Genomic DNA, 276,534 nt, shown 5'->3' with positions numbered 1-276,534 from the left:
AAGAAAAAAATAAACATTCTATGTGGGATCGCTGCTTTAAGAGGGTGTGGGGTAATCCTTCTTGCTTCCATATTAGCATTCAGACTTCCTGGATTAACCCACTATTGTACCTTATTTACAGTTATGGGGAAAATAAGAGCAAATTTGTATTCTTGGAAAATCTTGTTGCACTGCAGGGGCGTAAATTTAAAATGCGGGGGCAGATTTAGATTTGAGAAGTTGCATGTACTAGATCAACTGTAAATTGTAGTGTAAACATGTTGACCAGTATTTGTATGCTACATGCAAAAGCAGCCAGTACTTTCCATGCATGCAAAAAATAAATGTATTTGCATACCTTGCAGAACAACATGGTTTGTCCAAGGGCAAATTTGTTTCATCGCTTTGCTCCTAACTCTAAATGAATGGGCCTGATTAAACTTGTAAGTCCATCTTGTGTGAAATAGCCCTGCGCATGCACCAGAACGGGACTTACACCAATGAGTACAATTGCATGCAATTCATGTCCGAATGCAAATGACACTTATGGTTGACTACAATTTGAAGGATGTAACAGGGTTAGGAAGGGGAGGACGGACGTAGGGGATGTACAGTAATGGTGTGTCAAGAGCATGCTAAAGGAGATGCGGCCCATTTAAGTTCTGAGTTTCTCTTAAATATATGTTTTTCAGTCATAGCATTTGCACCAGCTACAAGGTAGGTTTAAGTGCTTAAAAAAATATTTGTTTTAAAAAAACAAAACATATTTTTTTTAATGATTATAGTATTAAGAGTAGTCCATTTATTTTACAAAATATATTTTTTTTTGCACATGCTCTGATGGGTCTTTATAGTGCACATATGCATCTGCATAACATTTAGGCAAAGCGTACTTATACCCAGATTGAAATGTATATAATGTATGAAACTTCAGATCGGCTTGTATTTGAATACCGGCATACGCGCGCACAAGTGACATTCGTATTTGTTTAATAAAAGATGCATTTAGGTTAGGCCTGAAGCTAAATCAGGCACTATATGTACACTATATGGATAAAAGTATTTCACCACACCTGTTAATTATTGAATTGAGGTGTTTCAATCAGACCTGTTGCCAGAGGTGTATAAAATCAAGCACCTAGCCATACAGACTCCATTTGCAAACATTTATGATACAAAATGGGTCATTCTGTAGAGCTCAGTGACTTAAAGCGTGGTACTGTGCTAGGATGCCACCCTTGCAATAAGACGGTTCGTAAAATTTCATCGCTGCCGGATATTCCACGGTCAACTGTAAGTGATATTATTAGAAAGTGGAAGCATTTAGGGACAACAGCTACTTAGCCACAAAGCGGAAAACCACATAAAATCACAGTACAGGATCAAAGACTGCTAAGGCAAATGGTGCATAAAAGTTACCATTGCTCTGCTGATTCCATAGCTGAAGAATTCCAAACTACCACTGGCATTAATGTAAACACAAAAACTGTGCGGCGGGAGTTTAATGAAATGGGTTTCCATGGTCGAGCAGCTGCATGCAAGCCTCATATCACCAAGACCAATGCCAAGCGTCGGATGGAGTGGAGTAAAGCACATCGACACTGGACTGTGGAGCAGTGGAAACCTGTTCAGTGGAGTGACAAATCACGTGTCACGAAACAGGGTGGTACTGGACTGGACTAATCACCTGTTTTTGACAGTTTAATGTACTTTTAATCCTTGTCCCAGTCTAAGTATATAGACCAGAGCATCAGTGTATTATGTGTATTATTATTTCATGTTATTAGGTACATTTTGCTCTTGCTATTACCTGCAATATTGTATGTATTTGAAATAGAAAGAATATTGCCATATTGTGTGAAAATAACAGGACAGCAGAAGTAATTTTGCTTGTGTTAGCTAATGTAATTACCATTTGTCTCAAATGCCCATTATTATGAGGTGTGGCGTAGACCTGGTTTGTAATCAAAACAATGTCTGAGTAACTTGACATATCTAGTTGGCAGCCCATGTTATTTAGCTAGGTCAAAAGGTAATCTGAGTAATATACTGTCTGAAATAGCATTAGGAAATGTGTTAATATGTATCAATATAAATGTTATTGTATCAAAATGTATCACAGACTCAGATTGTGCAATGTTGCAGATACCATGTGTCAAATGTCTTGTTTCACGCAAGCGTGAAGTGTCATTCCTTGATGTTGAATTGTAACCCTTTGTTTAGTATATCCAGCCAAATAGCTAATTGAGTTAATCCATTCCAATGTATAATCAAGTTAACAGAGACTGTGTTCCCTGATAGACCCCTGCTGTAAGGGGGAGGATGGAGATATTTGACCTTACTCCCTGTGCATACAGCCAATAATATAGGAAGAGCAGAATGCCAAGAGAGCTATTCCAGCTTGGAGGATCCTGGTGTACAAGACATCAGCAAAAAGGACTCTGGGCAGCCATTGTAGTACTGCTGGAGGAAACCCTACCAGGACAGGGTGTGAGACAGTAACCCAGGCTGGGTGACATGGTAACTGTCTAGCTAAACGGTAGTGGTAATATTGCGGGAGGACATGACTCTGAAAGAGACTGAGATTATAACTTTGGAATGATGAGTGAAAGAGGCTGCTGAAGGATACATGCTACCATTTACCATGTATCCTGTGAATGTCTTGTAGTGTTGTGCTGTCGTAATAAAGCCTCATTTTGGATCTACTCTGGTCTACCCAAGTGAGTTGAATCCCACAGAGGGTAACTGCCATCCCAGCTCTGGGTGGTATCCTCACATCACATTTCTCTGTTTGGCAGTCAGATGGGCGAGTCTGGGTTTGGCGAATGCCGGCAGAACATTACCTGCCTGACTGCATTATGCCAACTGTGAAGTTGGGTGGAGGAGGGATGTTGGTATGGGATTGTTTTTCAGGGTTTGAGCTAGGCTCCTTATCTCCAGTGAAGGGCAATCTTAATGCTTCAGCACACTAAATCACTTTAGACAATGCTATGCTTCTAACTTTGTGGCAACCGTTTGGAAAGGCCATTTTCTATTCTAACAGGACTGTTCCCGAGTGCACAAAGCAAGGACTAAAAAGGCATGGTTTGATGAGTTCAGTTGATTGACCCACACAGAGCCCTGACCTCAACCCCATCAAACACCTTTGGGATGAACTGGAACAAAGATTGCGAGCCAGGTCTTCTCGTCCAACATCAGTGCCTGACTTCATAAATGCTGTACAGAATGAATGGGTACAAATATCCACAGAAACACTCCAACATCTTGTGGAAAGCCTTCCAAGAAGAGTGGAAGCTGTTATCACTGCAAAAGGAATATCAACTCCTTATTAAAGTATATGTATTTGAATACAATGTCATTACAGTCCATGTTGGTGTAATGGTCAAGCGTCCGAATACATTTGTCCATATAGTGTAAGCTAAAGGGAAAACTGTGGGCTGCAGTGACTGTTTTACTTGTGACAGATGTTTAGTATAAAACATTCACAACATGTCTGTGAAATATCTGATTCTTCAAAAAAAGTAATATTTCAAGTTTCATGCATTATATAAGTAAATTGTAGAACCCAGCAAAATAATGATTTCAATTAGGCAAAATCATTCCTTATTTTACAAGATACGATTAAATTTAAGTATGCTTTTGTCTTCTGTTTTGCTAGAAATATGTCTAATCCACTATTGCATATACACTACATGACCAAAAGTATGTGCACACCCGAACATCACATCTATATTTGTTTGTTGAACATCTCATTCCAAAAAACATGGGCATTAATATGGAGTTGGTCTCCTCTTTGTTGCTCTAACAGCCTCCACTTCTGGCAAGGTTCCCTATTCAATTTTAGAACATGGTTGAGGGGATTCACATCCATTCCACCAAAAGAGCATAAGTGAGGTTGGGTACTGATCTTGGTTGATAAGATATGGCTCACAGTCACTGTTTCAATTTATCCCAAAAAGAAGCACACACTTCTCTAGAATGTCACTGTATGCTGTAGTATTAGGATTTACTTTCACTGGACATAAGGGGCAGAGACCAAACCATGTGATTCGTCATTCCAGAGAACATATTCCCACTGCTCTCCAGAGTCCAATGACAGTGTGCTTTACACCACGCCAGTTAACGTTTGGGATTAGACATTGTGATCTGAGGCTTGTGTGTGGCTGTCCTGCCATGGAAACCCAATCCATGAAGCTCCCAATTAACAGTTCTAGTGCTGATGTTGCTTTCAGAGGCATTTTGAAAACCCGATAGTCAGTGTTGCAACTGAGGACACATAGTTTTTACGTACTATCTGCTTCCACACCTTGCTGTACTATTCTGTGAGTTTGTATGCCCTGCCTCTCCGTGGCTGAGCTGTTGTTGTTCCTAGATGTTTCCACTTCACAATAACAGCACTAACATCTGCCCCTGTAGTCTTGATTTTATGTTAGCAATATGTGTGGCAGAAATGGCCACACCTTCTAATTAGAAGGGTTGTCCATATACTTGTGGTCATGTAGTGTACATACAGTGTCTGCAAACAGTTTGTCATGCGGTGGTGACCAACGTATGTACTGTAGGACACTCCATTGGCACCCAATGCATTCACTTGTATAAAACACAAGTAAATTCAGCATGGAGTGTCCAAAGCAATTATATAACAATAGAAGCCAAAAATCTGTATTCACAAATGTATCTGAAAGAAGGTGTTAATTTCAAAAGACCAATTTGCCAGAATCTTCATCTATTTACCATCTATTTGATGAGCCATAGGTAGCCAAGCACAGCAATCATGGTAAATCTGCATTTATTGGCCACAGTCAGCTGTGTAGCTGCTCTGGTTTGACACAGATGCATTACCTCATCCATGGCAGCTTTGCTGTGACTGAATTAGGGCTCTGTGCACTTACAAATCTCCTCTCTATACTAAACACTAGGGGCACAAAGAGTGGGGAGGGGCATGGACTGATGGTAGAAGGTACTCAGGCCACACCTGCACATACACTATCTCATCTGAGTCAATTTATAGCTTGTGAAAATGACTGCACAGACCAAGCTTCTTCTCAATGAGATGGGGTCCCAGGCAGGCTTAAACTTTATCATATAATGCCTGATACTCCATTCTTGTCACACTTCCCCATTTACTGTTATTTTTTAAATATAATTGTGGCTGGATCACTTATAAATATCATTGTATACCTTTATTTAAAGGAAATGGTACAGGGCGCTTATTTATATAATTGCAACTTTACTGATTTTATTATATCGTGTGGCACTTTGTATAGGAAATGCATACATTTATGGATGGATTTTTAATGTATTATGCCAGAGGAAGTCTTTGTTGCTCATAGCAGGAAATGCTAAGTAAGTCTTTCCTGTGAAGCGGCCAACACTGTTTTAGCCTGAAAACACAGCAAGAGGCCTTCACCTTTCTTCCTGAGTGGCCTTTTGTACTGTGTGTTAGAACCTGCCTGGAAGATGTAGACAGCAAATCTGAGGAAGTCACAGTTAGACTTTTGTAAGTTCAATTGTGTTAAATGCAAGACAGGCAAACTACATGAATAATGCAGCCAGCAATTCCTTTAGGAAACTGATGAACTGTTCTAGTTAGGACGCCTGAGCAAATAAACATAATTTTGCTTCAAGATCCTGCAACTGCTTCCCTGCTGTAATTCCTGTGACCTGCAGATTAGACCCAAATCAAATCCATTCTCCAGCATCTAGAATCAACGCTCTGCCCGCTACCCAGCAGCTCTGGCCAGTGTGACAGGCCAGGGAGGAACCATCCACAGCACCCTGATCTACCGGAAGAGCTCATTGGTAAGAGCCCAGGTGCCCAGTTTGGGCGGTATACAGCGACAGTTACCCAGAAGATATTTTACTCACACTGGTACACCACACTACTGTCACTGTTTGTTACTCTGAGGCATACTCATCCCTCTTCTCTCAGTTCTGCCCCTCTCCCACTATATTGAAATTGCCTGTTCTCCTTGGATCAGAATGTGAGGAAAGGTGTAGTATTTCACGTCATCAGATTTTGGAAATCATGAAATTAGGTTGCCCCTAGCCCAGGCTCTTCACTTTCTGGGAGCTATAGTCTTGCTGAAGTCTCTGCACATAAAGATATATCAGAAGTACAAATACAAATCATAGAAGGTCATTTACAGGTCATATTGTATTATCAGACCAAGCAGTGAGACACCTCAGAAAAAGATGGATATTGTCACTGGTGACATGGAGGGAACCCTTCCCAGCAGCAGATCACCATATGTAGAAGCAGGCCCATTTTTTTTCTAAAAGTCAGCATCAGACAGACTGCAACCACTCCCCTCCCCCCTTCACCAAATTTTTCTATGCAGCCCAGTGATGTACCCTGGTATTCATAAAAAAAAATATATTAAAAAAGATCAATTTAAACTTGCACCAAAAATTCATTTTGTTACTTAGAATGGTCATAATAGACTGTTATGTCGTCACCATCATCATCATCAACATTTATTTATATAGCGCCAGCAAATTCCGTAGCGCTTTACAATTGGGAACAAACATTAATAAAACAATACTGGGTAATACATACAGACAGAGAGGTAAAAGAACCCTGCTTGCAAGCTTACAATCTATGGGACAATGGGACTTTGAAACACAAGGGCAAGTGCTACATCATATTGCACACTGGACCAGCTAGAATGCAAAGGTAAAAGTATGGAGTAGGCTGTGTGATCAGTCACAGAGCAATGTTGGTCAGAGGGTTGTTGTCTTGTGTTAGCTGTGTAGAGAGTGGTAATAGGGTAACCTAGGGAGATTAAGATTCTGGTTGAGAAATATCATAAGCTTGCCTGAAGAGGTGGGTTTTCAGAAAACACTTCAAGGTTTGAAGACTAGAGGAAAGTCTTACTGTGCGAGAGAGGGAATTCCACAAAGTGGGTGCAACCCGAAAAAAGGAATGGGAGGATGTGATGAGAGTAGAAGAGAGACGCAGATCTTGTGGAGAACGGAGGTGTCAAGTTGGGAGATATTTTGAGACAAGTGAGGAGATGTATGTCGGTGCAATTTTGTTGATGGCCTTGTATGTTAGTAGAAGAATTTTATATTGGATTCATTGAAATACAGACAACCAATGTAGAGACTGATAGAGTGGCTCAGTAGAGGAAGAACGATTGGCAAGGAAAATCAATCTAGCCGCTGCGTACAAAATAGATTGTAGGGGTTCAAGTCTGAAGACCAGTAAGGGGGGAATTGCAATAGTCGATGCAGGAGATGATGAGTGCATGAATTAAGGTTTTTGCACTGTCTTGTGTGAGATATGTGCGTATTCTGGAAATGTTATTTAGATGTATGTAACATGATTTAGATATAGAGTCGATGTGGGGAATAAATGATACTTGTCAAGGATTACACCTAGGCAGCGAGCTTGCAGGGTGGGATTTATGGTCATGTTATCAACAGAAATATAAATGTCAGGCAGGAAGCTTCTGTTTTTGGGTGGGGATATTATTAATTCAGTTTTTTAAAGATTTAGTTTGAGTTGGCGAGAAGACATGCAAGATGAAATGGCAGAAAGACAGTCAGTAACGCGAGACAACACAGATGGTAAAACATCAGAAGAGGACAGATAGATTTGTGTATCATCTTCATAGAGATGATACTGAAATCCAAAGGAGCTTATTAGTTTTCCAAGAGAAGTGGTGTAGATAGAGAATAACAGAGGACTTAGGACTGAGCCTTGTGGCACTCCAACTGATAAAGGAAGCGGAGCAGAGGTGGATCCAGAGAAATTAACACTGAAAGAGTGATTAGATAGGTAGGATGAGAACCAGAATAGGACAGTGTCTTCAAGACCTAGGAATTGTAGCGTTTGTATGAGAAGAGAGTGATCAACAGTGTCAAATGCAGCAGAGAGATCCAGGAGAATTAGAAGAGAGCAATGGCTTTTACTTTTTGCTGTGATCAAATCTTTGACAACCTTGGTCAGTGCAGTCTCTGTGGAGTGTTGAGAGCTAAAGCCTGATTGAAGAGAATCCAGTAGGTTGTTTGCTGTAAGAAAGTGTGTGAGGCGAGTGTAGGCAATTATCTCGAGAAGCTTGGAGGGGCAGAGAGATAGGGCAGTAATTTGAGACAGAGTTTGGGTCGGAATTTTGTTTTTTCAAAATAGTAGTAATCACTGCATGCTTGAATAGTGGTGGAAAAATACCAGTAAAAAGAGATAGATTACAGATTTTAGTTACAGGGGGAATGAGCATAGGAGACAGGGACCTACTAATTTGTGAGGGAATGGGATCAAGAGGACAGGAGGTAGAGTAGTAAGGTGGGAAGAGAGTAGAAACTTCCTCTTCATTTGTGGGATCAAATGAGAGAGTGTCAGAGGGTGCTACAAAGGAATTGAGCCGATTGCTTGTCAAGGGAGATGATACCATTTCAAGTCTGATCTTATCTATTTTGTCCTTGAAATAGGAAGCAAGATCCTGGGCACTGATGGTAGTCAGAGGTTTTGGGCTGGGAGACTTGAGAAGAGACTTAAATGTGCTAAAAAGACGTTTGTGGTTAGAAGCCTGAGCATTGATGAGAGATTGGAAGTATGTTAGTTTTGCAGTGTCCAGAGAATTTCTATAGAAGTGGTAGATACCAATATATGTGATGAAATCATTAGAGGTACAATATTTACGCCACTGACAATCTGCTTTGCAAGAAAGTTTTTGTAGAGTTTGTTTTACTTTAGTGTGCCACGGTTGGCAACAAAGTTTACGCAGAGTATGTAGTGTCGCTGGAGCCACTTGATCAAGAGCTCTTGCTAGGGTTTGGTGAAAATGGGGTACTGCCCGATCAGGAGAGGAGAATGTAGAAATTGGGGAGAGATGGTGTTGGAGAGAGGTGGAAAACTGTTGAAGATCAATAGAGTTGATATTCCTGCGGTTGTAAGGAGGCTTGGAAGATTTTGACACTGGGGAGGGTAAAGAACTGGGGGTGAGCGAGTAACTAATAAGGTGATGATCCGAGAGGAGGAAAGGAGTGTTAAGGTAATCAGAAACTGAGCATAGTCTAGAGAAAACAAGATCAAGACAGTGGCCATCCTGATGAGTAGTGGATTCAATCCACTGGGAGAGGTCAAGTGAGTAGTTATGTCCTCTTTTTGTTCTCCAAAAAATTGAGTATCGGTGCACTTGTAAAGTAAAGTAAAAAATGCAGACAAGGGTAAAAACTGGTATGGTTGGCAGTACATATGGGGCGCAAAGTCAACTTGCATCAGTTCCAATCACCCCTAGGTATGCCGAACTTTGCGTCTAGGATCTTCCAGTTAGTCGTATTTTTGGGACTGTGTCCTGTACATCTTGTGCTATGCAATTCCTCTATTCTTCTAGAGGTGCTACTGTTGTGGGCTTTTTACCTGTAAGGGGTTAATCTCCTCTATCACCTGATTACCTTCACCTACCTCCTTGGCTTTATATTCCTACCACATGCACTCTTCATTCTTTGTTTGGTTGTATCAATGCAGAGACTGTTTCCCTGATCTTCAGCTATATTCAGCCTTTCTTCCAGTGTCTCATCAGTTTGTATCCTGATACTTTGAGATTCCTGATCCTGGCTGCTACACCCAAGTGAACTAGAGCAATTATATGGGGAAAGGGGGCCCGGAGCATGTACTTTTATGAGGGAGGGGGGTAGGCTTGTATTGTTATGAGGGACAGGGGGTAGATATGTACTCTGATAAGGCAGGGAGAGGGGCACATGTACTGTGAGGAGGGGATGGAGACATGTACTGTGATAAGTGGAGGAGGGGAAGGGAACATGTACTGTTATAAGGGGAGGGAGACATGTACTGTGATGAGGGGATGGGGACATATACTGTGATGAGGGGACAGGGGAGAGAAGAGCATGTATTGTGATGAAGGGAGGGGGGAGCAGAGCATGTACTGTGATGAGGGGAGGAGCATGTACTCTCCCCCAGCATTTCAATCTCACTAATATTAAAGTAATTCTATCATTTTCAAATAAGCATTGCCCAAGCGATTCTGTTGTGTTTCCAAGGCACAAAGTAATTTATTTTAGCAGATGCAAAATTTAACAATTCAATACATGATTATAATACAGTACAGCCAATACCAAAATAGAAAATACATACCGCGCTCCCACTGGCACCAGCGTACAGTATTTCACTCCAGAATACTGTGGTCAGAAGAGACTGAGGCCAGTGCCAGTGAGAGCTGTTATTATATACACTCAGTATTACAGTGAGAACAATGCAGATGGTGTGGCTTGCTTCTATAGGTCCAGACTTCAGGTGGGCCCAGTGTAAACAGGTCATAGGCTAATTCAAACAACCCCCTCCAAGGCTGAGGGTCAACATTCCAGATGATTCTCCCGCCCAGAAACCAGTTTAATCTAGTCTATTTACACATTACAGTCAGAATCATTTTTAAGTATTTATTCCCTAACATCACTAACTAGAGTATGCAATGTGCGATCTCTTCGGCGAATGAACCGGACAACTGCTGATGAATATGGGATTAAAATGATACCAGACATGACACTTTTCCTATAACCTGAACCTTAAATAACACTAAAGTGTACATATAATCATAATATATAAACTAATAATAAACTAAATACTATCTGCTCATAAGTCACTGTGGAATGGAATCAATATAAATATGAAATATATATAAATAACTAAATGTTGTAGTGCAAGTGTGTGCATGCGTATTTTACTGCGTGATAGCGCCATGTCCCGTGTAGCATGGCATGCTGAGTGCAATCGCACGATAAAACAATATTAACCAATATACTTTTGTTCATCCAATTATATGACTTCGACACTAAAAACTCACCTATTTATTAGAACCTACCCTGCTCCAAAATTGTGAAATGCCCTGAACCTCAGCTCAAATCAAAACCACAGGACTGCCCTTGGGACATTCAGGCCTGGTGGCAGATACAATATAAGATGGTACATCCACTTTGTGTTGTGTTAAAGCATTCACAGAGGCTTTACGAATTTAGGAGATAATTTAGATAGCATTAACTTCATGTTGTCACTAAACCACAGAACTAATTTATGAACTGGATCTCCTTACTATACAGTATCTCACTGTGGTGCCCAACTATGGCAAGGGCACAGACAGGAAGAATCACATAAAAGCTGAGTGAAGTTGCAGTGGAATTTCCGTACATTTTTGATTATGACTGCACCTGGATAGCAAAAACATTTCACAATAAATATCATATATAAAAGTTGTGGCCTAGAAATACAAAACCTTGCATCATACACCTGTCTTTATATACCAGGGGCATGAACAAAAACATACCAAAACCCAAAACAAACAAAAAAAATTAATCAAACATCATATTAATTTAAATGATCTATTTTGCATAGTCTAAAATATTCATCTGATTTACAATCTCCCTTGCGCCTGATCTTCAATAAAAGTAATTTTGACCATTATCAGTGATTTGCAAAACGAACCTGAGAGAATTTTACATAATGAGGCAAATTGCCTTCGTTTTTTAAAAATAATGGTTGAAAAATCCTAAAATATCAAGATTTTCAAACCTCTTAGTGTTAAAGATTCACCTCTGTGAAAAGAATGTAAAATAAGTTTCTTATCTCTATAATTGAGGAATTTAGCAATAACTGGTTTAGGGCGACTATCAGTACCTCCACGTTCAGGACTATGAGCTCTCAAAACAGGAACACTCTCAATACCATATGAGGCACCTAAAGCCTCAATTACCACAAAATAAAGAAATGCTATCAAATCAGTTCCTTTCACCATTTCAGGGATACCAATAAAGCGAAGATTATTATGTCTATAATGATTTTCAAGGTCGTCTAAGTTTTCACTAAGCATCTTAATTGTTTCACTCTGAGAAGAGATTACTACCTGTAGAGCTTTATTGGGGTTCCTAACAGCAGTTAGAACACCCAGGTAAAGGGTGAGTCTACATTAGTGAGTATGGAGTGCTGTGGCTGCACAGTCAGCAGCAGGAGCTGTTAGAAGACTGCAGAGGAGATCATCATGCTCCCAGAGAAGATAAGCACTCAGATTGCCTTCTTACTTTAGTGGGCTTTTCAAGTGAGTCCATGATCTGAGGGGGAGACTTCCTCCTTCAGCATCCTGGCTGTCATGACAACAGCTGGGACGTCACTTTCGGTTCCCCTCATCCTGACCATCTCCATGGCAATGGTCAGGACGCCTTCTGAGCAGCGCCGCATCCCGGCAACACGGAGCAGCCGGGCGCGTGCGCAGGGTAGTGAACAGCATGTGGGCTAATTAATTGGGTAATAGTAAGGAGAATATCTCACATCGTTGATTCATAGCAGGAGGATCTATATGGCATGTTGGCAGCCCTGAAAGCAAAATAAGATAGCTAGTTACCAATTGTACCAACTTTAACTATAATAGCAACAATATGAACTAGTCAGGGCAAGGGGAATGAGTATTCAGTACATAAATAAACTATTAGAATCTAAAAGACAATTGGAGATCATTCTACTACAAAATAAATTACAGAATCACTTCTCCCCTTATAGTCTACTCATAAAAATCAGAGAATAATCACACACAGCCTTTCTTTTAACAGTTTTTTTTTGCACGTCACTTATTTTGCTGTTTCTAAATAATTAATAAAAACAAATAATAAATACATTAACAATGATTATTTCCCAGTCCTGCACTGTTGCTGACCTGCTTTTGGATGCCTGTATACCTGATCTACCGTTATGACCTTTTGTCTATACCTTGGACCTTGCCTGTTTGCCTGTGACCCTGACCTTTTGGCTTGTATTCTGGACTTTGCTTTTTCGTTATGGACCTCTGACCTCCGCCTACCTCTGACCACCAGCTCCAGCCTGGGCTAGCGCCCCCGGTTCCATCTGCGCTGCTGCAATCTCTGATGAGCTTCTACTACTCTGAGCCTAAGACCTGGGGGCATCTGAGTACCTGTGAGCACATAAAGCTCTACTGGAAAGGCGGCTGTTAAAGATGAAGATCTCTACTCTAACTGTTCTAAAAGCTCATCTAGATGGTCGTGGGCCCTAACAGAGACTCCTGACCTTGTTGGATTGCAGGTGAGTGGAGAGGACTACATGCAAGAGGAGGCTCAGTCAGAGAGGACCATCATTGTACTAGATTGTCATCAATATCGAAGTTGACAGATAAATGTACATTTGTTTGGTATTCATGAAAGACTGAGTATGCAGATACCTGCTCGACCCATCTAAGTTCAACATACGTGTCACAATACTAGCAGAAGTGGTTTCATTGTCGCCATCCTTGATTAGCGCTGGCAGTAACAGAGGCACGGAATCTAACAAACCATCGGTTTTCACCAGGGATCCCTGCAAGGAGGTTTTGGCTTAGCTTCCGGTAAGTTCGCAGGTCATGGTCCTTTGCGCTGCCTCCAGCCGAGACGAGCTGATATCAAGTGCAAGAGATTAGTCAGCGTAGCTGGGACTGGTACACTACGGACTGTAGAATTCCAAATCAGGAAACCGCAGAATTGTCAGTACAAGCCGGGTCAGCAACAATCAGGAAAACACTCTACCAAACAACAGGCAGAAGAACAGTCAGAAACAGTCTGGGTCAGGTTACACAGGATTCAGACACAAGTTGCACAGGATCGCTGAAGTAAAGGTATGGAGCCTAATACTCAGGACTGACCACATGATCACATATTCAGAGCTCTTAAAGGGCCATGCGCCTGCTGTTGTGCAAAGCATTATTATTATGGCACAAGGTTCTCTGTCTGGAGCAGAGGGACGAATAGAGTGAGCGCGCCGGACAGCAAGTTTGAAAAGCAACTGCTGGAATTTGATGTGTGACAATACGTGGTTCCATAGGAGAAACTTGAGACTCATGCACGTGGGAGCATTTACTAAAGATTGCACCAATTTAGCCCTACACCTTCCTTCTTATCTACCATTGTTGGAGCCGCCTATTTAAACTTAGATATCTGCAAGTACTACTTCTCCAATGTAACCAATGTACATGTGCACCAATGGTACCCAACATTATAGAATTGTTATGTTTTATTTTCCATTTTAGTGTGAGAAATAAAGCTGATGTGATTCTTAGCATGGTATGGAGTAGGCTATGTGATTCACATTGCTAACAATTGTGGACATTTAAGTCATAGATTGACCGTGGTTTATTGTTATACTGCAGTGTTCAACATCTATCCAACAGACAGGAGAGTATGAGTGTATGTGGGCTTGTTATACGTGTTAGTGCAGTAGGGCTGTAAAAATACAAATCCACTTCAGTAATCCAATAGATTCTTCTATTCTAAATAGATTCTTCTATTATCTATTGTTATCATTGTTCTGTTCTAGTATATATTTACATCTTGCTGACTTTAAAGTAGTTTATTTGTAGCTGAATTCTACATTTTATGTTCATATATATATTTTTAAGTACAACTGTTTATTGTTGCTAATCAAATCATATCTTTTTGCAACCCATAACCAAGATAGTTTTTACATAAATCCACAAGGTTGTGTGTGTACGCCCTATGAGTTGCTTGTGTTAGGTACAAGGTGTCTTCTGAGATGTCCTCTGGAGAAAGAAGCTTCTATTGTCATCCACACAAGCCTTGAAGAAGACTGAGTTGGAGGCACAGCTCTTAGGAGAGTTAAAAAGATGCACACATGACACAAATTCTGCAAACAAGAAATAATATTTTTGCTAAACATTATGTAACTGTAGTTATACTTTTACTATGCTATGTTGCTGATGATTATTTTTTATCACTGTACCTACTCATTAGTTACTGTCTCACTCATTTTATGTGTAATGCTATATTGGCCTCAGCTTAATGTTTGAGGTCTATATAGATACAGTGGCTTGGTCTGTGCACTGAATGCCTTGATCTCATCCAATTTGGCTACCTACATGTGTGGCTAAATTGAACACTGTTCTTTTCACTTAGCATTCTGGCCAAGTAACAGGATCAACTAGTGTTGGATTGCGAAAGACCTGGTGAGTTAACTGGACATTTATTACTTACATGTTGTTGGCCCACTTCCTTTATTTAGTATTATGTATCCTGACAAATCATCTTTGAAACACATGTTAAAATCGAAGAATTGCTGCAAATTTTGTTTATGTACATTTAGTATGATCTCAGGGTTTGTACATTCCAGTTCCCTGTACTGGTGCTCTACTCAATATTTCAGTTATCTTTTGGGCAGCCTAGTTACATAATTTATATCATGGCTATCTTATTCTCTTTAAGATTTTTGACATTCATAAATGAGTATTTACTTTAGCAACTTTAATTTTACTGGATCGTTGGACCTATTCATTTCTTTTTGAATAGATTCACACTATTGTATCGTATTTGAAAATATATTTGTGTCCCACTTCAACATACCTGGTGGGGTAGGGGGGATTGGTATAAATTCACAGTTAGTTTAGTCTCATGTCTTTATTAACACACTGTCTCCATCCAATTTGTGTTCTCTTCCTGGGTTTGCAGATCTTGGCAAGGGAAAATTGCTCTTGTAAAAAACATTTGGCAGATTTATTAAATGGCCAGTAAACTAGTGGATAATGAATAAAGAAAGGTAAGATCTCGCATTAAAGAGGTGTGAAATTCAAGTCACATATAAAAAAGACAAAAATACAAATTCTGTGCTGAACATTAGCATATCATTAATACAACTGTATGGTATTTAATAAATACACAATAGAAGAATCAGCAATAACATTATGTGACAAACTCCCTGGTGCGGTGTATGAAAATAGGTATATTTCACCTAGGTTCCTAACCTACTGCTTTTAAAACCCGAGGATAATGTGTGTCTGTAGTAGCTGTGAGCTGCTGATGGACTATAGGCTTTTTGAAAAGCTAGAAAAGGGTCCTGGGGTTTATAGATGAGAAAGAGGGTCAGGCTCCATCCATTAGGCCTGTTAGCTGAGTTTTCTGTATTACTTGTGAACCTGCTGATATTCAGGAGTTGCACCTAAGTGGTGCAGGTGAAAGGCTGCTGCTCAGCTCAGTCAGTCAGTCTCTAACTGCCTGGGACTGAGGCTATTGGAGAAAAGTCTGAAATTTGCCTGTAAATGAACTGAGCTGATACTGCTTATGTTTCATTTTATTAGTCAAGAGTGACAAATGTTTAGTTAGAGCCAGACAACAAGGTATTTATTTTGAAGTTTTCATTTATTTCTCTGGTTATAAAACTGACTGAAGCCAGTTGCACCAAACGTTCTGTCTTGTGTGATTTATCTGCTGCTATACATTACCATCTACCCCAGGAGACGGCACCTTACTTGCTTACAACTGATAATAATGGGATTAAAGCACCAATAACAATGATAACCTTGTTTAACACATTACCATATGACTTGTATCAGTACCGTGTTAAGTCTCTCACTCTTTGCATGTAACATCCCAAACTTGCGGCCTGGACTTGGGAAGTATTCACATTAAGGCCTACAGACCGTTATGTTCGTGTCAGGGCCGGACTGGGAGTAAAAATCAGCCCTGGCATTTCAAGCATACAGGCCCATCTCTGTTGATGAGCAGGACAAAACCGTGTGACGCTGTGCAGCAGCGGCGCCGTCAGGGGCATGGCCACATTATGTTGGGGGCATGGTCAACATGGGGCATTGATACATACATTATAATAAAACATTACATTTATCAGGCCCTCCCCATCATGCCACCCCCACCACAGAAACACATTACAACACCCCCAGCCCACTGTACTTATCTATGCTTCTGATGCTGCTGACATCCATCAGAGTGGAAACTTCCTGTAGAGTGAGCAGGGAAGCTCTTAGTCTCACAAGATTATTAAATCTCATGAGACTTAGAGCTCCTCGGCTTGCTCTGCAGGCTGTGTCCTATCCAGTGACTGGGAGTAGCTAACCGTTCCCTCCTGCTAACCAGAGCTGGATTAAGGCTCGGGGGCCCTAGGCACTTAAGACAGGGGAGCTCCTATGATGTAATATGATTATTAGACACATTTTCAACAATTACACAGGCAATACTGTGAGCACTACTCTTAGGTGCACGCAGTTCTGCCTTCACAAGCAGTACAATGTGAAGTAGGACATACCTCCCAACTGTCCTTGCAGTCAGACCAAATCCTGACTAAGCGGGACAGTCACCCACCAAATTCAGGACAGTTGGCAGACTGTCCTGGTCTCTCCTACCTGTCTTGTCATTGTCACCACTTGTGGCTGCTGGTGTCTTTAGATCAGTTGCTGCTTGTCTGAATCCTGGAGGCCCTATTTGGAAAAAAAATGGGTACATGAAATTTAGAAAACTCCAACCAGCACCGGTGTTAAATCAATACAGCACCCACGTTTTAAATTTAGGCCTCACTCCAGCCCCAACATTAAAATAATAGTATTCACATTTGATAAATACATCTATTTCCCTCCAACTAGCCCTGACATTAAATAGTATATACATTTAATAAATATACCTATTTCCCTACAACCAGCCCCAAACATTAAATTAATAGTATTCCCATTTAATAAGTTAACCTATTTCCCTCCCTCCAAACAACCCCAGCAAGAAATTAAATAGCATTTATGTTTAATAAAAATAACCATTTCCCACAACCATCTCAGGCATTAAATAATTCATAATCACATTCAATAAATATACCTCATTTTCCCCAAGCAGCCCCACATTCACTTAATAGCACACATTATAGTCATATACTGTCCCCCACACACATTGGACATTTTTATTGTCCCCCTCCTACAGTCATTGCCCCCTGCAGACATTTTCACTCACCCCCCCTTCCCCCTGCAGACATTTTCACCCAGCCGCCTTCCCCTTCATACATTGTCACTCACCCCCCCCTTTCCCATGCATACATTGTCACTCACCCCCCTTTCCCCTGCATACATTGTCACTCACCCTCTCCTTTCATATGCATACATTGTCACTCACCCCCCCCCCTTTCCCCTGCATACATTGTCACTCACCCCCCCTTTCCCCTGCATACATTATCACTCACCCCCCCCTTTCCCCTGCATACATTGTCACTCACCCCCCCTTTCCCATGCATACATTGTCACTCACCCCCCCTTTCCCATGCATACATTGTCACTCACTCCCCCTTTCCCCCTGCATACATTTTCTTCCCCCTGCAGGCATCTCTTCTCCCGTGCAGTAATTTTTAGTTATAGCCCACCCCAGCCCCCCTCCGCAGTACCTGTCACTATCCCCTGGACGGATTACAAAGAAAAAGAGCGCACCAACATACCGAAGACTCCTAGGCGGTGTCAAACTACAGAGTGTTTTGAAATCAGTCCAAAAAACAAAATCAATTTTTTTTTTTACTGTGTTGAAGCGAAAAAGAAGTGTTACTGAGCAAAAGTTAAGTGCCGATAAAAAAAAAATTGCCAACATGCCATTCTACACACGCAGTGGCATAGAGAGAATGAGGCCTTCACCTTTGGCTATTAGTGGCAGATCCCAAAAAGTTACCGAGCCTACAATTGGTGCACAACTACTGTTACGCGTCAAAGCCGAGCTGCAAGATAACAGTAAGGCATTAGAGGATAATGTTTGCTCTGATTCACAAATGACACCAATCCCTGTGGAGAGTCCATCCAACAGTGGGATGTCTAATCGTGAGCATTCTGCTGATGTGTGCCTTAATAGCCCGAGTGTAGCCGGCGATACACAAATTGAGGATGCCACTATGGAAATAGAAGAGGGTGAGGGGGAGATTTGTGGATGTGACGAGGGCGCTAATGAGGATGTTGATGATTATGATGCAGACAGATACCAAATTGCCTTTCTCAATTTCTATTTATATTCTAGATTATATAACGGCTGAATAGTTTTCTATTTTACTCCTAGTGGAGAGAGGATCTGATGCAGACAGATACCAAACTGTCTCTGTCCATTTCTTTGTATATTCAAATTTCTAGTTCTACAGTCTATGCAGGCTGCTTTTTTTATATTCAACTACAAGTGGAGGGCGGGGGGGGGGGCATAGATAGCCACCAAAGTACCGTGGTCCATTTAATTTTACTTTCTTGCTCCACAGTCTGTGCAGGCTGCTTTTTTTATATTCAACTACAAGTGGATGGCGGGGGGGGGGTGGGCATAGATAGCCACCAAAGTACCGTGGTCCATTTAATTTAACTTTCTAGCTCAACAGTCTGTGCAGGCTGCTTTTTTTGTATTCAACTACAAGTGGAGGGCGGGGGGGGGGGGGGGCATAGATAGCCACCAAAGTACCGTGGTCCATTTAATTCTACTTTCTAGCTCAACAGTCTGTGCAGGCTTCTTTTTTAATATTCAACTACAAGTGTAGGGTGTAATATACACCCAAAGACGATGGCTACATTGGCAATAATCAAAGATGGAGGAGGTAGACAACCAGGTTTGACTGTATAATTTGCAGACAAGTGTTCGCATTAAGGACGGCCTATCAGGGATTAAACTGTTTTTTTCATAATTTATTAGCTTTAGAATTATCTCACTTATCTAAGAAACTGGTGGAGCACTAAATTAGGTTATTTTAGACCAAATAAATGGTATTTTTTAAAAAAAATAGCAAAACAAAACCAAACAAAACCAAAACCAAAACACGCAAGGGTGGTTTTGCAAAACCAAAACCAAAACACGAAGGTAATCCAGATCCAAAAACAAAAACAAAACCAAAACACGGGGGTCAGTGACCATTTCTAACATAAACAATGATGATGTCACAAATATACGCAGATAACACTAAGAAAGTTCTTCATTGGTCCACGGTTTACGATGTTCCAGTAGACTGCTGGTCATAGGTCAGTTCATTTGATCTCTCTTCAAAGGTGGGGGCAACTTACTCCAAATGTTGCATACATGTCTTCCCGTTGAAACACCAGTTTAAACTGACCCATAAACAAAGTGCTTTGAGTATTAATCTCATACCATTCATAACTGGCAGTCTCTATGTGCGATCGCTACTCTGTTGAAACCAATTTTCAGCTAGTAAAATATGGATTAATATGAGACCAATCTCCACACATTTCTGAGGAAGTTGTAAATACCAACGAAGTGTGCAGGGTTTATTCTTACCTCACTGATAGAACTGACCCTCACAGGCTGCCGCAGGACCACCGGCGGCGAATTGGAACTCTGGGAGCTACGAGCATCACCGATGCCGACCAGGTTCATTGGTGCCCAGGACAGAGATCATCAGATTGTTACATGCTTTTAATCTACATTGGGATGTAAGTGCATCTTGTAGCAAAATAAATGTATATCTTTTGCTGTACTTCACTTTGCCTGCTTTCTTTTTCTATGGTTCAACTGAGGAATATGAAGCAGTACCTAAGAGATAAGGTGAACTATCGGGACACCAGTGTGGATGAAATACAGAGATACAGTCCCTGCCACACAACTATAAAAAAATGTATCTGCTGACATTGTTATGATAATAGCTGTGGTATACACTTCTTTATACACCTAAGTGGAAGGATTATCAATACCTTATTAAGGACGCTATTCTGTTTTATTAGTATTGACACTTTGCAGTGCATCAGGAGGTATATATCCAATGCATATATTGACACACAGGTTCTAGATTAGAGGTATATACCTACATGTTTTTTGGAGTAATAGAACCTACTTGCACTAATTGTTTTACATTTAATCCAGATTCAACTAGGAGTACTCCATAGGCAGTGCTAGCCCACTTTTAATTGTATTTGGGTATTGTTATAGAAAAAGAACGGGCATTCTCTGGATTCAGGGCCTAGGCAGCAGCCGTACACACCAATACCATACCCCCTGAGCGCTACCCTCCAAATATCCTATTTGACACATTTCTGAGGATCTGAACTACAATTACCTTTACTGTAGTATTATCTATGTATAAATTATCTCTAATACATTTACTAATAAATGAATGTGGATTGGAACTTTAATAAATGTGTACTATTACCAAATGTAAGAGTGAATGTACGTGTAAGTGTTGTTTATCTTTGCAATTTTTTTTTATTAAATGTAGCGTACAAATCGCAATTGCACGGTAAAACAATATTTATCAATTTAGCCTACTTCATCCAAATATTCACTTTTCACAGGCCACCCTTTGATAGTACACAGAACTATCACCTAATTCTCTCACCCTTTCAAGATATTATTGCAGTATATCTCAGTAGTACATTTAATTTTTATGTGATATTTGTCCCTCTTAGTATTCATCACACTGTCGGTGGATATCAGTTGCAATGTTATGGAAAAGAATTAGTAAAAGTTCAGAATTTACTTTAGAAAACGTATACCTCTGGAGCTAGGAGTTAACCATTTGTATGCCATATACTCACATATATAACACATTGTCTGAAAGAATATCAGGCACAATATTATACATTACAATACACAATTTTCTATTAAAGTTCCTCATGCCTAGTATTTCCATCTGTCCAAGGCAAGTCTTCGCTTGTATAACATTTAAACAATAACCTGGAGGAACTTTTGCAACACCCTCTTATATCTGTTACATAACCTAATTTATGATATCTTTCAGCCTTCTAAGTTAAATGCACTCTAATAATATTGATGAGTTTTTGATCAACATTTGTGGGGCAGGCTATTGTTTGATCATTCAGTTCAACTTCCCAATACTCGAGTTTCTTTGTGTGTGAAAAATTCAGACTTAGCAGAAACCGGTTTACTGAGTATTGGTGAAGTCTCAAATTAGGGGATTTAGTAATATTATATCTCCCTTCTATTGGCCTCCCACCCCATAATTTGAGTACCTCAGAAATATTTAGTGGATAGAGAACTAGTCCTACATAATTTTGTCTCTAAGGCACATGAGAACACACCTAGCATTTAGCTTGGTCTAGGACCTTATCCACCAAAGAATAATAATCATTTTTATGGATGCCTGTCCAAGTCCAAATTGTTACTGGACTGGTATCACTGGATGCACCTCTCTTCAACTATAGAGTCAAAGTACTTACAGACACAATAATCTTCAGACAATAGCTCCTCACACTGTCTCTGAGTTCCAAGGTTAGCAGAATTTTTCTTTACCCCAAACTGAATAGAGCAATTGGCTGGAACGATTGTGTCAACAATTTCTCCTCCATCCCTACTTCCTCAATATCTCTACCTGAACCACTCATCTTGGGAATGTACCATCAAGTGAGGTTAATTGTCAAAAGTATTTCAAAAGGGGATAGGTTAAAAGGCGGTTTAGGAGTGGTTCTGATAGTGGGGAACACTAGTGGAAAAAGCTTCCGGCCACTCCAATCTAGTTTCAACTATCACTTTATTCAATTCGTTCTCGATAGTACAATTTACCCTCTCTAATTTCCTACTGGCTTGTGTCCTATAGTAAGTATGTAAATTACTATCAAATGACCATAAATTTTACGCATGATCTGAAAGATATTACCTGTAAAATGAGTACTCCTATCATTTTTGATAACTCTAGGGATACAATATCTGCATACCTGTTCCTGGGTATAAAACAGCAGTATTACTGGCAGATAGAAATGTCTTTACTCAGTTATAAAATACATAAGTACACACCAATACATATTTGAGATTCCTGCAAGGTAGCAATTGGATGAAGTTGATGTGTTTTACCTGGAAAAAGTACACCTGTAGGAGGGGTATGGGATGGCTACCGTATATACACTCGAGTATAAGCCGAGTTTTTCAGCACTTTTTTTGTGCTGAAAAAGCCCTCCTCGGCTTATACTCGGGTGATGGAGATGCAGACCTCAATAAATAGTACTGAAGGGAATGGTGGTATATCCGGAGGCTCCAAACTGTATAGGACATAACAATAAGTAACAATGCAGAGCAGTGTTGGAGTGTATAACTCACGATTTCTTGATAGCAGTTCTCAGTCCGTCCGCGGTATTCCTTAAAGACTGCAAGCAAACAGATGGGGTGCGCTGACTATAATAGCCGTCCAGACACAAAGTTTTTTGAAGGAAAGTTCCTAGCTCCGTTTGGTCCTACCACTCCAATAGCGCTGGTTGAAGTAGTGATGTTTCCATTCTTCAGACGCGCCTGTGCAGGAGGTTCCTGACGTCCCGGCTGTTACTGATTTCCTCATGTCTCACTAAACAGGCTGTCAGTGCAGTCCAGCGCTGCAGCGGCAGAGGATGAATGGGATGTGAAGCGATGACGCGATGAATGGTAAATGAATCATCGCTTCACATCCCATTCATCCTCTTTAAATTTAAGCGCTGAAGAGGCTGAACACGCCGGAGATGAAGAATCCGGAGATTCATACATTTACCCCCAGATGTCAAAATGTTGTGCTGAGTCATCTGCATCATCAATGTGTGTCTAAGATTTTTGCAGAGAACACAACAGTATGGAGCACATGTAGGTAACATGGGCACACAGCGGTAGCTGAAAGGAAAAGTGGTGCAAGATGGAATTGTCCTTGGGTCCTCCCACCCACCCTTATGTTGGATCTTAAAAAGGACATGCACACTTTAACAAACCAAGCACTTCAGCGACAAGAAGTGCCACTTTTGAGGCTGATGTGCTTGATTTGTTTGGGCCCCCACAAAACAAGCTAACAATGGGCTTAAGGCACCTAAGGTAACAGTACTGTTAAATAACTCTACTGTGGCAAGATGTTGTTGTCCTCATCCTCAGCCTCATACTCACCCTCATCAGTTTGTACATCATCCTCACACATTATTAATTCATCACCGCTGGAATCCACCATTACAGAAGTCTGAGTATTTTGATGTAATTGGTGGGAAAGGCCTTCCTCGTAGAAATTGAAGTTCAATTTTATGAACATCATCTTTTCCACATTTTGAGGAAGTAGCCTCCTATGCCGATTGCTGGCAAGGTTCTAACTCCGATTGCTACTGAGGATATTGATGAGGACGTGTAGTGGGTGTAGATTGTGGGTGTAGATTGTAGGTGTCGGTGTCTAGCTGAGAGAAGGGACCCAGCTGATGATGGACTGCTTGCTGTTATTTTTTTGGCATAAGTTTCTAATTTTCCCAACAGCTTGCCATGAACTCGCTTCAAATGGTGTAACATGGATGAGGTTCATAGATGTTTAAGGTCCCTACCTCTACTGACTGTGGCTTTACAGACGCTACAAATGGCTAGTCAACTGTTGTCAGTAATTGGGTAAAAATAATTCCACACATAATGCAGGCATGACAATGGCCTTCTTATAAAGTGGAAGAACTGCTTACACTGGGGCAGGACTTACACAAGCAACATCATCCTCATCAATATCCTCATTAGCGCCCTCCCCAGCTACACAAATGTTCCCCTCATGCTGTTGCAATTCCAAAGTGGTATCCTCAATTGTGTATCACCAGCTATACTTGGGCTGTTCATGCACACATCTGCAGAAATGCTGAAAGGGGCCTTCTTTATGGGTAAACTATCAGACAGGTCAGGATTACACATAGCACTCGTGGATAGACTCTCCTCAGGGATTTGTGTCATTTCTAAATGTGAACATACATTTTCCACTAATGTCTTACTGTTTTCTTCCAGCTTGGCTTTTACACGTAAAAGTATTTGGACACCACTTTTGGCTCTCCTCTTTGTGTTTTACCTATATAACACAGTACAATGCGACTGCATATTTAGAAGACCAACCCTGTCAGCTCTATTATTTCTATTTCAGCAATGACAATTAGCAATGGAGGTCTCCTCTTTGTATGTTACCTATATAACACAGTACAATGTGACTGCAGATTTAGAAGACCAAGCCTATTATTTCTATTTCAGCAATGACAATTAGCAATGGAGGTCTCCTGAATGTCACTGGAGACTTGAAGAACACTGCTACTCCTCTTTCTTTTCTACCTATGATGCTGCCCAACTGCACTAGAGACTACCCCTTCTGTGTCCCTCTGTGAAATGGCGCTGGATCACCGTGGAGGGCGGTACATAGAGAGTGCAAAACCTGCGAGATCCAACATCTGAAGACGTAACAATGACGTTTTGCCTCGTTTTCAATTCCAAGGGCTCGGATCTGCTAAGTTCGGCTGTATTCAGGTTCTGGGGAAACCGAGCCTGAGCATCTCTAGTAATTGGGGGTGTTCACTGACCCCTGTGTTTTGGGTTTGGTTTTGGATCTCTATTAACTGTGTGTTTTGGTTTTGCCAAAGCTGCCCTCACATGTTTTAGTTTTGAATCTGTATTTTTTGTTTTGCAAAAACTATTAAAAAATGCTAAAATAATTTGGCTCTTTTTTTGTTCATTTCCTGTGAATTTTGACCACCTCACAAGTCACAATCTTATTTTCATCCAGTCTAGTCCAAAGACTGCAGCGACCGGGCTGGTTACTAAGCTACAGAGCAACAGCACAAACACCCGGTAGTTCATAGCACATCTAGGAAACATTGCCACACAACAGTGGCCAAAAAGAAAAGTGGTGCAAGATGGAATTGTCCTTCAGCCTTCCCACCAGCCTTTATGTTGGATTGCCATAATAAGATTGATGGGCAGCAGACTAGATAATTTTATAAAGTCGACTATATAATGACATTGACAGTATTACTAGGACAACTCAAATGTAGACAGTATTATCCCTAACACTAACCCTGTCCCTATCTCTAGACCTGTCCCTAACCCTGTCCCTGTCCCTAGACCTGTCCTTAACCATATCCCTAACCCAATAATAATACTGTCCACATTTGAATAGTCTACCTAATCATACTGTCCACCATGTGAAATGGGGACCTAATAATACTGTTTCTGTGTAAGCAATGACACGGGAGACTGTCAAGAACGCTGCTACCCCTCCTGTGTCTGTCTGAGAAATGGTGCTGGATATCAGCTCGGAACTTGATTTTGTGATGTTCGGTGGTGCTTGGTTTTTAGAAAACCGAGCCTGCGCATCCCTAATTGTGTTGCCAGTTACTACACTGGCTCCCCATGGCCTATAGAATTAAATTTAAACACCTCTCCCTCACCTTCAAAGCTCTTAATCAATGCCCCCACACACACATCTCCAACCTCATTTCTACCTACACTCCTTGCCACCCCCTCTGCTCTGCCAATGACCACTGTCTCACTACTTCATTGATTACCTCTTCTCCCTCCTGCCTCCAGTACTTTGCCCGGGCCACTCCCCAGTTGTGAAACGATATCCCATGCACTTTCAGGTTAGCCTCTACTCTCAAAGGCTTCAAGCGTACCCTTAAGACTCATTTCTTTATTCAAACCTATCCACCATCGTCCTAACTCCCTTGTCTCAGCTTTCACTCCCACTCCCCCAGCTGGTACCACCCTATATGTGTCTCCCCCTTTCCTTTAGAATGTAAGCTCTCACAAGCAGGGCCCTACCTTGTGTTCTCCTTCTACTATGCCATCACCCTTTGGACCTTTTGGCCTGATTACCTAGCCTTGTTTTATTAAGCTCAGACCTAATTCACGCTAGTCACTACCATCATTCTCACTCACTGTCCCATAAATCATTTGATCTGCATTAGCATCTTATCTATATATTTGTTTATTCAGAATGTCTGGTCTTTGTATCTTCTTCATGTATCATGTAATGTGTTATGGATCACTGCTTTCTGTATATGTCATTTACAGCGCTGCAGACCTTGTGGCGTCTTGTTAAAAAAAGATAATAATACTAAAATAATAATTTTAATTCTGAGCGTCTCAATACTAAGACTAATAAAGATAATTTTTCTCTATATGAAAATGATGATGAGAGTGGCACTTCCAACAACGAATATAACTTTTAATATGAACAATAAGATGGGAGTAGTAGTCCCATTAATGATAATAGACACCAATATGTGTAGAAGTTGAGTGAAGGAGTAGTCCTGGCATTGTTCAAGACCTCTAGCTTAGTGCACTGACCAGTTATAGAGACCTGTTTGGCATTTACAATAGCGATCAAAAGCTGGGATTGGTCTCAATAGCTCTCCACACTAGGTCACAAAGTAGAAGTAATAGCAACTGCAGGCACCTGGGAGAAAATGGACACTGTGCAAACAACTGTAACAGTTCTAGATTCTCTCTGGACCAGATCTGGACTCCTTCTTGATCTGTGGACTGGCCATGGAACTCTCTCTGGACCTCTAGAAGCTTGCTCTCTGTCTCTGGCACTCTGGAAGTGGCAGCACTCACTCTGAGACTAGTGCATCCTCCTGTGATTCTGACAGCTCTCTCTAGTTCTTTGTTAGACTAGCATTTAGCTAACTAGCATTAACTTGCTGCTTGCGCTTTCTAAGGGTTTGGCAGCCCACCTGCTTTCCCCTCTGCCACTCACTTCTCAACAGTACTCCATGCTAGGATGTGTAGTTTCCAGCGCCTGAGGAGGCTTAGGATATCCCTCATCCTCACCTGTGTCTAGACTCCTGGGACGCAGCCTCCCTGGACAGGTGAACATTGGGAATGGGAGTTTCAATTTTATTATTTTATGTTTTTCAGTGATGTGTTTGAAAAACCATTGTTATTATCAAGTCTATTCCTTGTTGTCAGCGCATATTTGTTACTAATAAACTTGTTTCATTAGGTTTAGTGACCATTTAAGAATTTTGTTTGTGTTTGTCTATTTGATAACTCACAGAACAGTGCATTTGTTGTATATGTAGATCAGATTAGGCATAGAGCACCAGCAATATCCATGGTAGGGATGTGTTTAAATAGTAATGGATCATAAAACATACTTGCTGACAATTGTCCAGCATCTGCCCACTTCCTAGTGAAGTGAGCAGATTAAAAGCATCCATGATGCGATTCTTCGGGAATCACATTATTTTGGCCCACCTCCATGTTAAAATGACACATTTGCGTAATTACATCACAGGGGCGTGGCCAAAATGACATGATTCGCGGAGCCCCGCCCCCTCAAACCCACCTCTACTGCGAGACTCCCGAAGGCCAGTCTTTAAAGGTTGGCAACTATAACAATATAATAAAAACAAACTCAGCATTAGTATTTGAAACTTGTCGTGTCAAGAGATATCGTTAAAAAAAAGTAGGGCATTTTCAAAATACTTTTTTAAAAAAAAACTGTCTGCACTGCTAAATTTAAGTTTTGTTAACATATTTTGGGCTACCAACTTCTTGCATCTGCAACCAAGATGTTGAAGTCTACTAATTCTAACAGGAAACCCAGGTTTTTTTGTGTGGCAGCAGTTATCAGAACAGAACAACCCACAAAGAAACAACTTGATGTGTGACCTATATGTCTCACACTCTATATTAACCAATATATATATATATATATATATATATATATATATATATATATGTATATATATATATATATATATATATATATATATATATATATATATATATTTATATAAACTTGTTTTAAAAATCAATAATATTTTCTGTAAAACATTTCCAAACTGTAAAGCTATATTAATCTGTGCATGCCTTTTGTAAGTCATTAAATTGAAACAAAAATGTATCAATAAAATTTTTTTATTTCTATAAATGTGGTGTCAATTAAATGAATATAAGTTATAATGGGCAATAAATATTTATCTACATTATTCACAATTATTACAACTCATGAGCTTCAGCATTACTTGCTTGTATGACGAGCCGCGGCGGTTCCCCTAGCTGTCACAACTCGCTCCCCTTGGCTCCCTGCATTCCAGCAGCCTCATTGACGACGGGGACATCACTTCAGCAGCCGGTACGCAGAGCTGTCAGATCGCCATGCCCCGGCGGGGGAATTAGCCATGCACGTGCGTAGTGGGAGAGGAGGTTAATTATCAGCCTCCTGGAGCAAATTATCTCATACTGTGCCTCCTAGCTGGTGATTGGCTGTTCTATGTATTTAAGGCAGAGATGACTTAGCCTCCCTGCCAGCCATAGGGTTCAGTTCCTGGCTGCTGATCTGCTTCTGTCCCGTTGTGCTGATTGCTTGATTCCTTTGTGTATGACCTTTGGCATGTTTCTCTGGACTTCTGATTGTTTGCTTGTGGCCCTGACCTTTTTCTTGTGATTCGGTTACCCTTGTTTGCTGCCAGTCCTGACTTTTGCCTGAACCTGACCACGCTGCATGCTGTCATCACCTCCTATTCCCGTGCTGCGGCATTACTCATAAGCTTGCACTACGTTGAATTTAACACCTGGCGGCATCTGACTACCTGTGAGCATATTCAGCTCTATGGGAAAGGTGGCTGCTATAGGTGAAGACTTCTGCCAATAGTTCTGTAAGCTTATGATAATAGCTGGTAGCCGTAACAACTTGACCAAAGTAAATTGATATCACAAAAAGCAAAAAAGGCAAGTCGATCGGGAATCTCCCAGACATTGCAGGAGAGTTGGCATGTATGATGTTCCACTTACACTTGCGTTGCACTCTGTATCAGACCCTTTGTTACTCATTTGGAAAATCTCAGCATGTCATGAACGGAGCAGTTCAAAAGGATCTCTGAGTATACAATCAAATTTACTGTTGCTTTATAAATACACTTATTGTCCAGAGCATAAAAAAGATAGCAAACAATTGCTTTTCACATAAAGAAATGTAATGCATACAGTCCTGGATTAGTAGAAATGCCACAAGGACCAAGCCTAGGGTTACAGTATTTCAGGGACAGTAGGCTGCCACTTGTTTCAGTCTTACCATGTTTAATGCCAACATAAATAATCTATTATATTTTAAATTACTGGTAGAATACATTAATGTCTTTAGATTTCGTGCGGTAGTGTAGTGATAGGTAACTTGGACTTCAGTGGCAGTAAATAGAGGGAGTATGAGGGAGGCTGGGTGAAGAGCAAAAGTAACTTTGGGTGGCAAAAATGTAATTCCAGGCAAGACTGCATATGTCCCTGGATGCCGGTCGCCAATGACTGCTTTATTTTTAGAGCTAATAATGCTTCTGCCACCCTCACTTTCCTCACCAGCAGCTACAATTATTATTCCAATAATTTATGTAAGTTTTCCCCAAACCTCTCAGATTGTAATCTCAGTTGAGCATGGTCATCTTTCTATGTCAGCACTTTATAAATAAAAGATAATAATAATAATTTCCAGGGAATGTGTTTCCAGGGACAATATTTTAGACTGCAATTGGATGGTCAATGAGAGTACCAAGTTTGGGTGACATATTCAATTAGAAAATGAGAGCATAACTGACCAAAAGGTTGCTTCAGATGGGTAGACAGGTAAAATATGCATGGGAGTTCAAAACAATGCTTGAATAATGGATATTAAACATTTCTCAATCACTTCATAACTAGCAAGAGTTGGGTGAGGGGTAATTCCCTTCATGTGCACAAACAAGGGCTCAGACAGAAGTCCTGGATTGCAGTTTTGACTTGCAATGATCAGTTAAAGGATGGGAAAAAGATTGAAATTACATCTTGCGTCCCTGTACACACACTTCAATGGGATGTAGAACGAACAAGTCAAAATAATGCTTAGCTGCTTGTGTCTTAATTGGACTCCCCTGTACTTATTGTTTAGGTAGAAATATATATATATATAAAATACATATATAATTTTAAAACCAAGATTTCCAAAAATAATAAAAGCAGAAGTCTTAGCTGCATACATTTGTAAACATATGTGGCTATCAATTAAAATTAGGACCATTCAACTAGATGAAACACCTTAACAAATAAATATATTTGCAAAGGACCCTAATGCAAAATCTGCACTGGAGCAACCTCAGCACCCTACCTGCAACATCGTCCCACCACCCCTCATAATATTCATCACAAAAATAAAACACACACACACTTAAAGTTCTTGCATATCATACAGTGATATTTGCATGCAGGATATTTCCCTTTCTGGAAGTCCTGCTCTCATTACACTGGATGCTTAGAGCTTCATTCAGATGTAACAAATGTAGCGATCTGCTGCTATAGCGCTGGTAATCAGCGGTTCTTCAAAACCGTCATTTAGTAAATAAACCTCAACTGTGTTTGAAGGGCTGAGAAGATGGTATTTGGGGTCGCAGAGGTGGTAGGCTGACATTTTGCCTAGGGTGCTGTGAAACCTTGCACCGACCCTGTTTATCTTGCCTTCTCAGATGTCTCATTGTTCTCACTATCAGTTTGATATTGATTTGTTGGGAAAATGAGCATAAACTACCCTAAAAAAAAGCATGAGCATGAAAAAATTAGTGTATTTCCACTCATATGCAGGGCCGTACACATGTCAAGATGTGTTTGCCTCCCCACCAACAGCATATATGCCTGGTCATAATCATCAGTGTGTATTTGCAACTGCCATAGAGAAGATGCAAAAGATATGACTCCTAACAATCATATATGCGTGTGATGCATTTTGGGTAAATACACCTTACTGTATTCGGCATATGCTAGAATGCCCCTTACCTCTCCAGTCCCGCCTCTCTGGTTGCAGGTAGGCATAAGTGGCAGAATTGCACATGAATGCATTGGAGTATATATGTGCAGCAATTATTTGGGCTTGAGTATAGCGATTTCACACAAAGTATGCTACGCAAATTGGCATGTGTCCCACTCTGCATCAGCCCCTGTGTCTATACTTCCCCTATATAATGGGTTTTCGTAAGTAACTTACAAATATCTGATGTGAACTCAGCAGTTAAGAGTAGACTCTTGTTATATCATTGTACAATGGTCATATGATATTTCAGAATTTGAAAGACTCTCATAGATGTAACTAACTAAATATTAAACTATACGACCAGTGTTCACAATATTAATACTAACCCTCCAAAAGTAACAATGCAATCTTTGCACCTATAGCAACAAGTCCAGTTCTTAACTTCAACCTAATCGTAACAAGTCACTATCTAATACTTACAAACAATGGTAACCAATACTATATGCATTTATGTATGGGTGATTATCTTAGTGTGGAAAAGTGAAATAAAACAGAAATAATCTATGCAAGTTGAGTGTCATTATGTACTCTAAGTGTACATGTGTCTATATGTATATGTTAATAGAGAGACTGGGTGTGCACATGAGAGAGAGAGACTGGGGGGTAAATGTATCATACCCCGGTTTCTTCAACTCGCGGGAGTTCGGCGTCTTCGCAGTTTAAATTTAAAGCGGAACTGCCTTGTAAAGGTAAACTTCCCTTTACAAGGCAGCGTCGCTTTAAATTTAAGCTGCGAAGACGCCGAACTCCCGCGAGTGGAAGAAACCGGGGTATGATACATTTTCCCCTGGGTGTGCACGTGAGAGAGAGATACTGGGTGTGCACATGAGAGAGAGAGACTGGGTGTGCACATGAGAGAGAGAGACTGGGTGTACACCTGAGAGAGAGACTGAGTGTGCACATAAGTGAGAGAGAGACTGGGTGTGCATGTGAGAGAGAGATACTGGGTGTGCACATGAGAGAGAGAGACTGGGTGTGCACATGAGAGAGAGAGACTGGGTGTACACCTGAGAGAGAGACTGAGTGTGCACATAAGTGAGAGAGAGACTGGGTGTGCACGTGAGAGAGAGACTGGGTGTGCACGTGAGAGAGTGCTACCGAATGGAGGACAGACAAAGATGAAGATGGTGGACAGACTGCATAGAGGACAGACAAAGGCAAAGATGGTAGAAAAGAAAGTAAAGCATAGCTAGGCTATAGGGTTTAGAAGGGTTCAGAATATATTTCAGGCACATTATATTGCACATTATAGAGAGGTTAGTGCACAATATAATATAAATCATTGCAGTCTTGAGCAATATAGATAGAGGTTTAGTGCACAGGCTGGAGGGTTTTAAAGCCTCCATAGCCTGCGCTTTACTGGCTCCCTGTAGAGCTGCTATGCGCAGCTCTTAGGTATGAACCGTCAGAAGGCCAGTTGATACCTTGCCCACTGGTGCACTCCTTTGCCGCTCCTTTAATTCTGCACATGCACCAATCGATATCTAAAGACACGGTGGACATTACAGGAAATCCAAGCGGGATTACCATGGCCAGTTCACAACCTTCCCCCCAGCTATGATGTCATCGTGGGGGGCCGTGTTCAGGAATGATCGCTCCTTCACAATCAACATTTATTAAGTACCACCAATTCTGCAGCGCTGTACAGACAGTGGTGGGATTCAAATACATTAACAACCGGCTCTCTGCTCTAATGACTGTTTTAAGTATACAAAAATGTGTTTTGCCCCTCAAAACACTGTGCCATGCCTCCTTTGCGCCTCAAAACACTGTGCCATGCTGCCTTTGCTGCCCATCAAAACACTCTGCCATGCTGCCTTTGCTCCCCCTTCACACTCTTTTGCCTTTGCTTCTGTTCCTTCACTTACCTTTTCTATCGGCTTCACTTTTGTTCTCTTCTTCTCTTCTGTCTTCTTGTTTACCACCGACTCCTCTCTGCACCGCTCCTCATTGAATGTCGGGCGTAACGTGACGTCACACCTGACATTCAGTGCGGACGGAGCATGGAGGAGGAGTGCCGATGCCACGGACAGGTGAGGGTTTTTTTGTTTTTCTTCAAGGAGCCTTCTCCCCAACCAACGAAATGGGTGGACTCAGCCTGTAGTCAACGGTCCGCTAGTGACACTGCAATAATCTGGACCAAAATTCTAACCAATAGGAGATCTGGACCCACAGGAGATAAGTACAGAAAAAATGGTGGAGTGCTGGAACCAGATAAAGTTAAATACAAGTTGTTTTAATTAAAATATCGATATAGAAAAACAAGATAAAAATAAAAAATTGAATATTGGAAAGAGCTCAAAATACTGATATAATAACACTTAAAACATCACAGACAAATACATATGGTGGTATAAAGTCCATCCGGTGTAGCTTATTGAAAATTCCTCAAACAATATTTCCAAAGGTGAGAGCAGGATAAATAGGACTCATGTGATAAGGAGCACTATCAGTCCATTAGAGACATAAGCTGTGTGCATAGAACCCTTCCAGAATATGGGAGCAATTCAAAGCAACGGTCTATAGAAGATGGAAAAGTTACTTATCCTTCATGTGTTGTCTGGTTCTCCAATACTTTAGAAGATTTAGAGGAGATGGAGGTCCTTAGGTTGATAATCACCATAAGCACTAGCATATAAACAAACCCTTTGCTTACTGCATTTCCCTGCAATCCCTGTTCTATATCTACAGCATCCGGGTTGTATCATACTGCATTTTCTGGAAACATATCTGCAATAAATATTGTGTGTTTCACCATATTCCGGGCTCCTTAGCTGTGATTTTCTGCATTGAAGCGTGACAGTATGACCAGCCAAAAAAACAGCTTTGGAGTTGTGTAAAAGGTTCTGCTTCAGATTTTTATTTCTGCAATTGTTTTATTTACTTTCTCCTGCAAAATCTCTGCCTTACAAATTACTGAATTACCTCAGCTACAGACTCTACAAGCAGATATAATTTTATTATGATCTCAGCTGGCTCAGTTTTCTGTCTTACAATGGACTAACTAAGGAGACTGGGCCTGATTCATTAAGGAAAGTTAAGCAAAAAATTGAGTAAGTTTTCTTACTCAAGTTTTCTGGAAAAAAACATGTTGCAATGCAAGGGGTGCAAATTAGTTTATTATTTTACACGTAAGGAATATACTGGTTTTTTCATGTAACACACAAATACTTTGCTACGCTCAAGAGCACACTCAGTCTAGATTAACACAGGCCTAGCAAGGCGGCGGAGTCTAACAGCCCCCTGGTCTTCACCAAGAACCACCGCAAGGTGGGAAGGGTTTGGCAGCTAGGATACTGTAGGTCGCGGCCATTGGTTCGGTCTCTAGATGTGAGAGGGATACGTGAAAAAGGCAACTCAGTAAATAAACAAGGTAATACCTTAGGAGGGGTTGTTGTGGAGTGATGATCGTTACAGCTGACACTCTGCAGCAGGGAGATCCAGAAGGAGTAGTCAGGAAACAAGCCAGGTCTGGTACACAATTCAGATGGCAGACAGCACACAGGGATGGAGCAAAATAGTAGTCAAAGGATAAGCCAGGTTCGGTACACAGGTCAGATGGCAGACAACAGAAGGAGGATCCAAGAAGATTAACAGCAGGCAAGCCGAGTCTGGTACACAGGAAAGGATCAGCAAACAGAAGAATCACATGGACAGGAAAAAGTTAGCTGGAGTCAGAAGGTAACTAACCTATTGATCTGACACAGGTTAACGTCAGAGCCTCTGTTTTATTCAAACTCCCCGCTGCGGGATCATGTGATTATCCCCAACGAGGAGTCATGTGACTGGCCCCCGCCACGTATCTGGAACTGTGCGGCTGACAGAACAGCAGCGCGGAAAAGTTAACAATCCTTACATAGTTGATAGCTTATTTGTACACTGAAATGTAAAGTTGATCTAGGACATGCCCTACCCCAAATATAAATCTGCTATCACATTTTAAATTTACCTCCCCCTCCAATGCAACATGGTTTGCCTTACTTATGTTTGCTGAACATAACTTAATAACATAACATAACATTAACATTAACATAACACAACTTAATGAATCAGGCCCACTGTCAGTTTTCGTTTCTCACAAATACTATTGATTTGCCTCAACCAACTTTCTCTGCACCTGAGTTTGTGCAAACCGCACCTCTTAATAGTGCTATTACTAATTTGCAGTTTTACCAAGAACTACGGTGTAACAAACTCTAAGTTCACAGGTGGTCCACGCCCCCATCTCACCGAAGAGGAGCGGCAGCACAGAAAAACTAACAAATTATGTCTCTACTGTGCCAGTAATGTTACAAGACTGTCCTCTCCGAAGACTCCGGAGAATACGACAGCCTACAGAACCGTCTTCTGTTTTCTCACCTCCTCATTCTGGATTTGTTTGCACTTCCCTTCCTGTTTCCACATTTCAGTCTGTTTTGCTCCCTGGGATGAGGCCCAATCTGCCAACTCCAGTTACCTGCATCGAGGGGCCAGTTCCAGCCACGTGCCCAGAGGTGCCAGTTCCAGCCATTTGCCCCGAGGTGTCAGCCTCTACCTCCGGTTCCAAGGTGTCAGCCTCTGCCTCTGGTTTTGAGGTGCCAGCCTCTGCCTTTTATTCTGAGGTGCCAGTCTCTTCCAGCTCAGAGGTGTCAGCCTCTGTCTCCAATCCTGAGTCTCCTGTCACTATCTCCGGTCCTGAGTCTCCTGCCACTGTCTCCAGTCCTGAGTCGCCAGTCTTTGCTTCAGGTTCTGAGTTGCCGGCCTTTGCCTCCAGTTCTGAGTCACCAGCCTTTGCCTCCAGTTCCAAGTCTCCGGCCTTTGCCTCCAGTCCCAAGTCACAAGTCTCTGTCTCGGATCGAGAGACATTGCCTACTTCTGAGAGGGCGCTGCCCTTACAGCCTTCTCCAGAGTGGGCTCTGCCCTTAGAGCCTGCTCCAAAGGGGGAGCTGAACTTACACGCTGCTTCAGAGTGGCTTGCTGCCCTTACACACAGCTTCAGAGGGGGCACTGCCCTTCCAGCCTGCTTCCGAAAGTGCAGCGCCCTTCCAGCCTGCTTCCGAGAGGGCACTGCCCTGCACTGAGGTTGCATTACACCTCAGCCAGTGTAATAAGAACAATAGGGTGGTTTATTCCGCCAGACATAGGTAGCAGGGTGTCAGAAAGGAGGAAGATAGCGGGGCACGAAGTGTAGATAGCCTTGCACCTCATAGTCACAGATGTCTGGTTCCGTAGACACAGAATTTGTCAATTATCACCTAATTATATATATATAGGTTGGGAAGCAGAGTTTACAGCTTGAGTGGACCTATTGAGGGGTTAATTCTCTCTATGATAACAAAGAATAGATACCCTCTAAGTTAAGACCGGAGATCATAGTGGCCACATGAGGGAATGCCAAAAGCTGTAACAGTTGAATATCATAATAGATACATTGTAATCATTGGAAGTTAATCCTTGATTCGGCTATCTATGAGGAGATATATCTTTGGCTATAACTAAGGGAGATATTAAGTTATTTTAAGGGCTGGTGATACAATTGAATATATATGTTAAGAATCATAAAGCCAGCAATTCAGAGCAGGATCGCGGCCAGACAAGGGTTACTTGTCTTCTTAACAGTTAATGTTTCAATTCAATATGATATGTCATTACAAGTTTTAATATTTCGCTACTAGAAATTACTTTATCAATGTATTAATAAAGATTTATCTAAAGATTTTTAACTATAAAAACAGTACAAATTTATACCTCTACATATCCATTTAGAGTGCCCCATAAGATCATTCTTTTCTTTCCTTTTATTTGAAGGCACTGCACTTATAGTCTGCTTCCGAAAGGGTGCTGCCCATACAGCCTGCTTCTGAGAGGGCGCTGCCCCTACAACCAGCTCCAGAGAGGGCCCTGTCCCTCCAATCCACTCTGGAAACATTGCTGATTGTTCAACCCGCGTTGCCACTTAGTATGGTTCAGCCCGAGTTGCCGCCTAGTACGATTTAACCCGAGTTGCCACTTCATTCGCTTCAGTCTAAGTTGCCACTTAATTCGGTTCAGTCCGAGTTGCCACTTAATTCGGTTCAATCCGAGTTGCCACTTAATTCGGTTCAGCCCGAGTTGACACATAATATGGTTCAGCCTGAGTTGACACTTAGTGCTGTCCACTTTGAGGCTTTTCACAGTGCTGTCTGCTCTGAGGCTTCTCACAGTGCTGTCCGCTCTGAGGCTTCTCACAGTGCTGTCCAGTCCGGGCCTCCTGCCAAGAGTCCGCCGAGTCCGGGCCTCCTTTCAAGTCGTCCGCCCAGTCCGGGTCTCCTACTATATCGTCCGCCCAGTCCGGATCTCCTGCCAAGTCGTCCGCCCAGTCCGAGCTGGCTTCTACCGTTACAGTCTGGGACCCTTGTCCTCAATCCAAATTACCCCCCAAGGTTCCTGTTACCCCATCATCTAAAGTTGCCAACACTGCTGAATTCTCTTCTGTTTTTGAATCCCCACCACCTACCTTCGATGGGGACATAAGAAAATGTAATGCACTTGCAAAATTCTGCCTATACTGTTTTCCCTCCATACTGAATCTCTTTGACAACCAATATAAGCAAGTATTCTTCTTGCTATTCAATTTTAGAAGGAGGGCATTGGAAAGGGCAATTCCCTTTATTGAGACAAAAGATCCTATGCTGTCGGATTTGCAGCTTTTTTACTGAGGCGGTAATCAAAGGATTTGCTCCAGCACTGACCAACACCACTTCCAGTATCTCTATTATGCCATTTTCTTTGTTTCCTGTTACCAAGCCTTGGCGTTGCCTTCATGTTCCATTCAAGAAGAGGAGTGGGGCCTCGGGGTCTCTGCATCCATTGGGCGAGGTGTCTATACCTTTTCGTTCCTTTAATGAAGACCTCTCTGCTACATGCCCAATTCTGGATTATGATTCAGACTTTTTTGAGTTCCTGGTAATTGGGCATCTGGAATACGTCCTTTAAGGTGGGGGGGAGGGGGGTACTGTCACGATCTGCCTCTCCCTATAGGATATTGCTTGCCTTCTGCAGCTCCTGTTTGCTTAGAACTGTGTTACTCTTTGCCGGGGTTGTGTTGCTAGATGCAGTACCTCCATGCCGCCAGTGGTGCTGCTCTTCCACTATGCTTTTCCACTTACTAGTTAATCTCTGTTCCTCCTTTATGGTACACCTGGATCTCTCATTATTTATGTATGTTCCTCCCCATGCACCATGCTGGTCATTGTTGTTGTGTTCCTGGTTCCTGGTTTACCTGTTCCACGGGATTTCTTCAAAATACCTGTTCACCTGCATCAGCCGTGTTTCTGCATCCCCCTGCAATCCCTGTTCTATATCTACACGATCTGGATTGTACCATATATTTTCTGGAATCATATCTGCAATAAATATAGTGTGTTTCACTGTATTCCTGGCTCCTTAGCTGTGATTTTCTGCATTGAAGCTTGACAGTGGGTATACATCATACATAATGTTAAGTCCTGCTCACATAGCAATACCAATACCAGTGCGAGGAACTCTCAAGTAAGAAACTAAAGAAGCATGCGCACCTCTTTGGATATTCATCCTATTTGATGGAAATTTATGCACATTTTAATGTGTACTGTACACTTGCACATGTGGCAATGGCCACATTTCTACACTGAGCGACATAGGCAGGCAGTTTTTAATGTTTACTGTGCTCATATAGCAATGGCCATTGGAGCTACTACCTATTTGTTAAAAAAAAGAGGAACTAGCCATCAGGAGCATGCCCAGTGGCTCTTTTTTTTATTGCTGGAACATGAGCAATGGGTGATATTGATCACTTTGAAATTGGGGGTTAGAGTCCAATGGACTGTTAAGAATTAGGTCAAAGGATCCCCTGAGGAAGTCTTTTCCAGGATGAAACTAGATGACTTATTTGGTAAAATCTGGATCCAATGCCATCTGTATGCGAGAGCCATCTCTGGAAAAAGAAAATGCTTTTATAAATTACTTTATATCATGGGACTCCACATCTAAGGACTCCAGATAAGATTACTTAATTTTGATTTTATGCAGGTGCATTTATAGTTAAAAAAATAGAAAACAGAGATATATGGTGCACAAATAAGAATAATGTGTCTAGCAGCCACCTATATAAATTGCTCCAAACCACAAAAGCAGAAAAACACATTAAACAAACAAAAAAAGATATATAGGAATGGTGCTTCACAACAATAGCTATGATAGAGACCAGTTTTCTCTTTATATTTATCTCCTTGTAGGAATTAAATATAAGAGTACTTGACGTATAAAATACAATGTAAAATTAATGTAATATTTTCTTAATAAAGTTCTCCGTGCTGCACAGCAGTCAGGGTATCCAATGTCGGGGTTTAGATATAAAAGTCCATATAACATAAGGTCTGATAAATAAATAAATAAAAACATAGTGCAAACTGTTGCAATGTATGGTGTTATAAAAAATCTAGGTGGCTTATTAGCATGCAACACCCAAATAGCCGATATGCGGTCCACCACCCAGATAATACAACCCCCTCCGGGGTATCCACTTACTAGAGGGAAGCTGAATATATTTTATGGGTTAGATTCTTTTGTGGAGACTTTCTCTTAATTGGCACAGCTTCTGTGTAATGAACCTGATGAGTTAAAACTGAAACGCCAACTCGTAGCAATGTTCGATTATTATTCACTCCTTATATTGACTCAGAGATTAGGTATAGAGAACAGTCTCCATTCAGGTACATGTGGGGATAAATAGTGCTAATAGTGTGTCATCTTTTAAAACCATTTATTGACACACTAACGTAACATAAAAATGATACAATAAAACAAATGAGAACTTTCTGCACCCTGTGCAATAGATGGCCCCATACCCTGACTCAGATGGAAAAGCGCATGCAAAACATATTAACGGAGAGCCGGCTTTCTCCGCCTGCATAATGAGTACGGAATTGGATCGCCTCCGTAATTCGAGTGTATAGTCCTGATAACTAACTCATTTAGATTACAAGGTAATCTTTTTCAAGGCGTTTGCTGTACATAAAACAAATGGATAAAAACATGGGCGCAAGTACACATGTAAGTGCAATTTTTATTGTACACTTATTGTAATAAATAGCACTTGATCTATCTCTTTCATATAATGCCTCTATTATATTACCAGCCTCGCCTGTTAGACAATTCTTTTCTTGGGCTACAAATACTATATTGTAAATGCACATCTCCCCAGGGTAGCAGCAGAAGACCTGACATCTGCCTGAATCCTACACTCCTAGCTGAAGTGTTTCAGGTGGTTGTATTGCAGAATACAACCACTTGAAACACTGCAGAAGACCCATTAGGATATCTCCATAGTCCTGGGGAGTTACTATCAGTAGCCTGAACAATTTATGTTGCTGATTGAATGACTTGAACTTGTGACTTGCTATATGGTCCAGTCATTTATGCTTCTCACTATCAATTATGTTAGTTTGGAAAGTCTCTTTTGGGGAAAGTTTTTAACATTCTTCTATGCTTTACTTCAAGAGCTGTATATCTAGGCAGATTTGAGAATTAGGAGCCCACTGGACATGGCAGTGCTGAGAACAGCTGAGCCTTTAGGATCTGTGCTCTGCAGTGCTTTCCACCTTAACATAAATAGGATGAGACAGAGAAGCACGCCAGAATGCCCTAGATGCAATTGTGTCATTGTAGCTGTTTATTTCATTCATAAATGTGTGACTGCCCTGCACAACCCTAATAATAAAATAAAGACTGTATCATCTGCAAAACCTACATCAAACACACATTAGGGGGTAAATGTATGAAGCTCCGGGTTCTTCAACACCCGCGAGTTCGGCGTCTTCAGCACTTAAATTTAAAGCTGGTGCTGCCTTGTAAAAGGAAACTTCCCTTTACAAGGCAGCGCCGTTTTAAATTTAAGCGCTGAAGACGCCGAACTCGCGTGTGTTGAAGAACCCGGAGCTTCATACATTTACCCCTAGATCTTACTTAAATAAAGTGTGAATTTTTTTCTGTGTTGAGATCTTTTATAAGCATGTTTTTATATAACGGACTGTGCTTAAGCTCAGGCTTCAATTTTATAGAATCACAGTAATACTGAACACTCTTATCATTTGTTAATTCACTGTTGATGTAAGTATCTGATTTCCATCAAGTTTTTGTGTAAATATGCCTCTTTCACTTAAGTTTAATATAGATTTCAAGTGTTAGGGGCAAGTACAAGGACACATGATAAAATAAAGAAATTTCAGAGAAATCATTTTCTTTTTAAATCCCAGGAAGCACTTCTGTCCCATTTATGCCGCCAACTATTAGCATTCCCAATTTTGTTCCAACTTTTAAATCTCATGCCTGTCCTTAATTAAAAAGAGCTAATTCATTTAGATATATAGATAAAGTGATTTGCAAGTGCTGTGGTCCCCCAACATTCTACACTATCAAATACCCCTGCATTGCCAGTGACTGGAACCTGCTCCCTAACTTTCTTGCTGCCTCCCAGCACTTACATGGTTCTAACAGTCCTCAAAAATTGGCAAATCTGTCTAATTTGGCAAACAGAATATGGGTCAGGATGTGTAAGATACAGTCATGAAATGTGGAGTATTTGTATGCACAAAAAAACATAGTTTTGTGATAATGTTGTGGTTTTTTTTTTTTTATGGTAATCTCACTGCATCTCTGTGCATTAAAATAGTGTGGAGTTGTATGTTTCTCTAAAACCCAGAAGCCTACTGTGTACTGGTTACCTAGCTACCAACATGGTGTGGCCTGGATCTGAATGAAATCAAAAAGCCCTTGGAAGTGACTGAAGTAACAGTTGAACCACTGTTCTCAGTGGCTGATACAACAATTCACCGCCTGTATCTTCTTCGTCCAGGAAGTCATCAAGCTACTCCAGCCAAGTTTGTTCTGAATTGCTGTCAGTTTCACTGATATAAAGTGCTTAGTCTAAAACACTGGTAATATTAATTGGGTGTATTACGTTTTCTCTTTCTCTATTTACTGAACAGATTACTAGAAAAGATGTAAACCTACTTAAGTAATTTAGCTCATCTTTACTCAGTTTGCCATTGCATTTTTAATTCAAAGAGCATACAAGGGAAAATAGGGTATGCATAGTAAAATTTAACTTATGTCACAGTCCAATAAATCTCAGTTATGTCAATTCCAATTACCTGTAGATAACATTGTAGTGATCTCTTCGTTTGGTAGGGAAATTTTGGTTGATCCTTTGTAGTCTTACTGAACAGCTTTTTTCACAGCAAAAAAATACAGAGTTCCAGCAGTAGAAGTAGTTTTGTGGATGAATCACTTTTTCAAGACCCCTGGCTATTGAGAATAGGAGTACAAGGGATTATATTGAAGTGACAATGTGGTGGCAGGTATTTAGCACCATCGCACTTCCCCTAGGTGCGGTGGCAAGATGCCTGTCTCCTCTTGCTGCCCGCGTCCCATTGCCTGGCAACAGGATGCTCTTCCGGGCTTCACTGCGCACGCATGTGCAATTATTACTTTATCACTATTTATTAATTTCATATGGTTAATTCACCTTATTTATGATTGATTTACATATCTAACACTTATGTTTCTTCACTTTACAGTCAGTATCACTATTCAAGCCTATTTTTGAATTATCACTATTTATTAACCTCTATTATTTTTATATTGTTTTATTTGATTATCACTTACTATGATTATATCCTTGTCAGCAGCAAAACTTTACGTAGTACTTCTGTGATATCGAGACTTTTTGCTAATGTGGAATCATTGGTTCTTTTAATCGGCATATATAAGTTATATGAATATTATTTGAAGTCATAATAAGGGAAAGTCCCTTACTATGGGCAGCACGGTGGCTAAGTGGTTAGCACTTCTGCCTAACAGCACTGGGGTCATGAGTTCAATTCCTGACCATGGCCTTATCTTTGTGGAGTTTGTATGTTCCCCCCGTGTTTGCGTGGGTTTCCTCCGGGTGCTCCGGTTTCCTCCCACACTCCCAAAACATATTGGTAGGTTAATTGGCTGCTAACAAATTGACCCTAGTGTGTGTGTGTGTGTGTGTGTGTGTGTGTGTATATATGTATGTATATTAAGGAATTTAAACTGTAAGCTCCAATGGTGCAGGGACTGATGTGAATGAGTTCTCTGTACAGCGCGGCAGAATTCGTGGCGCTATATAAAATAAACGATGATGATGATAATACTAGTTATTGACTTATAAACAAAATCTGTCAGTAGTATATATGATAATGCGGTTAGTATACTATATATGGATGAGTTTTAGTTCGTGATCTCACCATCTATTACTCTCATTTTGATATTTCCTAGTATTATCTAACATAGTAACATAGTTGATGAGGTTGAAAAAAGATACCAGTCCATCAAGTTTAACCTATTTTGGATCTCCTGCGATCCTGCACTTATATTTGAAATTGATCCAGAGTAAGCAACCGCCAATCTGTTTCAATTGTGAAAATCCCCCCAGACTCAATATTGCAGTCCTATTTTTACCCTATATCCACTACTATCCTACATTTTAATTAACGATCGTATCCCTGGATACACCTTTCCGCTAAAAATGTGTCTAACCCTTTCTTAAACATATCTATTAAATCTGCCATCACAACCTTCCCTGGCAATGAATTCCATATCTTGACTGCCCTTACTGTAAAGAACCCCTTCCTTTGCTGGTTGTGAAATTTCCTCTCCTCTAACCTAACACGTGTTCTGTGTATAGTCCTTGGGGTAAAAAGTTCCCATGAAAGTTCTCTGTATTGACCCCTAATGTATTTGTACATAGTAATCATATCTCCACTTACACGCCTTTTTTCTAAAGTAAACATGCCTAAACTGGCTAACCTTTCCTCATAACTTAATGACTCCATACCCTTTATCAATTTTGTCACCTTTCTCTGAACCCTTTCTAGTTCCAAATGATCTTTTTTTATAGAGTGGTGCCCAGAACTGTATTGCATATTCAAGATGAGGTCTTACCAACGATTTATACAGAGGCAAAATTACACTGTCTTCCCTTGCATCTATGCCCCTTTTTATGCATGCCAATACTTTGTTTGCCCTTGCAGCTGCTGCTTGACATTGAGCACTATTGCCAAGTCTGCTGTCTACGAGCACTCCCAAATCCTTTTCCATTATAGATTCTCCTAAATTAATTCCATTTAATTTATAGATTGCGTTCTTGTTTTTGATCCCTGAATGCATAACCTTTCATTTATCTGAGTTAAACCTCATATTCCATTTGGCCGCCCAATCCTCCAGTTTATTTAAGTCCCTCTGTAGAGAAGCTACATCTTGCTCTGATTTTATTACCTTACAGAGTTTAGTGTCATCTGCAAAAATAGAAACTTTACTCTCTAAACCATCACCAAGGTCATTAATGAATATATTAAAAAGGAGTGGCCCCAGCACGGAACCTTGAGGTACTCCACTTAAGACTTTTGACCAATTAGAAAATGTTCCATTTATCACAACTCTCTATTCCCTATTCTCAAACCAGTTTTTGATCCAAGTACAGATGTTGATTCCTAGACCCAGTTCCCTAATTTTGTAAACCAACCTCTTGTGTGGCACTGTATCAAAGGCCTTTGCAAAATCTAAGTAGACCCCATCTACTGTGCTGCCCTGGTCTAAGTTTCCACTAACTTCCTCGTAGAAACTAATTAGATTAGTTTGACATGACCTATCCCTCACAAATCCATGTTGATTCCCACTAATAATTTTATGGCGTACCACATAATCCTGAATACTATCCCTTAAAATGCCTTCCAGTAGTTTCCCCACTATTGATGTCAGGCTTACAGGTCTATAATTCCCTGGTTGTGATTTCGTCCCCTTTTTAAACAACGGCACCACATCTGCTATTCGCCAGTCCCTTGGTACTGAGCCTGATGAGATTGAATCTCTGAAAATTAAGAATAGCGGTCTAGCTATTTCCGGGTTTAACTCCATAAGGACCCTTGGGTGTATGCCATCTGGACCTGGAGCTTTATTTATCTTAATATTCTTCATTCGCCTTTGGACTTCTTCCTCTGACAACCAGGTATTAATTAATGGCATGGTTTCATTTCCATTTTTATGTATTACTTCTACCATTTGTTCCTCTATGGTAAATACTGAAGAAAAGAAAGTGTTTAATACCTCTGCTTTTCCTTAGTATCATTTATCAATTCACCCATCTCACTTCTTTGGGGGTCCTATATTATGTTTTTTAATCCTTTTGCCATTTATATACTTAAAAACTTTTTGGGGTTTGTCTTACTTTCTTTTGCAACGTGCCTTTCATTTTCTAATTTAGCCAATCTAATTTCCTTTTTGCATGTTTTATTACATTCCTTGTACCTACGGATGGACTCCTCTGACCCTTCAGACTTAAACAATTTAAATGCACGCTTCTTCCTTTGCATTTCTTACCTTACCTTTTTATTTAGCCACATTGGTTTAGACTTAATTCTTTTACATTTATTTCACATAGGAATGAACTTATACATGTATGTTTCCAACAACATTTTAAAGACTGCCCACTTCTCTTCTGTATTTTTTCCTTCAAAGGCTTTGTCCCAGTCTATGCTCTTTTTAGACTCCTTTAGCATATTAAAATTTGGCTTTCTAAAGTTTAAAGTCCTAGTTGATCCCTTATACCGTTGGTTCTGGAAACTAATTTCAAATGAGACCATATTATGATCACTGTTTCCCAAGTGCTCCCTTACTTGAATATTTGATATTACGTCTACATTTTTTGCTATTACTAGGTCCAGTATAGTCCGGTTCCTAGTTGGTTCCTCTACTAATTGGGACATGTAATGGTCTTTTAGCGTGCTCAGAGACCTATTTCCCCTAGTTGTACTGCAGGTCTTAGTACTCCAATCAATGTCCGGATAATTAAAATCCCCCATAATTAAAATTTGACCTAGTTGTGTAGCCTTTTCAATTTGCTGTAGAAGTTGGGCTTCCTCAATCGTACTAATATCTGGCGGTTTATAGCTTATCCCTATCAGCAACTTCTCTGAACTTTTTCCTACGCTGGATATTTCCACCCACAATGCCTCTATATTATCACCAATATTCTCATATATAACTTCCTGAATACTTGGTTTTAATTCTGACTTAATATAAAGACATACTCCTCCTCCCCTTTTATTTACCCTATCCCTCCTGAAGAGAGAATAGCCTTCCAAGTTGACTGCCCAGTCATGTGTATCATCCCATCAGGTCTCCGTAATACCTATAATATCATACTGCTCATTCATTGCTACTAGCTCTAACTCCCCCATTTTACCTGTCAGGCTTCTTGCATTTGCAAGCATACACTTAAGTCTTATGCCTCTCTTAGGTATTTCTTTTTGCTTTAAGAAGGGCCTCTCCTTATCGGCTATGCTTCCCTTCCCCCACTCTCCACCCCCTTGACTCTTGTTAAATTCCTCCTTACTACTCTCAATGTCTATTCCATAAATACTTGCTTGCCCCTCCCCCTGGAGCCTAGTTTAAAATCTCCTCCAACCTTCTAACCATCCTCTCCCCTAGCACTGCAGCCCCCTCCTCATTCAGGTACAATCCATCACGACAATAAAAATGGCAACTGACCAAGAAATCAGCCCAGTGCTCTAAGAATCCAAAACCCTCCTTCCTACACCAATGTTTTAGCCATGCATTAACCTCCCTAATCTCCCGCTGCCTCCCTGGACTAGCGTGTGGCACAGGTAGTATTTCTGAAAATACTACCTTGGATGTCCTTGCCTTAAGTTTGCGACCTATGTCCCTGAAATCATTCTTTAGGACACCCCTTCTTCCGCTAACTCGGTCATTGGTGCCAACATGCACCAAAACCGCTGGATCATTCCTAGCCCCTCCCAACAATCTGTCCACCCGATCCGCAATATGCCGAGCCCGAGCACCCAGGAGACAACACACTGTTCGGCATGCACGGTCCCGGTAACAGATTGCCCTATCTACCTCCTAATAATTGAATACCCTATCACCACAATCTGCCTAGGTCCCTGAGTAACTTTGGTCCCCTTTATGCTGGAGAGACCATTTCCCTGGTTGCTAGAGGAAGCAGTCTCATCCAACTCCACCAATTCTGAGCTGCCTTCCCCAGTATCTTCATCCAATCTGGCAAATCTGCTGGGATTGCTTAGCTCAGAACTGGCCTGCCTCTTCCTCCCTCTGCTACCCCTAGTAACTGTTACCCAGCTGCCTACCTGTGCATCCTGTTCTGTCTCTGCTCCACCCTGCTCAGCTAACGCATCAACGGTGAGCTGTAAACTCTGCTCCAGGTTGGCAATGTCTCTCAATGTTGCAATGGTCTGTTTTAGATCAGTTTCGTGGGCTTCCAAAGAGACCAATTGCTCAAATTTCTCACAGAGGTATAAACCTTGGAACACTTGCTCCAAGTGTGCATACATATGACAAGATATGCATTTAAGTGAGATCATCAAGCCTGCTACTACTCATTTTATTATGGCTAACCTAACTTCTTATAGCCTACAGTGAACTTGAGAGTACTAACCTTTGCTAGCCACTTTCCAGATTAAACCCCTTCCTGGATTCAACTCCACACTTTAAACAAACAGCACATGAAATCAGACAGCAGTGAAATCACAAGTTTTTATTGTGGCTGTTTGACATTGTGATCTAATCCGATTAATTCAGGCTTGTTCCCATTAGTAGTAATCCGTATTCGTGTGTATCAACACTTTCCAATACATGCTATTGCTGAGGACTATCTATAAACAGTGTATTTAATTTACTATTCATCTGCTCTAATTGAATTCCTTTAATGATTGCTGGAAGGGGTTTAAAAACCTCACGAGACTTCAATCATGGTTTGCCTTGACTATGCCTGTCAGCGAAACGTGTGTCAGAGTTTCTTGCTACATATGGCTAATCCTTCTATACAATATAATTTACTAACTTTTATTTAATTCGAATATGCCAGCTGATATTCAGCCTCTGCCCAACCCCGAGTGAGATTCTAGATAGGTAGTTAGGAATTAACTCCCGTCACCGTACTTTTCATATCATTAGCTTCTTTCTGTGAGGCGAATATATACCTCTGAGCTATCATTAAGCAGCAGTCCACTATAACTGCTGTTTTCCATCACAGGGCTCACTAAGGATAAATATTAGTGCAATTGATACAGCTATATTATATTATTATATGTAACTAGTTTGGCTACAGTGCTAAGGATTAATATTAGTGCAATTGATACAGCTACTTGATACTATTATATGCAACTAGTTTAGCCACAGCACTAACAATCTTAATAAGCTGACATAGTGATACAACACTGGTTACATTTCATTATAGAGTTTGTTAACAATTTTCATTGGCGCCAGTGATCAATTGAGTGGCTAGCGCTTGCTAAAGAATATTTGTTGAACAAGCTGTACTATTAAGAGATTATTAATACAAATAAGGGGAATTAAATGGCAGTTTGTTTTATTATACAACCTCGGTAAATTATAGTGGACTTAATATAGGATCGCAATATAGGTAAACATAACGTCGGGTGTGATTGAAACATATGACTTTATAACCAAACTTGGAAAATTGTTGTTCCCTGTCAGAATCACTAGGTGGAATTAATGATACCTGCCAGCAGTTGGCGCTACTGAGTACTGAGGCGCAGAGTCTAACACGCCCCTGGTTGTCACCAGGAACCCCCGCAAGGAAGTATGGACTTCACTGCAAGGGACGTGCAGGTCGCGGCCCTCAGTATCAGTCAGCTGGCGAGGTAACAATTGAGGCAGTGGTGACAGCCCACCAGGATGCAGGATGAAAGAGTAGTCAACAAGCCGGGTCAAAACCAGAGGAACAGATATAGCCAAATCAGAAGCAGGAGAATGGTCAGGAAGCCGGGTCAATACCAAATATCACTCTAAGCCAGAATCAGGAACCACAGAAGAAGTCAGGAACAAGCCGGGGTCAGAATCCAAATAACAGCAACACAGGAACAAACACTGGAGCAAGGCTGAAGACCAAATACTCTGGCACTAGACATGTGTCAGAGGCTGCCTCCTGATAGGGTTAGGGAGATTTTGGCGGTAAGACATGCTGGCTGCAGACAGGTGAGCAGAGATAGCGTCCCGCTGCTAGGCAACAGGACGTGGTTGCTTGGAAGGTGCAGGCGTCCGTCTCCTGCACCAAGTGTCAGTGCGGAGAGGGCGCCTGACATTCCCAATAGAGACTTTATCATTAAGTACACTTGCAAGTAGGACAACACTAAACATATGAGGTTGTGTCCTTATACTTACCTTGTCAGGTGATTATTACTTTTCAGGAACATTCATAATTAATGAAATTAGAGCCATGTATGGCAAGTTTTAAATATATTTTATGTACACTACTCACTTATATTTCACTGTCTTTTAACAATTAGTTATTTTACATTTTTATAAATAAAAGTTATGTTTTATATCTATTTTGGTGCTTACTTATATTACCATCATTTTTTGGGTGGATTACCTTAATGCACCTCTTTTAGAGCCAGTTTTTTCTTCTTGGATTTCCCAAGCTCCATCTATGTCACTGATTTGAAATTTGAGTATTACGAGACTCTATCGGTTTTGTGCACCAATATTATATACACTCTTTTTTCTTCCCTCTGTTCATGTAAGTCGATTAGCTTCTGTCAGTTCCTGCGCTGGCTTCTTCTTAAGGCACTTGAGTTGAAGATCTGTATAAATTATTTGAACAACACTGGACCGATCAATTCCAGTTTCTCTGGATATTTGACATCCTCATGACTCAGAATAATATATCCGACAAGGGCGACATTTTCTTCTTTATATAGTGCCACTGATTTCGCAGCACTGTACAGAGAACTCATTCACATCAGTTCTTGCCCCATTGGAGCTTACAGTCTAAATTCCCTAACACACACACACACACACACAAACACACACACAGAGGGAGAGAGAGACTAGGGTAAATTTTTGATAGCAGCCAATTAACTTACTAGTATGTTTTTGGAGTGTGGGAGGAAAGCGGAGCACCCGCGCAAACACAGGGAGAACATATAAACTCCACATAGATAAGGCCATGCGCAATGACTTTAATCTGCCACTACCAAAGACGCGATGGACTGACCCTGTTACTCTAATTTTTCTAAGCAAATTTATCTAATCCGCTTGTGGTGCAATGTTTTTCTGGAAACTCTCGTAGAAATTGACGGCAGCTGTAATTTCTGGATTCCCTCAAACCTTCTATCATGTGTAAATTTTCTTTACTAAATGGCATTTTTACAGAAATTAAAACATTTTTATTTTTGTTTTCTATCATAATATTGACTGCTTTTTTGGGAGGGAAATAAAAACCAGAAGTAATTAAAATAAAAAAGTAAGTATGTGGATATTTTAAAAATATTATTATTAAAGTTTGTCTTACTTTTTATTGAACCACGGTGTATATTTATACCATCTTGACGAAGGCATAGCAGACTTGCAGAGACAGAAGAGACTCAGCTGGTCTCATCAAAAAACGTTATGAAACTTCTTTACCCAAAAGGGTAAGGACCAGGCTATAATCCCCTTTGGCAGGTTCAGAGATCTCCCTTGATGTAGTTTGAAATGTATAGCACATTGGTTGTGGATAGCCTTATAAGCCTGAGGTTTTCCATTTTAATAATGTAGCAAGGGAATGGGTGAAGTAGGGACTGGCTAAACATGTACAGGTAAAACGGGTGATAGCAAGCTATGCCTGAGGCAAGTTCTCATTGGTAAACTGACCTTAATTCTGAAATTGGATAATGTCGCCTTACTTTGCCTCCTTCTCCATCCAATGAGGTCCCAAAGATCTCAAGCATGCAACAGAACACCAGGAGGGCACATGGTCTTCATGAGAGACCCCTACAAGGAGGTGATGAATTTTGCAGTGGAACACCCAAGTATTCAGAGAAAAACATAATCCGAAGCATAACTGGGATCAGGCTACAAGACTGAGTTAAGGGTTCATAGTCAGCCAGGGTAGTCAGAAAACAGTAATGGGTAAACAAAACAGCAGTCAGTAGCACTAAGAGCAGGATTAATACAAGTTGCTCAAACACATTAATCTAAGGGATTACTGAAGCCCAGAATCGGAGGCCAGTTTCCTGGAAAGTTTGCACTGCCAAGACTGACATGTTACACTTTTGTAATAGTCATATTCATAAAATTAACAATTGTTAAAAATTCCATTAGGAACAAATGGCTCAAGAATTTTTTTAACTAACAATTAGGCTAGGAAATGTTAACAACACATTTAAAATCAAAAATAAATGTGGGCATGGTTAATAAAACATTGAATGAAAAAGGCTTGTAATTATGCCTTGGAGAAGATTTTATTTACAAAGTAAGTATTTAAACCACAAAAGAGCCTTCTGTTTCACATGATTAATTGTTGATACCATTTTCTGAAAGCCATCCATTTTCAGAGAATGATTATGTCCCTAAAATACGCCTCTAGTTATTCTTTTGATCATTTTTTGTGTATTTTTTGAGCAATAAATCCTTGTTCATTTAAACGTTTGAGCTAGTAAAATGTCCAGTTCACAAAGACCAATTTGTTAGAAGAGAAAACAAAATAGTCAGGATATTATACTAGTGCTTTTAACCCATCTACTGTGAATTTTGCCATTTACCTTTGTAAGTGAATTCTATATAACACTTTATTTCTCTGCTATATATTACAGTGTTATTTTGGAAAATTGATTGATTTTTAACATTGTACTTTACCATTTTGATTATCTGGGTGACATGGAGCCATTATTATAAATGTAAGATTCTACATTGCAGGTGCCATCATTTTGTAATCTACAATATTTTATTTCAAGATGCTTATTTGCATATATAACTCTGTTATTTGTGATTTGATGTATGTTACACAAGTCTCACAGACTGGTACAATTAAATTGAGATGTTATTATATGATGGATGATTGCAAAATGAAATAATGTGTTGGTAACATTCTCTTTCATACTGTACTGGCTAATTTTTGTGGTTAACCAGGATTTGTCATTTAAACTATAGTTTATCACCTTTATTAATTAATTGGTTATTCCATAACATCTAAACATTAATCTTTATGGTCATCCTTGAGAAAAGGTTGGAAAAAACCAAAACATTGCTATTTGTTATATATATAATTTTAAAATAAATGGTAACATAGTTTGCCTTGAATTAAATTGAAAATAATTCCGTGGTTGTAACAATGTGGTTAAAGATGGTGCTTTACTAAGCGACTGGCTTTGAAAAGTGGCTTCATTGTTCATTTTCTATCGTAATTTATACAGCATTCAAACACAAAAGACCTCAGTGCCATTGAGAGCCTGGTAGTGGATCTAATGTGAGAGATACCCATGACCATTACCATCTTTCCTTATGCAAAAAAAACACAGACAGCTTAAAGCTTTCTTTTTTGTACAAATTGAAAACATTTTAGTACTTTTAAAACATATTAATGATAGCATCTTCTAAATATATTTTAGAAAATATTGGATGCATTTAAAGAAAACAAGATCCTTGTTCAAATAGATTTCTGGAGTAAAATTTGACTAAAAGACTGACACTGCTAAATATATAATTATTAGAGTGTCTGGTGCAAAACTGTAATGGCAAGATTTTTTTTATGACATGGTATAAAGTGTTAGCACTTATTATTTACCATTGGTTCTATTAGGAAATATTTTTACAGCATGTAAACGTGATCCTAGACAAAACCTTTAATTTCAGGGAGAGTTATCTTGAAATTAAAAAAAAAACAGTAATAGATTTATTTACTTTTCAAAAATATTGAAATTTGGAAAGATATACAAACAGTGCAATAAACATATACTCATAGCATACTATTTTCAGAATTCTAAATAGGCACATACTAGTGATTGGTGTGGTATGATTTTTTTTTTTTAAAAAAATGTTTTCTTTTATTTGTGGTATTGAATTGACAAATTAAAATTCTATGATTATGCTACATTAAAGCTATTATTATTTTTTTTCGTTTTTTTTTTTAAATGGAATAATATTAATAACTGAGAGAGCTGATTCTAAAAAAAAACATCCCTGTTTACAATAAAAATAAGATCTAATATCAGATTTTACTACATAAATATATTGTAAATTTGAACTTGACTACCGTTACCATAAAATGTAACTATATATTATAAAGATATAATCAAAAATCGAATTCTTTACAAAACAATAATAAATAAAGCAACTATTAGGAATGCAACTTGCTATAAAAGGACAGTTTATTCATGTAAAATTAAAAACAATTAATATATTAAAAACAATAACTGGTCAGGGCCATACCCCAGACTTGTATACCCACCTATAGACACGGAAAATCATTTATCATCAAGTGGGAGGAGCCTATATCCATATTGAACATCTTCTATGTCTTTGAAAGTCTGCGCTTAAACGTACGTGGTCCATGATTTTATAACATTGTATTTTGGAGAGAGGTGGACTCTCCATTCCACGTATTAGGCTGCAATCTTAGTGAAGCACCACATCATCCTACATTGTGTATAACAATTTGGCCTTTTTTTCCATTGATAGGTTGTAGTGGCAGCATTATGTTTACACATAGAGAAGCACGTAGTAAATTGATTGAAGAGATATTTCAGGATAAAGCATGTTCTCTTTATATTGACAAAAATGAGGAAGATTTAGATACTACTATGTTTAAATTAGAAAAGGTATTAATCAAAGAGAACCGAATATGGTGGGAGGTAGTATCCTTAGAGAAATATATGGCGGAACAACTGATCCCTAAGGGATTAATTATTGACAAACCACCATCATTTATAACAGCATCTTCATCTTTTAAGAAAGAATGGGATTCAATATTATGTACATGTTCATTTTCACTCATTCAATTAATATTGAAGGATAGAAGGAAAGAACTAACTACATTGGAAGAAGAAATCACGGATTTAAAACAGATTGTCCAACCATTTAGAGAGTTAGAAGAATATAAGGAAATAGAGGAGAAGATAGAGGGGAGAATAAAAAAAGATTCCAAAGAAATAATGGAGAGAAAAATTAAGAAATTTCGAAGGGATAAGATTTCCGTTCCAAATATAGAGGAATCATATATCGAATCTAAAATACACTTAGAAAAAGGAGAGGGAGCACATTCTCACCATATAAAAAGGACTCCCAAAACATGGAGGAGGAAAGAGAAAAGCTATCAGAAGGAGTATTAAAATAGGAGAAAATATAGGAATGATATGGTTGAAAGAGAAGATAGATATCAAGATACCAGATATAAAGAATATCCCAACCAATATTCATTAAACAGGACCCATAAATTTAGAGAAAGAAGGGATGAAGGTTATCAGGCTAAACCATTTTCAAGACAAAGGGACAATAGGAACAGGGACCCTGATTTTGGGTCATATAGAACAAATTATAGCTCTAGAATCCCTCCTTCCAACAGATTTGAAGTATTAGATGAGTGGCCTTTGGATTCTCCAGGCCCATCCTCTAAACCTTTTTTAGACAATGTGGGATACAAACAAACATGGAGATAAAATCCCACATCCCCAAGAAAAAGACTAAAAGGGGTAAGAAAGGTGGGAGAAAAAAGAAAAAGAGAAACATAAAAGAATTGGACACTATAGATCATAAGGTTAAAGAAGGATCAATTACCTCAGTTATGGAACCTCCCAAAGTTTTTAATTTGAGTTCAAGTATGTTAACAGAGGGAGAATTCTCACTTTTAGAAAAAGGACTAAAATATGCACCTATAAATAAAATTGATCCTTTTAGTGTCTATATTGATGTAAAGAAATTCATTAGTAAAGTTACGATTAAAAAATTCTTTAAGATGAAAGAGGATGATATGATAGGGAAGATAAATGAGAATCCTAACTGTAATGAAAATATAGTTCAGGGTAAAAAGTTTAAAAGGAAAACTACTTTTTATCCTTCCCATGTTAAGGGGAATCTCATAGAGACCTTTGAAAAAATGGTTACAGAGGATTTAGAGAAGTGTGATATTCGTAGTAAAGGTAAAAAACAGAAAAAATGGAACCTTACAGCAGAAGAGAGAGTAGCATTAAAAACGTTAAAGAATAACAAACAGATTGTGATTAAGCCCGCGGACAAGGGTGGGGGAGTTGTAGTTATGGATGTGGAGTATTATGTCCAAGAAATTTTAGATCAACTCAATGCAGGTGATACATATAAAAAACTGAAATGTTATCCTATCAATAAAATCCAAAAGGAGCTACAGTTCTTCATTTGTAAATTTAAAGAGGAGGGCATTATTAATGAAGAGTTAGCTCAGTTCATTGAAGTTCCACATCCCAAAACACCGGTTTTGTATACACTTCCCAAGATACACAAAGATGTAAAGAAACCGCCAGGAAGGCCCATAGTTTCGGGTGTTGGTTCAGTAACCATGAATTTATCGGAGGTTATTGATCAATATTTACAACCTTTAGCCCAAGAAGCCAGATCGTATTTGAAAGACACAGGCTCCTTTTTGGAAAAACTGTCATCTATTGAATGGAATTCTGAATACATTCTGGTGACAGCAGAAGTTAAGTCGTTATATACCATAATTCGGCACGACTTAGGTATAACAGCAGTTGCAAAACATCTAGAAACAAGTTTATACTCGAAGGGTGTCAAAGCTTTTATATGTGAAGGTATTGAATTCATCCTTAAAAATAGCTATTTTAGGTTTCAAGATAGTTACTATCTTCAGTGTGTCGGCACCGCCATGGGAACCAGGTTCGCTCCGAGCTATGCCAACATCTTCATGGCCTCGTGGGAGGAGAGCCATGTTTGGGATGGGCATGGCTTCGGGGCGAGCCTGGTGACCTGGTGTCGATACATTGACGACATCTTCTTTATTTGGAAGGGTTCTGAGACAGAACTCCAGACCTTCTGTCAATACCTGAACACCAATAATCAATTCATCGAACTTTCTTTTGATTCGAGTGTTTCGAACATCAATTTTCTAGATATTACTGTATATGTGGATGGAGGGGTTGTACAAACCAGAACCTATAAGAAACCTACAGACATCATTGGATACATCCATCATGATAGTAACCATTATCAAAGATGGTTAAACAACATACCTTATGGACAAATGAAAAGAATCAGAAAAAATTGTAGTGATGAGAAGGTCTTTAAAGAACAGATCAAAGATTTAAAGAAGGCCTTTGTTGATAAGGGATATGATGAAAACTTTTTGAGTCAAGTGGAGAATAAAGTTTTGGAGACTAAGAGAGATGAGTTATTTATTCCAAAAGAAAAACCATCAATAGATCATTGCCACAAATATGATTGGGCCTTTATATCAGGGTTCAGCAAAGATTTTAAAAATGTTGAAAGAATCTTTGGTAAATATTGGAACATTTTATGAAAAGACAATATAATAGGAAATTCACTTCCAGAAAAACCTGTCTTTGTGTATAGAAAAGCCCCTAACTTAAGGGATAAATTAGTAAGGAGCACATTGCCAGAAGATGTGAGAAAATCTGTAAGAACTATAGGTTTCCACAGATGTGGGTTATGTATGGCCTGTAAAACCATCAGGATGAATACTAGTAAAGTAACAAATTTGGAAGTGAATGGTTACCATATAAAGGTTGAGCAGTTTATAACATGCCACACAAGCAATGTTATTTATATTATGGAATGCAAATGCGGTAAATTCTATGTGGGAAAAACCTCACACCCCCTGAAAGTAAGGGTACGTGAACACATTTATAATATACGTAAAGGTCTAGAGACCCACTCAGTTTCCAAGCATTTTAAAGACCATCATAAATGCAAACCGGAAGATATAAAATTATTTTGTGGTGTGCAGGTAGTTGAAGGAAATTGGAAAAATAGGGACGTTGCAGGGATGCTGTCTAGAGTTAAAATGAAATGGATTTTCCTTTTGAAAACTTTGACCCCGAGGGGCCTTAACATAGAATTTGAACTGAAATGTTTTATCTAAATTTACTTTACATTATATGAATATTGTGTGTATTCCCAAACATACATTATACATCTTTAGAGGTATAGAACCCCATATTGTATAATTTGGATGGTATTATCATCCTTATGGGGAAGGATAGTGACATCTGATTATATTTGTCCCTTTCTTTCTATCTTTTTTTGGTGTTCCTGAGCCGTACAGAGAAAGGAATGGATTAATGAGGGGGAGCAAAAAGTATGAAGATACAGAAGAACGACATTTACTATACATGATGTTTTTAAAATTATTTTTCTTTTGTTTATATGCTTTTAAATTGTAGTATAATGTTTTCAGTATGTATTTGTATGTTATATACAGTAAATACAGTTTGTATTATGATGGATGGACATATTATGTATGCAACATCGTTTTTTATTATATGCAGATTACGGAATCTCCCACCTTCAGTAGATCGAAGTGTTGTTTTATCTGTTTAAATGCTAGTTAAATATGGGGGAAACGTTTCAAGTTAGATTCCAAAGCGTTATTAGTGTTTTTAAAGTTTTTCAATAAAGTTTTTAAATAAAGTTTTATTAGGATCACAACTTCCGTTATCGGGAATACGGAAGTATGTGAGCGCCAAACCTCTTTCTTACTTAAACCAGAATAATTACAGGGCGGAAGTGACCACTCGTCCCCGGGGTTTAGTGATTATAAAAGGTGAGGCTTTAGGAGATATTAGCTTACCTTGAGAAAGACTCTTGTCTTGAGTCGAAACACGTAGGTTGTAAGCTGATTCATGTTCCTGTTGCTGGACGTTCATCTGATACAATTGACGTTTGATCATACATGCATGATTACAACTTAAATCTGGTACGAATATATACATTACCTTTTCATACATGTTTTAATCTGTGAAGCATGACATGTTAGTTATGCAATAAACATGTTTTTTAAAAGTTAACGCACCAGATTGTGTTTTATTATTATTTTTTGCATCATTCAATCGGTGGAGTTCGCTCTGAGATGGGATGTGAAGGAGTTTTTCTCTGAATGTATGAGATGCCCAATACCATTTGTATTCCTGTAAGCATAACATCATTGGGGGAGTTGGATATGAACAACACAGAATTTTTGTTTGGTGTTGTTTCTATTCCCTGCACAAAGTGAATGAATATAGAAGATCTATCTTTGGGACTTCTTTTGGGACTATCATTACTAAGTTGTGAAACATATTGCACTATTATTTTGTCCCTGTTTTGTGTCATTTGAGTGTGTTATAGGTCTGGTATACCCACCTATAGACACGGAAAATCATTTATCATCAAGTGGGAGGAGCCTATATCCATATTGAACATCTTCTATGTCTTTGAAAGTCTGCGCTTAAACGTACGTGGTCCATGATTTTATAACATTGTATTTTGGAGAGAGGTGGACTCTCCATTCCACGTATTAGGCTGCAATCTTAGTGAAGCGCCACATCATCCTACATTGTGTATAACAATTTAAATCACTAATAAATATCCCTACAGGCAACCAAGCAAGAAGGGATAAATTTAATAAGTAGAATAAATAGTGATAATGTAGGCTTATTCTTGTAATGTCATACACCACTGTCAGTCAATAGAACATTATAAACACACAGCAAACACCCAACAATTGTAAGAATATAATATTATCTTCAATACATATGCAGATAATGTGTTTCCTTCAAGCAGTGTTTGAATGTGTGATGCCTTAAAACCAGCAACTATGTGTGGCTAATGATTAAATTTAAACCATGTCAGATGGTCAGCACTGTGGCACAGTGGTTAGCTTTGCTGCCTCATAATGCTACTTCAGTTTCCTCCCACAGTCCAAAAACAAACTGGAAGGTTAATTGGTGTGTGTTCTTGTATTCCTATACTTGTGGGGACATTGACCTGTTTACACACCAACAATGAGGTCCCCACAAAACTGACCAAGCTAGTCAATGCAGGAGACCAGCGTCAAAATCTGTCATGTCCCAACAAGTCACTTTTGTCGGGCAAAAAATGTGTATGTTTATAACATGGAAGGGACCAGTTTGGGTACTCCACCACTGTCCTTTAGTGGAAATGCAGGCTCACGCACATGTTTGATCTGCCACATCATAGATCCGACAGGGGATCACAGCTTCCCCTCCTGATTACACATAATGGGCTTTAGAGAGACTATCACAGCCTTCTCCTGTCAAAAGGAAAGTAGGAACAGTGGGGTATGATACAGCCTTGATGTCTACATATGAATATCCTAAGTGGTGGCTCTGTTTATTGCTTGAATAGCAGTGGATATGAGCTTGACCCTGACTCTTCAGAGGAGAGTAGTTCAGACACCAGAAAAATCAATGACACCATTCCAGGGAAGCAGTATAAAAATAAAAAACACAGAACAATTCTTTACCTGATAGCAGCATTGTTTTAAACAAAGAAGGCTGAATATCTTATGCTGTGTATGTCCAAACACTTTCCAAAAATAAGTAATAGTTCCAGAGCATATAACAAAAAGCACTACTGCCTATACTGGGATAAGCTTGTCTCGCAAATAACCTAGCACTTTGAGCATGTTCGTGGCAATAAGACTGAAGTTGCAAGGACACTCGACGGGAAGGCGCATACAATTTCAACCTCTTCGGAATAAAGGCAAATTTGCACACTCCGAGGTAACAAGGACAGGATTCCATGCAATCAACCAAAAAAAGAAAAGGCGACAAACCCAAGCCTGGCAAAAACAGTCTTGTCTTTGTGTGCCTTTTCCACCTGGCATTAACAATGGTTCTTGGAAAATTTTGAATGACATGAGCCAAAATGAAATATTATTCACAATTACAAATGACAGATACAAACAGATAGGACAGCATCTCTATAACTTGGTCGGATTAGATATTGGTAAACATGGGTACATTCCTCAGAAACTTCAAGAAATGGAAAGGCTAGATAGATAGAGATAGAGAGACAAGAAGTCATGCATTCTGTCAACACTTTTCACTGACAAGGGGGACAATGTAAGAATCCAGCAAGTATGTAATGTAATGTAAGAATGTAGACAATGTAAGAATGACCATAAAGAAGTGAAGAAGAAAACCTGGCAACAAATTAACCTACTAGTATGTTTTTGGAGTGTGGGAGGAAACCCACGCAAACACTTGGAGAACATACAAACAGATACGGCTATGGTTGGGTATTGAACTCATGCCCCCAGTGGTGTGAGGCAGAAATGCTAACCGCTAAACCACTGTAATCCCCTATTAAATAGCTCCCTCTCCCAATCGTATAAATTTCCCCACCATCACCCCTTCAATAAATCATATCTCCCAGCGACTGTTAGATGACTAGACCTCGTAATTCCCATTAAAATAATAACCAAAGATTCCCTTCCCACACACTTATATTCTCCCCTGTATCTATTTACCATTTAAAACATCAGGGGAAAGATGTTTATTGATAACTAAAATGGAGCGGTTTATAGTTATATTCTCTATGGGAAATTAGAGGATAGTGTAATTAGCACTTTTCACTAACAGTGCATCCTCCTGGAACCACTTAATCCATCAGACATGTCTCTAACAACCCTATCCCAAACATTGTCCCCTATTCTGAAGAGTCTGCTTACTCACCCTCTTTTGCATCCAGGAATTCCAGAGGCTTCTCTTCTTCCGTTCACACCTCTTGTCACAGCCTCCATCAGCCCTGCCTGAATGGTGGGTGCACTCTGTGACATTACACCGGTAAAGAAACAAACATGCAGACTCTCCAGAAAAACTTCTTGCACAACCCAGCACGCCAAGCCTGGCGAGAGTGGGTGCGATCACAGGATCAAAACAGGCCTGCAGGGAACAGAGAATGGTCTAGTCCCTGTCCTCCCTAGGGTAGGGTGCGGGACCCTCATGCAGTCAGGCCCACCAGGGATTTCCCCAAAACCCTGGTGGGTCAGTCCATTCCTGTCTGTACAGCAATCGGTGCTATATAAATAAACAATGGTAAATGAACTTGCTTTCCCACTAGCTGACATAAAGTTTAACTGTAGCCACAAAAATACCCTTCCTGGTTTATTCACCTTCAACCAAACCACGCTCTTTTAAGTGGCACTTAAGAACAATTAAAATAAGTGAAAACAATTAATTGCTAATAACACTTTATGTTCGTATAGCAAATTGAAATGGTATATATTTGTCATAGGTAACAATTAAAACATAATAATGAACAACTACAAATTATATAAAACAGGAGTTATGCATGGAATTATTGGTGTTTACTCAGGATAAGAGTATGGACAATGGAGGAGAGAAGCAATCTCATACAAGCCAGTGTCAGTAACCAGATCAGCAATGGCAGTACAAGATCATCAGGCTAGAATAGATCAAACAAAGTGGACTCAGGAACCAGAATTAAAATCAGAGTACAAAATCAGTAGGCCAGGCTGATGTTAGACAAGTGAAGAGTCAGCGCTAGAGGAGATCAATAAAGGTCACTTCTGAGGCAAGATCAGTGCACAGATAAATAGCAATAATTAGAGCACCCATGGAACAGCAACCATTAAATAAGCAGCATGCACCTGTCAAGCCGGCCACATCCAACTAACAACTCATGCCTGCTCACATTGTTGTTACACTCAAAGAGGTACATAAGTAACGGCCAAAAAGGTGCACCCAGGCCAAATCTGTGCATGTAATAGCCTCTCACAATTACATTATTTTATGATAGTGCAAATGTCAGTTAAAATATTATTCATTTACTAGTCACATTTGCTAAACTTTCAGGTTTCACAGTTGCCACAAGTAAAAGCTAGGCAACTCCATTAATTGACAAGTGAGGCTTTTAGGATGAACGCACTTAAAGGGCGACAGGGTTTGTAACAGGCTGAACACTTACCTAAAGGGGTTAACATTGGGTGGGGCCCGACCAATGGTAGTTCCTTGATTGAATATAGCAGACGGCACTTCCTGGTTTGTCTCGCTCTGCAGCACGAGATCCATTGGGATAACCTGCAACAGAGAAGCGGATAAGTACCCATTCTTTGCTGTTAATTTCCTAGTATTTCTTTCTTTCTTATATAATTTTGTTGTGTATTGTTAGCCTGTGTTATTTCCTCTGTTTTTCTGTAATTCTGTCCTGCTGTTTTTCCTATAGCCCCTTTTCCTATCTCCTCTCCTCCCCCTCCTCTCCCCCCTCCTCCTCCTTACTAGCTTACTTTGCCCCGACCAGGGCTCTTTATTCCCCTGATAATTCCCTGTGTTGGCCCCTTTTTTTATTATCTTGCTCCATCATGCCCCGTCCTAAGTGAGCCACAACCCGCCCAGCGTGCCTCAGGTCCCCCTCCCCCGTCAGCGCTGTCCGCCATCTTCCTCCTCCCCATGCTTCGGCGGTCCCCGATAGTTCCCCCCCAGCTCCAGGGTCCGGCCCCTCACCAATCACCCGGCGGGGAAGAGAGCAAAAGGGCCCGGCGGGCGGGGATGTGCAACGCGGGCGCCCAGCAGGGTTTCCCGGCGTTGTCATCAGCGGAGACGGGGGTGCAGTTACCGGAGGTGATGGGTCCCCGGCGGACACTTTTTGGCCTACAACAGAGCGGGCTGGCAGTAGCTCCCCTCTCGCGGCTAGTGCGGGGGGGGGGGAGGGGGTTAGGGATATGGCAACCACAAGCCCTACAGGGGGTCCAGAGAGTTTACAGGGAGCAGACATTTTCAGGCAGTGCCCAATTACTCCCCCATCTAATCTCACGGGGAGAGGTCACAAATTCATAATCCTCCTGCCATGCATCAGCTCCATTTTCCCCCAAGCCCCTTTTTGCCCCACTGTAGCAGGGGCTCAGCATGTGGGGCACAATGCGGTATAGACCTCATGGTAGCGAGAGGTGTACATGGCCAGTTCACATCGCAGAGTGATATCCTGCAACATACCGCGCTGGAACGGCGCCATCCGGGGGCGGATGCATTTAGTGGCGGGAGCGCAGGCAATTTTAGGGTAAGGAGTGACGCGTCTGTGTGGCCCCCTCTTTACCGTCAATGTCTGTCGCCGCTGGCGGACAGGACATATAGATCACGGCGGGTTCTCTCTCCGGTGGGCGCAGTACGGGGCGGTGGCTACTCGAGTCAGGGGATTGCGCAAGATAACATAGTGATCGATTATAACCACGCTAGCGGCGGTAATACAGCACAGGGGTCACCGCCATCACGGGAATACGTCCCCCCAAGTGGTTACATAGGGGAACTTTACCAGCCGAGGTTCGTTAGCCCCCCCCACAGTGGCGAGATGAGGCGGAGGGCTACTCCGGTTTAGGCCGCTGTTCAGCGAGGCACCTGGATGTCGGCGGTCAGGATATTGGCGCGGCGTGGCGGCGACTGGATTACTCTTCAAGGACTCAGCTCACTCTCCCATATTCTTTTTCAGAGACAGTGGTCGAGGTGCAGGAGGCGAGGGCGAGCAGCCGCAATCAGCCCAGGTCACACTCACGGGGACAGAGGCCTGCAAGGGACATCGAGGAGTCGACTCCGGTCATGCTGGTCGGACAAGTCGCTTCAGCCAGGGCGGCAGCGGCAGCAGGGACGAGCGAGGAGGCTGCTTCTGGCGCGGGGAATCCAGTGCCCGTGGGTGAGTCCTCTTCCTTAATTACGCACCAATCACAGCAGCTAGGTTCTCCAGTGTACACTGCTAGCGGTGAGTCGTATGATTCAGAAGATAGGCCTAGGAAGCTGATCAGAATATTAGAGAATGAGTTATTGGCTAAACGTGGTAAACAGGCAGCAAGGTCAGGGAGCCTGGAGCAGTCAATGGGTAGCAGTGGTTTAGGTCAGGTGGAGAATATAGAGGTAACTCATGTAATTTAGACCGAGGTGCGTGATAAAATCAGGCGGGGAAAGTATGTCGACATGTTTGCACTGACCGGCGAGGATAAAAAAGCCTTGGCGGCGACGTGCGAAAAAACAGGCATGGGGGAGGAGAGATACCGGTCGTTTCCCAAGTGGGTTAATGCCTTCTGTATTTTTGCTACTATTTACATCGAATCAAGACCCAGCGAACAGGCGGAGGTTTGGAGATATATGCACCTTATTAGTGGGATGTTTGTTAAAAATGGTCCAGTGATTTGGAGAGCATACGATGAGCTATTTAGGAAGCGGATGAATGGGCGAGAGAAATTGCCTCTTGAGTCGAAAGACATTGACACCTGGTTAGAATTAATGAGACCGAGCAACCAGGCGGCAGAGGGCAGCGCAGGCCGGAGGTTTCAAGGGCTGGGGAGGGCGCAAAGGAAGATGCTACGACTTTAATGCAGGATCTTGAAAGAGAGGATCAGCCTGTAGATTTAGGCACACCTGTACCTTGTGCGGCGGACATCATCCAGCCACAGAATGCGCCCGGTCCCGCGGTAGTGAGGGTAGGGTAAGAGGCGCTAATACAGCTATGCCTGGTCAAGGGTCCATCGCCAATTAATGTGGCGGAGTTGGACAAATGGCTTTCAATGTTTGACGATAGGGACACCACTGCGCTTCTTCATGATGGTTTTCACTTGGGATTTAGGCTTCCAGTTCAGGGCAACATATCCACAGCAGCGTCGGTTAATTTAAAATCAGCACTCGCCCTCCCTGAAGTTTTAGACGGAAAGATAGGGAAGTTAGTCTGGCCCGCATGATTGGGCCATTTCAACATCCGCCCATTCCCAACCTGGTTTTGTCCCCGGTAGGTGTAGTCCCCAAGAAGGCTGAGGGTAAATTCAGACTGATCGAGCACTTGTCCTGCCCCGCTGGCCAATCTGTAAACGACGCAATCGTCACTACCCTTAATTCTGTCAGTTACCAGTCATTCGAATCTGCGCTGCCATTGGTGCAATAATGCGGTAAGGGGTCCCTGTTAACTAAAATTGATAATGAGTTGGCTTTCAGGCTGTTGCCCCTTCACCTGGATTCGTATCAATACATGGGTTTTCGGCATCGTGGTGGATACTATATTGATCGCTGTCTTCCCAAGGGTTGCTCGATTTCCTGTGCGCTATTCGAAAAGTTTAGCAGTTTCTTGCACTGGTGTATACAGGCGGGAACAGGGTGTTGGTCGATTGCGCACTATCTTGATGACTTCTTGGTTATCGGACCACCTGATTCCACAAGTTGTCGAGATACATTGTTTTCCATCCAGGTCTTATTTAGGGTTCTAGGTGTCCCCATTGCCGCGGACAAAACGGAGGGTCCCACCGAGTGTCTATCTTTCCTTGGTATTGAGATCGATACATCAGCAGGGTTCTGCAGACTCCCTTCGGACAAAGTTGGGAAGATGTATGACGCCATTGTGGCAGTGTTAGGTGCCAGTTCAAGTTCATAGAGCAGTTCTTATTGGGTCGGTTCAATTTTGCCTGCCGGGTGATTCCCATGGGGAGAGTGTTCTGTAGGAAATTACAGAGAGTTACCGTGGGTAGGAATAGGCCGCACATGGCTATTCATTTATCCTGTGATATCAGAGAAGATTTGCAAATCTGGCTCATCTTCCTCAGGGAATTTAACGGCAGGCGAATTTGGCCATCCCCACCCGTAGCAAATTTCGAAATTAATCTATTCACGGATGCTTCCGGAGCATGTGGTTTTGGGGCTTATTTGGACGGGCAATTGTGCGCAGAATGGTGGCCGGATAGTTGGCATAGGGCAGGCATTACCAAGAACTTGCTATTCCTTGAGCTATTCCCGATTGTGGTGGCAATGGAGCTGCGGGCGCCCGCATTGTGGGGTAGGCACATAGTATTTTGGTGCGACAATCTGGGAGTGGTTCAATCAATTAACAAACAGAGTGCCTCGGCTCATCACGCGATATCTCTGCTGCGTCATCTTATTCTGCGCTGTCTGCAGAATATTTTGTTTAAGGCGAAACATGTTGCAGGGGTTCAGAATAGCTTGGCCGAACGTTGTCCCGCTTCCTATGGAGCAGGTTTCGTAGCTTGGCACCCCAGGCAGATAGTCTTGGCATTCCATGTCTCTCTTGTGTTTGGCAGATCATCAAGCCAGCATAAGGGGGCTCGTGGAACAGGCCGTAGCTCCCTCCACCCAGCAAATATATCAGACGGCATGGAGACGGTGGTCACTTTTCAGCAGCCAGAGAGATCAATTGGAAGCAGGTCAGAGAGAAGCTATGTTGGCTTTCATGTGGGATAGATACTCCAAGGGGGATTCCAAAACCATCATGGCCTCTACCCTGGCGGGGATCTCATTTATGGCTAGGCTGCAGGGGTCATCTGATGTCACAAAGGGGTTTATTATTAGCAAGGCCCTAAAAGGTTTGGCGAGGGTGCGGCCCGCGCATGCGGATGCTCGACTGCCAATTACCATCAACATCTTAGGCGGCCTGCTAAGGAATTTAGGTCAAGTCACAGCAGACGATTACGAAAGGCTTTTATTTAGTACAGCCTTTTCAATGGCGTTTTTTAGGAGCTTTTCGAGTTTCAGAGCTAGTGGCTAGATCGAGGGGGCATCACGAGTCTGGTTTACGAGCGGAACATGTCATTTTGCGTGAGGGGACCTTAGCTTGTAAAATTCTTAGGTCAAAAACCAATCAGAGTGGCAAAGGTTCATGGGTGCAGTTAACGGCACAACAGAATAGTCAGATTTGCCCTGTTAGATTAACATCACATTTTGTAAATATAAGACCCCAGGCCTGCTTGTTTCTTAGTCACAGTGACGGTAAGCCATTGACAAAATATCAGTTTACAACCATTAAGAAGCGGGCGCTGCAGTCCCTTGATTTGGACAGTTCATTGTACGGGACACATTCCTTTAGGATTGGGGCGGCTACATCCGCCGCCACAGCCGGGTCATCTGCGGAGACCATTAAAGCTTTGGGCTGATGGAAATCCACGACATATAAGTCATATGTTAGGATTGACGGTGTTGACTGTTGAATGTTGTTATGCCTAATCAAGTGTCTTTTCATCCTCACAGTTTTTCTTTTCTTCTATTTTCACGCTTTCTGGTTACCCCATCCTACCCCACTTCCCCCTCCCCCACCCCATCTTCTCCCTCCAGTTGGTGGGCTACCCTGGGCTCCTCCGCTCGTCGCTTTTACGCGAGGGCGCGAAGGGATTCTCACCCGCGGTTTCCCTGGGCATAAGTCCTGATTAGTGGTGTGCAGCCGGGGTTTTACACAGGTGTTGTTTACCTGGGTGGCCTGCTCCCCATATGTGTCTCCTTCCCTTACCCCTTCCTGTTTGATCGATTCCAACGCACTATCCTTCTCGGAAGCCTTTTATCTAATTTTGACCTGTCTTCAAGCTTATGGATATACTGTTCTGACACTGGTTTTTCTACCTACAGGTGAAGGTGTTTTGGTTAAGCATGTGTGGATCATAGGTCACTCCTTCATTTTCTGGGCCACTGGCCACCCCAGGGCAAAGTTAATCCCGAATCACAACGGCACTGAAATAAGATGGTGGGGTAAATGGGGCTTAGGTTGGCCCGATCTTATGCCATGGTTGGTGAGGCTCATTAACCAACACAGCCCACCAGACATTTTGGTTGTTCATGCGGGAGGTAATGACCTGGGAAAGGGTAAATCTTTGGAACTCATTCTTGAGATTCGCGAGGACCTGCGTCGAATTCATGCGACTTGGCCGGGCATCATCATAGGCTGGTCGGCACTAATCCCTTGGCTAGTTTGGAGAACAGTTATCCCCGTAAAGACAATGACGGCCATGGTTAGAAACTTAAATAGTGCTATTTGAAAGATAGTGCGGTCTTTAGGTGGGATAGTCATTGACCCATTGGGAATAGGGTTAGAATCACCGCGATTATTTAGACGGGACGGAGTGCACATAACGGATGAAGGAATGGGTTTTTTCGTGGATAGGATTTGCGGGGGAGTGTCTGCGTTTCTCGGTTAGTAGGTGGCGGGCTGCGGCGTCTGAGGGGTGCAGCGTGGTAGTAAGGCACTGTGTTCAGCGGCTGATTAGTAGGTGCAAAGGTAGTTGGCCGCAGGTCACTGTCCCCTTAGAGGCACCAGTAACTCCTTTTTTGGTCCTTCGGTGAGGAGCGTCCCTGTCAGGCTCAGTGAGGGAGGGCAGCGTGAGTTTAGAAAGGGCAGTCACTCTGATGCCAATTCAGCGCATGATAGTTTGGGATGTGTTCCCCATGGTTAGTGGATGTACGGCGGTTTGCGCAAGTTCCCCACGTTATCTAGTTGTATCTGCTTGGGAGCTGTATCGCAGTGCCCTTTCTCCGCCACCATAGGTTTAGTTTAATACTAAAATAATAATAAATGTCCTCCATTTTTAGCAAAATTATACATGACTGTGTTTTTATTTGATATAAATGTTTAAGAATTTTAATGTTGATGTGAAGATTATGGGAACATACACAGTGAGCCCTTTAATATTATATTACACAATTTTAGTGTTATATGCACAAAATTCTTTAACTTAGAGAACAAACATATTTAACTCCAAGTTTGCAAAATGCATAGTTTAGTATCTGATTTCAATTAGACACCTCTACAACATTCCTTATAGGTGGGAGGCATTAAATATATACTGAAAGTAGTATAACTTTCAACACCATAAAAATGCACATTTTACAGTTATTGATATTTGATAGCTTTGAGTGAAAAGCTACTTTGAGTTATTTACAAAGAATGATAAACGCCTTCATAAGGGCATAGAAAAACAGCCAAATATATAGATATAATTACAGTATGGGTAAAAAATAATTAGATTAAGAAAAAGAATTAGAGCTACTGGCAACACCCCAAAAACAAAAAATTACACTGGGCAGCCACCTCATGGGTGTGTTGAAAGAGCTGCTAATTATTTTTAAAATGTTGACAGTTACATCCAAATCATTGATAACTTAACCTTAAACCTGGGCAATGCCGAGTACTTCACCTAGTATATATATATATATATATATATATATATATATATATATATATATCAGGGAAGTTAGAGACAAAGGTAGATGTTCATATGAAAAATTTGTACAAGCCAGGCTACTTCAAGGGAAAAAAATCTGCAGATGCAGTCAATACAGGATGGAAATTAATATTATTCAATGACAAAAAGAGTAAAACACAATCCAAATGCAAGATGCGGATAGAGGATGAAAAAAATTATTCAAGTTCAGCTCGGAGTATCAAATGTGAGAACATTTTTTCGCTCATGAAATCACCCATATCCTCCTTCAATTAGTAAGTTTGGAATGTGATATCATTAGCCTTGGTTAAACTGGTAATTCTGAAACTAATGACTCCTGCTATAGATGGTGCTGCCCTTGTTCATTACCTTCTTTCAGCATCATCAAAAAGCTTTGCAAACTACTAAAGCAGTGTTCTACCTGCCATAAATTCTCACCTGCGAAACTTTGATAATCAGAGTTGATCTTGTTTTTGGTGCATACTTGCCCAGGGGCGCACGCAGGATGGTCAGGGGCCCCTTCCTGACCCCAAAAAAAACACACAAAAAAAACCACACGCGAGAGCTGTTGCACATGTGCAGCAGCTCTGTTTCGGCAGCGCTGTCCTATACAGCAGCCGCGGCGCTGTCAAAGAGCGGCGCTGTCAAAGAAGCGTCTGCGGCGGTGCTGTATACAATACAGCACCGCCGCGGGCGCTTCTTTGACAGCGCCGCGGCTGCTGTATAGGTGTCACACGCCGGTTCTATAGTCAGGTCCCGGCTCTGTGACTTTCCCTTTAAGAACCATGATTCTGCTTGCTTCTCTTTCAGAGACATTACTTTCACAGGTGCTCCTAGCTACTGTGATCTGGACCACTCCCCAAACCTCATTGGTATTTCCATAATGTTTTGTGAACTGCCATGTGCTCAGCACAGCTGAGTTGTATACAGATATTTATCTCACCGCTCTTATTGTTGTACCATCAATCAATATACTAAGTTGCAACATAATCATCGTTTCTGTTATCCTTCCTTGTGATACTTACTACCTAGAACTATCAATCCCAGCGTGTCCTGTCTCCACCACACTCTACCTTACCATCTCGGTAGAGGTTTGGGATCCATAAATATTCATAGCCGTGACAATAGGACAGTGCCACTATAGTGGGCACTTAGCGGAGGGGGACCCAGAAATTCCCCCCCCCCCTGCGTGCGCCCAGGGCCGGATTAAGGAAATGGAGGCCCCTGGGCTAAGGGCACCTCCATTCCCCCGTGAGGCCCCCAATGTGAGTCACCCGCTGCCCCCCCCGTACCCCGTGAGGGCCCCCCCAAGCGCTTACCTGTCACTGTAGTCCTCCATCCCCGGCGCGCTGTAAGCTCCTTACTGAGGAGATCTCGCGAAATCTCCTCAGTAAGCAGATTACTGAGCGGCGCCGGGGACGGAGGACTACAGTGACAGTGCTCAGCAGCATTGATCGGGCTGGGGGCGCCCCCGGACCGATCAATAATGCTGATGAGGACTTTGAAGGGCCCCCTGGATGCCCGAGACCCCTGGGCTATAGCCCAGTTAGACCTCGGGTTAATCCGGCCCTGCGTGCGCCACTGTTGCCATTGATCTTACGGCTGTTACCCTACTGAAAAAGTTGGTCTGGAGTATATATAAAACCAACACCACTCCCAAAAGTATTTAGCAAGATTTTACCTGATGTAAATAAACAAAAAACAACATTTTCACCTGCTTGTGACAGGAATAGGTTTGTTGGAATCCGATGGAAAGCTAGTTGTCTGTACAGACAAAGAGTTTGTAACCTTGTCAAGTCACAACTTTAACAGTGAGCAACAATAGACACAAGATCCTTTCTTCATATGAAAGATGCAGTATTATCAGGTAACAAGATTGTTTATATTTCCACAGTTGACTCTGATGTTATAGTCACAGCTGCAGTTTACAAGATCTGTGGTTTAAATATGGTGTAGGAAAAAGCTGGTGACAGTTCTCACTGACACACTTAAAAATTGCATGGCACTACTATTTTTCGATACCTACACAGGTACACATCTGTGTGATACATCTTCATCTTTCCATGGGATTGCAAAGTATGGAAGAAGATGGCAGATGTCGTCATTAGGCTATCTACAATGTTTTTCATTTCTCATGACACCTTTGTTATGATACAACAGATCACAGTGCTTCTTTACGAAGTGACTAGCACAACAAAGAGTGTTAATGATTGCAGAATTACTAAAATACCTAAATATGCATCACTGCAATGTGCAGCTATGTATATTTAGCTGTACCGCATCTTAGAGATGCATAGACCCCTAAATGTGATAGAAGGATTGTTTGTGAAAAACAGAGGACAATAAACATATAATCTATTGGATTTATATGCATACTTAAGATCTCAATAAAAAATATCTGTGAAGGTAAATGGATACTAGTCTGGGCCAGAATGATTTATGTGGTTACGGAATGTGAAATCCAAATAGCGCTTCACTTTTAACAGCCGCCCGCTGGAATTCAAAGGGAATATACACAACTTCCCAACAATTCATAGACAAATTACAATAATATGAAGACCTACAGGCGCTTATAAATATTCTTTCTGAATAAATAATAAAAATAATACTTAAATTTAGTGATGACCACCCTCCTATTCTTATTTCTCACAAGTATTCATGTGATCATGGAACAGAGAAAAAAGGACAATATAGTCTAATACAGTCCAATTAATATATATAACAACAAAAATAAATAGTTCAATAGAGACAGAAGATCTTCTCTTATATGTAGACACCCCCTATGGTGGGGTACTCACAAGAGTCAGGTGAAATATAAGCTCATCAAAAGGTAACTTGTCTTTTCTTTTCACAAAGTCTCCATCCATGGGATATTTCCATTGACACGAATTTTAGATGTTTCACCAGCATAAAAAAGGAAATAAAATATCTCTAGTGTGATATTGCTTGGATAAAAATTTATTCATATAATCAGAGATATACAGTATAAAAACAAAGTATATCTACTCATACCAGATAGATGAAATATTCAGGCAGTTGGTAAAGGTTCCACAAAGTTTCCAAACTGGTTCCCATGCAGAGTACACCAAACATAAACATCCATTCAGTGTAAGAGATATTAAAATCAGCAGTAAACAAGCTCCAACATGTTTCGACCTGAACTGGTCTTTTTCAAGAGCAGAGTGGGGGCCTCTGTAGCAGATTGATTGGCATCCCTGGGCCCCCTTGTTGGAAGACTTCTTTGCAGCAACACCCCTGTAACAGCTTTAGCTTTGGTCAAGCAGGGCTATTCCAGAAACAAACAGCAGTACTAGAGGTGAGTGGGGTAAGCTTAATGTGCAGAAATGTTGTACTTTTATGAATACTTTTATAGAGAGAAGATGCAAGTTGTAGAGTGGGTATACTTGTGCATAGAAATTACAGCAGAACTTAGAACTGTACCCTGCTGCCCTTAGATATCTGAACAGTCTCCCTGACAGCTTATTAAAGGAAATTAGGCTAGAAAAGGTATCCATCAGTCAACACTTTGGCTGAGTCCTGTAAGATTAAAAATACTCTAGGATCTTAAGACAGAAGAATACATGGAGTGCAGCGACATATGAACTAGGGAAATTAGTGTGTGGCAAACTATGGGGTTATTTAGGTTGAAGACACACTTTCAGAGAAAAAATATTTTTGTGGGCACATTTTTAATGAGCCGCAAATTCCTGTTATTAACACACTCTACTCTAAAACTCTCTTAAATGTTTTTAATAATTAATCTTATTAAATTAATTTCAATAAACTGCTCCAGGCTTCCTTTACTTGTTAGAAATGAGAGCATCTCCTTCCTCCTGAGGACAAGTTCACAAAATTAGTTTTGCCATCTCCTTTAGCATTTCCTGCATTTAATCAGGCAGATCACCAGTACTTAGAGGCTTCGATAGATATATATGTAATAATGTATATTCAGCTAATCTGCAAGAATTTATTTTATGCTGAAAAGCGAAAAAGTTTTTTTTTCCAAAATGATTGCTTTTGCACTTACTTTTTGTCTTAAAGGACAAGTAAATATATTATTAAAAATGTAATTATAAAATAGGCTGTTTATTACTGAGCTGAATATGTGCATGAAATAGTGGGTGTTTTTCATACTTGCCTACTTTCAGTAGGCGACGTCCGGGAGAGGGGCGTGACTAGAGGGCGGGAGGGGGCGGGGTGCCTGAATCAAGTCATTTTGGCCACTCCCCCATGAGTAAAATGCCAATTTTCACGGGGGCGGGGCCAAAATGACGTGATTCTCTGTGAATCGCATCATTTTAGCAAGGGAATTGCAGAATGCGGGAGAAATGCCAGGTCTCCCGGGAGTCCGGGAGACTGATGCGAATTTCGGGAGTCTCCCGGACTTTCCAGGAGTTGGCAAGTATGGTGTTTTTACTTGTATATGTTCATCATGCTGTCTTTCATTCCTCTGCAGCAGACTGCCATGTTTGGAGAAAGGTGCTTCTCTAACTAAGCAAACAGAGTTGAATGACCGAGTTGCTGTGCAGAAATGTACTGTGTGGCTGGTGGATTCATACAAAGGATCAAGGCCAGTATTATCATAGTAACTCAGAAAATTGTATTCACAGCTTTTGTTACCTGTATCATATCCCAATAGGACACCCTCATAGATATGTAGGAGGAGCTTCAGCTCGCAGTAGAGGAATCAGGAGGCAATACTTTACTTTTTAACAAGTCAGGTTAACACTGACCAATGTAACCTTTTATTTTCATGATTTATATCTGAAAAATTTAATTCTGGGTGGAAATTAGTGTTTTTTTAGGTATAAAAAGGGGTTGCAATGCATCAATGGCCGATCCAGGGGGAAGGGGCGATGAGGGCAATCGCATCCCCTAGCAGCACAAGCATACCTTTATATTGGTAGGTATATAGAGGGGTGGGGCCAACTGGGGCCGGGCCAACTGATCAAAATGAAGAAGGGACATGAATATGCTAAATTGCCTTTCCCCCCCCCCCCATAAAAATAAAGTCTAGGTCCATGACTATAATGAACTAGTTGTTTCCATGCTGGCTGGGCCTTCTCTTTTGTTAATCACTGGGTATCTTGCACTTATTCTTGCACCCAGATTGCTGTAAATACAGATATAATACTAATGTCCAAACGATGTAACTTGACATCTTTAAAAAGCCTCCTGCTGGTAAACGAATGTGTAGCAGCAAGTCTGTCTGTATGTGCATGTGGTAGAAGTTGCTGAGAGCGTCCATTGGGTATGTAAATATAGGACCTTCTACTGTTTATCTTGTTACTAAACCACAGGAATTAAAAAAAAGTCTCTGCTTCATAGGTTCTAAGAGCAAGGCCAGAGGTACACAAGCGATGGGTTGGGACCACTAGTAGAGTTTAAGAATCTGTTTTTGGGGTCCTTATATACAGTATTTTAGACATGCAAAACGTTCTTTTGGGAACCATCTCTCTTTTTGGATCCCACAACAGTAACACACTGACACTTACGTTACAGAACAACCACACTTAGGGTCCCAGAACACCGACATTTGTGGTTTTAGAACACTGGCATACTGACACTTGTGGTTTTAGAACACTGGCATACTGACACTTGTGGTTTTAGAACACTGGCATACTGACACTTGTGGTTTTAGAACACTGGCATACTGACACTTGTGGTTTTAGAACACTGGCATACTGACACTTGTGGTTTTAGAACACTGGCATACTGACACTAGAGATCACAGACAGGGGCATTTTCTGAATTTAGTTGGCCTGTGTGCAAGAGTAGTGTGTGAATGATGGGCGAACATATGTGAGGAAGGCATATATGACATATGCCCTCCTCACTCTCCCCATGTCACATGTGCTCTCCCATGTGCCCCCCGCTCATAAAAAGATGTAATTGTGGGTCCTGTGGAGGAGAGCTATGGTTTCAACAACATCTTCCACATCTGCTGCTTCATGTAGAGCGCTGGTGACTCCCACTGATGAAGTCATGGTCATCTGCTCAAACCACCCAAATTGTGGAGCAAAAGGATGTTGTTCAGCACTCTAACTGCTCTTCCACTGGACACGGACGCATGCTAAGAGCAGCTGCCAAGAGCAGCTCCCCAGGGACCAACCACCATATTAAATAAGTCTGGGGTGGTAATATGTACATGGACATTCTGTCCCTACAACTTTGCTTTGGTGCTCATATAGCTTACAGTTTGTCATGATGGCAATTGATCTGCATGCAAATGTTGGTCTACAAACTGGTATAAATTTTACTCTGGCTGGAACCAGGCCAATGAGTGATCAGCAATGGGAGGCGCCTGTGCAGAGGCAACTACTTGCCTTGCAACGAGGCGCGTCTCCCAGGGTGGAGAGAAGGCGTCTGACCCTGTGCGGACAGAAGATCACAGGGACACTGCCTGACAAGCTAGCTTCTAAAGTAAGTTAAACACCTACAAATGGCAAGCACAGTGCATTAATGTCCGAGTTACACTACTACATCTGGCTGTGGTGTGTCTACACTGTGCAATAATTTTCCCAATCTTGTGGTCAATCTATTATAAAATTATGTCCCCTTCTGTACAATCCCTGTACTTTAAGAGCAAAGTCATGTCTAACTTACTTGTTTTCTTATTGTCCATTGTATTCTCACAGTATTAAAGCAACTTTCAAAAATTACTGTTGTTTGGCCTTTATATAACTACTCACATGATTTATGGAACAAATGGATTATTGTCTGGTTTGTCATGGATGCCTAATTTGGAGTTAATTTAGAGTTGTATGACAGTTTTTGTAGCATAAATATATGTGGTTTCATACTATGTATACATACCAAAATGTATCCGTATATAAATGTGTGCATATCTTGTACTTCTATCCCCTTTCGATTGGAGAGGGGCAAACAAGTGTTCACGTAATCACCTAAAGGTAGCACCCACCCTGGAGAAGCTGCCTAATAAGAGACATTCTCAGAAAAGCTTCTTAGGAGGCATATATTTTGTAGATAAAACTACTTTATCTGCATCTACATTTTGACCTTTTGTGCTTAGCAATTTTAATTGTAGAAAATGTGGTAATTATAGTAAGCATTGTGTGCGCAATTGTAGCAAGAAAACAGTTATATGATTTAAGATGGGGAGCAATTAAACTTGATAAACAGAATATTACTGAATTTATCATTTTTTTTAAAAAAATGCCTTTTCATTCTCTCATACTGAAAAATATAGTGAGTATAGCTAGTGTTAAAGTAAAACTTTACAGAACAAGTGTGACGCCTTGATAAAGAATTCAGTGGAGATCACAGAGTTAAACAGTACATCAAAGCGGTCTGGAGTGGTGGGAGTTAAGAAAAGGGGGAATCATATGATAGGAGGCATCCAATTGGAAAACTGAAGCCATTGAATTACTTCTACTGTTGCTTGCTGCTGCCAAGGCAGATCTGCGAAGACGTTAGCAAGGCAGCATGGTACAGCTGTCAGATTGAGAGAAGCCAAAGAAGCAAAGAAGTAAGAAATAGGCATGGATGAGTCAAGCATCCTGAGGCGGAGAGGACTGCAAGTAAGTCTTTATTACTTCTAGAATTCTGTCTGAAACACTGTGCTGAAACTCGAAATGGAGATTTGGATCAGTTGTTTTTAATGCTTGGTTTGCTCTGTTATACATGGTTTTCTGGAGGATGCCCAAATTGCCAACATAAACCTTATATCTGTATGTTAAGTGGAAAATATGCCCTTATGATAGGTAACATTTAGTTTCACGTATTTCCTTTTAAATAGTATAACAAGTGAATGTAGTTTACTTTAGTACATGTAACTTCATGACATGACAGCGCAAGGCAACTATAATAATATTTCTGAAAACCACCCATGTGCAAAGTAAGAGAAAACAAATAATGTATGAGAACTGTTAGGTACAGATGTAGTGAGAAACAAAGAGATGTTTGTTTCAAAATATAATCATTGATAGCTCTACTAGTTTGGGTTGGTAAATATAATTAGGTTTATATTCAGTATATATATATATATATCAACCACCAAAGGTAGGTAAGTGAAATACTTTTTATATGTCACCATGTTACCATAAACTCCCTTATATTTTTAAACCACAGATTCATTAGGCAGTATCCAAAGACAACTATTGAGATTATTACTTCAGTTTATCATTTATCAATCTTGCAAATGATTAAGTAGATAAGTTTGACAATATCTGGTAATCCTTGGTCGAATTGGTACCGATTAATTAAACAACAACTTAGATAATCACCTCCTTTTTGTCTGATACTCACGTAGCTGGGTGTGAATGTAAAATTGATTTGCTGTGTGTAATTTGTGATTTGTATAGTTTGAATTTTTTTCAATAATGCTTATTAGTATCAAATTTGCATTCGGTCCAGTTTATACTGCCCGCAATATAACTAGATATTGAGTTAATCACGTCCAGAATTTCATGATTAATCATGATTAACAAAAATGAACATGATTCTGGAGCCAATCAGGGGACTAGTTAAATATACAGTAAATGAAAATAAATAAATGGTCTCAAAGATAAAGTACACATTTATCATGGTTGGGACTGCAGCCAATATGTTTCAAGGAGAAGGGGGACTGCGGTTTATATTTGCTTCTTGTTCTTGTCTGTCAGGCGTATTCAGGGAATCTACAGCAAAGCTTGGGACAGCCCTATTATAACATACTGGAAAGAAGACAAGTAGTAATGTGTTTGTATGTTTTTAGTTTGTGTGATCGCAGTATAGATAATTAAAAAGGTGTTTATTGGTTTATCCTTAAGTTTAAAAGTACTATGTAGTGTTAAGTAATCAGTTGTAACAATTGATGTTAATGTCAACAAGTTATTCAGATATTATTGGTCTAACTCAGGAGGAAGTAGATTTACGATCTTTGTTCAATTAAAGATAAACCATTTTTCCTGTACTTATAGACTTCTACATAACAGGGTAAGTACCAGAAGACTGTTGGAACATAGATGTGGTCCCAATAATTAAAGAGTGAAAAAAGAAACCCAGGAAATTATAGGCATTGGAGGCACAATTACTTGAAATAATTCAAAGAACTAATATCAATAAATATATTAATAAAACAATAGCAGAGAGTCAACTTGACCGCTCAAGCAAAACTATTCTAATCAGTTTGTGTAAAGAGGAAATTAGTAAACTGATTTATTTAGATTTTGAAAAATCATATGATGTAGTTCCACTTGCACTCAATATTCTACGGCTGGCCTAGATGCTACGCTTATAGATTGCCTAGCACACCACTTATACTCATTACATGTGTGCTCTGTTTTACTTATGTTTGTTTATGGTCCAGGCTATGACAATTCTATTTGATAGATTTGCAGCAGTCTAAAGTGATTGTCACTACTGTATCTTAATAAATAGAGCCTTTAGTCACAAAGGCAACAGCGTCCCATCAAGAGCCCTGTTTGTGTGAGGCAGTACAATTTTGCTGTGGGCAAAAGGGCCATGGTCAATACAGCTTGGGATATGGTTGTATGAATTGGTGGCATGACTAAATGGCTTGGGAGTATGATCACAGTGGGTTAGAAAATGTGTCCCAATTTTTCTTATTGGGAATGTTAGTGATGTTATCAGGGATGGGCAACAATAAGGGAACAAATTCAAGGTTTTTTACAACAGATGCAGAGACAGGATTTACCTGTACTGTCAATAAAGTTGATATTAGAAGATAGTTTATTAAATAATTTAGTCAGCTGAAAAAAGCTATGTGGACTCACACAGAGTGCAGCAAAAGACATGACAGGATGTATGAGGGAGTCAGACAGTACAGACATGAAACAATAAGTAGAGAGGACCCTGCCCGCGAGTGCTTTCATTCTAGAAGGAGGGGTGGTGAGAGAGTGTAGGCTCAACTGGGAGAAAATTGAAATGGCAGGCGAAGGAAGAGGAGGTGATGGGTAAGATGATCAGGAGGTGGTAGGATAGGTGAGCTTGAAAAGGTGAGTTTTGAATGAGTGTTTAAAGGACTGAAAGCTGGGGGAGTGTGATGTGAGGCAGGGTAGGGAGTTCCAAAGATTTGGGGCAGCACGGCAGAAATCTTGGAGGTGAGCATGGGAGGAGGTAATGAGGGTGAATTGAGGCAGAGGTCAGAGGTAGGTCGAGTGGCTAGGTAGTTATGTACCTCGAGACAAGGTCATAGATGTAAGGGGGAGAAGTGTCAGTAAGGGCTTTGTAAGTGAGAGTAAGGAGCTTAATCTGAATCCTGAAATGGATGGGGAGCCAATGAAGAGATTTACGCAGAGGTGTAGCAGCAGAAGAGGAGTGACGGGAGAGGAAGATGATTCTAGCCGCAGCATTCTGTATGGATTGAAGGTCAGAAAAGTGAGAGACAGGAAAGTCAGCGAAAAGGAGGTTACAACAGTCGAAGCAATTATGAAGTGAATGATAAAATGATGAATGAATGGACCAAGATTTTGGCTGCTTCCTGAGAGAGGAAAGGACTGTTTTTCATGATGTTACGGAGAAGGAAGTAGCAGGATGCTAGTTATTGCTTGTGTGATTGGTCTTAATAATTCTGTCACATTTATTATTAAAGACTGAAATATAGAAAGTGGATTTTCCACTGCTCTTAAAGTTTTATACAGAGGTCTTTAACACAAAAGTGTATTTTAGAAAATAGAGGGAATTTTAATAGAAGTCAGTAACTATTTAAAATGGGCAAACTCCTTCTTCCAAGCAGGACAAAGGCAAACCCTTTCCGTGACAACTTTCCTTCAAATAAAGATTTTACATAATGGAAACGTTACCTTTGTCCTCAGTCTGAAAGAGATGTTTTCCACCAAGACAATCTAATAGTGTTTTACATCTAAATGGTATATGTTTAATACCAGTTTATCAGATCACTCAAGCAGTTTATCTTTTGGTAAATACGAATGTATGTTTGTGAAATATTCATATGATGCCTGCTTGGGAATTTTGCTTGCTTTTCACCTCTAAGCTTGGATTAGAATAAATGAAAACACAGCAGATTTTACCGGGGAGACAAAGTCATTGGAACAGTTTTTCAGAAAATTTAAGATGATTTTCAGTCCTCTTATGTTTGTTGTAGTGAGTAATAATATAGAATAATGGTACAATAAGCATAGTTTCCACAAAAAAAGACATGCTTCAGTCAAACAACTTTGCATTAGCATATAAGACTGACTTCATTAGAATTTAAACTTAGAAAATGAATGTAAGAAAACTGTGGTAGAAGGGTTACTATCAAAGAAGCATCCCCATTAAATACTGGTAGGTCTTACCTAGTTCTTTCTCTCCTTACCGTGTCATAGTGCTGACATCACACTGATTGTTCCAGTACTATATCAGGTGATAGCTCTGGCTCAGTAATTCAGCATAACATTGGTTCTGTGAGGACTTTCGGAGGTCAGGGCCATCCTCAGCTATCTGAATGGGTCTGGGCTCTTTCCCAGAAACATCAGGCCATTTTCATCATGTTTTCATCACCATCCCCAACTAGTTTAACAAAATAACGGTAACATGTTATGACAATGAAAATAACAAACAGTTTTTTTGGTCGTGGACACTATTTTGGAATGTCCAAGACAACAGCTGGGTATACAACATATAAAAAAAGGATGTCAGAATGGTGTGGTTCCTTGTTACCAATGCTAGGTAATGGCCAGGGGTAGTGAAATTATCACTAACCGATTTAAACATTTTCATAACAGGATCATTTCAGGAAGGCAGATATATATTCAGAAGCCGAAAACAAGGTTTATAATGAGGAAGTGTTTGCTAAGAGTAAGAAGCTGCAGAGGTCATTCTCATTCTTATTTTGAGGCATTAATAAGTTGAAAATGTGCTACATTGTTGCTGAAGTAAGTGGTGAATAGGCATATACAGCTCGATCACCAAAAACAAGCAGGGTTGGAGTTTTGCTTGCCAATGATCGTAGCTATGTAGGGGGTTTAATTGGAAAGAAAGGCCCAATGGGTAATTCATATTTTAAAATGTAACAAATGTATCCACAAAGATAGATTAGCTAATCACACACTTTATTTTCACACTGTTGTTTTAAAGCAACGTGTTTGTTTTAGTTTCACTAATGTGTAATTTTTACCATTTTTGTTTGATGGAAATTCAGTAACTGCAGCAATGAAATACATTTTTTTACATTGTGTATTACTTGTTTTATTTTGTGCTAAACTTTTAAACTGAACTACATTATATATTTCCACAAGGATACTGAGATGTATTGAAAAAAATTACAGGAACAAAGACAAAAAAAAACTAAGAATAGGGAAAATGGAGGAGAAAAAAACAAACATTATCAAAAATGGCAAGAAATATGCTATGAATTTCTTACACTTTTAATAACATCCATGTTCCTAAAGGACTTATACTAGTAATCTATTGTGAGCATTGGTTTATCAGAGTTGAATCACAGACCACGTTGTTCGGTAATGAAAGTGTGGCAAGTGAAGGAAATGAACGTTGTTGCATCTGAGTCGCTCAGCAGTTTACTAATCTGTGATGGAAGGTTTGGCAAAGGACCATTTACTGATATGGCAAAGCCTGGTAAAAGTTTTGCTCAAAATATTGGGGGTGGGGGGACTCGATCAGACGTTGAACTGGTATATATTTCAGTTGCCTCTGCTGTTGTTTCCTTTGCCTATCATCTAAGACTGTGATGTGGAGTGATAGCAGACGATAGCTTCTTTCACAGAAAGGGTGAAAAAAATAAAGATGGTCTGTGGTGAAACACTAACACATATATTTGTTTGTGTTATTGCAATAACACATGATATCCACAAGAGAGCAACATAAACCTTTTAGCTTGGTCTCAGAAAAGCACTAACTGCAAATGTTAAAATGCTGCTCTGTTGTTGATTTACATTTTAAATTAGTAACATTTAAGTATTAAAATGGTACAAGGAAAACTATATATGCTGTTTACCTAATAACACTTTTAAATCTCTTCAATAATGCCATAAAAAATAAAAAAATACTTCTAATAATGGTAAAATATATAGTCTCTGAGGATTCAGCTAGCCACATTGTGCATTGACATTGGAACTGAAAGCCTGTACTTGGGCTTTCAATTCCACTAAGTGACAACAAAAATCTGTAAAAATAATAGTCAAAAATAGATAAATAACATTAAAACGTAAATATTTTAAAACTATTTCCTAAGGAAAAATGCTGTGTTCAAATAATAAAGCCCTTTTTCATTATTTTTTTCAGTTATCATCATCCTGAAATGGCGATACCAGAAGAAGGTTTGTGGTGGTGGTACATGTACCACCGCAACCCTTGTTAAACAGGCTTCCCCATGCATTGCATGAGGAAGCTACTGCCAGAGAAACCCAGCAAATGTTATCGCCAGCAAGGGTTAGCTCATTGATACTTTGATAGGGAGATATGAAAAATGTTTTTTTTTTCCAATGTTTTCCCCGGAGGCTTTTCTTCATTTTTACAAATAGACCTGCTATTGTCTTGTGGATCAATGTATAGACATATGATGAATTAATAAACACTAATGCACTTTTTTATTTTCTTACAGAAAGAGCTCAGTTTGCCACGTCGAGGGAGTATGTAAGTAGAAATATATTTGCATGCATTAGTTGCCTTCTCCCACATACCAATGTACAGTGTTTACTTAAATATATGATTGGGTACAGTTTAGGTAATTGCTTCATGTGAGTAAATATAAATAAAATAGATTACTATTTATCAAGAGATTCCATTTTTATATTCTAGGATTTACCAGTTGAACAAAATGATGATTGTTAAACAAATGAGTGTTTGAGCAACTTTGCAATATTAATGAAGGACATAACTATTGAGCTTATTCAGGGCCATCTTAACAACATTATGGGCCCCCGGGCAAAGCAGTGCACCGGGGCCCCTAGATATAGATATAGATATATAGATATAGATATATAAAGATAGAGATAGATAGATGTACTTGCTCAGTGACCCTTGAAGGTTTTTTTTGCAGGTTTTTTTCTTTTGCAGGATTATTTATTCTCATTCAGAGCCGCGCCTATGGGGCCCCCTTGCACGTGGGGCCCCCGGGCACCTGCCCATCGTGCCCAATGGAAAAGATGGCCCTGGCAGACACAGTACAGCACCACCTACCTTGTTCTGCACACTACCTTTAATTCCCAGTATCTGTTCTTATTTTGTGTGTATGAACAACTCCCTTTGATCTTCTTTATTCTTACAAATATAGTACCATCTCTTTTCAATGAGCTGTGTGCACGTGACCTATGAAAGTGTGTCCAGTGGATGGGGTGACACTTAAAGCAGTAATGAGTTTGTGCCTATGATGTTCTGGTTTGGAAATGTGGTCCTGGTCAGAGAAAAAATAATCCATATTGTGGGTAATTTAAACCTGCTGTTCTTGCACTTTTATAGAGAATGCAAAATTATAATGAGCAGGAGCCACAGCAAGCCCAATCTGGTGCCAGATTGATACATCTACTGTATATAGTACAGTGTATGCTGTGGATGGCCGAGGTCTTCCTGAATTAGTTGCTAGAAGAAGTGATATTTGGGGGTTCGCTGTCAGAGTGAAGAGAAACCATAGCCTTACTCTTAGCATCATCATCATCATCACCATCTATTTATATAGCGACACTAATTCCGCAGCGCTGTACAGAGAACTCATTCACATCAGTCCCTGTCCCATTGGGGCTTACAGTCTAAATTCCCTAACACACACACACACACACACACACACAGACTAGGGTCAATTTTGATAGCAGCCAATTAACTTACCAGTGTTTTTTTAGTGTGGGAGGAAACCAGAGCACCCGGAGGAAACCCACGCAAACACAGGGAGAACATACAGAGCCTTCAAGGCATCTTCTCAATTTCCCTGTAGCATTGCATACTATGGACCTGATGCAGAGCTGAAGTAAACTGAAGTTTCATTTATGGCCCTGAAATTCACATGCAAAAATAGCGAATTTCAGCTAATATATCCAGCTCAGCATCTGTAACATATGCTGATAGGCCACCATGTATAATGGAAACATCAAGCAGTACACTATTTGACCACAAAATATACGTGGTCTTATTATGTGGCGATATATGTGTAGCACAACACAGGAGACGTGAATATGAATATTGAATAGTATCAGTTATAACTGACTTGTTTTCACAACTCAATGGGGCACAAATACTAATAATATTGAACACGAACAAAGTCATCATCATATAAGATACTAAAGTATACTAAATTGTAATCTGAGTAATATCTTAAAGTGACTTATTAAAGTTCCTCTAATGTCTAGGTGTTGGTATCTCATCATCATCATCATTTATATATATAGCGCTACTAATTCCGCAGGGCTGGTATATGCTCAATCACCATGAGAATAATGTAATTGTGTTAAATGTGAAATTTAAGACAATAATAAAGCAATATAGTCAGTAATTTATGCCATTGACTTCTATAGTACATCAGGATACTCATATGAGCCACACCAATTTCAAATAATAATAAGTTTTAAATTATTTGCTAATAGTCTCTAATATTATTACCTACATATAGGAGCCAACAAGAATCCCTTAAGTTGAGTTTGTGTGTGGGATAACTAACATCTACTAGTGTAATATCTGATATTCTACCAAAAGATTCGGAAGACAAGCATGCAATAAAAACTATACAACAACATTTGTGTGCTTTCATGAGAAAAAAAGACACAAGACCATTAGGACTGAACAAACATAACAATTTATATAACAACTTCAAAAGGACGCACAATTTTTACCTGATGAAGTATTGTGATTGTTGAATGGACACTAGCCACGGTAATGTATACAAATAAATACTTAAATAACCCAGCACTGTGACTGGTACAGGAGAATTTTATACACTAGAATTTTATATACTTGAAGCACTATTTTCCTTTTTCGTTTTCACTTCTCTATAATTTTAAATATATTGCCGTATTCAGGTCCAAGTTTTATTAGACTTTCATGCAAAAATGAGAAATATGTGCAGCCTCTGGTGGTTACCTGTGAGGGGGCAGGAGGTGTCCTGGCCTTTTGTCAAACATAGTTTTAGCTGTGTCTATTAGTGCTTTGGGTGAAGAAAATTGATCTCTCTCATGTATCAAATCTAAGGCCTGTCAATAGGTCGGAGTTGCTAAACATTGTAGGGATTATCATCATCAACATTTATTTACATAGCACCAGCAAATTCCGTAGCGCTTTACAATTGGGAACAAATATTAATAAGACAATACTGGGTAATACATACAGACAGAGAGGGTTGATGCAGAGCAGGGCCACCTTAACTACTTTATGGGCCCCCGGGCAATGCAGTGTACCGGGCCCCTAAAAAAAATAATATATATATATATATATATATATATATATATCTATATATATATATATATAGGGGCCCCCTTAACTTACCTTAAGTCCGATCCTCTTCTTTTTTCCGCGCCGCTGAGTCTCTTCTGCCCTCTTCCGTGCTGTGGTTGCAGTGAATGCTGGGTGTGACAACACGCCCAGCATTCACTGCGAGCACAGCACGGAAGAGGGGACCAGGTAGGGAGCCGGATCACCGCTGATGTGACCGCAAGGTAAGTATTTAAAAAAAGAAAAAAAAAATTTTTTTTTTCTTTAAGGATTCGGACGGGCCCCCCTTGCCTGCAGGGCCCCCGGGCACCTGCCCATCGTGCCCAATGGAAGAGACGGCCCTGAGCTTATTCCAGTCTCATAATTATGAGATTTTCCCCTATCCCACAATACTTCTAGGTAAAAATGTCTGAATAACCTTTGCACTCCTAATCATGCTAGAACTTTAGTCCGCAGGGTTATTTTGGATTCATTTTTAAGGTATAATCCTAAGTAAGTGAAGTAACGAAAAACATATATTAATGGATGAAGATTGCAACCTGTAGAAATGTGCTGCAATACAATATACTATCACAGCCGTGTGAACAATACCATAGAAATTAGTGTGTTACATCTTTCATACATTTTTCTTTCCATTTGCTTACATATAAATGCATGAGAACTGGATTAAAAGATTGGACTGGAACTTAAGTGCAGAATATAAGATACACTTTAAAAAGCTGTACTTCTTATTTATAAATTTACTGGGCCTACCTTGCTTTACTAGACACTGTCAGGCGCTGTCCCCGCACTTCCCCTCGGTGCTGGAGATGGACACCTGCCTTTTTTCGCTGCCGGCGTCCTGTTGCTTATCAACGGGCTGCTCTTTCGGGTCTTCTCCGCGTGCGCATGTGCAGTGACGTCCGCGTCCCATTGCTAGGCAATGGTACGCTCTCCCTCGTTCTGCCGGCATTCAGCTGCACTGGATCACAAATCTACTTCCACCTATAAGGCACCTCTTCATGCTATTTAAGGATTCTCCTTACTGCAGATCAGTGCCAGAGTATTGGCTCACACCAGCTCCAGCACTTCATTTGATTCTCCTGTTTCCCAGTGTTTGCTGACTTTGGCTTGTTCCTTGGCTTATTCTCCTGGATTTCGATTTGGTACTGCACAGCCCGTTTGGTTTGACCTTCTGCTTGTTCCTGACGTCTCTTCTGATTATCCCTGTGCACTGCGCTACTGTCTGACTTGACTTGAATCGGTCAACCATTCCTGTTCACCACGCTACCGCACTGGTTACTAACTTGGAGGGCTGTGACCTGCGCACCTCACGCAGCCAAGTCCATACCTCCTTGTCCCTGGTGAATACCGAGGGTGCGTTAGACTCCACACCTCCTTGTTTAGTAGTGCCAAATACCAGTCGGTGGGCATTCCTGCTGCATTATCGTGACAGACACTATCTAATACTATTTGAACACAGGTAGAAGTGTTACTACTGTGCAGTGTTACATTGCAATAAAACACAGTCTTCTTCGTGCACATCCAGGTGCAGGCCTGCTCTTCTACAGCTTTTGTATTATCCATTTCCATGAAATAAACTTTTCAGTTTTTGTCCTAAAATACTTGTTTTATTATTTATGGTTTAAATAAATCATGGGGGATGGGGACACGTGTCTCTATTCTGTCTGTGAAGTTTTTTATTTTATTGCTCAGTTTCTGCATAGAACCGCATTTATCTGCCAAAGGCCTATACTTTGATGGGACATGTTTGACAGAGAAGTACTATTTTACATGCAATAAAATAATTCTATTGTACAGTGCTAAAAAATTTAATAAAAAAGTACAATATTGGTTAAAAACTGACAGCATTCCTACCGCAAATCCTCAACCAACCCCAGTGCTAGCCTGGGTTAGTTTCTACCATAATATAAAGTATATAATATGGTGTATTTATTAAGGGTGCACAAAAACAGCAATATCCCCCCTCCCAGCAGATTCAAGCCCTGGCTGAAAAGTGCTAGGTTTATTCCTGAACCCACAGAGCTGTAGAACTCATGGTAAATGACAAGATTGGGGCTTTTGGGGTGACAACTTTGACACCTCAGTGGTCCAAGTATAATGGACAGAGGTCCAAGATCACAACAAAAATGTGCAATAAAACTGCAAAAACCTCTTTAATACAGGAGAAACAAATCCCCGTCTCACATGTGTGAAAAGAAATTGCTTAAACAAGCACACAAAAGCATAATATAAGCATGAGCAACAAAGAAAGTACCTATCAGCATCAATGGAGCATTCACAAACTGCCAATCTATTGCTGGTGACTGTCTTTATCATCATCCGCTATTTCAATATACCTTGACCACCTGTAGTTAATACTGCTCAGACAGGCTTATATGCAACTGTGTCCCGGTCTACATCTGTTCAATATTGAGCGAACATACCCTCACCTCCCCCGTCCTGCCTCTCCAATCGGGGGTCAGTGCCAGAATCACAGGTGCATAGGTGTATTTGCTTGTGGCCACTTCTTTGGCCATGCACAGAGCAATTTCACGTAAGATACGCTGCGCAAACTGTTATAGTACGTACTCTGCATTCATTTCAAAGTACTTAGTGTATCACTTTATTACCTTAATAATTTAATAAAATAATGAGTAGGTTCACTTAAAATATGCATGTCAGCTACACAGTGGAGGCAGATATTTGGTGGTCTGTACTGTGCCTCATGCCTCAATAATGTTCTAGTTCTTGGTAAATTGATAGACTATGTTATAATTCATTTTGTTTCAGCCTATAAAGTGGCAACACATCCAGTAGGTGATATGTAGAAAGGAGGCATTGAACTTAACTTTGCTCGAGTTGCTCAAGCTCTATGGAGCTGCTGCCATGAACATTGCAAAGGCAAGAATAATAGCTTCCATCTTGGGCAGGGGCTGGCTGGGCTGGGGGTCAGGGGGCATCTTGCTTTTGAGAATAGCTGCCTACTCTCATGTAATGTCTGGCAGACTCTTGAATTAGGGTAGGACCTCTCACACTCTCAATAGAGCACGTGATTCTCCAATATGGGTGTTACCAGCCTTTACTGTCATCAAGCCATTGCCCTCTGAATGCTGAGTAGGCAGTGGCATGATGACACAGCATCATCATACACCTTGTCTTGTCCACTTGATGATTAGAATGGCGCCATAAAGTTGTGCCCACCTCCTCCATTCATACCTCCTGTCCACATTTAATGGAAAGTAAGCAAGCATACTTATGAGGAATGACCATGAGGCATTTGGAGCTCATCATACACTTTTACATCCTGCAACTTAATAAAGAATTACAACTTACAACTTAGTTAATAAACAAAAACATTTATGCCAGTGATAATGTTTTTGCAATTCTTTATTTTTATTTTGGATGTTATGGCAACCAGAATCACACAGTGGTATCTTGGGTCTGAGTTTTCCATGCCAGAGAGACAGTCTCTCCTCTAGAGAATCTATGCTAATGAGCATAGCATGAATCCATGTAAATCCCATAATTACCCTGGGGATCTCCACAACATATGCAGTCTATGGATTCATTTACTTAGAAAGATTCAACTCAGTGGAAAGAGCATTTGATAGGGACATTTAGATTGTTCTATATACATTCATATAGTACCCAGTTAACATCTGAATTACATTCAATCATGTTTTAAATGTGGACTGTGAGCATTACCAGTAATTAATTTCACAATAAAGAATTGCATTTGAATTGATGCATACATGTATAACTATACATTTCTTTTTACAAATTTATTAAATATTGCCATTAACCGCAGCTGAATTGTACTTCCTATGGCATGAACAATCTCCCCATTTGGGCACAAAGGCTTTTAGTATGCTCTGCAGTCTCACTATGACAACATTCAAATGATAAGTATTGTATTGTATTGAGAATTGTTGATAACATATGTTTGCTCCCATAGCTCTAAATAAAAAAACTTATCAAATGAAAGATTACAGAAGCATTGAGTGTTATTAAGTGTTATGTGTTATTGAGGGGCCTAACACTTTTAATGTCAGATGACAACTGAGAGACATTCTTGTTGCAGTGATAATATAAATAGTATTAAGTAGCATCATTAAATCACAAGCACTCATAAGTGTTCTTTAGTTAATCTGTGGAGTCTCTTGACATAGAAACTAATGATTCAATATGGTGGATGGTAGGAATGTTTCCATGTAGTAATCTGTGTATATCATACCTCCCAATGGTCCCAATTTTGGAGGGGCATCCTTATTCGCGGGGAGGAAAAAGGAATGGGGAGTAACAGAAAAGTGGGTGGAGTTTTGCACAAATTTGCCCACTGGTGGACGGAGTTTGGCTGGAACAGTGCGTGGCTTATTTTGCCCCGCTTTCAGGATTCTAAATGTTGGGATGTATGGTATATGCAGGCAATTCCATAAACCTATATACATTGTTATGATTAGCTATAGTTACTTTTTGTATTTTGTTTATACATATTTTATCGCAGGGGAGAAATATGAACTGTACAAATGTAGTTATTTCTTCTAATATCATAGAGATTAAAAAAAAACTGCTGGGAACTCAATGTCCTGACTTTTGCACCTTTTCCCGGCATTAATGAACTAGATTGAACCTACGCAACATCAGACGCATTCGGCCCTTCCTCTCCCAAGATGCCACTAAAGCTCCTATTCACTCTCTGATAATCTCCCGCTTGGACTGCTGCAACCTTCTCCTTACTCCCCCGTTCTCATCTCCCCTTTGATCTGTACTTAACGCAGCTGCTCGCCACTCCTTCCTTTCTCGCCACTCCTCCTCTGTCTCCCCCCTCCCAAGCCCTTTACTGGCTCCCCTTCCCCAACAGAATCCTGTTCAAGCTTCTCACATTCAAGGCCCTCACCAATTCCACTGCTCCCTACATCTCCAACCTCATCTCTATTCACGCTCCACCCTGCCCTCTGCGATCGGCCAACAACCATCGCCTCTCTTCCCCCTGGTTACCTCTTCCCACGCACATATCCAAGACTTCTCCCACGCTGCCCACCTCCACTGGAATAAGCTACCCCGCTCCATCAGAACATCCCCCAATTTGTCCAGCTTCGAACAGGCTTTAAAAGCCCACCTTTTCTTCAAAGCCTTCCAGTCTCCCTCTTAACTACCCACCTTGTCAAACTCCTCTCCCCTCTATTCCCCTTTCCCTGACTCAGCCTCCATTCTCCCCCTTTCTTCCTCTCACCCTTGTGTCTCTCTGTCTGTCCACCCCTCCCCTTAGATTGTAAGCTTCTTCGAGCAGGGCCACTACTCAACCTCCTCCTTGAGAACCTTCTGCCCTTCGACCCCTCTCACTTCTCTCTTCACCCCTCTGTGGCTCTCACCTGTCATCTGCGCCCTCCCTCTTGGGCTCAGTCTATTAGCGTATGCAAACAATCCATTTCCCCCACCCCCTCTAGCTGTGTTTTGAGCTTCCTGAGTTACTGTGCAACTTGTTAACTGTACCGTGCTGTCTCACCCTGTAAGGACATTTGCACCTCCAACCACTAGAGGTCTCTGTATTTGCAAACTTACCCTTAGATAAGCCCTTATCCAAGATGGCCAGTTTGTAATCAAAGAGAAACCATCTTGGATCCTGTTTGGGCCTATAAATGGCACTTCCTGGCTCAGACATATGCTTGAGTATTCTGCTTTCTCAGCTCCTGCTACTCTACCTTGCATCTGTGACTACCTGCTTGTGTACCGAACCGGCAAACGTCTGACTACTCTCTGGATATCTACTCGGCTATTGGGCTTCAGATAATACCACCAGTATCGTTGCACACCCTGTGCACACCCACACCCTGTACTGTGATATTGTCTGTCCCTGTACGGATACCTTGTGGTGCCCTATAAATAAAAGTGAATACAAAATTAATAATAATAGATTACTGCACTGAAATCATCTATGTATGTGGTCATATGCTCAGTATTTTTTTCCCACCTTTCACCATTTGTATTTCATTTGGGGAAGTCTGAATTGTGATGAAATGTGTTGTGAATGACATAGATCAAAGCATGCCCGACAGCTCCAGTTGACAGTGAGGCTTGGATATAACATGTCTACAGCACACTGGTGCTGGTAATACACACAGATCATGCAAGTTACTACCCGGCTAAATAGATCTAGCTTTTATATACATATGTGAACATTTTTTTATATATAAAGGGAGGTATTTAGCTCCCTTTATATATAGGAGGTAATTTGCAGAGAAAGGATGCAAACAGAGTTACACATTTGGGCAGCAGTGCACCTAATTTAAGATAAACAGGTGGAAGACATATGTGTGACAAAATAATAGCATAGAGTCTGATCTAATTTACATGTTTTGAAAGTGTCTTTTTTCCACAGCTAACAGCAGGCTGACAGGGTGTGTCTGCAGTCAGAGCAATTAAACAAGAGGAGCCCTTTAAAGGGAAGATGGAAGTTTTCACCTAACCATCAAGCTAGGGCTGTGGGAGGAGTATCAAGTATAAAAGCCTGCAGGTTTTCATTGTTCAGGGTGACCATTGCTAGAAAAGCTGGCCAGTGTCTAGAGAGCTGGTCTCTGTTTATTTAGTGTTTAAGGTCACAAAAACTGTATGGAATATTTATGCTGCCATGTATTTTACCACCCTGACATTAAACTAAAGTAAAAAGCAAGAAGTTGTCCCCTTTGGTATCACCAGAAGTTTGCTCTTGCTGCAGTATGATTTTATTTTGCTCATTTGGAATAAATTATACTACACTATTCTGCTATTTTGCCATATGTAGGTGCAAAGAAAGAGTAGAGAGGCCATGAAGCCTGAAGCCTGTACACTTCATACCAATTGTGAAGCATAGATACTCATCTATGGTCTAGGACTGCATGGAAGCAAATTTAACTGGTATTAAGGGAAATTATTAAGGGAATGATAACAAAATAAGTTCAGACATTGAGCATGTGGTTTAGAGAATTGGAATGATTGAGCTACCCCCTAGCTGTAGGGGTGTGCTCGACCATGATACAGAGAAACATGGTGTGAGGTTAATAGCTCAAATGACAAACAGTGTGGCAGGCACCTGATCACACCCTTCCTCTAAACCAAATGCGTAACTTCTGTTTCAAAGTCATTGAGACAAACAATTTGAATTCATCCGAGAAAAGGCTTTGATTGGGAATAAACTTTTTAAGCAAGACAATAATCCAAATACACTATTAGGCAAATAAATATTTTGAAGATCATCACTGTGAGACTGGAGCCCACCTGTACTGCAATCATTCTCCATAGAAATAGGGCAAAAGGCTGACCCTGTTGCAGACAGCTGGATTAAGATAACAGTGTGTCCATACAAGGATCTGAGTCCTCAGTAAGTTGAGAAAAGATGGAAACTGGATTCAGATTTCTTCAGACTGTATTATGAGAAGACTAAAAAGAATAGCAACAGTAGTAATAGCAATAATTAGGAAGAAAACGAATAAATTAGTGATCCATGTTGGAGAGCCAGGCTATGATCCAGTAGAGAGTTGGTATCCAGGATCCAAGAGAGTGCTATCAGATAGCAGAAGGTGTGACTTGGTAGAGACAAGGAGGATATGTCAAGGATAGAATTCAGAGGAGAAATTATATCCTAGGCTGGTGAACAAAGATAGGCAGCAAAAGGAGTGACTCACTGGCAGCAGTGAGTACAGCTACAACAAAGATTTTCCCACAAATTGGAAGAACAAGTGAAGGAGACCTTAAGCTGGGCAGTTGGGAGGCTTAGACTGGAGCACATGAAAGTCCAGACAGGGAATGCACTGCACACAATACACACAAAACAAGTGGTCAGGTGAAGCTGCAGCTAAGAACCTAAGTTTCACATGGAATCTACTGTATACTAATACCATGCTACAGAAAAAGGGAATGCTGATATACTATAGCAGATGGAGGTGGAGCAACTGTCCTTCTAAAACGACCTGGCAACTCTAGACTTGGTAAGAGTAGAACATTTTTAATGCTGGGGAACAATCAAAAGGAAACTCTAAGAAGTCTAGTAAGGAGGAGGTGGTAGTAATGACAGTCCTTGAATGCTGGGATCTGATAACAGAAGCTAGTGAGTAGCAAACAGAAATGAAGGATTAAGTAGTATATTCTGTTAAGAAATAGAGTTTATGATACATTCCACAGTAATCTGAAGTCCAGAATGAGATCATACAAGCTGGAGGTCAGAAGTAGTTTCAAGCCAAGAATCAGATTTAACATGTAGGGAAAGCAATAGCAAGAGCCAAAACTGGTGATACACACATAGCAGTGTACTGCAATAACTAGAGAAGGAGACATAGCTTCGGGGCTGGAGAGTGAAAAGGTTAACCTTATCTTACATTTGACTTTAAACAGTGGATTTTATGCTGACTAATCATACTGGGAGTCGTAAATATTGTTCAATGTCTTGATTGTCCATGTTTGACCATTACTTTGCGGATGACAAGCAGAACTTACAGAAACATTCATGTCAAGTTGCTTATAGAATTCTCACCAAAATCAGGAAAAAAACTGTGTATAGTGCAAGGGATTCCATGTAAATGGAAGATTTCGTTTATGAACATGTTGAACATTTCAGGAGCAGAAGGTAACTTTAAAAGTAAAATTTAATGGCAGGTTTTGTAGAATCTGTCTTTTACATCTAAAATAGTGGTCCTGCCTTCCGAAAGTTACAGATCTGCAATGATTTCTGCAAAGACATTTAACCAGGGTCCCTGATGAACTGCAAGGGGTTGCAAGAATTCAAATGGCAAAGTACATTGAAATGTGGTACAACTATACTTGTCGAAAATGCCAGTACAAATTGTCAAACCTCTTCAGACATTTTCAGACACCAAAAATCTCTTTGGATAAACTTCAAAGTTATTTTGATGCCTGGATTTCCTGAAATCTTAAACCCATGAGCCCATAAAACGAGGTGAGAATGGGCTGAAACAGGATCATTTGCTACTAGGAACATTGAAATGATTGGACTTTGTATCTCGAGATTCAGAAAAGGTATTAAAGATATTTAACAAAACTGGAAGAAAGGATAATAGACTCTGGACAAGCTAGAGAATCCATAGATTCTGCCAGATGAGAAAGTTTTTTGTTGCAGTAAAATTTGAAAATCGAACCAGCTAAAAGAAAAGTGTCCAGCAAGCTGGTTGGAGATCTGAGAGTTTAGGGTAGAGGGTCTCTAGGAGTCTGGGCCAGGGTACTATTTTGCAATGTCCTTTTTGGCCAAATAACAAGTGGATAATATTAACTGTTTTTACCCTCATTGTTTAGCCCAGACCTCTTGTTCTGTCTTATCCCTGAGTAAATATTCTACCTGGCGACATATACGAATATATCTTTCTAAGGCTGGGTACACACTACAGAGTTTTCAGCCGATTAGCTTGCCAATCACATGATAAACCACTGTTCGTCCCGATAGTATTAGTGTGCACGCTCCAACGATGAACGTTTATTGTTCCACAGGATATTGTATCATTTCATTTGATTTTTAAACCGAACTAAAAATCTTGTTCAACAATGGACAATGGAACAATGTTGTTCCACTTCTGCAGTGTGTGTACACTCACGGCCACCAGAGTCCATAGATCTCTATGGAGTGTGCAGAGTCATGATCTTTTCAGCTGATGGTTATGGCAGATGAAGAGCAAAGATCTAAAGGTAAATTTTGTAAAACGTGTTTAGTGTACACACAAGAAGTGGCATGATGATCGGGACTATTTGTTTTTTCAGCCGTTGGTAAAATCGTTAATAATATCACATTAAGAGAAATGTTCTGTAGTTTGTACCCAGCCTAACATATAATCAATAGCCTAAAATATGCATGGAATATAGTATCTTATGCAGAATAAACATTGCATACGTTATTCTATATTGTACACGCAGCGCTTCCTTAAAAGAAACACCTTAATACCAAGAATGTTTGGGTCGCAATTGTTTGCAGGAGGTATACCAAGCAGTCGATGTGACCTCAAGGTAGGAAACCTGAAAATCGGAGTTCTCCTATCGGGGAAAGTGCTGTTGGAATTTGGGGAGTTGCTGAAGTGACCGTAATGGAGCACCTCATTCCCCGTAAGGATGATTATAGCAAAATAAAGGGTCAATTTCCCGATCCACACTTGTTAGTAAAACTATCTCACGCCCCTTATAATGGTACAGAGTTTGATGACTCGCTATACCTGTAGCACATGATAATGGCTGCAAACAGCATATAATCCTTCCCTTTCTACAAGAGTATTCTTTAAGCGGGTATGAACTCTGCTGCGGTGTGGCGATGTAACACATAGCTGGATAGGGGATACTTGTGCTTTTATATTTACCTTTAAATGCACTTTAACCGCTAGTACCCACGGTCAGAGGACGGAGATCGTGGATTTTCATACAGTATGAGTCTCCACATATGAGGAATTATCTGCGGTGGCTATTTAAACAAGTATCATTTGGTCTGGAACATTACATTGAGGAGACAATCCAGCTATGTGTTAAATAGCCGAGCGGAGTGCATATGGATTTTTTTAAATGAATACAGTTAATTGGATGAAACATTAAAGAACTTCATATTCTTGTCACGTTATTCAAATAATAAAGAAAAATATATTTGTCATCCAAATAGAAGATTAAAAAAGTATTCAATAAATCTGTAAATATGTACTTGACAAATGTTTAGAAACTGCTGGGGAATGGTTAGCCCAAAGAGCATTAGTAAAATATTCCTAGTAATTGTATTAAAAACCGTTTTCAATCCAATTCCTCAATTTAACTACAAAAATGGATATCAAAGACAACATACAGCATCATTTAAAGTGATCTTTTATCCTGTGAAGTCAATACAATCATTGTTTTTTGCAAATCAAAATCCAGTTTCCACTAAAAATGTTGAAGGAGCAATAAATGGGAGAGATTCTCTTGAAAATATTCTCTCAAGATTTGCTGTTTTGGATAAGGCGTATAAACTCTCTCTAGGAGGGAAGTTAGATAGAGAGTGTCACTCACCGGACTGTGAGAGCTACTTCTCGTGTGTTTAGGAACCGTGGCCGTCCACCATCCTGAGGGTCTGCGCATGTGCAGCCCTTTCAAACCTTCAGTACCTGTTCCTTTTAGTTAATTGGCTGATCAGGCAACACTCCCTATTTAAAGCACCTGTGGTCAATACCTCGTTGCCTGATCTTGGAGTCTCATTCCTCATGAGCCTCTGAAGGTGTTCCTGTGTTTCCTCGTGTATTCAGCTCCTGCTGATTCCTGTTGTTCGTTTGTGGTTTCCAAACCACTTCAACTCTCCCGTGTTCATCGTGACTACACCAGCTGATTCCTATCCGCTGCCTCCGTGCTTCTACAGTATCCTGCTCACTTCAACTCTTCCGTGTTCATCATGACTGCACCAGCTGATTCCTATCTGCTGCTTCCGTGCTTCTACAGTATCCTGCTCACTTCAACTCTCCCGTGTACATCGTGACTGCACCAGCTGATTCCTATCCGCTGCCTCCGTGCTTCTACAGAGTCCTGCTCACCGCAACTCTCCAGTGTTTATCGTGTCTGCAGCCAGCTGATTCCTATCCGCTGTCTCCGTGCTTCTACAGTGTTCCTGCTTATGTCAACTCGCCTGTCTGCATCGGTTCAGCTGCTTTCATCTCAGCTACTGGTTATCAGACCGCCCCAACTCTCCCGTGTTCTCCAGGTGTCCAGTTCCATATACTACTGCTTCCTCAGTATTGCCTAATCCTTGCTGGTCTACCTACCGTGCGCTGCACCTACTTGGTTACCGCTTCCACCTTCCAGTGGTCTCTCCTCCTGCCGGCCTCCAGCCGTTCAGGTATCCCTGCACGTCTCTCTGACAGCCTGCTCTCCTGAACCGCGGTATACATACTTCTCATTGACTGTGCTTGTGTATTGCATATCTAGCTGGACTGAGTTGTTCTCCTCCGGAGATCCCTATCCACTGAGACTATTGCTATCATTTGACTGTGTTTCCTATTTGCCTGGATAGTTCTTGTGACTTTGTATATTTGTGCAGTGCTGCTCAGTTATCATTATATTGTGCATATCATCGTGGGATCAAGTTCTGTGTCTCTGTGTATACTCTGCATTGCATTCATCTCCTCGTGCTCCTCCTTACATATATATTTCAGTGGTACAACTTGCTAGATGCAGACCACTGTCTCCTGTTTCCAGTGACACCAGTTTCTAGTATCCTCTCACATAGCAGTGGTACAACTTGCTAACGCAGACCACTGACTCCCCTGATACCTTCACCTGGATCCCATTCCTTCACCTAGACAGTGGTACAACTTGCTATACGCAGACCACTGACTACCCTCACGTTTCCTTGTTCATCCAGTTCCTCGTGTACAGTTATCTACCTATTACCAGTGCTGCTAGTCATAGACTTTCCTCGAGCATTCTCTTACCATCTGCTGTCTCCTGTTCCGTGGTCACCCCACTACCAGAGTATCATATTACCAACTATACTGCTCTGGTAAGTCCATCATCTGGTGATACCTGGGTAAAGACTCCTAGTGCCCGTGACAGATATAGATTTCAGGATTTTCCATTGTTCTAGGAGAAAAAACTCGACCTGAGACCAGTAAATCCCTGGTTACACACTCACAATCCAGATAAGTCCTAAAATCAATTAAAAAAAGGAGATTAAAATCCCCCAAAAGATCATTCAAAATGAAGAAATTCCTACACGAAATTAGATAGGATGCTATCCAAGAATTTCATTGACTCATTTGTGCCTACTCTATGTGGTACCTGGACATGATGGACAAAATTCAAATCAATGACATTTCCATCTGCTCCGGAATTAATAAATCCTTTGAGAAACACTCCCCAGCTCTAGTGAACGAACAAATAAAGTTGTTCCTTTTTGCAAGGAGGAGAGACATGTCTTTTGTCTTCTTCTCTCTCCTTCGGAAAGTCTAATCCAATCAGTTTGCATATGCTCTTTCTGAGCTGACTTTGCTCGATTGGAAGAGGAGACTGTATTGAAACTTGAAAGGTCAGAGCCATACGAATGGTACTCATGGCTCTTTCCCTCTCTGTTCCACAATTTGGAATTGATGTGAATCATCAAAGCAATTAGCTACTCAAAGCAATGAGCGCAACTCATTGACCTGCAAACAGGAGTGCAGGAAAAGGAGACAGATATTGAAGGGCTGATAGGGACCTGAGCTTGGCAGGCAAGGCAAGTAGCATTCAGCACACACACCACAAAAGACAGCGGAGAGTGAGAAGCCAAAAGAAGCTGATGTTGGGAGATAAGACCTGGCTCGCAACTGGCATTCCAATCATCCTAAAGGTGTCCAATAGGGTTGATGTAAGGGCTCTGTGATGGCAAGTCAAGTTCTTCCACACCAAACTCGGGAAAATCATTTTTTGATGGATCTTGCTTTGTGCATTGTCATACAGAAACAGGAAAGGGCGTTCCCCAAACTGTTGCCACAAAGCTGGACGCACATAATTCTTTAGAATGTCACTAATTGCTGTAGCATTAACATTTCCCTTCACTGGATCTAAGGGAGCCAGGCTAAAATTAATGAAAAAAGTTCCAGACCATTATTCCTCCTCCACCAAACATTGCAGTTGGCAGAATACATTTGAGTAGGATATGTCCTCTTGGCATCCACTAAACCCAGATCCATCTGTCAGACTGCCAAATGGTGAAGCATAATTTATTACTCCAGAGAAATTATTTTTACCACTCCAGATTCCAATCGCAGGGTGCTTTACACCACCTCAGTTCACTTTTGACATTGGATGTGGAATTGCATTCTGTGGAATGGTAAAGCAGTGCAATATAATGATTGTATCACCAGTACTTTGCAACAGGACCTGTTCCATTGCTAGACTTGGTGTGAGTACAATTTTGCCTCATCATCTCTAATTGTTGGTATACAAGCCCTTAGGACCCAAACAAAAAAAGTGAAAATAAGTTCTATGTGACCTAGGGCAGCACGGTGGCGAAGTGGTTAGCACATCTGCCTCACAGCACTGGGGTCATGAGTTCAATTACCGTCCATGGCCTTATCTGTGTGGAGTTTGTATGTTCTCCCTGTGTTTGCGTTGGTTTCCTCCGGGTGCTCCGGTTTCCTCCCACACTCCAAAAACATACTAGTAGGTTAATTGGCTGCTATTAAATTGCCCTTAGTCTCTCTCTCTCTATGTCTGTCTGTGTGTGTGTTAGAAAATTTAGAATGTAAGCTGGGGCAGGGACTGATGTGAGTGAGTTCTCTGTACAGCGCTGCGGAATTAGTGGCGCTATATAAATGAATGGTGATGATGATGATGGATTCTGGGGCAGCTGGGTAGTAGAATCCTTATCTCTGCCCACCTGTCCATTAGCCTCACATGTGGTACTTACCGCTATTGATGGAAGTCCAATCCCCAAAAGGGAAAATTTTGTACTAGACGGAACCTTTGTCTCTGCAGATTGGAGCATTACATTTCGAGAAAATGTCTTTATATGTATTGGCGCACACCACCAGTCCCATCATTTTGGGTCTTCCATGGTCACAATTGCATTCTCCTCAAATTGATTGGACCTTTTCTCAGATATTATCCTGGGGCCCTTCCTGCCATTCCAATTGCCTGCTACGAGTGAAAACCTCTACTTTCTGTGGCTGCCAAAACCTTACTTCCACCCCAGTATCAAGCATTTGCAGACGTATTTAATAAACGGAAATCGGAATTACTACCTCCTCATTGCATTTGGGACTGTGCAATTGATATTTTCCGGGTAAAATACCACCCAGGGGTTGTGTCTATCCCCTATCCATTCCTGATACACAAGAAATGTCAGATTATGTTAAAGAAAACCTCTCATGAGGCTTTATTCAACCATCTTCTTCTCCAGCGGGTGCAGGATTTTTTTTTAGTGAAAAAAAGACTGTAAGCTCCAATTGGGCAGGGACTGATGTGAATGAGTTCTCTGTACAGCGCTGCGGAATCAGTGGTGCTATATAAATAAATGGTGATGATGGTGATGATGACCTAGGAGACTCATTAAACATACATTTTCCAGCTACACTGGTCTTACATAACCATGAGCAGCAGGGGTAGCTCTGACTGGGACTGCGGTGCTTGGCTGCAACCAACAATTGGTCAAGCACCACATTCCCAACATGACACTGAAATGGAGAAGCAGCAGTCTGCAGCCTCACATGAAAGATTATGTCACTCATTCAATATTTTAGGCACCCCTTAACTATTGGTGTCCTAGGCAGCAACCTAGGTTCACCTAATGGTAGTGCCAGGCCTGCCACTAAGCAATCTCCAGACCATGTGTCATTTTCAAGCCCTCAGAACTTTCCTAGGTTACTTTGTGGATCATCCAGGACTGTCTATAAGTAGTGCTCCCAGTTTTCCAAGACAGTCCTCTTTTTCCATCCAAGATCTGACCATTCTTACTTTCCCACAATTCAGACACTTGGTCCCTCCACATTAATATAGAAAGAAGGAATAAGTTCTTTTACTCCACTTGAGAGCTAAAAAAAAGTATGGAATGGATTTTATGAACTGAGCAAACATCAGATCACATGAGTGTCTTGACTTTAAGTCATGCTCAGTTTAATAAATCAATCTGTGAATCCTCCGCACACAAAATACTTATGTGTCCAGTGTAATCTTCACATTCTCTGTTGAAAACCAAATGACAGCCCATTTGCAAATGTATTGTCTGTTTGAATGATATTTATAAGTGTTTCCTCCTACTTCACATATGTGTTCATTGTCCATCTGCTGCTCTGTTCTCAGCCAAAATGAGCAGTTTGATGATGTGGGCTCCGACGCTGTTTGTTATTTAAAAGCTAAATCCTATTCTGCTCAAGCTGACATTACTTCAAATTGATTTTACTGAAGGAAATGTACTATAAAACCTAGATTCCATAACCCTTTAAATTAAGGATATAATTAATTTTCATATGGAAACTATATATGTGTATGTGATATTTAATTGTTTCAACATGACATATGGAGGTTGATTTAGAACCCCATATTATTTTAACCAAAGAAACCAGAGAGCGATATTCCCTATGGAGTAACTATAAAAGGATTGGTGGAACCGAATGCTTGGCATGGCAAATTGAATACTTCTAAGGATATGACTCCACTTCTTGTCAGAGAGTGGACTTTTGTCACCCTCCCATTTAGATTTAAGAGACAATAGGCCATTGGGTGCATATTGAAAGTTAAGGTCAGAATAGAGCATTGCTATGACTCTTCTCTTACCCATAGTCAGCAGCAAGTCTTAATAGGGGAGGCAGAGCTGTGGAGGGGAGTTACCAAACTGACAAGTGGCAGCATGTCTCAACTGCAAGTAACAGTAAAATGCAGAGTTGGGAAGACCAAATTCCTGTTTCAGTTGATCAACACCATTACAGTAAAGATGTCTCAATGCAAACACCCCTAACTTATGCCAAATATTACCTTTAGTTAATTTAAGTTTGTGGAGCATACCATTATTCCATAATGGAGTGTCTGGATCATTGCCTTCCCCACCCAAAATATTGTGAGCCTCAATCTTTTTAACCTTCTTGACCACCAGAAGAACCAAAAGTAGAGTAGCATGAGACTCTGTCTGCTCACCAAGGAACCCTACAGAGCACTATTTCCAGAATCCCACAACCAGTCAATTAAGTTGGACAGTTGCGCTGCCAGATAGTAAAATTTAAGGTTGTGAAGAGTCAATCCACCAGATGATTTGAGTCTGCAAAGAGAGCTCAATTTAATCCTGGCCCGTTTATCATCCCAAATAAATGAGGTTGCATATGTATTGATAAATTGAAATACTTCAATACATAAAAAAATTTGGGTTGCACAATCATTTTAAAAATATTACATTTCACTGACATAATAAGAGGAAGTTACTTCCACTAATGGGACTTGAGCTTAAAATAGTCTGTGATAAGGTCACTATTTAGTTTAATAAAATCCGCTGAAACAGGAGAAATCCAGATTCCCACCTACTTAAAATGCAGCATCCACTGCAGGGTGTGAAATGGAGTTAACTCAATAGGGTTGATACCATGAACACGGAAAGATACTGGATTTATCCCAGTTGATTTTGAGGCCCAAAAATCAGGCAAAATCATCCACAGCCTCTAGAAGGTTGGTAAGAGAACATTCTGCATCCGACAAAAATAACAACAATACATGTCATCCAAATAAAGGGCAAGAGTATGCATGGTCCATCCATCGGGGAGACCTGGATGAGTGCAAATCAAGCAGGCCAGAGGTAATCCCCAAATCCAAGTCCTCTCTGGTTCTCTCATTCAAAAATCTGCTGCATTCCATGAGAGCCTAGGGAGCTAAATATTGTCTAAATAAACAGCAAGTTGAATGTCAGTAAATGAAACCTTGGACCCATACAGGTCCTGATAGTATTCAAGAAGGTCATGGCAATATGTTCACCAGTAAAGTGCTTGACGTTCTGGTCATCTAAAATAGTTTTGTCGGTTCTACCGACCAATTTGTCTTGAGTCAAGCAGAAAATATAGCTCCTTCCCATATACGCTACAAAATATTGAGAATGTCTAGAGAATAAGAGCCTACGTTTAATCCAACCACTCCCGCTGCACATGGAGCCATCTAATCATATCCTTCCATGAGCACAAGGAAATGTAGTAGTACTCCAAGTCCCTGCAGGTCTTTTCCAGCTCAGTTTCTTTACGCCGATCAAATTTCTTAATGTCAGCTACTCTTTTGATGAGCATAGCCCTAAGGAAGGATTTAAAGGCACATAAAGCACCTAGTTACATACGTGAGCGTTGTCGCCAAAATAGCACTCCCGTATATATGGACTAAGTCCAGAAGCCATTGGTTACAGGCAAGCTGGGTTCAATTTCTAAAAACGTATACCCTTATTAGCCTCAACATCGACTCGAACCAACAACAGAGAGTGATCAGAGATGGTTCTCGCCAAGTACTCAATAATAGACACAAGGGGTATCAATCTATGAGAGAGGAGAATGAGGTCTATGCCAGAAACTGAGTTATATGAGGTGGAATGCCATGAAAATTATTGTGTGCTGGGATGTCAATGTCGCCATACATCAACAAGACCCATTTCTTCACTGAGTCTGGAGAATGGGGTGGGGCGGGAAGTTAACTCTCATCTTGTCAAATTGAGGATCCATGATGTTATTAAAGTCACCCATACACTACAGGAGTTTCAGGGGAGAGTGGCATAAAGGTTGCTGCCTTTTTAAGTATTTCTGAATTATCAGGGCGTGGATTACAGAGTGCGAGAATTATAATAGGGGGGGGGCACTCAAGAACCACCCATAGAAACACGAATCTGTATGGGTCAAGTTGTGAGTGCTCCAGTGTGAAACATAATTGTTTTTTTTAGGAGAGAATCACCTCTAGCAGTTTGGGAGTGCACTGAATGATAGGCCCACCCTATCAAAGGCCATGTAATAGCAATCTCCCTGCTACCATGTAGATGAGTTTCAAACAACAAGTGATATAGGGATTCTATTTCTTGATTTGAGAGAGCACCACTGGGCACTTGACCTTGTCATTAAGGCCCCCAATATTCTAGGTGAGCAAACAGAGGCCTGCCACAACAGAACTACTTATTGCCATGATTAGTTATTTTATAACGGAATGAATCATGAGAAAATGGAAAGTAAATGACCTCTGGGTGAAGGAGGGACCCCTGGAGCCTGCTGTGCATGCAACAGAGTAAAAGAACAAAACAAATGAAATAGTCACAAGTAGCTGTTTCAAAAAAATAACATGTACCATGGAGTACAGGGAAATACACAAAAAATAGAGAAATCACGGACTAAAGCTAACCCAACTCATATATCCTGCTGTCGCAATGGTATTAGCAAAATGGTATGATACAGTATAGAAAAATACACACAGTGAACATAACTATAACCCAACCTAGGGTATACTTGAATCCCAAATCTAAATACAGCCTACACCAGTCCTATAATAACTACTTATAAAAACTCCAAAAACCCGATACCAAAAAAGAGATAAGCTATGAGGGCAAAACCAAACTAAGCTATTGTTAGCTGTAACTCTTCTATGTATAACTCATATACCACTGCTGCCAGAACAGTCGTAAAATCAGAAGCAGCAGTTTTTTAAATCCCCAAACAGCTTGCAAAGATATACAAAACACATACAACTCGAGCCCTTGCCAGTGGTCTCCTGTCCAGCCAATCCATTGCCTCCTGTGGAGAAGAGAAAAAATGGTGTCTACCATCTGCGATCACCCAGAGCCTAGCCAAAAACATTTCAGAGTATTGAAGTTGTAAACCACACAGCCTCCTCTTAGCTTGTGTAAACATGGATCTGCTCTTTTGAATTTACAATGCAAAGTCCAGAAAAACAGAAATGGTATGATCCTTGGATTTAAGAGGGCCTTACTGGTGTACAAGTTTAAGAATCTCGTCTCGGTCTTTTGAAATGTAAATCATGACAATAAAGGTACGCGATGGAGCACCTGGTTGGGGTGCCTGTGAAGGGGGAGATTGTGAGCCTTTTCAACTGTGAAATGAGGGGAAAATGCCTTTCCCTAAACTCTCGGATTAACCAGTTCATAAGGAATGACTCAGGGTTGGAGCCCTTCGCTCTCTCCGGGAGGCCAACAAATCTCAGATTTTTACTGCAGAGTCAGCCCTCCAAAGCAGACATTGTTTTGCTTACATTGGGTGATTTGAGCAGCCCGGTCAGTGAGAATACCTTGAATCAGAGCAGCAGAGTCTTCCAGAGAGAAGATTCTGTGTTCTGCCTCCCCCACTCGCTCACGCATTTTTTGAAGATCATGTTGACTAAATGAAAGGTCCACCTGTACCTCACCTTTTTTTTTAGTGACCCTCTTTTCAGAGGCTGTGATTGCTAAGAGCACTTGCAGTAAAGATGGAGTCTCTTCTTGAGCTGGTTAGAGTCAGTTGGAGTTTTTGACGGTTGAGAAACCGAAGGCTATTTCTTAAGGTTAGCAGAGGTGGACTGGCGGGCATATTAGTTTAATTTGGCTGCGGCAGTTATGACTTGGCTTGATTTCTCCATAGTGACAGAAGAGATGTGTAATGAACAGTGCGTCAGCGCCCTCTACCGCAGTCCAGCTGCTGCATTTTGGGTATGAGTCACACTCAACCCCTATCACGCATACACTGGTTTAGTTCCATTCTGATCCTTATGTACATTGGTTTCCCTTGGTTACTGCTGTTTTGCTGTACAGCCTGTCGTTCCTCTATCCTCGGATGCCATCTTGCCAAGTAGTCTGCATATGCACAACCCCGGGAACCTTTAAAACATCTGCTCCGCGTTAATTGGATGATCACCGGCCAGTTCCCTTTATAAGGGTCCTCCTCCTTTCTATGGGTGTCAGATCATCAGGTCTCCCTACCTGATAGGAAGCATCAGCTCTGACTCCTGTTCGTGCTTATACTTACCTTTGTTCCTGACTTCGTGGGTTAGACCGCTTATTCATCGGTTGCAGCCTCACTCGTTATCGGTCCTGTTCCAGAGTTATAACACCTGTGTGGATCTCAGTGCTTCTGCTCTTTGCAGCTAATCAATTCACAGCTACTCCTGTTCAGCCTAACCTGCTGGTAAGACCTGTGACCTGTGACCTAGTGCTTCGCTCAGCATGCATCCTGTTCTTGAATTACAACACTAGGGCATACTTGCCAACTTATGGCAAGTATGATCCGGGATCATGCCGGGAAAGGTGGGCGTGCAGGGGGTGGGGCTCCAAAAATCGCGTGATTTTGGCCACACCCCGTGATGTAATGACGCAAAACGCGTCATTTTATAGCGGGGACGGAGCCAAACGCAGCGATTCCTGCTGAATCACGCGGTTTTGGACCTAATTCTGCCCACTTCACTAGGAGATTGCCACACTCTCCCAGGAGTCCGTGAGACTCACGCAAAATGTGGGGGTCTCCCGGACATTCTGGGAGAGTTGGCAAGTATGCACTAGGGTATACCTCAGTCTTTCTGAGTCCTGCAGCTCATCACTTCACAGCATCATCGTTCAGCTTATTCTGCTGTTAAGACCTGTGACTATACTGCATTGCTCAGCATTTGTCTTGAATTTCTACACTAGTGTATACCTCAGTCCTTCTGAGTCTGGCAGCTCCTCGCTTTACAGTAATACCTGCTCAGCCTATTCCATTGTTAAAACTCATGGCTATACTGCTGATCATCACACAGCATCCGTCCAGTTCCTGAATTTCCATATACCTGAGAAATCTCCTTGCTGCCTGTTCTAAACGGCAGGGAATTGCCAAACCCTAACTTGTGATTGGAGAGTCAGGTTAGGGATGTTTAAATCCTCTCCGAGTATCAGTTCTTCCTCTATTTGTGTACCCCAAAATTCTCCATGGACCATCTGGTCCCAAACCTTAATCTGCATTACTGGGTTCTGGGGCAGCTGGGAACCTTATTTCCTCCTCAGTAGTAGTATCCTTATCTCTGCCCACCTGTCCATTAGCCTCACCTCTAGTCCTTACCGCTATTGATGGAAGTCCAATCCCCAAAAGGGAGAATTTTGTACTGGACGGAACCTTTGGAGCATTACATTTCGAGAAAATGTCTTTACATGTATTGGCGCACACTACCAGTCCCATCATTTTGGGTCTTCTATGGTTACAATTGCATTCTCCTCAAATCGATTGGACCTCTACTCAGATATTGTACTGGGGCCCTTCCTGCCATTCCAATTGCCTGCTACGAGTGAAACCTCTACTCAGTGTGACGCCTCTTTCTGTGGCTGCCAAAACCTTACTTCCACCTCAGTGTCACGGTTCCAAAGCGGGACAACTGGATCCTGGTGGTTCACTGGAATTGACGTGACTTCAGCTAGGGGCGCGGAGTCTAACAAGCGAAAGGTGTTAACCAGTGATTCCCATAAGGGAATATGGACTTCGCGGCTTCCACTTGCAGGTCGCGGCCCCCTAGGAAGTTCCCATGGCACCACGAGAGAGAGAGAGAGCGTAGACAAATGTAGGTAGTATGCGTTGCTACTGGCAACTGGCGAGAAGATGAGCCAAGGGATATTGCTAGGAGCGGATCTACCGGATAGCCTGCCGCGTTGCCACTGGAGATGGTAGCGATAATGATGCGAAATAAGCTCCAGGAGGGAATAGCGGAATATACTGTGGCGTAGGAGCCCGGAGGTGCAGGAACTCGGAAAGGCTGAGCAGGAATCCCCAGGAATCTTGAGACGACACAGGAGCTGTATTCAGTACGTGTGTCAGAGACTGATTGAAAGAACCAGCACAGATTTCAGGTCAGGAAGGCATTAAATAGTGTAGTTCAAATTAGGCAGCCAATAGAGGGCAGTAGAAGCAGAGAAAAGGGTTAGGACGTTCTGCGCATGCGCAGAACAGTGATTGCCGATCCAGGAAGCAGAGAAACAGTGCTGGAGGAGAGCTGCAGCATGGCACCAGGTAAGTGAGGCAGGGAATAGATATTAGGCGGGGGGAGCAGTGGAGACAAAGGATACACACGCCGGCTCCCGCGTCGGACAGTGGGAGTGCGGCGTGTGACACTCAGTATCAATCATTTGCAGACGTATTTGATAAACGAAAATCAGAATTACTACCTCCTCATCGCATTTGGGACTGTGCAATTGATATTCTTCCAGGTAAAATACCACCCAGGGGTTGTGTCTATCCCCTATCCGTTCCTGAAACACAAGACATATCAGATTATGTTAAAGAAAACCTCTCATGAGGCTTTATTCAACCATCTTCTTCTCCAGCGGGTGCAGGATTTTTTTTAGTGAAAAAAAAAGACGGGACATTACGTCCCTGTATCGACTACAGAGGCCTCAATACTATCACCTTAAAAAATCAGTATCGCACTCCATTGATCACCAAATTATTTGACCAAATTAAAGGGGCACAGATCTTCAACAAGCTGGACCTGAGGGACGGTTATAACCTTATCAGAATTCGTGAGGAGGATGAGAGGAAAATGCAATTTAATACTAGAGACGGCCACTACGAATATCTGGTTATGCCGTTCGGCCTCAGCAATATGCCAGCAGTGTTTCAAAGTTTTGTGAACAAAATTTTTAGAGGCATTCTGTATTCATCTGTGCTCGTTATTTAGATGATAATTTAATTTTTCTCGCCGGACTTAAAATCTCTCATCGGGCTCACGTGGCAGAGGTGCTGTCCAGGCTCAGAGCTAACCAGCTCTTCTGTAAGTGTGTTTTCGAAACATCAGAAACAACCTTCTTGGGTTATATTGTGTCAGGACAAGGATTACGCATGGACCCCTGAAAAAGTCTGAGCCATTATCAACTGGCCTATCCCCTCCGGCCTGAATGCCATCCAATGTTTCTTTGGATTTCTCCCAAGAAAGGACAGCGACCTGCGGTTGAGAGCAGCAAAGACCGCGACCTGCGGTTGAGAGCAACTAAGACCATATTCTCTTGCGGGAATCCCTGGTGAATACCTCTCTTTCTTCCGTTTGACTTCGCACCTATCACTCAAGCAGAGATCAAGACCATTCCCACCAACTGGTTTTCGCGACACCTCCTCCCCTCCCACCCCCCAAAAAAACCCAAATCACCAGAGAAGAATAAAATAATACCACTGTCTAAAATGATGAAAGCTCGTATCCAATGTCTACTCCACCCAATAAATGCAAAAAACAGTAGTTCCAGGCCCCACTAACTCCAAATTCACAGGGAGCACGTTAAGTCACATATAAGCAGAGAATGGGCACTCGAAACAGGTGCAAATGGAGATTTAGCAGCCTCCAAAGTGTAGTGGCAGTGCAGGCTGAGAACACAGAAGGGAGCACCCCATTATGTAACGTAGGTACACCCAGGCGGGGAACTATAATCACAGTAATGTGATTGAGCTAGACAGCAGGCAGTTCAATAGGGATGTAAAAGAATCACCACATATCAATAATAGCCAGGCAGTTATGTTAGACATGCTGCCCAATGGTCAAAGAGGAATTTGGTATAGATACAAATGAGGGTGCAAACAAAGCATGCTTTTAGTACTCACACAGGTCTAGGCTTCAGTGAAGGAGCCAGTACATCCAAAGAAGTTGGTGCATGTATTGATGGCAGTTGAGGCTTAAAATGGGTGCGAAATGTGCGCCAAACATCCAGTGGCACGTACAGGAGCACTGGGCATCAGGATGGAGTCACTCAGACTAAAGTTATCACCACCAGGGAGCATAGAGGGAATGAGAGGAGGAGAAGCAGGCCTGGAGTGCGAACTAAGTTAAACAAGGGGACACTTAGTGTTGTCCGTGGCCACCAGTAAACTCCCACCAGATGGTAAAGCTCTGGAAGATTGTGGAGAAACAGATCTCCCTGAGGCCCTGACAGCAGATCACCATCCTGGAGCAGAGGAATGAAGGCAGGTGGAGCAGACCCCGATTGAATGAACTCATTTCATGACACATTGTTGGCACACAAGATTTCATTGGTAGGGTAGAGACTCTACAGGGCAGGTGCCGGGAATGCACTGGTAGGGAGCTATCAGACCTATGCTAGTGGGATGGAGGGCCAGGTGGAAGGAGCCGAAATCCAAGTCACACCACGTGTCAACCAACAAGCAGGTTAAGCCCAGCGCACGCAGGCAGCCAGATGAGTAGGTACTTGTCTGGCATGGCAGACCTGGGCTACAACAAAGCTAATTGTGGTACAAAGACAGGAGGGGCAGCTAGGACCCAAATTGATGGATATTGCAGGTGAGCGGGAATCCTACGTCCTATGCCATACCACACCAAGCTGCGCCCACAGAATCATTTTGTTTAACAAAATTTAATCTAAATTTTTGACTCTATTGACTATTTCTACAATGGACATCAGCTATTGTACAAGGAGTTCTTTACAACACTTTTGCAGAAGTTCCCACAAATGTGTTGCACTTTCACCCTTCTGTCCAGTTCATTCCAAATGAGCTCGAAGGGGCTTAAGTCTGGAGACTGTGCTAACCATCCCATGATTTCAAATCTACAGACATGTTATTTTCCTCAATGGTAGTTTTGACATAGTCTGGAGGTATGTTTTGAGTGATTATTTTGCTGTAGGATGAACCCCTGACCAACTAGGAGTAGACCAAAAGGTATTGCATAGTGCTGCAAATATCCTTTGGTAGTCCTTTTGGATCAGGGTGCCATTCACTCTGTGCAAATCATCGACTGTGAATCCAACAAAAGAGCTTCAGATCCTCACGCTTCCTCTATCATGTTTGACAGTTGGTGTCACACACTGAGGAACCATCCTTTCATCTACTCATCGGTGTACAAAAACCCTGAGTGATGAACCAAAGATTTCAAATTTTGATTCATTAGTCTATAAGAACTTCTTTCAGTCTTCAGTGATCCACTGGCAGTGCTTCATGGCCCAGGAAAGCTTCTTTTTCTTATTTTGCCAACTTAGCAATGGCCACTCGACCTGTCAAATCTGCAAATTGAAGTTCCCACTTCACGGTTGAAACTGAGACTTGTTTACTTCAACCACTGTTAAGCTGTGCTTGAAGCTGTTGTCCTGCAAGTTGCCTATCACGCAAATATTAACTCTCAGAAACGTGTCTTCTGATTCTGTTGTGATTTTCGGTCATCCTGTGAGAGTTTTCTCCAGTTTCCAAGTGCCTTTTGCGGATGTAGAAAAATGTACTCACTTGTAAGTTATAATGGTTTGTTTGTCATCCTTTATTAATTGTTTTTTTTCTTACCATTCTGATAGCAATATACTAAATATAACAAAATACTACTTCCTGCAGTACAATATTGCCCAAATAATGCATCAGGGTGTAATAACAGTCTGTTCCCCCTGTCGGTTATACAGACAAGGGGTTTGTAATCAAGTAATCAACAAAGTTGGGACACCTATAGAAATTGTGTGCATCAACTTGCAAGGCTTACTGTACTTCCATTACTGCAGAACACTGTAAACTGTTGACCCATTTAGTGTTCCTTGAAAAAGGCCAGTATTTAGTAGCAACACTTTTTTTTATCCTCTAGCAGTTTACTGCATACCTTTGTACCATTTCAGGTTATTCATTGGTCTTAAATTGCTTAAAGTTCAATAAAACATGGGGGCGTTCTACAACTTTTGACCAGAAGTGTAGTTCCACAGGTAAATTTAAATAAAAAGTGTTGTTGTCCATAGCAACTAGGTATTTGCTATTGCTGTTAGGTGTGAATCTGGTTGCCATGGGCAACATCCCTTTTACTTCAGAGTTAACTGTAGGATAGTTTTTATAAACTGTCCCTATCAGATATATTCTTGATTTTCTTGAAAACTCCTTAGCATGGCTAATGCTAATCTGTGCTTCTAAAATACAGATTTGAGTATTTACCAGGGTTGAAAACATTTTGCCAATTGCAGAACAATGATGAAGTATATATTAAAATGGAAGCTCTCATATATATATATATATATATATATATATATATATATATATATATATATATATATATATATATATTGCACCATCCACAGTAGGCTCACTTGAATTCAGATGATCAACAATTTAATATGAAACCACAAACAGCTCTGAAATCATTACATAACCACAGTTGAGTGAAAATGTGCCTGTTTAGGGGGGGTCATCTAAACACAGAACCGTTGATGGGATGACCCATATACACACAGCACTCTGTAACTGTGCGTTACTCAGTCTTTACACACACACACACACACACACACACAGACACTACCTCCCTCTTCTCTCTCCCTCCCCAATGGCCAGCTGTGCCTAGTACACTTATTATCTCTGGCTGTGCAGATAACATAAGGGAAAGAGCAGACAGGGAGAGAAAAAGAGAGACTGCAAGCAGAATTCACATCTGAACAGCCATGAAATCCAGGAGAGACAAACTGAAAATCCCATCTTTGACATTAGAGTGAGTATCTGCATATGGCTAGAATTTCCTGGGGATGGGATCTCCTCCGGCACACTGAATTAACAGACAAATACAGAGAGGTTTATGATATTTTGGGAGGGTTTTGGGAAACGGCTGAAACAGCTGTTGAAGCCTAGCATTTTATCTAATAGGGAAATGAGTGTTAAAATGTGAATTGGAAAGGAAGTGTAAATTGCAGTATATTCCAGAGAAAGGAATGTTATGTAGAAAATACCGGTGATATTCAGCTGTTATAAATTATTATTGTTTCTACTGTATTGCATTGACTGAGGAGAATTAGTAAGTGTTCCAGATACTACATTATAATGGATGACACTGCCAATCACTGACTTCCAATGAGTGGACTGTCGTTGTCTAATAATCAATGAGATGGCTACTAATGACATGGTTTACCTAGGAATTTGTTTCTTAAAAGTAGAGTTGATTTGCAATAAACTGTAGTACTGAGTATCTGACACATTAAAAGTTAAAAACAAAATGCAGTTGCTTCCAATATATGAAGTAAGTGTAACAGGCTAAATGAGTGGGGCTACCTCCATCATAAAGACTCTCACATAGTAGTAAGTAAAGCTGCCATTTATATATTGTTAGAAAATAATTTAGAGTGATGTACAAATAGGTCCACTGGCTAGGATGCATTATAATGTCTTGTTATATTGGTTCAACGTTGTACAATGCAATTAACAATGCAATTATATAAAGGGAATGACCTTCACTACCTGACTAGCAGAACTGTTGCAGCCTTTTCAAGGGGTCCACACCCATTATCGAAAAACCATTTTACTAAAATCATATTCTCTGTACTCATGGCGCACAGAGACTGTTCAACGTGAATTGTTCCTCATTCTCAGAACTGCGGCACCTGATTATAAAGCCACCCAATCAGGTCCCACAGTTCCACACACAGAATTTTGATAACTTTTGAGGATCTCCAGAGTGTGGGTAGCTGTATTTCTATAACAGGGGTCACTGCTTAGCTAATCTCCCCCCTACACACCAATCTGTCTATCCTCTTAACAGGAGTTTACCAATGCAGTTTATAAGCAGTTAGAAAATGCTACAGCTAGAATGCAGACTTGTATGTGTTTTTACAAAGCATTTTATTTGGACTTCTGATGTTTGTTAGCAACATGGGAGGGCTGGCAAATTTTAGCCCAGGGGGCAAGACTCGACTCTGCAGCCCATTAGGAACATTTTAAAGGAAAAAAAATGAAGGTAGCCCAGTGACCCAGCACAAGGCAGCCCACTATGGGACCGGCCCGGGGGGCAGAAGCCCAGCCTGCCCCTGGTCAGCAAGTGAAAATGTCTGGAGCATTTGTTTTGGGGAATACAAAATGACAGTCAATGCTATAGATCACACTTATCAAAGTTGTTATTTACTGTGTTGTTTATTGGAAATTGTACAGTATAAATCTAAGGAAACTGCTAACTGTATATGTCAGAAACTATCTATATTTAAATTACAGGTTATCACATCCAGATTTGTTAGTATTTCTGCGTGAAGCTACTTGTTGTATTACTATTTGTGTATGGATGAGTTCAGATTAAACTATATTATTGAACCAGTTTTGAACTTAATCTGTATGTGTTTTGGTCATGTATTTGTATAAGCACCAGTATTGGATGACTGTCTCCATGTTTTATAAGGTTTCTCAGGGTGGCAGCAGGGCTTTGCATGTTTATGTATGTATACAAGTGTACCTGTTTTTAAACTATCTGTGTATTGGTACGTACGTGTTTATCTCCCTGTATTTATGGAAGTTCTTATATCAGTGTATGTACAGGTCTGGGGGGAGGGTTGTTGTTTTTAAACTGCAATCTAAAAATCCATAGGTAAGTAAGAGAAAAAAGTCAGATGTATCAGTAATTTCTCATTTTATAAAGATTTACATTCCCGTTCTTCTACCATTAAATGGCTTTAGCTGTATTGTTAAACTCTGTTCATAAACCTCACAGTGAAAGGGTATCTTACTGCAGTGGTACTGATGGGATTACCATGGAGACAGAATCTTCCTGCCTGGAAAACACCTCTCCATTTATAACCCAGCTTAATACCATACACCACCTTTACAAATCAGACACACTGTCTCTGAAGAAAACCAGGGGTTCCACTGCAGATCACAGCTGGTTTGGGGGGTTATTTTTATGTTGTTGCTAGGAGACCAGATTTCATATTTCAATAATTATTTAGGTTATTTTAGTGTGTATTTGAATATCTCATGTAGAATATGGTGACCTTTTATAAAGTCATATAAATGTCATGAGCATTGATTTTTTTTTTTTTTTTTATTATTTCATTATAGCATTTTTAATTATGTTTAAAACATTCTACAGTTCTCTGTTGCATGCTGTTTCTATGTATTTTTATATGCTTGTCCAGTATTTGCAACCCTTGTAATGCCATCAATTCCCCATAATTTAATTTTAAAGGAAAAAGAGGTATGGTATAGTTATACTTTTCCAAGTGTCAACAACCTTAGGGACACTGTAAAACAAGACATTAAATAAACTGAAAGAGACAATTGTTTACTAATGTAGACAGAACTGCAAAATTATCCAGAATGTGTATTCTAAGAAGAGTTGGATTTCCAAGGCTTAAGTATGAGGTGTTTGGATAACTGACTGAACAGGGCAGTAAAGCAGCTAATTATGGGCCTCCTGCATGTAATAATTAACATCACTAGAGCTAGTGAAATACATTGCTATGGAAGCGTGGCTTTAACCACTTCAGTACCTTTAAAAGCAAGTTAACTCGCTAGTTGCCAGTCTGTCTCGTTGACTCACTGATAACAACAGCATGTGTATTAGAGAGCTAACAGATGCAGCACCGTTTATAGTGGCTCAGCAAATCATGAAAATGTAAATCATGTCTTCTATTCTAAAATGATATTCTGTACAGAAAAATAATGTTATGTAATTTGCACTGCCTTGCCATTTGTTGGTCTGTTTACTTAGGATAACATATTTTTCTGTGACTATATGGCACATATCAACTACATAGCAAAGTACTGGTTAACTGAATTGAATGTCAGAGTAGATTTTTTGTAACCCATTTACATGTTCTCAGCCTGTGTATGCACATCATAGTCTGCTATGTGGTAGACTGGCATTGCAATTCAATGTCAAATACTGAGATATACAGATGAACAAAACAATTCACTTGATTTTTACGATTTGGTGCCCTTCCAATAGTTTGTAAATTTAGGTCTACATTTTATAAACTGCGGGTTTGAAAAAGTGCAGATGTTGCCTATAGCAGCCAATCAGATTCTAGCTGTCATTTTGTAGAATGTACTAAATAAATGACGTGTGATGTGCCATTGTACAAAACAATCATTAACAATATGTATCTCCTTAAAGTTTGAGCAAGCATGATCCTCTAACAGTTTATTTTATTGAAACTCTTTGCCTATCTCCCTCTCTACAACTGTAGCCCTGTGGAATATGTTGGTGTTATATAAATAAAAGAATAACATGTTACCAAGCAATAACCAGTTCCAATAATTCTAAAACAAAAAACATTGAAATTTGCCAGTACAAGCTACAGCGAGTGAAATTCGATGCCAAGAGAAAACAAGATTCAATGAGAAAGGTGGCGACTCAGTTTAGATGCTTAATGTGAAAATTGTGACTCCCTAACTGTCAATTGTGATTTTTTTTTATGGTAGTCAACCCCAGTCTTTTGTTTTTAAATGGGAGTAGAAGAAAGTTATTCCATTAAATATAGCCATAAATAGCAAACTATGCCCAGCCCTGGAGACCCCTGCACTCAAAACACATATACAAGTGATCTGCTTTGTAATCAGATGTACAGATTTAGCTAATGGTGATAACTATGTTGCTTCAGAAAGATAGTCTGATGATTCAGCTACAGTGGCTTTTATCATAGTTTGAAATACTTGTGAAGCAGAGACTGACACTAATTTATTCTCTATGCTAAAATATAGTGAGGACAACCTGAAGAGAAGACCAGAGCATGATGTCTTGCATGGTGATTAGAAAGATTTTCTTTATTTTAAAACATCATCATCATTTTAATTTAATTTTCAATTTTGGGTCAACAAAATGCAAAATGGGAAAGAGGGACATAAAATGGACCTAGGTAAGAGGGGACATAATGTAGATCGAACACAATAAAGCATATAAATCAGCGTAAGCAATTCCATCAATAAAAACATGAACATTGGCAGGTCAAAAAGGTATGTAACATAAGTAAGAAAAGCTAGTCAGACATGGGTATGGGAGATTCAAGCAAATGGACTTGAATCGGGGATGACCCTAGGAGAGACTGGGTATGAGGGGATCTCTCTCCATCAGCGATGTACTCATGCCAACGAAACCACTTTATGAAGGGGGAAGACACAGCAGTGGAGTAAGGCATGCCTAGCATCTCCATCTCTAAACTAACCTTAGAGATTTTGTGAACAGATGGAAGTGTCAGAGCCTTTCAGGATTGGTCTATGGAGGCTTGAGTGGCAATTGGGATATGGCCAATCACATAACTCTAACAGGATGGGATGTGGAGGTGAAGTGGTGGAAGAGTGCCAGTTCAGGGGAGAAAGGAAGTGTGTGGTGAGTGACAGCTCTAACTAGGTTAAAAACATCTGTCGATAAAGTCTTAACTGCTGGGAATCCCTAAAATCTATGAAAAATATCACTTTTCTTGTTGAAATTACGCCAATAGTGTGAATGTGAAGGCCACACTTTATGCAATTTTCCAGGGGTCAAGTATAGTCTATTAAGCAATTTGATCAACATGTCTGTGTGGTTGAGGCATCAAGATATAAGGTAAGCGGACAAGAATATAGTCTCCCATTGGGCTATAGAAATTATCTGTCCCACGTTAGTTGGACAGGGGATTTCAGAGGGTTGTCTACTGAGGTAAGAAACTGATACCAAAAAGTGATACTCTTTGTCAGTTTAGCCAAGAGCATGGTGGGGGGTTGATGAAGAGAAGCAGAAATTATTAATAGAGGTGTCTTCTAGACGATTGGTTTGGGTACATAACTCTAAGGCTTCTTTAAATGTGGTTTTAAGAAAGAAGATATTTTGACAGTGATTGCACTTATATTAGCACTGCTGGATAGTAAAACTTACTGGAATAACACCTGATACTTAACATGCTGTTGCAGCCACTTAATTAAAAGGTCGGAAATAGCTGACCTTCTTTAGCAACAACATTAACCAGGAAAACTATCAGTGTAGTCCACAGTTTTGTCTCTATGGTTACAGATTTTGCAAAGAATGGTCAGTTCTTCACAACATGTCAAATGGGGGCAAGACTGTTTCATAGTTTTCAACAGATGATCTCATGAAGATTTCAAGTATCATGATTTATTCAGGAGAAGTATACCACAGTGATGATTTTAATTCAACATCTTTTTTGAGCAGTGTTACACTGTAAGGCCCCAAACATTTTGGAATTTGCTTACCCTGGTTATTAGCAATAATGAGCACAGTAGACTGAAAGCTAAAATACTGGTCTCCCCAGGGTGTGAACAGGATTAGTGTTCAAATAATATAGAATCAATTAGTGGTATGCATTGCATCCTGTAATGCATATCACATCCTGCTCAACTTAACGTAGCAAACATTTATTGAGGGAGGAGTGAATTAGACACATGATTCTGAACTTCTGGAGATATTTGACTGTATGAAATATGGAAATGCCTGTAATAATAAATGATCAATGTATTATGGATAATCTACATACCTCTTATGACCGAAGAGGGATACATAAAAATATGATATCAGGGGAGGACAGGGAGGGATGGTGAGAAGGCCCTCAGGTGGCTATAATCAGGAGGCTAGTGGATCTGCTTTATATTATACTGCAGATCAAACGGAGTGAAATATGTCAGAGTGACCTAGATGGTAAAACTGATACCGTGATTCATATAAGGGAGTACTACATAGTGAATGGTTATATATGAGGAATACCCCCAGTTTTCAACAAAATGAATATTGCAGCACAGTCCATGTAAGACAAGATCACTTGCATTTCATCATTATCATCATCATCATTTATTTATATAGCGCCACTAATTCCGCAGCGCTGTACAGAGAACTCATTCACATCAGTCCCTGCCCCATTGGAGCTTACAGTCTAAATTCACCTATATAGAAACACACTCACACAAACAGACAGAGAAGGAGACTGACAGGGAGAGACTAGGGTCAATTTTGATAGCAGCCAATTAACCTACCAGTATGTTTTTGGAGTGTGGGAGGAAACCGGAGCACCCGGAGGAAACCCACGCAAACACAGGGAGAACATAAAAACTCCACACAGATAAGCCCATGGACGGGAATCAACCTCATGACCCCAGTGCTGTGAGGCAGAAGTGCTAACCACTAGGCCACTGTACTGCCTGCTGCATTTAATTATGAATGACATAATGACATTTGAACATCAAAGATGGTGAGTGCATTAATAATTAATAGGAACTTAAAACACTAATAACTGCTCACCAATCGCCAAAACAATCAAAATGAAAAACAATCTAGACCTTGAAGGGTTAACAATTCACTGGGTACTGACCAATAGATGAAGGTCAAAATTCAATGCACTGATCCGAATCAATTTAAAAATCCTGCTTCAATCTTTGATCGGTTTCGCTTTGACAACGCTAACTCAGCGAAACGCGTGCTGAGTTTGACCATACCAAATCTAAATTTGATAATATAAATTGAATCCCACTAAGATACTAAATCTTATAGACTTTGAAAATGAATGAAAGAAAGCTCCAATTAGCCCCGAGATGTAGTGGCGCTATCAAAGGCAGATAGCAATTCACAGTTGTACTCTAGGATGTATGAATGAATGGTTTAAATACTCTACATGGTAAATGGTATTGATACATATAGTGTAAAAATAACTATTTATAGCATAACGTCAACTAATCCCTGCTTTAACTAATACAAAACAGCAGGAGAAAACTGCCAGCATCTCACTCTAAACACTTGCTCAAATTTCAAGAGCAATTTCCTTTGATAGCAACAAATATATCCACTTTTATAAATATTATGAAAACTAGAGGATAATATTGAACCAATGCTATTAAACAACATAAACAGCTTTAAAAGCAATATGGCTAATATATAAATGTATAATTAGGTTTAGTAACCACTTCACCTTTGAATTTTATAGTGATAATGAAATAATATTTAATAAAGGAATTTTAAAATATTACTATACCTCACTTTCTTCACCATTTTTCACTTTTGTTATTATTCTACTGATTTTATTTACAATATTTTAATTATAAGCAATAAAAGTGATTTTTAAATAAATAGAATTCACAATCTCTGAATGGCTAGATATAATGAGACTGTAAGTGCACTACATTCAACAAATTCTGTCTATAAGTTTAATTTAATTTGGTAGTAGCACCTCAAAGAAATTAATATTTACTATACAAATTGTAGAGTACACAACCTACATCAATTACAATAAATAACTGATTTTACTGAGATACAGTCTCTCAATAATTATTACTGGTGCAACAATTTTTCATATATATAGTCCCTCCTTTACCTCACCAGCATTCACCCACTTATATCCACAAAATTTGAAACAATTTTGAATAGAGTCAATTTTCTGGTTGATGAAGCCCATTTTTAGCTAACCACCACACAGCTCTCTGGCACAAAACCTGAGCTAGAGAACCTATATTAGACAGACTGGTATTTCCTCTCCATATTTCACCCAATATCTCCCACTGCTGACATCTGCCACTAGTAGAAATTTAGCATGCTCAACTCAAGGCCTCAGATGCTCCCATTAATGCATGGTTAATACTTAATAAATAAATAGTCTAATATTGTATGAATACATTTTAGATCAAAGTTATACATTATACTGTAGGCTACATTTACATTATAATATTACTGTCATTTATCTAATGTCTAAAATCAACCTCTACATTCCTACATAAAAAAAATCTGTTTCTTTAAATCTATAATTTAATTATTGTATTTGGAATATATTGGACTACATAAAACTAACAAATACACCCAAGAAACATGAGGAACATTTGTAAAACTATTTTGTGGATTAATTTGTTGAGCAATAATTGAGCACCATATTTATACAATGGAGTTGACTGGAGATGTTCCTCTCCTGAGCCTCTAGGCAAAAAGATGCTGTCAAATTAGTAGGGCTTGCAGTGCACCACATATCAAAGAGAAGAAACATCTGTGACCTAAAAACTGACTCTACTATGGTACTTGTCCTAAGCCAGGTCAAATCTGGACTATAATATGCTCAATATGCTATTCAAAGACTATTTAGGGATAAAAAAAAATAGTTGGTTCACTTATGTCAAATACTTATCTGCAGCATTATTTTTGCACAGGTTTTCTGTGTATCCATTTTTAGAAATGTTCCCCTATATGTTTAGAAGGGAAATAGAGGTGGTGCAGTAGTGTTATAGTGGCTAATTCTTGCTTTTGTTTATAGAGTAACAGATGGTAACCGTCCTGAAACTTTAATATACATAACATACAGTATGTAGCATATATACCTTCAAAAATTATAATTAGGGGGATATTCTAGAGAAGAAGAATCTAAAAATGATCTTACAAATGTAGTTACTTGTACAAAAATACAATATAGTGATATTATAATCTTTTATTTATAAAGCACTGACATACTAAGCAGCACTCTACACTGAGGGATTCATAACAATTACATGCAATGACATGACATAGAAGCTAAAGATGGCCCTGCCCAAATGAGCTTAAAATGTAAGAAGTTTGGGAACACTTGATACATAAGGTTGGGGCCTGAATAAGGGTTCAAGCAGCACTAGGCTAAAACTCTCGTAGCGCCCTCTCACCTTCATGCCAGGCGAATACACCATAGGTATTTGTCCTTTATTTAAAATCCAGCTTCCTTCACTATGCCCCCCCACCATTAATGTTTATGTTCCTGGTTTTTCAAAACTCCATTTAACTTGGCTTTTGGCTTCTTAAATGGTTACGGGAATCTTTGTCACTCTTTTATTTTTCATTAAAATCATTATTAATATTATTCTTTATTTATTTGGTGCCACAAGGTATCCGCAGCGCCGTACAAAATACAAAAATACAACACAGACAGTATTCCAAGGTATAACAGTGCAAAGTAAAACGAGTATAACCAAGACTTCAATATCTCCAGGCATAGTATATATAGTGGTGCAGGAGTAGAAAAAATGGTATTGAGACAGAAGGGAAAAGGGCCCTGCTCATAAGAGCTTACATATTAAGGGGAGGGGAAACTGACAGCAGGCATGAGAGGAGTCAGTAGAGGGGATCAAGCATAGGAGGAGACAGGGACGTGTGGAGAACAAGGAAGGAGAAAGGAGGTTAAGGTGATTGTTGGTAGGCCTTGAGGAACAGATGGGTTTTAAGAGGCAGTTTGAAGGAGCTAAGATTAGGGGACAGACGGATGGAGGGAGAGTAGTGGAGGGGGGCAGCATGGAAGAAGTCTTGAATTCTGGCATGGGATGAGGTGATCAGAGCAGAGGAAAGATGACGGTCATTGGTCGAATGAAGGGAATGTGCAGATGTGGATGGAGAGGAGGTTAGAGATATAAGGGGCAGTGGAATGGGAGAGGGCCTTGTAAGTGACTGTGAGGAGTTTAAAGAGGATTCTGTAGGGGAAAGGGAGCCAGTGTAAGGCAAGGCAGAGAGGCGATGCAGAGGAGGAGTGTCGTGAAATAAAAATAAGTTTTGTATTCGCATTAATAATAGAGCGAAGGGGGGCCAGATGGGAGTCGAGTAGGCCAGTGAGGAGACAATTACAGTAATCGAGACGGGAAATGATAAGAGCAGGGATATAGGTTATGGCAGCATCCTGAGAGAGGAAGGGCCAGATGCGGGCAATATTCCGTAGTTGGAAGTGACAGGATTTGGCAAGCGATTGAATGTGGGGGCAAAAGAGAGGGAGGAGTCGAGGGTGATACCCAGGTAGTGGAGTTGTGGAACAGCAGAGATGGTGGTATTATTAACGGTGATGGATAGTTCACAGTGGGGTGCAGATTTAGAGGGATGGAAAACAATGAGTTCAGTTTTTCACAATGTTGATTTTGAGAAAACATGAAGACATCCAGAATAAGATGCTGGAGAGAAAGTCGTAAAACCAAGAGAGAAGGGAGGGGGAGGTTAGGAGAAGAGATGTAGAGATGAATGTCATCGGCATAGAGGTGGTACTAGAGACCAAGGGAAGAGATGAGATCGTCCAGGGAGGTAGTGTACAGTAAGAAAGGAAGAGGATTGAGAACAGAACCCTGAGGGACTCCAATGGGGAGGGCGGAAGGGGGTGAGGATGAGTCAGGAGTGGAAACAGAGAAGGAGCGGTTGGCAAGTTAAGAGGTGAAACAAGTGAAGAAAGTACCAGAGGCTGAGAGAAAGAAGGGTCTTCAGAAGAAGGGGGTGGTCCACAGTGTCAAAAGCCGTAGAGAGGTCCAAGAGAATGAGCAAGGAGAAATTGCCCCTGGATTTGGCCAAGAGAAGGTCATTTCTAACTTTGGCCAGGGCAGTTTTAGTGAAGTGGAGAGGGTGGAAACCAGATTGGAGAGGGACGAGGATGGAGTTTTCAGAGAGGTGACAGGAGAGGTGGTTGCAGACAATCCGCTCGAGTACTTTGGAGGCAAAGGGGAGAAGTGATATGGGGCAGTATTTAACTAGAGAGGTGGCATTATGGTTAGGTTTCTTAAGAATGGGGGAGATAAGGCTCTATTTGAAGGAGGAGGGGACAATGCTGGTAGAGAGTGACAGATTGAAGAGGTGTGCAAAGTGGGAGCAGTCAGTGGGGGAGAGGGAGCGAAGGAGTTGAGAGGAGATGGAATCCAGTTGGCAGGTAGATGGAGAAGAAGAGAGAATGAGAGAGTGGATTTTATCACCTGATGTGGGGCGGAAGGAGTTGGTCATTGGAGGAACAAGGAACGATAATGGTGGCTGGAGTAAGAGATGAGGAAGAGATGTCCAGTCTGATAGCCTCAATTTTAGAGGAGAAAAAGGAGGTGAAGATGATGGCAGAGAGGGGGAGCTGAATGGAAGGCTGGGGGGGAGAGTAGAGAGTTAAAAGTGGCAAAGAGGCAGCGGAGATTGGAGGACTGAGAAGAGATAGTAGTAGTAGGGGAGAAGAGATGGATAGAGTGAACTTCAAAAGAGGAGAAAGAGAGGGAAGGCACAGTGTGAATGACCCGAAAAGTACAGTTAGGGAAAAAGAGAAGGCCCACACCACCTCCTGGATGGTCATCTGGTCTAGTGGAGTAGGTGAAAGTGTTGCTTCCATCGGAGAGAGTGGTAGGGGAGACAGTGTTAGTAGACAAGAACCAGGTTTCAGTGATAGCAAGAAGGTTAAGACAGTTGGAGATGAAGAGGTCATAAATAGCAGGTGGTTTATTATGGACGGATCTGGAGTTCCAGAGGGCACAGGAGAAGGGGAGGGAGGGCAGGGGGGATATTTGAATGAGATTAGCAGGGTTGCTATAGCGAGGAGGGGTTGAAATTGAGGTGGAAAGTGGGATGAAGGGAGAGGATGGGTATAGGATAGGAGGGTATAGGACAGGAGGAGAATGCAGGCAATAACGTGCTCTACTGATGATATGAAGGTTAAGGGGGATCAGGGCCAGATTAAGGGAATGGAGGCCCCTGGGCTAAGGGGGCCTCCATTCCCCCGTGAGGCCCCCAATGTATGCCGCCCGCCACCCCCTGTGAGGCCCCCCCCAAGCACTTACCTGTCAGTGCAGTCCTCCTTCCGCGGCGCTCTGTAAGCTCCTTACTGAGGAGATCTTGCGAGATCTCCTCAGTAAGCAGATTACTGAGCGGCACCGGGGACGGAGGACTGCACTGACAGTGCTCAGCAGCATTGATCGGGCTGGGGGCGCCCCCGGACCGGGCGCCCCCAGACCGATCAATAATGCTGCTGAGGACTTTGAAGGGCCCCCTGGATGCCCCAGGCCCCTGGGCTATAGCCCAGTTAGACCTCGGGTTAATCCGGCCCTGAGGGGGATGGAGCTGTTACGCCTGCACCTGTCGACTCCTTGTCTATCCTCCTCATTTATCCTCAAGTATCTGCCCAAGGATGGCTCATTATCTTCAGGCTTTACCATGGGAATACGGCAAGATTAAATCTTACTACAATTTTCATTCATGCTTTATTTTTACTTTGGAGACCAACTATTGTCTGATATTTTAAAATTAAGCTAAGTTTATACATCTCCCTGTCACAAATCTGCACCTCAAAAATGTTGAACCCACCCCCAAAAGCCTTGTGCCCTATTGGATACACAGGCTCTGCATAAGGTAGTGGAATAATATTTGTAGCTGTTGTTCAGAAAAGTATTTGTGGTTTTGTATGGCAGTAGCATTATCAGACACCAATAATAAATCGGTGGCAGCTGGCTTTTCTGTGCAGTTACTGGTGGTGCAACAATGTTGGAAAGAGGAGAGTTGTGAGAAGTCGGAGACACGAAACATGAACACGAAACTTCAGAGATTTGAACATTCTGAGTTGCAGCAGCTGCTGTCAACCATAACTGTCACCGTTTCTTTTAACTGAATCTCTTTCCTCTTCTAGTCCAGGAAAAGGCTTTTGGTTTCATGCTACACGGGCTCTCTTGTGGTTATCTGCCAGCTTGGAGTGCTGTGTCTAGTCTGCTGTGTTTTTAGTAGTATCACACTTGCTGCTGGAAACAGAGCAGAACTTTTGTTTTTCATGTTTTGCAGCTGCACCAAGTGGGCAATGGAGATCACAAAAAAGGTACTAAGATAGCAACAAAATTGACAGTTGAAAACATTGCCTATGAATGTATTATAACTTAAAAAATATTGAGGATATAAAAATCTATTTTTGTCCTTATTTTATTCAATTTCCCGACACTAAAATCTACCTCTCCCTCAATGATTTCTCCCCTTCTCTACTATCTCACTGACTGAATGTCTCTCTGCAATCTGCACATGGAAGTCCCCCCGCCCGCCACATAAAGCTCATAATGTCCAAAACAGAGTTTATAATCCTCTCTCTTTCCATAGTCTCCACTTCCCTGAAATATTCCTCACTGCCAGCAACACCAAAATCTTCTTCAACTCTAATGCCTGCTGCCTTGGTTTTATCTACCACTCCATGCTTTGCTTTAATCCTCACATGAAATCACTGTCACAGTTCTGTCGCTTCCACTGAATATGCAACCAAAAACTTTTATCCATTCTCTCATCCTCTGCCGCCTTGATTACTGGAACCGCCTCCAATCTGCCATTCTCCGCACCCATCTGTCCCATTCAGACTTTAATGCTGCATCCAGACTGCCTCTTTCTGCTCTACTGCAGTTACACCACTCTGCAAATCCCTACACTTACTCCCCATATCTCAGAATCCAATACTGGACAACTTTATTTTTACACTGAAATTTAGAGTTGAGCTAGGAAAAACCCCTCCCAAATCAAAATCATTCCACACATTCTAAAATTGCTCCTCCTACAGTGTCACATGGTGCAAATTTTATAACAAACCCTTAAATATTCTTAATTTTTTCCCCCCTAGAATTAAATGTGTATATTAAGTTGACCAGATTCTGACCACAGAACGTTTTCTTGTAAGCATCCAAATTTTTTTAACAATATATGTTAGTCGTCTCATTGTGCTATTGCATACTTCAGTTGCCTATTGTCTATCAGTGCGTGTGTCTAATACTGGTGTGAAAGTATCTGATTGTGTGCCCTGTATCACTTTTTTATTTACATATCTCCTCAGACTACACTGTTGTTTTCATTGTATATATCTGTGTTTTCATTATAGCAATAATATTGGAGGCAATATATATTCTAGAAGTGATTGGGAAGGTGCCTAAATCAATCTGTTCTTTTTTGTCCATGAGCATACATGTGTGTTATCATGTGAGTCTGAGTAGTAATTTGGGCCAATCTGCTTAGTGAATATTGTTTAATGAAGTACCCTTGACATCCCAAATATTTGAAAGGAAAAACTGTTTAACCTGTTAAAATGTAGGCAACCATTGACCATTATTTAAGTTAATTGTGTTCATATTTTAGATTAAATTGGCTAAAGTCCTCAGTTTGTTTATGACTATATTTTAATCTGTCTACACTATACTGGTATAGTAGTTATGGGAGTATTAATTAGTTAGCTGTGTATTTATTAGTGTGTATATATGGCAGTCAGTCTCAAGGTAAGTGTGTTTTGAAGTGTTTTTGTATCCGTAAGGTGGTAATGAATTATATGAAGGGTCCCCTGGTGCTGAACTTGCTCTTCCTTTACAGTTTGTCTCCGAACAGCCAAAGTCCGACTCTGCTCAGTCCCTGTAGTCCCTGCAGCCCAAACAGTCCCCTGCAAACATTACACCCATGGAGGTAAGAAGCACACTGCTGTACCTCCTATCTTGTTTATAGTGAAACTGTTTTTCCATTGCCATTCATCTTATAAATTATAATATTTTCATTAAACAATCTGGTAACCCTCACTTTATATAGATAGAGAGGGCACTCACCATGATCCAATCAGTTTGTTGTTTTATTCAATCTCATATCAATCTCCAAAGTTCGACGTTTTGGTCCACCGGCATGACCTTTATCAAGATATACATAAGACACAGGTGAGAACACAGATATTCTTATTTTCATATGTATATGTCTTGACAAGGGTCCTGGGTGGTGGACTGAAACTTCAAACTTTGAGATTGATATGAGATTGAATAAAACAACCAACTGATTTGTGGTATTTATTTGATGGCCTGAACCTAGAGTTATTAGGGAGCATCCAGAAGGTGGACTTGGTAATTTAATGATCCTCACAAGAATTTTCTGTTGCTAGGCAGTTTTGTGGAAGGAATTCTTCCAATATTACCACACCCACTGCCAGTCACATCAATGTCTCCTCTCATACGGAAGTGGTATACAACATTTTCTGGGTGAGAGTAAACATTGATGTGACTGGCAGCAGGTGTCTCTAGGCAGATAGAATTCCCTGATGGATCTCCACTATTGATGTCAGCTATTCCTACAGATAAGCCATTTATACAAGATTTGGTTAAAACGCTCTGCACTATGAGCACGTTGTCTTTTAACTACATATCTGTGAGATTGAGAACCCGCAGCTAGTTTCGGTTTGTGACATAAGGGAGCTGTTATCAGTTCCCACAACACACTGTGTGGACTGTTTATACATTACATAGGGATTATTAACTATGTGTGTGTATATGTATGTATATATATATATATATATATATATATATATATATATATATATACACATAGACATACACACAATATACACACTGTATATAAATCTCTCTCTATTTGGCTACATGCAATGATGGTAAATTAAATGAAAAAAATATTATACTACTTACTCTTAGTCACCACTGAGAGGCGGCGTTATAATGTATAATCCAGTGTACACTACACTACAGCAAAAATGTGTGTAACACAGTGATGTATAAGACATTATATATCCATTATACATACATATATAAATGGAGCTGTATACAAACATTGAGAAAAATACATGTATCATTGTGAAATGTGCATCTGTTTACATTGTCTATAAACAAAATAGTAAACCCAAAATATTATTATCATCATTCTGTTATGCAAAATAATACTAAATAAGTGTGTGTTGAGCACTGATAGAGGTAGATAAAGGGATTTGCAAAACTGTCAGCTAGAGATACCATCAATTATTTAAGCTAGACAGAAATGTCATGAATAGGTCTGTAGTAATGAGAAAAGAAACACTTTGAATGCATATACATAAAATACATTGTTTTGCATGAGTTTGTCACAAGACCAAAAGCTGCTTTTTGCTGTATTTATGAGGATAAAGGAAACCACTGTAATTATTTGACTTGTTTAGTGGTCTTGATCTGCAGTCTGCCTTCCTGTGTGTTTCCCAATGACCTCTAGACCACAGAGCATATACACTAATTCTCTGACAGGTGGCAGTTTGCCAGCAAAGCATATACGACAAGAGGAAATGTCACATTCAAAGGGACGGATGTCCCCCTCTCATACAGTGCAGTGGCTGCAGATATAATGAGGATGGGAAAAAATCCATGGCGTTTCCAGGGAAACACCATCCAGCTCCCGGCTAACAGGGAAATAAGGGGTATAGTTGCTGTTGAGTGATTACATCATTAACAAGGGGAGGAAAGGGGAATCTCCATGCAGACAAGGGAGATTAACTCCTTCACATCTGATTTCATCTGTGAATGTGTGCAGAAGTCTTTACATAGCACAAAGGAAGAACAATAGAAAGCAGTAATAAAAAATATACTGTGCAGATACTGTATACATTGGGAACAAAGAGCAAAAATAAATAGAAAATATAGAGACATAAGTGACAAAAAAATTAAGCAATTATGCTATTAGACAGGTCATTCCTGATCCAGGCACCACCTGTCTTGTCTACCCACTCTCCTCCAGCCTAACATAAAACACCTAATGCATAGTTTAGTAAAGAAAATGTGCTGTGTAAACGTCCTTGTGACCATGGGGTCTTTTTTAACATTATGCAGTGAAAACCTTGATTTTCTATTGTTGCTTATTGCAGCGATAGAAAATGTAATATCTCCACAATTTAATAATAAAAGTTCACCGGAGTGGCGATACTGACTGGCAGCAGTAAGAGGAATCTAACTGCTTTGTTAGCCAGTGCCAGGTCCATCTGCGCATGCCTGACCCAGCATTACCTGGACGGGGTTCCAATTCCACTTTCTACGCAAAAAAAAATAATAAGGCAGAATTTTTTTTTAAATATATAAAACACTATTATTTCTATATGTTTAAGGAAACAATACTTTAGTTAAATAATTTGTAATATTTTTTTTCCGGTTGGGAGCATCTGCTGAGATGGCAATACAAGTACCACTGCTGTCCATGATAAATAGACTTCGCCAGGAAGGCTATTGCTAGCTATATCTCATCAGCCAGGGGATTTGCTAAAAGGGAGAAAGCCCTAAATCTGGAAAATTGTCCTTTTATTCCCTTTGTTAAATAGGCATTTTGGGTCATTTACCACCCTCCCCACTGCTGCCTGCCACTGGCACATTTCTCATAGTGACAAGGAACCACGCCATGATAGATCAGTGAATACTTTCTAAATACTATTTCCCATCTGACCACCATTGTTCACATATACCCCCAGCCACCTCCAACAGTCAATGACGCAATGTGCTGAACATATCTCATTGCAGAAACGCCTCTGGAAATAAGTATAACTGTTGTTAGGAGTCATATAAACATTTTTTAATTATGCATAATCAACTACAATATATACTTTAGGAGGTTTTAAGTGGAATGGAAGTATAAACTACTTGAATAATCTGTATTAAGCTATTGGATGATTCCCTTACAAATAAATACTTAGGGGTATATTTACTAAACTGCAGGTTTGAAAAAGTGGAGATGTTGCCTATAGCAACCAATCAGTTTTTAGTTATCATTTATTTAGTACATTCTACAAAATGATGGCTACAATCTGATTGGTTGCTATAGGCAACATCTCCACTTTTTCAAACCCACAATTTAGTAAATAAACCTGGCGGTCTATAGTAAACTGTTTCTCAACTGCTGAACCACTCTGTCAGTCTCTACATTGGTTGCTTGTTTTTTACCGAATCATACAAGGCCATCAACAAAACTCCACCTACATACATCTCCTCACTTAACTCAAAATAACTCCAAACTCAACTTCTGCGTCTCTCATCCACTCGCATTACATGCTCCCATTCCTGGTTACAGGACTTTTTTCGGGGCTGCACCCACTTTGTGTAAATTCCTCCCTCATACAATAAAACTTTCCTCTTGTTTTCAAACCTTCAAGCATTCTCCTCCTTATAATATACAACCCTCTGACCAACACTGCTGAGTGACTGGATCATATAAGCTCACTAGGTACATGTGAAGATACCGGGTTTATCTGGCCCAATGCTACCCACTTCACGCTGGCTGGCCACCCACGGGTGCCTTCCTATGCCAAGGAAGTCTACCCAGTACCTTCTAGGATTCGTATGGTCACTCAGGCAAAATGCAGTTATAAAAATACAACAGAATATTTATTGTCATACAAACAACACAAGAATCTTATGTACACACAGTAAATAAATGCCAGGCAGATTTACCACATGATCTCTCCCTTACCCCAATAGCTTAAGGACTTATAGTCACCTGGCTTTCACCTTTCTTTCTGTATTACCCAGTATTGTTTTATTACTGTGTTTGTTCCCAATTGTAAAGCGTTACAGAATTTGCTGGCTCTATATAAATAAATGTTGATGATGATGATGATGAAGTTCTCATTAGTTCGGTCCTCTTATGCCAATGCCAAACACGACAGTATACATTATGTATTTGGCAAAAACATTACTGTAATTTCTCATGCATTGCAGTATAAAACTGAACATACTGAAACCAGGATAAGGTTGTTGTCTGTAAACCAATTGTAAAATATTGCATTAAACCACCTGAATAAAATATAGAAAAGATTAGACGTCTGAGAGTTACTTACTAGTAAGATACATGCAATTTTTAACATTGTGGGTCTAATTCATTAAGGAACGCAAGTCCAGTTGCGTGCCATGTTTTACGTGAAATTGGTCTACGCATGCTTACAAGCAGACTATAGATGCAAGTGTGTACAAATCAAGTTTGAATGAATGAAACTTCTGACAGTCTTTGATTTTAGGGGGCGGAACAGGGGAAGTAAGGGATGTAGACTTCTATGGGGACTGAGATGGGACCCAATTTAACAAGCTTTGCTTTTCACCACCCGCCTTAGCTTAAGGCGTTAGCTTACCTTTTTAATGGAGTACTATGGACTCCATTGCCACTGGAGAAGTCTCTCTTCGTCCAGCGCCAGGTCCCATCGCAATGCACATGTGCTTCCTTAGTCACATATGCACAGTAGCCACTAGGGTCAGATCCTCCATTCGACCGCAGTTATAGGCTGCTGGTGAAAGAGGTTTCAGTTAACTTACATGAGCCCTGGCTTGATAAATTCATGCAGCAGGACATTTTGTATCGCTGAGATATGCTACGATACAAAATTAAATGTACTGTTGCCCCCTCACCACCAATGTTAAATAGACACCCTTGGTCCTTTTAAGTTTACTATAAGTTAAAGTGAACATTGTGGGCCTGATTCATGTTCGGACCTATGTCCATTTGCATGCCGCATCTTTCGTGAGTATGCTTGTGTTAGCCTTGTTTTAGCCGCATCATTTGCACCAGCTTCAGGGCAGGTGTAAGTGCTGACTGATACAGTATCATCCTTGTATTAAAAACTACACGCATATGTGTGCCATTAAATAGCAAAGCACATGTATATGAAAGTAAGAGACTAAACACATTGTATATACAGTACGCATTGAGAACATCCTGATTTTTATATATATATATGTGTGTGTGTGTGTGTGTGAAATAAAAATTAAAACATTTTTATTAATAATTATACTATGTTGGGACTTTATATTGCACATATACATAGTGTGTATACTGTCTGTTAACATACGGCCAGTAACATTTAGGCACAGTGTAATTAGACCCACATTAAAATAGTAACGCATCACAAGATCCGCTCGTTTTTTTAATATGGGCGAAAGTACGCTCAAGTTGAATATCCTTTTTAGAGAGCTCCAAGGTTTCAAAAGCTCTAAATTTTTATGCCTATAGGCATCAGTGTGGTAAATGTATGAGAGACTGAAGACACTTATCTATTAGCAGGGAAATGATTATGTGGATTATTATTATTATCCTTTACGTGCTGCTCTGCTTATTTGAGAACATAATTGGGGTCCGGGTCCATAGCGTCCAGACGCTTGCAGTGGTGGTAGTTCTGCCACTTGCAAACATACTGTAAGTCTGTCTACATGAGGAGAAAAAGAAGAGAAAACATGATTAAATGGGTGTAAATTGAAATTATTAAAACAGTATCTTTATTAATTATATTAAACTTATTTCCATATATAGAGTGTTCCCAAAATTGACCAGTGTATTGCTAGTAGCGAAATATTAAAATAAAGTGGTATAAAAATAGAAATGATAAAAAAAAAAAAAAATCTTAAAATGGCAGCTGTGCCGCTAAGCTGCGTTTGTTTATTAGTAAATATATACTTTTGTTTCTACATCCATGTGTTTATTATATAGTGACCATATATTAAGGTCCTATGGCTGTGGTCGATATAATAACTCTAATAAAGATGCATTAACCACCTATTATGTCTGGTGTCAATATTTATACCAAACATTGGTAATTATGGGAAATATAATAGTCCCACGATTATATTATCTGAAAGAGTATATTTCTCAAAAAATATTGAGTATTATCTCATTACCCGTGGTGGTATTACAGAGGGTGCTGACTGAAAATCACTGAGAGGGTATAGAGGTCAAAATATATAGTCATTTCTATTTGGTATAGGAGATCTTTGTATATATAGATAACAGGTTCTATCTTTAGCTTAGCTAGTTAGCAACACGTTAATTTTCAAGCTAGCGTTACAGAGCATCAGAGCCAATGATAAGCTATAACCCTCCTCTATCTATCAGTATTCAGTCCCCCTTATAGACATCAATTATATTATGTACACAGCATTAGTCTATGTAATTTAAACACAGGGGAGTGAACGCTTTTTCTGGATAAAGTGAGTATGCGAAATGCGTGGGTTTGGGGTTAGAGGCACGCATGGGCAGCAAAAAATGGAGACCGTAAAAGGCAGGGATGGAATGCAGATGAGAGAGTTTACTTGCTTGGAGAGGCAGCCTCTTTTACTGTACACCGCAAGGAAGGCTCTCACATTGACTTCTATCAGGCCGAGCCAATATAAGAAGCTAAATGGAGAAGAAGTAAAGGTGGAATCGCGGACACAAATGCGGAAGCTAGATTTTGCATTGCAGTTCCTGTGTAAATGACCGTATAGTATACACGCTCCAGCATACATCAATGCCAGCCCAAAGAGTACCTGTCAGTCGAAGTTTGTGAAAAACATGGGATCAAGACTGTCTGCTGCTTATCACTAAATGGTAAGTTGCAAACTAGGTATTGGAGAGGAGAGCAAAGATATCAGCTAAATAATAATAATAATAAATGTTAATAAATGTTCCCATAATAGTAAGAATATAACCCTTTTATCTTGTTTAATAGATATAAATGTAATTTTGTATGTATAGGTTCTGTTGGTGAGTAAATGCTCTGCAAACTCAGCTTATTGTCACAGACGTTGAACTAAGAACCTGGGAAAGTAGTACGAGCTGCACCACCTAGTGGATGCTTCTACAAACATATTAATGTAAAAGTTGAACAACAAACAGCCCAACACTGCAAAATAGCAACACTCAACCTCATTTACCAACAGCACCTCAAACAAAACAAAAAACAAAACTGTTGTTAGACGATGTGCAAGCACAACTGTAATCCTGCTCTCCTCTCTCAGGGGACACCTATGATTTTTTCCGTCTCTCCGTAGGTTTGCTAAGAGGCGGAAAAATCTGAGGAAAGCACACTGTGCAATTGTGTAAATACCACAATAATATTTTTATCAACTTGTTTTATGTGAAAAAAATGCATTCACTATAAGGCATCAATAAAGACTTATAGCGAATGCAAAGAGCTGTCTTCATCCTCCGTTATTTGCACCTGCCCTTGACCACCCACAAATTATACAGCCGTACATGCATCTTTTCCCCAGTCTGCATCTGTTCACAATTGCGCGAACACGCCCTTACTATACTCAACCCACGTTCGGCTCATGCACCCCATTCTGCCTCTCTGGCATAAGCGGCAGAATCACAGAAATCTGCATGAGCAAATATGCACACGTAGGGTGATTTCAAGCAAGATACACTAAGTCAAGTGTCATAGTACTCAATCTGCCACTTGATCTCTGACAGCACTGACCTGATGCAAAATTCCTTCTGCAGAGAGGATGTGTACCTTTCTGTACAGCCAGGAACCCCTAAAAATGATCCATCTCCACCCCTTCTCTATCTGTAAAATTAAATCTAATTTTTACAATGCTCCACAAAAGTACCACATACTGGTGCACCAACTCCAAGCTTTGCAGTGGGCCAATGCTTTCATTAGGCAAACCTAGATGTCGCCTAGGGCACCAATGATAAGGGAGCGGGGGAAAACACGGAATTAGTGATATAATGTTACGTATCCAGAATTTTTAATACCCCTGTGTCACCCCCACACAGAGTGGAGAACACTGACATGGAGGAGAAGCAGCCAGCAGATTCTTAACTGTGAAACTGTCAGCTGCTGCTCCTCAAAGTCAGTGATAGGCTGAGAAAGGGAAGCTTGACTATGCTGTCACTGCTCATTTCCACACTCCCACACTGAAGGGAGCAGGAGATGTCACCTAGGGGTTGGAGACGCCAACAAAGGCTTCTAGCAGCCCTGCATAGCATGAAATGCCCTTGCTCTGCCAAACTTCTGCTATTGGCTGTTGCAAATTTCTGACCCCACTCAAACGTCAACTCGATGCATATGCGATTTGACAGAAATCTAGGTGCATCAGCACAAATCAAAATATACAGCAGCATAGTAGATTTTGCTCTGTGTCTCACATATTTTGAGAATATTTAATTGATGTTTTGTTCAAAACTTAAAGCATGGTAATGCCAAGTATTTTTGCATGTTTCATAATGGATAATATTTCATTTTCTCTAAGTCACACTAATAAATGTTAAGCTATACAGAATTAAACTGATGATGCTCTCTGGATAACCATGGGTTGCAGAAGCCTGCATTTGACTAAGTTTACTAAATTCAAAGGTCATTTACAAACAGGGGAGGGCTGGCTAATTTTAGCCCGGGGGGCAAGACTCGACTCGGCAGTCTATTTTAAATGAAAAAATATGCAGGTGGCCCAGTGACCCAGCCCAAGTTAGCTCAATATGGGATTGGCCCGGGGGGCACGTAGGTCGCAGTCCTCCAAGTGAGTTACCAGTAAAGCAGTTAGATTGTATAGGATTATCAGGCAATCCGGGTTGGCATCATGCGGGCAGTTATGTACACAGCGGTAATCCAAAAGAGTAGTCAGGCAAGCCAAGTCAATACCGTGCGGATGAAGGAATACAGACGGATGATCCGGAAGAATGGTCAGGTAGCCAAAGTCAGACACAGGAATCAAAGAGAAGGTCGAGCATAGAAGTCAGTCAGAAGGTTGGAAAATAATCCAAAGCAGCCCGGGAGCATGGGGACCCAATACTTTGGTGTCCTAATGGTGCCAGAGCTGTCTATAAATAGAGGAGTAGGGACCACACAATTAAGTGGTCCCAGTGGTGGCTGCCTATGTCACCGCTGCCGTGACCAGGAGTAGCATTTGTTCGCTAGCACAGGACACGGCCGCATCATAGGAGGCAGGCACCCGTCCTTGTGCAGAAGCAGAGACACAGGGACGGCGCCTGACAAAATGAACCTGAAAATGTATTTAAGTATAAATCAATACTGCGTGAACGCAGTTTTTTGAGGTAGGTATATAAATCTTATAGACAGTAGAAGGCACCACATAAAATAATAACCATACATTTTCACATTAGTCATTGGGGGTCATTTATGAATTGTAAAACATTTGTCTGCTTTCCTGCAGAAGTGTAGCTAATTCCATAATAAGGATAAGAAGCAATCTACAGTAGATAGCAGACAATACATGTACTTTTGTGAGAAGGAAAAGGCTTTACATCCACTCACAAACAAGGGAATGCTCCGTGTAAATGCATCCTCGTCACCCATTTGTGTCATTAAAATAATCCCATCCTGCAAAATGAAATCTTGTTTGTGCAAAACAAAAGCAACACCAACCTATGTGATACAAAGATGACATGCTACAGAAAATATCCTCAAAACTTCATTTCATATCATATGAACAATCATCTGAACTGAAACAACAAATTTCCAATCCTGCAGAAATTGGCACAAATCCTTGCCTGAAGAAAATATGTAAAACAAGCGGCAAATTAATAACCAGTAATGATAACTGGTTAGAAATTCAATAGTATTTAGTTGGTTTAAGGGCCTCAAATTTTTTCATAGTACAATCGTAATTTTTGAGCTATTGTGTTCAAAATTTTAGTTTGAAGCTCACATGGAAAACCATTAAATATACAATACAATTAGCCATTTAAGCTAAAACATTTTGGGCCAGCTTGAGCATACTTGAACCTGTTCACCTTGCTGGAATTTATCGGAAATTTTTAACCTTAGAGCTTATTCAACATAAGTCGCCTAGTGTTTGATTTACACTTTAAGTTTAATTGATTGCACTTACCAAATAAATAAACACACGTGACACATGAATGGCAAATGAAAGGTCACAAATTTTATTGAAAATAATTTAAAGTGGTGGCAACTAAAAATCAGGACCAATCAGCTATCAGCCACTCCAAAAGCCATAATTATGGCAACCCAATATATTTGGACACTGCTAGGGGGTGGAGACCCGTTTTGAGTCAATAGCTGGGGCCCACCCAGACAGGAGGTGTCCCATAACTCCCCAAGGGGGAGTGTTACTAAATGAACATCACTGTTAAGGGAGAGTGCCCAACCGGCACCCGCATGTGTCATTATAGCTGCTGATGGCACGCTTTTCTAACAAAGCTAGGTTCTGAATAAAGAAACCAAAGCAAACCATCCACAGTGACCTCTCAAAGCCCAACAAGAACCCCAAAAAATTGTTCATAAAACAATAATTAATAACTATAATCTCATCTGACAGATGCACCTCACCTGCCCTAAACAAGTGAGGAAACAAACTTTATGTTTGGAACCCCCCATTCCTGTCAGAAACTTCCCAACAGCCAGGTTTACCTTAGAACAGACCTAATTAAGGTGAACCGGTTAACAATGTAACCACGCCTCTCCCAGTCCTCCTGTGGGTAATATCTGACCAGATTAAATGGATTCCAGGCCAACGAGACAGAATAAGCTCAAGATCAAACTTGATGTGCTCAATGAGGTCCAAACCAATTAATTTGCAAAGGTCATTGCCACCCAAATGAACTATCAGTATGTCTGGGCTCCAAAACTTCCCCCATTCAGGGACAAAACACCCAATAATGAAGCCCAACAAAGCCCGCTCCCGAAAACCTAACCAATGAACCTATCTAGCCCAGGTGAAAATGCTTGAGATGCGAGCTGGATCACTCTTACTGGCCCAATATACAAAGAAATGGCCCAGCAGTCATGCCTTGTACCTGAAACATGGATGTAAGGCAAAACATAAGCAACAACCAAATGCATTAAATGAAAAAAAAAACACAGCAAGCCTACCTAAGGACACAGAGGATGACCCATATGGAGGTAAGACTGTAAAAAAACCTCGAGGAGCCACAAGTCAATAAGGTCCCTCATTTAAAAGGAAAAATTAGGCAATTTCCTTCATGAAACCTCACATACTTCTTATGACACCCAGACTTTCATATGCTCAATGCGCACAATAATTGAACAGAACCTTCCTTGGCCGTAACCATGATGGCACTGATTCTTTATGAATGCATATACTGGGTTTGGACTTGGCTGACTCAGGTACTCAAACATTTCGAAAAAAACTGTCTTAAACTAAAACCTAGCCAACGAGGACCCATCATGATGTCTCAATCAACAACAACCAGGGGCGGGCCCTGGCCAAATATACCTTTGCTACACTAACCAGGCAAATCATTGCATCATCCCTGCATAGCAATGTGATCTAACTCCCTTTCCCGAGCTAATCAGTTTTTGACCTGTGGACCTTATAAACTAAACTACTACTATGGAGAATAACATGTCTGTTATTGTCTGTTGTACAAGTCTGTTAAAGCAGACCTGTACAACATGAAAACCTAGACGAAGCCACCAACTTGCTCACCCAGAAAGCCATAGAGGACATAGACAAGCAACCTAAACAAGCATGCCTCAAACATATCAACCATGACATCGGCAATAGCCCCCATCAGTTAAACCAAAAGATCCCCATCGACAGGCCACCAGAGCAGGCCTGGCTCAGCCTTTTAAAACTTTACAGATCAAAAATGTCTCAGTGACATCCTCAGCACCCAGCAACTGGAAAAATAATGAGATACCAGGGACAACACTATAGAGGATTTCGACTTACCAGAAGAAAAACCGCCCCAAAGAAAAGCCAACAAACACTGTTCCCTTGTCTTACCTTGCATTACCAAAACCATCCCAAGCAGACCACGCCTCCCTATACCTCTTCATGTTTGACAAAGCCACAGCATGCCCAACCAGATCTTCTATGCTAGCTTGATAAACCTCCAAACATAAGCGGGGCAGGATACACCCATAACATTACCGGCAGGCGCAACAGCATGGAACATAACCTGATCAAAGCATCAGCAATAATGTTACAAGCTCCAGGGACATGTCTAGCTTTCAAATCAATATTAAGGCACAACCATTCGAGAGCCAGATGTCTAAGCAATTTAAGCACAGGCAGGGAGGAGGCCCTCTGATTATTAATGGCCTGGACCACCCAAAAAATAAGCGCATTCAGAAAATAATGCTCTTGTCATGTAAAAATCCCCCCACAATTCACCAGTCATAATGATCACAAACAGCTCCAAGAGCAACAGGTTCCTTCTGAGCCCCTCATCATGCCAATCAAGGGGCCAATTTCACATCAAGCTTTGCCCGCAACATGTCAGACCCATACTCTTGAACTAAAGCCAAAGCTTCTTCAAATGACTGATACACCACAGTGCAAATGGGAAGAATGTTACATTAAACAGAACTTACCCAGTTCCTTCTTGGGCACCAACCACACCGCCATTCTGTTTCTTATGAAAAGCCTCATTATAACGTCTTCACATGACACACTAAGAGCACATGTACATACACTGGATCAACTAAATGTACTTAAGGACGTTCAAATGCTCCTCCGCAGCAAAAACTAACTTCCCTTCCAACTAGATCACATAACTCCTATGCACTTCCTCTCCAATGCCATTCCTTGCTTTAGCAGCTGACCATGCAGTCGTTTGAAAACAAATGAGAGAACTGCGCACTAACCAAAATCTAAAATCTGTGAAGCGGCCAAGTTCAATATAGGCAAGGTGATCCGACCTGCCTTGGATATATAAAAAATTATAGATGGAAAACCAGCGCTAAACACAGATACGTGGAATGATATATTGATGGTGGTGATCTCAAGTAATGTAAAAACAATATTTATTCCATATAATGCAAATATGCAAGCAACAGTGCAATAAACAGCAAATTTGACAATTTATAGATTCATGGAGCAAATCCACAGTTGGAAGTCCATTGACTTTATTTGGCTTTACCAGTGATGGAAAATATTTAGACCCCCAGCAAAAAGGGAATGAGATTCCCCTGGGGCCGCTTTAAGAACCGAAGCCCCCATAACCTGGCCACTGAGAGACAGGACAGTAAAAATTGGAAAACGGGGAACCACAGAAAACCAGGATCTGGCTGAAAGAGCTGGGGTAGGGAAAAGGCCCGCGGTTCAGAAAGGGAAGGGATGTCAGGCTGGCAGAGAGGGAAACTGCAAAAGCTGGGGGGGCGCAATGGTGGCAGCAGGCACGGCAGTTGTCCAAACACCCATTATCATGGCCAATGAACTGGAAGGGGGAGCAGGGCACAATGCTGAGTGGAGATGCTGCGCATTCCCCACTTGCTTGCTGACAGAGCAGAATGGGAGGGAAGGAGATACAGACCGTGTCGGCATGTCCAGGGAGCAGACTCGGCTGCGGCCTAAGGGCAAGGGGATCCAGGGGAATCTCAGGAGGGAGTGGTGGGAGAAAAAGGAGGAAAGGCAAATGCATCACAAGAAAATAAATGGGGGGGGGAGAAGGGGCGAATAGGCAGCAGAAGAGGAAACAGAAAACGGGAAGAAGGAAAAAGGTAGAGGCATAAAAATAGGATGAACTGCAAAAGACAGAGAAAGAAAATGCAAAAGAACATAGGAAAAACACAGGAAGAAATAAGTGAAACGTTTTAAATAACAGAAGCAGATGACAGCAAAACACAAGGGTACAGCAATTAAATCAAATAATTATGCAAGGCTAGTTACCCACCACCAAGACATTCAGCATGTACCTACTACAATTTTACAGTGGCAAGAGAATGAATCTAAATGAAACCCATTCTTATAAGCCTTCCTAGGCTTAGGCCATCCCGAGACTTTATTGATTGGCTGTTAAATCATAACAAAAAATCCTGTAATATTAACTCTTGTCATGTTCAATTTTTCTTTCTCTTTTACAACCTGGGCGCTTATATTCCATCGGGCCATTTTCTGCCCTCTGTTATCTAACCAGTTTGAGAACCACTCTGAAACAAATTCCAGCATCTATAATAGTGATCAAAAATGCAGATTACCTTCTTCTACAAAGCCTAAAATGTGGTTATTTTTGTGAAATGCCCCACTGTAATGCTCTATGTGGGGGAGACTACACATTGACCATTTTGTGCGAAATGAACAAGGAATACACATTTCATGTGTCAAAACTTTGGCAGTGCTTATTAATATTTGTATATTCCTATCTGTTTACATCTCACATTTGTTCTGCAAAGAGAAGTATTTGATCTGCACAACACTTGTGCGTGTATAAAAATGTGACATTTCAGTTTCAGTGTTATATGCCTGCCAAAAAAACCCTAAGTAATTTGAAAAGCTATCCCATCCACCACTGAACATTATCACTTTATTTTACGTTTGTCCTGTACAAAGCGGAGAAAATTCAGCCTTGAATCGGCAGTGTGTGTGACCCCCTTTCTATGATAGTCCAGCATTAACTCCCTAGCTAGAAAGTTGGATAACCACAACCCACCTTTTCAACTTGAATATCAAAACTCTCACTTGCCCATTTTTATTTACTTTTGCCAATCATAAGCTCCCCATCTTTAAATTGATCTAATATATCAAGATACAGACTGCACTTTAAGCAAAATTAGCCTTGATCCCAAAGACTGACTACTTAGATTTAAACTCCAAGGTCCCACACAGAGGACAATTTTAAGACTTGGGGCTAGATTCACTAAAGGGGAGTTTGGGGAGACTGATTTTTTCCAGCAGTTTTGCTAAAGCCCAAACCGCCATTAAAATGACCAGAATTGACATTTTTTCAAAACCACCACTTAAATTATTTGGGAAATAATTATTTATTAAGGGGCAAAATGAATTTAATATTAACTTATAGGAGATTTTTATTCTTTTTAAGGGCACACAAGTATAGCTTTATATTATGGGGAAATGTGAATATATAAAAATATTAACTGCTTGTTAATGGTGGATATAATTATTTATGTTGCACAATTTGATATTACATAGTGCCCGAATAATATAATAATTAAATAATTTTGTCCCCTTAATATAATGGGGGGAAAAATTTGCCCATAAGTTAATATTAAATAAAGTTTGCCCCTAAATCGATAAATAATGATTGCCCAAATAATTTAATGTCAATGATGCTTTCTTTAATGTTCTGAATGTCAAAATAGCTCAAACATGCTGTTTGAGCTATCAAGCCATTCAGAAGCAGGTATTAAATCTGTCTTGTCCTGTGTTTTGGATGACGGTTTGGACAAAACCGCCGGTGGCTTAGCTTTTTCAATCCGCCACACATCACCATCCTTTTTAAATCACAGCCTCAAACCGCCCTATAGAAAATGCAGTGGCTTGGACCACTAAACCACTGGTGATGTGCGGCGGTTTAAAACCGCCACCAAATTTGATTCTTAGTAAATGTAGCCCTTGGCTTTTTTTGAGTTTATCGATGTCATCAACTTGGCAAAATATAGATCATCCTGTAAGTGGACATAAATCCACATAAAACTGACCTTCAGAACCACATCCTAACAAGTATTAACAAACTGGATCCACTGGAAACTAATAAAAAAAGTGGATTTTTGCTTTGACTTTTAAAGAACCCAGTCCCACACATTATTTATTATTTTAAGTAACATTTATATATAAATTAAAATATAAAATTATAACTTTTAGTCATTCACATCAGTCCTGGCCAAAGTGAAACCTACAGTCTAAATTCTGTACCAGTAACACACATTAATCTATCAGTATAGAAAACTGGAGGAAAGTGATGCAAACATGGGGAGAACATACACACAGATACTGCCCTTATCAGAATGAAACCCATGGCTCTAACACTGTGAGGCAGTGATGTTAACCACTGTGTGGCCATGCCACCCCTGTATTAAATCAATCACAGAATCAAAGAAAGCATAAATCTCTCCATAAGTCACTGTACATCACTGTCCAACCCACATTGCAGATAACAAAAGTAATGTACTTATTTTTGGAGGACTAAATTTAAGTAAATATACATGTTTTGTCAGAGTACTTTAGGTAAAGCTGGGTACACACTACAGAAAATTTCTCCCGATGCGATATAGTTAGCGATTTTACCAACGACTGTTAACAGAAAGGTTCTACTCAGCATGCTGATTAATGTGTACACACTATACATGTTTATACATGGATTTACCTTCAGATCTGTGCTCTTCGTCTATCATAACCATCAGCGTGATCGTGACTCTGCACGCTCCACTGCCGCTAATGTGTTCATACACACTGCATAATTAGAACAACATCATTCCATCATGATACAACGCTTTGGAACAATAATCGTTCATTGTTGGAGTGTACACACCAATGCGATATCTGGCCGAAAGGTCGTTTATCGTGTGATTAGCCCCATAATCAGCTGAAAAACCTGGAGTATGTAACCAGTCTAACCATCATATTCTGTAGATCATCATTGACAGGATCTTGGTCAAGATGACAGTTAACAATTTCTTATGATAGCACTAGAACGTAAACAAGCAGACAGCCCTATCCTCTGCATGAGACTACATGATTTCCACTCAGCAGTACTCATAAGAGGTACATGACAACCAAGCTGTGTTTGTAGCCATCTTTCACCTTTGCTGGATTCTGAAGTATCTCATTAAAAATATGAATATAATTTTCTTCCTTTCTACTCACTATTGTAATGCATAATTTACAAAGTTGTTATAATTGGATAACTGTCACCTGACATACCTTCAGAACATTTTAGTCTTATTTCCAAATAATTTCTTGTTCACAATCAATAAATAAAAAGTGAAAACTAATAAACCGCCTAGCTACCCTGCATTTAGTACCACAGTCCACTAGTAACAAATACATTTGGGGGCTCCTTTAGCGGCACATAGGAAAAGACACACGATCGTATGTTAAGTCTGGCTCACCTCAAAATGCTTCCTGCCCTGAAACAGTAGTATTTATGCCAGCCGTACATCAGGCACGACAAGAGTGTATACCTGTGCCTCAAGATAGTGTAGAGATGTGGCTCGACAGTGTTAGTAGTAAATGTTAAAGTTGCAGTATCCTATTGGTACGCAATACAATAATGTATTGAATTGTCATGCACAAGAGAGAAGTGTCTTGACGGTGTTATAAATAAATCTGAAAGTTGCATGAGCCACATAAAATGTTACTAAATACAAACATCTACATATTTGTTGTTTTCCCCTTTAAAAATCAAATGGGAATTTTCTTGCAGTAATTCAAATGGAAATGTCAGTTAAGTAATGCAAAAAGATGGCAGTGAGTTTATATAATATAGTGCAATGCAAATTATTTAAATACTCAGCTGGAGAGGCCTATGTGCAATCAGCCAGTGAGCAGGGCCATCTTTTCCATTGGGCACGATAGGCAGCTGCCCGGGGGCCCCACGGTCAAGGGGGCCCCATAGGCACAGCTCTTAATGAGAATAAATAAACCTACAAAACAACCTTCAAGGTCACTGAGCAAGTACATCTATCTATCTCTATATATCTATATCTGTATCTGTATACATCTATATATCTATATCTAGGGGCCCCGGTGCACTGCTTTGCCCGGGGGCCCATTATGTTGTTAAGATGGCCCTGCCAGTGAGAAGTGGTTAGATAGTGCTGCTGATAGTCATCAGTGTGATAGTTATGCACCTAAAAGCACACTTTGTAACGATTCTGCCAGCCTACACAAAATGCCAGTGTCTCAAAAACAGTCATTATGTCCCCTCACTCAGTATTTTAGGAAAAAAAGTAACTAGGAGGTTGGATTTTGATTTGATAATTACACATTTGTAGAATGCACCTCTCTCTTAGATTTTTCCATCTCTCTGCAAACCTAGGCTTACTTCTATTTGGCAGAAATGTCTAACAAGAAAGATGGCTAGGTATGCATCTCGAACATGCGCTAACAGATCATTTAGGCATAGTGTTGCAAAACCAAGGCGATTGGAGTGCATTTGGTAAATGAGGTTGAATGTTGCTATTAAATGGTATTGGAAAGATTTTTATGCTATTCCTATTTACAAATTAGGGATGCTCAGGCTCAGTTGTTTGAAAACAAAGTCTCCCCGAACTCAGGCAATTCGAGTACTGAGCTGAGCCGGATCGGTACTTTCACGCATTCTCAGAACTGAAATCGAGGCAAAAGGTTGCATCTTTGGATCTTGCGAGTTTTGGATTCCATATGTCCCGCCCTCCAGGGAGATCCAGCACCATTTCACAGACAGACGCAGAAGGGGTAGGATCGTTTTTGGCAGTACCCAGTGCAATTGGTCATTGCTCATACAGAAACAGGAGGGGTTGCAGTGTTCTTACCAGTCTCCAGTGGAATAGCTGTGTGCCATTGCTCATACAGAAACAGGAGGGGTGGCAGTGTCCTTCTTACTCTCCAGTTTCCAGTTACATTGCTGAGTGTCATTGCCCACACAGAAACAGGAGGGGTGGTAGTGTTCTTGTCACTCTCCAGTTTCCAGTGCCATTGCTGAGTGCCATTGCTCACACAGAAATAGGGGTAATAGACAGTGTTCTTGTCACTCTCCAGTCACATTGCTCAGTTCCATTGCTCACACAGAAACAGGGGCAGCAGACAGTGTTCTTGTCACTCTCCAGTCTCCAGTCACATTGCTGAGTACCATTGCTCACACAGAAACAGGGGTAGCAGACAGTGTTCTTGTCACTTTCCAGTCTCCAGTCACATTGCGAGTGCCAATGCTCACACAGAAACAGGTGTAGCAGAGAGTGTTCTTGTCACTTTCCAGTCTCCAGTCACATTGCTGAGTGCCATCGATATGCACCGATCAGTCCACAGAAGAACAGGAGCACCAAGCAGCTCCTGGCACCAGTCATGATGATCCTAGACTCACTACGTCAATAGCTAAAGCCAATGCTGAAGTTTGTAATGGTTTTAAGTCAGGGAAACAGAAATCCCAAAAATAGCTTTTACCTTGGTAAAGAAAAAAACACCTGTACTCAAGGGAAAGTTAACTGTTGAAAAACATAAAATTGCCAACATGCCATTCTACACATGCAGTGGCAAGGAAAGAATTAGGCCTTCGCCTTTATGTATAAGTGCTAGTTCTGCAACTGTGAGTGAGGCATCTTCTTCTTGTCATTCCGAGTCCATGTTGGTACTACATAATTTTCAATTGCGACTTGTCTCTCAGTATTATTAAAGCGTCAATTTTGCTTGTCATTCCAGCTATTACACTTAAGCCTCAGTGTAATAGGTGGAATGAGAAGCGCCATTGCCGCTTTAAAAATACTGAGAGATAAGTCGCAATTGAAAATTACGTAGTACCAACACGCCGTTGTTAGTGAGCATTGTGATTTGTTAGCAGACTGCCGGGCACTTCATCTGTCATTTTTAAGGTCAGTCCTTGTTTCTTGTAAGTCGGGTAAATCATTTTCGTTTTCCTCCCTTCGTGGTAGTCACTGTCGGTGACACAAACACCTGAATTTCTTACCCCACCTCTTGAGCCAAATGATTACCATAATTTGACTTTTGGAAAAGCAGCTTGAGAAATTGGAGGAGATAAAACAAAGCAATTATGCTAAGTATGTCGGACTTGCAGATGAAGTATTTTTTTTTGCTTCGCCAGGATCAAAGAGTTATCAACATCTTGAAATCAGATTACTACATTTTGGCGACTGTGCTTGATCCTAGGTTTAAGAGCTATGTCTTCTCTTTCTTTTCAACTGACCCAGGTCTCAAGAGATGCAATAAGCTCCTATTGAGCAAGTTGACAGCTCAAGTGGTACTTGACACTACGGCGTCTCCTCCTTCAGTTTCTCAGGCAACAGCTGCTAGGAAAAAACTTTGCTTTTCCAAGAGACCCACGGATGATGCAGATGAGTCAGCACAACATTTTGTCATCTGGTCTGGCTAAAAAAAAATTGCCCAATAATTGTGACACCTCTGCCGTAACTTCACCGGATCCTACTATCAACATCCAAAGAATGGTGGAGGATTATTTTAACGATATCATACAAATAGACATGTCAGACAGTCCCTTTACATAGTGGGAGAAAAAAAAGGCAATTTATAGACCCATGTTCAAACTCAGAGTTTTCAGCACAGCCGTGAACCTTTTCAGCGATCGACGTAGGAGGCTACTTCCTAAAAATGTGGAAAAGATGATGTTCATCAAAATGAAATTCCACGAGGAAGGCCTTTACCAGCAATTACATCAAAGTAGAAGAGACTTCTGTAATGGTGCATTCCAGCGTGGATGAATTAATATTGTATGAGGATAATGTACGCACTGATGAGGGTGAGGATGAGGCTGAAGATGATGACAACAACATCTTGCCACTGTAGAATTCATTTACAACATGGTTAGCTTACCTGCATTAAGCCCATTGGTAGCTAGTCTTGTGAGGGCCCAAAAGTGTCAGTCCTTGTCGCTGAAGTGATTGGTTTGTACATGTCCATTTTAACATATTACCAAAGACAATTCCATCTTGCACTGTGTTACATTTAGGCTTTGGTCTATCAGCTTGTGTAACAGTTGACAATTCCAGTGTCAACGGTATTAATAGGTCACCAATTCACATGGTGGACAGTATGATTAGGTAGACTATTCAAATGTGGGCAGTATTATTTTAGAGCTAGGGATATGTTTAGGGACAGGACTAGGTATAGGGACAAGGATAGGGCCAGGTCGAAGGACAGGGATAGGAACATGTGTAGGGATAGGGACATGTCTAGTGATATGGAGAGGTCTAGGGACATGAATAGTGATAGGGATGTGTCTAGGGATAGGGACAGGTCTAGGGACAGGGACACGGGTAGAGTTAGGGATAATACTGTCTACATTTCAATTGTCAACCTAATAAGTACTGTCTACATTTCAATTGTTGTTCTAATAATGCTGTGGATGTCATTATACTGTCAACTTTATAACCTTTTTTAGTCTGCTGCCCATCACTCATGTTATGTCAATCCGGCATAAGGGTGGGTGGGAGTCCTCAATGACAACTACATCTTGCACCACTTTTCTTTTCTGCCACTGCTGTGTGGCAATGTTGCCTAGATGTGCTATGAATTGCCGTGTGTTTTGTGCTGTTGTTCTGTCACTTACAAACCAGCCAGCTTGCTGCAGTCTTACAGTTCACTGACAGCACTGTCAGCTTAGCTGAAAAAGGCCCATTGTTAGCTTATTTTGTGGGGGGCCCAAACAAACCAAGCACTTCAGCCACAAAAGTGGCACTCTTTGTCACTGAAGTGCTTGGCTTGTTAACAGGGGAGATCTGGCAAATTTTAGCCCAGGGGGCAAGACTCGACTCAGCAGCCTATTAGGAACATTTTGAAGGAAACAAATGCAGATGGCCCAGTGACCCAACCCGAGGTAGCCCACCATGGGACCGGCCCAGGGTCCAGATCCTCCATTCCCAGCCTGCCCCTGCATGCTAAACTGTACCTGCTACCCCTCCTGTTTCTGTGTGAATTTGTTAACCTTTATCTTTTTGTAAAGAGACAACTTTCATTCTAACATTTAAGAAAAGTTTGTAAACTTTAAACCTGAAATAACATTAAATGATAACACTACTGTAGTGAAGGTCAATCAAATAAATTACAAATAATTCTTAACAAATGGCAACAATATTTCAAAAACAATTTTTTTATGCTTTAGATCTGCAGGTTTTTCATATGTGATACCACAACAGTTTTCATTATATTTGAAGGATAACTCCACCGTATAGCAAAGCCATGATCAACCAAAAATAAAAAACTACCACTGACCCTAAGGGTCCCCTGTTTATTTTAACTTCAATAGTATTTTTATTGACTTTTCAGGAATTGTGGAGCACAGAAAGTGAATCCAAACCGGAGAAGGACCTCCTCCATGTAGCCCCATTCTAGCCCAACAAATGCCTTGTCGGCATCAAGGGAAAAGACTAGGAATTCAGATTGAGCTGCTAAGATCCATTCTATAATATTAAGTACTCTTCCTGTATTGTCTGAGGCATGGCGCCCCTGAACAAATCCCACATGATCTGGATGGATCAGGGTCAGGAGAAGCCTGTTGATCCTATTCACTATCAGTTTGGAGTATATTATAATATCTGACTTTAAAAGTGCAATGGTCCTCTAAGTGAGGAATGATGCAAGATCCTTCCTTGGCTTAGGTATAGTGACAAGTTGGGATTCTAGAATTTTCGAGGGGAATGGCCCTTGTGCTGTACCTGCGCTAAAAAGTTGTTCCAGTATTGGGATGAGATCTTCCTGAAATGTAATATAAAAGCCATTGATATAACCATCAGGGCCTGGTGCCTGGTCTCTTTGGAGGTTTTTAATTACTGCTTGGATTTCTGCTTTAGACTGGGGGGCAGATAGGGCTTTGGCGGTCTCGAGCTCTACAGTGGGGATATGAAGGCTACATAAAAATCCATCTATGTCGGTTGGGCTCAGTTGATATGTAAGGCTATCATTTTTCAGGTTATAGAGTATAGGCATAGCAGTGTGCGAACATGTTGGCTATATCTTTTTCCGTCCCATGTTGTCTACCAGATGTTTGATTCTATGTTTTAAACATTGGCCTCTGAATTTTATGGCCAAAAGTTTTCCCGCTCGGTTCCCTGCGACATTACATTTTTGGCAGAGTTTAGTCAAGGTGTCACGACTCTGAATGGTTTTGTAGATCCCTTGCCTCTGTCTATAGAACTTGCCCAGGAGTGCGGAGTCTAACGGGTAGGAGGTATTCACCAGGGATCCCCACAAGGGGATATGGACTCCGCTGCTCCTATTCCGCAGGTGGCTGTCTCCCAGACAAGAACTAACAGAGGGTAGTGGAGGCAACACACAATGAACCAGGGGATGTTACTGTTCACAGGATAAAGTTCATGGCTCATAAACTTAAGTAATAATAGTAATAAAACACTGGAGATAGTGGTAGTGCTGCAGGATAATGTATTGACTGATACAAAGAAACGAATAATATATATATCGGCAGATACTAGACACACAGCAATTGGACTACAGGCAGAATGCAGATCACATCATGCTACTTCATAGTTGGTAACTTTTGACAACTGCATGGGATGAGTAAAACAATAGTTCAAACGTAAAGATGATAAACGGAGAATACGTAGATCCAATAATGTAACACACGGCAGATAAATGTGGCTGGTACAGCAATAGTCCCAACAGAATGAAAATGTAGAACTGCTGATCCGAAGACAGAGGTGATTCTACGTAGCGGGTGAGTTACAGGTATCACGGTAATTCTCAGGATGGAAAAGCAATAAGCATTGAACTTGTTGGTTCTACAAGTAGCAGTCCTAGATGATGAAGACAAACATAAAGAACGTCAGACAGTTCGTTACCTAGAAGTAGCGGGGAATGAGGAGGATCCAAGCCGTGTATAGAACTACTGATGACAGGTACCTTCAGTAATAGAATTATCAATGAATCAATAGCGCTGTAGGATCAGCCGAGTAGACATAGGAACTTGAGTCGTAGAATTAGCCACGGATGCAGCAGACAACTCACAGAGGAACTTTAGCGTGCAGGTAACAGCGGATGAGAATATCCGATGGGCCCAGCATAGAACTACAAGTAACAGGCACCCTTGGCAGCAGACAGTAATAGTTCAGCGTGCAGATAAACAACAAAGAGGAGTCTCAATTGAACCCAACATGGAAGTACAAACGGCAGGTGTACAGAAGTAGCCACAGGTGCAGCAATCAACTCCCAGTGGTAGTTCAGCGTGCAGGTTTGACAGCAGCGAGGATTTTCAGATGAGACCAGCGTGGAACTACAAGTAACAGGCACCCTTGGCAGCAGTAGTTCAGCGTGCAGATGAACAATGAAGAGCAGTCTCAATTGAACCCAGCATGGAAGTACAAACGGCAGGTGTGCAGGAGTAGCCACAGGTGCAGCAATCAACTCACAGTGGTAGTTCAGCGTGCAGGTTTGACAGCAGCGAGGATTTTCAGATGAGACCAGCGTGGAACTACAAGTAACAGGCACCCATGGCAGCAGACAGTAGTAGTTCAGCGAGCAGGTAACAGCAGCGAGAAGTTCAGCAAGCAGGTAACAGCAACGAGAAGTTCAGCAGAGGATAAACGGGAAGTCAAGTAATGGCAGCCAGAACCTAATGCAGACTGAGTAACATGAAGAACAGGCAATGAGCCAAGGACCATGGATAGTTTAAATAATACTTCAGAACCAATGAGAATCGAGAGGAGGTCCAAAACAAGGCAGCAAGGAACACCTGAGTAAAAGTAGTGTCTTAGAAGCAGGAGTAGACTCAATCACAGTTTCTAAAGGAAAGTCACAATACCGGCACCTATCTATGGGACCAGTGTGTGACAGTACCCCCCCTTTGAAAAGTGGCCACTGGACACTTAGCGATAATCGTCCATGGGAATTTGATATGAAATTTTCGTAAGAGTGCAGGAGCGTTGATGTCAGAGGCATTTACCCAGGAACGCTCTTCAGGGCCAAAACCCTTCCAATCCACTAAGTATTTAATCGTTCCTCGAACCATTTTCGAATCCAGAATTTGAGTGATCTCGAAGTCCTCCTGTTGAGAAATTTCTGGTAGTATCGAAGATGTAGTAGACGAAAAACGATTAATAATCAATGGTTTCAATAAAGATATATGGAAGGAGTTGGAGATATGGAGTGATGATGGAAGCTTTAATTTGAAAGAAACTGGATTAATAACAAAATTTTATATGGACCGATGAATCTAGGAGCAAATTTCATTGAAGGAACTTTAAGATGAACGTTTTGGGTAGATAACCAGACTCTATCACCCACTTTAAGGGCAGGCACGGCCCGGCGTTTTTTGTCTGCCTCTGTTTTATAGCGGGCAGAAGTTTTCTTAAATTGAGATGTAACTTGAGTCCAGGTAGAAGTAAAGTTTCTTAGAAGTTCTGCTGCAGCAGGAACATGGGTTGGACGGAGGGCCGAAAATTTAGGCAACATAGGATGCAAGCCATATACAATGAAAAATGGAGTAGAAGAAGTAGACTCATGAAACAAATTATTATGAGCAAACTCTGCCCAAGGCAAAAAGATCCATCCAGTTGTCCTGTGTAGCAGAAGAGAATATACGAATAAAGGTCTCAAGTTCTTGATTTATCCTCTCCATCTGCCCATTAGATTGCGGATGATATCCTGATGAAAATTTAATCTGAACTCCCAATGCCTTGCATAAAGCTCGCCAGAATTTAGAAGTAAATTGTACTCCTCTATCTGAAACAATCTCTTGAGGACACCCATGCAGCCGAAAAATCTCTTGAATAAAATGTTGTGCCAGGACTGAGAAAGAAGGCAGACTCACGAGTGGTACGAAATGAGCCATTTTTGAAAAGCGATCCACCACGACCCAGACTGTATTATGACCCTTACTGATAGGGAGATCGGTTATGAAGTCCATGCTGATGTGGGTCCATGGTTTGGAAGGTATTGAAAGAGGTAACAGGGGTCCCATAGGAGCCAGATGAGAGGATTTGTGCTGAGCACAGACATCACAAGAAGCAACAAAGTCCTTGACATCAACACGAAGGGATGGCCACCAATAGGGGCGAGATATTAATTCGTAGGTCTTCAGAAATCCTGCATAGCCAGAAAACTGAAGCATGGTACCAGCGTAATAATTTTTTCCGGAGTGTTTCAGGAACAAAGGATTTGCCAGAAGGAGGCGATTGAGGAGCAGTAGACGCCAGTAGGCACTTAGGATCCAAGATGGAACGATTAGTAGATAGGTCAGAATCAGTCGAAGTATCAAAGGCTCGAGACAAGGCATCTGCCCTTTTATTCAAATGTCCAGGTTTAAAGGTGACATAAAGATTAAAACGAGAGAAAAAGAGGGACCATCGGGCTTGCCGAGGATTAAGAAACTGTGCCGTTTGTAGATACAGCAAATTCTTGTGATCTGTAAAAATGGTTACAACATGTTGAGCATCCTCCAACAGATATCGCCACTCAGATAATGCCAACTTCATTGCTAATATCTCTATCTCCAATGGTGTAATTTTGTTCCGCTAGTAAAAAATTTAGAGGAAAAAAAAGCACATGGTAACAAACGGTTGGTAGAACGAACTGCTCCAACACTAACTGCTGATGCGTCTACTTCCAAGAAAAAAGGTTGAGAGAGATTTGGTTGTTGAAGAATGGGTGCTGAAGAAAAGGCCTTCTTGAGATAAGAAAAAGCTTCCAAGGCCTCTACTGGCCATTTTCTTGGATTAGCCCCCTTTTTGGTCAGAGCTGTAATAGGAGCCACAATGCTGGAATAATTTAAAATAAACTGTTGGTAATAATTTGTAAAACCTAAAAAACGTTGAATGGTCTTGAGAGTGGTTGGAAGTGGCCAGTTTAGAATGGACTGAACCTTCTCTGGGTCCATTTGAAGACCTGAACCGGAGATAATAAAACCTAAAAAGGGCATGGAAGCTGCTTCAAAAGGAACATTTCTCCAGTTTGCAGTAGAGATGATTCCTGCGGAGTCTAGTTAGTACTTCAGCCACATGTTCTCTATGGGTGTCCAGGGTTTTTGAAAAAAATGAGAATATCGTCCAGATACACAACGACATAAGAATAAAGAAGATCCTGAAATATCTCATTTATAAAACTTTGTAATGCCCCAGCAGTTTTTCAAAGTCCAAACAGCATCACCAAATATTCGTAATGACCATCGCGGGTATTAAAAGCAGTTTTGAACTCATCTCCAGACCGAATACAAATTAAATTATAGGCTCCCCTGAGGTCCAGCTTCGTGAAGATCTTGGCTCCTTTTATTCAATCAAATAATTTGGTAATCAGAGGAATCGGGTAACAATTTTTGATGGTCACTAGATTAAGCCCACGATAGTCAATGTAGGGACGAAGTGAGCCATCCTTTTTCTTCACGAAAAAGAAGCCAGCCCCAGCCAGGGAGACAGATGGTCTATTAAAGCCTCTTTGGAGTTTTTCCTTAACATAGACGGACATGGCTTCAGTCTCTGGTGGAGAGAGAGGATAGATTCAACCTCTAGGTAGAATTTTTTCAGGTAACAATTCTATGGGACAATCCCATGGACGATGAGGTGGAAGGGTCTCTGCACGAACTTTATCAAAAACATCAGCAAATGATTGATATTGAGGAGGTAACGTAGAGGGTTCCGAGGATATAGTAACTTTAGAAGAATGAAGTGGTTTCACCTTGGTTAAGCATCCCGAATGCCAATGAGAACCCCAGGACAGGATCTCAGAGGTATTCCAGTCTAGTTGTGGAGAGTGGAGTTGATGCCACGGAAGGTCCAGGATAACCGGAGAGGTAATATACGGCAAAATTAGGAAGGAGATACTTTCAGAATGTAAAACACCAACGACTTAGTCCGAGTACGAATTACACCTTGGGAAAGCTGGGATCCATCAATGGCTGTGATGACAACAGGGGTTTCCAAAGGAACAGATGGAATTAACCATTTGTCAACTAAACTCTGTGAAATAAAGTTCCCAGCCACACCAGAGTCTATTAAAGCTTGGGTAGTGTGTCCTACTGAATTATACAAGAGAAACAGGAAGAATACAAGCAGTAGAAGAAGAGGTTTTCCTAAGCCCTAATCTGACCTCCGCGGAATAGATCAGGGTTTGCCGTTTCCCGGTCTCTTGTGACAGGAATTTAGGAAGTGACCAGAGTCACTACAATAGATACATAATTTGTCCCGGCGTCTCCTGTGACGTTCCTCTGGAGTCAGCCGAGATCTCCCAATTTGCATGGGTTCATCAACTGTAGAAGAATGTGACACAGGATGTGGAACTAAGAGAAAACAAACCTGGCGCACAGAGATATGATGATTTAAATATAGGATATGGGTAAAAACAGTGTCTGCAGCTGTAGAGATCAATGAGATCTCGAAAAAAAAGCAATTAAACAAAACACATAACATCGCTGTCCACTGTGATACACAACATCCACTACTTGATCCGTGAGGTGGTAGTATAAAACAATTTATTAATAAAAACAATTCTTGAACATGAGGCAACCACTGGCCAGTGGAATATGGACATGTACAGAATAAATATCTCATAGACACACTACAGCGTGAAAAATGTTAAACATACAGATGAACATAATAAAACTGAGATTTAATCAATAGATGTTAAAGATGTCCCCCAATTTGTGATTCAAACTGTCCGAGGACCCTCATGAATGTAAATCCAAAGTGAAAAATGTTAGTAGCGGTGTGACCATACAAATAACCTTGCTAATAGCTCCGCTAGTAAAACTGATATCCACTTCAGTACAACAAATACATTCCTCACAGAAGGCTAATGGTAGCCGCCAATTCCAATCACAAATCTGTGGGAGACAATAGTCTAACTCCCCGCAAATGGATACCGTACAGACCTGGGCCGCTGGACTGTCCCGTATTGTGGTCTGGAAGCGCATGACAACGAATGGAAACCAAAGCTCTGTGGTGCCTAGCGGAGCTATTAGCAAGGTTATTTGTGTGGCTACACCGCTACTAACTCGTATGTATATATATATATGTACAGTATATATATATATATATATATATATATATACATATATGTACAGTATATATATATATATACAGTGTATATATATATGTAGTGTGTATGTATATATATATATATGTACAGTGTGTGTGTATATACATATATATACACACACACACACACACACACATCCTGCCTGTAGTACCACTGTTCTACCAAAGGGGCCACTGTGGTACTCAGGCTGCTTTCTTACCTTCCAGAACTGCACCATTACTCCAGGATGATTAACACCTGCCTCTGGCCTACAAAAGTCTTCATTTCCTAGCAGTCTTTGCCAGATCATCTGTTGCCATTACCTGTATTGCTGTGCCTTTGTTCTCTCCTGATTGATCTCCTGAAATTGACCTCTGCTCGTCCCTCTGTTTTTGCGCCTCTGCCAGTAACCCTTGACTTGGCTTGTCTGTGACTCTGTACCTGCTTTCAGCTCTCCAGTGTTTCTGCATTATCATCGCATCCTGTGTCTGTTATCTTCAGTGCCTTGCTCTGCAGATCATCGCACGTTGTGTGTTATCGTCACTACTTCGTGGTAAAGTCCTGCAGAACATCATATTCAGCATTTGTTGTTTACTGAGTTCTTTTGTTATTTCTGCCATACCCTACCGTACTGCATCTTGAAACCTGTGTTACCGATGTTTAATAAAAAACACTTCATTAACTATGCTGTCTCTGTGGTTTCATGTGGGGAATCCTGACAGTCCACCTTTTACAGGAAAACAGGATCTTACTTAAAATAATTGCAGCAACATGTATTTCAGTAGCTGTAGAGCAGGACTTAACAAGAAACAACAGTTTTGCTCTCCTGAATTGTGTTGTCATAATTAAAATACAGAAAGGTCTGCATTAGTGCGCATTTTAACAATCAAATAAATTGAGAAATTGACCCCACTGTTCAGGGACATACGTAGGTGTACATGTACTATAAAGCAAAATACAGTATCCAACATACAAAAGGTTTTAGTGGTTCATGTGTCTGTGTAGAGAAACCTGTATAAGAATCCTAATCACATTAATGGTCAATTTAATGTGACATACAAAAAAGTAAAAGAAAAAATAGTTTGATACTCAAAATTGAACCTACATGTAATGGCAATACCCAACTTAAAAATCCACTTGATTCCTTGTAGCAACTTCTATACAGTGCCAGGGATTTTCAAATTATTTCTGGCCAATTATAGTAACAAACTAAAAAGCACAATGTAACATTAGCCGAACAGTTAACATGCATGTTTCTTTCTTGGAGCCTAAGGGTAGGAAAGGGGACCGGCAAGTGACAGATGTGGTTCTCTGTGGGCACTTTGACCACTGAAAACGCTAGTTTATGGGCAGCACAGTGGCCTAGCGGTTAGCACTTCTGCCTCACAGCGCTGGGGTTATGATTTCAATTCCCAACCGTGGCCTTATCTGTGTGGAGTTTGTATGTTCTCCCTATGTTTGTGTGGGTTTCCTCCCACACTCCAAAAACATACTGGTAGGTTACTTGGCTGTTATCAATATTGACCCTAGTCTCTCTCTCTCTCTCTGTGTTTGTGTGTCTATGTTAGAGAATTTACACTGTAAGCCCCAATGGGGCAGGGACTGATGTGAATGAGATCTCTGTACAGCGCTGCGAAATTAGTGGCGCTATATAAATAACTGATGATGATACTGGCACGGTGCAGGCACTCTGATAACTCCAAAGACAATTCCACTTTGCACCACTTTTCTTTTCTGACACTGCTGTGTGACGATGTTTACTAGATGTGATATAAACTACCATGAGTTTGTGTCGTCGCTCTGTCACTTAGCATCCAACCGTTTTGCTGCGGTCTTTGGACAAAACCGGTCAAAATTTATTGGAAATGACTGGAAATTAGTGTTATTGAGCTAAATAATAATGTAGGAACAAGAAAATAGGAAAATTATGTGATTTGAGCATATTTTATCAATTTTTCAAAAAAATACAGATCCAAAACCAAAACACGTGAGGGCAGTTTTGCCAAAATCAAAACCAAAACACGGGGGTCAGTGACCATCTCTAATATTAATATAACTGCAGAGGCTACCACAAGGTGGTGCAACTCCTTGTACTTTTCCTATATCTTCACTACAGCAGGTTTGACAATGAGCAGAAAATGCAAGCCTTATGCAAAATGATGAAGCCTGAACTGAACCATATGTCAGTACATATAGCCATGTCACACACTCCGTCATTGTATGCAGCCTATGAGTTTGGGAAGTGATTTATGCTCACTACACATTAGCAACATCCTAATTAATGTATTTCAGGTGGCATTATGTTTTTTTCTTTTGCGAATGTATAATCCACCTAGATCTTGGGCGTATTCTGCAGTGTCTTGTGTAGTAGAGCATAGCAGATCTACACCTGAATTCATCAGCACACGCATCTTCAAATTCGTTCTTTGTTGAATTCGGGAGTATGCCGAGCCGGTTTATGTGCGTTTTAAAACAAATGCACATTGTGCTCAGTATACGTGCCTTGATGAATGAGGCTAAAGGTATTTTGCGGGGTCACTGAGTGCACTTTGTTATTGATGACCAGTATGTACTGTTTCATTGCTGTAAAAATGGAGCTATGTCAGTAAAAGTATCTTGTTTATAATTAACCTATGAAACGGAGAGTAAATTAGTAACTGCTGATGGTGTAATTTTACTAAAACAATACATTCCGCATACATTATGAGGAATATTCAATTAACTTTCCCGTTCACGGTAACGCGCGTTACCATGATAAGTGCACAGTAATGACGGTAATACTGTACTGCAATAACGCGGATTTTCCTTCATAACTCTATGGGGTGTACACAAAAATCCATGTTGTTGCAGTACCGTGGATTGCCTTTGTGGCCCGTTCCGGCGCTTTACCGCGGATCGGAAGCCAAATTAAATACCCCCCTATGAGTCACATACACTATTTGCAAGGTATGTAAATCTATATAATTAAACATTATATAAATCTGTAGCTGACTACGCCTACATTACTGTTATACATTGCTTCTTCTATTTCGTTCTGAGCAGTGATGTGTTTACATTTAGAATTCTTGGCACTGCTAATCGCTGCACATCATTTCACTGACTTTTAACCCTATGGGTGAGATTCGATTGGCAGCAATGTGACTTCTATGGGGTACAAGAAAAATGAACAGAGATTCCACCCTCAACATCAGCGCAATGTGTCTCAGTGGACTGTTTCGGAGACAAAAGCCGAAGAATTAAATCTTCCTCCTGTGTCACTCAATTAATTTCTAAGATCAGTAAGTCACTCATGAAAAAGCTTGTTATCAGGAGAATATCAGCAACATTTATATAGCGCCAACAAATTCTGTAGCACTTTACAATTGGGGACAAAAACAGACAAAGAGGTAAGAGGGCCCTGCTCGCAAGCTTACAATCTATAGAAATAGAAATAAATCGATCTCAAACACATACCCCTCAAAACCTTTGTTTTCTCTTTTGCTTCAGATACCCTCTATGAAAGGTAATTTCTTAACCACAACAGTGGAAAACCACATCATGCACCTACTTTAGCCTAAATGCGCAGTTTTCCTGGAAGCTCCTGTAAGAAGCAGTCCTATTGTCAGCAATGTGGTTTTTTTTTTAACCCTTTAGATTGCAAGCCTTTCATGAAGAGGACCCCCCTGGATCTAGATGAGACATACAATGGAGAATGTAGGGTGTTTTTATTTATAATAAAGGACTTTTTTTCCCAGCGTCTGTCTGTTTATTATAGTGTTTTCTACAAATGAACTAGAAGGTCCCAGAATGTCCTGAATGCCAGGGCATGCTGGTGCTTGTAGTTCTACAAGCGCCAGCATACACAGACAGTTTAGGCATGACAGGGCTTGCTGGGACCTGTAACCCATCATTAAAAAAAAAATTAAAAAAAAATCTTTTACTTTTCCACTATAACTATATTAAACTATTTTATTACACCACACCCACCGCAGAAGGGGTATGGGAAGATCCTTGTATTTCAGCATGGGTTTGTTTTCTCTTGGGGTGCCACTTTTTATTTTTTATTTTTTATTTTTTTGTTGCGATTCCGCTAGAGCTGAACAGGTTAGGACTGCTGGACATTATCCCTCTGATTTTGTCCCTACCAGCCTAGACTATAAGTGCTGGTGCTGGCAACAGCTTTGGGGGAGGTTGGTGCCACGACATTTATTGATTTTTTTCTAATAATTTTAAACAACTGCAAAGATACATGCTGATGATAAGGCACCCGCACATAATAAACCTACGGACAGGCATATCTGCAGCTGTGCATGTGACACATTTGCGTGAACACGCCTTTACTGTACTCTTGCTGCATGAGAACATCCATTTGCTCCTTGTAAGTCTTCTCCAGGCATAAGGGGTCAGATGTGCCTGAACCTGCACGAGCGCATTTGTGTGTGGGTTTGCTTTCGGAGAATGTGCAGAGCTAAATCATGCAAGTTACACCAATCACTCTACATCAGCCCCCTTGTCCCTGCACACCAGTTTCCATCTATCAAGTTGAAAATGTAATTCTAATTTCTAAGTTCTCCTAGATTTGAATTAAAAAAACAAGGAATGTTGCACATGCATTAAGCATGTCTGATTTTTGAATATGTTATACATATGTCAAAATAAGTCATCATCACCGTTTATTTATATAGCAAACACAAACATAGCAAAAGTCTTCAGAATTTCTTGAGATTTTTTCAAACCTTTGTGTAGATCCTACAAACTAGTTTAACAACAATTTTTCAAACACTTCAAGCATCTTTAGTTTGCTCTAGCCTCCTTGCAAATGAACAGCTTCAGGCACAATGATTCACTCTATGGTGTCTCCATAGGGCTCCCTTAGCTGGGCATCACCACCCAAGTCCTGGGATAGCTCACGGCTATGAAACCAGTGCTTCTATGTAGCTCCCTTTATACTGCTAGTCCTGTAGTTTGTTGCAGATATACTATTTGTTTGCGGTCTCCCCACCACACTCCTTAAAACCACTGAAGCTGCAGGCTAAACAGGTGTAGCGGTGGATTAAAAATTCAATGCTCCTTTAAGGCCTCTTTTTGTATTCTGGGGACCTCCACCTGAACTCTAGTTGCCACGTACTGAGCCACAATGAATTGCTCCATTTACAAGTCTTTTTTATTTTTTGCATGCATATATTGTGTATTTTTCTGACGAATTTTAGTGATCACATCCTCCACCATATGTGATATAAGGACTCAAGGGTAAATTTACTAAAGGTCAATTTTTTTGTGATTTGCAAACTTCCACACATCGCATGTTTTCATCCCCAAGACCGCAGGATTGTTTAAATGGCAGTTTGGAGACTGAAAAGTCAAACTGCATACGATTCGTGAACACCAAATCCACATGCGGTTTAGCCAAAACTGTAGGAAAAAAAGACATTTTGCTTACACATTGCTCCGATAGGTGAGATAGCTTTTATTAAGATGCAAAACTTATTATTTCATAATGGTGTACCATTTATAGTGCACACTTGTGGCACTACAAGTGCCAGCATGCACATGGGCACAATGAGAAGTGGGCCAGATAGCTCAAATAGCATGCAGTTTGAGCTATCTCACCAATCAGAATCATGTCTAAAAAACCTGCCCTTTTTCAGGTGGCTTTGCAAACTGCGCATTTTTAAATCGCACTTCTTGTATACTTGCCATTTGAAAAAAATCGGGATGAAGATTTCAAACATTGCTGCTTCAAAACATGTTTGGTTTTGCCTCCTTTATTATGTCTTACAGTTTCCAATTGCCAATTTTAGTGTAACCAGCTCGCAACTGGTTTTATTTAGCAGGTGCCATCAACAGTGCAATACAAAAACAAAAATTTCTGTTCTGGTCCAGTACTCACTACACAGTTAAAATAGTCACTGGATATCAGTAGGGAGGCCTCGTGTCTAGCCCAGCGGTTCCCAAAGTGTGTGCCGCGGCTTCCAGGGGTGCCGCGGCGCTGTCACAGGGGTGCCGCGGCCAGGAAGAGAAAAAAAAGGAAAGAAAACTTACCAATCCGGAGGCGCCCGGGACCAAAATCCACCTCCTCGCTTCTCACTGAATGTCAGTGACAAGCGGCAGGAAAGAGGAGGATGCGAGGAGGATGCTAGAACCCGGATGCCGCCGGATTAGTAGGTGTTTTTTTTTGGGTTTTTTTTTCTCTTCCTGGCCCTCGGGATGCAGAGGGGGCAGAGTGAGGGGATGCAGGGGGACAGAGTGTGTGGAGATGAAGGAGGGCACAGAGTGTGTGGAGATGAAGGAGGGCACAGAGTGTGTGGAGATGAAGGAGGGCACAGAGTGTGTGGAGATGAAGGAGGGCACAGAGTGTGTGGAGATGAAGGGGGGCACAGTGTGAGTTAGTTGTAAATTTTTCTTTGACAGAAATATAATTGAAAAAAATATATAAAAATATTCTTTTCCTTTGGATTTATGTGTATTATTTTTGCATTTCTGTCCTGACCTAAATACTTATTAAGTTTTTTGACCCAACTACTTATAAAACGGGACTGCTCTGTAATTATTTTGGAGGGGTGCATTGAAAAAATTATGGAGACTCTAAGGGCTAGATTTTCTAAGCTGCGGGTTTGAAAAAGTGGGGATGTTGCCTATAGCAACCAATCAGATTGTAGCTGTCATTTTGTAGAAAGTACTAAATAAATGAAAGCTAGAATCTGATTGGTTGCTATAGGCAACATCCCCACTTTTTCAAACCCGCAGCTTAGTAAATCTAGCCCTAAGGGTGCTGCGAACTGCAAAAGTTTGGGAACCACTGCCCTAGCATACAAAACAGAACTTAGGCTGCTCAAGCGCAAGCAAACGGTCTTGTACACACATCACTTAGAAGAAAATGTAACAAAGTCTAGAAAACACTGGTTTTCTGTGTTTTTGCCGGCCATGTTTAAAATGTAAATTTGCTTTTATTTAAATTGATGTTGTACATATGGCTGCCCAAATTGCAGAAAAACTGTGACTTGGCAGAATAGCACTTTGATACATTCACCCCTAATATCTTCTCCTTACCCCCAGGTTAAGAGCACTGATCATCACCGGGCACACACTTTTAAACAGAGCGTTTACAGATATAGGTGCCAATTGAGATACCTGGCTCAAGTCCACAGCTTGGAAAACACCCTTTCCCTGCCACATAACCAACACCTGTGCCTCCATTCCATACTCTATACTGGAGACAAAAGAAAAGATATTTATATCAAAACAAGCATGAAAAATGTCCTGCCTGTAACAATCCCTTACAAATTATGTGCCCAGATATCCTACGCTCAGAAGATCTGCATTAGAAGATCTCTCTGCCTGGAGTCATTCCAGGGGGTAAATGTATCAATCGGAAAGTTTTTCAGATTCTAGCTATCATTTATTTAGTACATTCTACAAAATGACAGCTAGAACCTGATTGGTTGCTATAGGCAACATCTCCACTTTTCAAACTCACTGAAAAACTCTCAGCTTGATACATTTACCCCCAGGCCTCTTAATTGTTGGGAACAGAAACAATCTGATACTGGCTTTGTACGGACTGCTACCTCCTTTAGCTTGCTACATAGAGGGCAATAATAATAAGTAACCAGTATCTTTTAGTCATGTTATATGTGTTATATGTATGACTATTAGCAACATAGCAATTAAAATACAAAGGATTTCAACAGTATTGAAATGCTACTGAGTGGTATTCCATGATACTCTGATTTTTTTTAGCAAATAGATCAGTAAATACAGTAGCAATGCAGATGGTAATGTCTTGGAATTCTTTCCTGAATGCATGGCTGAGCTCTGCACTATGCGTGACTCTAGCCATACAAAGATGGGAAGGCATTTACCCAAACACAGCATCATGGAAAAATAAAATGTGTCGTCTGGAATTCCTCATCTTCGGCAAAACACTGGAGCCTACATTATGTAAAATATTTTGGAATTGTTAAAGGGCAATGACCACAATCAAATTGTGTTATGATATAAAAAATAATGACAAGCTAGTAATACAAAGAACTACTCCTAAGCAACAACTAATCCCTAATTACTTAGAATATTGTAATTTATCATAATCTTTTCCATCATCAATATAGTTATTTATGAATTGTGAATTTACTATACCCTACATCAAAATATTTGTAATTGTATACTTATACTTTGTTGATATTTCGAAAAACAAAACCACATAAGGACTATGTTTGGACTTTAAATCTGTTATTGAAGGACTTGTCTAGTACACATATTATATACACATGTATACAGTCGTAAAACTGGTGGTATGGAAAATGCAAGTGAATGGAATTTAATAATTTAACATTCAAAGCAGTAGAAGTGGCACTGTGGCCTACCAACGTATACCTCTCCACTTCGACCATTGCACAAGACCTCTGAAGGTGTCCTGTGGTATCTGGCACCAAGATGTTCGCCAGAGATCCTTTAAGTCCTGTAAGTTGCGAGGTGGGGCCTACACGGCTCCTCAAACCATTCCTGAACAATTTGTGTAGTGTGGCATGGCGCAAGATCATATTGAAAGAGGCCACTGCCATCAGTAACATCCACATGAATGCCAGGATCCAAGGTTTCTCGGAAGAACATTTCCCGAAGGATCAAACTGCCTGCGCCTGCTTGCCTTCCTCCCATAGTGCATCCTGGTGCCATCTCTTCCCCAGGTAAACAACGCACATGCACCTGGCCGTCCACATGATGTAAAAGAAAAGGAAATTTAAAAGACCAGGCCTCCTTCTTTCTTTGCTCCTTGGTCCAGTTCTGGCTCTCCCATGCCCATTTTACGCGCTTTCGGTGGTGGACAGAGGTCAGCATGAGCACTCGGACCGGTCTGCTGATACGCAGTCCCAGCAAGTTGAAATGCACTATGTGTTCTGACACCTTTCTATCATAGCCAGCATTCATTTTCTCAGCAATTTGTGCTTCAGTAGCTCTTCTGTGGTATTGGTCCAGACGGGTTAGCCTTCACTCCCTACACACATCAATGAGCCTTGGGCGCCCATGACCCTGTCGCCAGTTCACTGGTTGTCCTTCCTTGGACCACTTTTGGTACTAACCACTGCATACTGGGAACACCTCACAAAACCTGCCATTTTGGAGATGCTCTGATCCAGTCATCTAGACATCACAATTTAGCCCTTGTCAAAGTTGCTCACATACTTACGCTTGCCCATTTTTCCTGCTTCCAACACATAAACTTCAAGAACTAAGTTCTCACTTGTTGTCTAATATATCCCACCCCTTGACAGGTGCCATTGTAACAAAATAATTAATGTTATTCAATTTACTTGTTAGTGTTTTTTTAATGCAATTTACACAGGGTTAAAATAGGGATCCTTGGTCCCTATGAAGCAAGTAGAATCCAGGGACAAGCTTTGAATGCCCACAACAGCAAATCTTCACTGGGCTCACCTTGAGGTTTACTGGCACTGGTCCCTTGTGAAACGTGTCCATCACTCTGGATACTCTTAGCAACTCTATGGGCCTGATTCATTAAGGAAAGTAAAGCAAAAAAAAAAAAGATTAACTTTGCACCTTGGCAAAACCATGTTGCATTGGAGGGGAGGCAAATGTATGTGATGTCAGATTTATAGTTGGGGTAGGGCATGTTCTAGATCAACTCTAAATTTCAGTGTAAAAATAAAGCTATCAAGTATTTGTGTGCTACATGAAAAAAAAAACAGCCAGCATTTATTTTATGTGCAAACTAATAAAACTAATTTGCACCCCTTGCATTGTAACATGGTTTTGTCCAGATGAAAACTATTTTTTTTGTCTTATTTTCCTTAATGAATCATACTGGCTCTGGTATCCTGATCAGGCTTTCCTCAACTGGATTCTCCTTCTCTTGCTTCACTCGCCTCTAAAATGGCCTCTCTCCTTTCCTTATGCCCTGTCTACTATATGTAGTAACTGCAATTGGAGCTGGCGAACTCCTGCACGCTTCTCCACCTCCTTCTCAGTTCCCCCCTCCAACAAGCAGCCTATACTCCTGAATGATGTAGACATGTATGCCAACGTTTGATGTAGCCGCTCAGTGGCGCTGTTTTGAGGAAAGGAAAACAAAGAAAAAGTGTATAATGCTGTCCGACGGTGCTCTTGTAATTATAACACTTTGGAGTCTATTTACAAAGATGCAGTGAGCCATAGAAATGGAGAAAACAACAGTTTTATCCGTATCATGGCCATCGCATCACATTATTTACAAATGGTTCAATGCAGGAAAGATCTATCATAACCCATTTAACGATACTGAACGCAGATCCCGTGTATTATTATGGGGACTGCAAAGCTATGCAATTTACAAAGCTGTGAAAAGCATCTCAGGATCAATAGTAAGTCAGAAGAAAGAAGAACCACCGTGGAAAACCATCACATCTGTGTAAGGAGCAATGCGAAGTTCCATTCTCCATCGCAGAGGGGGTGGACTTTCACCCTGTATTGCAAACAAAGTAAGTGTTGGTAAATACCTACCATGCAACATTAAGAAACACAGCGTTATGATGCGATATGTAATCATACCTATCGCAGTCCATTGACCACTTTAATTAAGTAAATAGAACCCTTTATCACATATTTACATTATATTTGTTACGAGCCGCGGCGGTGCCCAGCCGCCGCGACTCACTCACCTGCGTCCCGGCCGTCGCTATGGCGACCGGGACGTCATTTCCGGCCATGACCCGGCCGTTGCCGGGGCAACGGGCAGACGCCTCAGCGTTGCGTCCCGGCGATGAGGAAGCCGGGCGCATGCGCTCATTGTAGATTCTAGCCTACGGGCTGATTATCCTGCTCATTAGCTAGGCAGGGGGCTGTATCTAAATTCAGAGCTAGGCTCTGATTGGTGGCCATTAGTACTTAAGGCAATGAGGTCTGCTGCCTCATTGCCGGTTATAGCTTCTGTGCTCCAGTCTGCTGACCTGCTTGTTCCTGCTCTAGTCTTCTGAGACCACTTCTGATTTACCGTGTATGACCTTTGGCTTTGAACTGACTCCGCTTGTGTATCCTGTGACCCTGATCCCTGGCCTGTTTACCGTTTCTGCTATCTGCCTGTGACCCCTGACTTCAGCTTGTTTACTGATACCGCTGTCTGCTTCCGGCCCTTGACCTCTGCGTGGACCTGACTCCGCTTGCCTGGGTTCTCCCCAGCCAGTACACACTTCACTACCCTCTGTCGGTCTGCAGCCCAGTCTGTCCCCAACTGGCAGAGTAGATTCCGGGTTGTGTTGTGCCGGCTGGAGGGGTTCCTAACATTATAACCGCCCACACACTGAGACGAGGTTGCGATGGATGGAAGCGGATCCACACCGTCTCCGGCACAAGCCTTAGCAGCCCATGTTGAGTCCTTGTATCAGATGATTCAGGGATTGGCTGAGCGTCTGTCTGTTCAAGAAGAAGCCGCAAAAACTTCTCAACCCACTCCAAGTTCCACCTGTGAACCTAAGATGAATTTGCCGGATCGCTTCTCTGGAAATAGATCTCTGTTCCGGAATTTCAGGGAGAGCTGCAAGCTCTATTTTCGGTTGAGACCCCGTTCCTCCAGGTCAGAGCATCAAAGAGTCGGGATCATCATTTCCCTCCTACAAGGTGACCCCCAGTCCTGGGCCTTTTCTTTGCCACAGACCAGTCCTGCCATGCAGTCCGTAGACGCTTTCTTTGAGGCATTGGGTCTACTATATGATGACCCGGATCGAGTGGCCTCCGCGAAAGCTCATCTACGGGCCTTGAAACAAGGCCGGCGGTCGGCGGAAGAATACTGCGCTGAATTCTGTAGATGGTCACCTGATAGTGGATGGAACGAACCCCGCCTTACGTAGTCAGTTCCGTCTCGGCCTATCGGAACAGATCAAAGATTCTTTGGTGCAATACCCATCTCCTACCTCTCTGGAGGATCTGCTGCACCTCTCCATTAAAATTGACAGGAGGTTTAAAGAGCGGAAAACCGAAAAGGAGACATCATCACCTCCATCCGCCTTCGTTCCTGTTTCCACGGATGGTGAGGAACCGATGCAATTGGGAGCATATCGTCTTTCCCCTGAGGAAAGAGACAGGAGACGATCACAAGGCCTATGTCTTTATTGTGGCACAAGAGGCCATTTCTCCCATTCCTGCCCAAATAAGCCGGGAAAAGAGCATGCCTAGGGAACGAGGGGAAAGTTCACCTAGGTCTGCAGATTGTCTCCCCGAAAAATGCTGTATTGATCCCTGCACAGCTCACGTTCAATACCCGTTCCATGGACCTGGCAGCCTTCATTGACAGTGGAGCTGCGGGCAACTTCCTTGACATCGGGTTCGCCCGCACTGCTGAAATTCCAATGGTAAGACTCAAGTCTGCTATTACTGTCTGTGGCTTAGATGGAGCTCCGTTACCTGGTGGCAAGATTTCCTGGGAGACCCCGCCACTACAGTTGAATATCGGAGCCCTCCATTCAGAATCAATAACCTTCCTCCTTATTGATTGCTCATCGGTGCCCTTGATCCTGGGCCACCCATGGCTTTCCTGGCATAACCCTGTAGTGGACTGGATAAAAGGAGAAATTGTCCACTGGAGTTCTTATTGTGAACAGTCCTGCTTGTCACTACCGCTACGGGTGATCCAGTCTATTCCGGAGCAACTTCCTTCACAATACCACGACTTCTGGGACATGTTTTCTTTGGGACAGAATCATCATCATCATCATCATCATCATTTATTTATATAGCGCCACTAATTCCGCAGCGCTGTACAGAGAACTCATTCACATCAGTCCCTGCCCCATTGGAGCTTACAGTCTAAATTCCCTAATATATACACACACTCACACAAAGACAGACAGAGAGGGAGACAGACAGAGACTATATATATACTGCATATTTTTACAGAGCAAAATGCATCAAACTCTATGTGTGGCCCCTTATTTATTTGAGTTTATTTATAATAAACAGATTTATAAATGTTAGTTTGGGAAAGAGTTAGCACTGTGTAAGTGTTTGCAAGGAAATTGGTTTGTAAATTGTACTAAAAAACATTGCTTAAAAAAAGTTGCAAAATGGTTGCAATCAGCAATGCAATTAACAGGACAATGAAGAAGCACTGAAAATGTAAAAGCAAAAATGCCAAGTTAGAGAAATAAGTGCTAAGGATATTTTGCAAAATAATGCAGTTCCTAAAGCTGTCATTTATTAATTGTGTTAGCTGCTAAGAGAGAATATGAACATGTTAGATACAGCTTTTCCACTGCCTTACTAACTAAGCCTATTAGTGTTAATATGCATGGAGCCACGCTATATTTATGTATTTTCCCTCAGGGTACAGTTAGTTGCATACAGAATCCTACACAATATCCAGCAGTACTGGGATTTTGAGAGAGTATGGTTGAGAACTTATTCTACAATGGTAGTGTTTAATTTGCTATTTCTAACAAAACAACAAAACCAGTTGTGGCTGTGCATTTTTAAAGTTGTATCCATCTGCATTTGGAAATATTTTAGGCAAAATAAAATTACTATTCTATTAACTACTTTGTTTATACTGATGTTATTACTTTTTTACATTGTTCTCAAATTGTAATTTTTAGGAAGGAAATTTACAAATTTTAGCAACCCTCACTTGGAATCTACTTTTTAACTGGGAGCGATCATCAATAATTACATTTGAAAATGTTGCGTAAATTTAAAAATGGGTTGCTAAACCAATCCAGTAACTTGATGTTAAATTAAATTACTCTCTTGTAACGACGGCGGCGGCATTGTTGTGTGTCCATGCCCCATGGTGATGGTGGGCATGAGGTCATGGGGGGGACTAGAACATGAGTTGCAAGCCTCATTATAGTTAGGTGCGGTTATGTGGACATTGAGAGGGGGTGGAGCTTTGCTGTGGGTCTCTAAAGTGCCTAGTGTCTGTTATAGGGGATTCATGTAGGGGACCAGAGTCTATAAAAACTCTGGTTTCCATGAGATTGCTGGGCAGTAGCCATCTTGCAAGCCGCGACACGGGAAGGGTAGGGGGACAGTAGGGAAAAGGTGCTGGAGGTGTTTGGAGAAAATGTAAGCGTAACCACTAAAATATTTGCTGGAGGAGCTTGGCATTTATGTCTATGATCCATTGCAACCATTATGCTTTTCAGCTGGACCCATCATATTCTTATAGACTTTACACTGTACCACCACTGTGTCCTGATCCCACCATAGCACATTGGGTGGTACCACACTAAACCTACTTCTGCTGGGAGCAGTTGGGCAAATAGGGGGCATTTCTTGAGGAGTGTAAATTTGGTCCATATACACTCTCTAATAGACTATATATAGCACTCGCTTCATCTTTTGTGCCATCTTGTGACATTCTCAGATATCAACAAAGTAGAGTGTCAATCTGCTGACACTAGTCAGCTCAACCCTGATGATACAGTGGAGGTAATCAGCAGTAGATAGAGGTCTCCCTGGTGCCAGACCACCAAAGATGGCAAGAGCCATAGACCCATAAGTGTCATATACATTTCTATTAGGGCAGCACGGTGGCGCACTGGGGTCATGAGTTCAATTCCCGACCATGCCATGGCCTTATCTGTGAGGAGTTTGTATATTCTCCCCGTGTTTGCGTGGGTTTCCTCCGGGTGCTCCAGTTTCCTCCCACACTCCCAAAAAAACATACTAGTAGGTTAATTGGCTGCTAACAAATTGACCCTAGTCTGTGTGTGTATGTATGTGTGTGCGTGTGTGTGTTAGGGAATTTAGAATGTAAGCCCCAATGGGGCAGGGACTGATGTGAGTGAGTGAGTACAGCGCTGCGGAATTAGTGGCGCTATATAAATAAATGATGATGATGATGATGATGAGATTGCAAATGGAAAACACTTTCAAGTTGTGCAGGGGATATATTTGCATATTTTGGGGTTACTATGCACCTTTAACCCATAAAAGAAAAAGCTCCATAAACATGAAGTTAAACTTTAAATTAGATAAAGAGGCGGAGGAAAAGCAGTTCTCTGCTTTGCAGAAGGGTACACCGACCTTTATTCTTCACACACTTAATTCTTGCACCATCTCTGAAGTGGCAGAGACCAAGTTTATATTTACTAAACTGCGTCTTTGCCTATAGCAACCAATCAGATCCAAGCTATCATTTAGTACATTATACAAAATGACAGCTATAACCTGAATGGTTGCAGTTTATTATATATACAACCAGGTCTTGTCCTATGCTTTCAATGAGAAGCATTTTGCACCTTGCCGGTGCACTTTTACAGCACAGTTCATTTCTAGATACACAAGGAAATGGTCTTGAAGTGGTAATAGATTCCACAATGCACATTTAGGTGGCTCTGTAAATGTGCAAAACTAGGCGGGTTATTTTTCTGGGTGCACTTCCAAAGGCCAGTGAGTGGTCATGCACTGTGCAATGCGTTCGGAAGACAATTGGAACACTGGAACAAATAAAGAAAAAATGCGTGTTTACAATTTTTTCCAGTTTGCAAATAAGATTGCTGACATTAAAACCTGTAAATGCCTGTGATGTGACTGCTTCTATTTACTACTTATACATTTGAGAATGGATGCTGGATCCTGGATATGTATCAGCTTATCCTGTTACCCTGTCCTGTGGTTATCAGCTTTCTGTATATCTTATTACTGTATCATTTGGCTGCAGATTCCGCTACTATGCTCTGTTACCATAAGCCTTCAGCTTATCCTGTTACCCCGTCCTGTGGACTTCAGCTTTCTGTTTTCCTTGCCATCTGATTATGCACTGGTGGCTTTGTCCTTGATCATATTTATTCCTGTTACTCCAACCTTCTGTCCTGCCTGTATTCTGTCAATTGGCTTGTAACCATTTCTGTCTTCTTTTTTGTGACCCTAAGAAGTCCTGGTAGGACCTGTGTACCTAAAGCATTGTGACTAATCTTTCTCTCCCAACATTCCTTTTCTGCTGTACCTCTCTCCAAAGCCTTCCATTGGCTCCCCATTGCTTCCAGAATACAAATGAAGTTGCTTACCCTCGCCTATAAAGCCCTCTTTAACGACTCCACTGCTAACACTATCTGGGTAGAAACTTAACATTTTAATAAACATCAGTAAACACAAAATGATGGGTGTAGCTGGATCCTCCTTTCCCCAAATAAAATGGGAAGACAAAATGTATTGTCTGAAATTATTTCTATTATAGGTGCAGCTGGTATATGACTGTAAATGCAAGTGTCTTCTAGTTACTGTTACTATTTTTCAGAGAGATCCTGTTTGTGTAACATTAGTCTGGATATCACATTTAATTTAGCATCTGGTCTGAGGCCCGGGTAGGGGGATGGTGTCAGGTTGACCACAACATTCCTTTACTGCACACTAGGGGGTCTCTGTGTGTCTGTTTCTGTGTGCACATACTGTAGAAGTGTCCCAATGATACAGTTCTATGTTAAATTATAGATCACTGTATATTGTGTTTAAATATGAATTTTTGACAGTCTCTTCTGTCCTGTTCTCAGAATTATCCCAGATGATAAACATTATTATATAATAATCACGGGGTGGAAGCTTTCTTGTTTGCAAGGTAGAGATCTGTCCTCATGACTGATCAAGTGAAAATGAGCTGCACATGGGAATAAAGACTGCCCATTGGTATAGTGAAATCTAGTCCTGATTGGATGTCTCAGTGGAGTCTTCCCCCTTTCCCAGATTGGTCTTCCTGCTCAACATACCCCTAGGATAGGTGCATTATTTTAAGTGCTTATTTTAATTTATGGCAGAGGTGGTTTTGACTCTATATAAAGAGCCCATGTTGCTGTATTTTGTTTGTACCTTCTTGAACTTCTGGATGAATCACCAGGACCACATACTAATGTGTAATAGTCCTAGTCAGGGTTACCTTTGAGCAATAAACACCATTCTGCTTACAAGATCCTACATGATGCCTATTCCATAATCCTGTGACCTACAGATAAGAGCTGACACTTTAATCCATTCCCAGGCTGTCCTGTCCAGTGCTGTGAGTCAACACTTTGCCTAAATAAGTGGTCAAGAGAAACCAATCACAGTCACCAGCAAAGAGGTGCTGCAGCAGCTAAACCAAGCACCTTCAAAGTGCCAGTGAAGGAGCCTGGTAGTAAACTACTCTACAACTAGTGCGCATTTGGTACTTGCAGCCTATGACGATCTAGTGGCAGATCAACACCAGTAGGGGTGGTCAGTAATGGCATGTTATTAAAGTAAATTGGAACACTACAACAAATTGATAAAAACACAGATAAACTGATGGAGAGACAGAGTGGCAGAGTAAGGCCATCCTGTCATAATGGGTGTTGCAGTGCGCAAAAGTCCATCATGGCAGTATAACCCATTTCAGTAGCAACGTCTCCCTGGAAATTATTTAAAAATGTTGCCAGTATTGCAAGACAGCAGGTATTAAAAATGACCTAAAAATCACATTGGTGATATAAGCAAAAGGAATTTGAATTGCATTGACATCTGATACTTACACCATAGTTCAGATCTTATACTCCATCATTCGAACCTCCTAACTTACGGATATAAAACCTGTACCCCCCATTATTATTACTATGAAGACTCACACTCATCAGTATCAAGCAGCGAGCTTCTCTCCAGCAATGACAGTGTTAGTAATAGATGCCGCCCTCCCGTGACGTCGGCGCCCCAGCTTCCTGCCGTTGTAGACCCTCGTTGTGTGCTGGCCGGCATGATCCGGGCTCTTTAATTCACAGGTTTGTCGGATCGGGACCCGGGAGATGAAAGGACATATCTCCTGTAATTGGTTTTGGTGAATGGTGCCATACTGGGACATTTATACAAAGAAGACGCATTTGTAAGGAGTGGAGCTGATGTAAACAATGAGACCAATGCAGGCAGGTCTAAGCCATTTTTAGCGGATATCTCCAGAATTGGGGCAGTTGTATATGTGGCATGGAAGCAAATACTAGTGTATCCTCCATGCGGGGCGCTTGTTAATGATACCCGCTAAACTGGTATCTGCCACAAGTACTGGCATCCAGACAGCAGTGGGGCTGGAGCAAGCACAGGTACAAAGGAATGGGACAAATATTAAATCTGGCCTTCTGCTCAAGAACTGCAAAATGCTATTCACTCAGGGGCAGCCGATCCACACAAAGCACAGCACTGATGGTTTGTGAGCCCTATCCAAAGACACTTCCTTGCTGCTAATATCTTTGCTGCTATGTGGGATCTAGAGCTGATGTTCCGTGCCTTGCACTGTATACTCTGATCACGTTACACCCATCTCCTATTTGGCTGCATCTATTTACAAGTCCTATATCTTGTAGCCCCAAGCACACACATACAGCTTACGTTATTGACACAAGTCTGAAGCAAAAAAAAAAGCACTTTATCCACAACTTTTCATTTGGTATAAAAAGTTTTAATATTGGCGAGATAAAGTTTTTTTTGTTTTACTGGAATGATTCTAATTTGGCAAAGTAGATTCCTTAATTGGGTATTTCAGTTTCCACAGAACAACGCATCACTGTGATGTATCATGTTGCAAAGACTATTGGACTTGCTGGAGTACACTGCAAAATAATGAAGTACAGGCTTTAATCAGACAAGTAGTCAAAATCATCTGTTAGCAGACAGTCTGATTAGGATGTCGGATCCGAGTTATTGGACAGCATTCCATGGGTGCAAGGGACACCTGGCAAAAGGGGCATTATTGCAGCGGTCCAAAAGGTAAATATTTTTATGTATGGCTGGTCCACAGTTTCATACTTTATTAAAGGAATAATTAAATTATTTTGCTAACAATAGAAGGGAAAATAAATGTACTTATTATTATCCTTTACCTGTATAGTACTGCAATGTCCCTTACTGCTGTACAATCAAATATCAGGCCTGGACAGACTGTGGCTGTCCATGTGTTGTGAAACTACTAGCTCCAGCATGCTTTGCTAGCCAATAGCTGGCAGGGTATGCAGGTACTTGTAGTTTCACAACACTTGGACAGCCACAGGTTGTCCAGGTCTGAAGTAGATAAAAGAAAATAACATGAAGCAGATGGTGAAATATCTGTGCTTCCTAATACTTACAATCTATGGGTGCATTTATCTAGGATCACTGCCGGCTTCTTACTAGTATTGTATATGTTTTTTTTATTTGCTAATATACTTAATTATATTTAATAAATAGAAGTGTCCCTTGAAACTGTATGTAGTATCACTTGGGGTACAGGTAACACAAGTTGAGAAACTTAGCTTGTCTGAAGAATTATTGTTTCCTGGGACAACTGTTCTTCCTTGTTTACGCCACCTTGTCTAAAATCTGGAGTATCCCTTGTCCCTTAGACAACTGCATTTTAACAGCGACATTAAGAAATGTTGACTGTGGAGTCAGAGCTCCAATGTAAATACACCCCTAAGGTGTACCATGTTCTGTATTGACACACTGTGTGCCCACAGATTGCAAGAATTATAAACTCTTACATTTCTGGCGCATGCGTAAGCTCTATGAACATACTGATTGTGTGCAAGCAAATAATGTGTAAATGTTGCGTTTGATACTTGTATTTCAGCTCCAAATCGTGTCTGACTCTCCCCATTATGCACATTATTATTTGATTATATTTGCCTGACCAGCGTTTCAAGTGCTGATTGACTGATGTGCGGAAGACTCCATAGCACAGAACTCTGCTTCCAGCGTGCATGGAAATAATTTGATGGTTCTGGAGGCACGTCTGTTTTTAGTTTTGTTGTCCTGCTTTCCAGATATGTAGTGTTGTAATGTGCTATATATAATAGCATGTTATAGTGGTTGGTTCCTCTGTATTTTTGTGGCCTTGTATTAATTTAAAAAAAAATGGAATAATTGTGGTATGGGCAATTTTTTGGCTTGGCTTGCTTCTCGTGTTGCCTATAGTTTTGGTGAGCAGTAAGTAGGTGTGCTACTAGTGATTTATAGCTATGCATAGTTTCCACAGTGTTGTGTGACAATTGCAGCCACAGTCATCTCTAGTGAGCAGAGGTGCTTTGGAAAGCTTCTCTGAGTTCAATCTATCTGTACATTGTAAAATTCTTGCCCTCCTTCTCTCTCCTCGGCCATCACATGACATGATGTGTGTGAGTGGCATGCAGAAAGGTTTTGAAAAGGACATTAAGATTTGTAGCAGAACAGCTAATAAAAATGAATGTAGGATGCATACTTAAAAAGTACTTAACTTAATAGTTAAGGAAAAAAATCTATGTGGTATTGCTGCATTAAGTAGGAGTAGTACTGATGGTGTGTCAAGACTATAAAATGTGTTTTTCTGCATACTAATTTATATTGTTTTTAATTCACATAAATTTACATATACAAATGCATGCCAAAGCTCAATTTATTCTGTTTGGCAACAAAATTCTTTTAGTGATATGCATAATCACCAGCATATAATTGTCTAGTCACCAGTCTGTTATATGACCAGCACTTATTACCCAAGCGCTGGCCATTGTTCCTCTGTCAAAAAACCCTACATAGATGGGCATGCTATGGGTCTATGTTACATGGGGCGCTGCATGAATTTGTGTCACAATGGAGAACATTAGTCATTCACTGAGAGGTTTCGTCCTGCATATGATGGTTTTGGGATCTAGCCCTGTTCATGCCCTACAAACTGTCCTTGTGATTGTAAGCTTGACTGTTTATGCTGGCTAATCTCTCAATATAAAAGCAAATACCTTATTTGGGTATGCTCTAGTGTGGATGGCCTAATATCTCCATCATGCTATGAGTTCTGAGACATGGGCACCATAGTCACAAAGTAACTAATGGCTTCACCAATACCTTTGGTTCAAGGTACCAAAAGTTTTTTTTCTGGCAATACTTTCTTTTTTTTTCTCCTTGGACGTTTGTCTTGGCAGGAAACACTTTTATACATTCCCGACTTAAGGCTGGGGCTTTCTGGCATTTTTGTATTTTTTTTTTTTTATAACTTGTTGACACTAGCACTATTTTGCTCTATGCACTTTCTTATGTTTTGTGTGTTTCTTGCACTATTTTGAGGGGTTTGGCCGAGGCACTTATGAGCAGCCCTCTCCTCAAATTATTGGAGGCTCCCTCCCTCTGGGGGTAGCTGAAAACTCAGTTCCCCTGCTAAAGCTTCGGCAGACCTATGGGAGAAAGGGGTCCAACTGAGCATTGCAGCAGAGGTGGGCCTGAAGACTCTTGTCCCCTAAAGGGCCTTATGGTTTGAGGGGTCAGGGATATCAAGGGACCCATCCCATCTTCGGCAAAGCGGGGTCTGAAGACCCTTGTTCCCCCAGTGAGGCCTTATGGCTACAGGGGATGGGGATAAACAGGGCCCTTTTCCTTTAGAAAAGGGGTCCAAAGTCACTGCATTGAAGTAGGTAATTAAAGCACGCACCTAAGGCTTCAATAAAAAATAAATTACTAAAAATCTGTTATGCATGCAGTAATAATTTTTTTTTTTGTTATTACTATGACATCATATTAGATCAAGTTTTATTCCTAGTTTAGTGACACTAAAGGGCCGCGTGGCCATGGGATTTGACAGAAAATTTCTGCTGATTTTCCTTCGCGGCTCAGACAGCAGCAAGCAAATATCAGTGGAGAAAATACCGTAGTAACACCCAGCCACGTCGTTCTAAAGAACAACACGGCCAATCGAATCTGCCCCTAAGACTTGTTGACTTTTATCAGTGATTGCAAATTTGTCTTTGCAATGACCGGAATTCTTTTAGCAATATTTTCCTTAACCCCTTTGTATCAAAATATGTTCCAGTGCTTCCCGGGAAGCCTCTACCACATCATCCTTACATATTTTGTATATGTAAAAAAGACGCAGGTCAATATTTCTACCTTTCATAAATTCTAATTGCATTGATCCAGAGGAAGTAAAAACAAAACCCCCAGTGTGACAGTTGCCAATTTAGCCTCACAGGAAGAAAGAAAATCAGGCTACAAATTTGTTTTTAAATTATGACTGAATTTGCAGTTATAACCTCATTTGGTAAGGAATTCCACAGCTTAACCATCTTTCCAGTAAAGAAGCCCTTTCTGTGTTAATGATGAAACTCTTTCTTCCATTCACAATTGATGAACCTTTCATGATTATCATCATAATCATCATCATTTATTTATCTAGCACCAGCAAATTCCGTAGTGCTTTACAATTGGGAACAGGGTAATATAAACAGAGAGGGAATATGTGCCTGCTCCCTAGTCCTTTGTTTGGTCCTTGGAAACATTTGTTAAGCAAATCTTTGTATTGACCTCAAATATATTTAAACATTTTAACTGGGTCATCTCAACTTGCATGCCTAACTCCATATCCATCTCCGTTTTCCAGAGTTGTATTCCATTTAGTGTCTAAATAGCATAGTTTTTTTTTTTTTTACCATGGCCAAGATGCACAAATCTACATTTATGTACATTAAATGTAATCTAACATTTACAGAGCATAGTTTGTAAGTTACTATCCTGCTTTGTGCTAATAACCCTACATATTTTCCTATCGTCAGCAAATGCGGGCACATTACTTTCTAGGCCACAACTTATAACTAAGAAGTTATTAATAAAAATATTTAAATTGGCCTGGGTCCAGTGCTGGTCCCCGTGGTCAGCCAGCAACATTGTCATTTGCTGCATTGCCTGCTATATGTGAATTAAGTAATACAGTCAACATCACAGGTCCCCTAACCTGTACTGTGTATCTGTTATGGTCAGCACAATAAAGATAAGTCATGTGTTAGGGGGTGTATGTAAGCATTGTATTGCACAACACATAAGGATTGGGCTTTTGAATAAGGTACATCACAGTGGAATGTGCAATATATAAAGAACTTAGAAGAGGCGTTGTGCGTTGTAAAAGTAGAATCACAGGGGCCTCTCCGTCACAAGGGGCAGATCCTTGTATATAGGACATTACAGGGACTGAGCATTGTGTAAGTGACATCACGTAGGACTGTGCCTTCTATAATGGGTATAACAGGATTTTACACTATGTAAAGGGAAATCACAGAGGGTTGTGTGCATTATATCTATCATTGAAAGCGAAGTACTATATAATATCAGGTGTGGGCTCTGTATTGTATATTGGAAACAGGAGGGCTATGTTGTATAATGGCCATCATGATAATGCATTCTAGCTTTTTAAAGTGGATTTTATTTAATACATTTCACCTGTTGTGGAAAAGTATGCTAGTCTGTGGTGACCATTGACAGCTATGCATTAGGGGACCTCAAGCTTAAACTCTGCCCTAGACGCCATCATTTCTAAAAGTGGCCCTGAGAGCAGCAGTCTACTGTTATCCAGTGCCTACAATATTTGGCTAGTTAATAGTGTTAACCAACCAAATATGACTGCCTCAGTGGGGTATGACTCCCACAGACCAACTAGAAGCCTATGCTTTCGGAACAACATGCCCCTAAGTTGCAGCCATGGTGCTGTAGCACAGCAAAGCTGCACCCTGGGACAATAGTTTTCCGCTTACAATTCCTAGAGCTTCTTTAATAACTATGGACCGGTCTGATTAAAGATTCCCTGGGTTCATTTTACTTACGACCTGCCCTTATCTGTGATTATATTACTAATATCTTTATCTGAATATGTTCCATTTATAACTACTATTTGTTTTTTATATCCTTTGTAGCAAGAGCAATTTAGGTTTCTGGGGAATTGGCGCTCCTAAGACAGATTTTGGGAAAGGGTGGTTGGACTGCTGCCATAAATACCCTTATGAAGGTAGTCTGGAGCCTTCAAGGAGTGAAAGTAGTAGAGAAAGTTATTGGGTATATGGCGCACAGGGGGAATAGGACGTGATAGGGACAGGATAGTTACAGAGGTTAGGGAATGAATGCTGTGAATAAAATGAGGATATGTTATATAGAGGACTATTAAAGTTCATTATAACACAAGTTTGTTTCTTAAAGTTTAAGCAGTCTTTTAGTGTCCACAAAGGTCTAGCTGCTTCATAAGTGGAGTGGAGTCTTTGAGGAAGATGAGTTCCTGGGGGTACTCTCCTTGTCCACTAAATAACTTCAAATAGTTCTCTGCCCATGTACATTCTTATTCCTTAGATTTAGTACTTCTCTTTTGTACTGGATTTCTATGTGGGACAGTATTGACCGTTTTCACAAATTACAAATTTATTACATCTATACCAAGATCCATTTTTAAACTTGCCTCCTTCTACAATATATTTCAAAATCTCATTCCTCAGAATTCCTTGAATAATTTACCAATGGCAGAAGTCCCGACCTGCAGGTCTAATTTCCTGGTTCTGGTTTAGTTGTTGGAGACCGCATCTGCATTCCATCACTCCTTTGGCGCTGGCCATGTTATGATGGAGTCCATCAATATAGGAAATAGTGTTCTATTAATTACAAAACCTGGTTCTTTTAGCACACAGGTGGATGCCACATGGGCTAGGTGCTTTATCTGTCTTACTTTTATATAGGTATAACAGCTCCTTCTTTCGTGTTAGACAGGGTAACATTCAATGGTGTGCATAGGCTACTGCTACATAACCTTTCTTGGTACTTTTTCCTCCTTTCTGACTACAGACAGAAAAAAAACATTGAAAAGATCAGATTTTCCATTATATTCTACAATTTTTTTCCTACTATAACATTTAGTCGCTCAGTATTATAAGTTTTGATTTTTCTTACTATTTATACAGAGTTCATCCATTTTGGAATGAGCCTTACAATCTTTTGCAATCGCTTTTTCAGTTTGTCTTTCGTAATCTGATATTTAAATTTTTTACATATGTGTGGCACATACCTTTTATTTCAATAATGCAGGGGTGGAGAAGTATCTGAAAAAGTGAGAAGTCAGCGTAAAACGCCTCATCCCTCTGACACCCTCCCCTTCCCCTGCCCTATTAAGTCTATATACTTTTATTTAAGTGTATACTTTCCTAGTCTACTGTACAAGCTTCAATGCTTCACAGAGCAGGTCAAACTTTGTCCTTCTAAAAGTCATAGTTTTTGTAGCTCCAGATGTAAGTCCGATGTTGTGGTCACTAATCCCTGATTCCCACCTCACCAGTTCATTAGATATATCTGTTCTATTAGACAGTACCAAGTGCAGTAGCACTCAACCTCAAGTTGCTTCTTCTACAACTTGGGAAGGGTAATTTATCTTTTAAAATAGATAAAAATGACTTCCCTTTCCAGAATCAGCAGGTTCATTGTTTTATTTATTTGTGTAATAAAAATCTCTCACTAATTTGTAATTAGTCTATTGCTTTATTACATGTTGTTACAAAACAAATGTGTGCAGCAATGTTGCCTGAAAGTGAATTATTCAAGGGCCTGACTTTAGTAACTGAGTTAGGGATGTTATTTAAAAGTGAAAAACACTCTAACCACCTACAAAGGAAAATTTACTATTGATAAACCAACAACAGATGGTTTGGACTTGAGAATAGACAATCCCCTTGCTCTTTGTGCTCCTAGTGAACATCTGGAAAGAAAATAATGTAACAGTTTACCTGGTTTAATTTTTTTTGTTTCTTTTGTTTTTGTTTATTTTTTACTTTTTGGGGGGTATTCAATTGTTGCTTTTAACGCGCTAAAATAAAAAAAAACGAGCGCTCGAAAAATATTACAGTTTATACGGTAATATGCGCGTAAATACCGTTAATACGGTAGTTTACTCGCTGAATTTCATACGAGATGAAATTTAGCGAGTAATTACCGTATTAACGCTAATATTTTTAGAGCGCTCGTTTGAGAGCGTTAACGGCAACAATTGAATACCCCCTTTGTTTTAGATTTTTTTTTTTTTTTAAAAATGTTTTAAATCATTTTATTGGAAAGTCAGAACATGCAAAATGCAGAGCATTCTGTTGTGGAGAAGATTGCGTCCTTATATTTAAGTTCATATTCTTATTTTAGCTGCAGAGGCCAACATTACTAACCACTTGGATTTGTTGCCAGAAATGTGTAGTTTTTAATTTAATTTGTCACCTCACTCATGATTTTATATGTCCAATGTCTTTAAAATTTCCGTCAATGGGGGAATCCACACTTGTTAACCAAGTCATTTTTTTTATCAACCTTTGTTTAAGGTCCCTTACTCACTAGTGTTTAAAAAGCAGGTTTTTACTAGTTTCTTTCAGTGACTCCATAAATGCACTCCCCATGGTTGCACAGCTAAGCCCTCCTATAAAAATATGAATTATTTAAGACATGGTTTAGGAAACGCACATGGACACAGGGACACTATTCAAACTCTGTGCGGATAAAGCCCTGGTCAGATGCGAACCAATGACCCCAGACTGCAATGCTAGCCACTGTGCCACCGTACTGCCCAATCCAGCTCTTTCTCAAACGTTTACCCTTTTACTTCAGTAGTCATTCATATTTAAAAATGTTGTATCCCCCCAAACTGTCCCAGACATTGGATTTCCCTCCTTGCTAATTGCCTGAGTGGATATCATCTTTAAATCTCTTTTACTGTTTCTGAAAATCAACTGTCTAATGTTTATTTAAGAACCGTATCATACTAGCAGCACAAATGTTCAGCGGCCTATAGCAGCCTGATGAACACCTGCTTTAATTCTAAAGACTAGTTCACACCACATGGATCTAAGCTAATACCTGGTTTCTGTGGGCTATAGGATATTTATGCATTTTGTACAACGCTAATGAAATACTCCTTTTAGTTTGCATGTATATACACATGTAGATGAACTTATTTGTAAATATAATAAATAATTATTTGCAAAATAATAGCAGCCGGCACCACAAATGTTATTATTTATTACAATTCTTTTAATAGTCCTGCATCTTTGCCCCATAAACCTTTTATAGCAATAGAACATCCATACTATATATATGTTTACATAAATCTTTAGCTTGTTTTTGTTTTAAGGACTGTCATTGTTTATCTCTGAGCATTATTTTAGAGCCTCTTTTGAAGGTTCTTCCTCTTTGCCACTTCCTCTATAATTTGCAGGGTTTAATTCTGGAACCCTAATTGTTATTTCCTTATACTTCTCACCTCTGAAAAACAATCAACAAGTTCGGCTTTTGGTACCAAACCTTTGTGAATGCACTGTAGTCTACAGTGCCTACCATAAACCCTCTCCTTCTTTAACACTATTTACCTTGTGTAATCTGCTTGTTTCTTCCAGTAGCAAAACCCCCCTGAAATAACTATACATGTATTTGGTTCTGACTGTCCTTCACTGTCCACCTTCAATCCTTTGCAAAGTCAGGTTGGCTCCACCTCAAAACTACATACCTCACAGATGACACCACTAAAACATTAAGTTACGCTATGGTAACCCCTCTATAAATCTGCCTTCTAGTAATCAAACTGGCATCTCTTCTATCGATGGTAACTGCAATCGCTGCACTTGCTGCATATTTCATCTGGGATATAATATAAAGCTCTGGTTCTCTACAAAGCGCTCCACAATTCCACTCTTATCTCTGTTTACCTCTCTAGCTCTGCTCTCAGTGTGCCAATAATCAACACCAATCATTCTACTTTATCACCAGCTCACACTTTAAGCTAAAAGACGTCTACCATGCTGCACCCATACTGGCTGAGGTGGAACATTCCAGTTAGACTAAATCCTAACCTTCAAAGTTTCAAGTGTGCCCTGAAAACATATCTCTTCATGAATGATTAAATTAGCTATGCACTTTGGTAATATATTCCCATCACTTCCACATACCGTCCAGAACCTTTTTACACTACACTTTCCTTCCCAAGTCCCCAATGCATTTTGTTCTGTGCTTGCATAGAGACAGATACAGCTTTTTTTTTTTTTTTTTAACATTTGGCATTGCTTATTTCTGTAATTTACATACTGTACAAAGCAAGCACTTCTACCTTATATCTTATTCCCTCATCTACCTTAGATTTTAAGTTCTACTGAGCAGGGCCGTCTCACTTCAGCAAAATAATATATTCAATCAGGTTCTATCAATTTACCTTATATTCTGCTTATTAACACAGTAATGCCCATTGCAACTCTGCAGCTCTCAAAAATAAGGGCTACTGAGACCCTCAACACCTACGCATCACATAGACGACATAACAAAATGAGAGCGCTCATAACAATTTTTATTAAAGCAAAAAATAATAAAATATTTAAAATCAATAGCATATATCAAACAAACTTCGTATACTGGATGAGACAGTCAGAAAATGGTAATCAAAATTAGGTCTTTAAGGAGCACAAGACAAATTCAGTCTTTAAGGATCCTTGGTAAAATACAAACTCTCCAGTTTTATTGTTTGTTGCTTTACTGTTAATTATGTTATGTTTAATTTGTTCTCCCTGATTGTACAGCCCTGTGGAATATGTCGGCAATATATGCCAAAAAGCATAATAAAGTGATACAGGATATTAACTGAAACAAGGGGGGTTCAGCACATACTATAATTTACTATAATAAACCTGACAACTGCCATGCTGAGCTTTATTAATGGTAATTTAACTTTTCTAAATACACTAGTTATTTGCTGTTTTGAATACCCACCGTAGTCAGTGACTACAGGCACACTTAGGGCTCACTAACGCTTTTCATACTTTTTAAACACAGCATTTTGTCTTTGTTTTTTTGTTTTTATATATCAAAATATTTGATATTTCATAATAGTCTGTTTCATTGACCTAAAAAAGCATCTAAAAAGCATTTGCATTTTAATTTTACTTTCTAGGTGTCTTTTTTTATTTTTAAAAAGTTTTGCTAGCAATATATAAGGCATTGTTTGCAAATTGTCTATGTAAAGTTAGCACTAATTTTAAACATAGGCTATACCTTTGCAAACATTTGTATTAACGGGTACTCCTTTTATTTTTGTTTTAAGCTGTACATTTGTATCGCTAGTTTAGTTAAGATTTGCTCCTACTGGACCTGATTTATCTTCAGCCACGACCTGCACACAATTTGCGTTTAAAAAATGAGCACAGATCTTGAGCGTATTTCCAACCATATTCAAATATAAGTGGCTCTCGAGTCGTTTCCATTTGATTCTGGGTAGAAGTACGCTCTGACTAAATGTTACTTGCTGTATGTATACACACACAACAGCGTGCAGGCTCCACACATGCATATGTGCAATATAAAGTCTGCTCAGAATGCAAGCAAAATTAATTTTTTATAAAATAAATGAATAACTCTTAATTACTAATATTATGCAATCATTGATAAAAAAAAATTGCGTACTGTGAATACTATCTGTATTTTTAGTTTATCTTCCTTGCATAAACACATTCTGTACTATCTTCTGGAAACCATACATGTAGTTCTTAATACAAAGACAATGCTGTGTCGGTCAGCATTTACACCTGCTAAAAACCACGTACTTAAGAGGAACACAAGACTTGAATCGACCGCGTCTGTGTTGGAGCACCTTCTGCGTGCTCTTACTGTACATTGACTATGTTCATTCAAATTGCCGTACTTTTATTCAGCTTTATATTTTAATAAAATATTATAATCTAATTTTTTTTATTGACTCTTAGACTTTTGTTTCAAATATTTTTTTGTTTCATTATAATGTCCCTTTTGGATAGGCCTCTGACTTTTTGCTCTGTGATACTTTCTACTGAGGAGAAGGCATTTATCACATGGCAGGAAATGGGCTTCAAAAATAATATGCGATACACTGTGGTGATTAAAGGAATTCCCACACAATATGCCCTCTCTTTGACAGAAAAAGAACCATTTTAGGAACTATATACATTTTTGCATCTATATAATTTTTTTTTTGTTTGCTACAAATCAGACATTTTGTGAGGGTTCTTTCTTTTTAAGAAAAAACCTGACAGGATTGCTGTATTTCTACTCCATTCCTGTTGGAAGCCACATGTTTCTTAACAGAAGCCCCATATGTTACACATTGTGAGGCAGTGCTGTCTTCGTGCCCTTAATGCTCTAAAATAAATTAAAAGCCTGAGTACTTTCATCTCAGTAGAAGATAACATTGCTCACTAAAGGCAGTGTTTGGTTGGTGTTGATATGTGTTACAAGAGTACACTTTGGATATAGGAAGACTTTATAAAATAAATATGTATCATAATCATCCAAAAAATTGTGCAATACTTAAGAAAAGACATCAATGAATAAATGATGGTGTATTGCCCCATGTGCTGAACTTCCATTTGCATTTCTGATTCCTCACTGGTAGGAGTACAATTCATAAGCACCACCTGTGGATGATCAAAGATTCATGAAAAGGAAAAACCACTATGCATATGTTATATAGATGTAATTGTTATGGAGACATTGTTAATAGAAGGTACATGCACTGTGGGCCATTTACAATCAGATGGCACATCGTTAATTAGTGTAGTTCATTTTGAGCCATTCTGCCTGCTTTTGCACACAATGTAGCAATTAGACTCTGGGGGCCTGAAAGCTAGAAAATTGTCCTCATGCGCTTTTGCGTGACCATTGTACGGTTTTCAAAATAAATAAGATGCGAAGTAGGGTTAAAGCAATACAAACTTAGTGTTTGTGGTATTTGTGTATAAAACATTTTATGTTTTTTTTTTTTTAATGCACTGCTTATTTAACACTTATTTTATAATTTTTTTTTTGTCCAATACATTGCTTTGACTTTCACCTAAGTGTACCTTTTTGTTTTATTTTGTGTATCTAGAATAATGAAAAGTGTCACATGGATGAGATTAATTGTAAATGTAGGACAGGCTCCAGAATGCAACAGAATAGTGCATTTGGTGTCCATGGTCCACCATGATTATTCCACAGAGTGTTCATGTGTATTATTGGCTGTTCTTCATAGGAATTAATCTTACCTATATTAAAGGTGTCCCATGCTGCGAAAATTTTACTTGTCCTGTGATTTTTTTTTGCAGTTCAACAAGCTTAGTTATACAGAAATCTGGATTTATAAAGAGAACCATAGAACTGCCCTTTGAAATGATTATATATACGTTATTTTCCCACTGGGGCCATTCATGGTGCTTTTGTGTTTAAATGTATACAATGACATGCATGCTCTCCTATAGTCGTCTCATATGTATGGTAGATGTTCCTTTTATTTCCTGTTGTCGGGAGTAATCGCTGTTGCAGTGTTTTGGGACTTTTTGTCATCTGCTATATACTGGGAGACAGATATATCTGTTTAAGATTATCCACTATAAAATGAGGCACTTCCAATAATTTTTGGGACGTTATGGTGTGATTGATTATCACTCTGAAAATGCTGGAGAGTTCAAGGCAGGATGATGTAGTCTTCCACATAAGACCTCCCATGGCCATTTAGGAATCTGTGTCTTACAGTGACAGAGCAAACTAGATGAAAGAAGAGGGGAAAAAAAGAGAAAAAACAAGCCTGCGCTCGGTATATTCTATATTGTATATGGTACCAGCTGCATGGCAATATAAATGCCCATACATCTATACAAAACAAAAAGACCGTTGTCAGCGCTTATCCTTCACACTGCACATCTGTGTGTATCTAGAAAAATGAAAACATGAGGTATTAGTTCATATTTTGATCAAAATATTTAAGCCTGCATCCCAACATCAAGGGCACCTCATTATATGCAGGTCCTACACTGACCTATATGCTTTAAACACCCTTAAAATGCAGTTAAAATCAGATGCTCTAGATGAAAGAAGACCTAAAGCTCTGAATTATTTTTTTTTTTATTTATTTATTTTTTAGATTTTGTGTTCTAAATAATGATAGGATATATGTATTTTTTGTGTTATGATATTATACTCCTGACCCTGAAATCAAATTGCTTTGGGTAAGGTGTATCTAGAATTGTCTTTTTATTTGTGGTATACTATGTGTTTAAATGGTATTCTATTTGAAAATGGTTATTGGTAATATTAATAGAAAATAAAGCATGTTCTTTTACTTTCAAGACTCCGTTTGAACCTTTATCCATGACACCTTAGCTTTTATTTGTTTCCTTAATACACCATAATACCGTCTGAATTAAGTAAAATAATGTGCTTTCTATCCCCAGCTGTAGAAGCAGCAACAGAAAGAGCTTGGTTGTGGGGTCACCATCACCAACGCTGTCACGCCCCTTATCCCCACTCTCTGTACCCACAGGTATGTTTTGGAATGTGTCTATCTTTCTGAAACTTGTATGTCGATGTAATTGTTTGTGCTTCTATAATTTATCTATAATGTAAGCTCTCATTTACCAGGTCCTCTCTACCCAATGTCTCATGTTTATCTACCTTGTACATCCCTGATGTCAATCTGATGCTGATTTTTTTTGTTGTTTGTATATTGATACGCATGGTTTTCGTATCTCTGTCCATGCTAGCTATAATTGTAAGCTCCCATGTTTGTGTTATGAAGCTTGATTCTATCGATGTGTCTGTTATAATGCTTATTGTATTCCTATATATCTTTGCCATGGTTGTCCGGTGCTACGGATCTGGCGCCTTATAAATAAATTATGATGACGTACCTTAGTCATCTAAAAGCTACCAACTCGAACTCTAGAACTGTTGTAGATGTCCTGATGAAAAAAAAGGGCATAATTTGACGTTATCCATAAATTCGGGATAATTCCAGATTTTCTGCCGTTAATCACGTCATGCATACATATGTGTGCTTATGATGGAGGAAATCTTGCAACTTTAAAAAGGGGGTTCTCTGTCCCACTATCCTTTTGAGGTATTCTGAAAAGCAGGGGCTTTCATTGTGCTCCCAGGATATATTTAATAGCACAGCAAATGCCATTGCCAAGTAGGATCCACCCACTCTGAATATGCTTTGGATAATTCAGTTCAAGGTACATTTAGAGAGAGCAGGGAATTGATTCCAAGCATCAACAAAGCTAGGAGCCTGTTTAGCAATGGCGGCCATGCATTGTTAGACTGCTGTCAGTAGCATGAGAGGACAGAGGCTTTGTACAATACCGAGGGAGTGAATACAACTTCTTCCTTATGTACCTTGTACATGTAAACTGTTCTATTCCACACACCCAGCATACCTCCCTGTAGAATTCTCAATAGGCCACTGCTGGCGTCTGGTTTTATAAAATCATAATGCAGTCGTATTTTAGAAAAAATGATACCAGTTCTTGTGTAGTTGGAATTCACAAGTCAGGTATGCTGTTTGTATAAACATCTGTGGCATACTTGGAAATGTTTTACATTGATCTCATGACGGGTCACCTTTAAATAGACTGTATGTATCCTTTTTATATACTTTCTCCAGTTATTTATTCCTTGGAAACCGTTAACTTTTTAGTCCTAATAAAAGTCAATTAACATTTACACACAGAACACTAAACTTTGTGGGACTGTGTTTCATGTTGTCAGCTATGGTTGTTAGTGCATGTATCCTATCATATATGCCATTTTTCTAGTCATCTAGAGATAATGTAAGTTTTCTCATTTTGTGTTTCTTTTGATAGCAGGAAGCAGTCCTCTGGATAGTCCAAGAAATTTCTCTACTAGTGCATCTGTTAACTTCCCTTTTGCTCGTAGGTAGGTATCATTTTAAGTTACAGTTAAGTTTTAATTTAATCAGAATTTAAAATAGATCACCTATCGGCACAAAAATTTGCAGTGTCCATCTGTCTTATTTTATTCAGCTAATTATTTATGCAGCCAATGGGTGTGAATATGATTCGTTGTTGTATGCCTGCAATAAAAGTAGAAAAATATTAATTAAGCCAATGTGTTGAGAAGGCAAACATTCAGCTCCGGAATGCTATATACCAGTAGTATGCATACTGTGGGTCCTGACTCCAAGCGAGGTCTCACAATCTGTTTTTGGGATCCTGTGATTTTTCCAACAAGCAATACATTTATATTAGGAATTGCTTCTTCTGGCGTCACAGAACAATGGCTCACTAAAATTTGGGGCTCAAGCCAAAGAACATTCCATATTATGTGTTAAAGTGCCTGTTCTACAACCACACTATCACACACTGAAACTACATTGACAGTATTTGGAACCATTCTAACATTAATATGGCCCTTAAAACAAAATACTGCTGGCACCTACCATTTGGAAGTCAATTGTGTTCATGTCAATAGATCCCCATCTTCCTTGGCTCCCTAAAAGATCCTGCTGTCTCTTAGATATCACTGACTGGCTCCTGAGTTCACCATTATTTTGTCACCTCTGACAATTGGAGTTAAGGTGTATCTGTCACCTACATGCAGTTGAGGCAGCCATTTTGTGGGAATCAACCAATGTTCATGAGCATATCCATTACGTAGAATAGTGACATATCTGAAGCATCAGGAATTTTGTGAAGGGCATTTGTGTGCTTTCAAGTGTTTCTCCGCGGTAAAAGTACTGATTTATTAGTCAGTCTTCTTACTACATAGGAATGAAATCCCCTTTCTTATCAGTGCAATAAATGACAGGGTATTTTCACCAAGCAGGATTAAAGGGAACCATATGAAATCTTTGCTTGCTTTCGTTGTCTGTTATTTCTAGCTGTACCTGTATTGTGTAAACTGTTTTAGTTCAGAAGCACTAAAGGGGAACATTATACTGAATGATATCCTTTTTTTAAAAAGAAGTATATGTGTTTGGTTCTGTTACATGTTACAAATGTGTTAGATTTCACCTAACACTGAGAGACAAAGTTAATGAAAATAAACCCTATTTTTATTTTTCAAATGTAAAGCTATAAATGTTGTTATACTAAATTTATATCTATAACATGGCGGACATTTTCTGGAAATGAATTACATTTGCAGAAATTTGCTCTTAGACGTTGTTGCACGTTTTTAGAGGCCGAAATGCTCTGAAGCTATTTCTGTTCGATGGGACAATGGTGTACCCCCTTAATTGCTGCGTGTCATCACAGGAGCTTCAGAATTGCTCGTTAGTTTTTAAATCACAGCTCTGAAAGTTGCAAAGAAAATATTGTATAAACTGAGTGTTTTCTAATTAATGTGAAGCCTCTTTTGGACATGAGGTACTTTTTTATAAGCACTTCAGCACCTGAGTAACTGAGGAGTCCGGTAGAATCTTGTTGCTGAACAAGCAATGTTTGTCTACGCAGATCATAGGAAGGCATAGGCTGCCATAAGCCATTTAGGGATTGTCATTGCACTGACCTGTTATAACTTATTCTGTACATATAAAAATAGCACCAGTGATGATTGAGGCGATGACAACATTGCTACCAGTGAAGAGTTGTTTTGGTGTTTTTTTTTTATATCCACATATTTAATAAACCAAAGGAAGCAGAGGCAACAGATTCACCCTCTAATAGTAATTTGGGCATATTAGTCATTAAAACTACGTCCTTATTCACTTACGATAGTCATTATATCCAGTCAACAGCTGGCAGAAACCAGTGACTTAATTATGATCTATGTATGCCCACCAATTATATTTGCATTTCTGTTTCTCTGCTCTGTGGTTATTTCTGCCATTTATTGCTTGAGTTTATAGTCTGTTCTGATTTTTCTCTTTTCTCTCTGCCTAAACCCTCTGATGCTTGCAGTCATGGACCACGCACTGACAGGTAATCGCACATAAATGATAGCACACCTTGTAAACTAATCATAATCACCAGCATTTTTGTTTATTATTGTACTCCTGCAGATTTTTAAGCTTCTTGTATAATTTGTTTTCAGAGCGGATGGCCGTAGATGGTCCCTGGCATCTCTCCCCTCTTCCGGATATGGCACCAACACTCCAAGCTCAACCCTCTCGGTAACACACTTCTATCACATATTTTATTGTTTAGATGATAAATTGGCTACTGTGCATTTTGTAATAAACATGGCTGAGAAGTGAAGGATTCTTATTTAGCATTCTCAGATTTGCTAATTATGTGACAGTGGATTAGTATTGTTTAACTGGGAAATGTTAGTACAACTATTTCCCAATGTCCTCATTATCTAGCTTTTGGCTATAGTTTTACCTACATGGTCGTAATATATAAACTTAAGAGCAGATTTTATTTATGTTTCAACAGTATTTTTGGCCATGCTGTAAGTATTCTAAACAGGTTTTGCATGTCTGCATATGGGTGGGGATGCAGCCTGTAAACAGAAAAGCCTTGGAGCTATATGTCCTGTGTGTTCAGCAAAAAAAACTGTATGGTCTCTTCACCGTTGGAGAAATTCACAGAATAAGCAAACGTATTGGGGGGTATTCAATTGTTTATTTTTTATGGTTTTTTTAATAGTTTTTGCTTATTTCAATATTTTTTCACAAGAAAATCAACTTACACAAGTTAGGCATTGGTGATAAACATAACTTTTTTTTCAAAATTTTTACATGATTTCAAATACTTTTCAGAGGTTTTTTATTTTTAACACACCCCAAGGAGGTGCGAGCTAAAAAACAGCATATTTGCCTGTTTTACCCGCCGCGTTAAACAATTGAATAGCTTTTAACACGGCTGCCTCTCGCACACCCTATACTTTCAGTAGACCTTCTGCTGGAGCGCGAGAGGACCGTTTCATGAAAAAAAATGTAGCGTTAAAAATGAAATTGATTTGCGGGTAAAGTTAAACTGCTCGAAAATGATAAAAAACAGTGTTAAAATGACTTGACACGCTAAAAAAAAACAACTTGCTGACATTTGAATACTCCCCATTGAGTCCATATCAAAGCCATAAGTAACAAAAAAAATGTCAGTGATAATCTCGTATCCCCCTAACACTATCATAGCATGTGTCAGGCATCGCAACAATAGTTTCATGACTGTATTGGTCTTGAGCCCCATGACCCCTCTTTTGTATCGGGAGATAATTATTGTACATTGAGGCTTCTTTAGACCATTGTATGCTAGTGGTTTACAGATTAGTTCATGATGCTCTTGTTAATGTGTCTCTGCAGTCTTCCTCCTCTTCCCAAGAGAGGCTGCACCAGCTCCCCTTCCAGCCCACCGCGGATGAGCTGCACTTTCTCTCCAAACATTTCCGCAGCACTGAGAGTGTCACTGATGAAGAGGGGAGGCGTTCACCATGCATGCGTCCCCGTTCCCGAAGCCTCAGGTGAGAAACTGCCTGATGTCATTTAAAAGCAAAAAAGAAAACTATGGATAGTATAAGTACTGTCAAAGTTAAATAAATGGAGACACTATAATTTGTCCCAGTAAAACCTAATCCTTTCTGGTTATGACTATTAGACGTTTTGCCCTTTTCTACTTTAAAAAGTTGCTAACTATTGAGCTTTAAGCATACGTCTCGGCCCTCACTTATTATATTGCAGTCCTGACTTCTTGGCTTAACTGTGACTCACAAAATTGTGAGGAGGGATTTAAACACAGAATGGGGAAAGCTGTGTGTTATGCCTTCAGTAAGCAGATGCAATGTTTTTATGAGTGTGGCCCAATAATAATAAATAATTAGCAAACTTGTCCGCATACCCCCCTACCAATAGTCCAGGCGTACCAGGGCTGGAAAGGAACCACACTGGCCAGCAGACTGTGTCATGGTGGTCGTACAATGTTATGGATAATTTTCCTAGCTAAACTTGGAAGCTAAGAAATACAAAATGTTTATTGTCTAATAACGTATATTAATAACCTCTTTTTGTATTTATATTCAGTAAATAAAGACTGGTGTACCCTCCTGACAAGTCTTGTTAAGGGAGCACATAGTCAATGTTGCATACTCTCTTCAGAAAAGTCTTAATTTGTATAGGTGTTTTGATGGTATGAATTTTTTAATTCTGTGCAAGTTTTCAGCTCACAATTCTTTATATAGAAGTATAAAATCTGGAGGGAAAAAAAAAATAATGATCTGTCCTTTTAATGAGCGCTTACAATCAAGTGCTACCATCATGAATCCATCACCTTTGTGAAAGCGGTAATCCGCAACTCTGCCTGAGTGATGGAAAGGAGACGGTCTTTGTACAGAAACATGATCTGGGGTGGAGCTCCCCTAAGAGCTTTACTTAGTGAGTTGGACCTTAAATGCTTGCTTGTGCTAAATACAGCTTATACGTACAATAATTGCATTTGGTTTTTTTTAATTGAGGAATTGATTACAAATTAATTTTATTAATTTCACTCTTCACCATAAAGTGAGCAAAACTTTTAATGTTATTTGAAGCAGATCCATGGAGGCGGCCAGTTTAAAAATTGTTGTTTTTGCCTTTCAGTCCTGGACGAGCATCTATGAACTTTGATAACGAGATCATTATGATGAATCATGTTTACAAGGAAAGATTCCCCAAGGTAAGTGTGTCATGAAATCCACTACGTGTATCAAGAACATTATGTAGACAAATCAGTAAAAGGTTATTTTTGTCCATCACCTATGAGATGAATGAAAAGTAGGTAATTGTAGCCCCATTGTTACCATGCCTTTTCTTATTACGTCTTTTATCCTCTGAGTGCAAGTCAGTGTATTGCTGCCTGGTGCAGACTGAAACTAAACCATAGTTACTAAGCAAACTGTTGGAGTGACTACTTTCATATATTTAAGATTTTTTTGTGGATAAATGAGTAGAGCCAAGCAGATCTACAGTCTTCCTTCACTAGCGGGTCTGTTCGGTGTGCCATGGGTGGGGTTTGGATCGTCGGAGATTATATGTAGTAGCTGGAGCTGCATTGTTTTGTTCTAGAAAGAGGCAGCCTGATAAGGACAGAGCAATGCAATCATTGGAGAAAATGGTTGTTTTAGTGAAAATGAGAAGCGTATTGGGTTAAGAGTACTTAGGTTTCGTTGTGTGTATTTGGGTGCAGGGGGAAGGGCATGAGGTAAGGTGAGGCTGAAGGAAAGGAGGTTGTGGTCGGAGAGTGGGAAGGCTAAATTGGAGAAACTAGAGATGGAGCAGTAGCGGGAGAAGACACGGTCAAGGGAGTACCCATCACAGTGGGTGGGGGATGAGGTCCATTGGGAGAGACCAAAGGAGGAAGTAAGTGAAAGAAGTTTAGTGGCAGAAGAGACAGTGGGATTATCAATGGGAATGTTGAAATCACCTTATATGAGTGTAGGCAGGTCAAAGAATAGGAAATAAGTAAGCCAGGCCGCAAAGTTGTCAAGGAATTGGGAAACTGGACCTGGGGGGGAGGAGGGGCGATAAATGACAGCAACACGAATGTGGAGAAGATAAAATAGATCGATAATGTGGACTTCGAAGGAAGAGAGTGAGAGAGAGAGTTGGGAGGGTATTATTTGCAAGGTGCAGCTTGGAGAGAGCAGAATGCCTACTCTACCACCTTGTCTGTTTCTGGGTCTGGGAATGTGGCTGAGGAAGAGTCCCCCATAGGAGAGAGCTGCAGGGGTTGTAGTGTCAGAAGAGGTGAGCCATGTTTCTGTAATGGCAAGGAGATTGACTGATTTAGAAATAAATAGATCGTGGATGGATGTAAGTTTGTTACAAAAAGATCTGGTGTTCCATAGTGCACAGGAATGTGCAATTGGAACAATTGGCAACAACTGTGTAAACTTATGCTGCAATGAGCTTGAGTAAAATGGGAATGAATACTTAGTATATTTGACATTATCTTTTTTAGAGAAAAGCTAATAAACCTGCAGTTTGACATTAATATGCATTATAGGGTAAATTTATCAAGCTGCTAGTTTCCAGCGGGTTTGAAAAGTGGAGATATTGACTATAGCAACCAATCAGATTCTAACTATCGTTTTGTAGAATGTACTAAATAAATGATAACTGGAATTCAATTGGTTGCTATGGGCAACATCTCCACTTTTCAAACCCCTCTGAACTCGCAGCTTGATAAATTTACCACTATGTATTACAAAGCTGAACAACATACTTTAAACAATTGAAGCATCTATTATTAACTAAAAATGTCCATCATATTCTCTCCTTCCTCTTACCGCACCTCTTTGTAATTTTATATTTTATTTATATATGATAGATTGCAGCATGCAATCCTTTATTCCAAGCTTTGCCCCCTGTTCAACGCTTCCCTCATTAGAGCTCAATGCTGCTGATTTTCCAGGAGCTCTGGACAATTGTCTGCCATCCTGTTTCAAAGCTAGGCTATTTGATGCTGCAGAGGGACATGTGGACCAATACAAAGCTGCAATTACTGAGCTTTGTGGCTTTTGATTGTATGATGCTGCCACGCATCCTTTGATTGAGATGCCATTTTTAAATGGTAATTAACCAGCACTCCCAGCTGGGAGGTGCTGCTCCATCCTACATCACTATAAAGCAACAGAGTATAAGTGACAAGCTTGCTGGTTTTTGCTGTATAACTGTGTAGATTAATGGATCCATATATACATGAACTTGACAGTGATGTCACAGCAAATTGACATTATAATTTCAGTTTGTTTTTTGTCCTGCATTACTTAAACCAATATAATACATATGTGAGATGTGGCTTCATATGTCTGGAGGGGGTACGTTCCTCAATCCCACCTTGCATTTTAGCAGATCTGTAGTGGTTTGTCAGAGTAAGCCTGAACTGCATATCTCATGTATAAAAACGTGAATTTTTGGGTTTAGTTGTCATTATTTAAAAAATAAGGACATATTTTCTTTCTCATTCATCTGGTGGCTTGTACTTAATCTAGACCTACTTTCATTTAGGCCACAGCACAAATGGAGGAGAGACTTGAAGACATCATCACAAACTTCTCCACCAATCGGACTTTACCTCTTGCTGATGGTGTACTAGGCTTTATTCATCATCAGATCATTGAGCTGGCTCGAGATTGTCTGGACAAATCCAAGGGGGCTCTCGTCACTTCTAGATACTTTGTGGAGTTGCAGGAAAAACTGGAAAAGATGTTACAAGATGTGAGTGTATTTGTGTAATGCTAGCATTCAAATGAGGAATTTATTACTATAAAGGCAAACTTGCCTAATGGAATTATCAAGAAATGAATTTACCTTATGCTTGTTACAATGCTTTACTTCTATACTGATGTTGTCATATAATGGACTTACCATTCGATGACAACATCTTGGGGACTGTGGGAGGACTATGTGTATGCTACTTTGCTCAAAATTTCTGATGATACTCCTCCGTTTTATTTTAAAAAGTAGCACATGCAGCTGTGTAAAATCAAAACAAAGCAGCATTACAGTACCTCAGTATATCATAACATTTTCTTTTTGATCTAGGCCTACGATCGCTCAGAAAGCGAGGAAGTCGCATTCATTGTCCAACTAGCAAGAAAGTTGCTGATGATTATCGCACGCCCTGCAAGATTGCTCGAGTGTCTGGTAATGCAGTCATTATACTGCCTATATTATCACCTTGGTTTTTATCTTGCATGTCCACCATGTGTGGACCAATGGTTACAGAACCTATTGACCAACAGAACTGCCATCTTAACAAACTTTATAATCTTCAGTTTGTAACATTTTGAGTTGATATTCAGTTGATGTAACTGGATCTACGAAATGCGAGCTCCTGGCTGGGTGGATGGCTGCTGTACCCATCTTATCAATTTTTGCTGGTCTACTGCAGCTAATTTAGGAATAATAAAGTGTATTGTGCATCCAGTACTTATATAACCTCTGCTTCTATAGTCTCTTAATTTCTTTCATTTCATTTTTTTTTTTTTTCCATTTTGTATAGTAACAATTGTCTGCCCCCAATTTGCATGCTTACTTTGGTTATTCATCATTTTATTATGTAAAGAAGTGTTTTAGACCCTTTTATAGTCTTATTAAGATCAGTTAACAATGGTCATTGGAACTGTTGGACATGTGGATGTTGGTGTATAATAATCCATTCTCTTTCCTGAACGTTTTTTGGCTGCTACCAATTGTCCATTGGCATCCTGAAGTACCAGAGGTTTGTCTATGTCGAAATTTTGGCATGGTTTTACAAACTGTGTACCATCAGAATACGTTAGATATAAGGTAGCATTAGAATTTTTCCTCAATTCTGTTGATATATTTATTATAGTTTTTGGGGGTTTTTTTTGGTTTTTATTTGACATTTTCCTCTTCTGCTCTGAAGCTGTAAAGAAAGTGTGTTGTATTTTCTTTGGGTTCAGGAATATTTGCCAGACTCCCAGAATGTCCACTGCTTTGATGCCTATCTTCCCCAATGATACAAAGGAGAAAATGACTTGTGTTAAGTCATCTGCTCTGATGTTTCACTTGTTTCTATTATTTTGTCTCCTATAATTTAGACGTTAAGGTTTATATTATGCTGAAGATTTGTGTTGCTAGCTTTTAGTTTAATTTAGATTTTTTTAAATAATTTTATGTGTGAAATAGAAGGCTCTGAATACAGCTTCCTTGAAATTTTTGCTTGCAATTAGTAAAAATATAGCACTGGGAATATTTGGCAAGACTGTAACATGTGAAATTTGTTTTCTTTAACGTAACATTTCACCTATCCTTCAATAAATTATTTCTTGCCTTCTAAGTTAGCCACCAGTGTTTCTCTGGCTTTCAAATGTTGCATGCTCTGAAATGTGTTCTTTGATTCTTTAAGAATATATATGTAAGTTCTCTCGATTTGGGAGACAAAATGTTGATGTTTTTAGGTTTGCTCAGTAATGATGCACATTTTTTGTGTGTCCAGGAATTTGATCCAGAGCAGTTTTACCATCTGTTAGAGGCCGCCGAAGGTCATGCTAAGGAGGGCCAGGGAATAAAGACTGATATTCCACGCTACATTATCAGCCAGTTGGGACTCGCAAAGGATCCATTGGAAGGTGAGGTTGTGTAAAGATGATACGATCTGTGCTATCATCCTTATATTCAATTATTGTGTTTTAAATTAAATTTATTTTGTATATTCTTATAGAAGTTATTTCTCTTTCCTGATATTGGGGGACACTGCAACAATAGGTATAGTAGGTGTATCTGGGGTGAAGACACTTTAAAACTCAAACTATTTGAATGGATAGCTCATCCCCCTACTATGCGCCTCCCATCTTGAGCCATCCTGCGTTTTAGTAAAGTGCCATCTGGAGTAGGTTGTTTGATTTCTGTGGGCTCTTGCTCAGTGTTTTATTTTTGTATATTTTTTACTTGTGTTTTCTTCAAGTTTTTTACTTTGACTAATCAGGGACGCCCCTCAGGGTGTGAAGTGCCTGACGGTCACCTTCACCCAGCGTTCCTGATCACAGGAGAGTAGCTGTTAGGGTTTCCTATCCCCTGCAGACTACAAGCTATTCTCCGTATTAGCGCCGTATCCTGCTGCTGTCAGTGTGTCCCCTAACGATGAGCAGAGCTCTTGGGAGGGGACGACCGTCAAAGCAGATCAGCTCGGTGGCTGTGTGGATGCTGTCAAGCTGTGGAACATCTTGACAGAGGAAAAAGGGAGCCAATACAAATGTCCATGGTGGAGCGTACGGTATTGGCGCGTGACAGGTTACAGACATAAGGGATGGCGGAGCCTAAGAGAAGGACATTTCCTGGCTATAAAGGCCAGTCCAGAAACGTGATTTTTCATGTGGGGGCGTGTTCTCCTCAGTTTGCCAGTTTCTCCTCAATGGGGACCGCCATTTTCTGCCACAGCATCGCTGTAGTAGTTCACTGCTCTGGGTCCTCCTGTTCTGTTGCCATTATTCAGTTGTTACCAACTTGGCTACTCAATGTATATTATTGTAGTTCTACTTGATATGCACTTTTTGTTTTATGTGCCTCTGTTAATCATCTTAAACAGTATGTGGGTTAATAGAGTTTTGTATAGAGTTTAAGACTTCTGGTCAGAATCCACTTGGGCGAATGGTCCCTTCACGCAGAGGTCTTTGCTCTTCTGATTCAATGTTGGGGTTCACTTAGGAGCTTATTATACCATCATAGTGTTGTAAGGAAATGAGACCACACTTATTATATTATATTCCGGTGTGTGTTTGTGGTGTTGGTTTTTTTGGTTTTTTTTTTTTTTTTTTACATCACCATGTCTGAGAAAGTGCCTTCCAAGACTAAAGAGTCTACTGGAAAGTCGGTGCAACACTATACTTGTGCCAATGTAATACTAAATTATCTCCTGGACAGCATTTGCCTGCGACTGCACAGGCGGCCATAGAGGAACAGTTTTGGGCTAAGTCACTGGCGTCATCCATAGCCGAACTCGCTCAGGTAATGTCTCAGTTCAAAGAGGCAGGTCTGGCGATGCCTCCAGCCGAGTTCGTCCACGGTCTTGCAAGGACTTTTACCTCACTGGAACTCCTCCTTAGCGCCCCCCCCATAGGACAAATGGGTAAACAACGATTCACACCTCTATCAAAATTTGATCCTGCTTCTGACGAAGATGGGGAGTTAATTCAAAAGTCTGAGGGGGCGGATGCCTGTAGTGTTAAGTATACCTCTTAATCACAGAGTGTGGGGGACTTAATCCTGGGCATTAGACAAACTTTCGGATTTGCTGAACCCGAGTTTACGGATTCTTCTGGCTTTTCCATTTTTAAATGGCAAAGTAAACAAACAGTTTGTTTTCCCATGTCACCTCCACACTTACAGTTGGTTTCCGAGGCCGGGAAGCACCCTGACAGAAAGTATCAGATGCCTGGTAGATCTAAATCCCTTTACTCCTTTCTGTTGGAAGAGTCTGTTAAATTGCAGAGTTCTCTAAAAGTGGATCCACCCATTGCTCGCCTAACCAGAACCACTGCTATTCTAGTGCAGGGTATGGTTTAACTCCAGGATGCTACTAATAAGAAGTGTGACTTTCTTCTTAGATCTGCATATATATGGCGGCAGGCGGTTTGTTTAAACCAAACATGTCTACAGCCTGGGTCAACAAGGCCATTGAAACATAGGTGGAACAGTTGGCTAAGAGTCTGCAATAACATAGACAGGGATGAATTATTGGTATTGACTGAATATTTTTAAGAAGCTTCAGACATTTTAGGTCAGGCATCTGTGGATGCGGCTTCTGTTAACTCCAGAATTTCTGCTCTCATTATTGCGGTCATGCTTTCTTGGTGGGTGCGCTCTTGGTCAGATTCAAAAGCGCACTTTGAATTCTTTACTTTTTGATGGTGTTTCTCTGTTTGGTTTGGAGCTGGAACAAATCATTCAGTTAACCACAAAGAGGTAAGAACTCTTTTCTGTCTATCAGTGGTGCTTAACCGAAGCAACTAGATTAGTCCTTTCGTCCCTTTGGTAGGTTAAGGGCAGCTCCCAGCAGAGGGCAATCTTTTTGCTATAACGGAGGTTCTCAAAGGGGCCTGGGCTCTGGCAGACGCATGGCTTTCAAGCCGGTCAGACAAGACCTCCACATGACAGAATAACCCGTCACGGATAATGATTAGTGGCTTGCTTCAACTTCAGATGCCTGGATTCAAGGGATTGTGACTCAGTTATGTCATAGACCTGGTAAACTCCCCAAGCACAGATTCTTCACGACAGGTCTACCCTTGTCTGGATTCAAGAGGCTGGCGCTACAGGAGGCTGTCGGGGAACTTCTGATTTCGGGCGTGATTATTCCGGTCTAGCTTCCGGAAAGAAGTTTGGGGTTTTACTCCAACTTTTTTCTGGTCCCAATACCAGATGGATCGTTTCATCCAATCTTGAATCTCCGATCTCTCAACAAGCAGGTTCATGTTGTGGGGTTTTGGATGAAGTTGTTGTGATCCTTTATCGCGGGCATGGAACAAGGGGAATTCCTGGCACATAAAGGATGCCTACCTGCACATCCCCATGTGGCTTTCACTTTGCTAATCGCGAGGTACATTATCAGTTCTGTGCTTTACCCTTTGGGGTCTCCTCCATTCAAGGGTTTTCACCAAAATTATGTCCGTCATGGCAGGTGTCCTGTGCATTATTTGGATGAACGAACAGTTGTTAAAGGTGCGGTCCAAATTTGTCCTTCAACAGCACATTCAAAAAACTTTTCAATTTCTGGAGACTCACGACTGGATTCTACAGTCATGGCCAAAAGTTTTGAGCATGATAGAAGTATTTGGTTTTCACAAACTTTGCTACTTCAGTGTTTTTAGACCTTTTTGTCAGATGTTGCTATGGTATACTGAAGTAATATTACAAGCATTTCATAAGTGTCAAAGGCTTTTATTGACAGTTACATTAAGTTTATGCAAAGAATCAATATTTGCAATGTTGACCCTTCTTATGGAAGACCATCGAAGAACAGTTTGGTGAAGAACAATGTATTTTCCAGCATGATGGAGCACCTTGCCAAAAGGCAAAAGTGATAACTAAGTGAATTAGGGATCGAAACATCGGGTCCATGGCCAGGAAACTCCCCAGACCTTAATTCCATTGAGAACTTGTGGTCAGTCCTCAAGAGATGGGTGGACAAACAAAATACCCACAAATTCTGACAAACTGCAAGCACTGATTAGGCAAGAATGGGCGGCCATTAGTCAATATGTGGCCTAGAAGTTGATTGACAGCATGCCAGGGTGAATTACAGAGGTCTTCAAAAAGAAGGGTCAACACTGCAAATATTGACTCTTTGCATAAACTTAATGTAACTGTCAATAAAAGCCTTTGACACTTATTAAATGCTTGTAATTTTACTTCAGTATACCATAGCAACATCTGACAAAAAGGTCTGAAACACTGAAGCAGCACACTTTGTGAAAACCAATATTTGGGTCATTCTCAAAACTTTTGACCATGACTGTAAATCTACCCAAGTCGTCTTTGATTCCAGCACAGCGGATGCGATTTGTGGGGCTCAACTTCGATACAATGTGTCAGAAGGAGTTCCTCCTGGAGAATAAGGTCCTTTCACTACTAAACAAGACCAGGTCTTGATGTCTGTGATTGAAGCTGTGTCCTTCGCCTAGTTTCATTCATGGCCGCTCCAGAGGGAGCTTCTCAGAAAATGGTCCAAATCCACCCTTCTCCTGGGCAGGCAGGTCATCACGTTCTCCATGGCTATGCGTCGCTCTCTCACCTGGTGGTTGACCAGAGCAAATCTGTTCAAGGGTCATTCCTTACAATCGTGGGAGTGGACATTGGACCACAGATGCCAGTGTGTCCTGTTGGGGCACGGTCATGGATCATCTCATGATTCCAGGGCCTCTGGTCTCCCAGGAGTCCTCCTTACCCATCAATATTCTGGAACTCAGAGCAATCTACAGGTTGCTCGTTCATGGTCAAGGGGTTCTGGCTGTAAAGCCTCTGAAGGTCCAATTGGATAATGCTACAGCGATGGCCTACCTGAACCATAAGGAGGGAACACAGTGCCATGGCAATGCGGGAGACAGCGCTGATCATGTTCTGGTTGGAATGCTATGTTCCAGTGATCTCCTATTAATCCCAGGGGTGGAGAGCTGGTAGGCCGATTACAAGAGCTGCAACAGGATCCATCTGGGAGAATGATCCCTTCACGTAGAGGTCTTTGCTCTTCTGATTTCAACGTTGGGGTCAGCCAGAGATTAATCTCATTGCGTGTCCTGTCTGAATTACAAGGTCCCTCTCTTCTGCGCAAAGTCCAGGGATCCAGCGGCAAGGTACACAGGTGCCATGACAATCCTATGGCAATTTTGGCTAGTATACCTGTTTCCTCCGATTCCCATGCTCCTGCTAGCGCTCAAAAAGCTAAATGGAGAATGGGTACCTGCCATTCTAGTTGCTCCATATTGGCCTACTTACCGGTTGCCTCTTCATCCAGACCTTCTGGTACAAGGTACCTCTACTGCTTGTTGAGTGTCTGAGCTGGCGGTGTTGTGCTGTAACCCCCACCCCCCCCCCACCCCTCTTCCTTTCTGGTGTTGTATTCTGATAATGTAGTGCTTAACATTAAACCCTAATTTGTGCCGAAGATGGTCTCTTGTTTTCACTTAAATCAGAAGATTGTCGTTTCGGCATTTTGTCCTAAGTTGCAGCCTTCTGATGCTTTCTTGCGCCTTCTGGATGTGCCCTGGGCTGTCAGTTACTATGTAGACCGTACAGTTTTCGTTCGTAACATGAATGACCTTTTCAACCTGTATTATGTCCACAAGCGTGGTAGTCCAGCTTCTAATAAATCTAATGCCTAGGAAAATATTTTACTATGGTACTCCTTTTCCACTGTGCAACGATTTTTCCTGGGGCTATTTAGTTTCTCTCAGTGCCCAGGACATAAGCAAAAGGTGTGAACAGGAGAACCAGCCCTCCCCCATCTGCCACCATTTAAAGGTTAACAAAATAAATTAGCTGATACTTCATTACGAAATTGGCAGAGCCCTCGGAAAAATGGCTGCTTGTGGCAGCCTTTGGGGCTCTGTCTAGGGGAAGGGGACACCTTGGGGAAAAAAGAAACTTCCTAGCTCATAGTGCAGCTTTAAATAAGGCTGTCCCTACAATGCATTGCTTGCCTGTTTAATACTAACCAGTGCTTGCTTCTGCATACCATTTTATTATGAAAGTGAACATTTAAGATCAAATTCATTTCAGTTTTTTGCATATAAATCATAGTCCATTGCTAGTAACCATAGCTAAGTTGTTTTTACAATAGTGTACCAAACAATGAATAATCATTTTGCTCTCTGTCTGCAGAGATTGTTCAGCTTGATCATTATGATGCAGAATCCACCCTACAACTGGAACATGAAGACTTTCAAGATGTAAGACTAGACAACTTAATAAGGGCATTTTATAATCTTTGCATTTTTTATTTATTTCATGAAATATGTGCCCCACATGACTGAATGTTTGTTGCCAGCACTAGTTTTGATGTCTTAAGCTTGTATAAATACCTTGTCTTGCTTCCTGCATTTCAGACCTATATTTCAAGCACTCCTACCAGAAAGAAACCAGGAGAGAATGATTTTGAAACCCTAAAACTGGTCAGCAATGGAGCTTATGGGTAGGTGATAGGAACGCTGTTAGTTGTGTCAATATTGCAGTTAAGAAATATACAAGGATCCTCCATTCTTTTTGTGCATTATATGATAAATATTATCTTTCTAATAATAAACAAGCAAAATCAGCAATTGAAAAAGGTGCATGAGGGGAAGATATAAAAGAAAATAGGGATGATGAAGGTTAATGTGTTGTTTATACTCAGGATACAAAGTTTTAATATTTTGGTGTAATTTACAGCTTCATGGAATAGAATGGCTCTGTCCCTTTATTGATAACAATGATGGTGGCTAGTAGAAAAAGCATATGATAATCCTGGTGAAGAGATTACACCTACATTCTGCTTTCTAGTGCACAAAGCAGAACCCCGATGTTGATGACCAGTTCAGAAAGAAAACCCCCCTGTTCTGGGTGATTAGTGTACAAAGGAGACTTCGCCAATATTGATGACTATAAAGCAATCCCCGCCCCCCCCCCCTCCATTATTTTTGACTACTATACAAAGCATGTTCCTCTGTTCATGGTGACTAGTTTGCAGCGAACTTTCCTAGTTACTAGTGTATAAATGAATCCCCACCCCATATAATCCTGGTTGCTAGTACACAGAGCATTACCAGGGACTTTTGCACCAAGTTAATCCCTCTATTGGGGTAATAAATAATTGTGGGTAGTAAATTGATATTGGTGGCAAGTTTACAAAGTAGACTTCTATTACTGGTGACTATAAAGCAGCATCCCATCATTAGTGGATAGTTGTATAAAGCAGTCCCCAATCATGGCGGATAGTGTGCATCACACTCCAAACTCCTGATGGCTTGTATAATAGTCCTACTGGCTACTATACAATGTGGTTTGTACTGTACAGACCACAAACCATTTACCATCACTCTCCCACTTCTGTGTTTCTTATGTGCCGCTTTGCTGCTTTCATTCCTGGTGCCTGCCACCACTGAGCGCAGTACTATGTTCAGTACCATAGTACATAGAAGAATAAGCTATGCACATCCTGCAGTACATCACAGTATGTTCCTGTGTGGCCGTGTGTTTTTTTTTTTTTTTTTTTTTTTGTTTTGTTTTTTTTTTTAAATCGGGTCAATTTTTATTTGGTTTTCAAAACAAAAGTACAAGCAAACAAGAAACAAAAGATAAATCACATGCAAATTTCAATGCCTGCGTGTGGCCGTATTTTATTATATTTGTCAAGCACATGCCATGTTGTCATCTCCTATATTGGCCAAGTACTCTGCTTTTGATGTGCATAGATGCACCTGACTAGCAAAATGTCAACTAGATTGCATGCAAATATTGATAACTATCCATAGATTGTTGCAGCAACAGAAGCCGTGTCCAAACTTTCATATTGTGTACCATGTAGCCTCAGCTGAGGCGATAGTAAATTACTAAAAGAATGATTAGTAGGATACCGGTTATGTTATATTTAAACTTAAAGGTACACTGTTTTATGGAGATATTTTCATCACATGCAGAAATATAGTTAAAGGGGTTAAATATATATTTAAAAAATAATAAAATTATATATATAAATATTTGTTAACCGATTAGACAAACAATGGCGCTTCACTTATTATCTGGTTAAAATAATGAGACCCCACATGTACAGGCAGCTGCCACACTCCAAAATACTGGTTGGTTAATCCAGATAAAAAATAAATTCACAACAAAACAGAGTAGTGGGCGCCTCTCAATAAATAGAATCCGGAATCTTCATTTGTATATGCGTATCAGAAAATGAAAGAACATGCGCTCATCAACACCTATAGTGTTACATCGGTTGGATCAGCCTCGTGAAAGTATGGATTCTCTTGTGGAGTTGGGAAAGAAAAAGAAATCACATATAGTATATCACTTAATAATATGTGGGTCCCTCCACCACACTGCACACTCCATATGTGAATTTGCGTACCGAATAAAGATGTGAACAGGTTTATCTGCAACACTTGTAAATATTCTTCACCAGAATTCTTCTCATATATATGTAATCAGATGTATCTGTGGCACTTGCTGTTGCTTTTACGCCAGAACATTTCTAGAATAAAAATCCAATGATAGGTAGCAAAGAATATTTCCCACACAACCACAATATGTAGATATAGCTTAGTAATAATAAAACCAGTGGCTTATCTGTAAATTAGCCGATAAACACAACAATATTTTCAGCCAAGTTCTCAACGCGTTTCATTTTATTTATAAGACTTCATCAGGAGATTATGTCCGTAATGGCTGAAAAAATATTTATAGAGTCCAGCGCCACGTCCTCGACGTTCTTAATTGCGTAATGCGCATGTGTCAAAACCCGGAAGTTCGGGTGAAATCTTTATTGTACACTACATATTTAGCGCAAACAGACACTCAATATGTGTTCAAACCGATTCCACTGCATTACATTATTATCCTTATATAATGCTTATAATAAGCTTAACATGTAATATCCTATATCTTAAAAAACAACCTTAGAAAAAAATAACTAAAAATAGGTACTGTACATTACTAAATGCAATTGAAAATTGATATAATATAAATAAATTATCATAGTAATATGTAATACATTAACAAATATATCATAACTTATAAATATGAATATAAAATTGAATATAAAATTATACAAAACCTACATACATCTCATCCCAATATAACATTTAATTACTATGTACCCATTATGAACTCTATCATCACTATTGCATGGGAAAACTAATTTATTTCCATAAAAAATCCATTTTAATACCTCTAAATCAGAGAAAGGGAGCAATTTCATAATCTTTGTTTAGGCCTCTTGGGGTTAAAGTACCAAGTTGGAAAATCCAATACATCTCCCTTTTGTGCTAACTTTTTTTGAAGATCTCCCTCTCTGGGGCCTAAAGTAACTTGTTCAATCGCTGTAAACTTAATATTTTTTGGATCCAATCCATGTTCCTGGCAAAAATGTTGGGATACTGCATCACCCGTCAGTTTTTGCTTAATATTTCTAATGTGCTCTTGAATCCGCAACTTCAACATTCTCTTAGTTTTACCAACATATTTCATACCACATGTACATTCCATCAGATATACCACTGATGTGGTATTACAATTCATTCAGCCCTTAATTGTAAATTTCTTGGAGCCATCATAATTATAAAAAACTGTTCTATCCAGATTTGCATATTGACATATATTATAATGGCCACATCTAATGAAACATTGAGTGTCTAGAAAGGTAGATCTAGTCACTGTTTTTTCACTTCTCTTAATAAACTAGGTACTAACATCTCTAAGATTACGACTTTTTCTAAATAAAACAACTGGTTTATCAGGCAGAATCTTATTTAGAATGGGGTCCATTTTGAGAATCTCCCAATATTTTGAAATAGTAGTTCTGATTCTCCTTTCCTCACAGTTATATTGAGTGATAAATTTTTGTTTCTTCATTCCTATCTTTTTTTACTGGAGTATTTAAGTAGATCTTCCCTATTCACAACCTCTATTTTTTCAATTGCTCCCTCATTCAATTTTTTGGGATAACCCCTTTCCTTAAACCTATTAGAATATAGTTCCAGTTGCTCCTTACATTGTTCACTTTCACTACAATTTCTTTTAATGTGTGTAAACTGGGAAAAAGGAATATTGCTTTTTCATTTCTCCTTTTTAACAAAATTCCTAGTGATTACTCGATCCCCTGCTTCCAGCAGTATCAAATCCAGGTACTCAACCTATTTCTCCCTATATATTGCTGTAAATTTTAAGTTAAACTCATTGTTATCAAGATACAAAAGGAATTGTTGTAGTAAATCGACATCACCGTTCCAAATCACAAGTATGTCATCAATATACCTTTTATATAGAATAATATTAGAGAATGAGTTGGGGTCCAGTATATATTTCTGTTCCCAATGACCCATTAAAAGGTTTTCAATACTCGGTGCAAAAACGGTATCCAATTTGCAAATAAAGTCATCAAGGAATTTTAAATAATTATGGGTTAATATGAATTTTATAAGATCACAAATAAATGTTTTCTATGGGTCTCAGTAAGAGTAGAATCCGAATCAAGATATTTTTTGCATGCTTCTAGACCTTATGTTGAGGTGTAGAGCAATTGTACATCAATAGTGATCCATAAAAAGTCACTTGACACAACACAGTGATAGCTGGTGTCAGAGTTCATACTGCTATCACACAGAGATTAATAACACTGACTAATACGGTTAACAAGCTATTGTTGTCATTTAGTCCTGTAGGCATTTGATCTCTAAAGGTATTCTAACCACCAAAGCTATTTATATTTGCATTCATGACTATCTCCTATGCGTTCGAATGTATTCATCAAAGACCTATCAGCTACTGTACTCCATCATTTAGGCTAGGTACACATTAGAGCGTTTTTGTCCAATAATCGGGCAAAACAGCCGACATACGACCGTTCGGGTTAGTGTGTATGTTTTGCTGGCGGGTTCTGTCATTAACTTACAGAACTGATGCTAGAGGTCTTCACCTAGGGCAGCCGCTTTTCCCGTAGAGCTTTATGTGTTCGCAATTACTCGGATGCTCCCAGGACTTAACTCTAATGTAGTGTAAGTTGATGCACAAGACCACAGCGAACAGGAAGGAAGAGCCAATCCGAAACATAACGAGGAGTCCAGAGGCAGGCCTAGGTCAGGGGGTCCGAAGCAGACAGGATGGTCAGGAAAAACCAATAAGGTCAGGGCAGAAAACAGGTCCAAAAGTCAGGGCAATCAGCAGTTTAACAGGGTCCACGAAACGAGCAAAGGGTCGCAACGAAAAGGTCAATCCAGAGAATAGCAAGGCACACAGTACACACGAGCAGGTCAGCAACAGGAATCCAGAAGCTATAACCGGCAGGGAGGCTAAGCCCTCACTGCCTTACATACAGAAACTGACCAATGGTAGTTAGGGGAGGGCACTAATGAGCCCCGCACAGTGTGCTTAATTAATTGGCACCTTTTGCGCACGCGCCTGGCTAGCCCTGATGCCGGGACGCGGTGCTGCTTACAGAAGCATCAGTGCCTTTGCACTTAGCAATGGCCGGGACGGAGATCCCGGAAGTGACGTCCCATCTGTCGCCATAGCAGCCGTGACACGTGTGGAGTGGGCGGCTGGGAACCGCTGTTCCTAACATTATAGTAACATGATGGTCGAAAGTCGTTCCAAAGTGTCAATTTTTAGCCCTTTTGGTTGGTATACTGTTTTTAATATTTCCGACCGACGGATCAAGTAGTGTGTATGCACTCATGCTCATGATCTCCATAGAGTTTACAGAGTCGGGCTCTTTTCACCCGATGCTAACAGTGAATGTCCTGCTGAATAAATGTAGAGAGTGCCGTAGAAGGAATAATTAATTTGTTCGTTCTGAGACCGAAAGTTTTGTTTCAGAATCACAGAAGCTAAGGAATTTCGTTAGGACATGTGGATAGCTATAACAAGGCGGTTTTAATCAGTGTGACCATATGACAATAATGAATGAATGAATATTGTGCTGTCATTCTCTGCAGACTAGAGAACCAGACAAAGAGCACAGATCTGAAGGTAAATTGTCAGTGTGTATGCATGAATCGCCAGACTGATCGGACCTTCACTCGTAGGTACAATCGTTTAAGATAACACGTCGTTTTGAAAATTCTTCAGTGTGTACCTAGTCTTGCCTAACAACCTGACCATTGAGTTTAATGATGCACATAGTAAATAATAGAATAAACACTTGGAACCCTTTCATAGATCTTAATTATTTCATCCCAATTCATTTGACATTTTTGTAAAAAAAAACCTTGATGTATATAGGACTGCAACACATTTTCCCAAATATTGAGATTTAATTGGTGTACCATTTACATTGCAGTGCATTTAGCCATCTCTTGAATCAGAGAGGCATGTGGCACTTTAAGAAAGTTTGTTAGTTAGTCCTAATAATTTTTTTTCTCTGAAATGTAACCCTTATACAGACAAAGAGCCCTAACCCTTAGTTGGGGCTCTTTGGCTGTATAACAGGCTCACTTTCTTTGCTTTGATTGTGTGCGGCTTGTCTTTTTCACTAAGGATTTGGTTTTGTTTTGTTTTTTAGTGTCCCATCTGTGTGTAAAATGATAGGGGGATTTTTGAGGGTTAAGGCTGGTGTGACTTATTCTATGATGAAGTTCACTTGTGCCGTATATAATTTGCTGCCCGGACGCTTTGTGCGCAGCTTGCCAGCACTACAGCCAGCAGTGTGTGTTAGACCACTGACCACGAGTCCTGGCAGGTGTGAACAATAACCTCCAACATTTTTAATTATTATTGCAAAATATTACACCCGGCTGTTTCTTATTGCCACCTGGCTGGCAACATTTTCTGGGGAGAGCACTGGTTTTGGTTTCCGTTTCCTCCTCCTTAGAGAGGATGTTGCAATCAGCTGCTCCATCCTCCTCCTGTAAGTTCAGGAAATGAGTCAGATTCTGACTTCCCAGGAGGATGGCAAGGTAGTTGTTGCTTTTGATGTAAAAACTCTTCTATTATGGAGGAAGTTGCTCCTGACGGGCAGGGGCGGAAAATTTAGTACAGGATGTGCGTCGGTTGCTGGAGAATCCTGAGGCAGTAGTCCTTGAGACTGCAGAGCCATCTCTCTTTACAAAGGTGGTCAAAGACTTCTTTGTCTTGTCCTTCTTCACAGTTGGACGATTTATTCAGTTGGCCATAGTCGGCACTGGTTCGTAAGTTCCTGGTCTCCCGTCAGCTACAGTCCTCTTTATCTTTTTCCCCCTTGTGAACTGGGAGTCACCTCCACTGGTGGAGGCTCCGATTCCATGGTTGGTTATTGTCACTACTATCCTTCGTCCCAACGCGGACCGTAAGGTTGAGGGCGCCCTTAAATTAATTTTCGTGGTTGAGGCCCGCTTATTTCTGTGTGGGTTAGCAAAGTTGTGGAGCGTTGGTCCGAATAGATGTCTGAGGGTTTGTTATCCACAGCTCGCTAGTTCCGCCTCTGCCTGCCTTTGCCCATGCATTGAAGAGGTAAGCTACCTGGCCTCTTTGGAGTTCCAAATTTGTTACAACGAAAAGTGACTATAATTTTCTTTTTTTATATCCTGTACCAAGCCAACAAATTAGTCATCAGCAAGAGGGGGAGATCTCAGCCTATGTGCCAACTAGACTCCTAATAGGGAAAATTTCTTGTTGTTTTTAATGCAAAATTGGTAAATATGTCTTGATTATATATATTATAGATCCAGGCTTTAATATACCTACAAAGCATAGCTTAATTATAAAGCAACATTCAGGAAGTTAATACCTCCAACTTTAGTTTTTTGTAATATAATAAGGCTGATTTTATTTTTGTTTTGTTCGTCATTACAAACTAAGTTTCGAAACAAGGTAGTTAAGGTGTTTTTCATCTTTTTTTGGACAATACAAAGGGTAGAACGTATTGGGGGCATAATTCTATCCAGAAGAGAAATACATAGTTGTTGCCATGATTTTATCTCCGCTATTGATTCCGTAATCAATCTTTGTTAAACCTGTGTAGATCATGAATTTTTCTGGGTATTTATATTCAGATAAATTATGTGCTACTTTACCCATTAAAGGCAGAACTTTAAACCAACCAGGTCTGACTGCTTCCCCCAATAACATTGTCACCATTTTTTTGTTTGGTTTTCTTTTGTCTTTTTTTAGAATTGGTAAAGAAACCCGAAACTGATAAATTATTCAAATTTGTTCATTAATTTATGTTCTGTTTCAAATTAGAAAAGCATGTTAGTAGGTTATCCGCAAAAGTGGTCAATTTAGAAATGCCATTTCCTATATATATACCTTGAAATTCCTCCTGAGCTTCAACTATTGTTATCAACCCGGCGTCATTGTTGTGGAAAGTTGTTACACGGACGTTGAGGTGGGTCATTATGACCCATGTATATTTTTTGCCTGATTTTGAAATTTTAAGGATGATTTTAGCAGATTAATAGTTCACTAGTCCAAATATACTAATAAATGAGGCATTTTGATTACAAAATAAGACATGGAGAAGGATTTTTTTTATTTTATTTGATTGTCTTCAAAAAAAAAAAATATCAACAAAATTGACAACTGTTTTTGCTAATATTGTCACAAAAATAAACTTTTCATATGAAATTAAACTTTTTCTTTGACTTGGTATGAGAGCTTTGACAATTAAAACCATACTAAAAACAAAATCAGTCTTACAGCTAATCAGTTTCACCCAGCTTATCGCTACAATCGCTGCAATATGAAATCCGGTGTTCCGGGCATATAAATTTGGCATGCATGAGTGGTCTTTTTTTTTTTTAGCAGGACAAACTTTTACCAACTCCTTGTAATTTGCTGGTGGCTCCTCTGAACATCCTTCAGTGAAATCTTATTTTTTTGCGCATTTCTCTTGGTAATGAAATACACTTTTGCGATCGCTCAAGTGTTTAGCAGCCTCAAAACCCAAGAATTTGATGAATTTACGTTGATCACATTGATCTCAGCCATATTTAGCATGGCATGAAAAAATAGTCAGGGGCCATTTTCTCGAATTTTGGACATAATTTGTTAGAATTCTCGTTCTTCTGGATCCAGCTTGTTAGAAAAACTAAAAATCTACCAAAAGAATAGATAAAACATCACATACTAAAATGGCATGAAATTGTTACACTGATATTGAGGTTGGGTCATAATAACCTTGGAGTTTGCGCCTATTTAGGTCTCTGTGCTGACGCTGGCTGACTGAGAGTGGCAGCGGGAAACGGGTAGGGAGGTGTCCTAACTCCAGATACTGAAAGGTTTGGTAATGTTGCACAACTAAGTAAAAAGATAAATGTGATTTAAAACATCCCGGGTCATTATGACCCAACCTCAGTGACGATGGGTCAATGGACAGATTAAATAACAAGGGAGAGAGTGGGCATCCCCGTTGGGTCCCCCGGGACATGGGCACTCCTTTTTTTGTTATATATTATGGTGGAGATGGATGGATGGATTTCTGTATAGATGTGCAAATGTATGTCCAAAAGCCCGTATTTCAGACATATTTTCAGTTTAATACATTTACCCCTTTGAATGTGTTCTGGGGAATGCGGAGCACTCCGCTGACAGAAACTTTTGTTTGCCACTAATTAGTTTTTTCCTTTCTTCCATGCTGTCTGTTTACCTAGATACCTTTCCATGCCCATTGGTCTATTGACTTAAGAAACTACACTCTAATTTCACTGATGAATGTTCTTTTCACATATTAACTGTTTGTTGTTTTCATTAATGAATTACTGGGAAATAATCTAATAATAATAATTTGATTGTTCAACCCTACAGCTTTTGTACATTGTTACATACAGTGGAGCATTCGCTCAATCAGTTATATATTTATTTTTTTTGTCATAGGACATAAGTTACAATAGTGTGTGTGTGTGTGTGTGTGTGTGTGTGTGTGTGTGTGTGTGCGCGCGTGTGTGCGCGCACCCAGATGCATAATTTAGATATCGGTCCCTATCATAGATATTTGGATACTAGAACAGACTATTTGAGATTTCAAAATCCACAGTTACTTGAAAGAAAATATAAATATACAAAATATAGTGCACACAATAGGACTTGCAGCTGTTCACATATAATTCTTGTTTGTATGAATGTCTAAAAAGCTCAAGGGAGGGTTAAAGACTTTTATATGCTTGGTTTCTTCTCATTATATGACATATTGTACCTTCACCTTCTCACTTTTGTCAGTATACACTTCTCCTCCCCTGCTCTCTACATCCTAGTGGTGTGTGTTGGGTTTGTGGGATCAGCACATTTCTTTATCACTGGACTGACTTTCATCTTACTTTTATAGTATTATACGAAAGCAATTGCCTGTGCTTGGAATATAAATATAGATTCCTCTAAAACGTAGTGGTTTAAACCGGTTAGTAGTCTGGTGTAGATGAACAAACTGTCTATAAAAAAAGGTTCTATAAAATAATAAGACATCTAGCAATTATTGTGACTGTTGTAGATAAGTATGTAGACTGTCCCTTGCTTTGAAATGAAATCTTAAAAACTGCTGCTAACTGATTGTTATAGAAAAGTTTCGAGTTTAATTAGTCTTTTTTTTTACTTTTTTTTTTTTTTTTTTTTTCTTTCTTCTTTGTAATTTCCTCAAGTTTTTGTATGTGAATGACATTGAGGAGAGGAGTTCAGAATGTACTTGTTTGGTTTAAAGTAGCTACTCTAGCTTCATCTGTGGTAGTAGAGCAAACTTTAATTCTGCTCGCTATTACTTGAGAACTTTGTTTTTATTTTGTAATTACTGTACAATTTATGAAGGCCACAATTACATTACAAATATACGTTAATACATGCCAAATCACATTAGAAAATGTCTTTCATCGATACAATGGCCATTCTTAAGAAAGATGGGCAGCCAATTTGACAATCCTCTCTAACTACAATCCTATCATGTAAGCGCTATCTGTTAAATTAAATTCGGAATCCCATTCCATCCACCATTTAATTCATTGCTTTAATTCATGGGCACACTTGTCTCTACTATTCATTAACAGAGTCAATGAAATAAGGTTGCACAATGTTTGACTAAAATATTACAATTGAAGGCTGCATCGCAATTTGAAAGAGTCTGATTTCATGATGTGACTGTTGGATTGCTTATCTTAGAAGGTAGCAAAATAGATATTTATCCTTTTGTCTGTATGTTCTGTCCTGATAGTGCAGTGTACCTGGTCAGACACAAGGAAACTCGACAACGCTTTGCCATGAAGAAGATCAACAAACAAAACCTGATCCTGCGAAACCAGATCCAGCAAGTGTTTGTTGAGCGAGACATCCTAACCTTTGCAGAAAATCCCTTTGTAGTCAGCATGTTCTGCTCATTTGAAACCCGAAGACATCTCTGCATGGTGATGGAGTATGTGGAGGGTAAGTAAGCAAATTATATGCTAATTCATTTATTTATCACCTATCAATTCTAAATTATTGCTGCAGGTTCAGTGTCAAGAAGATGTATTGTGTTTGCCATTACAGTCTTTCAAAAAGGACTTCCACATAAGACATCTAGCAGAAATGTAGGCGTTCTGCCAGCAATAACCCCCATCATTCTGTAACGAAGTGCTGCATGAAATAAATTTGCAATGGGTTCCCTCTAATAGCTGAGTTCATGCTCCCAGCACAGAGATAAAAACTTTGCACATGATTAGTTAGAAAGAATGCAGACCTCAGTGACATATTGTTAGTTGGGGAAGTGATGAACCTGCCTTCTTAAGGTGTTTAAAAATTTGTTGAGATTTTACTCATTCCTCAACATATGTGGAATTGTGAAGTTTAATGGTGGTAATTATATTATTACCTGGGACTGCCAACTTGAAAGTTGCAGTGCATTATAAAGTACACAAGTTGTACTTTATAAATTAATGTTAGATTCATATTTGACTAGCCTTTTTCCATTTTAATCAGGAGACTCTTAATCTAGGATATGTGCCTAGTAAATTAAGTCTTTTGTTTACATCCAGAGGGCAAGGGGATTAATTTAGAATAGGCACTGAATTGCATTAAGGGCGGCCAGGAAGCTCTGCCATCATGTAGCGATATGATTATGATTTGTACTATAAAGCGTAAAACGCGTAATTGTAGATAAACAGTGGAGAAAAGTAGCCAAGCTTGTTACATTCCATCAATATATTTTAGTTTATTCAATTTCTTCTAAATGTCATGGTGTTCACATGTGTGAGTGAAGGTGTTCTCTCTTAGGTGGAGATTGTGCCACTCTTTTGAAGAACATGGGGCCTCTTCCTGTTGACATGAGCCGCATGTACTTTGCTGAAACTGTCCTGGCGCTGGAGTATCTACACAACTATGGCATTGTGCACCGAGACCTCAAACCGGACAAGTTAGTTATTCTTTTTACAGTTGCTTTGTAGTCGTAGAAATAGTTCAGATTTTGCATTCAGTAGTATTTTTGGAATACACCAGGCATGTCAACCTCAAAACCCCAATTGGGCCAAATAATCAAAGTCTAAGATTGTGTGGACTGCAAGAAAAGAACGTCTCATATGCAGTTTTGTAAGGTTTATTATCAAGATGAAACAAAAATAAAGTTTAATGTTTTCTTCCCGATGCTTGACGCTGCGTCCTCCATGCTGTTTGTGCTCCCCTTTATTTGTCTCCCCTGTTTCACACTGAGCCCTCCATGCTGCTTTTACTTCTTCATCAATCTCCCCAGTTTCACACTGCGCCCTTCATGCTGCTTTTGCTCTATCAAGCCTGCTGTTTCAATTCATTAAGTGTTGGTGAGAATATTTGTCATTTGCACTTTATCATGCTAACTAAAAATGAGTTTGGCCCAATGATTATCATCCCAACAGCATTGTGCCAATCAGTGTTAAATACATTATTCTTTGTTCCTGCAGTCTGCTCATCACTTCTCTTGGACACATCAAACTCACTGATTTTGGCCTGTCTAAAATTGGACTAATGAACATGACTACAAATCTCTATGAGGGGCATATTGAGAAGGACACACGGGAGTTTCTGGACAAACAGGTTGGGATTCACTTGAATGGTTCACCTATGTAGTCATAATATAACACTTAGAAGAAGATAATGGTTTACCCACTGCTGTCGCTATTATTTTTGCATGTTAATAATGTACTTATACACTAGTTATGTACAGATATGGGTTCTTTATCCACATACCCAGTACCCAAAGTTTCTTGTGAAAACCAGAAAGAAAGAAATGCTTTTTTTTTCTTTTCTTTTTTTATATGCAATTTACGTATGAGAGTCTGTCCAGAGTTGTATCTACCCCATCCCTTTGTGGTAAAAGAAAAACTTTTTTCCCTTGCACAAACACTGCAGATATGAGTCCATGACCTATCAGTCATGTTAAATTTTGCTTTATAAGGGCTCATTTAGGTTACTGATTTATTAGCATTCTATAAGTTGTCATCACACCGTTGTATTAAAACTTGTGAAATAAAGCCTTTTCTGTTTCTCTTTCATCCAATTTGAGGACACTGGAAACATGGATTATGGTGGATCTTCCACGACTCTGTCACTTTACAAAAGTCTTCAACAACATTTTTCTCATACATTCAATTGGGGGACACTACGATACATAGGGGTATAGTAGGTTGTACCAGGAGTTCAGGCACTTAAACGTTAAGTCTGTGAGTGGCACTCCGCCCCTGCTATACCCATCACATAGGAAGAATATTCAGTTTAGTTTTAGTGGCCTCAGCAGTCAGGCATGGTTTTCAGGGCTCCTGTCCTGGATTTAATTTTTATTTTATTTTATTCATTTTTTTTCTCTTTTTACAAGGGGGAAATATTGGGCTCAGGTATGCCTCCCAGAGGGTAGACAGGCTGCGGCCTTCCCCTCTCAACCTGGGTCCCTTAGCCGGAGTGAGTACTTTTGACAGCTATCTCGCCCCCAGCAAAACCGGCCACTATCTTTCAGCCGGGAGTCAGCTGACAGCCACGACCGCAGCACACAGACAGATCCTGTGGTAGTGTACCCCTCCTCCCCCCCCCCCCATCTAGGCAAGGAGCATTGCCGGACCAGAAGCAGCCACAGCAGATCTCCATTGAATCGGAGAGCACAGCTGTGGCTACACTTCACACAAGGGTCACAAGTTAACAGAGAAGATCTCCGTTTTGGATGCAGGGGCAGTCATTTTCTGATTAGGAAGGGGAGGTCTGGGTACCAGAGCGGAGCTTTCAGCGCCATTTCCCTCACTGTGAAAATGAAACACTGCTGTGCCCCTCATACAGCTTTTTAACTTGTTAAACCACTTTCTACAATTTAATTGTCTCTAAGAGTGTGTGTGTGTGGGGCTCTTATTGTTGTGACTAACATTACAATTATATCTATTTTGAAATTTATATATTGTACAGTTTGCAGAAGCTGTTAAAGGCTGAAGGGGTCACCGTATATATTCCTAAGTACATGGACCCTGGACAATATATATTTATATATAATCCCTGCATTTCTGACAAAACACCATTATATTCTCTGTGAAGGTGTATAGATAGATAGATAGATAGCGATAGATATAGAGATAGATAGCTATAGATATAGAGATAGATAGCTATAGATATAGAGATAGGTAGCTATAGATATAGATAGCGATAGATATAGAGATAGATAGCGATAGAAATAGCGATAGATATAGATATATAGATATATTGTTTTCTGTGGTCACATTGGTGTTTATATATTTTCACCATGACTGACAAAGGGACCTCTAGGATGGGAACTGCTGCAGGGTCTGTTATGCATTACAATTGTGCCAAATGTAACGCAAAGCTGTCTTGTGAATAGTCTAGCCGGGAGGCCCTATATGCAACTTGTGAGGTGGAGATCTGGAATCGCAGCCAGACCCAGTCTGCATCCAGGTCCGCGGGTAAACCTGCTTGGCTGCGTCCTTTGACTTCGACTTTAGCAGTGCTCACAAGGGTAATAACTCACCGTGAGGCAAGTCAAACTTCTACTTCTGTTTCTGCACTACACCAGTTAGATTCACAGTCCGGACAGTCCACTTCAGGGCCTTCCCAAGTGGAATACTCTTAAGTACAAACTTGCAGTCTCTGCCCAGGGTATAGTTGCAGCTACTTCCTCATTGGAACGCTTACTGAGCGCTGCTAAGAGACCATCTCATAAGCGTCAGGCCTCTCAGGAAGCTAGGGATTTAATGCCCACTTCAGTTGTTTCAACAGAGGAAGAAGGTGAGTTTCACAGAGATTCTGGGGAAGAGGATTTGGCCAGTGTGAAAGATTCATCCACAGTGTAGGGTGTAGAGGACCTGGTGCTCGGAGTGCGCCAAACATTGGGCTTCACCAACCAGAGGTATCCCGGGAAGTTGGTTTTTCTCTGTTTAAAAGGCAGATGAAACAACTTCATTCCTTTTCTCCATCGCCTGAATTAATGGAAATAATCTCAGACGCCTGGAAAAAGCCTGATTTGCATTTTAGCAGACCAGGAAAATTTTAAACCCTCTACCCTCATCCAGCTGAAGATTGTGACAAAAGGGAAAAGACTTTCAAGAGTGGACCCTCCCATAGCCACGTTGACTAGAACAACTACCATACCAGTTGAGGGGGTTATTTCCCTCAAAGAAACCACAGACAAGAAATGGGACTTTTCTTGCTCTGGTCAGTTTGCGAAGCAGCTGGTAGTATTTTCAGGCTGGCCATGTCCACGGCCTGGGTCAGTAAGGCTATCCAAGCGTGGGCAGAGTAGTTGTCCAGGATGGAGCCCCTTGTGACGAATTATTGGTGCTTTCCGATCATATTAGAGAGGCTTCAGAGTTTGTAGGTCAGGCTTCATTGGATGTTAATTCTGTCGTGGCTAAACTCTCTTTGCGTTAGTCATGGCAGCCAGACGTTCTATATGGTTGTGCTATTGGTTCGTTGATGCGGGTTCCAAATGCACCTTGGAGGCTGTACCTTTTGATGTCATTTCCCTTTTCAGAACCAGATTAGACCAGCTCATTTCGGAAGCTACGGGAGGTAAAAGCCCATTTTTGCCTGTCACCAAGAGTCTGGCCCCTACAGAAACCGCCCCTAGCGGAAGGGTAGGGGACATCACAAACCAGCAAAGCTGCCTCAGCATGACGTGACCTCCATACACAGAGCTGTAGTGGGGGCTTGTCTGCTGCTTTTTCGGGACAGGTGGCTGGAATCATCGTTGGACCCCTGGATCAGGGGCATTGTCACGAGGGGTTATGTCATAGACTTACCTCTGATTCCCTGTTGCCGATTTTTTTACCACGTTACTTCCATCCTGCAGTATTCGGCGCAAAGCCCTGCAGATAGCAATCCAGAACTTGCTGGACTCGGGAGTGATCATTTCAGTTTTGCCACCGGAGAGAGGTTTGGGGTTTTACTCAAGCCTTTCCCTGGTCCCAAAGACGGATGACTTTCAGACCAATACTAAATTTAAAGACCCTAAATTTACAAGTCAGAGTCAAGGGATTCAAGATGGAATCTCTCAGGTAAGTGATAGCGCCCATGGAACAGGGAGAGTTCTTAGCTTTCCTGGATATAGAAGATGCTTATTTGCACATTCCCATTTGGCAGGGCCATGAATGATTATTATGCATTGCAGTAAAGCGAAATCATTTCCAATTTAAGGCGCTACCCTTCAGTCTAGCAACCGCTCCGAGGGTCTATACAAAGGTAATGGCAGTAATGCAGGACCTACTCCGCTCCAAGGGCGTCACGGGAATTCCTTACTTGGACAACCTTCTCTTGAAAGCTTTGTCTTATCAGATCCTGTCACACCATATTCTGTTGATACGATCCTTCCTGAAGGAGCATGGATGGATAATCAACCTGTCATCTCTAATCCCATAGCAGAAAATGCGTTTTCTAGGGTTAGACTTCAACACCAGGTGTCAGAGAGTGTTCCTTCCGGAGGACAAAATGCTATCTGTCTAGTGCAAGATCAGGGACCTCTTAAGCAGGCTTCAGGTGCCCCTGCTGCGATGCATGAAGCTGCTGTCAGTCTTCGAAGCAGTGCCTTATGCTCGGTTCCATTCACGAGCACTGAGGATCCTTTCAGACATAGGAATGGACGATTGTCACCACTGACGCCAGTATGTCAGGTTGGGGTGGGATTCATTTCAACTCTCAGATTCCAGGAACGGTGGAACCCACTGGAGTTCTCTTCCCATCAACGTGTTGGAGCTGAGAGCTATCTACAGGGTACTGGTACAGGCTCAGGCGTTTCTGCGTGGAAACCCGGTCAGAGTCCAGTCGGACAATGCGACGGCAGTAGCGTACCTGAATCATAAGTGCGGCACGCGCAGTGCCAGGGCAATGAGCAAAGTGACCAAGATAATGCTATGGGCAGAGACACATTCCGATTATATCGGCAATATTCATTCCAGGAGTAGACAAATGGGCGAAATCCCCCCGCACCTCACCAGCACCAGCCTACTAAGGCATCTAACAAAACTGCTCTTATAAGACCAATCTATAAGAGCACTCATAGCACCCCAAACCTGATAACACCACATCCCACCCATAACACGGGGACTTGTACAACGATCCATATTGCCCAACAACAGACACCCATTACACATTAAAAATGAATAATATTGCCAACACTATTTAATAGAAGAAATCTATTTATCCTCCTACTTATGCCCTGAGCTATAATCAAAGAAATTACACCTAGAGTTATCCCTTAATACTAGATACTCTCACTATACAGTCCCCAGGACAATATCCCTTTCAGCCTTAAACTAGTGATATTAGAAATCGGCGGTACACAAAACCACGCACAATATACACCACATCAGAGCTATAAACGTAAAGCAAAAGAGCTATAACATTTAAAACTGCAAAAAAAGCTATAATACTCTGCTAAATTCACTAGCACCTAAGTATATTGTCTGTACCGCTTATATTGCTCTTCTCCACTCCCCCCTTCTTCTTCTCCACTCTAAGCACCCCAGGTTGCGCCACAGCAGAAACAACGAAAGACTAATGGGAGACCGATTATCTCAGCCAAAACATAGTTCATCCTGGAGAATAGTTCCTTCACCCGGAGGTTTTCGATCTCCTGGTTCAACGTTTGGGTTTTCCAGAAAGAGATCTGATGGCCTTGCGGTTTTGCTCAAAGACCAGGGAGCCTGCAACAGTATTCATGGACCCTCTGGAGATACAGTGCCCCTGCCTATGATCCCAAAGGTTCTCAAGAACTGAAGAAGGAACGGGTGAGCGCTATTCTAGTGGCTCCAGCCTGGCTTTCCCAAGCCTGGTTCAAAGGAATTGTAGCATTACCTCCATTCAGACTATCTCTCAGACCAAATCACACAAGGACTAGGTCAGCTGGCTTTAACTGAGTGGTTATTGAGACCTTGATTCTGAAAGCCAAGGGTTTTTCAACTTGCGTAGTTAAGACCATGATCAGGGCCAGTATTCCTTTATTGGCAGTCAATTATTACAGAATCTGAAAAACCTATGTACTATGATGTGAATCTAATCACATTCACACTTCTCGTTTCAAGCTCTCTAGGTTTGCTATACTTCCTTCAAGCTGGTTTGGACAAGGGGTTGTGCTTAGCCTCATTAAAGTCGTAGGTTTCAGTATTGTCCATTTATTTCCATAAACTTGCCTCCTTGCTGGAAGTTCACACCTTCACAAAGAGGGCGCTTCAAATTCTGCCTCCATTCATACATCCTGTTGAGTCATGGGACTTGAACGGTTCTCCAGGTTTTGATTAAAGAACCGTCTGAGCCTTTACAGTCCATGGAGCTTCGATATCTTACTTGGAAGGTGGCGTTTCTTTTGGCCGTGTCTTCAGCACACCGGGTCTCCGAGTTGGGGGGCTTTATCTTGTCTCTCCCCCCCCCCCTTTTGTTTTTTCTTAAAGACAGGCTAAGCCCTCCTTTGTTCCTAATGTTACCCATTTTCATTTAAATCGGGACATTGTTGTCCCTGCTTTTTCTCAAAGTTCTAGGTCACTAGATCAGTCTTTGTTACTTCTAGTTATGGTCAGGGCCCTTAGGTGCTATGTTGACTGCACTGCCCAATTGTGCAAAACCACAGATCTTTTTGTGCTTTGACGCGCAAAGACGAGGTTAGCCTGCTTCTAAAGTCTCCTTAGCTCAGTACATTGCCTCCACAATCAAGCTGGCTTACTCGAGGTCAAATAGGCCGTTGCCAGGAGGTTTGTCGGCTCATTCCCTAGGCTGTGGGTGCTTCCTGGTCAGAGCGGAGCTTCTGCTGAACAGCGGTCGACTTTGTGTTGATCTGTTCACACCGATGTCAAATTCTATAGGTTACAGGACCTTGCATCACAGGATGCTAGCTTTGGCCGTAGGGTTCCGCGTGCAGCCATGTCACAGCTTTGGTTGGTCCTCTATGTATTGCAGTGTCCCCCAATTAGACGTATGAGAAAATAGGATTTTTGTACTTAACGTAAAATCCCTTTCTCGTAGTCCATTGGGGGACACTGCGCGTCCACCCTTGCTCTGAATGTTGTATGGTTGTTGACTGTGTTCTAGTGGTTAGTTAACCAAGATGGTCTCCTTCGGGCTTTGTTAGACATAAACTCAATATTCTTTCTATGGAGGGGTATAGCCGTGGATTTAACTGTTTAAGTGCCTGAACTTCTGGTACCACCCACTATACCCCTATGTATCGCAGTGTCCCCCAATGGACTGCGAGAAAGGGATTTTACAGGAAGTACAAAAATCCTATTTTCTCCTTTCTCATCTATATCCCCCATCCTGTAGAGACCTCGATTTTGGGGGCTTTTGTAGCTGCTTCAGCAGCTTGAGTTTTGTTTTTGCTGGAGGGGAACACATCACTGCTGCAAGTCCAGGGGGTAAATGTATCAAGCTGAGAGTTATCCGGCGGGTTTGAAAAGCCAATCCGATACTAGCTATCATTTATTTAGTACATTCTACAAAATGATAGCTAGAATCTGATTGGTTGCTGTAGGCAACATCTCCACTTTTCAAACCCGCCAGAAAACTCTCAGCTTGATACATTTACCCCCTGGAGACCTCTGTAGGACAAGTGTGCCATCACATATATAACTATACTTTTCCCAGTGCCAGTGTTTGGGGAGTCGGACCAGCCATGGCCAGCCTCACTGCAGCACCTGGTGGCCTCTTGTTAGACAGGGGTCAAGTGGGGACAGAGTTATACCGGCAGCCCCACAATTGGGACGAATTAGCAGAATAGGGCTATCCTTTCAGCGTGGTAGCCGACGGTGCTGGGCCTGGGGGCGGCAAAGTGCCTCTTTCTTTACAGGCCTCAGTATCCTAACTGAGACCTACCAAAAGAGCAGATGCAGTCCAGCAGCTCTTGCTTCTTCCCTGCCTGAGGTCCCTAGCTGCAGGGAAGGGTTCTTGAACTGGGGTGGGATTTCTTAGGAAGTTTGTGTGTTTTTTTCACACTGTTACTACTGGGTCTCTGTGTCTGTCTTTGCAGGTTCACTTTCATCCCTATTTGTGTATTATGTATCTGCCTTTCTTCCTGTTTTTTCTGTCATGTCTCATAAGTTGATGGGCAACTGTGTTTTCTTGTTTTTCTTTTGCCATTGATCTGGCAGAACCTGGGCTAAATGCTTAGCCTAGTCTATTTCTTAGCTTGTGCAGCTTTTAAGTGAAGGAAACCGTCCCTTTTCCTCCGTTGCTGATTATGCAGCGGGCAAACTAACACACCGTGTGTTGCCCACCAGGTAGTGCTTGACTAAGAGTCATCTGTCTCCTCAGCAGTGCCACAGGATGAGTCAGTCTGGCCACAGGCCCTGGCAAAGTCATTACAAGATTTTGTTAACGTTTCCTCTTTAGAGATTACTCTGTAGAACTCTTCAAGGCTAGGTCCTGAAAACATCAGAGGGCTACTTTGGTCCTGACCTAAGGGTCTGATTCTGAGAGCTCCTCGCAAGAAGAGGGTGAGTTTATGGACGAGGGACATTATGGATGTTGGAAACATCCTCGATCTCCTCGGAACTCTACCGGATGCTTTTTCACTATTCGCCTGGTCCACTTGAAGACCAAGTGCCAGGCTTTGAGAGAAGCCAGATTTTATTCACCGATGGTGTAATCGCCCCGGTTCAGGAAGACAGGGTTTTATTTAGACCTGTTTTCGTTCAAAACACAATGGTTCCTTTTGCCCCATTTTGAACCCCAAGACCCTCAATACCTATGCTTCCGGGTACTTCAGCACCCCAACATCGCAGATTATTCTGTGTACCTCTATGAAATGCAAGGAAAAATTCCCAATGTTGCATCACAGCAGAGTGCCTTTGTGACCATTCCAAAGTTTTGTGTCATGGTAGTTTTTCTTTTTCTTCACGTTTTGTACACCTGGATATCTTTTAAATCTTTGTAATAAGTTGATTTGCTCACATTAAAATGACTTGATCAGTAATTATGGCCTCAAATGTATTCTGTCCCCTTCCATGTAGGTATGCGGGACTCCTGAGTACATAGCACCCGAAGTGATCCTGCGGCAGGGTTATGGAAAGCCTGTGGACTGGTGGGCAATGGGCATCATTCTCTATGAATTCTTGGTGGGTTGTGTACCCTTCTTTGGTGACACCACAGAGGAGCTGTTTGGACAAGTGATAAGTGGTAAGTGTGTGAATCTTTGATATTTGTATTGCTTGTGATGCATGTTAACGATAAATTTCTTGATGTACAGATTTTTAGAGTTGTGCAGAGTTATGTTATTGCTGCAGTGACTGATGTCTTCCAGATTTAATCATTGGAGAATTTTTTTCTAATGTGATTTTAAGGAATGTGGAGGGATTGATTGAACACAAAAACAAACGTTCTCGTGACCTGGCCACAGAGTCCACAATGTCATAATGCTCATAATCATATTGAGATATATTTTCTTCTGTCACTCTTCTATGTTTTTCCTTTTTTTTTTTCCCCCCTTTTTATGCCTATGATTTTGTATAGGCATATTATGACATTTTTAAAATTATATTTATTGTAGTGTTTATTATAGAGCATACTTTTTCATCTTTTACTTTTTAGAAATGTTACGGAGAGATACTGTACTGTTGTTCGCATGAGTGTAAATTTATAATGCAGACATTCTTCATGCTCCAAAACTTCTAAATTGCCCTTTAAAAATCTTACATGTGACAAACAATCTGGTGGTCTATTTCATAGTTATGCGTTCCAGATTTCAACATTGGAGAAATTTTCTGATGTGGTGTTAAGGAATGTGGAAGAACTCCCATTCTCTTATGTGCCCTTCCTCCACTCCTTGGAGTGTTTCAGATGAGTCTTGCAAGGAGGATGCTAAGACTAAGGAACATAGAGATGTATTGCTTTCAGATGGAAAATTCAGGACCCAAAGAACCAAAACCAGCCTGCATATTCAATTTTTAGAAAATGGACACGCTGACTGGTTTTATTATTGGTATGCCAATTCCCCTGACAGCAACAAAAGCAATTTCACACTTCGCAATGTTTTGGACCCCTTTATCCCTTTTTCAGCAGTGGAAGTCCAGGTATCATGGCTGTGTAAGAGGATTTCCATTCCACTCCTAGGTGTGACCTTTAACTCCACCAGATTAATGGCAAGAGCCTCTGCAATGGTGGAATACTAAAATCTTGGGTAGCGGCTAACACATCCAAGAAGATCTTGTCCATGTTGCCTTTTTCCAGGAATTCCTTTTGTTTGGGCATGAGGTGGAAAAGATCAAGCCTTTCCAGAAATAGGAAGTATACTTTCTTTCCACAGAACATATCTAAAGAAGTTGATTTTTCGATGCAAGGTTTCTTTTCTAACTTCGATTAGAAAGCAGTCCTGGGATCAGCCCTCAAAATCCCAGGTAAGATCTATCAAGACCAATGCAAAGGGATAATAAATCCTCAGGCATTAGCTGAGTACCAGTTGAGTCCTGTGGGTTCAGAGAGTGACAACTCCCCTTCTTTTATTGAGCAACACTTGGTTTTGCTTTGTGTCCAACCTCTGGATGGTCAATATTTTCACCCAGAGGCACTGGATATTCTTCTCTAATATACCTTTGAACGGTCAGAGTTTATTTGTTTTGCCTTCCAGGGGATGTACTTTAAATTCCAGGTGCTTCCCTTTGGCCTATTGTCAACTCTGTTGGTTTTGGGTTTTAGGGCGTCTAGGGTGTGACTTCTGCAGCAGATAAAGTCTATCTTTAAGAAGTATATATCAATGTACTCTGGTCCTTTTACATTGATGGAACTTTTAGAGTTTGGTGTAAAATTCTTGAAAGGTGTTATTGATCAAGATAAGTGTGGAACCACCAATTGAGTCTCTAATGGCACACGCTGTAGACCTGTCTACAAAGCAGTGCTAGTAATTGGTCAGACTTGTCCCCATGTTCACAATATAGATGTTGGCTTTGTAGCAACTTTAGACCAGTGGCTATCTTCACCCACAAAATATGAGATTACTACACTTTTTGCCAAGCTTTGTACAGTTTGTGGGCTATATATGCTCTCTCTGCTTCCGCCAAAGTTTTCATTAATTAACTCCCTGTTTGTATGGAAAACTATCTAGTAAACAGACATAAACCTATGTAGACAGATTCAAAGAATCTAAAATTCTTCGTACATCTCTGTAAACATAAAAAACTAAAAATAGTGATATTGTTGTAATTCTTTTATGCACATTCTACAAATATGATAATACAATGTCAGTATTGACTTCATTATTAACATGTGAGTTACAAGTTTACTGAAACTCCTACCCAATATTGTTTAGGTCCACCTCGTGCCGCCAAAACAGTTGAGGCACTGGGTCCACAAGACCTCTGAAGGTGTGTTGTGGTATCTGGCACCAAGACATTGGCAACAGATTCTTTAAGTACTGTAAGTTGCGAGGTGGGGCCTCCTTGGCTCGGACTTGTTTTTCCAGCACATCCCACAGATGCTTGATTGGATTGAGATCTGGGGAATTTGGAGGCCATGTTAACACTTTGACCTCTGTCATGTTCCTCAAACCATTCCTGCACAATTTTTGCAGTGTGGCAGGGTGCATTATCCTGGTGAAAGAGGCTGCTGCCATCAGGGAATAACGTTGCCATGAAGAAGTGTGCTTGGTCTGCAACAATGTTTGGGTAAGTGGTACGTATCAAAGTAGCATCCACATGAATGCCAGGACCCAAGGTTTCCAGCAGAACATTGCCCAAAGCATTACACTGCATCCACCGGCTTGCCTTCTTCCCATAGTGCATCCTGGTGCTATCTCTACCCCAGGTAAACACACACGCACTCGGCCGTCTACATGATGTAAAAGAAAATGATCCATGAGACCAGGCCTCCTTCTTCCAGTGCTCCATGGTCCAGTTTTCGCACTCACGTGCCAATTGTAGGCGCTTTTAGCAGTGGACAGACATCTGCATGGGCACTCTGACTGGTCTGCGGCTACACAGCCTCATACACAGCAAGCTGCGATGCACTGTGTTTTCCGACAACTTTCTATCATAGACAGTATTAACTTTTTCAGCAGTTTATGCTACAGTAGCTCTTCTGTGGGGTTGGACCAAATGGTCTAGCCTTCGCTCTCCATGCGCATCAATGAGCCTTGGGTGCCCATGACCCTGGTTCACCGGTTGTCCTTTCTTAGACCACTTTTAGTAGGTACTAACCACTGCATACTGGGAACATCTTGCTTCCAACACATATACTTCAAAAACTGACTGTTCACTTGCTGCCTAATATAGTCAGTGGTTTTAATGTTGTGGCTCATCAGGGTATACCTAGTCTATCATTATTCTTTTACTTTAAGAGACCACTGTAGAGCATAAAATTTTCAGAACAGTCATGGATTAGGAAAAGGGAGTATGTAAAGGAACAGTAATACCCATAGAAAACTCAAATAAATTAATTTAGCTTGATTGTCTCGTTTAATCTAGTGATTAAAGTCTTGAACTGGTAAAACCAGAAGGTCTCCTGTCTGCACAGTCCCTTATACCTATCGCCACCTTGCGCTGTTGACTTAATATGTTCCAAGACAGTTATTGACAGACACTCAGGATTGCCATTATGTTTGTCAGCATTCTGTCTGGGAACACGGTAGTTCATCACTCTATTTGTGATATTTCTTCTATGATCATTAAACCTAATCTTCAGCATCCTAGTGGTTTACCGGTGTAGTATGAGTTTTGCCTCAGAATGACTGACCTAAATTGACAAACTCCCCATAGTCACTGAGCCGATCACAAGTCATTTCCCACTCTAGCCATGTTGTGATTGGTTGGCAGTAAGGGGAGTCCTGGGGATTTCCTGCTTTCATTAACTAAATCTACATTGATGTGGGGAAAACAAATTAACAATGCTGGGGAGCATCATTTGTATCAATGACTTATTTCTATATGGAGCACACAATTCTATTGAAATTAATTGTTCATTGCCGTGAATGGGAAAAATATAGCACAATGCTGTTTAAACGGCTTGTTTAAATTCCTACTGAGTAGGTACACAATATGCTCTCATAGAGGTTAATCGACTTTTGCAAGGGTGGTGATTGAACGCACTGAAATGGAACAAGAAGCATCCAAAATGCTGCTTTTCAACAAGAGCTCGTGCAGGCACAAGTATGAACCAATGGGTATGGAAACACACAATAGATGGAGTTTTTTTTTCTTCATTTTTTTATGCTTTGCACAACAGTGGGGATTCGTCATAATTGTCACATTTTATTTTATAGATGACATTGTTTGGCCAGGAGGTGAAGAATCTCTTCCAGGTGATGCACAAGATCTCATCACCCGACTTTTGAGACAGTACCCATTGGAACGTCTAGGGACAGGTAACAATCGACTATGCATATACTGTATATACATTTTTGTGTAAATACAAATATTACCATTCATACAGATAGCTTCCTTACATACTTTGCCATGATTGGCCTGAAACATTGGCACAGGCACTAGGGTAAACTCTTGGTGACAACACATCGTAATGAGACCCATTATCTAGACTACTTGGTGCTTTGCTGGTAAATGGTCTTCCCATAATTTGAATATCAAGACCAAAATTGAATAAAAACATGTCGAAATAAGTGCACAGTTTCCCTTTCACTGAAGAACATTTTGTAAACATTACAACATTGGGAAATGGAAGCATACTCTTGCTGTATATAGTGACTTAATTGCATAAATTTCCTGCCACTCAATCCAAACATCTGTACAGTTGTCTTACTAATCATAGTATCCTCTCCTTTCCCAGCAAGTTAATGATTTCCAGAATGCAATTCAATGACTGAGATTTTGTACAATCAGATTACTATGGAGAGTCCCTCCCACTTCACAGCATTTATTGGTTTGGCATATTATCCTTACAGTATGTAATTTCATGCTCCCCGTTCTAAGTATACTATTAGTGGTCAAATTACAAATACAGTATAATATTGCACATCATGATGTACTGGGAGGGGACTTTGCATATACTTTGTACTGATTTTTCAGTCATCCAAGTACTTGTATAACAGCTGTGATCCCCAACAATTTATTGATTAGTGAATTCTGGTACGTGTTAAAAAATCTATCCATTCACATTCCTCTGAAGAATTACTTGACCTTCTCAGCTTTTAAACAGTCTGGCATTTTATGCTTTACAAAGCGTATTAACTGATTCTTTGTTATTTGAGCCCATTTGGTGTTCGTGCAAGCTTATCTCACACAATTCACTATTACAGATCATTTACTTGGGAAGGTTTGGGTTAATGAATTAGCTTTTGGTATCAACGCTAGAAACTTTGTCAAAGAGATCTTTTCTCAATCTGACTCAAGGAAATGCTGGGACCATTTCGACCAGTGTGCATTGGTATATTGCAGCCTATATTGGGTATTTGGCTTGATAATAGAACATGTAACCTCAAAATTGCCACTAGACTGCGGTCCGAATATAGGATATTGACCTGTGCATATGATCGGCTATGACCACAATAACAAGCCCAGTATGCCAGAAGTCAGTGTGTGTCCATAATGGACATAGACTTGGTTCTCAGGCTGAGCAACAAGCTTGCATCATGTGCTCTTGTCTTTGAACGGTAATGTGTGCAATGTTACACCTCCATCCAAATCTTTTACGAGTAACATAGTTAGCACATTTGCAACTTCTGAGCATCACCTTTACACAAATCCATTAAAATGCTATTTAAGGATTCAGTTCAACTGGCTATCTACGTTTAACACAATATATGAAGCACACAAATGCTGACACATTCACATATAACACCAGAGAATTGATCTGTTACATCCTTGCATCTGAGGCAAAATAATGCTAAGCCAGTTGTTCTGTAAATTCTGTGGTTAATGCAATGCATGTGTGAAATAGAAATTGGGAGGTGCACAAACAGGATATGGTTTTTCTTGTCTTTGTTCTCTCCTCATCTAAGCTGGGTTGAAACAACTGATGAGCACAAGAGTATAAATACAAAATGAGTATAAAAATAAAAACGTATATACGACTTATAATTTATAGATCACATGAGCCTTTTAGAATGCCTGCAATGATGACTTGCTTCATTGCCAGCTTTTACCTCTAAGATCTTATGGGCTGTGATAAATATCTTTTTGTTAAATGCTGTTGTATCTGTGCAGGAGGGGCACAGGAGGTGAAGCATCACATCTTCTTCCGCTGCCTGGATTGGAATGGACTACTAAGACAGAAAGCAGAGTTTGTGCCACAGCTGGAGGCTGATGATGACACCAGTTATTTTGACAGTAAGAGGAAAAGGAGGGTGCTGTTTAATTGTTTTTATTTTTTCTTTATCAGTAATTTTCAAAGCAAATAACTAATAATAAAATAAAAATTTCCACACAGGAACATCCTGTAGCTTTTCTTCTTTTTGAAGTTTGTTTATAGAAAAACTTCACCCAAAGCAAAACCTTTAGTTTTGGGTGGAGTTCACTGATCTGCAAGAAAATACAGTTTTACATACACCCTAATGTAGCAATCCTCCTTGTTTGCTTCAACAGTCCAGCATTGCCCTCCTTCTCTGCCACTAAATCGGACCTTTTTCAATCAGACAGCTGTGCTGTCTCTGCTCCTCCTCCATGCTCTGCCTAGTCATAGAGAGCTTGAGTTTATCGTTGAAGCCTTTTACAAGGAAGGAATACTTTGTGACCTAATAAAGACAAAATGTTTTAAGCATTACAATTATATACCTGTTGATGAAGCCAAATGACAGATGCTTTCAGACAGGTGGAAGATTTAAGTGATTCAGTAGGGTCGTTACAGAAATGGGGAGCCCATTAGGAAAAAGCAGAGCATTCAGATTCCTTATTGAATTTAGAAACCATTAGGTGGCATCTGTTAGCTGCAAGGATAGGAAGTCTATTCAGGTAATTGGGTGATTTCTACCAAAATGATTTGAAGGATAAGCAGGCAACGTGAACTTTCCATGTAGACTCCAGGGATAGCCAGTTTAGATGAAATTACATATTATATATCGCATATGGTGCATGAAGCTTGTTAAGGTGAATCTGAGCATCTGCACCATAAACAATCTCTATAGTCTATAATTGGCACTGGACATTGGAGTCTAAGTTACAGGTGTATCATATGCTTGTTTGAATCATTCTCACCTTATTAGATGGTAATGTAGTTGCAGTGCTGTAATGTTATACACTTCTGCTGTATTTATAGTCCCATCATTGACATGATGTAGTTTTTCATTTTTATTTTCTAAATTTATTTTACTTTCTCCAATTTTACAGCACGATCAGAACGTTATCATCATCTAGCTTCTGAAGAAGATGACGAGACGAATGATGAGGAGTCTTCTGTGGAAATCCGTCAGTTCTCTTCTTGTTCTCACCGATTCAGCAAGGTACTTAATCTACCATATTGGCTGATTTGAGTATTATGTTTATCTGGGTTATTGAGTCTATAACCAAAAAGTGCATCCATATATCTCACTTCAACAGTAATTATCCATGATTGGTGGTAGCATACAATATCCGTAAGAATGTTTAATACATAACTCTTAATATTTTTTTAAAATATTTAGTCAGTCTCTGGCTCAATCTTCTAAAGGCCAATATCTTATTATCCAAATTTCTATTCCGTCACAGTTTATTTACTTTTATTTTCACCATTTCACAAAATATCCCTTGTCCAATAACTACAAAGATTCCAGCTAGAACCAGGCTCTTTTTTGATAATGATAGATTTAAATGCAGTCCATGACTCCCATATAGACTGGAAGTACCCTTTTACATGGACCATTTACTGCACTGGAGTGCATTGATTTTTCTGTGACAAAGGCATAGAGATGGAAGCATCCAGCTCGTTAGGATGTTTGTGCTTGTCAGCCACTTAAATACTTGTGTAGAATTTACCATGGTTTTGTCTTGTAAGATGTTCTGCCTATAATTAACATAGTAAGTGATTTCCTGAGAGGTTTTAGACCATGCTTCTTTGGCACAATTTTTTTTCTCTATATGGGCTCTCTAGATCCCCACTATGGAGGCCAAATACTTTTCAAATACCGTGTGACCAGATGACTTATGATTTAAACCATTACATTCAATCACTTTGTCAGATCAATCAAGGTTTCACCCACCAGCCCATGCCTTTAAAGCATTTGTTAGATTTGTATAAATTATGAGAATTGGACTAGCTAGAAAAGCTTTAAATAACCTTTGAGTTTAGTTGCTCAGAATGAACACTGTTGTGCCGATTCCCAAGTTTACAGAAAGTGAAGCAATTTGTATTGCCATGAAGATGTAACAAAATAGATCCTTCCAAGAAATATTGATTGTACCAAAAGCAAGAAATGTAAGAACAGAGTTACAAAAATGGGAAGTTGTTGGCTCTTATGGTAACACCACCACTTTTTTAATGCTGGATATTTACTATTCCATTGCTGTCCAGTTGTATCTGATCCAGTTGATAATAAGATTTTATTCTGTTTTGTACTCCGCTAGAAGAATAACTGCTTATTCTTATCTGTATGCATACTTATCAGTTATCCACTTTGAATTGCTCTTTGGTGGAGTACATTTCACAGAGCAACAGAGTACTTGGGAGGGACAGCCCTTCATGTGGGACTGATTGGGGCTAGGATTTCAGCTTCAGCAGTTTCTGCCCGTCAGGCTCTTTTTGGTTTAAAGCCTGGGAGCCGGACGTGGAATTCAAGCTGATTTTGGATTCCCTTATGTTCTCAGGAACTGTCTTATTCAGGTCTGAGCTTGATAACACCATTAACCAGGCTACAGGGGGTAAACATGCTTTTCTCCCTGTTAATGCTCCCAAGATCAAATGCTCCAGGTTTCACTCCTTTCGGGGAGTACAAGGAGCCTGCCCCCCGAGTTCAATCTTCTGCCGCTGGGGGTAGTATGTAAAGGGGAATGCACGCTTGGGCTACTTGATGTCCATCAGCCAAACCGTTGGCATGACAGGGATTCTGCCCATACAAGATCCACTGTGGTGAGGGCACATCTACTCCTCTTCCGGCATCAGTGGTTCAGTATTATCACAGATGGCACAGTGAGAGGAATCGTGCATCGGGGATACATGACAGATCTCCTACATTTTCCACCTGATGGTTCGTTAAGGCCAATATTGAGTCTGAAATCCTTAAACACCCAACCTCGGGAGGACGGATTCAAGATGGGGCTTCTTGAAATCTGTAATAAACAGTCTGGAATGAGACGAGTTCTTGGTAGCTTTGGACATCAATGATGGGGAGGACAGATTCAAGATGGGGCTTCCTGAAATCTGTAATAAACAGCATGGAACGAGACTAGTTCTTGGAAGCTTTGAATGCATGTTTACATGTTTTGGTCTGGCATCCATGCCTTTTAAGGTTTGCTGTTCAGTCCCATCATTACCAGTTTCAGTCTCTTCCTTTTGGGCTTTCCACAGGCCCAAGGATTTTCATCAAGGTGATGGCAGCTGTGTTGCAGTCCAACAGAGTGAGGATCATACCCTACTTTGACAATTTTCTCATCAAGGCAGAGTCGCTGTCTGTGCTTCTGTCTGCACAGACTTTAGAATTCCATGGGTAGATTCTGAACCTCAATATGTTTAACTTGATTCCGTCACAGCAAATTCTATTTTTTAAATAAAGAAATTGGTATGGTCTCTCTCAGCTGCCAGACAGATTTAAGTACACTTCTGCATGAAAGTTCTGGGCAAGATGGTATCTTGGTCTGTCCTCAAAGGTTAGCTGCAGAGGGAGGATCTCTACAGAGGTCGCCATTATCAATTTAAGTTTGGATTTTGGTTACATTGGATGCCAGCCTTTGGATTGTGGGTCTGCAAGACTTTATGCCCGGTTTTGGTGTCTTTGGACCTTGGGGGAGTCCAAATTTCCAATCAATGTGTTGGAATTGCGTACAGTGTTTTGCTCATTGGTCAGCGCAGAGCATGTACTGCGTGGAAGGACAGTGAACACACAGTCGGACAATGTCAGGAGGGTGCTTCAATCACCATGGCAACAACAGAAGTCCTCTACCCATGGGAGAGACATGCAATAACTTTCAGTGGGCCAAACAAAACATTTTGGGCCATCATGGCATTCTTCAACCCATGTGTGGAGCACTAGGAGACAGACTTTCTGAGAAGACAGGCTCTTCACCCCGGAGGTTGTGGACCAGTGAAGTCAACATGATGGCATCTCCGTTGATCCACATTGTGGAGCGATATTGTTCCAGAGCAAGAGATCCAAGTGCTGTCTTGGTGGACATAAGGGCAGTTTCTACACCAAAGTTTAGAACACGACACGCATGACACCTACAAAAAAAAAAAAGATTGTAGAAAAAAATGAATACAATATACACAGACTTACCTGAACACCGAAGCTCCAGATTTCCGATGGCACCGGCATACTGACAGGCAGTCACAGACACAGCTCTCTGGCAGTACAGTTTAAGGTCAGTGCACCCTACATCAATGTTAATTTAAAGTGCCAATGTCTGGACCCCTCAGGTTAAGTGTTGAAAGCCTTAGCCTGCGGGGTCCAAACATTGGCACTTTAAATTAACATTGATGTAGGGAGCACTGACATCAAACTGTACTGCCGGAGAGCTGTGTCTTCGGAATGACTGCCTGTCAGCATGCCAGTCCCATCAGAAATCTGGAGCTTCGGTGTTCAGTAAGTCTGTGTATATTCATTTTTTTTCTACAATCGTTTCTTTTTTTTTGTAGGTGTTATGTGTGTTGGATTTATTGTCATCATTAATACGTACCCAACCCAAACATACTATGGTGTAATACATTTTCATTAATTTGTTTGCATGTCTGTAACCAACTGGGAACCTATATAATATTGACCATTCATTTACATAGATATAAGCACTCATATGATCAGTGTTGTTTGTGGAGAGACTAAAATATATATATACAATATAAACCATGTGAAGTCTTCTCTTGATTGTTGACCTTGACACATATACACCTACCTCCTGGAGAGTGTTCTTGATTTGGCCAACTATTGTGAAGGGTTTTTTCTTCACCAGGGAAAAAATTCTTCTGTCACCCACCACAGTTGTTTTCGGTGTTCTTCTGGGTCTTTTAGTGTTGCTGAGCTCTCCCGTGCGTTCTTTTTAAGAATGTTCCAAACAGTTGATTTGGCCACACCTAATGTTTTTGCTATCTCTCTGATGGGTTTGTTTTAATTTTTCAGCCTAATGATGGCTTGCTTCACTGATAGTGACAGCTCTTTGGATCTCCTATTGAGAGTCGACAGCAACAGATTCCAAATGCAAATGTCACACCTAAAATCAACTCCAGACCTTTTACCTGCTTAATGATAAAATAAGGAGGAAATAGCCCACACATGTCCATGAAATAGGTTTTGAGTCGATTGTCCCATTACTTTTGGTCCCTTAAAAAGTGGAAGGCACATATAGAAACCGTTGTAATTCCTACACTATTCACCTGATTTGGATGTAAATACCCTCACATTAAAGCTGAAAGTCTGCAGTTAAAGCACATCTTGTTAGTTTCATTTCAAATCCATTGTGGTGGTGTATAGAGCCCAAAATATGAGAATTGTGTCCATGTCCCAATGTTTATGGACTTGACTGTAAAAGTCTGCAAATGTTGAGTTAAAGTAAGTAGACAGGTTGGATTAACAAAGCAGGGCCACAAGAAGACCATAGGTAACTGTGTTATACACTTTCCTCATCTGTTGGTAGGTTTACAGCAGCTCTGAGCACCTCGCTACACAGCTTAATCTCAGCTTCTCCTCCACTGAAAGAAGTCATAGTGATGAAAAAGAAGAACGAGGGGAGAAGTGGGAAAGAGTCCTGTCCAAAGAAGATGAAAAGAGCCAGATCGGTACTGAGACCAGGTGAAAAAAACATTGTAATGACTTCATTGTTTCCATGCTGCACTAGCCTGCCTAATGGTTGCTAAGAAAACACAGTAGGAGTTTTTTTTAGTTTTTTTGTGAACACTGAGATGAGTAGAATAATACCTAATAAAGAAGGACAAAGTGTTCTCCACTGCCACCTGCTTCCCAAATAGTTTCACTCAATAACCAGATTTGTGTATATGCCAATTTGTGGCATTATCTTTGTTAATAAACTTAATAAAAGGAAAAAAATTGCTCTTATAGAATAAGAGCTATAAATCACTTTAAAAGTAATGGTTTGGCTCCTCCACCCTGGAGAAAATACCCGAATACAGGAGGATTTTTAAGAGTTTTATGTCTCTTATTCTGTAACTGCAATTTTTTTATCCTTTCATTGTCTGTAATAAACTTGCTTGTTTGTTTGGAGGACTTTGGATATTTGCTACAGGGTGGAGGAACCTCATTTCATCTAATTTTTGGTGCAGGAATTTGTATAATAGGCTACATTTCATAATTGTACTATTTCTATAAAAACCTGAGAACGCATTTTAAAACTTTTCCTAACCATATATAGCCATGCATTCAGAAAATTTGTGGAGTCATTGAGATTTTTCGGAATACCACTTCCATACTTCACATTGTGCATTTTATTGTTTGACCATTTACTTTGCATTAGGTATTTTTTGTTAGCATATATATATATATATATATATATATATATATATATATATATATATATATATATATATATATATATATATATATATATATATATATATATATATATATATATATATATACTGTGTTGGCCCCCAAATTTATGCTTAAAGTATATCATGTAGTTGTTATCAGAGGATATTTTAGGTATAGAACCTGCAACTGAAAAAAAATTGTCTATTCCATAGACTGTCTCATCTGCAAGAAGATTGAGATACTAGTGTTTTATACTCACAAAAATGTTAGTCTGGTCATTTGATGAAGCTGTAATAGTCTTTTTTGTGTGTATGTGTGTTTTCTGCCTCAGGCTAAGGTCCTGGACATCCTCTGGCTACTCCCATCACTCATGGCTGAGCGACCGCAGTGCAAGCCCAGGTGTCCTGACCAGCACATGCAGCCTTGACACCATGCCAAGATTTGCGTTTTCTTCTGAAGATGAGGGGTCTGATCACAAAACTGAGAAAACCTTTACTGTGGGGGAGATGAAAGGGACAACCTCAAAGCCAGCATCACTTTGTGGTAAGAATCCATGCAGGAATATATACAGAACTACTGTTTGCTTCTTAAGCTCTTACATATGATGTTTGAACCCCATGAAGCTGTCAGTAGAAACATTTACAATAAAAAAATAACTATTGTATAATATATATGGTATCAAATGTCTTAAACCTAGTGCAATGACTGTAACTGACAATCAACCTACCTTTAAACATTATTGTGCGTATAAATTTCAGTGTTTACATACAAATAGGAAGATATGAATTAAAAAAAAAAAGAGAGAAAGAAAAATTTAATATTTTGAAGCCATGACAAGCTCAGTGTGCAAAGGGTGTAACTAATTGGTACCAGGAGAAAACAGAAGAGTACAGTTATTTCTTATTGGAGAGAGAGAAATTTATATCCACTTTCCTCCTCCTACTATTGCGTCTCTGTCCGTCCTGCCCTTCCCTTAGATACGCTCCTTCAAGCAGTGCCTCCTCCTCTCCTGTTCTCCACCACCTTAACTCTGCTCTCCAGCTCCTTGTCTCTTCCGTGACGTCCTCCTGTTCTACTACCCCTCTCTCTACCCCGCTGGGGGCCCTCACCACTCATCTAGCTGTACATTGAGCTTCCGAGTTACTGTGCTTTTTGTTAACTGTACCGTGCTATCTCACCCTGTATCACGTCTGTCCCTGTACGGCGCTACGGATACCTAGTGGCGCCCTATAAATAAAAATTAATAATAATAATAAAATACTACTATGTAAAAGAACAAAGAAAATCCAGTGCGCTGCAACCTGATTCCTGGCCTTAAGGTATTTGTGTATTTAAATGTTTATGATGCTGCAATTGAGTTGCATTAGCATAAAATTCATGCACTCCGCTCTTGTAAATCTGAAATTGGCTTTGTGATATCGAAACTTAAGCAGACACAGCACGGAAGTTAAGAGTATTGACCATATAACATTTACCCTGGAAAATTTGCTGAAAACCCTGCTTTGAATTCCAATATCAGTTATCTTCCTCTGTTCCAGGTCTCAAAAACTAGATTGTGAACTCTGCCTGGACCATTCTATGTACAGTGCAATATCAAAAAGAAAAGAATAAAAAAAAACAGAGCACATTGCAAGCATAATATGTTACTTTATGATACAGGATTTATGATCATGAATGAACATTTTTGTAAATTAAGATCGTGCCTAACCTCTATCTACACACACTTCTCTCTCTCTCACATACAGCGTGGCAGCGTACCAGAAAAAATAAAGAAATCCGCTTATCTGTATCTCTGTTTCATGGAAACAGCCTCATCTCATCCTGGTATATAGAGGACAGATGTGAAGACAATTTGTCTGTATATATTACTTTTCGGTCACGCACAGCAGCCCCAGTGTAGTCACAGCCCACATACTCCGCTATTTTTTGTAACTAATAACAGGAATGGAAACGTTGGAGAAGATTACACACTTTTACACGCTTTCAAGCTTGTCAGCTTCTCAACCTCACTTGACACTGAAATTCTCTGCCGCAAATCTGGCAGGAGTCGTGGACCATTGGGCTGCGCGTGGAATAAAGTTAGTGAGCACGGACCGGAAGTGCCAGAGTTAGGCACGCGATGATGACAGCCTAATGATGGTGTCTAACTCTGGCACTTCCGGTCCGTGCTCTCTTGGTGTGTGGTCTGTGAAGTGTCCATGACTCGTGTATGGGGGTGGGGGTGAACGCTCCTGAGGTGGTGATACCTGCTTGGGTGAGGTCCCTGACCGCAGTACATTGAATAGGCAGAACTTGCTGCACCTATGAGAGGTGTTTAGAAACCCTTCATTACCATTTTCTGCAGCTGTGCCTGGATCAGACAGTCTCCAGGTGGAAACAGTCACTCAGGTAGTGACAGGTTCCATTGCTTTGGCCTAGGCTGAACCAGCATGCACCAAGGTACTGGAAAGGTCTGCTTTGGGATTGCCTAGTGTCCTCTTCTTTGGATAGTCCCTTTCGTTCCCAAGGTTCAGAGACAGCAAAAAGGCTAGCAGTTTTCTCAGGTTCTCTTGTGAGAATTCAGATTCAGAATTCACGTTGCAGAGAGAATAGGATGAATTTGAGGGTGAATCCTTTGGAGCACTGATGAACTGGTTATAGCAATTTGCCAGGCTTTGGACATGTTCAGTGTGGTTGCTAAGGCAACTTTATTTAAAAGAATAAAAAAAAAAAGTTGTTACTTTCCTTCATCTTCTCACTTATCTAAGGTCCTGGATAAGGCATGGGCTTTGCCAGAATAAGAAATTTCTTATTCTAGTTCCCTGTGCCATTTACCTTACCCGAGCAAGATATGATCCAAACAGCTGGTAAATACTCCGGTGGATTGCCTTTCTAAGTCTACCACTCTTCCCATTCTCAGGAAAGCTTTGCTCAAGGATGTAATGGAGAGGAAAACATTTTAAAGTCCATGTATATGGCTGCCGTCCTGGGATGCGGATATTAAGTCCAATAAAGTTTTGGAATTCCTTCCATTTGAAGGTTCGGTTCTTTTTTTTTTTTTTTTTGGACCGAAGTTTGACAAAATTATCTGTCGGGCTACTTTCTCCCATTTCACCTTTTGAAGTCTAAGGGTCCAAAGTTTCATTCTTTTCCTGCCTTCTATCGTTCAAAAACTTCTTCTGTCAGGGGTCAGCCCTTACATCCTGTGGGGATATCAAGGAAAGAGAGGCCAGGACAGCCAAATGTCCAGAGTCCAAGCCGTCTGAGAAACAGATTGCCTTTTGGGCTTTTTTTACTATCCAGGTTAGTGTTCTGTTTCTTCGGGAGGTGTGGAAACCTCATCTTTAGACCTGTGGGTAAAAGGCTTTATAGTGAGGGGTTACATCCTAGACCTTCAATGGTTTCCACCAAAGAGATTTTTTCTACTGGGCTTTCCAAGAATAAGGCAAAGTGGCTGGCATTCAGGAAGGCTATTGCCTCTCTTCTTTGTTTAGAACTGATCACCCCGTCCCCAAACAGGAAAAATGGTTTTATTAAAACCTCTTTCCGATCCGAAATCATAGTAACATAGTAACATAGTAACATACATAGTAACATAGTTGATGAGGTTGAAAAAAGACACCAGTCCATCAAGTTCAACCTATTTTGGATCTCCTGCGATCCTGCACTTATATTTGAAATTAATCCAGAGTAGGCAACCGCCCATCTGTTAAAATTTTGAAAATCCCCCCAGACTCAATATTGCAATCCAATTTTTACCCTATATCCACTACTATCCTTTATTTTAAATTAACGGTCGTATCCCTGGATACACCTTTCCGCTAAAAATTTGTCTAACCCTTTCTTAAACATATCTATTGAATCCGCCATCACAACCTTCCCTGGCAATGAATTCCATATCTTGACTGCCCTTACTGTAAAGAACCCCTTCCTTTGCTGGTTGTGAAATTTCCTCTCCTCTAACCTTAGGGGATGACCACGTGTCCTGTGTATGGTCCTTGGGGTAAAAAGTTCCCAAGAAAAGTCTTTTCGGCCCATCTTGTTCCTCAACTCATTGAACACCAAGCTTTGAGAGGACAGTTTCTCTCAGATTAGTTACCATTGACATGGTGGTCAATGAATTCTTAGTGTCCATAGACATTAAGAATATCTTCACATTGTGATCTGAGAGGGGCACTATATATAGCCTAAAGGACTCTCGCTTTCAGTTCAGAGCCCTTCCTTTCGGGCTGGCATCTACACCACAAATTTTCACAAAGTTTATGGCAATTGGTAGCCCTTAGGGATTCACCATTGTGACTTACCTGGACAATCTGCTTCTCAAGCCAGAGTCGGTCCCCTTACTGCAGATTCATCTGCGCAGTATTGCTCAGGTACTGAAATCGTACTTGTGGATTTTGAATGATCAAAATCCAACTTGGTTCCAAGACAGGATGGTGTTTTTGGGTCTAGTCTTCGTCACCCGGGTGTAGAGGGCTTTCCATCTGGAAGACAAGATCCGGACCTCCAGGGGTTGATGAGTGGATTTCTGACTCTCCGAAGACTATCATTTGTTCTCTGCATGAAGTAGATGGAAAAGAAGGTCTCCACCTTCGACATGCTTCTGAATGCCAGGTTCCACTCTCGGATGTTTCAGCTGGATATAAAGAGGAAGGTCCAACCATGTCTCTCAGGTTGCTGTTTACAGCAGACAACTTGATCAAGGGCTGTCCATTTCCCATCCTTGTCTGGACAGTTGTAACGACTAACACCAGTCTTCCAGAATGGGGTGCGGTGACGTTGCACTTTGGTACATGGACGAAGCAAAACTCCCTATCAAAGTTGTGGCGCTCAGAGCACTGATGAAGACTTTGACAAGGGTCCATTGGGACAACTCCATATATAAATCATCAGGGAGGAAACAAGAGCCCCAAATGATGAGGGAAGCTTTTCTTACCTGGGCGAAATGCTTTCTGCCAGCGATCTCGGAGATGGACATGTACTGGCTCAGCATGCAAAAGCAGGGTTGACCAGCATGTAAGCAGACTAATGCCACAAGGATCAGGTCCACCATTCAGTGGGCTTACTCTACTTTCAGTCAAACTGTTCCAGAAAGTGTGTCCGCTATTTCCACTATATTAATGAGTGTTTTTTGGGCATCATGTCACATTTCTTTGACGGAGCAGCTGTGTCAGGCCTCTGACAACATGTTTACCAGGTTTTATCATTTTCATGATTTTGTATCCAGAGATGCTAGTTTTGGACGATGAGGGCAGCTTTGGAATGGCCCCAAAGTAGCCGGGTCCCCAGATAGGATGTAGGAGAAAACAGGATTCTCTCTTTCATCCTATCTGGGGGACACTGCTACCATGAGTTGTATGTGGGGAGCTTGGAGTTGGCACTTGACAAGTTAATTAATTTGTTTAATATTTGCAGGAAATAGAGAGGCTGCAGATACAGAATTTGTTTCAGGATCCCTTCTCTGAGACACGTTGTACTAGACCTCTGGAGGGCAGAGTACCTAGTTTTTTTTCTGTCATGAAAATGAATATATATATATATATATATATATATTATGGAAATATTCCAACCACACATGAAAAACCTTTTTATTAATAAATATTTTTCAGAGAATAAAATATATCACATTTCTTTTAGCCGCCTGGGTCCGGCTGCAGTATTCTTCTTGCTTGATCTGGGGAAGGAGCGGTCGTCTGCTTTCACATGGAACACCTACCAAAAATAAAACTTGTTTAACAGTAATCAAGTTGTTAAAATTGTGTGATTGAGAAGTTCTCTGACATCCACATATTTTCTTATTGCAGCAGATATTGTCAGCCTGAGTCGGACTCGTCTGCGCAGCAACAGTACTGGAGCCAAGAATTTTACTCCTCGCACACTGGAACAGTGTCTCAGCCGCCGGCTGCGGGGTCAGACAGAGACACCTGAAAAACACAACTCTTCATCTGGTGGTCGTGTCCCCAAATCGGCATCTGTCTCTGCGCTATCGCTGATCATTACCTCTGGTAGGCATTATGGAATTATTAGTCAGTGATATCAGATAAACCTGTGATGTCATTAAGGCTGCTAGCCAATTAGTTTGCATTGGGGTGTATGTGTGTGTGTGTGTGTGTGTATATGTGTATATATATATATATATATATATATATATATATATATATATATATATATATATATATATATATATATATATATTCAGAGAAAAAACAAGCCCGTGCTCGCTATATCCCATATTGTATATGGTTCCAGCTGCGTGTCAGTATAAATGCCCATATGTGTATACAAAACAAAAAGACAGTTGTCAGCGCTTATCCTTTGCACTGCACATCTGTGTGTATCTACCAAAATGAAAACATGAGGTATTCGTTCATATTTTGATCAAAACATTTAAGCCCGCATCCCAGCGTCAAGGGAACCTCATTGTATGCAGGTCCTACACTGCCCTATATGCTGTAAACACCATTAAAATGCAGTTAAAGTCACACACACTATATATATATATATATATATATATATATATATATATATATATATATATATATATATATATATATATATATATGTACACATACACATACACACACACACACACACACACACACACACACACACACACATATATATATTATATATACAGGGTGATTCAAAAGTCGCAGTGCACCCTTTTATTTCAAAAACTCTACAGGAATTGGGCCGATTTCAAGATGGCGTCCATGTTTGGTACATACCGTAAAAGATAGACCACGTCACCCATACCTTACTGGAGTATTCAGGTTTCCCAATTTCCTGTAGAGTTTTTGAAATAAAAGGGTGTACTGCGACTTTTGAATATATATACCCTGTATATATATATTCTACACACACACACACACACACACACACACACACTGTGTGTGTATTTATATGTGTATATATTTGGGAGGTACTGTGGGGTAATTCACAGACAAAACAGTATCCTCTAGAAAGTTATTTTTGTTTTCTTCTCTAATTGAGCTGTTACCTTCTGCTTCTATAATAGACAGGTGGCTGGTAATAGGGGAAAATATTACCCTTGTATGACATTGTTATATATCAAGGTAAGACACCCTGGACTAAATATTACACCTGCTCCAAATGTAAAGTAAAGCTTCCTAGTGGACAGTCAGACACAGGGGTGGTTTGTGCGGACTGTGATGACGGGGTCGGGGGTGAACAGGCCAAGGCTTCTGCTCCACAGTAGTTGGAGGAACCGGCATGGGCGGTCACACTGGCGCAGTCTGTGTCGGCACTGACTCAAATGTTTGCCCATCTGGGAGAGATCCCAGCGTTCGTTGGGGTACTCCCCCCGGCTCCCACCCCTTTAACCCCGTCTGCTGCACCATTGCCACTAGCAGCAGGGCAGGATGTGAACCTGAGCCTCCTTGGTCAGTCATCCACCTCCTCTTTCAGAGCCCCCTCTTGGGAAGAGCCTGTGTGGTACGCGTCCTTAGTTAAAGCCCTGGATCGGTTAAATTGGTTTCTGGACACTCCCAGAACCCAAGCATGACGCTGCAAGCATCATAGGTCTACTCATCCTCTCCTCGCACTTTCTGATTCAGAAGAGTCTTCGGTGAAGGAAGGTGAGCTTCTTGAGGATTCGTATCCCCCCTGGTGAGTGATATGGCTGAACCCTCAGGGAATCAGGGCATTGAGGATCTGGTACTGGCAGTTTGCCAGACATTGAATCTATTTGATCTAGAGGATCCTCTTTCAGAATAGGTCTCTTTAAGCGCAGGAAACGTCATGTCTGTTTTCTGGCATCAATGGAACTTAAAGATAGCGGAGTCAGCTTGCAAGCAGCCAGATCGTAAGTTTGTTATACCACACAGATTTCCAGTTCTTTATCCCCTGCAAGCGTTAGAAATGGCCCAATGGGAACAGGTTCCAAATGTGGATAAGCCAGTGGCCAGGCTGACCCGCCATACTACTCTTCCAGTTCCGGGTTCTGCGGCACTCCCTGACGCCAATGACCGCACGGTGAAAGGTTTTCTTAAATCCATCTTCCTGGCGGCAGACACCTCACTAAGACCTATGCTGTCTTCAGCGTGGGTTGCTGGGCAATGGTGACCTGGACTGACCAGCTGGCAGCAGGGTTGTAAGACTCTTTCCCTGGCTCTACATTTAAAGGAGGCCTTGGTTTACCTGTATGAGGCTGCTCAAAATGCAGACTCAGTTTCCTCATCTATCTCAGCATCTGCAATAGTGGCCCTTTGGACTCTCTGGCTCAGGTTCTGGGATGCTTATGCAGAGTCAAAGAAATCTCTGGAGGGTCTTCTGTACTCGGGCTGAGCCCTTTTTGCCCAAAATTAGATAATATTATCTCTCAGGCCACGGGAGGTTTAAGTACCTTCCTTCCGGTGAGTACCCCTAAACTTAGGGTTCCTAAGTTTGGGTCTTTTCACCAATCTTTTTGGGGGCTCCATTGGGGAGAGGCCAGACCATTAGGGGAAGGTGCTCTGTGGCCAGAGTCATTCCCAGAGAGGTAGAGCCCTATTCTCTACAAAACATCCAGACCCCAGGCTCCCAGACAAACCGGAAGCCTGACTGGACCCTTCCCCCTCTCTGTGACCGCAGGGGTAGAGGGATGCCTGCTGTGGGTCAGAATTCTAGGAATGTCGTTCTTCAGGAACTTGAAGAGGGGTGGTCATTCAGGGGGGTCAGCATAGCTGTCAGTTCTAGGGTCGCTTTGCTTCCTTCAGTAGAAGTCACCTGTCGGAATATGACCGGGAGAAGGTCCCTTTAACTTCCTTAGCCTGTCAAGAGATGGCTGGGCATGATAACCTGGGGGGGCCCTAGTCTTGCTACTTCCTGTAGGGCCCTTTGAGCAGGCAGAGGGATTTTCTGTCCCTCACAGAGCCTCAGAAGTTGCTGGCCTTTCTAGGGCAGCTCTTGGTGGGCCTGAGGGTTCCCGATTGGCCCCGGCAATTCAGGTCCACAGACCTTCTAAGCAGGGTAGCAGTTCCATGAAGGTTTCTGCTGGCAGGGCCCGGTTCTTTATCAGCACCTATCTCTGTGGGTTTTGATGCATGGTCTTTGAGGCCAAACTCTGGCGGTCCAGAGGGGTAGACTCCATGCTGCAAGCCAGGAAACCGACCTCTGCAGCATTTATTACAGAGTGTGGCATACCTACATTAAGTGGTACGAACAAAGACTCTGCCACTCGACTGATTTTCATCTGTCCTGTATCCTAGCCTTTCTCCACAATGGCTTGGACACAGGTCTGCGACTTGGGTCCCTAAAGGTCCAGGTGTCGGCCTCCTCTCTTTTTCCAGCTTAAAATAGCTGATATTCCGGAAGCAAGAACCTTCCTTCATGGGATTTTGCATATACAGCCCCTTATGTTATGCCAACGACTCCCTGGGACCTAAACTTGGTTCTGACCATGTTTCAGAGTTCCCCCTTTGAACCATTGGGTTCAACGGAGTGGGGTTGGCCGGCTTCTAGGCAGACCATCACTAGGTGAATACGTCCACAATCAAGCAGTCCTACGTCACTTCTGAACAGACTGCGCCTAGTCGTATTGCTGCCCATTCCACCCGCTTAGTGGGGGCTTCTTGGGTTGCGCATAATGGGGTCTCAGCGGATCATCTCGGCCAGGCGACCACCTGGTCCTCTGTCGATACCTTCACTAGGTTTTATCAATTTAATGTGTTTGCGTCCCCAGAAACCAGTTTCGGCCTCAGTGTTGCGGACCGGACTGTTGGAGCGGTCACTCCCTTAGGTGGCTGCTTTGATAGGATGAAGGAGCAAAGAGGATTTTTATACTTTTGATAAATCCCTTTCTCTGATTCCATCTGGGGGACACTGCGTTCCCTCTCTTCTACTCTTCTGCAGTCATTCTTCGGGGGTTTTGAGTTCTGTTTCTTCTGGCTTTTGTATTACACACTGAGGTTTGCAGGGGATTGCAGAGGGGATATAGCCTGTCGGCAGGAAGTTAAATAAGGTAACTATTTGAGTGCCCACTCCATGTTCCCTCATACAACTCCATGGTAGCAGTGTCCCCCAGATGAAATCGGAGAAAGGGATTTATCGTAAGTATAAAAATCCTCCCTTTTTTTTTTTTTTTTTACTCGCCGTAAAATCCATTTCTCTTAGTCCATTGGAAGCACTGCGTTCCTTCCTTTTACTGTTTGTTTGTTGCCTGTTTTCCCATCTTTGTGTTTTTTGTTTTACCTTGTTGGACCCTCTCTACTGGGCTTTATTATTAATAAAACTGAGGATGGTTCTACCTGGGAGGAGCATAGTAGAGATGGAGCTGTTCTCTCAACACTTTCAGATTGAAGTACCCTTATGCCAGAACCACCTACTATACCCATTGTCAGTGTCCCCCAATGGACTAAGAGAAATGGATTTTATGATGAGTAAACAATCCTATTTTATTGCACCAGTTACACCACTTCAATCCATTTTTTCAGCTGCTTGGGTGCTCAAAGAGGTAAATAAGAGGGCTGAGCAGATCAGTGAGGACATACAATCAGGGATGATCAGATCTGTTTTGCTGCCCTTAGTAAATGAACCATCAGAGTGTCTAGGAGACTCTTTCCGTGATTCCAGATTAAGTCTTCACAAAACCTCAGCCTCGGCGGTAGCAGCCAAATGTACTTTCCGACTTAGGTCATGGGAGACATAGAGACATATATGAAGCCCAAATTGGACTTTGGAAGCATTACCCTTTTGATGGGACTGTCCTGAATAGACAGCATTATCCCTCAGGCCACAGGAGAACATAATTATTTTCTCCCAGGTAATGTCCCTAAGCCAAAGGGCCAGATATGCATGTACATGGTATTTTATTCAAAATCTGGGAGTGTGAAAGTGTTAACTTTCCCTTCCCTCTAGGAAATTATTTATTAAAGTATTGAACCTAGGTAATTAGAGAGTAGTAACCACGAATAAGGTTATTTATAGAGCAATATCCATTAACTTTTAACCATTTAACAGTAGAACGAAAATAAGTTTTACACTATTATACCTAATTACTGTAAACTGTCAATACAAGTGTGCCTTTTTAACATATAAAGCTATTGTGTAAAATAAACTATAATGATCATTGAAACATATTCTATTAAAATAACTTTTATTTTATTTGTATATTCTATTTTATAACAGCCTTTTATATTGAGAAGTTGATAAACTAAGCCACAGAAGTGACTGGTAGATATGTGCATGTAAACCACCTCTGGTAATTTTTGTGCATTTTCAAAAAAAATCCACAGAATTAAATGACAGCAGCTCATGAGAGTAGCTAGGTTGGAGTAGCAGTGTATGCCTTTCTCCCATTCAATTTGTCTCACAATGTGACAGCTTAACCCTTTAAATTGGCTCCTATCCTTGAATGCAGAGGATGGAGACCGTTCTGAATAAGTAATGACATAAATATCTTACAGATACTTTTTAGTTCTCTTTAAGAAAAAGAGCTTGTTCACATTCCAGCAGCTTTTATTTTATTAGTTTGTACATGCTTTCCTGAAACATTTACTAAATAAACTGTTAACTTTTTAGTTTCCTCCTGGGTATTTTACCTGTAAACCAAATAAGGTGTAGTGCTGGCTATTTACATTATTTACTCATACTCCCCAATGGAGACAATGTCCTAGTAAAAATTCAGTACTCGCCTATGATCGTAGCCTATACATGTTTTAACAAGATGATAATATGAGCTTCCTCGGGGCGTATTTGTATTGACCTTTTTCAATCGTCAGTCTGTTGTTGATGCAGCGTAATTTTAATTTCTCTTTGTCTTTTAATTTTTATTTCATTTATATAACAAATTAGACATATTTCAAACCTCATGTGCATGTGTGAATTTAAATAGTAATATAAGAAATTGTGTACACTATATAGGTAGTCAATAGGTCTAACCGTAGTCTTTGGTTTATCCAGTTTTTGGTATTTTGCTTTTGGGTTTATATCCCAAGGTACAAATAGTGTTTTGTTTTGTCTCGATAGATGATTTCTGCAGTGGATCGCTCATTAGTCCCATATCCCCACACTCTCTGTCATCCAACCCCTCCTCCAGGGACTCTTCCCCTATTCGGGACACAGCAGTTGCAGTAACGAGTCTGCGACCCCCCATAATTATACATAGCTCTGGAAAGAAGTATGGCTTCACATTGCGTGCTATTCGTGTTTACATGGGAGAAAGCGATGTGTATACAGTCCACCACATGGTTTGGGTGAGTGATGTTTGGGTGGGTCGGATATAGGTAGAAGGCCAGTTTAAAAGTGTCATAATCCATCCATTGTATTTTTCCAGAGTGTAGAAGATGGAAGTCCAGCTCATGAAGCAGGGCTGAGAGCTGGGGATCTTATAACACATGTGAATGGGGAATCTGTCCTTGGCTTGGTACATATGGATGTAGTGGAACTTCTTTTAAAGGTATATATTTATGTGTGTGTATATTTGTATGGATTGTTTTTTCACTGTAAAATTTCTCATGCAGAACAATTCAGAGCTCTGTAATGTGTTTGTAAATTCTGTGTTTCACTTATGAATTGATGTGCGTTATTTTTTTAATTTCTTTAAATTAAAAAGCCAAAAATAAATCGGGGGGGGGGGTTTGAACAAGGATGACAGAACTGTGGTAGAGGCAATTCTAGTGACTGTAGTATGAACTGCTTGATAAAAACAAATAATCTGCCATGTTACCAGCATTTTAGTCTGTTAAATTATTTTGCTTTTCTTGTTAAATATATTCTTTTTCTTCTCATTTTATCTTTTATATTTGATTATTACATGTTTGCAGTACTTTTACACTATTTATAATCTCTTCTGGAAACCCTTTTCTCGGCTCATGTTACCATAGACTTTAATTATCCTTTCTATCTACTGTTCTTCATTAATATTTTTTTTGTTTGGTTTAATCTAAATCTTGCATTGTAATGGTATCTTCCAGTAACGGCAGAACTTTTCCTTGTGAACCCAGATGTGCGTTTGCTTTGGGTAATGTTAGTTCCTAAATAACACATACAGTGTTTCTATTGATTAGAGTGGCAACAAAGTGTCGCTGAGGACTACCCCCCTAGAAAACACTTCCATAAAGATTGGTCCCGCCAGAAAAAACAGCTGTAAAGGTCGCATGGCAAGGAGGACCAAGAAAAGCAGGAAAAGGGAGAATCAGGACAGGTAAGACTGATTAGACCGATATATCACCTGATCTGTCCATTGGATATATACATTAAATTTATGTAAACAGGAAGCTGCCTATCTGTCATTAGTTATATATGGATTAAAGATCACAGCTGTACACTTTCTTGGGGGGGTATTTATAGAGACAAATCCTGCACTGTGTATAGTTAATACAGAACTGCTTGGTGCTTCTGCATTAAGAAGGAAAATCGTTTGATGCCCCCATGTGACATCATGTATTTTCCTATTGGAGAGCAAGTCCTCTCTGCCAGAAAGCTCTCTTTGATCCTGTACAATGGTCATAGAACAATGTTTCATTGATTTTTTTTTTGATTTTTTTTTTTGGGTTCTGGTTCCCAAAGTGCACACATTTTTTTTTATCTGCAAATTCAGAAGGTCTAGAACTATCCATTTTATTGATTTAATTTTATATTTTAAACCTGCTGCACACATCCTCCCCTGTTCGTTGCAGTGTTTAGATGTATACTCAGTGGCTACTTTATTAGGTATACCGTTCTACATTCATGGCCAAAACTTCTGAGAATTACACAAATATTATTTTTCACAAAGTCTGCTGCCTCAGTTTTTTATGATGGTAATTTGCATATACTCCAGAATGTCATGAAGAGTGATCAGATGAATTGAAATTAATTTCAAAGTCCCTCTTTGCCATGACAATGAACTTTATCCCAACAACAACATTTCCACTGCATTTCAGCCCTGCCACAAAAGGACCAGCTGACATTAGATCAATGATTCTCTCGTTATCACAGGTGAGAGTGTTGATGAGGACAAGGCTGGAGATTACTCTGTCATGCTGATTGAGTTAGAATAACAGACTGGAAGCTTTAAAAGGAGAGTGGTGCTTGAAATCATTGTTCTTCCTCTGTTAACCATGGTTATCTGCAAGGAAACACGTGCAATCATCATTGCTTTGCACGAAAAGTGCTTCACAGGCAAGGATATTTATTGCTAGTAAGATTGCACCTAAATCAACCATTTATCGGATCATCAAGAATTTCAAGGAGAGAGATTCAATAGTTGTGAAGAACGCTTCAGGGTGCCCAAGAACGTCCAGCAAGCACCAGGGCCTTCTCCTAAAGTTCATTCAGCTACGGGATCAGTGCACCACCAGTGCAGAGCTTGCTCAGGAATGGCAGCAGCTGGGTGTGAGTGCATCTGCCCGCAAAGTGAGGCAAAGACTTTCTCTCCAGGAAAAACATCAGGGACAGACTGATATTGTGCAAAAGGTACAGGGATTGGACTGCTGAGGACTGGGGTAAAGTAATTTTCTCTGATGAATACCCTTTCAGATTGTTTGGGGCATCTGGAAAACGTGTGTCCAGAGAAGGAAAGGTGAGCTTTACCATCAGTCCTGTGTCATGCCAACAGTAAAGCATCCTGAGACCATTCATGTGTGGGGTTGCTTCTCAGCCAAGGGTGCGGGCTCACTCCCAATTTTGCCTATTCAGCTATGAATAAAGATTGGTACTAAAACATCATCCAAGAGCAACTTCTCCAAACCATCCGAGAACAGTTTGGTGACAGACAATTCCTTTTCCACCTTGCCATAAGAAAAAAGTGATAACTAAGTGACTCTGAGATCAAAATATCAACATTTTTTGGTCGATAGACAGGAAATTCCCCAGGCCTTAATCCCATTGAGAACTTGTGGTCAATCCTCTGTGAAAATTTACTTAGATATGAATATTTGCTTACACAGAACCTTAAACAATGGTGGGAGGCCACCGTCCTATCCAAATACCTAGAGAACAAAATTGTCACAAGGGGTTTAAGAATTACAATAAAACCCACCTGTAATCAAAATAACAATACATTTATCAATGCTTGTTATGAAATTCTCGAGTCCTGTTTATTTGTATTGATGAGATTAATTATTTCAGACCGAGAAATATCATTGAAACATATAGAGGAGGAAATAACCCTCATACAAGACAGACTAAAATCTCTACAACATCTTGAGGATTGCATTAATCTAGAAACACTCACCCTTAACAAAATCAAAGGGACAGAGGAGATTATCAGAAATAAGGAAAGGAAATTTGTTAGAGATATTAAGAACTATGAAAACACTCCCAATTCTATCCAATCCATATTTACCAAACCACAGACAGTCAAGTACCATAAAACCAGTAAGAGAACCCATGTTCCTCGGAGAAATGGACACACTAGGGATAATGACTTAATAGATTAAAACCCCGAAGGTCCTCACTCATCAAAATCATTCCAAAAAGAGATACACAAAAAAGGATTTATAAGCCACTAAACCCCAGGAACCTGGGAAGCCCTCAGAGAACGTCACCATATAAAAAATCCCACTACGCTAGGACGGCATTATAGACGTCTGTGTTGTAGGTGTCTCTTCCTTTCCTAAAGCTCTCTTAACACACAATCTGGACTTTTAAAAAACTAGATCAAGTGGAACACCTTAATAAACTATAGGTAGATACAGAGAAAATAAACAAAATCTCAACCTTTTTTTTAGAACTTGCAAAGGGCCCCATCCATCTGGAAGACCCATGTCCACTAGAACCACACCCAACATGTACATACATCAGTCAATACCCTGTAGAATGTCCACCCATACAGACTCAAAAAGACTCAGAGGGAGACAAGGAGGTAGAACTACAAGGAACAAGACCCAAAATAAGAAAATAACACCAGCCAATAAAGGGATTTTCAACCTGAGCAAAGCCCATCTTACTGGAGCGCAGTTCAAGTTACTGAGCAAAGGTTTGAAGTTTGCCCCTGACCAGCCCCTAAACAAATTTGACACATACATCAATCTTCATAAATTTATCCGTAAGTTAACCCTTAAGAAATACTTTATGGGGATAGATAAAAGTGTGACGCACAAGGATTCACCAACACAGAATTTGTGCACGGTAAACTTAAATCCACTTTTTACTCTAGTTACCTTAAAGGCCTCTTTATTACCGCTTTCCAAAATTTGGTAGAAGCAGTTATTGATAGAATTCCCATCTCAAACAAAAGGAAAAACTATGGAAACACAAACCTTATCACCAGAGAGAGGAAAGCACTCAAAGAATTTCAGGAAAACCCCGACCTAATTATCAAACCAGTAGACAAAGGCGAGGGAATTACCAGTCTGGATAAGGATCAATATCTGGAGTAGCTAAATATACAACTTAATGATACCACCTATGAGCTTCTCAAATGCGATCCCACAATAGACTACCAAAGTGAATTACTTGACCTCCTTAAACCTGCCTTTCAGAAAGGAATCCTAAGCAAAGCAGAACTAGACTTCCTCTACATTAAATTTCCTAGACTACCAGTGATGTATCAGATTCCAAAAATTCATAAAATCCTACACAGCCCTCCCGGTAGTCCAATTGTCTCAGGCATCGGATCATTGACCACTTATCTTTCAAGCTATCTATATAGCTTATATAGATAACTATATAGTTCCTTCTTGCAACCCCTAGTTGCCAAACAAATAAGCTATCTGAGGGATACAGGACATGTCCTGGAGGTACTTAGAGACATCACATGGAAATTGGGATATTTAGTGTCCACCTGTGATGTCGCTTCCTTATACACCATTATTGAACACCAAGCAGGTTGCATACACACACGAGACATCCTTACTAGAGAATCAAAACTCCCTAGGGAACAAATCAATTTTGTTCTAGATGCCATTGCATTTACACTCAACCATAACTACTTCTGGTAAGAGGGTCAATTCTACAAACAGGTTCGCGGCACTGCTTTGGGCGAACCTGTTTGTGGCTGAATGGGAGAATAAGACAATTTGGAACAATAACCCATTCATCCAATTTTTACTACTTTGGCGTCGCTGCGTAGATGATGATCTGTTTATCTGGACAGGACCCAGAGACACTTTAGCCCTTTTTCTCGAATACCTCAATAAAAACACCCTCAATCTCCATTTTACCTCCAACACCAGTTCTGAGTCTGTGCAATTCCTAGATTTAGAAATATATATAGAACACAACAAACTAGAAACTAGGACTTTTTTCAAAGAAGTGGACTCAAATTTCTATATCCCCTCCACCTGCAGTCACTACAGAAACTGAATAAAAAAAATATCCCAAAGGGGCAATTTACCCCTTTACGGCGTAATTGCTCCAGAATAGAGGAATATGATGAACAAGCCTACATTTTGAAAGAACGGTTTCTGGAGAGGGCATATGATCAGGACACGGTAGAGCAGGCGCTGCCCATCGGACACAGATAGGGAAAACATTCTTTGTAAGCGAAATGATAACACTGAACCCATTCAGATCCCCTTTATTAACAAATGCAACCATGACTCCAAGAAAATTGAATACATCAATAGAAAACATTGTAAAGTCTTAGGGAATGATAAGTTGAAGAATTTACTTCCAGAGATACCTAAATTCATATACACAAAGGCGAACATCTAAATTTCTGAATAGCACTATTCCACCCAAGAACAAGATTGTGGATAGCACATGGCTTAAAGAAAAGACAAATGGGTTCTTTCAGTGTAACAGGTGTGCGGCATGCAAGGTGGGCACCATCAGCCAGATAAAACCAACCACCAGTTTTTCATCGCACACCACTGGTGAGGTTTTTACCATTTACGGCAGACTCTCATGTGATTCCACAGGAGTTATTTATCTTTTACAATACCCCTGTGGACTACAATATATTGGTAGAACTATCAGAAAATTGCATGTTAGAGTGTCAGCACATCAGAGAAATATCCAGAAGGGCGTCGAAATACACAGCGTTTCTGAGCACTTTGCCACGTATTATTCCAAAGATCCATCCCTACTTAGATTAATGGGTATTAAAATCGTCGCAAAACCCTGGAGGGGGGGGGGGGGCTACATTGGGCTGATCTCAAGGGAAGAGTCAAAATGGATGTTTAGGATGAAAACCCTTACACCAGACGTCTTGAATATTGATTTCGAATTTCTGAACAATGGTGGACACCTATGTATATGTATATGTATATGTCTATGGATATGTATGTGTGGTTTTGGGAATTTTTGTGCATTTATTTATATGTACATCTATTTGACATGAATGTATTTTACTCATAATTCTATTTGTAGTGCACCAGGCACGATATAATGAAAATCCAACCCTGTTTGATAGGTTGGTGTAATACTAACAGTGTGAGGATTTTTACTGCACTTTCAAAATGATTACTCATTTTGTTTTTATCTCTAACCCAACCACCAAACTCTAGTATAATATTCTGCAATATACCCGCTGCAGCGTTTGTATTGTCAGCACTAAGTTTCTTTTTATACAATATCAACGCCATTGTGCTGCCCCTTATTGGACCAAGCAGCCATCAATCATTCAGCAGACCTACCACAGACTTGCTAGAAACAACAATCGGGAATCGCCTATAGATGTCGCGCCTACTTAAACTCCCACATATGGTCTTAACACCATATATAATCCCTAAAGAAGCCCCAGGGCGAAACGCTATGCTTACTAATTCATTGCTACTCAAACACCATTGTCTTTACTGTTTTGGTTTGCATACAGCTGCGGCCACACACTGTACAGACTTTTTCCCAAATAAAGACGCATTCGCATCACCTACATAGACGCGACTTCCGGAGTTGCTAGACAACCACCCCGGCATTTCCACAGCAACTAGTCGCTGACGGAAGGGACCGAAGAAGACTGAGGATACATCCATGCTGTCCCGCTATTGCTAGACTACAGTGGAACCCGCAGCCTTTAGTTTCTGGCTTATGGACACTTTCTTTTTGTGGAGTACTGAATGACTCCTACTAGACCTGGCAACCCCACGTTCCTTGTTGACATAGTGGACTGCACCATCAGTCCCATCACAAGAGACTCTAACTACCTGGACCTTCTATGACCTACTTTTATTCTGGTATTGGAATTCTATAGACTTATGCCTCGTGTGATTTATAAACCTTGAATTTGGACTTAATGCACATTAGTGATATACTGATATTATAGGTCGTATTGGTACAGAACAGTAACATATAATTTTTCACCAGTTTTGTCTGATCGTTTATCTATTTCCTTATCTGTTACTGCGCATATGCCAGTAGGGTTGCAACCTTGTTTTATTCTGGTATTTACTACTGCTAAAATAAATGCAATACCTACCCTTTTGATATTATCTATTTCCATAGTTTTGGTGTATGTATATAGTCTATACCAGTTCACCGTGGTATCTGTACATTAGCACTATACATGTACTTCCCTGCGCCCAGGTAGTCATTCTCAATTTCTCTATTAGAAGATTGGTAGACTGTGGCCATAAAGGGATGCACATAGTAACAATACTCTGATAGACTATGGCATTTCAATAATGCTCACTTGGTATTAAGGTGCCTAATGTGTGCCAAGAAAACATTCCACACATAATTACTCCACCACCGGCCTGCACCATTGACACAAGGCAGTATGGATCCATGGATTCCTGTTGTTTACACCAAATTTTGACCCTACAATTTGCATATTGCTGCAGAAAGCAAGAATTGTCAGGTCAGACATTTTTCCAGTGTTAAACTATTCAGTTTTGGTGAGCCTATGCCCACTGTAGCCTCTGTTTCCTGCTCTTAGCTGACCAGAGTGGACCTCAATGGGGCTTTCTGCAACTGTAGTCCATCTAGTTTAAGGTTTGATGTGCTATGCATTCAGAGATTTTCTTCAGCATACCACTGTTGTGACGCATGGTTAATTTAGTTACCGTCAACTTCCTGTCAACTTGAACAAGTCTGGCCATTCTCATCTGACCTTTCTCGCCAACAGAACTGCCGCTTATTGGATGTTTTATGTTTCCTATAACTTTCTCTGTACCGTCTAGGGACTGTTGTGTGTGAAAATTCCAGCAGTTTCTGAGATGCTCAAACCATCCCATCTGGCACCAACTATCTTTCCACATTCAAAGTCACTGAACCTCTGGAGCGTGTCTGCATGCTTTTGTGTTTTGAGTTGCTGCCACATATTGTCTGATTAGATATTTGCAATAATAAACATATGTACCTAATAAAGTGGCCACAAAGTGTATTCTAGATATATCCTTTCTATCTATCTTATCTTTAAGCAAGTAGTAGGGAATAAAATGTTGTTTTCAGCAAAACAGTCATGTTTCAAAATGCAAATATAAGAAACAATCATTGAGGCCACAATCTCTGATCCTTAAGGATGTATCTGAGTAGTTTATTTTGGCACTATCAGGTGCTGGTTTGAATCCAGGCTAATTTTTAAGCAGCGTGTGCCAATTTCAGCAATTTTTAGTTGATATGTTGCTTTATTGTTGTTTGCTGTTTAGATAGTATGGCATAGGCTCTTCATATTTAATGTAAAAGTAGTCTTTCATGACACATTTACTCTCATTAAGGTTGTCTTTACTAACCTTTTCACTGTGTGCTAGTTATTTATTTCAGTATTGCTGTGATCAAGAATAAACACTAAAAATTTAACCACCTTTTGTATATCACTGTAGGAAACGCTCACTTTTCAAGAAGATTTCTAAGCAATCAACAGTGTTACAAACCAGCAAGAGCTTTTCCTCGGGCCTCCACCAGTCCTTGTCTTCCAGTGAGAGCCTCCCAGCCTCCCCAACTCACAGTCTGTCTCCCGGTTCCACCACTCCTAGTCGTAGCCCAGCTCCTGATATGCCGGTTGGTAAGTGACCTATAATATTTATAATGCCAGCAGTTGTGAGTAGAAGGAAAAAACATAGGACATAAACCTACCTTGCCCTCACCGATTTAACTGCCTATTACTAATATGTTTGTTTGCTTTTTATAAATCTGTAAGAATTCAATTGAGACCTGTATAAATGTTCTGTAAAGATGTGCTCTTGGCAAGTATGTTAGATGCAAATCAGGTTTTCCATACACCCTACACTTTGTCAGCTTCTTTTTGATGAAGAATACACAGCATTAGTAGGAATGACAACATGGGAGAGCTTGTTAAATAGCAGTTATAATAAGTAAAGATAAATTGATGATAAAAAAAAAAAACCTTAAGTTGCCCCATCATTCTCATCAACACCACAAACACATGTTATATGAAACACATTTGTCAAAGCCAAATTCATGAAATAAAATAATGCTAGATAATATAAACATATAATCTAAAAAATAAAATAAATGTGCATTCATTCATTGTTCATATATAATATCAGTAGTACATATGTGACACCCTTACAATCAGGTTATGTACATAACAGATTATATATGTTTTTGGGATTCCACTAGTGGTGTGTATTGTGTGTTTTTCCCTAAATAATCTAAAATTCTCCTTCTGCAGTAGGATGCCATAGATAGCAGGGAGGTGAATATAGGGCCTGTTATTTTGCTCTTTTTTTTACCCATTGTTTAGGTTACCTTACTGGAGAATGAGAAAAGATTCTTTTGTATTTACCCAGGGCTGTAGGGGGAAAACTCACCAGTCTACCCATGAATGCTGGTTTTCCGCTCTGCTATGCTCCTTGTATTATTCTTGTCCTGGCTGGGCTACTAGAAAATTGAGGAGTACTAGGGTTATAGGGGCATGAGGAGTAATGTTTTCTTTTCAGTGCCCTGTCTCCCAGGGGTACAATATAAACCACCACTTGTGTCTTTTTCAGCAGCGGAGAAAGGATTTTAATAGCAAGACCCAATATTGACCTTTTAGCGCAATATGCTACCAAGAGAAAGTATTATCTTAAAAATAGTTATGGTCATTAAGAGGTTAACCAGTGCTAAATAAAAGCATCTCTGGAGAGTGTTATTTTATTTGCCTAGTGAATCAGATTTTACTTTTGAAAAACTAATGATCATATTGAATCAACCTCTGTGTTTTCCAGATGCTGCGACACCTCAAAGCACATCCCCATGCTCTAGTACACCCAGTTCGCCTGCTGGACACATCCGCCCTAGTTCGCTGCAGTGTTTAGCACCCAAACTCAGTGGACAACGTCTGAAGGTGGTCCGTAGGAAATCCACAAGCAGCATTCCCCCATCTCCACTGGCATGCACGCCCTCATCTGCCCATCAACCTCCCTCCTCCCCACAACGTTCACCCTCTCCGTTGCTGCCTGGGCACACTAGGAGTGGACATGGTGTTTTCCAGGGGAAGACTTTGTCACCCCCTGCGATTGTTCGGCAAGGAACGCGGAGTCGAACAACAGAGGCTCCTCGATCACCTCTTTTACAAAGAGTACAGTCGGTAGAAAAAATAGTCACCCACTTTGGCTGTGGACGCAAGACAACACCACCAGAAACCCAGCACTGGGAGGAGACATCTGAGGCAACAGAAAGTGTCTCAGAAGTTAGTAGTCGTTGTAGAGACTGGGGAACGGATAAACATGAGCGTGATCCAGAAGTAGTAGTAATGAGGAGGCTCAATCTCTCAGAGAGGAGGGACTCCTTTAAAAAGCAGGAAGCTGTACAAGAAGTCAGCTTTGATGAGCAGGAGTCCGGGGTTGGTGAAACTATTTGTGATGGGCAAAAAGAAGGAGGCAACTCTGTGTTATGGGAACGGCTACCCCACCAAACTTCATGGGTTCAAGCAAGACCTGCAGGTACATCAGCAGTGACTACAGCCCATGAACAGCAATGCCGCTTAGTGCCACAAATAGCTGTTCAGACCTCTGAAAATGAGGAACAAGACAGGTGCTCCGGGAACTGGGAATGTCAAGCTTTTTACCCCCTACAGCCGAAAAGCAGAGACAGATGCCCACTTGTGTCTTGGTTATCAGATCCCTCAGCTACTAGCTCAGAAAGACAGGCAGAGTGTCATCTTACTCCTAAGCCACATGAGTTTCAGGCTCCATTTTCTATAGCCACCTCAGATGTGCACTTTGAAAGTGCCAAAGGGGGTAAGAGCAAAGAAAACAAACAAGTAGATCGATCACTCAAGAAAACAAGCTAGAAGTGCATGGACTAATTGAATTGAAGCTCAACAATGGAGATTTCTGCACAATGCAAATTTGTGAGCTCTTATTTCAAGTGTGAGCAAGTGAAAATGATTTGCATTATCTTTCACACTTGTAAACTTTAATTTTATTGTTTGTTTTTTTACTTTTTTAATTTTTATTTTATTATACATGTATATTTATATATGATATCCATATGGCATGTGTTTTGTTTTGTTAAAAATGTTATTTACATTTAGAACAGTCCTCCAGAAGAACTTCTGTTCTTACTGAATATTCTAGTGTTAGTATGTTAAAAATACTACTCATGCAGTAGAAGGCTGTGCTAAACTTCAAACAAAGCCATTCTGCAACACCTTCCACATGGTATATTCTTAATTAGCTGTGTGCTACTCTGACAAAAAACAGTGAAAGACAAGCTCACATGTTGTGACCACATCTTGGGCATTCCCTTGGCAGAGCATGCAGCCTCATATCCTGTGGCTGTGCGCTCTGCCTCGGGGCGCGTTGCTCTGTGCATGTCTTCAGCAAATGCCAATATGATGCACTCGGGCTAGAAGTGTGATAACGTGGACCAATCGCTATTGATCTACCCAGGCACTTTCCCAGTCTTTAATGTGACTCAGATGCTTCATCACCTTCACCATTATCTGCCACCACTGGGCCCAAAGAAAGCTGTGTCTGGACACTTTGTACCTGCCCCTCTTGCAATCCATGCAAAGAAGTACCAAGCTCACTTTTAAAGATTCTTCACCCAGGAGCTTTTAACTTCATGATTAGCACAATGTGTAAAATCTTCAACTCATATTCTCCATTGTACTCCTAAAAATAAACTCAAGCGCTTTTATTCCTCAAGCATTTTTAAAAATGTTGGTGGAAAATGTCCAAATCTTTTAATACTAATGCTTTCCTATTGAAATCCATTGTATATCTGCCACACTGAGTGTTTTAGGTGCACACTAGGGGGTAAATGTATCAAGCTGAGAGTTTTCCGGCGGGTTTGAAAAGTGGAGATGTTGCCTATAGCAACCAGTCAGATTCTAGCTGTCATTTTGTAGAATGTACTAAATAAATGATAGCTAGAATCTGATTGGTTTTTCAAACCCGCCGAAAAACTCTCAGCTTGATACATTTACCCCTAGGTCTGTGAGATTCTTAAAGTGCTGAACTTCTCCAGCTGCAATAAAACTGCTATATAAATTAGCCATGAACTCTTTTAACTTGGAAAAGTGCAGATGTGACTGTAAGAAAGTGAGAGTTTTTTGAAGAATTTTAAAGCCATGGCTCTACTCTATAATAACTTGTTAACCAATTTCAGATACGTGTGTACCTCTGGGCTGTGTTGCTGCTTTATGAAGTTTTCTCATTTGTACATTTCATTCTTTTGTTACAAATAGATAGTTTAAATTGTTGTTCTTAAGAGACTTCCACTCAAAAGAAAATATATCTATAGTTCCTAATTCATATTTATCTGCAAACATTGCTATTTATTGTCAGCTGCTTTAAGTCTTGTATACATGGGAATTATTTTTAAGCATATAATATATGTTCTCCAAAAAATTAAACGCTCTTCAATGCTGATAGTCCAAAAAATAATGTAAGAGCATAGACCTCGGCACACAAACTTTCTGATCCACCTTTACTTTGATGTTGGCTGCAATGTTCAGAAGTTTAAACATAGATCAAAATACAATGTAGTAAAAAGATGCTGTTTACAGTTAGTTTTCTTTATGGTTGAAAAAAACAACATTTTAACTGATCAGCTTCTCTACCCAGATGCCTTTTGTTATTAGCTAGCGGTTAGTAGTAAAACGAACAGTAATTGTGACTGCTTGCCAAATTCTTTTGAATGGATTAGGGAAGGGAGTTGGATATGAGAGACCATTTTTATACTCTTGATTTTATGTTTCTAAACTCTCCAAGTCAGTAGCAGATAACTTAGAAAACGCTTTAATATTTGCTTTATTATTTCCAGAGAAGGCAGCAAATGTAAAGCTGCGTACACACCTACGTGATTTATCTTCAGATCTGTGATCTTCATCTCTTATAACCATCTGCTGAAAAGATTGTAACTCTGTACACACTCTACAGATACACTATATGGACAAAAGTATTTGGCCACACCTGTTCACTATTGAATTGAGGTGTTTCAATCAGACCTGTTGCCAGAGGTGTATAAAATCACACACCTAGTCATGCAGTCTCCATTTGTAAACATTAGTGATACAAAATGGGTTGCTCTGAAGAGCTAAGTTACTTCAAGCATAGTACTGTGATAGGATGCCACCTTTGCAATAAGACTTAGTGCAATTTCATCCCTGCTGGATATTCTATGGTCAACTGTGATATTATTAGAAAGTTGAAGCACAACAGCAACTCAGCCATGTAGCGGAATACCACATAAAATCACAGAGCAGGGTCTACAACTGCTAAGGCGCATGGTGTGTAAAAGTCGCCAATGCACTGCTGATTCCATAGCTGAAGAGGTCCGAACTTCCACTGGCATTAATGTAAGCACAAAAACTGTGGAATGGGTTTCCATGGCCAAGCAACTGCATGCAAGCCTCACATCACCAAGACCAATGGCAAGCGTCAGATGGAGTGGTGTAAAGCACACTGGACTGTGGAGGAGTGGAAACGTGTTCTGTGAAGCGATGAATTCCGCTTTTTGTTTGACAGTCAGATAGGAGAGTCTGGGTTTGGCGGATGCCGGAAGAACGTTACCTGCCTGACTGCATTATGTCAACTGTGAAGTTTGGTGGAGGAGGGATGATGGTATGGGGCTGTTTTTCAGGGTTTGGGCTAATCCCCTTACCACCAATGAAAGGCAATCTTAATGCTTCAGCATACCAAGTCATTTTGAACAATGCTACGCTTCCAACTTTGTTTCAACAGTTGGGGGAAGGCACTTTTCTATTCCAACATGACTGCAGTTCTTGCTTTGTGCACTGGGGCACAAAAGACATGGTTTGAGGAGTTCGGTGGGGAAAAACTTCACTGGTCCACACAGAGCCCTGACCTCAACCCCATCAAACACATTTGGGATGAACTGGAGCCGAGATTGCGAGCCAGGCCTCCTCGTCCAAAAGCAGTGCCTGACCTCCATAAATGCTCTACAGAATGAATGGGCACAAATTCCCACAGAAACACACCAACATCTTGTGGAAAGCCTTTCAAGAAGAGTGGAAGGCTTTCCACAAGGTGGCTATCGCTGCAAAAGGGGACCAACTCCATATTAAAGTATATGTATTTGAATACAATGTCAGTTCAGGCCCTGTTGGTGTTATGATGAAATGTCCGAATACTTTTGTCCATATAGAGAATGTACCTGCGCTGCCGGTCGTGAGTGCGTACACACTTCCACATTTGCCCTGTATTGTTCCATTGTTGATTGTAATTTTTAGGAAGTTTAGAAAACCAAATCAAATAATGCGATGCGTTTTGGTACGATAAAACATGATATTGGGAACTTACACACTCTTGAAATATCTGACAAAACAGTTGTTAATCATGTGATCTGCGCAATAATTGCTGAGGTGTGTACCAGCTTAAGTCTGAATTGTAAATAGTCTTATTAACATTTGATGTCTAAGTCCTTTATCATTTATCACTTTTCTTTGTAACATATTGTTTGTGTCTTTGTTGTTGGGCTCATTATTAAGGTGCATTTGAGTATGGTCTGAGCACTTTATTGTATTCTCTGTTGTCTGCTTGTCCATGTGTGTATTAGCCAATCAGATCATCAACATGTTCACAGCAACAGCAGATGAGTGTGCTGATCATGTCTCGGGCAGTGACCTGTTTATATTAGTGAGGTAATATGTGACAAGGGATGTGTAAAGAGGGATGGAGGTAAGCAGGAAACCACAAACTGAAAGTTTCATAGTGGGAGGAGCAGGGTCTCCCAACAGCACTTTGCAATGATGCAAAGCTCCTGTCACACTGATACAAGAAGATGTGTGTCAAACACAATTTTGCATGGATAGCCAACTTGTTTTCTGTTTTCTCAATATTCTATTTCTTTCATTTAATTATCTGATTTTCCTACTTTTACTCTCCACTCTTAATTGTTTTCTCTTTAGTCTACAAAATCGAAACTATTTTTTGCTAAACTTTTTATACAGGAGCAGAGACCTGCAGCATTCCAAATTCCAGTAGAAAATAGAATCAGTTTCCCAAAATTTATAAATGATCTGTTGTAAGGTCATTGACTTTGTTTATTAATAAACGTTAAAGTTGTAATTGTATATGTATAATTGGGGGTTTTATACACAAGAAGAGTCCGTCTATTTGTAAAGGCAAGCATATAGTGTGTTTGAAAGCACTAAAGGGTCCTTACCAACTGGCTTTGTATTAAACGCCAGAGACGCTGCATGTCAAATGGCATTTGGGGGTTAGCGAGTGCTTACAGTTAGGGAGGGGTTTATGGAAGATTCTCCATTGATCAATGTGTGTTCACTTGCAGTTACTATAGCAGACAAAAAAACATTTTGCAGAGCCAGCTCTCGAGATCGCAAGTGCATATGGTAGTATGAGTATAGGGTCTGTACATGAATTAAATTCTTTACATGCCTTTGCTAACAAAAAAAAACTAGTAAAGTATGCATTTTGGCAACAGTGAATATGAGACTATCTGCAGGTGGTGAGGCTTCTGTGCTGACATCTTTGCAGTTTCCACCCTGTTAAGCTGCCAAACTTTTTTTGTGCATTAATGTTGGCATTTCCAATAAAGATTGCAAAAGTATAATGCTAAAAAAAATGCCCTACAAACATCATTTGAGTCCTTTAGAGGCAATCTCTATTGATCTCTTATGTTTTACTGCCTGCGATGTTTTTCTTACTGAACAATTATCTGTGGGAGTGATTTAAATATGTTGCTCCACCCCCTCTCATTAGGTTTTGCAGCCTTTGATTGGTGAAAATGCACAGAGTGACAGAGAGCAAGCACTAATCACAGTAATGTGGGTGTGTGTTTTATCCAATGAGGCTGCAAAATCTGATCAATGGACAATATATTACCAAGTTTCAAGGAGCCGCATATATCAGCTTGGCCCTTTGCATTCACCCTTGTTAGAGACTTACTATATACTTCCCGTTGCTCTGAGACCCTTCCACCTCTTGCACCCACAGGAATCGATTCTTGTCTGTCAGTTAATCTAATGTTCATATGTTCTACAGCAAAGAACCTGCTTGTAAAGCATATGAGCAGCGTCAAAGGAACTGTGGAGAAGAAATGCCGGTATATCATACAAGTACATAATGTCCTACTTTGAGCACTGATTATGAAGATAGATGATTTTAATGATTTGTTTTTAAACTTCAATCCACGTGGCATGGCACAAATGAGATTTATTGGCTCTTTAATTCCCTTGTAAAATCTGCTAATTTGTACCAAACAATACATTTTAAAATCTTGAATATCTAATGTTGAAGAATATTTTTTATGGAATATTGTTTAATTTTTCTACTGTATGCAGTTGCTAATGAATAGGGAACCCCACTTGTTTATATATACCTTCTGGTGGGCATAAAGCACATATTCTACCTGTTTTTAGCACAAATACTTTTCTGCACTAGCCAGGAAATGGCAGACTAGTCGAGTGAATTTGAGAAGTGACTAACCTGGACTTTCACAGCGCCTTCCCATAAGTAAGCTCTTGCTCATTATCAGACTTTGCAACTCTCTCAATATTAATTTTCATCTTCCTTAAAAAAAAAAAAAAAAAGGGTTTAGAAATCTTTTACGTTTTTCCTATACATAAATTTTTTAACATTAGTAAAATCCATATTCATTCATAGTTAAGCTTTTCTGGATGTCATAATTGTTTTGTTTGTATTCAATGCACCTGAGCTTCCATCATGCTCACACAGCTTCCCCCCTGAGTAGTCTAGAATTGCCAAGGAATATATAAAGTTTTCTAATGGGATATTATTATTCCTCTGTCATAAAAAGTATAACATTTTGTACCATATTTTTGTGCCAGTGTATTTAACTATATATGCAAATATATTTGTTTTTATTTGTAAAAAAAAAAAAAAAAAAGGAAAGGTGTTCTGTGAATATTGCTGGTTATATATGCACACTTTTTGTTGTAAGTCATACCGGACCAAAAGCAAATGTTGTAATTGGGTAACTGTGCTTGTAAACCGACCTTACATTCTGGTGGACTTTACTTTTACATTTATTATTAGAAACTATTGATATATGGCTTTATAGTACATCTAGAAAAGCACATTAAGTATAATATAAAAGGAATGAGGACCGCTAATATAACTAGTATGCTAAAAAAATAAAATAATGATTAATGGGTCAGACCTTGATAAAAATAGAAATTATGCATGTTAAACAGGACCTGTCATGCATACCTAAAGTTATAATGGTGTCTTGAAGCATTAAGTAAGAATTTTGGATGTTTCGTAATTTCCATTCCTATGCCCAAAGCTGCAGTGGTGGGTGGAATCTTTCTTTTTAAATAAGAGTAATACAATGATTGCTGCAACTGACTCTTTCCTCTAATTTTTTAGCACTTGGGAGGGATAATAAGGTTGGTGACAACAGAAAATGGAAACATAGCTAGAACATTAAGCATCTTTAAGTATATTGCTTCTATGCTATAGACTATTTTACATATAGAACGTGTTAAATCGCGGTGACAGGTCCATAATATTATTGTTAAAAAGATAAATGGTTACATTTTGTTCTTCCTTGACAACAATAACTACCTTTTAATGGTTTATTCACACTTGTGTTTGTGTTTTTCTCTTTCAGGCATATATTTATATCTCTATGTAAGAAATACACAGGGTGGCTGTTATGTATAATGCATTTAACTTGTCTTAAAGACTTTCCTTTTTTTAATGTTTTACATCCAGTTTTCATGTGGGCAAACTGAAGAAAATTCCTAGTATAAAATCATTTCAGCCTGTCTCAAAGGGTGACCGCAATGATGCACTTTTTCATGAGGCCTGCTTGGTATTCATTAGGCACTGGTTTCTAGTGAATTGAATGAATGCATTCTCATGAATATTGGTTATGCCCCCAAAAAGAACACCCCTTCTCTGTATAGGCAGCGGGTGTATTTTCTGCCAGTGGGCATTTGATGATTTACACACCTTTCGGGAGCGCTACATCAAAAAGGGAAACCCGTTTTGTGATTGCACCATAAATGTTTACAAGAGCATGGGTGTGTTTTGTTTTATTCTTGAAAATACACATTAGCACCTTCTCCGCTTCAGTGTGGATGGTTTTACCCTGTATTTCTATTTGATGATGCTGCGTTTTGTAATAACTTTTGAATGTGTCAGTGACGTGGGATCGCTGCTTGTACAAAACATTGAAACTGTTTATAAATATAATATTCAAATATGATCTATTTTCAGTGTTATTCTTTGGTGTGTTTGTTATGGTCTTCAGTATACAGCAGGTGTTTTTCATGGTGAACAGTAGAACAGACCATGGCACAAGGGTTCCAGTTTACAAATTATATTGACACTGCATCGTTGAGGCTGAAAGCAGCTCAATCTGGATGGGCCACAGGAATATCACAATGTCATGTATACATTGCCTAATAAAACCATGTTGCAAAATTAATGTACACAGGAAGTATAAATACACAGCACCGCAATAAGAATGTCAAGTTTAAATGAAAGTTAATAATACAGCAGTCTATAATAAAATAAACATTTCATTTTTTAAATATAGTTTAAAATATATTGATTTGTCGATAAAGTACACCGTTCTCTTAAAAATGAAGTCGGTGTAGGGATTTGCAAAGTGCTGTGACAGATATGGTGAGAGAGGAAGATCAGTCTTGCTGCGGTATTCAAGATAAATTGAAGTGGAAATAGATGAGTGAGGGCCATTCCAGATAGCAGGAGATTACAGTAGTCCAGGCGGGAGATGAGACGTGGTTAAGCAGTTTGGTAGCATCTTGGGTAAGAAAGGAGCGTATTGTGGCAATTTGATGGTATTTCTAAGGTGGAGGTGATAGAACTGGGAGAAAGACTGCATGTGAGGAATAAAGCACAGGGCGGTCAAGTGACCACAAGGCAGCAGGCTTGGGAGACTAAGGAAATTGTTATTAACAGTGAGATAATGCAAATGCGGACAGGATGGGGTATATTTGGTTGTCATCAGTGTAGAGGTGGTAGTGGAGGCTGAATAAGCAAATAATTTTTCCAAGGGAAGAGGTGTTTCCTCTAGCACAATGGAAAAAAAATGTTGATGAAGTCACTGATGAGGAAAAGGAAAGTTAGTTTACCCAGCCTGTAGCCACCATGTTGTTCACTGACCTCAAATAGTTGATATTCTAACAACTGACTTGTGTAAGCACATTTTTAGAGGAAGTACCTTACTTAATCAATTAATTTTATTAACTTTAGTTTAATTGTATGCTATAAATTTAATTTATACATACAATTCATTTGTATAATAAACTTTGTTAAACTTCTAACAAAGCATTGGATTTTGCTTCACAGTCGTCATTCTAAATAATTCCCAGTGATACAAGCCAATGGTTATCTTAAACAGAAACGGATAATAATGATGTAATTGAGGGAGAATAGGCAAACATATGCCCCTCAATTACCTATAGAATGATCACATATCGCCATAACAGGAGGGGCTCAATACTCTCGCCTGCCAATTTTGGGGATCCCCGCCAGCGCCACATCCATCCGATGGTGGCGGCCATCTTGATTCTGCGCAGACCCGTCATGTCAGATAGAACTCCTCCTCTCTGCTCCCATTCGTCCAGCCTTTCATCACCTCACTATTTAAGGCACCTGGGCCAACACTCAGTTGTCTGTTTTGTTTGTCAGCCCTGACTGTGTGAAGACTTGGCTCACTGGCTCTAACTTACCTGCTTCCTGTATCTCTACATGACTGACTCAGCTGCTCATTCCTAGATATTAACTCACAGAGTTACCATCCTTTCCAGCATCTCCGCTCTGCTGTTCAGTGTGACTAATCTACACGATCGGAAAAAACTAATGTTCGTATTATCTGCGCTACTCCCAATAGCAGCCTTATTATTCCACCAAGGATATACACTACCTTAATAAAACATATAAACAACTTAAAAGTGAAACCTCAAGCGCTTGGGTGCTCTTACATCATATTAGTGACAAATAATATAAAAATATAAAATACTTATATTTTATGGAGATCAGACTCTTCTTGGTGTGAAGTTATCTCCGCATATAGTTGTTCATGTGAATAAAACAGATAACAAATACATAGTGTGATACTGTATATACAATGTACAAATGCAATATTCTTAATTCCTTCTTTAAATCCCTTCAATCAGTGTTCTTCATAAAACAAATATAGATATGTGTTTCTAATTAAATGATGAATTTTTCTTTTAAGTGTGTCTTCAACAGTCAAAAAACTCTTTTTTAGGATTTCTCATCCCTTTTGTGCATATACTCACAAGATAATGGGATTTAGTGAGCGTTGTATATATCTCTTTAGAATCTCTTTTGTATAGCTGATTTCCTCCAATCTTGATATAAATATTATCCAAAAGTATCCCAGTAGAATTTTTTTTTATTTTTGCATAAATATTTAGCAAATAAAATAAAATCATACATAAAACATATAAAATTGATGAATCAAAAAATAGACTCCGTGGGCTCAAAGGATCAGGTGGATTCCTACCAGGTATTCTTAGATATTGCGCAAGGTATAGGTCTTTGCAAATTCCAGGTTATTTGCATCGCTCCTTCCTCTTAGTCTGGAATCCTGGTAGTTGATTCTCATATAACCCCTTTAGTCTTTTTAGACCTTATTATCAAACGCGTTTCAGCCTTCTGGTCTTTCTCAAGGATAAGGCCTCTATTCCAAATTACTTCCTTTTTATACCATCTGACAATTCAATACCATATCTGTAGCTTAATTCTCTTGCTATCTAATTCTATAGTTCTGAATAACACACAAGTCTCTGAAAACTGCTTCTGATCAGTGACTCCGAGGTCGGAAAGACTTGTGTGTTGTTCAGGTTCTCAGAGGATGCTTTCAACTCTACATTCATATCCATTATAGGTATTGACTTTAAAATCAGAACTATAGAGACTTCTGGTGGGCGGGGCATCTGGAATGGCCGCTTCTTACTTCAGCTCCGTGCAGCTTCCAACAATCTATTAACACCAGGGATCTGGAAAGCTCCAAAAACATCAAAACTTGGCTCATACTAAGCCCAGGAGTTCAGCAGAGACCCACAGTGCAGCACGGGGTCAATTTACACATATCCCCGGAGTCTGGCTCAAAGTTAGAGCCACGCCAAATCTTCCCGCCAAATGGCGGATATATCCTAATAAGGACAAAAGAAAATCATGGGTTCAGCTCACGCGTGCCTTACCAGAGTGAAACTTAACTTCATAAGCCCCCAAAAGTGGACTGAGTCAAAACTTAAACTTTCAAGAGTGAAAAAGGGACGGCTGAAAAGGGTGCGAAACCAGAAGCGTCGGCACCTACCTGAAATTCTGGCTGGCAACTCCTTGTGCAGTGGAGTCCTCTGTGAGCCTGAGGCGGCGATAGACCGTGGCTGAATCGAGAGAGGCGCAGAGAAGGAGAGGTTGCAGAGGTGAGCAGACCATCAGAGGGGAGCACAGCGGAAGGAGACGCACGGGAGAGGGTGCACGCGAGCGACCGACGGCCGTGGTGGAAAGCTGTGATCGTGCAGCGGAAGGCGTGCGGTGGCCCCTCAGGAGAAGCTGAGTCGGAGTGGTCGTGTGGTCTTGCCGTGGGAGTGGTGATTTCACTGGTGGTGTCCCTGTCCCCCCACGGTGCATCGGAGCGGAGGCGAGAGGGGGAAGAGGAGAGACTGAGTCTGCAAAGAGTGACCTTTCTTGGGCACCGTGATACCTGTTCCAGCACACAAACATCTGGAGAGAGGTGATCGTTCCCTAAAACCGCCTTAATACTCTCCCCCAATATCACTCGACTTGGTTAAAGCAAACTTTTTATTCCCATCTATTCATAATTTCTCAAAGTGTTCCATACTGCAGCTGAAAAGTAACAGGTCGTATTCTTCATTGTGTAATGTGGAAATGCTAACATTTTGCATATTGGTGACCTTATTATTCTTTGCTAATGGTTAATGCTTTATATCTTTGAATGTTTCATGCAAAATCCCTTAACAAATAGCCTATACAAATACTGTGTCTATATTGCCACTGGTGAGTGACTTTCAATATTTGTGAGACGCATAGGTTAACTTTGTATTGAAATATACATAGAAAACCAAAAGGTCACTTGGCTGGGTGTGTGACTACTAGAGATGGGCGGGTCCGGTTCTCCGAGAACCGAACCCACCCGAACTTTGGGTATCCGAGTACCGAGCTGAGCAGCTCGGTACTCTCCCGCCCATTCCGAATCCAAATCGAGGCCGAACGTCATTGTGACGTCGTCGGATCTCGGGACTCGGTTCTCGCGATACTTCAACTTTATAAATACACGCCTCCACAGCAATCCATCGCCATTTGACAGAGGGAGAGAGCAGGGTGTAGTCATAGGCTAATTAGAGCAGGGACAGAGAATACCATATTGTTCTTGCAATTGCTCTAACCAAAATCGCTAGTGCAGAGAGGAGGATAGAGGTTTATTATTTTTTCTTCATATTTGGCACTCCCCAGCGCTTTTGGGGTGTCCCCCATAATTGTGCATTAATATTTCTGGCTGTCAAAAGTCATATCTGTCAGCAGTATCTACTAAATAATTTGTAGCACACCTCAGTGTTTTTGGGGTGTCCTCCCTAATTGTGCATTAATATTTCTGGCTGTCAAAAGTCATATCTGTCAGCAGTATCTACTCAATAATTTGTAGCACACCTCAGTGTTTTTGGGGTGTCCTCCCTAATTGTGCATTAATATTTCTGGCTGTCAAAAGTCATATCTGTCAGCAGTATCTACTCAATAATTTTTAGCACTCCTCAGTGTTTTTGGGGTGTCCTCCCTAATTGTGCATTAATATTTCTGGCTGTCAAAAGTCATATCTGTCAGCAGTATCTACTCAATAATTTTTAGCACTCCTCAGTGTTTTTGGGGTGTCCTCCCTAATTGTGCATTAATATTTCTGGCTGTCAAAAGTCATATCTGTCAGCAGTATCTACTAAATAATTTGTAGCACACCTCAGTGTTTTTGGGGTGTCCTCCCTAATTGTGCATTAATATTTCTGGCTGTCAAAAGTCATATCTGTCAGCAGTATCTACTCAATAATTTGTAGCACACCTCAGTGTTTTTGGGGTGTCCTCCCTAATTGTGCATTAATATTTCTGGCTGTCAAAAGTCATATCTGTCAGCAGTATCTACTAAATAATTTGTAGCACACCTCAGTGTTTTTGGGGTGTCCTCCCTAATTGTGCATTAATATTTCTGGCTGTCAAAAGTCATATCTGTCAGCAGTATCTACTAAATAATTTGTAGCACACCTCAGTGTTTTTGGGGTGTCCTCCCTAATTGTGCATTAATATTTCTGGCTGTCAAAAGTCATATCTGTCAGCAGTATCTACTAAATAATTTGTAGCACACCTCAGTGTTTTTGGGGTGTCCTCCCTAATTGTGCATTAATATTTCTGGCTGTCAAAAGTCATATCTGTCAGCAGTATCTACTCAATAATTTTTAGCACTCCTCAGTGTTTTTGGGGTGTCCTCCCTAATTGTGCATTAATATTTCTGGCTGTCAAAAGTCATATCTGTCAGCAGTATCTACTCAATAATTTTTAGCACTCCTCAGTGTTTTTGGGGTGTCCTCCCTAATTGTGCATTAATATTTCTGGCTGTCAAAAGTCATATCTGTCAGCAGTATCTACTCAATAATTTTTAGCACTCCTCAGTGTTTTTGGGGTGTCCTCCCTAATTGTGCATTAATATTTCTGGCTGTCAAAAGTCATATCTGTCAGCAGTATCTACTAAATAATTTGTAGCACACCTCAGTGTTTTTGGGGTGTCCTCCCTAATTGTGCATTAATATTTCTGGCTGTCAAAAGTCATATCTGTCAGCAGTATCTACTCAATAATTTTTAGCACTCCTCAGTGTTTTTGGGGTGTCCTCCCTAATTGTGCATTAATATTTCTGGCTGTCAAAAGTCATATCTGTCAGCAGTATCTACTCAATAATTTTTAGCACTCCTCAGTGTTTTTGGGGTGTCCTCCCTAATTGTGCATTAATATTTCTGGCTGTCAAAAGTCATATCTGTCAGCAGTATCTACTCAATAATTTTTAGCACTCCTCAGTGTTTTTGGGGTGTCCTCCCTAATTGTGCATTAATATTTCTGGCTGTCAAAAGTCATAACTGTCAGCAGAATCTACTAAATAATTTTTAGCACTCCCCAGTGGTTTGCGCTCAGAATGGATTCAAAGCAGTCCACATATGATCTAAATGAGCAACCAGGTTCTGTCACCAGTCCTGATGTTAGTGTTCCCAGTACGTCATCTGGCCAAGGCGATGTCAAACAACAGAGTGTTTTCAAATTAGTGCAAAAAACAAAAACCCAAAAAAATTTTACTGTATTGAAGCGAAAAAGAAGTGTAACTGAGCAAAAGTTAAGTGACGATAAAAAAAAAATTGCAAGCATGCCATTCTACACACGCAGTGGCAAAGAGAGAATGAGGCCTTCACCTTTGGCTATTAGTGGCAGATCCCAAAAAGTTACCCAGCCTACAATTGGTGCACAACTACTGTTACGCGTCAAAGCCGAGCTGCAAGATAACAGTGAGGCATTACAGGAGAATATTTGCTCTGATTCACAAATGACAACAATCCCTGTGGAGAGTCCATCCAACAGTGGGATGTCTAATCGTGACCATTCTGTTAGTCTACCCATAAAGAAGGGCCCTTTCAACAGTTCTGCTGATGTGTGCCTGAACAGCCCGAGTGTAGCCGGTGATACACCAAGTGAGGATGACACTTTGTCTTTAGAAGAGGATGTGGGGGAGATTTGGGTATCCGACGATGAGGATGCGGTTGATTGTGTAAGTCCTGCAGCAGTGTGGCACCAGTGGGAGCAGTTCTGGCATGTGAGGTTCTGGCACCAATATGCACTTTCCAAACACAAGCAGGGATGACGCAGGGGGCAGACCACAACAGTTTGACATCTGGGCTGGTTTGAAGGATTTGTCAAAAAAATGTGTGACCTTGACCATAATTCCAACCAATCCTACTATTAACATGCAAAGGATGGTGGAGGGCCTATCAGGGATTAAACTGTATTTTTCATAATTTTCACTAATGTTTGGGTGTAATATACACCCAAAGACGAGTGCTCAATTGCTAAGAGTCATTGATGGAGAGGAAGACAAGCAGGCTTGTCTGTAGAATTTGCAGGCAAATTGTGCTGCGTTATATAGGTAACACCCAAAGAGAAGAGCTCCATTGCTCCATTGCTAATTGTAATTGCTGAAATAGAAATAATAGGGCTGACAGTATTGGTCTAAATCTGCAGTTACATTTTATTGTACCATAGCTCATTGCGAAACTGGAGAGGTGGCAGGGTTTAGTGATAATCTTCCTCCAACAATACTAATTCATCCCAATATCCCAATATCATAGAAGTCTGTGTAGTATGATGTAATTGCTGATAATGGCCTTCCAAAGGGAATGACTAGTTGATTTTAGGGCAGAGCTGTCACGGTTTTTGGGCAATTCTTTTACAGCACAGCAAATATCAAAATGTTTAGCGGACTCATCTGCATCACCACTGGGTGTCTTGGGAAAGCAATTTCTTTTATTACAAGCAGTTGCCAGAGAAACTGAAGGAGAAGACGTCCCAACAAGATGTTGATAAGTCTGGGATCCTTGCAAAGAAAATTAAGTATTTCATCTACAATTAAAATATAGTTAGCACATTTACTTTGTTTTATTGCACACTATAATTTTATGTAGCACCTTTTCCAAATCTATTATTAAGGCAATCACTTGACTCAAGCTAACTGTGTCTGCACTTTCTTCACAGGTAACTACTTCGCTGGACTAAAGTATATTCCCCTCAAATGCTAGTCTTCTTGCAGCTGCTGTATTCTCCTACATGCTGTTGCAGAAACCACAAATTGACCCTAAATGTTTATGGACACAAACAGCATCTCCTGCATGTCATTTTTCAAAAGTTCTGTAACACCAAGTTGATAGTGTGTGCAAAACAGGAAATGTGATGGAATTCAGCCCCGCTGTAATGCTGGACCAATATTGGGGTCGTAATCAGAAATGACATATCCTCAGGAGACTCCAAGCAGGATTAGCCATCTTTCAATGACATCCCTTAGTTTTTGGAACAGTTTGTCAGCTGTATGCCTCTTAGGGAAGCTGCTGATACACAGAGTAGCCTACTTCTCAAAAATGTGATGCACCTGGGTACATGCTGCTGCTGTCCATGCTGGGGAAGGCGAAAGACCAACCCAGTGGGCTTTCACAGTCATATAATCTTTTGTTTGCCCAGTTCCGCTTGTACACATATCTGTGGTTAAGTGTACAGTGGGTAGAATACCATTTTGTCACCCAATAATGACATTTTTAGGAACTTTCCGGTACAGGAGAGAATAAGCTTTTCTAGTAAAATGGTATAGTGATGACATTTGCTAACAGGGACATAACACCTCAATTAAATGTCTTAAACCAACTGTATTAATAGTGGACATTGGACACAGATCTAACGCTAGCATAGTACCCAGGGCGTCTGTGATCCGCTTTGCGACTGGGTGACAGGTTTCATTCTTGCTTCCTCTTGCAGAGGATTGTTTACTTGCCAATTGTTGGGGGGGAAGATTGCAGGTGCTGGGATGTAGATGAGAGAAGGGAGGTAGATTATGCTGGAATGCTTGTTGTTAATTTTTTTTTAACCAAAGTTTCTGATTTTCCCAACAGTTTGCCAATAACTCGCTGAAAAATGACGAAACATGGATGAGGATCCCAGATGGTTAAGGTCCCTACCTCTACTGAGTGTGGCTTTCAAAATGTTACAAATGGATAGACAACTCTTGCCAGGATTCGTGTAAAAATAATTCCACACTTAAGAGGTGGATTTTTGGTCTTATGCCCAGGCATGACAATGGCCTTTTTGTTATCACTGGCAAGAACTGCAGCAATTTTTCTTTTCAAGTGTATGAAAATCATATTGTGACATAGGAGGTGTTCAAAATTGAATAAAAAATGACTGGAAATTAGTGTTACTGAGGTTAATAATAATGTAGCTACAAAATAATACCTAAATTATGTTATTTTAGCACCAATAAATGTAATTTTTATAACAAATTGCAAAACAAAACCAAACAAAACCAAAACCAAAACCAAAACACGCAATGGCGGTTTTGCAAAACCAAAACCAAAACCAAAACACGACGGTAATCCAGATCCAAAACCGAATCCAAAACCAAAACACGGGGGTCAGTGACCATCTCTAGTGACTACTAAATACCCAGCAGAACTAAAAGGCCACTAAACCTACCCTTGATAACTCAACTACATAAAGAGTCTAACTAAATAAATCAAAACAGCGCAGGTGAAGTCTCTTGAGGGGAGAAAT

General features: G+C 40.4%; 1 protein-coding gene across 8 annotated transcripts; it reads left to right on the top strand.

The window, feature by feature from the left end:
• The first annotated feature begins 76,444 nt into the window (after positions 1–76,444).
• MAST3 (microtubule associated serine/threonine kinase 3) lies at positions 76,445–267,384 on the top strand. 8 transcript variants are annotated; one of them, XM_075204696.1, is made up of 29 exons: positions 76,445–76,564; positions 82,549–82,580; positions 126,489–126,578; positions 186,919–187,007; positions 188,332–188,401; positions 190,387–190,407; positions 190,520–190,598; positions 191,733–191,890; positions 193,002–193,077; positions 195,411–195,620; positions 195,948–196,049; positions 197,368–197,500; positions 203,247–203,314; positions 203,471–203,556; positions 214,237–214,445; positions 215,274–215,412; positions 215,933–216,065; positions 224,456–224,621; positions 228,694–228,795; positions 230,591–230,713; positions 231,710–231,822; positions 236,138–236,292; positions 237,320–237,531; positions 242,772–242,972; positions 248,935–249,161; positions 249,242–249,364; positions 249,975–250,111; positions 257,595–257,776; positions 258,945–267,384. In XM_075204696.1, exons 1-29 carry the CDS (start codon positions 76,526–76,528, stop codon positions 260,009–260,011), a joined length of 4,542 nt encoding a protein of 1,513 aa, XP_075060797.1. In that variant the 5' UTR covers positions 76,445–76,525; the 3' UTR covers positions 260,012–267,384. The 8 variants fall into 8 exon arrangements, with proteins under 8 accessions (XP_075060797.1, XP_075060796.1, XP_075060803.1 ...); XM_075204695.1 differs by having other exon boundaries at positions 188,329–188,401; XM_075204702.1 differs by lacking the exon at positions 126,489–126,578 and having other exon boundaries at positions 188,329–188,401.
• Positions 267,385–276,534: the final 9,150 nt, after the last annotated feature.

Source organism: Mixophyes fleayi, chromosome 1 (assembly GCF_038048845.1).
Source record: "Mixophyes fleayi isolate aMixFle1 chromosome 1, aMixFle1.hap1, whole genome shotgun sequence".
NCBI lineage: Eukaryota > Metazoa > Chordata > Amphibia > Anura > Limnodynastidae > Mixophyes > Mixophyes fleayi.
This window is presented reverse-complemented; position numbering and strand designations above follow the sequence as displayed.

Coding starts and splice junctions, on each gene's coding strand:
- MAST3 (XM_075204695.1), top strand. CDS start 76,526: ATGGATGAGTCAAGCATCCTGAGGCGGAGAGGACTGCAA. Junction 76,565..82,548: donor TGAGGCGGAGAGGACTGCAA/GTAAGTCTTTAT, acceptor ATTTTCTTACAG/AAAGAGCTCAGTTTGCCACG. Junction 190,408..190,519: donor CATGGACCACGCACTGACAG/GTAATCGCACAT, acceptor ATTTGTTTTCAG/AGCGGATGGCCGTAGATGGT.